Source organism: Trachypithecus francoisi, unplaced genomic scaffold (genome assembly GCF_009764315.1).
Source record: "Trachypithecus francoisi isolate TF-2019V2 unplaced genomic scaffold, Tfra_2.0 Contig01579, whole genome shotgun sequence".
NCBI classification, from domain to species: domain Eukaryota; kingdom Metazoa; phylum Chordata; class Mammalia; order Primates; family Cercopithecidae; genus Trachypithecus; species Trachypithecus francoisi.
In genome coordinates this window covers 21,304,210-21,552,580 of record NW_022681442.1, presented here as the reverse complement: position 1 = coordinate 21,552,580, position 248,371 = coordinate 21,304,210, and the positions used below count along the sequence as shown (strand labels likewise).

Sequence of the window (248,371 nt, the reverse complement as noted above, 5' to 3'; positions counted from 1 at the left end):
CGAAAGAGCAAGACTCCGTCTCAAAAAAAAAAAAAAAAAAAAAAAACTTAACGTCCAAACGGAACTCCTGGAACTCCCAATGCACCGAAGCAAAACAAAAACGTTCTCCAGCAGTCTTCTTTGCCATCTCAATCCATGGCTACTCTATTTTTAAGGGGTAAAAATTTAGGAATCCTCCCTGCCTCTTCTCTTTCACACCCCACATCTAATCTACCAGAAAAATCTTGTTGGCCCTGCCTCCAAAATAGACCCCTAATCTGACCGTGTCACACCACCTCCACCTGCTACCCTCTGATGTGCATTAGAGGATTGTACCACCCCACCCTGCTGTGTGGTTACAGCAGCCCCCCAAATATCACCCTACCACCCCGCACCTGCACAGTCCAGACTGAACAAAGCCGCCAGACCAGTCCTTTGAAGCGTGAGAGCAGGTGACTTCTCTGCTCAGCACTTTCCATTAATTCCTCGTTTCACTCAGGATGAAAAGCTCCATTTGATCTGCCCCCAACCACGTTTCCTCCTGTTCTCACCTTGCTCACTCTTCTTCAGCTAAAATGGCCTCCTGGCTCTCCTTGAAAAAGCAGGGCACACTCATGCCCGGGGGCTTTTGAACTTGCTCATCCCCCAAACATTGAGGCTCCCTTCCTCATTTTCCTTCAAGTCCTTGTTCAAGTATCACCTACCCTGACCATCCCATTTAAACTTGTAAATCCTTCCAATATTCCTTTTTTTTTTTTTTTTTTTTTTTGAGACGGAGTCTCGCTCTGTCGCCCAGGCTGGAGTGCAGTGGCCGGATCTCAGCTCACTGCAAGCTCCGCCTCCTGGGTTCACGCCATTCTCCTGCCTCAGCCTCCCGAGTAGCTGGGACTACAGGCGCCCGCCACCTCGCCCAGCTAGTTTTTTTGTATTTTTTAGTAGAGACGGGGTTTCACTGTGTTAGCCAGGATGGTCTCGATCTCCTGACCTCGTGATCCGCCCGTCTCGGCCTCCCAAAGTGCTGGGATTACAGGCTTAAGCCACCGCGCCCGGCCTCCTTCCAATATTCCTAATCCCCCTTACCCTACTTCGTTTTTTCCATAGCACTTATCACCTTTTAACAGGATTCTTTTAATGTACTTATGTGTACTGTATTCTTCCCCCCTCTCCTGCCACCACCCACACACACAACATAACCATAAGTGCAGATTGCTTCTGTTTTGTTCATTGATGAACAATATCTAACATGTCATAAGTTCTCCTTATCTATTTTCTGCAGAAATGAATGTTCCAGCAGGTGCACTCCTCAAAAGCAGGGATAGTGGCTCTCTTGTTCATTGTTATATCCCTGGTGCTTAGAACAACACCTGGCACTAAATGAAAGTGACCACATTTTTTAAAGGTGATTGGCACCTCCTCCTGCTTTGACCTTGGTGAAGACCTAATACACCTGTATCAGATAGATTCTGCTACCTGCAAGAACTCAAAGTTATTATTGAATAAGCATTTAGGCAAGCCGAATTAGACTCTATAGTTAAAGCATGAAAAAACTAAAGATGTGCTTCCTAGGAAAGCAGCACACATCTGTTCCATTTCCCCAAATTTATGAAGCCAAAAACAGATCGTAAATAAAATACTGGTTTCAGCCCACATCTGAAAGCTGGTGGGAAAAATCAAGTTATAAGAGAAAACGAGATAAGAGAGAGATAAATGGAACCCAAAGGGGACAGGTATTTAATAATCACATTGCCTAAAAGAAAAGGAGTTGGCTCAGAATTTACAGCATCCAGCTTCAGGGAAGAGAGAGAAATACTTTGCGTTCCCTGAGCTGGATTTGAGTTCCGGTTTGCAAGATAAAAAAAAGGAACCCTTTCCCCTCTTGAAGACTTTTTGTTTGTTTGTTTGAGACAGAGTTTCGCTCTTTTTGCCCAGGCTAGAGTACAATGGCACAATCTCGGCTCACTGCAACCTCCTCCTCCTTGCTTCAAGCAGTTCTCCTGCCTCAGCGTCACAGGTAGCTGGGATTACAGGCATGCACCACGACACTCGGCTAATTTTTTGTATTTAGTAGAGACAAGGTTTCACCATGTTGGTCAGGCTGGTCTTGAACTCCTTGGCCTCGGCCTCCCAAAGTGCTGGGATTACAGGCATGAGCCACGGTGCCCGGCCTCCCTCTCAAAGTTCTAACAAGCGAACCTCTGGAGAAGTTATGGCACTGAATTTCTATCAAGCGAACCTCTGGGGAAGTTATGGCACTGAATTGTCATGAGAGAATGAGAACACTAGGAGTTATATAGGTTCTTCTCCTGGCTCTGCAGTCCTTACATACTCGAAGAAGTGAAACAGTCACACTGCCTGACATTTATTGAAGGCTATGTGTCTAACCTACAACAAACCAATGGATGAAGGACTCTTATCCTGATTTTACTGGTTGAGGAGACTGAAATTTGCAGAGGGTAAACCCGTTGCCCAAAGTCCCTGAGCTAGTAAGTGGTGAAACTGTAACATACATTCAGACCACAGGATGGATTCCTAGCCCTGATACTTAATCGCGAAGTTATCTGGAAGGGACCCTAGAGGTGGCCTCATCCAATCTCCTAGCCCACGCAGCAGAAAGAGGGAGGCAGCATTCACACCCAGACTGGATGGATCTTAGATGTAGCCAGAAACATTAAATGCATGGAAAAATGGTGGAAATATGTTGGGTTGAATTGTGACCTCAAAAATTCATATGTTGAAGCCCTAATCCCTAGTACTTTCTAATGTGATCTTATTTGGCAATAGGATCAGTGCAGATGTAATTAATTAAAATGCAATCATATTAGAGTAGGAAGGATCCCTAATCCAATATGACGTGTCTTTATTTAAAAAAAAAAAAAACAAAGAAATCACACTGTGCACACAGGAAGAACAAACACAAAAGCAGAGATCAGGATGATACATCTACAGGCCAACAAACACCAGGACTGCCAACAAACTGCCAAAAGCTAGGACAGAGCCATGGAACAGATTCTCCCTCACAGCCCTCAGAATGAACTCACCCTGTGGGTATCTTGATCTTGGACTTCCAGCCTCCGGAACAGTGAGACAACAAATTTATCTTCAAATCACCCAGTTTGTGGTACTTTGTTACGAAAGCCCCAGGAAACCAATACAAAACAAGTTCCAAATGTCCAAGTGTATGGATTGTGGACCTGTGATTTGGACCACCTGACATTCATTCTCCTTCTGATAACCATCCTCCCATTTCCCTCTGGGGCCCACCTCTCCCTACTTCCATCCCTTCCCCATTCTCAGTCTATGTTATCCTAGTGTAATACTTGGATTCCAAGAGTGTGTCATGTAACCCAGGCATAAGTTACAATGATATGATCAGATATTGCTATCGGAATAGAGTCTTGATCCCTTCTGCCAGCCAAGATCCTGAATGCATATACTCAAACTGCTGCCTGTATGTGCAACATGTGAGTGGCACCAAGGCAGCAGAAGGCAGAGCAAATAGAAAGGAGAGAAGCAGACCTCGGAACATTATTTGAGTGCTGCATCCTGCCACACCTTAAACCAGATGTCCCACTGGACTTTACTTAAGTAACCACCTGTACAATTGAATTTTATGCATGAGTAGATATCATTTTATTAATACAGACAATCACGAACTAACAAATGGAAAAAGTAAATTGTAAAACAATATAATATCCCATTTTTATAATAACATATCTATGACTATGTATACTGACATAGATATATAGATACAGAGTTTTTGGGGAGGGACAAGATAGCATCTTGTTCTGTCACCCCGGCTGGAGTGCAGTGGTGTGATCACAGCTCACTGCAGCCTCGACCTCCCAGGCTCAAGCAATCCTCCCACCTTAACCTTCTGAATAGCTGGGACCATAGGCACATACCACCACACTCAGGTTTTCTTTTTTTTTTTTACTTTGGTAGAAATAGGGTCTCCCTATGTTGCCCAGCCTTGGTCTCAAACTTCTGGGCTCAAGCAATCCTCTTGCCCCAGCCTCCCAAAGTGTTGGGATTATAGGCACGAGCCATTATACCCAGTCTAAGTACTTTTTTTTTTTTTTGAGACGGAGTCTCGCTCTGTCACCCAGGCTGGAGTGCAGTAGAGTGATCTCTGCTCACTGCAAGCTCTGCCCCCCAGGTTCACGCCATTCTCCTGCGTCAGCCTCCCTTGTAGCTGGGACTACAGGTGCCCACCACCACGCCCGGCTAATTTTTTGTATTTTTAGTAGAGACGGGGTTTCACAGTGTTAGCCAGGATGGTCTTGATCTCCTGACCTCCTGATCCGCCCGTCTCAGCCTCCCAAAGTGCTGGGATTAGAGGCGTGAGGCACCGCGCCGGGCCACCTAAGTACTTTTTTAGAATAAAAGGAAATCTTACTGCATATCTTGAGGTGGCAGAACTTGGGCTGATTTTAATTTTGCCATTTTTTTGAGATTGTTTTTTATTAAAAAGAAACTCAAAGTGCTAATAATTTCTCTGGCCCTTACTCCTTGGAAGGCGGAGCAAAGGAACTTGTTTTGTACTCCAAATCCAAGCACTATAAGTAATAGTAGCCCTCTAGTATTCGATTTGATAATTGGTTGATGACCTGACCACTTATTGAAAGAGGAGCAACATCTCTTTTGATAAACTCCCAGATGAGAGGACTAAAAAAAATAGAAATCCCTTTAGGAGATCAAACAAAATTATAGCTTTGGAGGAGAGTTTTAACCTTTTCAAGCTTTTGAATTTGTTCTAATAAAATTAATAGTTACAAAAACAGTGATGAGTGAGGCTCTCATAAATCATTATAACATGGCCTTATTTTTTGTAAAGTTCACTAAAAGATAGGCTTGAGGTTGCACCCTAGAAAGGAATGGGAGAAGACAAGCCAACTTTCAGAATTGTAGAGTCTGCCAAAACAATGTACTGTAAATTAAGGGTGGGAGAATGCATTTGGCTCAGTTCAGAATCTACTCACCCTTTGTATTCAATGAAAACTGAACTCAGACCTTTTGATATCTGAGTTCCATTTACTCTTGGCAAAGTTCAATTCTCTGGCTCGAATTTTTTTAAAAGCCCTTTAAGAGGCCCAGAGGGTTTCTTGAACATCAAATGGTTCTTGCATAAACAACATATTGATGAGCTAAGTGCAAACGAATTAGAAACATACAGAGTAAGTGTTCTTTGAAACACACAGACTCTCCCGTCCTATGAGGGAAAAGACTCAGGGAAGCTCTATGGCAGTCTCTTCCTTTAAGGAAGAGGAGTATTCCTTTTTACCACAATTTATCCCCTCCTCAAGAAACCTTTGGGGGACCTTTGCAAAATGTGGGAAAGGGAAGAGAGCATATCCAGCTGTTCATAAGGTTGACTTCTCACAATCCCTTCCAAGCTATGTCTTCAAAACTGGGCTTTGAAGAGAGGCAGCACAACCTAAAGGTCAAGGTCAAGAGACAAGTTCTGACTATGTTTCTGCTACTAAATAAATGTGTGACTGTAGACCTGGCAGAACACCTTTTTCTCTGGTTTCTTAAGGTGTTGGGCTTGACAAATGCCTTCCAGTCTGACTATTCAGTAATCAAATCCAGTATGTTTTCTTTGACCCTGAGTGTATATATATATTTTTTTCTTTTTTCTTTTTTTTTTTCTTTTTCTTTTTTCCTTTTTCTTTTTTCCAGACAGAGTCTCACTCTGTCACCCAGGCTGGAGTGTAGTGGCATGATCTCAGCTCACTACAACCTCCACCTCCCAGGTTCAAGTGATCCTCCTGCCTCAGCCTCCTGAGTAGTTGGGACTACAGGAGAGTACCACCACACCCGGCTAATTTTTGTATTTTTCAGTAGAGATGGGTTTTTGCTATGTTGGCCAGGCTGGTTTTAAACTCCTGACTTCAGGGGATCCGCCCACCTCAGCCTTCCAAAGTGCTGGGATTACACTGTGCTCAGCACTATATTATTTTTTTTAATAACAGCTTTATTGGAATATAATTCACTTGCCATACACTGAGCCAATTTAAAGTGTGCAATTCATGGTTTTTACTATATTCATAGAATTGTGCAAGCATCACCACAATTTTAGAACATTTCATCACTCCAAAAAGAAACGCATACCCTAGAGCAGTCACTCCCCATTTCCCGCCCCCCCCCCCCCGCCCCCGTCCTCTCCATCCTAGGCAACTGCTAATGTACTTTCTGTCTCTATAGATTTGCCTCTCTGGATATTTCATAAAAAGTGATATCATTTAATATCTGGTCTTTTGTGACTGACCTCTTTCATTTAGCGTAGCATTTTCAAGATGTATCCATGTTGTAGGTTATATCAGTACTTGATTCCTTTTTATTTCCAAATATGCCAATTAAAATTCCATGGTATAGAATATTACTTTGTTTATCCATGCATCAGCTGATGGACATTTGGGTTGCTTCCACTTTGGGATATTGTGAAGAATGTTTCTATGACAATTCATGAGCAAGCTTTTGTGTGGACATATGTTTTCATTTATCCTGATTATATACCTAGGAGAGAAAATACTGAGTCATATGGTCACTTTCTGTTTAATCCCTTGTGGAAAACTTTTGTACTGTTTTCCAAAGTGGCTACACCATTCCCAGCAGCACTATATGGGGGTTCCAACTTCACCTCCTCATCCATACTTGTTATCTTTTTTTCAATTCTAGCCTTCCTAGTGAATGTGAAGTAGTATTTCAAGTAGTATTGTGGTTTCAATTTCCATTTCCCTGATGCTAACGATGTGGAGCCTCTTTTCATGTGTTTATTCGTCTTTGTTGGAGAAATGTTTAGTCAGATCCCTTTCCCATTTTAAATTGGGTTATTTATTTTTTTTTGATTATTGAGTTGTGAGCATTCTTTATATATTCTAGATGCAAGTCCCTTATCAATTACATAATATGCAAATACTGTCATGCGCGTCGGTGTGAAGAGACCACCAAACAGGCTTTGTGTGAGCAACAGGGCTGTTTATTTCACCTGGGTGCAGGTGGACTGAGTCCGAAAGGAGAGTCAGCGAAGGGAGATAAGGGTGGAGCTGCTTTATAGGATTTGGGTAGGTACAGTCAAAGGGGGGTTGTTCTCTGGTGGGCAGGAGTGGAGGTCACAAGGTGCTCAGTGGGGGAGCTTTTGGAGTCAGTATGAGCCAGGAAAAGGACTTTCACAAGGTAATGTCATCACTTAAGACAAGGACCAGCCATTTTCACTTTTGTGGTGGAATGTCATCAGTTAAGGCGGGGCAGGGCATTTGCACTTTTTTTGTGATTCTTCAGTTACTTCAGGCCATCTGGGTGTATACCTGCAAGTTACAGGGGATGCGATGGCTTGGCTTGGGCTCAGAGGCCTGACATTCCTGCCTTCTTATATTAATAAGAAAAATAAAACAAAATAGTGTTGAAGTGTTGGGGCGGCGAAAATTTTGGGGGGGTGGTATGGAGAGAGAATGGGCGATGTTTCTCAGGGCTGCTTCAAGCGGGATTGGGGCGGCATGGGAACCTAGAGTGGGAGAGATTAAGCTGAAGGAAGATTTTGTGGTAAGGTGTGATATTGTGGGGTCGTTAGAAGAAACATTTGTCATATAGATTGATTGGTGATGGCCTGGATACGGTTTTGGATGAATTGAGAAACTAAACAGAAGATACAAGGTCCAAATAAATCAAGGAGAAAAATGGGTATTAAAGGACTAAGAATTGGGTGGGCCCAGGACGTCCAATTAGAGAGTGCCCAAGGGGGTTCAGGGTAATTACTTGCTTGGTTGGCAAGTTTTTGGGCTCTATCCTTGAGTGTTTTATGTTGTCATATACCAGGCCAGATTGATTTAGGTAAAAACAACACTCTTCATTTAATATACAGAGTCCTCCTTTTTCAGCAGCGAGTAAGTCAAGGCCTCGGCGGTTTTGGAGGACAACTGCAGCTGAAGAGTCAACTTGGGCCTGGAGGACTGATACAGTTTGTGATATGTCTGTGATGCTAGCAGAGAAGTCATTAGGCTACGGAAGGTCATGACAGAGGTTGAAATGCCTGCTATTCCAGTACCGAGAGCAACAGTGGAGGCAGAAAGTCCTAAACCGACCAGTAAGGGAATTACTTTCTCCCAATCTATGGGCTATTACATTTCTTTTAAAATTCTAGGCCGGGCGCGGTGGCTCAAGCCTGTAATCCCAGCACTTTGGGAGGCCGAGACGGGCGGATCACGAGATCAGGAAATCGAGACCATCCTGGCTAACACAGTGAAACCCCGTCTCTACTAAAAAATACAAAAAAAAAACTAGCCGGGCGTGGTGGCGGGCGCCTGTAGTCCCAGCTACTCGGGAGGCTGAGGCAGGAGAATGGCGTAAACTTGGGAGGCGGAGCTTGCAGTGAGCTGAGATCAGGCCACTGCACTCCAGCCTGGGGGACACAGCGAGACTCCGTCTCAAAATAAATAAATAAATAAATAAAATAAAATAAAATTCTAATTAGATGGAAACATTCAAAGAGGAAGATTTCACTATTTAAAAATCCGTGTCGGGAACAGTGGCTCACACCTGTAATTCCAGCACTTTGGGAGGATGAGGCAGGCGGATCATTTGAGGTCAGGAGTTCAAGACCAGCCTGACCAACATGGAGAAACCCCGTCTCTATTAAAAATACAAAATTAAGGCCGGGCGCGGTGGCTCAAGCCTGTAATCCCAGCACTTTGGGAGGCCGAGACGGGCGGATCACGAGGTCAGGAGATCGAGACCTTCCTGGCTAACACGGTGAAACCCCGTCCCTACTAAAAATACAAAAAACTAGCAGGGCGAGGTGGCGGGCGCCTGTAGTCCCAGCTACTCCGGAGGCTGAGGCAGGAGAATGGCGTAAACCCGGGAGGCGGAGCTTGCAGTGAGCTGAGATCCGACCACTGCACTCCAGCCTGGGTGGCAGAGCAAGACTCCGTCTCAAAAAAAAAAAAAAAAAAAATACAAAATTAGCCGGGCCTGGTGGCACATGCCTGTAATCCCAGCTACTCAGGAAGGCTAAGGCAGGAGAATCGCTTGAACCCAGGAGGCAGAGGTTGTGGTGAGTGCAGATCGCGCCATTGCACTCCAGCCTGGGCCACAAGAGTGAAACTCCATCTCAAAATAAATAAATAAATAAAATAAAATAAAACATAAAAATCAGTGTCTTCGGTCTCTTTTGAAAAATCAGAAGGGGCCGGGCGCGGTGGCTCAAGCCTGTAATCCCAGCACTTTGGGAGGCCGAGACGGACGGATCACGAGGTCAGGAGATCGAGACCATCCTGGCGAACACTGTGAAACCCCGTCTCTACTAAAAAATACAAAAAACTAGCCGGGCGAGGTGGCGGGCGTCTGTAGTCCCAGCTACTCGGAGGCTGAGGCAGGAGAATGGCGTGAACCCGGGAGGCGGAGCTTGCAGTGAGCTGAGATCCGGCCACTGCACTCCAGCCCCCGGCGACAGAGCAAGACTCCGTCTCAAAAAAAAAAAAAAAAAAAAAAAAAAAAAAAAAAAAAAGAAAAATCAGAAGGTTGGTTTGGCAATACTGGTCTTTCCTTCTATACAGTAACAAGGAACATGAACAGCACAGGGACTGGCCCTGTGAAGTGGGACAGAGAGCCCTCCATTTAACCACTTACACTGTTCTACTTTACCTGCCAGACCACTATTGATATCCAAATGTGTGACTCCTCCTTCTGGAGAATCTGACAAAGCATGGCCTGGATTTCAACTCCACTGAAATTGCCCTTGCAACTAAGCTAAAGTAACTACTTCTTGTCAGAATGGTTTCACCTTTGGCACTTAAACATAGAATCCCCCAAACTTAACACCAACTAGCAAGTCCTCACTCTTTTTGTTTTGCAATTTGGATTTTGCAAGGCCTGGGGCAACTCACTGGGGCTTGGCAGAGCCCCCAGAATTCTGGCAGCCCTGTGTGTACTGATGTCATGAGTGTCCCTTGCCATAATGCATCCTCATTACTAACTCAAATCTGCCAAACTCAAACAATTGGAGCTGAAAAACAGAGTAACAGGCTGCCCAAGCTTCAAAACAGTACGTAAAAATACTCAGAAAAACAATTAGTGCCTAGGACCATATCCAAGAATGAAAATCACTATTCATTGTTGTTAATCATCCCTTTCCCTGATCACAATTTGCCTGCTAAAAGCAGCCCCTTCTCAAAATACAGTGAGCAGTTCTAAAGAGATGTGTCAGTAACATAACCTAGTCATATATATTTTTCTCCTTAGTTTCTCATTAACCTTCGTTTAAGGTGTTATTCATCTACTCCTTCATGTTAACCTTTTTATCCTTACTTTTTTTTTTTTTTTTTTGAGATGGAGTCTCGCTCTGTCACCCAAGCTGGAGTGCAGTGGCCAGATCTCAGCTCACTGCAAGCTCCGCCTCCCGGGTTCACGCCATTCTCCTGCCTCAGCCTCCCGAGTAGCTGGGACTACAGGCGCCCGCCACCTTGCCTGGCTAGTTTTTTTTTTGTATTTTTTAGTAGAGACGGGGTTTCACCGTGTTAGCCAGGATGGTCTCGATCTCCTGACCTTGTGATCCGCCTGCCTCGGCCTCCCAAAGTGCTGGGATTACAGGCTTGAGCCACCGTGCCCGGCTATCCTTACTTTTTTAAACAGCTTTGTTGAGACATAGTTCACATTACCATACAGTTTGCTTCTTTAAAGTGTCCTATTCGTGTCTTTTATTATATTCAGAGTTTTACAACCATCCCCACAGGCACTTTTAGGATTCCACACCCCGCCCCCACACCCAACACAGTCTCACTCTATTGCCCAGGCTGGAGTGCAGTGGTGCAGTCTCGACTCACTGCAACCTCTGCCTCCTGGGTTCAAGTGATTCTCCTGCCTCAGCCTCCCAAGTAGCTGGGATTACAAGCATCTGTCTCCATGTCTGGCTCATCTTTGTATTTTTAGTAGAGACGAGGTTTCACCATGTTGGCCAGGCTGGTCTCAAACTCCTGACCTCATGTGATCCTCCTGCCTTGGCCTCCCAAAATGCTGGGATAACAGGCATGAGCCACTGTGCCCAGCCAATTTTAGGACATTTTTATCACCCCAAAAAGAAATCTCGTATCCTTTAGCATCACTCTTCATTCCTCCCATCCTCCCCGGTCACAGGCAACCACTAATCTGCTTTCTATCTCTATAGAGTTGCCTCTTCCAAGCATTTCAGATAAATGAAATCCTACAACATATCATCCTCTGTGACTGGCCTCTTTCACTTATCCTAGTGTTCTCAAGATTCACCTGTAATGTAGCATTCATCAGTACTTCATTCCTTTTTTTGCAGACTAATATTCCACTGTATGAATGTACCACATTTTACTTACCCATTCAAATGGACTTTTAGGTTGTTTTTACTTCTTGGCTGTTACGAATAATGCTGCTAGAATGTTTGTGCATACGTTTTTTTGTAGGTAGATTTCATTTTTCTTGGATAAATACCTAGGATGGAATTTCTGAGTCATATAGTAACTCTATGCCTAACATTTTGAATAACTAATGAACTATTTTTGTAAAGTGGCCGCACCATTCCCGCCAGCAATGCCTATTCTTAGTATTCTTTATTAATATATTTGTTTTCTTTTTTCGATCAACTGTCCCCAGATTTCAAATGAAATTCCTAATTGCTTTTGCCATTGGGGAAGTGGAGTGGCATTTAATTTTAGAGTGAACCCTTCTTTAGCCTCTCCTGTTAAAGAATCCATTGGAAAAATCCTACTTCAAGCGTTCCTTCACTCTTGTAAATCGGATTTGTTACCACAGTGCTACTTAAGCCAGAGTCTCTAAGTATCTAGCCGAGGTATTTTAGATACAAACAAAATAAAGTAATTCAATCATTTAAAGGCATAGACATGGAATTTTGGAACTAGAAGGGGCCCTAAGGATTCCTTCCTCAATGCCTTCATTTTATAGATAAAGATGCTCTAACCTCCTTCTTCAATGCCTTCATTTTATAGATAAAGATGCTCTAACCAAACCGAGATTCATGTGAGCAAGACCACACAGCTGCTTATTAGAGAACAAGACTGAAACCTAGGTCTTCTGATTCCCCTCTATTCCTCTTATCAGTTCACCCTATAGTCTCTCAGCCAGCTGTGCTTAGCAAACACTGGGGCAATTATAATTCCAAGAGCAAGGGCTGCATTCATACATACAACAAAGTGGAGAATTAGGTGATTCCGGGTACCATGGGCTGATTCTAGCCCATAGATGTATTTAGCTTACCCTACAAGGTATTTTAAGATTTTTTAGAAAATAGTTGCCAACTCATAAAAATGAGATTTTGGCTGGGCGCAGCGGCTCACACCTGTAACCCCAGCACTTTGGGGGGCCAAGATGGGCGGATCACGAAGTCAGGAGATCGAGACCATCCTGGCTAACAAGGTGAAACCCCCATCTCTACTAAAAATACAAAAAATTAACCGGGCGTAGTGGCAGGTGCCTGTAGTCCCAGCTACTTGGGAGGCTGAGGCAGGAGAATGGTGTGAACCTGGGAGGCGGAGCTTGCAGTGAGCGGAGACAGCACCACTGCACTCCAGCCTGGGTACAGAGGGAGACTCTGTCTCTAAAAAACAAAACAAAACAAAACAAAAATGAAGAGCTTTCACCCCGCCCCCGCCCCCAAAAAATCTGTTAGTATTGGACTTGCGGGTTCCTGCTCAAATTTTGCAAGCAACCGGCTAGAGTTGAACAGTACCTCCCAGTACCCATCCAGTGGGCTTCTCTTATCATGTTACCCGCCTAGTTCCTGAAAGTATTTTAATTTGGGACTCTTATTCCAGATAATTGAGACATATTTGAGGTGTTTATGCATTTGCTGTCTGTAGAAGTACCCCCACCCCACATGGTCCCGGTTAAAGAGAGAGAGAGATAGGCACCAGATAGACAGATGCTGGTGGGCAACTAAGATCTTTGTAGGCTTGCAGGGCTTGTGAGGGAAGCAGCAGAGTGAGCAGGAGGCTGTGGGGCCTCTCTGGGGCCTCCCTTTCCTAAGTTCACAAAATAAGCAGCAGATGCAGCAAGGCCTCTGCAGATTTTAAAAAAAAAAAAAAAAGCGTATTGCATCGGAGCACATTTCTCCCCAAAGGGTAGGTGTGGGAGCAGCATGCAGACTTATGAACTGAAGCCCTTCACTTTCCCGAGTGTGAGGAGCTGGGCCTTCCTTGTTTCCGTAAATTGCCATTTAGTTCACGCTGCTGTGCAGCCCATCAGCGATCCTAGTCAATTGTTAACTGGTAGCATGCACCATGGTAACCTGCAGGCCTCGGTGGATCCCAGGCCAACAGATCCTGTGGAGCAAAACGCTCTGCATACTGAAGTCCTCTGTCAGCTAGTATGCCTGGACTCATTCATGCGTTGATTGTGAAAAGCATACTGTACATTTTTTGGCTCTTTGCAAGCTCTTAGTCCTTGGAGGTGACCAAAGCTTAATCTGCAATTGGGTCACAGACACTGAAAGGAGTTTCACCTTACCACAGGTATTTAACCCCACAAGCCTTGGTGTCAAATAGATCAAGGCTTGAATGCCTGTTCTGCACCTTAGTAGCTGTAAGATCTTGAGCAACTTACTTTTTTCTCTCTAAGCCTCATCTGTAAAGTGGGAAAAAGGATACCTGACTCTGAAGGCTATTCTGAATACTAAAAGAAAGAACATAAGAAAAGTACTTAGCACGGTCTGGAGCACAGAAAGAGCACAATAAATGTTGGCTCTATTATTCCTGGAGAGCTCCCACAGTGCATTTTAAAAATCTGATATCTATACATCTTCATAAAACCATAGACGGTCAAAACTGGAAGAGTCTTTGGAGACCATCTAGTTCACTAAACTTATGAGGAAAGCAGTTTCCTTCTCCACAAGAGGAGGTGGTGGCCCTGGTCAGCATGTGGTCCCATCAGTCTAGGGTTTTGTCAATGCCCTTATTGTGTAAAGCAAGGCGCACCTGCACACATCAGAGTAGATTTGCCCATGGGGTAGGCCTTACTGTTATGCTAAAGAGTCACCTTTCCTGCAGCCTTGGCTCACTCCTTAATAGTCAAAGCTTAAGAGGCCCCTGGGTGAGGCTCAGAGACAAATGAGCTCAGAACACATGTGGGAGGGCACGACTTACATCCTTTCCCTCTTCGCCAGAGTTGCCCGAGTGTGTGAGGAGTGGGATGGACAGCTCTGAGTTGGAGTTCAGCACAGCTGTGAAAACAACCTGTTCCCATGGCTTCCCCCAGCTCTTTGGCACAAAGAGACGTTCCAGCAGCTTCAAACAAAGGAGGGGCTACTCTTAAATGGAAAGAGAGCAAAACAAAAAGCTGCTATTGTATGACCTCGTCACCAACCAGGTCTTCCTTCCTTCCTTTGAAGTTGGGGGTATTGAAATCATGTGGGTGTAAAGTAAAGAAGAAAAAAGTAATAGATTAAAAATCTCACGTTATACACCACAATCACCAGTTTCCAGTGCCCTTCAGCTGCAAATAGGCTCAAGATATGGAAACAACTCCTGTCTGTTGACAGATGAATGGATAAAGAAATTGCATAAGGGAATATCATTCAGCCTTAAACAAAAAAAAAAAAAAAAAAAAAGGAGATCCTGCTATTTGTGTCAACATGGATGAACCTGCAGGACATTATGCTAAGTAAAGTAAGCCAGATACAGAAAGAAAAATACAGCATTATCTCTCATTTTATTTGTGGAACCTAGAAAAAAGGAAAAGTTAAATACATAGAAACAGAATTAAATGGTGGTTATGGCAGGGGACAGGAAATGAGGATATTTAGGGCAAAGGGTACACGGTTTCAGATATGTAGGGTAAATACATTTAGAGATTAATGTACAACATGAGGACTACAATTATAATATTGTATTGTACACTGGAAATTTGCTAAAATAATATATTTTAGGTGCTCTTGCCACACACACACACACAAAAAGGGTAACTATGTGAGATTTTCACTATGTATATCAAAACACCATGTTGTATACCTTAAATAAACTATAAAAGAAAACTGCAAACAGGCTTTCAAAGGCTGAAAACCTTAAGCTCTTGTGCTGGGCAAGGCTCTGCCCAACCCTCTGCTTCATCCATGCACCTTCTTGGGGCCCCCATCTCACCTTCCTTTGTACCTCGGGATGTTGCACATCCTGCTCCACAGTCTGAGAATATTGCACATCCTCAGAACGAGCCCCTCTACACACCACCTCTGCCCCAATACCTCTGCCCCAATAATGCAAAATTTAAGCAGGAGCCACAGGTCCAATGCTAACAGATTTGGGGGAGGGGATGGTGTGAAGTCTCTTCCTTTTTATGAGTTAGCAGCTATTTTCTAAAAAATCTTAATCTTCCTGCCCCCTGCCATAACCACCATTTAATTCTGTTTCTATGTATTTGACTTTTTCTTTTTTTCTAGGTTCCACAAATAGAATGAGGGGTAATGCAGTATTTTTCTTTCTGTATTTGGCTTATTTTACTTAGCATAATGTTATGCAGGGTCATCCATGTTGACACAAATAGCAGGACCTCCTTCTTTTTTTTAAGGCTGAATAATATCCCCTTATGCAATTTCCCAAAATTCAACTGACTGAGAAAAGCAGAGAATGAAGTACATGAGAAAGACTGGATTGGGCAGTATTTATCAAGCACCTATTATGTTCCAGGCACTATGCTCAGTGGCACCACAAGGGACTCAACGGTGACTGAGCCCTGCCCCTACCTGGCAGCAGAACACTCAGTGGATGTCAAACTTGGGGGCTGTTTTGTTCCAACTTCAGCCAAAGTTGACCTACTATTCAGCTGAAGTGTCCTCTTCCATGCAACTCACATGCCAGACCTTGTGTTGCAATAAAAAAGGAGAAATTTCCCCCCTCATCAAATAAAAATCACTTACCAACAGATCTTTTATGTGGCAAATGTCTAGGTAATGTCATGTAGCCTTAGAAAGAGGGTAAAATCAATGCTTTAGAGTTTGAAGACCTAAAAAGGATAGTAAGCAGGACCAAGACACCAATTCTAGATAACTTCTGAATGTATTCACATATTTAGCAAATTTTTTTTAGTCCTCCGATATGCCAGGCACCAGTCTAAGTGGCAGCAATAGAGTAAAAACCAAAATCAACCAAAATCTTGGCCTATATGGAGTTTACATTCTAGTTGGAAAAGACAAGCAATAAAATAAAAATATAGTATGTAAGGCAGTGATAAGTGTTAAAGAGAAATAAAAGGGAAGGGAAGGGAAATTGGGTTGCTGGAAGTGGAGTGGTGTGTAATCTATCTAGGAGTGTCAGGAAAGGCTTCTTTGGAAGCCTGACATTTAAAGGAGGCAAAGGAGTGGGCCCTCACAGTAATGTCTTGATGGTTCAGTAGCACCAAAGTTGACAAAGTCACTGAACAGAAGAAAGAGCTGCCCTGGGTGGAATATGCCAGTGCCCCGTAGCAGTGCCTGGCCGAGGGGACCCAGCCCAGCCTAGGCAGGTTGCTGCTACAGCTAGGTTTGCAGCATCTCGTCTCTTTCCATGCTGCCTCCCACACCCTAGGATTATAGCAATACAGTTGGACATTATAAATCCAAGGAGGTCCAAGATAGCCAATGGAAGGAGCCATGGTTGGTGGGTCATACATGCATTATCACCAGCTGTCAAGGAGCCAGGTGAGGGCAGGGGCTTTTATTTTAAGTGTAATGGAATTATCAGACAGGTCCATACCACATACTAGACAGTGCTAGAGAGTCCTAGAGAAGGAAGCTACCAGGTATGCTGAAAATGAAAAGGAGATGTTGCAGGGCAGCAGGGGGTGTTCAGAGAAGACCATGGAGGACAACAGCTACAGCAGACTTGGAACAAAAAGGCATGGAGGTATTCTGGGCTTTTAGGGAATGTTTGACCAAAAAGGAGGGAACATTGAAGCTGAGTTGAGAAAGCAGTATCGGCCGGGCGCGGTGGCTCAAGCCTGTAATCCCAGCACTTTGGGAGGCCGAGGCGGGTGGATCACGAGGTCAGGAGATCGAGACCCTCCTGGCTAACACGGTGAAACCCCGTCTCTACTAAAAATACAAAAAACTAGCCGGGCGCGGCGGCGGGCGCCTGTAGTCCCAGCTACTCGGAGGCTGAGGCGGGAGAATGGCGGGAACCCGGGAGGCGGAGCTTGCAGTGAGCCGAGATCGCGCCACTGCACTCCAGCCTGGGCGACACAGCGAGACTCCGCTCTCAAAAAAAAAAAAAAAAAAAAAGAGAAAGCAGTATCAAGCAGGGTGTGGTGGTTCACACCTGTACTCCCAGTGCTTTGGGAAGCCCACGTGAAAGAATTGCTTGAGGCCAGGAGTTCAAGACCAGCCTGGGCAACATAGCAAAACCACATATCTATTTTTTTTTAATTAGCCAGGTATGGTGGTACTTGTCTGTAGTCTCAACTACTCAGGAGGCTGAAGTGGGAGGATCACTTGAGCCCAGGAGTTTGAGGCTGCAGTGAGCTGTGATTGTGCCATTGCACACCAGCTGGGGCAGCAGAGTGAGGCCATGGCTCTAAAAAAGGAGAAGAAAAAGGAAAGCAATAATGTCAATGCCCTACGGGGCTGCAGTTTCCTTAATTGGAGCTCCTAGTTTGAGGAGCTGGAGGAGGTGAGCAGGGGTGTACTGGTACAGAACTTGAAGAAAAGCAGGACAAATTAGGGTTCTGGCTCTTAGGATACCCAGTTCTGCCACATGTGAGCCGCAGGACCTCAGCAGATCACTGTCCGCATTGGGCCGTATTCCCCTTCTCTGCAACAGGGCAGACTGGATGTACCCCAAGCCTTCTTCCTGCTGTAACATTTGGAGACTATGATAACAACTGAGGAATGATCCTCTCCTGGGCCTGCACACCCAACAGAAATATGTACGTATGTTCACCAAAAGGCACATACAATTGCAGCACTGTTCGTTGTAGTCAAAAATTGGAAATTACTCAAATGTCTAAAAACAGTGAAATGGATAAATAAATTGTGGTCTATCCATACAGTTGAAAAGTGTAGGCCGGGCGTGGTGGCTCAAGCCTGTAATCCCAGCACTTTGGGAGGCCGAGACGGGTGGATCACGAGGTCAGGAGATCGAGACCATCCTGGCTAACACGGTGAAACCCCGTCTCTACTAAAAAATACAAAAAAAAAAAAAACTAGCCAGGCGAGGTGGCGGGCGCCTGTACTCCCAGCTACTCGGGAGGCTGAGGCAGGAGAATGGCGTGAACCCGGGAGGCGGAGCTTGCAGTGAGCTGAGATCCGGCCACTGCACTCCAGCCCCGGCGACAGAGCAAGACTCCGTCTCAAAAAAAAAAAAAAAAGAAAAGTGTAAAGCCATAAGAATGAAAAAGCTATGGCTGTATGCATAGTGTGAATGAATTGCACAAATAGGACCCAGACACCTAAGAGTATATGCTGCATCTGTAGGCCTTTATACAGTTCAAAACAGGAAAAACTAAATTGTTACATTAGAAGTCAGATTAATACTTACCCTGGCGAGGGGGCTTGTGACTAAAGGAGGCCCAAGTGAGGCTCCCTGGCTTCTGATGATGCTCTTTCTTAATCTGGATCTGCTTACATAGATGTGTGGACTTTATGAAAATTCCTGGAGCGATACTTTTATCATCCATGCACCTTTTAAGTATATTATTCTATAATTAAAAATATACTTAAAAACACTTTTAGAAGAAAATATAGGTGACAATCTTTAAGATCTTGAGGTAGGAAACATTTTTTATATAAGACACAAAGAACACAAATCATTAGAGAAAAAAACTGATGGATTCAATCGTATTTAAAAGAATTTTAATTCTGAAGGAAGCAGATACAATAACAGCAGTGAAGGCCGGGCGCGGTGGCTCAAGCCTGTAATCCCAGCACTTTGGGAGGCCGAGACGGGCGGATCACGAGGTCAGGAGATCGAGACCATCCTGGCTAACACGGCGAAACCCCGTCTCTACTAAAAAAAAAATACAAAAAACTAGCTGGGCGCGGTGGCGGGTGCCTGTAGTCCCAGCTACTTGGGAGGCTGAGGCAGGAGAATGGCGTGAACCCGGGAGGCGGAGCTTGCAGTGAGCTGAGATCTGGCCACTGCACTCCAGCCTGGGCGACAGAGCGAGACTCCGTCTCAAAAAAAAAAATAAATAAATAAATAAATAAACAATAACAGCAGTGAACCTGCAAACAGCTTCAGTGTGATAGCGGAATAACATAATGAATAGATTATTCATTTCATTTGGCTGTGAACTATGCCAATCCCCTTGCAACTGTTATCCCATTGAACCATCGTAACTATCCTATGAGGCCAGTGCTATTTTGTAGATGGGTAAACTGAGGTTTGGAGTAAATTACTTGCCTACAAGCACTTGGTTGGTGACTAGAAGTGCCAGTAATTGAATTCAAGTGGGGCTGACTTCTGGGCTTTTCATCATTTCTCAGTGACAAAGCAGGTTCAAAGGCCAGCTCAAGTGGGGAGGTAGGTCACAGGTTGCAGGTTCAGGTCCCCAACACAGTCTATTCCCAGCAGTGTTTTCAAATAGAGCAGATAACTAGTTATGACTCCAAGCTGCCACCCGCCAAGATCAGAAGCCCAAGGTTGAATCAGAACCCTCTCCTCTTGATGGGGTGGAGTAAATGTGAAGGGTGGGATTATGGGAATCCCATCAATCTCAATTTCAATTGAGAATTGAGAGGAGGAGGTTGGGCTTCTCCGTTGCATTCTCTGTGCCTATTACCATCAGTGATGATTCCTTTCCCAGTTCCTCAAAAGGAATGTTCTACTCCAGCTGGTCCTCTTCTGCTGAGTGTTGGCCCAGTATGCCAGGTTCATTCCAATCTCTTAACACCATTTGTCCCACCTGGAAGACCCTTTCCCTCCTTTTCTAATTCTGCTATACTTCCAGGCCCAGGTGGAGCCACACCTACATTGTGAAATTGGCCTCTATTACTACAGGCCAACACTGTCCAATAGGACTTTCTCTAGTGAGAAGGTTAATGTTGCATTCTCCCATATAATGGCCACTAGGTACATGTGGCTCTTGAGCCCCTACTATGCCTAGTATGACTGAGAAACTACATTTTTACTTCATTTAATTTTCTGTAATTTACATTTAAATAGCTTGTGGCTAGTGGCTACCATATTGAATACACAACTTTACCTTATACTGACTCCCTGTATTGCCTTGATTATATTCCTTCAGGAACTTAATATGAAGTTAATAGGTCTTCTGCGGCTGGGAGCAGTGGCTCACGCCTATAATCCCAGCACTTTGGGAGGCCAAGATGGACGGATCATGAGGTCAGGAGATAGAGACCATCCTGGTTAACACGGTGAAACCCTGTCTCTACTAAAAATACGAAAAAAAAAAAATTAGCCAGGCGTGGTGGCGGGTGTCTGTAGTCCCAGCTACAAGGAAGGCTGCGAAAGGAGAATGGGGTGAACCCGGGAGGCGGAGCTTGCAGTGGGCGGAGATCACACCACTGCACTCTGGCCTGGGGGACAGAGCGAGACTCTGTCTCAAAAAAAAAAAAACCCGATGGGGCTTTTCCTGTAGCCTGCACGTCGTTGGAAACGCCTGATAGAGTAACTCTGGTTTTACTTTACTCACAGGACTATTGTTAGATCTGTGGGAAGGAACTACAAGACAGTTGCTAAAAGTTTGAAAAAGACAGTTACTAAACGTTATGAAAAACCAGATAATCCACTTTTTTACCTTAGGTATTGGCATATTCCACACATCTGTACCATTCTTGAGTGATCGCTCAGGAATGAATGTGATTTGAACTCATTCATGTTGAGAGGGTGTCAAATTGAGAACCAGGCAGATTCCCACCACTTACAGTCAAAAGGACCCTAAAGTAAATTGGTTGAAGAAATTAGATCCCAAAGATTCTTGGTGAATTTTGAAGTCTTCATCAGTATACCCATATTAAAAGGAGATGACAGAAGCCAAAGTAATTATGGGCTGACAGGACAGCTGGATCAGTTTCATTAAAAAGGGTAAACTTGAAGATCTTTTGACTCCAGCTTTTTAGGGGATCTAAAGTGACCTTGATGGACAGTGGAAGAAATCACAACATGGAATTCTTTGAATAAGAATTTATTGACTTTAAAAAAAAAACAAAAAAGGTCTTCTGCTTATTTTACTTAAGTCTTATCTTTAGAGCTGAACCATTAGTACAAGAAAAGAGAGACAGGAAAAATCTACTTGTGTGGCCATACTATTGGCACACAGTGCTGAGCACAGAGGACGTCAGTCTCAGTGAATTCCTGCTGAAATCAGTTGCTGGTTCAAAATAGGCAGAGGTGGAATACAAGGCCTGAAGCACTTGGAGGCCTAAGTGGATGGTGATCTGCTTTTGGGTGTGGGGTAGAAGGTGGATTCCCAGGAAGAAGCTAACAGCTCCCCTGTTATAGAAGTCAGCACCTAGAGCCTAGCTGAAGACAGACTTTAGTCCTGGCCAAGTACATACTGAAACTCCTATGAGGCCTTCCTGCCCTTTCCTGGAATCCTCTTGCACCTCCCAGATGGCTCACAGTTCCAGAGCTCATGTCTGAGGCAGAGTGGAGAGAGATGATTACACAGCAGCAGTGCAGTGTAGCAGAAGCGCCTGGGGTGTTAATTAGAGGCATTAACTGTAGCATTCCTGAGAACCCATGAACTCTCTCCTCCCTTCGCCAAGCCACAGAAACACCCTCTTTGGGATTTTCTGTCTGAAGTAGTAAGGAACAGCAGAGTGGGAGAGAGAAGCAACTGAGCAGAAAATCTTTGACATGCCCCGACCCTGCAGTTTGTCCTTAGGCCCTGCCCTCCAGTCTCGGGTGTTTCCCATTGGGACAGGCAGTGAGGGATAGGGTCAGCAGGGACACTCAATAAAATGAAAGAGGCAGGCCTTTAATTATGCCTGTAATCCCAGCACTTTGGGAGGCTGAGGAAGGCAGATCATCTGAGGTCAGGAGATCAAGACCAGCCTGGCCAACATGGTGAAACCCCATCTCTACAAAAGACACAAAAATTAGCCGGGCATGGCGGCAAGTGCCTGTAGTCCCAGCTACTCAGGAAGCTGAGGCAGGAGAATTGCTTGAACCCAGGAGGTGGAGGCTGCAGTAAGCTGAGATCGCACCACTGCACTCCAGCCTGGGCAACAGAGCAAGATACCATCAAGAAAAAGAAAGAAAGAGAGAGAGAAAGAGAGAAAGAGAGAGAGAGAAAGAGAGAAAGAGAGAGAGAAAGAGAGAAAGAAAGAGAGAGAAAGAGAGAAAGAGGGAAGGAGGGAAAGAGAGTGTCATGCGAGTAAGCCTGAAGAGACCACCAAACAGGCTTTGTGTGAGCAATAAAGCTTTTTAATCACCTGGGTGCAGGAGGGCTGAGTCCGAAAAGAGAGTTAGCAAAGGGAGATAAGGGTGGGGCCGTTTTATAGGATTTGGGTAGGTAAAAGGAAAATTACAGTCAAAGGGGGGGTTGTTCTCTGGCAGGCAGGAGTGGGGGGGGCTCACAAAGTGCTCAGTGGGGGAGCTTTTTGAGCCAGGATGAGCCAGGAAAAGGAATTTCACAAGATAATGTCATCGCTTAAGGCAAGGACCGGCCATTTCACTTATTTTGTGGTGGAATGTCATCAGTTAAGGCGGGGCAGCGCATTTGCAGTTCTTTTGTTACTCTTCAGTTACTTCAGGCCATCTGGGCGTATATACGTGCAAGTCACAGGGGATGCGATGGCTTGGCTTGGGCTCAGAGGCCTGACAGAGAGAAAAGAAAAGAGAGGAGAAGAGAAGAGAAAAGAAAGAAGGAAAGAAAGAAAGGAAGGAAGGAAGGAAGGAAGGAAGGAAGGAAGGAAGGGGAGGGAGTGAGGGAGGGACGGAGGGATGGAGGAAGGAAGGAAGGAGGGAAGGAAGGAAGGAGGGAAGGAAGGAAGGAGGAAAGGAAGGGGCAATAGGGCCCTTGAGGCAAGAAAACAGAAGAAGAGATAAAGAGGCTAAGGCCTCTATTAAAGAATGTTTGTGGCAGGGGTGAGTGAGAAAATAAAAAGAACGTTCATCAGATCCTCCCAAGGCCCATGCCCACCCAGGTCAATTAGGGATTTCAAAACTGGTGAAGGTCAAGTTGCAAGAGAAAGATAGAGGTGAAGATAGAGGGGCTGGGGAGGCTGGACATTGTACCAGGCAATCTGCACAGTGCGCACTCTGGAAGGTCTTTGTATGGAGTTTGAAGGGACCCTCGTACCTTCCTTCAGGGTTAGGTGGCAGATAGAGTCAATGGAGATACCTGCTACCACCCAGCACGCCCAAGTGGCCACTGGAAGATGTCCTTGGGTTGGCTCTGGGTCAACGAGAAGAGTGGGAAGGTACCTAGATACCTGAGTGCATTACAGATGGGCACCCCAAGGTGACATAGTCCTTATCCAGTCTAGGAGGGGTGTGTTAGGCCATTATTGCATTGCTATGAAGAAATACTTCAGACTGGGTAATTTATCAGAAAAGAGGTTTAATTGGCTCATGGTTCTGCATACTGTGCAGGAAATAGTGCTGGCATGTGCTCCTTGGGAGGCCTGGGGAAACTTCCAATCATGGTGGAAGGTGAAGCGGGAATGAACACTTCACATTGCAAAAGCAAAAGAGAGAGAGAGAGAGAGCGCTGGGTGTGGGGTAGGGAGATGCCACACGCTTTTAAATGACCAGATCTCACATGAAGTCAGAGCCAGAGCTCACTTATCACCAAGGGGTTGGCCCAAGCCACTCATGAGGGATCGGCCCCCATGATCCAAACACCTCCCACCAGTCCTCACCTCCAAAATTGGGGATTACATTTCAACATGAGATTTGGGCAGGGGAAAATATCCTAACTGTATCAGAAAGGAAGTATTTGGGGTCTGTATACTGTAGTCCATCATCTGTAGCAGATCTCAGACCCCACCTTCTCTGTCCACATCTGCTCCCCTGTCCAGGGAGAGGAGCATCATCAGTTTAGCTGGCCTGGCACAAAAAGTACTCAACCTCTTCAAAGCCCTTTCAGGGAAAAAAAAAAAGTGTCTTCCCTCTTCTCTGAGTTTTGCCCTCTCTTCCTCTCCCCTGGGCCTTCAGAGACAGGCTCTGCAGGGTGAGATCCTCAGCCTCATCACTTCCCATCCTCCCCTCACTGACTCCTCCTCCACCACTCCACATCCCTCCACAGAGACCACCAGGGACCTAACTGTGGCCAAACTGAACAGAAACAGCTAAGGCCTCATCTTACCTCTAAGACAATGCCTCCGCACTTCATGAACTGCTTTTCTCCCTACGCCTTCTTTTGTGTGTGTATGTGTGTGAGACGAAGTCTTGCGCTATTGCCCAGACTGGAGTGCAGTGGCGCGATCTCAGCTGGCTGCAACCTCCACCTCCCGGGTTCAAGTGATTCTCCTGCCTCAGCCTCCCGAGCAGCTGGGACTACAGGCGCCCGCCACCACGCCGGGCTAATTTTTTGTATTTTTAATAGAGACAGAGTTTCACTGTGTTAGCCAGGATGGTCTCGATCTCCTTCCCAAAGTGCTGGGATTACAGGCCACCGCGCCCGGCCTCTCCCTACGCCTTCTTAATACAGTGTTCTCACTTTTCCAATCCCGTGAGGCCCCCTTCCTTTTCCCTCATAAACCCAGATCATGCGGTGTCAGGGCTCCGCTCACCCTGCGCCACCCAGGGGGGCTTGCCCTGCACCTGCTGGCCTCTCTTGTCGTGGCTTTAACCACTATATCAACAGCACCAGCCCAAAGCTAAGTCCTGGGTCCTTATTTCCAACTTACTCCTCAACAGCATTGTCCACATATTCTGCAGATACTTCAAACTCAGCATGTCTCAAATTAAAATAGGCCGGGCGCGGTGGCTCAAGCCTGTAATCCCAGCAGTTTGGGAGGCCGAGACGGGCGGATCACGAGGTCAGGAGATCGAGACCATCCTGGCTAATACAGTGAAACCCCATCTCTACTACAAAAAAAATACAAAAAACTAGCCGGGCGAGGTGGCGGGCGCCTGTAGTCCCAGCTACTCGAGAGGCTGAGGCAGGAGAATGGCGTGAACCCGGGAGGCGGAGCTTGCAGTGAGCCGAGATCGCGCCACTGAACTCCAGCCTGGGCGACAGAGCGAGACTCCGTCTCAAAAAAATAAAAATAAAATAAAATAAAAAATAAAATTATTCTCCCTTTCTGCCCTTGAAACTTGATTTCCTTTGTTCTATTTACAAATACTTATTACTATTGTACTCTTTGACAAAGAGATTCAGCTCCTAATGAGGGGTGGTTTTGCATTTATTTCCCTTCCTCCTGTTAACAGCACCCAGGTTTTCATTCAGGCAAGACCCGTCTCCCCACAGCCCATATGCCACTACAGAAGGTGGTGCCAGGCATGATCCTGGGTTTTCAGCACATCCCCTCCTCCTAGCCACCAAGTTTGGTTTAGGAATAGGCAGCACGTGGCCCAGTTTGAACCAGAGAGATGTGAGGAGATACTGCCTGGAAAGGAACTGTGTCTCACACTTACAAACTCCTTGGACAGCTGCTTTCTCATCCCGGGTATAAATGAGGAAGCACGTAATTCTCAGAACATTCTGGCAGCCACCTTGTGATCATCAGGCAGCCAGTCTTAGGATGAGGCAGATACCTGGCAGCCTGAGAAGAAAAGGAGAAAAAACTAGGTCTTTGGTATTATGACATTGTTGAACTTCTGGATCAAGCCTCACCTGAAGGTCACCTTATCACTGGGTTGTCAATAAATTCCTTTTATATGTTAAGTCTGTTGAAATGGGGTTTGCTATTGCAGGCATACCTCGTTTCATTGCACTTTGCAGATATTGAATTTTTCACAAATTGAAGGTTTGTGACAACTCTGTGTCAAGCAAGTCTATCGGCACCATTTTTCCAACAGCATGTACTCACTTTGTGTTTCTGTGTCAGCATTGTTTAGCAATAAAATATTTTTAAATTAAGATATGTATAGTTTTATACATCATACTACATTTAACAGACTACAGTATAGTGTAAACATAACTTTTATATGCACTGGGAAAACAAAAAATTCATGTGACTAGCTTTATTGTAACATTCACTTTATTGTGGTGATCTGGAGCCGAACCTGCAATATATTCAGGGTATGCCTGTACTTGTAACCAAAACATCCTCAGTGATAGAACTAGTAGTAGGTCCTCAATAACTATTTGTTGAATTGAACCAACTTGCAAAAACGCATTAATTATACATTGTCCTTCAAGTGATCCAACGCCTTGGTCCCATTAAACTACACACATCTCATTAAGAAGCACTTCAGTGGCAGAGACTTATTTATTTATTTATTATTTTAGAGGTTTAGAGTAATAGTAGGCCTCACGGGGTATCTCAGATCACACTATGGAGGCAGCTAGACATGCTGCCTACACGTGAGCCCAATTCTCTCTCCATTTCAATTTCCTTGTCTCTAAATCCAGGTGATAAAATCTGCACTTCCTTCTACCACCCCAGGGTCAAGAAAAAGTTAGGAAACCAAACGTATTACATTTTATAAGGTTTGTTTTCCACTGCAAGAAATGTGGATGCTATCTATATAAAGTGGGACTCCTCACATTTGGAGGGGCAATTTCTCTCCCAGGAAACTTGTGAGAAGAGCTCCTAGGTTGGCTTCTTACACTGATGAAACCTCTAATGAGGTGTCAAAACCACAAACAAAACTGTAACTCATTATGGCCAAAACAAACTTATTAAATGCTGATAAAATCGTTCAGATGAGCAGGTTGAATTGGATCAGAGGTTTTTGACCATATTGTGCTAACACACTGGTGACTCACAGCCCCATGCGCCACATGTGTTATAAGTACTTGCTCACTAATAATTTGCCAAGTTTTTTATCTGCTGTAGTGAACATCTGTTGGTTTTGCCCACTCTGCTTCCATTCTCCCATTTTCTAGTAATGCCCCTCAGTCTTCCTTTGGAGAATACCCCCATAGCCCCTCTTAGTTCATGTGGGTTCAAATGAGGCTGATGCCACCTCCATCCCCACTTCCATCCTGGAGAGAAAGGAAGAGAGAGAGGATGTAGTCCTAGGCAGTCTGCATATCCCACTGCCCTAGAAACAGTGGCTGATTGAAGGACAGGGACAGTGACTCCAAGTCAGTCCAATGAGTCTTAATCCTAGAACTTAACACTGAAACTACTGGGAGAAGAAAGCTGTCTTTTCACAGGGGTGCTAAGCTTTGAGGATACAAACCGAAGCCTGCCAACAGCCATTTATCACTCATGAAAAGACTCTGTCTGACAGTGTCGATACAAAGAAAAGCAGAACCTAGAGATGAATAAATAGTCTAAGTTCTGACGAAACCATTTGATCCCCTGGATCTAGCCAGGACTAAAGCATCTACTGCTGGATATTCTTTTATTTCACAAGTCAATAAATACCAACTCTTGCTTAAGTCGGTTTGGGTCAGGGTTTTGTTCCATGTAAGAATCCTGAGTTTGCATTTTTGAAAAATAAATTAGAGTGAAATCAAGGTTACTATTATAATAACCTCTTTCACTAGCATTCTGGTATGCTTTCTTGAGTGAGTGAGAGAGAGGGGTGGAGAAGGGGCCAACGCCAGCAATGGCATTTTGCTTACAGTTTAGGTGCCTCTTAAAGTGAGAGACCAAAAATCTGAGCCACCAAAGTAATGTGTTCTGCTCCTGCCCACGCTTCATCTGTGCATCTTCACAAGATAAAATACTGAAACCTCTTTACTATTATTTCTGAAGTTCCTTCCAGCTCTACGACTTCCAGAGTGTCTAAATGACTTTTATCATCACAGTGCGTTTCTGTCTATGGCTTTTTGTATTTCTTTAAGCATTCGCCGCCCAACTCACAGCAGCATTTGCACTTACACAACCCTAAGCAGTCAACAGCCCTTATAATACCGCTTCACAGATGGAGAAACTGAACCTGAGAATGGTGAAATGACTTGCTCGGCCACAGAGCACGGGAAACTCAAGTTTGCTTCCTAACCAGCTCTCTTTCTTCCTCCTGCAAGGGCAAAATGAGATCATAAATAGGAAAGCACTTTGAAAAGAAAGAATCTCTATTGATGCCAGATGTATTATTATAAAGCCAAACCAAAGTATAGGGTGACCTTGTTATCACCCCCAGAGGTGGAGATGCTTACAGATCTGGCCGGCTGAATCTCCAGGTACCCTGGGGAGAGTATCTAGGGCTTTCTCCAGCAGGGTTAAATTTTGCATGTTCCTGACATCACTTTCTCCAGAGGGGACCCATCAGAAAGAAAAGAGTGACATCCCCTAATTCCTTAAAAACATCATCCCCTCAGTTTTGCACAACTCAGGACAATCCACACGTCAAAGGGTAATAGTGTTGATGTCAGGATTCAAAATTTATAGACAGTGTGGACATATGTGATGGTTTGTTTGGGGAAATGGATTTGTCATGTGCAGGATATATGGCACCAGATAAAACATTCTGACAATACTACATGACCTGGGGGGAGGGGGGCGCAAGGATATTATTTTGAAAGTACACTGTTATGACATTTAAAACATTCCAGAGTGAATGCTGAGAAGATCCAGAGGTTAATGTGATGCTGGGACATGCAGCTGTGCAGGACCATAAAGAATCATCCATTTTGTATCACAAAGTACATTTTTCATCTTCTTCTCCCTCAAATCATGGAATTGGGGGCAGCGGCATTTTAAGCAAATTTGATTTAAGTACATTTAAAAGAGACTAATACACAAGTAATAATAAAGGTTCATCATTTTGAAATTTTGAAAATAATCCAAACCGGGAGTGGTGGCTCACGCCTGTAATCCCAGCACTTTGGGAGGCTGAGGCGGGCGGATCACGAGGTCAGGAGATCGAGACCATCCTGGCTAACAGTGTGAAACCCCCTCTCTACTAAAAATACAAAAAAAAAAAAAAATTAAATGGGCGAGGTGGTGGGCACCTGTAGTTCTAGCTACTGGGAGGCTGAGGCAGGAGAGGCGTAAACCCGGGAGGCGGAGCTTGCAATGAGCCGAGATAGTGCCACTGCACTCTAGCCTGGGTGACAGAGTGAGACTCTGTCTCAAAAAAGGAAAGAAAAGAAAAGAAAAGAAAAGAAAAGAAAAGAATCCAATCCAAATAATCTAAAAATGAAAATTTGTCCAAAATTGCAAGATTTTTGACCTGCAATCCCAGCAAACTATAAACTCTGTTTCTTTTCTTGCCAGCTGGCCAACATAAATGGTTGCCCTCCTTTGCCAAGAGGAATCTTATATCATAAGATTTGTTTGTTTGTTTGTTTGTTTTTTGAGACGGAATCTCGCTCTGTCGCCCAGGCTGGTTTTCTACTCATCTGAGGTCTCATAAAGTGCAACCCTAACAAAATGCAGCTTCCTTATACTTAGATGCAGTAAAGTTTTTCACAGGGCTTATTATATATAGGCTTTCACACATCTGCTTTTTTAAACCTCACAATAGCATAGATAATGCCATCCTCATTTCACAGAGGAGAAAATGGAGGCTTAAAGGATTTGAGTAGCTTGCCCATGGTTATGTAGCGAGGAAGCTGCAGAGCCAGAACTCACATTCAGAGCTTCTGTCTCCTCTCCACCACAACCACTCAAGCCAAAAGAGATGAATTTGACTGCATTTGTGCATGTAGTCATTGTTCTCCAGGCATGTGTCAGACACAGTGCTAGGCACTAGGTCAGTGAGGACAGGAAGATTCCAGAACCAAGATTTCACAGGGGCAGGCAGTGCTACAAGGTCTAGGGTCGGAAGTTCCAGGTCAGTTCCAGCAGGTATCAGTATCTGGAGATTTGCATGGCAGTGAGAGCTGGACAGAGGTGGGGTGGGTCCCCTTCACCTGGATAGTGTGTTGAACAGCACAAACAGAGCTAAGAGTGCTTCCCTTCTAGGTCAGGTTAACTTCACACCAGAAATTATGGAGATTCATTTTAAGGATAGAAATAGAAATGAGAAAGGTCAGTTAAGTTGGTAGGACTCTTGAACCAAGCTAAATCACTGGACTGCACAGAAAGAAAAAGAACCATGGCCCAGCCTAGGGAGTTTGGAAGTCTTAGGGAGTTTTGTTCTTGGTCTGGAGTCTGGAAGCTGGGAGTCTAATCAGCAGGTTATCTCATGGACTTTCAGATCTGGTGCTCACTGGTCCCTGGCACCCTACCATTACCATGCTTCCGCTGTTTCCTTTCTCTCTCCTTCTACTTCAGCTGCTCCTGTTGCAACTGACCAAGTCCTTTCCACCCTTCTTCCCTCCCCATAGAGCTGCTTGTTCAGCACTTCTACAACTTCATGAATTCTATTTACTGTTTTATTCTATGTGTCTTTTGGCTTTTGTTCTTCCTACCAACTGATTCTCTCACTCTCTCTTACTAATTCTTCTCTTACTCTCTTACTCCTGACGGAGAACCATTCACTTAAACACTATTTCCCTTTGGTGCAAAGGTCTTGCACCAGGCTACTTTTTAGACTGTGGGCCAACCTATGCACTAGCTGACCTTGGGTCAAGTACTCACTCCTGATCCAATTAGCTATGATGTTGGGTATGGGGTACGGGTGGGGTCCTATGGGACACAGCGTGACCACCTACCTGTGCATAAAGAGCTTAAGGCCATTTCCTCAGCAAGGAACTGTAGGTGTAGGGTTGCGAGATAAATGCCATCTATGGGACATGCTACTATTAGGAAATTATTCACTGTTTATCTGAAATTCAGATTTAATTGTGTATCCTGTTTTTTATCTGGCAACCAGGATACACAATTAAATCTGAATTTCAGATAAACAGTGAATAATTTCCTAACGTAAGTATGTCCCATAGATGGCATGGGACATGCAAATATTATTTCTTGCTAAGCTGAAATGTAAATTTGTTGCTAAGCTGAAATGTAAATTTAACAAGGTGTCCTGTATTCTTTTTTTTTTTTTTTTTTTGAGACGGAGTCTCGCTCTGTCGCCCAGGCTGGAGTGCAGTGGCGTGATCTCAGCTCACTGCAAGCTCCGCCTCCCGGGTTTACGCCATTCTCCTGCCTCAGCCTCTCCCGCAGCTGGGACTACAGGCGCCCGCCACCTCGCCCGGCTAGTTTTTTTAATGTATTTTTTAGTAGAGACGGGGTTTCACTGTGTTAGCCAGGATGGTCTCGATCTCCTGACCTCGTGATCCACCCGTCTTGGAATCCCAAAGTCTGGGATTACAGGCTTGAGCCACCGCGCCCGGCCTATATTCTTATTTGTTAAATCTAGCAACCCTATATAAGGGGAATTATTAGAAGAACTTGTAGATGTCCCTCGAAGGCTTGGCCAGTTCAAAAGAGAAAGGAGGTAGGAAAGCTAAGGCCATGGATGCAGAGATGGACATCCAAACTAGTCGCCAAAATCAAGGGACAGGAAGCAGGTATAGGAAGCCAGAGACAATAAACCTAGAGATCCAGAGAAGGAATCCATGGGTGGGAGAAGTAGGTGGAAGGTGGTCCTATGTACATGCCTGATGCAAAAAACTGTTGTTCCCAGCTAGCTTGTAGGTGATCTCCATGGGCAACATGTGGAAGGGAGTTCTGGAAGACAGGCAGGCAGCAGGATTCTACTCATGGGTTCATCCAGACAAGGGACATAACCTGTGCCTATCAATTGGAAGAGCGAGATGTTAACGACATTGTCCAGTCTCCAGGACAACTTGGCTTACAAAACCATAGCACAGAGAATACAGAGCAGAAAATTTAAGCAAAACTAATTGTTTCAGTTAGGCAAAGGTAGCCACAGGCTGTAGTTCAGGAAGCAAGCAAGTCTCTGGGACATACCCCATGCCACTGGGATACTGGGCTCAAATGAGCACAACTAAATTGAGGTCCTACTTCTGCAGGCTGGAGACTCCAACCAACCATCTGCCAAGATAAGGGTGGGCTCAGGAACCAAAGAAGGGTTTGATTTCCTAGCAAGGAAATAAGGCAAGATCACAGGAGTAGTGAGGGAGACAGGGCCTAGAAAGATCCTCTCAGATAAATGTCCCTAGGGCGCCTGCATCAAACCTGTGGGCAGGCAGAGAGGAGTGAAATGGTTTGGGCTTTGGTTTGGTTTTTGATCATGTTGCACAACAATCCACACTTTATATACTAGTTTAACTTTACTAGGTGGGTTGCATGCTAATATTTCCTAATCTCTAATCTCTTTTATTTCATTTCTATGTTGTTTAGAAATATGATTCACTACATTGATATCATAGCCCATTAATGGGTCATACCTCATAGTTTGGAAAACATCAGCTTAGATTATATTCGACATACCTTTGGACTATTCATTTTTCTTATCATTGGCCCTTGGTAATGCCATGTTTTGAGATGTCTGCACTTCTCATACAACCCCTTCTCTGAGAACAGTTTCCCACTTCCCCCAGATGGGCTCCCCAAAGGCATTGAGGCTCTGGACCTCTGTGCCTACAACATGATGTTTCCAATCTGAGCATATCTGATTGGAGAAGAGTGGACAGCTGGCCCAAAATGGACCACCAAATGTTTTCTTCCAGAAGTCTGGAATTCGGCCATTGAGTTTAATAGTTAGTTGGATGGTGGGTGGTCCTTGAGACAGGACTATACAAGATACAGTTGTACAGGTTGTGGACCACACAACTCTAGAAATTACCAGTAACATAGACTATAGGTAAAAGGTGCTCCCTACGGAGGCTTAGTGTACAACCTGTACGACTGTACATGACAACCCTGCTGGAGTTGAAAGTTAATTTAGTTCCAGGGCTAAAATGACTGAATTCTATCAAGTACATATGAAACAAGATTTTTAAAAAAAAGCTTTTATGGCCGGGCGCGGTGGCTCAAGCCTGTAATCCCAGCACTTTGGGAGGCCGAGACGGGCGGATCACGAGGTCAGGAGATCGAGACCATCCTGGCTAACACGGTGAAACCCCGTCTCTACTAAAAATACAAAAAATTAGCCGGGTGAGGTGGCGGGCGCCTGTAGTCCCAGCTACTCGGGAGGCTGAGGCAGGAGAATGGCCTAAACCCGGGAGGCGGAGCTTGCAGTGAGCTGAGATCCGGCCACAGCACTCCAGCCTGGGCGACAGAGCGAGACTCAGTCTCAAAAAAAAAAAAAAAAAAAAAGCTTTTATATTACCAGCTAGAACCTAAATTTATTTTAGGGAAAGAATCATCTTTGTATGGGAAAGTAACATGATAAGCTGTTCAGGAAATCCTTCAATAACAAACATAAGTTGGTACCAAGACATCAGAGAAGGACAAAAGACACTCCACTGGACATAAAGAAGAAATCTTCTTGGTTTTTCTCCTAAAATGTAGAGAAAGAGTTGAGCAATCCTATATTAGGAGGAAGCTGGCAGACCTGCCAGGAATGCCAATCTATCAGCAGTAGTGAAACCTCACTAGGATAATTTAAATGTCAATAAAAATGCAAAGAAAATTGACAATTTTTTTTTTTTTTTTTTGAGACGGAGTCTCGGCTCTGTCCCCCAGGCTGGAGTGAGTGGTGCGATCTCGGCTCACTGCAAGCTCTGCCTCCCGGGTTCCCGCCATTCTCTTGCCTCAGCCTCTGGAGTAGATGGGACTACAGGCGCCCGCCACCTCGCCCAGCTAGTTTTTTGTATTTTTAGTAAAGACGGAGTTTCACCGTGTTAGCCAGGATGGTCTCGATCTCCTGGCCTCGTGGTCTCAGCCTCCCAAAGTGCTGGGATTACAGGCTTGAGCCACCGCGCCCGGCCAGAAAATTGACAAATTTAGGCTAACAAAACTCAGAAAGAGAAAGATACATTTTTTTTTTTTTTTTTTTTTGGAGACGGAGTCTCGCTCTGTCGCCCAGGCTGGAGTGCAGTGGCCGGATCTCAGCTCACTGCAAGCTCCGCCTCCCGGGTTCACGCCATTCTCCTGCCTCGGCCTCCGGAGTAGCTGGGACTACAGGCGCCCGCCACCTCGCCCAGCTAGTTTTTTGTATTTTTTAGTAGAGACGGGGTTTCACCATGTTAGCCAGGATGGTCTCGATCTCCTGACCTCGTGATCCGCCCGCCTCGGCCTCCCAAAGTGCTGGGATTACAGGCTTGAGCCACCGCGCCCGGCCAGAGAAAGATACATTTTTAATGAACACTTTGATAAGCCACACGGGGTTGAGGTGAGTCTCCAGGGACACGATTGTATAAAAACAGACAGTTGTCTGTTAAAATAATAATAATAATAATAATAATAATAACACTTCTAAAAAGGATGGGTTGAGCAAAATCCATTTATTCTATTTTATTCTATACATTTCTTCTATTTTAGTAAGTTGTGCATATTGGGGCCAGAGCTGAATTGCTCAGGATGACAGAGTAGAGGCTGAGTGTGGTCCTCCTACTTTGCTTTGTACCCCAGGCACGATTCTGCCTCCCCTCCAAGTAGCAATTTGAAAAATCATCCAATTGTTAGATTTCCCATCTACCAATTTGTTGATCTTTCCAGAGCATCCAAGGGCTTTTGTCTGGCTCTTGGTACAAGTAAAGGGAAAAAAGACAAATAGAGGGAGAGAGAAGAACGAAACCATAGAGACAAGTTGGGGCCAGGTGAAGTGAAGGGCCAGGGATACTCACCAGTGGTGGGTGACTTAAGGGTGGTGACATGTCTGTTTCATTTGAGGTTTGCACCCCTGTGAGTGTAAGCCCTTCCTCTACTTATTCGTCACCAATTTCTCACTACAACCTCTTACACTCAGAAATAATTTGTGTGAGTGAGAAGTATATATGTATGTATATGTAACTCAAAAAAAAAAAAAAAAAGGATAAAGGGTGGAACGGAACAGAGACCAGCCAGGTATGGTGGCTTACACCTGTAATCCCAGCATTTTGAGAGGCCAAGGCAGGAGGATTGCTTGAGCCCAGGAGTTCCAGGCTGCAGTGAGCTATCATTGTGCCACTGCACTCCAACCCAGGCAATAAAGAGTAACTCTGTCTCTAAAAAAAGAACGGCCGGGCGCGGTGGCTCAAGCCTGTAATCCCAGCACTTTGGGAGGCCGAGACGGGCGGATCACGAGGTCAGGAGATCAAGACCATCCTGGCTAACCCGGTGAAACCCCGTCTCTACTAAAAAATACAAAAATCTAGCCGGGCGTGGTGGCGGGCACCTGTGGTCCCAGCTACTCGGGAGGCTGAGGCAGGACAATGGCGTGAACCCGGGAGGCGGAGCTTGCAGTGAGCTGAGATCTGGCCACTGCACTCCAGCCTGGGCGACAGAGGGAGACTCCGTCTCAAAAAAAAAAAACAAAAACAAAAACGAAAAAAAAAAGGGAGAGAGCGAGAGAGACCATTTCAGCTAAAGACTTCAAAAGGGAAAGGAATCTTTAAAAACAGAAAACAGAAGCTCCACTGGGAATTCAGAACTATCTTGGGAAAGCTTTAGATACCCATATGATAAAAGGATCTTTCCAGTTGCACCTAGACCTTAGGGGAAAGGGAAGCCCCAGCTAACAGCTGAGTTACATGCAGAATTGCAACAAAAGCCAGTCTGCAGAGAGAGAATGTGTCAAGCACACACAGAGAAAAAGAGATCATGTTGCTTCTTATATTAATTAAATCAACTAAGCTGTGGTCATGAGCATACAAAATCTTCTAATTGCTCAAAAACAATAGGAGTTTATTTTTCACTCACCCAGTATCCAACTGAAGACAGCTCTCCCAGTTGAAGACAGCTCCCCTCCATGTGATGATTCAGAAACCCAGGCTCCTTCCGACTCCTGGCTGCACTGTTCCTTAGGGTCTTGGGCCTCATCCCTGTCTGTATTCAACCAGCAGGAAGGAAATGAGAGCAAGGAGAGAGCACACCGGCTTCTTGGCCTGGAAACGACCCACACCACTTCCACTCATATTCTGTTGGCTAGAACTCAATCATGTAGCCACACCTAACTGCTTGTACAGCCAGGAACGTGTGGTGTAGCTGTGTTCAGGATGAAAAGAAAATGGATTTTTAGTAAACAGTTATCAGTCTATCACATTCCACCCTCCTGTAGGCCAACTGTCCATTTGCATGCTTCTTCCCTCATGGAGACTACACCCATGCCCTCCTCAAGAAAGAAAACTCAAAGTCCCATTCAGCCACTACATCCACCTCAAAGTCCAGGATGATTGAGGACACAATGTCTCCTTAATCAGGTCTATATGCGGTTCCTCCTGGTCCAGCAACTGATGAACTCAAAGACCAGTTACCTGTCCCTCTAACACATGTCTACTATATTGTGGTGGACCCAAGACCTGATAACTGCAAAAAGACTCCCATTCAGAAAAAAAAAGAAAAATGAGAACACAGTACTTAGTTGATAGCATGATGGAATTCTGCTGGACCACCAATGTAAAGACCCTCTGCCTGGCAGGGGAGATAAATTCCTTGCTTAGTCCTTAATCTGCTCTCTGGGAAGAATTTTTTGTCTATTTTTGTTTAGGACCCCTTACTCTACCTTGGGTATCCTTCCATGTCCATTATTATTTTTAGCCACTTCTAGAGTGCCCTCCTTGAAAACTGTACCCTCTTTATGGAGCTGTCAAAATACAAAATAACCATAAATTTAATGTAAAGGTGTTAATTGGCTTTATTTGCAATTCTAGAATCGGGCAACACTTGAACCCATAAAATAGAGTGAGTATTCTGATGAGCCAACAGAGGAGGTTGGTTTTATAGACAGAAAAGGGCCAAGGAAAACAGACACAGGAAACAAAATGTGGATTGGTTGTATCAAACTTACATTTCCGGTAAAGGGTAAAGATTAAAGCAAAGGGGGCTTTGTTTTTCTTTTTCTTCTCTTTTCTTTTCTTTTTTCTTTTTTTTGAGATAGGGTTTTACTCCATTGCCCAAGCTGGAGTGCTTTGGCACGATCACAGCTCACTGCAACCTCCAACTCCTGGGCACAGGCGATCCACCCACCTCAGCCTCACAAGTAGCTGGGACTGCAAATGTGCACCACCATGCCTGGCTAATTTTTTATTTTTTGTAGAGACAGGGTCTCACTTTGTTGCCCAGGCTGGTGCAGAGGGGACTTTCTTACATTGGCTAAAACTGGCCTGCTTGGGGATTTAACTGTTATCCCTTTCTCACTCCTGGTTTTTTGGAAGTTCACACAAACAACTGAATTTCAGTTTGGTGATGTGTAACTTTAGCATGAGTGACTCCATTTAGATTTAATCTGCTGGGCCCAGTGCAGGAGCTCAGTCCAAGTCAACAGCCTCCTGTAAATTTTATTTAACACAGCTCACTTTCTGCTCATACAAATTTAGGACGGAAGGGTAAAGCTTAACCAATCAAAGATTATTTCATCCAAGCTTATGATTTTTTTCTTTTTTGGTAATAGAATTCCCTCAGAAATAGAAAGTTTCTCATTTATTTGTTTCCAGTAAATTCCAAGTGCCAGTAACCACACCCAAAGTTCTTTCCTAGACCTAGTTCTGAAGCCCAAATTATTTTCTTCCTTGTCTCCATAGATTTCTCTCAATTTAATGGCAGCCACTTTGAGACCATCTGAACAATAGGTTTGGGTGGAAAGGAGCCCTTTGCTGCACAATTGAGTTGTTATATTTAACTGAGATTTCTTAATGGGCTTTTCTCCCCTCAAATTTGTTTTTTGTTTTTTTTTTTTTTAGAGGACGGCAATTGGGTTTGTGTTTTACGGTTATGGTGGGGTTTTTTTGTCTGTTTTGTTTTGTTTTGTTTTCTGATTCAGTCTTATCTCCAGTTGGGTGTCCAGAATCAATAGGCTTTTCCAAATTTGGGGACACTTTATTCTTTTTTGTTTCTGCTTATAAACTGGCCAATTAATGCCAGGGAATGTATTTTTCTACTAATAACGTGCAATAAGCAGCAAATAACTCAACTGCAACACACACTAATGTTCTATCTCTTTACAATGACTTTCCCTAGAGTTACAGGGACAGCATATATTTGCTTGGTCTTCCAAATAGTTTTAAGAACTATTTTGCCATGGCATAACACAAGTCACCATTTTTGCAGCCTATTCTGTTTTCTTGCTTCCCATAGCACAACTACTGAGTGCCAAATATTATGATTATTTCATACATCAGCACTCTTTCTGACACTGACTTCTTTACTACTTAAGGCAAGTAAACTGCTGTTGAAAATAAATAAAAAATGTATAATGACTCAAACACAATAGAAATTTATTTCCTTCCCACGTAACAGTCTGAGGCAGTTGTTCTTGGTCATTAAATGGATCCACTCCACACAGTGATTCAGGAACCAGACTCCCTTATCTTGTGGCTCTGCCACTCTGAAAATTTCTTCATCATCTGCATTCAGCTGCAGAAGGTAAATAATGCAATGGGCATACCTGTTTATTACAAGTTTTGACCTAGAAAGGGTCCACATAACTTCCACCTAGGTTCTTTCAGCAAGAACTCAGTCATATGGCCATACCCAATTATAAGAGAAGCCAGAAGGTACATCCCCAGCTGAGCAGCCATTTTCCAACAACAACTCTGCATAGTTAACAGGGGTAGGCAAGCTACAGTTGGCAGACTGAATCCTGCCCACTGTCTGTTTTTGTAAATAAAGTTTTATTGAAACACAGCCATGCTCATTCATTTATGTATTATCTATGGCTGTTTTCACACTATAATAGCAGAGCTGAGCAGCTGCAACAGAAACCACATAGTCCACAAAGCCTAAAATCTTTCCTATCTGGCACCTTGATGGAAAAAAATGTGTTGACCCCTGCTTTATACTACAGAGGCTGGAACTGTTGCTGCCATCTTGCCACCACAAGGGGGAGTTTGGAACTACTGAAGCCCACCACATGGAGGCTTAAAATGAAGCCAATCAAACAGAAGGCAGAGCCTAGAGATGGAGAGAGACCAAGGCCTGATGACCTCATTTGAGCCTTGAAGCCAGCCACTCCTGAAACCAGCTAGCCCTGGGCTTTTTCGTTGATTGATTCAATACAGTTCATTCTCCAACTAAACCAGTTTGAATTGGGTTTCCTGTCCCAACAGAAAGAGCCCTAATTGATAACCTCTCCTACTCTAGCAATAGCAGGCAATGTGAGAGGGAGTGATATTTGTCTTATACTCAAAGCATAGTGATGAAACTTCAGTCTGATTTAGTACACCGATGGGTCGGACACGGACCATGCGCAAGTGCTACTGAGGCGTAAAACCAACATGTGACATTTCCCCAGTTTAGCCCTGCAAGCTTTTGAGACACTACTCACTGGGAACTTCTTATGAATATTTCATGTTTCTGTCTGAGTCGATCAAATTTCTGAAAGCAGGTGAGGTGAGAGTGAAAGGCAGGGGTTCAATGAGGCAGCTGCTTATGATCCCCTAAGTCTTGGGAGACCCTGGATAAAATTTGGCCAAGAAACAAAGGCAGAGATTTTTTCAGTCCAGCCTGTCTTGGAAAGGCACTGTGTCATCTCATGCAATGAAACATAATAACTAGTCTCTCTTCCAGGCCGAGCTCTCGGAGCTCTCTGCAGGTGCACTGGCAGAGCCTGGAGAGGTTGGCAAAGGCCAGGTGGCTTTGTTCCCCCTGCTGCCTCCTCCTTAGAAGTTGCTCATTACAGAGTGGGACGGTGGTGTTATATAACACAAGCTCAGCCTGATTCCACTAGAGTACAAGGGAGAGGAAAATGTCTAAATGTCTTAAACACACTGCAGACTGAGACCATATATAGGACTCTTTAGACATTGACAGACAGGCAATGCACTGAAGTCATAATACACCCTAGACTTCCTGTACAGTGCCCCTTATAAATGCAAGCACTTGTTTATGATAAGAGTCTTCTAGAGTAGAGCCAACAACAGCAAAGTCTGTATTTCTAATAATTCTTGGGGTTGGCCAAGCAACCTCTTTCCATGGATCGTCAAGAGCTTTGCGAACATTTGCTGTGAAGAAACCTCACACACACACACACACACACACCCGTATTTTTAAAAATCACCCTTGTGAATAAGGGTGATTATACACACTCTCGTTTAATTAACAAACATGTCCTCTTGTAACCACATGTCTCCTGTGACATGAATAAGAAATTCAACACCCAGGAGGTAGAAATGAATCCTGCTGTTTTTTAACCCTTTGTAAAAGTATAGGAACGCTGTATAGAGGAAGTGGTTTCTGAGCAGAGGTATGTAGGACAAGAATGTTGTAAGCCATGGAAGCACCGAAACGCAGAAGCCCTGGAGGCTGTGAGCATGTAAACAGTCATGCCCGCACCAAGCTGAGCTCAATCATACTCAGTCATACCTATCCAGGTCCCTCTGGGTCGATCTGTGAAGTCTCGGAGTTGGAGGAAGATCAGAGGAAGTTTTATTCAGGGAAATAAATGGTAGCCAAGGCCAAAAAGAAAGTTTAAATAATGGTCATCTAGGTGAAAAGCACAAGGTTGAAGCTAGAAATATAGAGCTGAGGGGTGAGGCAAACACAGAAAATTAAGCCAGAACTGAGAAAGTCAGGTAGGGAGGTCAAGTGCAAGGTCAATCAGGGCAAATGGTTGTAGCAGAGAGAAAAAGAGAGATTTATTTTATTTTATTTTGAGATGGAGTCTCGCTCTGTCGCCCAGGCTGGAGTGCAGTGGCCGGATCTCAGCTCACTGCAAGCTCCACCTCCCGGGTTTATGCCATTCTCCTGCCTCAGCCTCCCGAGTAGCTGGGACTACAGGCGCCCGCCTCGTCGCCCGGCTAGTTTTTTGTATTTTTTTTTAGTAGAGACGGGGTTTCACGGGGTTAGCCAGGATGATCTCGATCTCCTGACCTTGTGATCCGCCGTCTTGGCCTCCCAAAGTGCTGGGATTACAGGCTTGAGCCACTGCACCCGGCCGATGTATTTTTTTTTAAATTGGCTCCTGCAATTGTGGAGGCTGGCAAGTCTGAAATCCATAAAGCATGCTAGCAGACTGGAAATTCAAATGAGAGTGGTATTGCAGGCTTCTGCCTAAAATTTTAGAGCATGCCAACAGAATTTCAACACAGGCAGGATTTCTATGTTGCAGCCTAGAGGCAGAATTTCTTCTTCCCCAGGATCCCTCAGTTGTTACTCTGAAAGCCTTCAACTGGATTGGATGAGGCTCGCCTGCATTATGGAGGGTCATCCACTTTACTTTACTTACAGTCAACTGATTATGAATTTTTTTTTTTTTTTTTTTTTTTTTGAGGCGGAGTCTGGCTCTCTCGCCCAGGCTGGAGTGCAGTGGCCGGATCTCAGCTCACTGCAAGCTCCGCCTCCCGGGTTCACGCCATTCTCCTGCCTCCGCCTCCCAGGTAGCTGGGACTACAGGCGCCCGCCTCGTCGCCCGGCTAGTTTTTTGTATTCTTTAGTAGAGACGGGGTTTCACCGTATTAGCCAGGATGGTCTCGATCTCCTGACCTTGTGATCCACCCGTCTCGGCCTCCCAAAGTGCTGGGATTACAGGCTTGAGCCACCGCGCCCGGCCAACTGATTATGAATGTTAACCACATCTACAAAACACCTTCACAGCAATATCTAGAGTAGCAATATCTGACCAAACAACTGAGACCATAGCCTAGACAGCTGAAACATAAACTTAACCATTGTGGGCTGTTTAAAGATGCCCAACAGACCGAAGTGTTTACAAAATTCCTTACTCATAGAGATGTAGGGCTAGGAGATACTCTATAGGTAAGGAATCTAAGAACTGGTCCTTAGATTCCTTATCTATAGAGTATAGATGAAAAGAGTATGGTGAAAAGTGATACCTGAATCACCCAAAAGACGGCAAGGACTTAGGCCTCCTAAACCCAGTCCTGTGCTTTTTCAAACTCTGGATCTAGATATCCTAAGCCCCAGTGTGCCAGCTCCCACGCAGTTTCTTTTTTGATCAAACTTGGTTGGGTGCAAAAACAGCCATGTGTCTTTAAATCTGTGCCAGCTAGATCACATTCTAGTCATCCAAATATCTATTTCTTCAATAACCTTGGGAGGAAGTTAGGGATAGCAGAAGGCTAAGGACAACAACAAAATGCAAAAGTTTCCAAGAGACTGGAAAACATATGTGGAGTTGGAGCCTTGCCCTTGTGGGTTTTATTTCAGAGCCATCTACATCTAGCCAGCAGTTACTCTGGGAATTCTTATTTGCACCTATGTTCATCTATTTGCAAAACTGAGTTACATCAAGATGGGCCTGCCTATCAAGAAAGGGCTGTTCACTTTTCCGTTCGTTAGGCCTAAAAGGGTGAAATCAGCTTGTTTTTGACTTTTTTGTGAATGAAATAACAGTGTTTGCTGTGTGGAACCATCTGGCCCATGCACAGCATGGATTGTTTGCATCAAACCCCGCCTGGCATCCCCCTCTGAGGTCAGAATCCTCCTATGGCTGGGGTGGCTCCAGGAAGTGCTTAGAGCAACAAAAAACTTGGCAAAAATAATCCACAAGAGCATCATGAATGCAAAAACTCTTCCCATAACAGAACAATCACCAGAGGAGCCAGACGCTGTTCTGTGGGAACCAGGGTGTACTTGAAAAACTCACCCAGAGACCAAGGCAGAGAGGAATGATCTGTTACCATCCTCCCAATTTGGCCTGCTTTTATTTCTCTAAAATCATGGTTTGCAATATGTGGGTGTTACTGTGCTGTTTTTCTCCCCTAGTAGAATGACAACCAGGAAAACCTCCACACTTCAACTGAGCAAGTATTTGTCGATTTGAGTGGGATATAGTGAATCATAACAATAGCTAATTAAGCACTTACTATGTTCCAAGGAATGTTCTGAGCATTTTACATGAACTGACTCTTGAATCCTCACAACAACCCTGAGGTAGGTACATTATTGTTCCCTTTTTTGTTTTTTGTTTTTTTTTGAGACCGAGTCTTGCTCTGTGGCCCAGGCTGGAGTGCAGTGGTGCCATCCTGGCTCACTGCAAGCTCCGCCTCCCGGGTTCACGCCGTTCTCCTGCCTCAGCCTCCTGAGTAGCTGAGACTACAGGCGCCCGCCACAACGCCCGGCTAATTTTTTGTATTTTTAGTAGAAACGGGATTTCACCGTGTTAGCCAGGATGGTCTTGATCTCCTGACCTTGTGACCTGCCCGCCTTGGCCTCCCAAAGTGCTGGGATTATAGGCGTGAGCCACCACATCCTGCGCTTATTATTCCTATGTTTTAAATGAAAAGATGAAATAGAGAGATGTTAAGTTAGGGAAAGATTAAATTTCCTAAACAAATACCATAGTTCATCAATTCTAAAATAATTTTTGTCACATTTTAACATCATTGAAATTAGAATGTGTCCTACAATTGATGGCATGTTAGCATTGTGACATAATTTAATTAACCATATTTTTTCTTTTTTGATGATGCTTAAAATAATATTTCATCTTACAGCAACAGTATCTTAAATTGATGAGAAATGGCAGGGAGAGAGAGCCAGGGTAAAACCCAGGCAGTTTGACTGTGGAGGGAGAAGGTGAGGGGAAAAAAAAATGACTTTGATTTCAAGTAGGAGTTCAGAAAATGCTATAAGTAGGATTTCTGAGAAGACCTCACCATTCACCTAGTTCTTAAATTAGTCATCAAACAACAAAACAAAACAAAACAAAAACTGTAGTTGGTTTTGAAAGGATAAAAGCTAAGGCAGCCTAAGAGTTTCCCAGTCTTTTAAAAAAGAAATCTTAATTGCTTTTTGATCAACAAAGACCTCATACTGGCCCCCTCCCTATGACACCCCCAGGAATTCTGATACTACATGCTGACCCTACCATCACCCCACTCTGTGAGAATATTTGGCCTAAAAAATATTCAAAAACTGTCTTGTTCTGTGTACAATTCTGCATGGGATTTGATCCACCTTTCTCTTTTTTTTTTTTTTTTTTTTGAGACGGAGTCTCGCTCTGCCGCCCAGGCTGGAGTGCAGTGGCCGGATCTCAGCTCACTGCAACCTCCGCCTCCCGGGTTCCCGCCATTCTCCTGCCTCAGCCTCCCGAGTAGCTGGGACTACAGGCGCCCGCCACCTCGCCCAGCTAATTTTTTTGTATTTTTAGTAGAGACGGGGTTTCACCGTGTTAGCCAGGATGGTTTCGATCTCCTGACCTCGTGATTCGCCCGTCTCGGCCTCCCAAAGTGCTGGGATTACAGGCTTGAGCCACCGCGCCCGGCCTCCACCTTTCTCTTTTCTTATCTTCTCAAGCATGATAATATTTAGATAGGAATAAACTTAATTTTTTTTTTTAAAGAGTGAGGGTGAGTGAAAGGGTAAAGAGGGAGTGTGTGTGTGTGTGTGTGTGCTTGTGTGTGTGTGTGTGTGTTGGAATTGTTTTGTTTTGTTCTATATTTGGGTTGGTAAGGAATGTCTGTATTTTTTTTTTTTAAACGAAATCTGTAATTTTAACCAATTTATTATTCCCAGTTTTTCTAGCAACAACACATTGATTTTGTTGCCCAGGAAACTGGTGGGAGTTTCTGGAGAATTAATTACCTCATTCCAAACCAGGAGGTCACCAACCACTCTCTTTTCAACTCTGTTTTTATATGAAACAAAGGCTTGTCCTTGTAGCTCACCTGAGTCTCTCTAGAGTCTGAAACCTGAGTCTCTACTCATTCCTGGGATTTCACACTTCCTGCTGCAAACCATATGTCAGGTTATGACGGGAAAACCCTATAGTTACATTTGGGGAGGGTGGGGGAGGAAGGATGAGGTCACAAATCCCTGCAGGAGGCAATCACAGCTCCAACTCAAAGCTGCTAGAAAAACATGTTCCAATAAATTAGATAGATTGTTTTCATAGCCCTTTAACAACATTTTGCTTTTTACAGTTTTAAGTGTCTTTCCCTCTACTCTGTGCCATAAGTGGGCTCCTTCTAGACTTTTGCAAAAGCTAGTGGATAGCCTGCCCTGAGCAGTAATCTGCCTGGATTTTGTTCCCTCCACCTGGAAAGTTATTTTAATTAGATGGGTTTTTTATTCCCTTCCTTTCTTTGGTGGAGACACCAAACACAGAGGGCCTGGGGGAAAATGGGGCCTCTCAAGTCACGAAGAGACTGCAGTGTCTTAGGGGGCTTTGGTGGTACTGAGGACTCACCTAGCAGTCCAGTAAAAGATGCCTAGGGATCTAGGAGGCATGCCTCAGGGGAGAATTTGCCCTCCTAAGGACAAGAAGATGAAAAAGAAGGCTTGCTGACATGCCCCGCTATTGATAGGAAACCCTGAGTACCCAGGAGTAATCTGGTTACCAATCTGAACCACAAGAAATCTGTCACTGGGGGTGAGAACATAGTCCTTGTCCCTTAAGCAGAGGACAAGAAGAATGTTTCTTTTTTTTTTTTAGTTTTTTTTTTTTTTTTTTTGAGACCGAGTCTCGCTCTGTCGCCCAGGCTGGAGTGCAGTGGCCGGATCTCAGCTCACTGCAAGCTCCGCCTCCCGGCTTTACGCCATTCTCCTGCCTCAGCCTCCGGAGTAGCTGGGACTACAGGCGCCCGCCACCTCGCCCGGCTAGTTTTTTGTATTTTTTAGTAGAGACGGGGTTTCACCGTGTTAGCCAGGATGGTCTCGATCTCCTGACCTCGTGATCCGCCCGTCTCGGCCTCCCAAAGAAGAATGTTTCTTTAAAGGTGTCTGGCAGAAAACTGGCTCATGTCAGGGTGGTGAAGGAGAGAAGGAACGGGATCTGAAATCCGGCAGACCTCCATTTGAATCCTGGCTCTGCCACTTGCTAGCTGGGTGACCAACAGTGAATGAACCGCTCTCTGAGCCTCTGTTTCCATTTTTACAAAGTGAGGATAACAATATAAAATATGAGTACTATGAGAATTAAATTATATCAAGTATTTACAGTGCCTAACACATAAAGGCATGGAATGGCTGCTCTATCCATGCAATGCATTATGCAGATCTCTCTGACTTCACACCTCCACGTGAGACGATTAGGGCAGCACCTTGACAGCAGGTCTGTCCCATTTTCTTTTCTCTAACAAAGCTCTGACTTATCCTATTCCTCAGCACACCTCAACTGCTTCTCCCTGGGGCCTGGTGGGCTTCAGAAGTTAAATCTGTGCTTATTCCACTTCTGCTAACAAGAGACCAGGAATGATGAAGCCTCTAGCCTTGTAGCAACTGTGTTGCTTGGGCCAATTTAGGTTAATGTCACGGACAACTCATCGTCTTATGCACTGTGTGTTTTTTTTTTTTTTGAGATGGATTTTCTTTTGAGACAGAGTTTCGCTCTTGTTTCCCAGGCTGGAGTGCAATGGCATGATCTTGGCTCACTGCAATCTGCGCCTCCTGGGTTCAAGTGATTCTCCTGCCTCAGCCTCCCGAGTAGCTAGAATTACAGGCAGGCATCACCATGCCAGGCTAATTTTGTATTTTTAGTAGAGACGGGGTTTCTCCATTTTGGTCAGACTGGTCTTGAACTCCCGACCTCAGGTGATCCACTTGTCTTGGCCTCCCAAAGTTCTGAGATTACAGGCGTGTGCCACCGCACCCAGCCAAGATGGATTTTCAATCTTGTTGCCTACGCTGGAGTGCAATGGCACGATCTCGGCTCACTGCAATCTCTGCCTCCCGGGTTCAAGCAATTCTTCTGCCTCAGCCTCCCAAGTAGCTGAGATTACAGGCATGCACCACCATGACCAGCTAATTTTTTTTTTCTTTTTCCCGTAGAGATGAGGCTTCACCACGTTGGTCAGGCTGCTCTCGAACTTCTGACCTCAGGTGATCCACCCTCCTCGAACTCCCAAAGTGCTAGGATTACAGGCCTGGCCTTATGTACTTTCAATACCAACTTACATCAAAGCAAGACCCAGATGTTAAAACAAAACAAAACAAAACAAAAAACCACTTATAGGGGTATCATCCCTTTCTTTCAGCTTTGTTCCTATGAATTTATTTCCATAATAAGCACATTTTAAAAATCACTTAGTCTCTTGCTGTTTCCACTAACCCTTTCTATAGCCCAGAAACCTTTAAAATCCCACTCTACTAGACTGGGAATCCCACCTCCTTTATGAAGCCTTCTCTGGTTGCCCGGTTCGCATTGTGCCCTCCCTTCTCAGAAATCCTGCAACACTGCTAATCAGCACCATATGGCTTAGCAGGGAACGTTGTTCTTGCTCCATAGTGCTGTGCTCATCTCTCTTGATTGCTATTAAGATTCTTGACGATGGTTGCCAGATAAAATACAGGATGCCCAGTTAACACTGAATTTCAGATAAACAACAAAAAAAATTAGTATAAGTACATCTCAAGTATTGCATCCTATATTTTTATTTGCCAAATCTGGCAGCAGTAAGGCCAGATTCTTATGCTTCTGCAACTGCAACAGTATTGTGGAGGTGAGACTGTCCTGGGCCACACCACAAATAATTACTGATATCAACAACAACAACAATGGCCAACATTTATCAAGCACCAAGCACTTACTGCCAGACACTAGGCTAAATACCTTATGTCTACCATGTCAAATAGAGGGTCCAAAAACATGTACATAAATATGTCACCGACAATGCAAGGTCGAATTTTTTTTTAAGGCAATGTAGCTTCAAGATTGAGGGGAGACACTCTAAGCCACATAGCCCAGCACTGTCATTTACTGTCCTTACCACCCTGGGTGTTTACCTAATCTCTCCTTATTCTCCTCATTTATAAAATAATGGTGCTAGTAGCGCTTTCCTCCCGGAACTGTGGTAAGGATTAAAGTAGGTAATACACGGCTGGGCGTGGTGGCTCATGCCTATAATTCCAGCACTTTGGGAGACTGAGGCAGGTGGATCTTTTGAGCTCAGGAGTTCGAAACCAGCCTGGGCAACATGGTGAAACCCCATCTCAACAACAACAACAACAACAAAAATACAAAAATTAGCCAGGCACGGTGGGATGCGCGTGTAGTCCCAGCTACTTGGGAGATGGATGTGGGAGGATCACTTGAGCCCAGGAGGTCGAGGTTGCAGTGAGTTGAAATCACACCACTGCATTCCAGCCTGGGCAACAGAGTGAGACCTGTCACCAAAAATTAAAAAAAAAAAGTAGGTTATATGTTAAGGGAGTGGCAAGGTGGCCAGCACATGGTAAGTTCTCAGGAAATGGTAGACATTGTCGTTGGGGTAGTGGAGCTTGTATCGTTCTGATGGAACTTAGAGGGGGAGCTCTTTGGCCTGAGTGTTCAGTAGGCCTTCAAGGACTGATAAATGTGACCAGTCAGGGAAGATTCCCAGGACAGCAAGAAAGTGGAAGGCCTTTTTGGGATGTGGTAGGTAGACTTACCTAGCTGCTTCAGTTTGCTTGCGATTAATGCAAAACGTTGTTTACAATAAAAATGCTCTGTTAATCTAAATTAACTTGTCATCCTCATAGCTTAAACATTTGGTCTTGTGGCTAGAGCAACTGACAGGTCTTGGGATACAAGTTGAATATTCGGTGACGTGATTCTTTTAATTTATTTTATTTTGTGTGTGTGTGACGGAGCCTCGCTCTGTCGCCAGGCTGGAGTGCAGTGGCGCAATCTCAGCTCACTGCAACCTCTGCCTCCCAGGTTCAAGTGATTCTCCTGCCTCAGCCTCCGGAGCAGCTGGGACTACAGGCACCCGCCACCACGCCGGCTAATTTTTGTATTTTTAGTAGAGACGGGATTTCACCATGTTGTCCAGGATTGTCTTGATCTCTTGACCTCATGATCCACCTGCCTCGGCCTCCCAAAGTGCTGAGATTACAGGCATGAGCCACCGCGCCCGGCCTGACATGATTCTTTTTTAAGGGAAACAGCAGGGATAGTTCTGACAATTGATATCCATCATTGCACCTCATTTCTAAGCTTATCACAACGAGATAACATTCACCAAGGCACTAAGATATTTATTGACTATGTATCGATCGGCAATAAAGAGAGTTGTACTCTCTTGGTAATGAACCTTGAGGATCCCCTCCAAAAGTTCCTTTTGCCCCTTCTCTTCTGCAGGAGGACTTGGGCACAGAAGCATGGACCCAGCGCTCAGGACCTTTTGCTGGATCTGTTTCCGCTGAGGCTTCTGCTCGGAGCTGAGGCTGTGGGAATGAAACCAGAGAGGGTGCCAGATGGCAGGGTGTGGGAAGTCTCAGGCTGGAAAGGGATGGCCAAAATAAACAAGCGACTGGAGGTCTGAAAAATGAATGGATAAACATCCAGACCAAAGTCAACAGTGCTGGAGAGTCCAACCCAGTCTCCGCAGCCGGGGAGGTTTCGACACGTGAGTTCAGTCTCAAGTCCTTGAAAGAACTTTTGTGCATCTGATTCTTAAGCATCCCTGCCTTGGAGGGGATTGTGGGGGAGAGATCACACAGTTCCTGTAGCAATTCAGGAATCCTTAGATTTTCATCAACATGCTTTTCTGTAAGGTTTCTGCTTAAAAATCAGTAGATGACTGGATACTTGTTGATATTAAAGAAGTAATGTTACTTTTTTTAGTATAAGAATAGTAATGTGTATATATTTTTTAAATAATTTTTTTTGAGATGGAGTCTTGCTCTTTTGCCCAGGCTAGAGTGCAGTGCACCATCTCAGCTCACTGCAACCTCCGCCTCCCGGGTTCAAGCGATTCTCCTGCATCAGCCTCCCAAGTGGCTGGGATTACAGGCATGCACCACCACGCCCAGCTAATTTTTTTTATTTTTAGTAGAGAAGAGGTTTCGCCATGTTAGCCAGGCTGGTCTGAAACTCCTGGCCTCAAGTGATCCACCCACTTCAGCCTCCCAAAGTGCTGGGATGACAGGCTTGAGCCACCGCAGCCAGTCTTTAAAAGAATCTTTATCTTAGGCCGGGCGCGGTGGCTCAAGCCTGTCATCCCAGCACTTTGGGAGGCCGAGACGGGCGGATCACGAGGTCAGGAGATCGAGACCATCCTGGCTAACACGGTGAAACCCCGTCTCTACTAAAAATACAAAAAAACTAGCCGGGCGAGATGGCGGGCGCCTGTAGTCCCAGCTACTCGGGAGGCTGAGGCAGGAGAATGGCGTAAACCTGGGAGGCGGAGCTTGCAGTGAGCTGAGATCCGGCCACTGCACTCCAGTCCGGGCAACAGAGCGAGACTCCGCCTCAAAAAAAAAAAAAAAAAAAAAGAATCTTTATCTTTTAGAGCTACATATTGAACATTTACAGATGAAGTGATACGATACTGTGCATTTTCTTAAAAATAATCCGGGAATGGAGGCTGGGGATTGGCCAAAAAATTGGCAACTTTGAGCTTGGAGAGCATTATAATATTTCCTGTACTTTCATATATGATGCTTAAAAATTTTCATAGTACAAAGGCTTAAATAAAAGTTGTCAAAGATGTATTTATTTTTATCTCATAGAAAGAACCAAAGTAGGATCTAACCAAATATTAAGGGTTTTTTTTTAAAGTATAAAAGATCCCTGTTTTAGGTCTACACAAAATACAATGAAATGGAAAAAAAGCAGAATTAAGCCATTTGGAGATAAAGCATAAATAAGCGTTTTACACATGTGAATATTTTATGACAGAATATCTGTGCTTTCCTATAAAGTCACAGATAATATGTGTTTAGCACATTTGGTATTCTCACTTCTCCAGATAACTGGATTGTGTTCACCTCATTTTGGAAACAGTAAATTCAGACAGTTGAATTTATGATGTACGTCTAAGAGATGGTTCAGAGTAGCAGTTATTACTTTGCTGGTTGGGGGCCCATTTGCAGTTCAGTGGGGTCTTGACTTAGACTGGGGCAAAAAGAGGAAACAACTCCATGAAAGAAAGGAGTCTAGCACGCTGACCAAAAAGTCCCTGCTGGAATTCTTCTCTGACTCAATTCATTTCCTCCCAGCCTTCTGGTATGATGGGTTTTTTGTTTATTTGGTTTGTCTTTTCAATCCCTGATAAATTTGAATTACAGTCACTCTATGATGTGTGCTATGGAGAAGAGCAAAAAAGCAAACTGTTTAGAATCCTTGTTTACACTGGAATCACTGATTCAGCTTTGAAAGTAATACATGATCATTTCCTGGCCAGCAAAAGACCCCAAATCCTGTGTGACCAGTACGTATTTATGCAACTAAAATGTCTCCAGTTTGTTTGCTGTTGTTGGGGGCTGGGTAGAAATGTCCTGCTGTTTCTCTAAAGTATGGTTGGCCCAGGCATTGACTCTATAATCTTACTGAGTTTGCAAATGTTGTTAGGAGACCAGCACATGTCATATCACATTGTTTTTAATGCAGTAAAGAGTCAGATGATACCGCACAGCCTGCTCAGTGCGGGAAGGTGCCTGGCTGCTCTGCTAGCAGAGTCCAAATCAATTATGCTCTAATCAGGACTGTTTCCGGAACTGCTCAGAGTGAGACTCAGAGTGAAAAGGAAAAATTGCTATTTCTCTCCAGATCCTGTTTGCATCAGCGGACTCCATCTGAGACACATCCTGTTTGACCTCTGGTGTGGCGGGGGGAGGGGAAATGGTCTGTTTGACTTTTGACTGTCACTGATGTGAGGGCCTCTTTTTCTCCAGGAAATTCTAGGATTAGTATTAAAACTTAGTCATCATCCTCAGTCTAACAGGATATACAGCCCGAGCTATTCAGATTTCTCAGAATAGTCTGTGGGACACTTGTTCAAAATGCAGAGTTTGACACAGTCTCTAGGAAGATGCTATTTAAACAAACTACCAGGTGATTCTGAAGCACAGCCAAGCTCAAGAACTTGCATTGGGATGAGAACTGCTCAAATCCAGGCCACTGACTCCAGCCAGGCCCAACTCTTCTATTTATACTCTAATACTGGGAAACTTGTTTAGAGTTTTGGGTACCTAGAAGGGACCACAAAAAGAGATGCCTCTGTTTATGTGCACAGGAATGCTTTAGGACACCACCTTCATGTATTTTTAGGGGGCAGATAGTGAGAACCTGGCCTAACGCAGGGTCAGCCTGCAGGCTACAGTCAGGCCCTGACCAGCTTCCCACCAAAGCATGTCAAAATGGGGAAAAACAAGGATAAAGTTAATTCACTCAAATGATTTTGTGATTATTTTAGCCATATATTCCTTGAGGTCCTAAAATAGCTCTTCTTTTAGAGATTTATTCCCAATTTATGTGTTTATTTTTTGAATTGTTAGTACCTGATACCCCTTGCACAAAATTTAGAATGTTCAAAAGCCTCCTACCTTGACTACGTGGGAAGCCTCCTTCCCATCCCAAAACAGTTACTGATTTCTTTTTCTTCAAAAAATGCTTATTCAAGGAGATCAATCTGTAGAACTCATTTCTAATTAAGCAGGTAGCATCTTCCTTAACAATATATTGTGGAGGTACTTCTATATCAGTCCATTTGGGGAATTTTATAAAATTAAATGACAGTGGGCCGGGCGCGGTGGCTCAAGCCTGTAATCCCAGCACTTTGGGAGGCCGAGACGGGCGGATCACGAGGTCAGGAGATCAAGACCATCCTGGCTAACACGGTGAAACCCCGCCTCTACTAAAAATACAAAAACTAGCCGGGCGAGGTGGCGGCGCCTGTAGTCCCAGCTACTCGGGAGGCTGAGGCAGGAGAATGGCGTAAACCTGGGAGATGGAGCTTGCAGTGAGCTGAGATCCGGCCACTGCACTCCAGTCCAGGCGACAGAGCGAGACTCCGCCTCAAAAAAAAAAAAAAAAAAAAATTAAATGACAGTGATGATATATTATAGTTGAGTATTTTTTAAAATGCCTTAACGACTGCACACACACACACCGCCCCCACAAAATCACACACATACACGCATATTTGGCAGCCCCAAACCAGAGCCCCAAAAATGTTTTTACTTTTTTTTCTAGTCCATGAAATCTGAAAGCTAAAGCCAGTGTCATAATACCAATGAATAATAATAATTTTAAAATTATATTATTGTAATATAATGTAGTATCATAATAATACATAATTACTTATTAAAAAATAGTAAAAGGGTTTCGGACTCAAATGGGTTTGAGCTTAAGTTCTAGTTCTGTTATTTTCTAGTTCCAAGAATTCAGATAAGTTGCTGGTTTCTCTGAGCCAGTTTCCTCATTTAGCAAAACTGAAGGTGGCGTGAGAAATAAAATCTCCTTCCTGAAGTTGTGAGGAGCGAATAAATAATGAATAGAAAGCACCTGGAACCTTGAACTTGATGGATTATCAGTACGTGGGGCGCGGCTAAGATAGCTGGCAACGGAAAAGAGCTGCAGAGAGGTGAGTTTAGATAAGGACTGGAAGTGCTCATTGACTTTGGCAGTAGGAAGATTCAGCCACAGAGCTCAGCGGAGTGTTATGGGCAGAGATCAGAGCTGAACACGTGCATCCTTGTTGAAGCTCTGCACTGTGTGCTTCAGTCTGGGAGCAGGCAGGCGTTCTTAGTCAAAGAAATACTGTCTGGCAAGCAAAAAGAAGATCTTTCTGTTCCTTTATCTGCATTTTCTGAACACCGTGGAGGGATTCTACCGGGAAGAGGGATATTTCTTTAAGCCTCACTTCTTTCTCAAGGACTCCACTCATATTCTGCGGCTGTTCTTGTGCTTCTCTCACGAAAGCAGCCGCCCACCAATCTTCTCCAAAGACTCTTTCTCGCTAGTTCGTTCACATCTTCCTCCTCTCCCCACTTCCTCTCTGATTCTATCCCAAGAAAGCCCAAAGAACCATTGGTCTAGAAGACAGAATCCTTCTCAGAGGGCAGAAACAATTCACAAATACACAATCCTCTTTGGCTGTCAACAGCGGGGTGGAAAGGGTGGGAACCCTGCTGGGTAATAATTTTTGTCCCTTTACAAATGAATGAATAATGAGTTAAAGTGAGCCAAACCCCAGGTGGGCTGCAGAGACACGTGGAATGTGCTAAGGGTGTATCTGAGCAAAACTTTGAGGAACTTTGAATCCAGACCGTGTGCCCGTGACAGTGTGCTGCATTTAACACAAATTAGGTGATCACAGGAGCCTTGCTGCACCAGCAGGATAGAGAGCGTTCCAGGACCTCTTCAATCAAGGGATCCAGCTCTCTTTCTGCATAAAGAATTGGCTGTCTTGACCCTGAACCACGCACTGTGCTGTAGCATGCTACCTTTTTCCATTTCTGAGTAAGCCATCTACGGCCAAAGCCCAACTGGAAAGTTCTGGGAGAATCCTGGGCATCAGGCCCAGCATCCCAACACATGATGGGCAAAATAAGAGAAGCCAAGGGGAAAGGGCCAGTTGCTTAGCTCTGAGAGCATTCCTTGGAAGAGAGGTCTCTCCCCGCCCCCTCCTTCTGGAGAACTGAGGCCCAATTTAACAACGCAGAAATGTGAGGGATTTGCCCTTCTATTAAGCTTCGTTATTTCAAAATAATGCTGCGGTTTACTTAAAGGTATAGTGCAAACAAGTGGGTTCACATGTTTCACCAATTCAGAAGAAAGGTGAGGGCCAATCTGCATAAGTGATGACTCTTTCTTACAGAGAAACTCAAGCTAGAAGAGGCAAGACAGTGTAGCTGTGGAACTGCTGAGAGCCCAGGCTTTAGGGTTAGACAGGCCTTGTCACATCCTAACTCTATCGATTAATTAGTATCTGTGTGTCTTTGGGCACTTTATCACTGGGAGCTATAGTTTCCTTATCTGCAAATTGAAGATAATAACCTTCCCGGCCAGGCGCGGTGGCTCACGTCTGTAATCCCAGCACTGTGGGAGGCCGAGGCGGGAGAATCACTTGAGGTCAGGAGTTGGAGACCAGCCTGGCCAATATGGTGAAACCCCGTCTCTACTAAAAATACAAAAATTAGCTGGGCGTGGTGGCGCATGCCTTTGATTCCAGCTACTCACGAGGCTGAGGCAGGAAAATCGCTTGAACCTGGATGGCGGAGGTTGCGGTGACCTGAGATTGTGCCACTGCACTCCAGCCTGGGCAAAGAACCAGACTCCATCTCAAAAAAAAAAAAAAACCATACATACCTACTTCATAATGTTGTTGTGAACAAATGTATAAGGCACTTGGCATTGTGCCAAGTAGGGTATCTTTCACTAAGTAGTTTCTATTGTTGTTAGTAGGGATTGTTGGAGATTCACATTTTATGAATGTGTAAGAATTTTTAATAAACTTTTAAATTTTGGAATAATTTTACAGCTACAGAAAATTTGCATAGCTAGCCCAGAGAGTTAGCATATACCTTTCACTCAGATTTTTTTTTTAATGTTAGCATCTTAATATTACCATGGTACGTTTGCCAAAACTCAGAAGCCAACTTTGGTACATTACTACAGACTAAACTCCACATTTGATTTTTATCCATATTTCAGTTTCCTGTTCCAGGATGCAATCTGGAATATCACATTACATGTAGAAGAATGTTTTTTAATTAGCACAACAATCAACATTATTAATCAATCAACTAGTGTCTCTGTTCTCAAAACCTAAATGTGGGGCCAAATACGGTGGCTCATTCCTGTAATCTCAGAATGGAGGTCTTCCTTTGTTGCCCAGGTTGGTCTTGAACTAGCCTCAAGGAAACCTCCTGCCTCAGCCTCCCAAGGGCCGGGATTAAAAAACAAAAAAAACAAAAACCCTAAATGTACCTTTCAAGACCACTTGAGAGGTCTTGAAAATCATTTATTCTCTTAAGTAGCTTTTTTTTTTTTTTTTTTGAGACAGAGTCTCGCTCGTTGCCCAGGCTGTAGTGCAGTGGTGCGATCTTGGCTCATTGCAAGCTCTGCCTCCCGGGTTCACACCATTCTCCTGCCTCAGCCTCCCGAGTAGCTGGGACTACAGGTGCCCGCCACTACACCCGGCTAATTCTTTGTATCTTTATAGAGACGGGGTTTCACAGTGTTAGCTAGGATGGTCTCAATCTCCTGACCTCGTGATCCGCCCGCCTTGGCCTCCCAGAGTGCTGGGATTACAGGCATGAGCCACCGCGCTCAGTTGTCTTAAGTAGTTTTTTGCAACTTGTTGACCTATTGATTGGCATGGTAAATCTTTTTTGCATGATTAGTGAAATAGTCAAATACAGGTCAGCATCTGCCTGAATTATCACAATATTCAGTATATTTACATTTGAAATTAATAACATTTTACTTTTTACATAATCATGTCCTACAAAGAGATGTAGTATCTGGCACTTAGTTTGTCTTCAAAAATCGTATGTTGGTCAGCTAAACGTAAAAGGGAATTCAGATCTCCCGACAGCTTGATTTGCTTACAAGCACAGGTAGGTGGAGTTTGCCATGAACTGGGTCTTATTTTGAATGATCCCTTGGAGTTTAACTTTGCCTTTGCACATAGAGCCTGTTTGTACAAGACTATACAGAATCTGAGCAAATACAGCTTACTATTTGGCAAGCCATGAATTTTTCTCCCGCCTTTCACTTAGCAAGGATTGTCCCTCAGGGGCAATCGATTCTGATGTTGAAAATAATGAGTTTTGCTTTCACCTCTGAAGAAAAAAATACCTGTGTGTGTGAATTCAATTCTAGGAAGTTAGATATGGTAGTTGCTGTTTTTAATAAACAGTATTAACTGAAAATGATGAGAATCACCAGGGTGGCTGTGCCAATGAGAAAAGCAAAGATACAGGTGTCCAAGCAGCTGTGAACTTTATGGTGTGACCAGATGGGTCTGCTGCAGCCTTGTTGTGGACCTCAGGGGTAAGTTATTACAGGATAGGTGTGGCATGAAGGTGTGGCTTCCTTGAATGCAGCATTGCATCGAAGGCATTCATTTAGCCATTCTTTAATTCAACTTAAAACACCTGTCCAGTGACAACTAGAGACCATCTACTAGATCACTGTTACCAAAAGTGTGACCTATGGAGCATCCATTAACCTGGGAGCTTGTTAGAAATGTAGAATTTCAGATCCCACCCCACTCCTCTGAATAAGAATCTGGATATTAACAAGATCTGTAAGTGATTCTCATGTCCATTAATATTTGAGAAGCACTTGGCCAGATGACAAGTGTTAAAAGCCAGGATCCTGTCAGGAGACAAATGATACATTTATTGAAGAGACTATTAATAAAAGTTCAGTTAGACTTATAGGAGGACACCAATAAGGAATAGTGAAGTGCCCTGGAACTAGTACCAGCAGGAAGTTGTTTCCATACCAGCAAGAGCTATAGCTGTAGGAGAGGGCTATGCAGTAGAACCAATGGTCTTAGGTAGAAGAAAGCATTACCAAACTGTGCCTTGGCAAAGAGTGAGCTACAGGAATAAATAGTCCAACCTTTCTCTCATTCTCCAGCCAGTGCCTCCCAACCCAATGCAAAGCCAGAAAGCAAGAAAGTCCAGTTGATGCAGTTGGTAAAGGTCAGGTGCCCAGGGCAGAGGGCACAGTGGGGAAGGGTGGAAAGTGTCTCTGGGTTGGGCCGGGGTAGGGGATGCCAACAGAAAATATCCATCACACCACCAAACATGGCCTTTAACATCAATGAATTTGTTCCACAGAAGAACTTATATATGTGTGGTTTAGAGGTGAAGATAGCCCCTTTCATTCTAACTTATACAAAACTAGATTTTTAAAAGTGGCCTTGAATTTGGTATTCTAGGATTCTCCCAGATCACTCTTTCACAAGCTGAGCATATTTCTAAGCAACTATTATGTGAAACATACTCAAGTAGGTACTAAGAGAGAGATGGAAGTATTAAAGACGGTCTCTGCCTTCAAGAAATTTGCAATTTTAGGTAATCAATGCTTCCTGCATAAAACTTTGCAGACAGGTTCACACAATCAGCCAGAATCCAGTAAAGCAGTATTCTGAGTTGAGACTCTAGAACTAGGCTGCAGGGTTTGAAACTCAGTCCTTACTTATACTAGCTGTGGGACTGTGGATATGCTGCCTAACTTCTCTGTATCTTTGTTTCCTCCTCTGTGAAGCTGTGATGATAAAAATAATTACCTGCTTCAAAGGTTTGCTGTGATGTTTGTGAAGATTAAACGAGTTAGTACACAAAAAGTATTTTTAGTGGTCATCAACTAGCATACTGACAACCCTATACGTGTTAATTATTGAAAACTAAGAGAGAACTATGCCCCTAGAGGCAGAGGGTCTAAAAAGCAGAGTATCAGACCAATGATATAAAGTTCCCTCTCTAAATTTATTAAAACATGTCAATTAAAGGAGAAAAACAATGAGCAAATAATCACAGAGTTGGCACAAGGATAGGCAGGCATTGAAACACACAAGTTTGAGAAACCCTGAGCCCAGGTTACTTCCAGCCCCTAGACTCCATGCAATCCCTGTTTGAATCTCCTTAGAAGATTAAGAGTCTTTCAAAGGGGACAGGTTCTTATATTCTTATAGAGCTTTCTGGTTTAGAGGAAAATGAAATGTAAATATAAAAATAGGAATGCTTTTTTTTTTTTTTTTTGAGACGGAGTCGTGCTCTGTCGCCGGGGCTGGAGTGCAGTGGCCGGATCTCAGCTCACTGCAAGCTCCGCCTCCCGGGTTCACGCCATTCTCCTGCCTCAGCCTCTGGAGTAGCTGGGACTACAGGCGCCCGCCACCTCGCCGGCTAGTTTTTTTTTTTTTTTTTTTTTTTTGTATTTTTAGTAGAGACGGGGTTTCACCGTGTTAGCCAGGATGGTCTCGATCTCCTGACCTCGTGATCTGCCCGTCTCGGCCTCCCAAAGTGCTGGGATTACAGGCTTGAGCCATCGCGCCCGGCCAAAAAATAGGAATGCTTTTAAGAAATAGAAGTTGGTTGTGTATTCAAAACTAAAGGAGTTCTAAATATGTACGGGGGAACAGCTACTCTGAGTATCAAATGTGCTATGCACAGGTGTCAATGGAAGTCATGTGCATAAATCTGAGGGCAGAAGTCAGCTCTTGAGGCTTCGTTTAGTTATCTCTTTGTCAGGATTTCCAAATTTTCAGGCTTCTTTTGTAAGATCCAGCACTGGTTCTCTTTGCTTTTTGATGAACTTTTGACCTATATTGCATTTCCAATCTCCAGTCTTTTAGTGGAAGGCCATTAGTGACTGGTTAAACATAGCATGCACACACACACACGCGCACGTTTATATATTACATTTCCAGACCAATTGAATTACAGAAGGAACCAATTTGAAAAGTTATTGAATTAAAACCCTAGAAGACAGAGATGGGTTTTATTGTTAGGGGTTGGCATGACAACTTGATATGCTAGAGAGTAGTATGTGCTGAGTTCACGTTGTTGGAGACTCTGACAAGTTCAAGGCCAGGGCTTTGCCTCTAAATCTTGTTGCCAAGGTAATGCAGCATAAGGCCACAGTCCACTGAAATGAATACTTCTGACGGCTCATGCCAGCAGGAGCTATCTGATTAAAAGGGATTTTTTTTTCTTTTAAAGAAGAAGAAGAAAAGAAAAAGAAAGAAACAGTATTTTAACAAGAGCAGGAGGAGAATGCAAAGGCAGGATATTGAAATATGGGCAACAGAAAGTCTGAAAGGGAAGCAGCCAGTGGATGCCAAGAAGTAACTAAATAATGGGGTCTGTTTTATTAGCAAGAAGTTGGTGATGTGTGAAGGTCTGCAGGCAGGGATTCCAGCCTGCTGGGCCATCTTGCATGCAAAATGATACTGCCCCAATTTGGTTCCCTGGCTCAAGTTCAGCAGAATGATTTCACTTGATTGGTGGCCACCCTCCTCCCCATGACAGACTTTAACAGATTTTCTTCTCTGATAATACATTAAGGAAAATGGCTTCTAAGGGACTTCATAGGTTGCACATATTTCCCAAGATGAGAAGGGAATCCACAAAAATCTCAACCCAGTGTAGAGGCCACCAAAATGCCACTGCCTTCAGCCACTAGAATGGCTTTTTTGATATTCGTGTGATTCATGCCCCAGTCATTTATGAGTCAGTAATTTATAAGATAATATTCTTAGATTCATGATCTTATGCAATCCTCATTTTCCTGGATTTATGTACTAATTTATCTCAGATTTGATCATGATGAAGCTGTGGTCCTTATGCTACAAGAATGGGGAAGAACAATCCTCAAGCACATGATCTTGTTTCCCACAGGGATTTGATCCAAGCACTGCATGAGCCATCTCTCCTTTACACTTCCAGGGATTTAATGGAGATAATCAGTAAATGGGGATATGTGGCTAAGAGGGTAAGAGGTAGAATCTGAAAGGAATTCAGAATCCCAGATCAGCAGTTCTGAAGTTCCTACATACTCAGATCAGAATATTATTTCATAAGCAAATGAGGAAGTAAAAATTTACTATGCTTAACCTACCCTATACAAAGAGCTTACACTGTATAAGCCATAACGGAAAGTACTAATATAGTGGCCCCTGGAATTACTGACAAAAATCCAACTCCTGCCGCTGCAAATGATTTGCTGAATGACATTGGGGCAAAGTATTTAACATGTTTTGTCTCTGTTTCTTCCATTTTCAAGCAAGGTACATTATCCCAGCTTTCACCTGTAATGGTAGTTCTCTACCTGGAATGTACAGTCAAATCATGGAGAGAGCTTTTTAGAAATTCACATTCCCTAGGCCCCACCCCAGTCTCTACTGACTCAAAATTTGTTCTTTCCAAAAGCTCTACACACGATTCTGATTTGCATCTTTCAGAAGCACCCAATATTATGGATAACTTATAAAGATGAGCAAGCTGAGATATGTGAGTTGTCATAAGCTCCTTAATCAAAGAAAAGGGTTACTGCTAAGTTCAGCTTGCATATTTGTTCAGCTTATATTTTTAATATGTAAAACAGGGCAAAGAAATGTGGAATGTAGGAAACTTGGCGTACATAAAGTGGCTACGTTTCCCTCTACCATTTGAAGTATTTAGAGATGTCCAAGCTTTCAATGAAAAGCCCTTTGAAGTATCTTTCTTTGTTCATGGTTTGCAATATTCCCTTCAGTCTTTATTGATCTGGACAGAATAATAATGATGTTTATCTAATGCTTACTGGCAGTTACTCTGAGTGCTTTGTAAGTGTTAGCTCATTTGATCCTACTTCCTCTTACATACATGCTGTGAAGAGATTAAGTAACCTGTCTAAAGCCTCATGGATAATAAAAGGTATATGTGGACTTTGAACTCAGGAACCCCACTCCAGAGCCCCACTGTTAATCACTGTGTTACTCAACCACTTGATAGGTCAGATGTTTCCAATGAATTAATTTTTCAACTATTTCAAGTGAAAACAAAAGCCTAGATGGTATATGAATTTTTCCAGGCCTCAGATCATCATATTTTATTTTTTTTATTTTTATTTATTTATTTATTTATTTATTTATTTTTGAGGCAGAGTCTCGCTCTGTCGCCCAGACTGGAGTGCAGTGGCGCAATCTCCGCTCACTGCAAGCTCCGCCTCCCGGGTTCACGCCATTCTCCTGCCTCAGCCTCCCGAGTAGCTGGGACTACAGGCGCCCGCCACCTCGCCCGGCTAGTTTTTTGTATTTTTAGTAGAGACGGGGTTTCACCATGTTAGCCAGGATGGTCTCGATCTCCTGACCTCGTGATCCGCCCGTCTCGGCCTCCCAAAGTGCTGGGATTACAGGCTTGAGCCACCGCGCCCGGCCCATCATATTTTAAAGTATGAGCCTTAGACCTCCTGCATCAGAATCACCGGAGGTGCTTTTCTAAAATGGAATTTCCAGAAACTTCTCCCAGGCTTATTACACTAGAATCTCAGAGTGCAAGTGAAGACTGGGAACTGACATTTAGAAAATACACTCCTTAGGTGATTCCTGAACCCAGTGAAGTTTAAGAACCACCGGCCTGTATCAACATTTGTAGGTTACCATCATAGGGAATGAGGGTAGGTAGAACATCTTGGGAGCTGTGGGAACCAAAGCTGTTTTCCAGAGTCAGATATTGGGCACTGCCTGGGGCAGAACATTCAGTCAAGTGGTTAATAAATGATCTGTGCAAAGCACAGCTTCTGCCCAGGAACCGTGGTTGTTGTCCTTCACGGAGGAGAGCCAGCAAACTGACAGTATGAATTTGCCTTCAGGGCCCAGATCTCATTTCTCCTCAAGGGACTTGTGCTTGTTGGTGGCAGGGCTAGCACTGGCCTGGAACTTTGATATTTTCCTTTTCAGTATCCAAACGCTACAGAGACTGTGTCACTGCATACGCCCGTCTCTGGTATAAGGGCAGAGGCGGGGAGCAGACTGTTTGGAATGCAGTCTGGCCCCATTGAGACTTTGAATTGGGCTGGAACTTGCAGATTCTAAGAGTTCAATCGTGGCGTCTCTTTCAGATAGGCAAAGAAAAGGAAGCCAGTCCAGAGGGGTTGGTGTTTAGCACTCTGGAAGAAATCTATGATAATTTTTTAAGGAATTGAAAGTTTTTATGAGGCTTACTGAGGTATGATTTACATACAGTGAATTTTACCCTTTTTCAGTGCACAATTCCACGAGTTTTGGAAAGCAGCTGTATTCATCATCATACCACTATTGCCAGTTTGATAAGTTCTGACTAATGTATGTAGTCACCAACATCAAGTAAGATAAAGAACATTTCCATCTCCCCGAAAAGTTTCCTAATACCCCTTTGCAACCAATCCCCCCATATTTCCCCAGCCCTGTGGCTGCTGCTGATCTGATATCTATCTGATTCCAAAATGTCACATAAGTAGAACCTTATGATTTACAACCTTTTGTTGCTGCATATCAGTTAGTTCTTTCCCTTTTTATTACTAAGTAGTATTCTATTGTATGGATGTGCCACAATTTGTTCATTGATTCCCCAGTGGGGTATTTGGGCTATTTTCACTTTTTGGGAGGAATTGACATTTAAATGAGCTCAAATTCAGCAAGCATTTATCAAGCATGCACAGAAACAGACTGTGGAAAATGAGAGAGTTTATGTTTACAGCTTCTAATAAAAATTATAATCACACTGGAGATTCAAACTAACACCGAAAGAAGAAAGAAGTCTATTTGTGACCCTAGAAACAAACTTGGAGGAAAAGGACTCCGTTCAATAGCATTGGTCTAGTGGTTAGAAGAGTGTCTCTTGCCCTTGGAAAGCCCTAAAATGACACTACCATGCTGAGACACATGAGGGCGCTGTAACCAACCAGCATTACCAAACACTTAATTCTAACAAAAGTTGTTTGTGTTTTTAATTTATTGGAATGCTTTGTTGAAAACGCTAGTGAATTCTGACTCCCACCTTTGGTCTCCTTGGCCACTCTTGAATGATAGAAAAAAACATTGGCATCGAGTGAATCTGTCTTTGACTAGTCATCGGGGGATTACTGTACCCGACCACAACTGCATAGTGAGGCTCCCGTCGGCTTTCCTACTTAAACTCACAAAGAAAGGCTCCCAAAGGAACTCTAGATTAGAATACCTCATGATCACAAAGAAAGCTGGGATTGTCCCTACAGTTCCACTTTTATTATTGTTTTCAGGCCTTCCCCGAACATAACACACAAATATTAAAACATAATTGCTGGATAACATTTTAGAAAGAATTGTAAAGTACTCCTTTCACATCTCAGCAATTTGGCTGGTTGAAAGTTGTTCATTCTTCAATGAGAACGCGTGGACACAGGGAGGGGAACAACACACACTGGGGCCTGTAGCAGGAGAGCATCAGGATAAATAGCTAACACACGCAGGGCTTAATACCTAGGTGATGGGCTGATAGGTACAGCAAACCACCATGGCACACGTTTACCTATGTAACAAACCCGCATGTACTGCACGTGTATCCTGGAACTTAAAATAAAATATAATAAAATTGTTTAAAATAAGAAAGTGGTTCGTTCTTCTCAAAGCAACCACTACGATCAATTCAGAGGAAAGCTATCTTTACAGCAAAGCAGCTAGAAGAACTTAGGGTTACTGGTTTTGGCTTCTGAATGGCTGTTCAAAACAAAAACAGGAAAAAAAAACCCTCTGGATACATTTAAAATTTTTTGAAAATCAATGACTCATTTGTTACAGAGTAAGCAAGTGAGTAAGCAAGTACAAAATAAAAGACACTTCATAAAAATTGCATTAGAATGTTCTGGTGGGATTCTAAATGAATTTAGCTGTGGGATGGTATATGATTTTTGTGCAAGATCCAGTAAGGCTTAGGGATTCTAGAGAAAGGGTTTGATTCTGTTATTTGAAAGGATGTCTTTCCAAGCCCTTTCTATAATTAATAAAATGCTCACTTGAAGAAAGATTTACTCAGTCAAACCTATCCAACCTAAAATATGACTAATTGTTTCAAGCAGAAAATTGTCTCTGGCTGTCATAACCAACTTATATAACAACATGGCCTTAAAATTGGGTGGAAAATAGTGAAGAGATGATTCTAAAGGCAGGGTGTGGCTCTGGTCCGGATTCTTTAAGCAGTTTCACCCCATCTCTCACCCAAAGGGACCAACCTGATGTTTTCTTTCTTCCTATTTGAGTCAAACTCTGAACCACGCGATCAAACCTGGGCCCTTCACACAATCCCACTGTGGCCCTTTCAATTATCCCCTTCAAAAGGCATTTTCCCATTCTCTCCTCACCTTATTCCTTGCATCGAAAGCTCACTGGCTCTGTGAGTGTGCTGGTAAAAGCATGGACCAATGAGTTGTTGCTGGCTACGTGATCTTGACCTGGCTACGTGATTTAACCTCTGTAAGCCTCAGTTACTTCCACTGTAAAATAGAGATTATAATAATATCTATTTCAGGTCCCCATAATAGTATCGATCTAAAGTTGTTAAGAAGACTAAAGATAATGAATATAAAGTAATATAATCCAGCATCTGACACACAGTAAGCCTTCAGTAGAGACTGATATTATTATCATCATCCACAACATTATTATTATTATTAATTTCCAGTATGGTCCCTCTCTCTATGATCTGACCTCCCCATCCTGGTAATCCATCCTCAGAGCTCCCTGGAAAGAACTCTCCTAGTCAAACAAGCCCTTTACCACTCCTATCTCTGCATCTCCCCTGAGAGTTTTCCTCCCCTCCCACCAGGGTTCACAAACAAAATGCAGTTAATGCTAACAATCTTGTCCCATCACATATTAAGTTGTGCTAAGACTACCAGGAATGGCCATCCCTTTAGGTAACCATCAATTCGTGTGGCTTTACCTTGAAGGTGGCACACACCTCATCCTGTTATAAATCTCTGCCCTAGGCCGGGCGCGGTGGCTCAAGCCTGTAATCCCAGCACTTTGGGAGGCCGAGACAGGCGGATCACGAGGTCAGGAGATCGAGACCATCCTGGCTAACACGGTGAAACCCCGTCTCTACTAAAAATACAAAAAACTAGCCGGGCGAGGTGGCGGGCGCCTGTAGTCCCAGCTACTCGGGAGGCTGAGGCAGGAGAATGGCGGGAACCCGGGAGGCGGAGCTTGCAGTGAGCTGAGATCCGGCCACTGCACTCCAGCCTGGGCGAAAGAGCAAGACTCCGTCTCAAAAAAAAAAAAAAAAAAATAAATCTCTGCCCTATTCATGTTTCTCTCCCATAGGGGAGAAACGTCACTTCAGTAGCATATTCTGCCTATCAACAATCTTCTTCTTATAAATGAGATGAAGAAAGAGTATGATGGGAGTGGACAGGCGTTCTGTTTAAGGAGGGGAAATGCTGTTTTACATCATTTCAATTATGTCCCCAGCAAGCAATAGAGACAAGGCACAAGTTGACAATTACAGCTTCAAATTTTGCAAAAGAAATGGAACAGAGGAAACGGAAATCCAAAGAGACTATCATCCCAGTTTTTTGAAACTGTCTCTGGTGATAATGTCCTGCAAATATGGGTGAAGAGAAACAAAGCGCCTCAAAATAGATTTGTTAATATTTCCTTTGAATAATGGGGGAGAGGTGTCCTACAGACAATTCAGAATAGCTTAGAGACAAGTTGTATTTTAAATCAGTTTTCTTGATTAGCTTCTGTGGTGTTTAGGAGTGTGGATTCTGGATCTGTCTGGTTAGTTTGATATTCTGCCTCTTCCCTTTAGCCTCCTTAAGCCTCAGTTTCTCCATATGTAAAATGGGGATGACAGCATTGTCTACATTGTCTACTCCAGTGTTGTCATTAGAATTAAATAAGATAGTCCATTTATACCACAAGCACAGCACCTGGAAGTGGGAAAGGGGATGGGAAATGAAGGAGAAGAAAATAATATAGTAAAATTAGGCCAGGTCCGGTGTAAAATTAGGCCAGGTCAGCACTTTGGGAGGCCAAGGTGGATGGATCACGAGGTCAGGAGTTGGAGACAAGCCTGGCCAATAGAGTGAAACCCCATCTCTACTAAAAATACAAAATTTAGCTGGGCATGGTAGCGCACACCCATAATCTCATCTACTCAGGAGGCTGAGGCAGGAGAATTGCTTGAACCCAGGAGGCAGAGGTTGCAATGAGCTGAGATTGTGCCATTGCACTCCAGCCTGGGCAATATAGTGAGACTCTGTTCGCCCCGCAAAAGAAAAAGAAAAGAAAAGAAAATAATATAGTAAAATTAAACAGAGAGAGGCCTTAATCCAGCCTAATGATGAAAGGATGCATAAACTCACAAGTATGATTTACTCAACCCCATGCTCCTGAGGTCGAAGAAAAGCAATAAGGAGAAGGAGCTTTAGCACATGGACTTTGCTATTGTGTTTGTCCATTAGCACATCTTGGCTTATTTCCTCCTCCACTGTGTCTGATGTGGTGATTTTGCTCAGTAGTCAAGTTCTAGAGAAAATGAGTAATAAACAAAAAGGAGCCAAAACAATTATATACCCATAGAAGTAAACCCACATACTAATGAGACTTTAGAGGCTCTTTAGATCAACCCTCTGAGACTGCAGAGGTTGAGTGGCCTGTCAAAGTCATGTAGCTAAGGAGTAGTCAAGTCAGGACCAGGCTCTAAAGGTGTCCTAGGGTCCCCCTCAGTCCATCAGGCAGCAGGAGGAATGGAGATAATAATAATAATGTTACCTTATATCATATTTTACGTCCAATGCAACATGAAAGAGAAACTTTTATACAAATATCTTTTAAAGTTCAACTCACAATAGGCTTTATACTTTAATTGGGTCACTCTTCATCACCATGGTGATTCTTCCAAGTTTTCCTGGAATTATCAGCTGTTTTCTAACAAGGACACTCCCCAGAACTTGCAACTGCATCAAACAGATAAATATTTCCCAGTAGAAAATACTTAGCTCCTCACTCAGCTTAGTCAGCAATTGCTTTTTCTTCTCCACTTCCCAGGAAAACAGCATAAAGCATGCTCCTACATTTACTTTAGATATCAGAGTTCTTTAAAAATCTCTTGATTCTACTGATGACAAGCTTACTTCCTTGGGTTTTATGTGATTTATATATTGAGAAACAGCCACCTTCTTGCTTTCTATCTTTCTAACTGAGCAATGAGTAGATCGCAATTTAAAAACATTGGAATAGTATGGCAGCTCTTCAAAAAATTAAAAAAGAATTACCATATGATTCAGCAATCCTGTTTTTGGGTATTTATCCAAAAGAATTGAAAGCAGGATCTTGACGATATATTTGTACAGCAATGTTCATAGCAGCATTATTCACAACAGCAACCCAAATGTCCTTTGACAGATGAATGGATAAACAAAATGTGCATATTATTCAGCTTGAAAAAGAAAGGAAATTCTGACACGTTATAACATGGATGAACCTTGAGGACATTAAGCTGAGTGAAATAAACCAGTTACAAAAAGAGAGAAATATTGTATTACTATACTTACATGAGGTATCTAGACAAGCCAAATTCATAGAAATAGAAAGTACAATGGTTGTTGCCAGGGGCTGGAGGGAGAGGGAAATGGCGAGTTGGTGTTTAAGGAGAGTCGAATTTCAGGTTTGCAAGATAATAAAGCTCTGGAGATTGGTTGCACAACAGTGTGAATATCCTTAGTAATATTGAACTCTACACTTAAAAAATAGGGTAAGATGATACATTTTATGTTATGTCTATTTTACCACAGTTAAACATTTAAACATTTTTTTTTTAATAAGAGGGAGAGAGAAAGAGTGATGGGGAGGCAGGGGAGAATGCATCCTGTACAGTTTGTGTTAAATAGTCTCATTGTTTTCAACAGTTTTGTTCTATTTTATTTTATTTTTTATTGTATTTCGATTCAGGGTCTTACTCTGTCGCCCAGGCTGGAGTGCGATGGCGCAATCTCAGCTTACTGCAGCCTTGATCTTTCAGGCTGAAGCAATCCTCCCTCCTTAGCCTGCTGAGTAGCTGAGACTACAGGCGGGTGCCACCACGCCTGGCTCATTTTTGTATTTTTAGTAGAGACTGTTTTGCCACATTGCGCAGGCTGGTCTGGAACTCCTGGGCTCAAGCAATCTGCCTGCCTTGGCCCCCCAAATTGCTGGATATAGGTGTGAGCCACCACGCCCAGCCTAAAGAGTTATTTAAAATAGTCTCATTAGTCTTAGCATGCTTCTCAGTCATAGTTGTGAAGGTTCACTGTTGAAATCTCAGGGCACTAAGTCTGCCAAAAGCACCAGCTTAAGGCAGTGTAAATAGACAGTGAACAACCGAGACCAAATATTTACCTGAATATTCCCCTGAATTTGTAAAGTTTCCTCTTGGCTCATATTGATCTCCAGTCGGCTAGAGATATCTACCCTTCCAGTTTTGTCAATATCCCTAGAGTTCCTTTGCATAAGTTATGATTTTGACTAACACTTAGAAATTACTCTGTTGATTTTACAGGGGAAAAAAATGGTTATCTTTTAAATGGACAAGCCAAAATTCTCGAAGTTCAAATCCTTGCTTGTGACACAAGTTCCCCCAATTTTTTTATTTTTTTATTTTTTATTTTTTTATTTTTATTTTTGGAGACAGAGTCTCGCTCTGCCGCCCAGGCTGGAGTACAGTGGCCAGATCTCAGCTCAATGCAAGCTCCGCCTCCCGGCTTTACGCCATTCTCCTGCCTCAGCCTCTCGAGTAGCTGGGACTACAGGCGCCCGGCTAGTTTTTTGTATTTTTTAGTAGAGACGGGGTTTCACCGTGTTAGCCAGGATGGTCTCGATCTCCTGACCTCGTGATCCGCCCATCTCGACCTCCCAAAGTGCTGGGATTACAGGCTTGAGCCACCGCACCCGGCTATTCCCCCAACTTTTTTTTTAGCTACCTTTATGAGTTAAACTGTGTTCCTCTCCTAAAAAAAATTTACATGTTGAAGCCCTAACCCCCATAACTCAGAATGTGACCTTATTTGAAAACAGGGTAACTGCAGATTTAAGTTACGATGAAGTCATAGTGGAGTAGGGTGAGCCTCCAATTCAAGATGACTGATGTCCTTACAAACAGGGGAAATTTGGACACAGTCACATACACAGAGAGAATGCCATGAAGGCAGAGGTCTACAAGCCAAGGAATACCAAAGATGGGCAGCAATCCCGCAGAAGCTAGGGGAGAAGCATAGAACAGATTCTTCCCTACAGCCCTGAGAAGAAACCAACCCTGCCCACACCTTGATCTCAGATTTCCAGCTTTCAGAACTGTGAAACAAAGATTCATGTTGTCTGCTCCCCAGTGGCAGGAGAGGGTATAAGATAGCTGCTGTAGGCCGGAGTGGTGGCTCAAGCCTGTAATCCCAGCACTTTGGGAGGCCGAGACGGGCGGATCACGAGGTCAGGAGATCGAGACCATCCTGGCTAACACGGTGAAACCCCGTCTCTACTAAAAAATACAAAAAACTAGCCGGGCGAGGTGGCAGGCGCCTGTAGTCCCAGCTACTTGGGAGGCTGAGGCAGGAGAATGGCGTGAACCCAGGAGGCAGAGCGTGCAGTAAGCTGAGATCCGGCCACTGCACTCCAGCCTGGGCGACAGAGCGAGACTCCGTCTCAAAAAAAAAAAAAAAGAAGTAGCCAGCTCTCTTCCCTCCAAAGTTTCCCTGCCCCTCTAGGCTCCCACCCCATGCACCATGGTGGATTTTTTGTTTGTTTGTTTGTTTGTTTGAGACAGAATTTTGCTCTGTTGCCCAGGCTGGAGTGCAGTGGCGCCATCTTGGCTCACTGCTACTTCCACCTGATGGGGTCAAGTGATTCTCCTACCTCAGCCCGCTGAGTAGCTGGGATTACAGGTATGCACCACCATGCCTGGCTAATTTTTGTGTTTTTAGCAGAGACGCGGTTTCGCTGGGTTGGTGAGGCTGGACTTGTACTCCTGATCTTGAGTGATCTGCCTGCCTCAGCCTCCCAAAATGCTGGAATTACAGGCATAAGCCACCGTGCCTGGCCCCATGGTGTGTTAAAATATGTGCAAGCTTTATTTTCTTTCTTTCTTTTTTAAATTTTTTATTTCCAAAGATTTTGGGAACAGGTGATATTTGGTTACACGAGTAAGTTCTTTAGTGGTGATTTGTGAGATTTTGGTGTGCCCATCACCCAAGCAGTATACACCGAACTCGATTCATAGTTTTTTTTTTTTTTTTTTTTTTTTGAGATGGAGTCTGGCTCTGTCACCCAGGCTGGAGTGCTGTGGCCGGATCTCAGCTCACTGCAAGCTCCGCCTCCCGGGTTCACACCATTCTCCTGCCTCAGCCTCCCGGGTAGCTGGGACTACAGGCGCCCGCCACCTCGCCCGGCTAGTTTTTTGTAGTTTTTAGTAGAGACGGGGTTTCACCGTGTTAGCCAGGATGGTCTCGATCTCCTGACCTCATGATCCGCCCGTCTCGGCCTCCCAAAGTGCTGGGATTACAGGCTTGAGCCACTGCGCCCGGCCGATTCATAGTATTTTATCCCTCACTCCCTTCCCACCCTTTCCCCCTGAGTCCCCAAAGTCTACTGTGTCATTCTTATGCTTTTGCAGCCTCATAGTTTAGCTCCCACTTATGAGTGAGAACATACGATGTTCGGTTTTTCATTCCTGAGTCACTTCACTTAGAAAAATACTCTCAGATCCCATCCAGGTTGCTTTGAAAGTCATTCATTCCTTTTTATGGCTGAGTAGTATTCCATCATATATCTATGATATTGATATATGATATGTATGTGATATATGATATATAGGATATATGTGATATATGATATATAGGAGATGTAGGATACATATTATATATGATATATATATCACAATTTATATATCTTTGATATATATACCAAAGTTCTTTATCCACTCATTGATTGATGGGTATGTGAATTGGTTCCATGATTTTGCAATTGTGAATTGTGCTGCTATAAACATGCATGTGCAAGTGTCTTTTTCGTATAATGACTTCTTTTCTCTGTTAGATATCCAGTAGTGGGATTGCTGGATCAAATGGTAGTTCTACTTTTAGTTTTTTAAGGAATCTCCACTGTTTTTCATAGTGGTTATTCTAGTTTACATTCCCACTAGCAGTGTAGAAGTGTAGATTTTTTTATTATGGCCATTCTTGCAGAAGTAAGGTAGTATCACGTTGTGGTTTTGATTTGCATTTCCCTGATCATGAGTGATGTTGAGCATTTTTTCAAATGCTTGTTGGTCATTTGTATATCTTCTTTTGTGAATTGTCTATTCATGTCCTTAGCCCACATTTTGATGGGATTGTTTTTCTTTTTTTTTTTTTTTTTTTTTTTTTTGAGACGGAGTCTTGCTCTTTCGCCCGGGCTGGAGTGCAGTGGCCCGATCTCAGCTCACTGCAAGCTCCGCCTCCCGGGTTTTACGCCATTCTCCTGCCTCAGCCTCCCGAGTAGCTGGGACTACAGGCGCCTGCCACCTCGCCCGGCTAGTTTTTTGTATTTTTAGTAGAGACGGGGTTTCACCGTGTTAGCCAGGATGGTCTCGAACTCCTGACCTCGTGATCCGCCCTTCTCGGCCTCCCAAAGTGCTGGGATTACAGGCTTGAGCCACCGCGCCCGGCCGGGATTGTTTTTCTTTTTTTCTCTTGTTAATTTGTTTGAGTTAATCATAGATTCCGGATATTAGTTCTTTGTCAGATGTACAGATTGCAAAGATTTTCTCCCACTCAGTGGGTTGTCTGTTCACTCTGTTGACTGCTCCTTTTGCCATGCAAAGCTCTTTAGTTTAATTAAGTCCCAGCTATTTATCTTTGTTTTTATTGCATTTGCTTTTGGGTTCTTGGTCATGAAATCCTTGCCTAAGCCAATGTCTAGGAAGTTTTTTCTGATGTTATCTTCTAGAATTTGTATAGTTTCAGGCAACAGCAACCAAGCTGAGAAATCAAGATCTCACCTCCTTTTACAATAGCTGCAAAAAATTAAATACTTAGGAATATACCTAACCAAGGAGGTGAAAGACCTATACAAGGAAAACTACAAAATACTGCTGAAAGAAATCATAGATGACACAAACAAATGGATCAACATCTCATGCTCATGGATGGGTAAAATCAATATTGTGATAATGACCATACTGCCAAAAGCAATCTACAAATTCAGTGCAATTCTCATCAAAATACCACTATCATTCTTCACAGAACTAGAAAAAAAAGAATCTTAAAATTAATATGGAACCAAAAAAAGAGCCTGCATAGCCAAAGCAAAACTAAGCAAAAAGAACAAATCTGGAGGCATCACATTACCTGATTTCAAACTATATGATAAGGCCATAGTCACCAAAAACAGCATGGTACTGGTATAAAAATAAGCACATAGACCAATGGAACAGAATAGAGAACCAAGAAATAAAGTCAAATACCTACAGCCAACTGATCTTTGACAAAGCAAACAAAAACATAAAGTGGGGAAAGGACACGCTATTCAACAAATGATGCTGGGATAATTGGCAAGCCACCTGTAGGAGAATGAAACTGGATCCTTATCTCTTACCTTATATAAAAATCAACTCAAGATACATCAAAGACTTAAATCTAAGTGCAGGCTTCATTTTCATTTAATTTTAGTAATTTGTTTGCTTTTTATTATAAAAGTAATACATACTCACGTTTAAGTTTACTTTGGCTGGGAGTGGTGGCTCACCCCTGTAATCCCAGCACTTTGGGAGACCAAATTGGGTGGATCACTTGAGGTCAGGCATTCGAGACAAGGCTGGTCAACATGGTGAAACCCGTCACTACTAAGAACACAAAAATTAGCTGGGCGTGGTGGCACAATTAGCAATTAGCACCAAAATGAGCATCCTTGTGTTTGTATCTTTAACCCTTATTTGATTGTATTTAGAGGATAAAGTCCTAGAATTACTGGGTCAAAAGAGACATGCATTTTACATTTCTATAGATATTCTCCGTGGACCTGAGTACCAGACAAAGCTGGGATTGAATCTGTACTCTGATACTAGTCGTGTTGCTTCAAATATGTTACTTTATTCATTCTCAGCCTGAGTTTCCTTGGCTGTAAAATGGATATAAATTATATCTCAGAGTTGTTCAAGGATTAAACAATATATTTAGTTCATAATAGTTAGCAGTTCACGTATATTCATACCTTTCTCTCCTCTTTATTGTCACTCTCCTAATTCCTCTCTGAGTTTTTGCAAAGATTTGGCCAATATCCCATTTCATTTTTTTTTTTTTTTTTTTTTTGAGACGGAGTCTCGCTCTGCCGCCCAGGCTGGAGTGCAGTGGCCGGGTCTCAGCTCACTGCAAGCTCCGCCTCCTGGGTTTACGCCATTCTCCTGCCTCAGCCTCCCAAGCAGCTGGGACTACAGGCGCCCGCCATGTCGCCCGGCTAGTTTTTTGTATTTTTTAGTAGAGACGGGGTTTCACCATGTTAGCCAGGATGGTCTCGATCTCCTGACCTCGTGATCCGCCCGTCTCGGCCTCCCAAAGTGCTGGGATTACAGGCTTGAGCCACCGCGCCCGGCCACCCATTTCATTTTATGTCAACAAATATTTATAAAACATTTAATATGTGCAAGTTTTGACAAATGTTATAGGGATTCTAAATGTTTTCTTTTAAGGCAGAGTCCTTTCTGGAGCTTACAGTATTGTACAGGAGAAAACTGTCTCCCAGGTCCTACAATAGGGCAGGCCCTTACTTAACATGTTTGGAATGAGTGAGTAAAGAAAGGAAGGAATGTTGCTAAATGAGTAACATGACAGTCTGGAAAAGAGCTCAGTGTAGGTCCTAGCAGCATAGAGTGGAACATGAAGTCAAAAGTGACAGAGAGGAGATTTTGCAAAAGTTTTCTTCTGGATTTTACCTAATCGCAAGGGAGGCATTGCGGCTGAAGGCCAAAAAAAGCATTTGCTAGAAATATACTTAAAGTCTGATGTTTTATCTTAAAACTTCACATGAAGTTTGCAATCTACTCCATAACATATTGTTTCCGTATAAATGGAATCTTTCTCCTTAGCCTTAGGATGAAATGAACATTCCAACAAAATGTACTATATTATTGGGTGGCTCTAGTTCCTCCTGTCATGGTTTCAGAGATATGTACACTCAAGTTTGAGAAGTGTGAGATTAAGATAGATGCAGAATGAATTCTCACTTCATGCTTCACCAGCCATCTCCCCTCTGTCTGTACTGCGCACCCACTCACAGCCTCATCCCTCTCAACTCTCTGCTAAAACTCTTCCCTACCCCTGTTTTCTTTTTCTTTTTTTTTTTTTTTGAGACGGAGTCTTGCTCTGCCACCCAGGCTGGAGTGCAGTGGCCGGATCTCAGCTCACTGCAAGCTCCGCCTCACGGGTTTACGCCATTCTCCTGTCTCAGCCTCCGGAGTAGCTGGGACTACAGGCGCCCGCCACCTAGCCCGGCTAGTTTTTTGTATTTTTAGTAGAGACGGGGTTTCACCGTGTTAGCCAGGATGGTCTCGATCTCCTGACCTCGTGATCCGCCCGTCTCGGCCTCCCAAAGTGCTGGGATTACAGGCTTGAGCCACCGCGCCCGGCCCCTTACCCCTGTTTTCTCTTCAATCCTGGTTTTGTTTTCCTTACTAATCGAAATTTTTTTTTTTTTTTTTTTTTTGAGACAGAGTCTCGCTCTGTCGCCCAGGCTGGAGCGCAGTGGCCGGATCTCAGCTCACTGCAAGCTCCGCCTCCCGGGTTTACGCCATTCTCCTGCCTCAGCCTCCCGAGTAGCTGGGACTACAGGCGCCCACCACCTTGCCCGGCTAGTTTTTTTGTATTTTTTTAGTAGAGACGGGGTTTCACCGTGTTAGCCAGGATGGTCTTGATCTCCTGACCTCGTGATCCGCCCGTCTCGGCCTCCCAAAGTGCTGGGATTACAGGCTTGAGTCACGGCGCCCGGCTACTAATCTAAATTTTATGTTGAAACTCTGCTACTCAAAATATATGTAAGAAAAAGAAATCAGCTGCAAAACTCTTCCAACAACATTTGAGGTCATTAAAGTCTCAAGGGACACCATCATTCATCCACATTGTGTTAGCTTCTTCTGTCACATCCCTGTCATCTATGACAATAGACTCTCAGAGGGATATAGCTTGTTTCATTTAAATCTTGAAAAGCACCCAAACTAATGCCATGGTCAATTAATGTTGCTTGGGTTCTGAGCATTCAGCTGAGTGTTCTCCTCTGTGTCTGAAGGACACTGTAAATGGAACACATGTTTTGAATTGCTTCTCCAGAGCTCTGATCTGTCCACCCCTTCTCTACTCCTACTGCTTGGGCTCTGGTTCAGTCCTTATCATCTCTTGTGTGGATTATTTCTCTAACTCCTTCCATGGGTCTTCTTGTCTTTCTATTCTACCCTCCTCAAAGCTGCTAAAGGGGCTTTTCTAACCCAGAGGTCAGCCCATGCTACTCCCTTGCTTAAAACTTAGGTGGTAACAATCTATAACCACAGGCAAGGACATTACATTTCACTTATAAATATGAGTAAAAGAAGCCAGACACAAAAAAAGTACACACATTAAAGCTGTAAAATGGATATAAATTCCATCTCAGAGTTGTTCAAGGATTAAACAGTATATTTAGTTCATAATGGTTAGAAAACCAGTCTATGGGGTTAGAAATCAGGATACTGATTCCACTTGGCAGGGATGTGGAGCAGTAGTGATTGGAGGGGAGCACGAAAGGGGTTTCTGATAGGTTGTTCATGTCCCATTTTATGACGTGAGTACTAGAAAAATAGATAGGTTCAGTTTATGCAAATCCATCCAGCTGTACTCTTATGTTTGGGTCACTCTTCTGTACACCTATGTCAATAAAAAAGTATAGACAAACAAAAAGCAATGGCCAATTTCCCTTAGCATAATGCACAGTCATTCTCATATCTCCCACCCATTCCCCCCAGCAATTATCTGCCCTGTGAACCAGCCACACCGGATCACCTGATGTTCTCCAAACACAGCAGGCTTCCCATTTTCTCCTGATGCTGCTCACTTTGCCAGCAAGCTCTTCAACTGAAAGTTGACTTATTCTTTGAGGCTCCACTCAAATATCACCTACTCCACAAGATTTCTTCCTGACTCCTCTTACTTTGTATTTCCTTTCCTATTTTTCCTACATATATAACAAGATGCATGCTCTGAAAAGTATGAGTTATATTTAATGGGGCAATAGGATCAGAATACAGGGATCAGGAATGGCCTGGAAAATCCAGGCTGTGTATAACACATTGTATTATAGTAATTTCTCTGGATTTATCTATCTGGATCAGAAGTTCTTAATCATTTCCGTGCCATGAACCCCTTTGGCAGACTCGGGAAGTCTATAGATCTCCTTTTTTTTTTTTTTGACACAGAGTTTCACTCTTGTTACCCCGGCTGGAGTGCAGTGGCCCGGTCTTGGCTCACTGTAACCTCCTCCTCCTGGGTTCAAGTGATTCTGTCTCAGCCTCCCAAGTAGCTGGGAATACAGGCGCCCGCCACCACACCCGGATAATTTTTGTATTTTTGGTAGAGATAGGGTTTCACCATGTTGGCCAGGCTGGTATCAAGCTCCTGACCTCAGGCAGTCAGCCTGCCTTGGCCTCCCGAAGTGCTGAGATTACAGGCGGGAGCCAATGCAGCCGGCTTGGATCTCCTTTTAAAAGTAAGTTGTTTGTTTGTTTGTTGTTGTTGTTGTTTTGAGATGGAGTCTCACTCTCTCACCAGGCTGGAGTGCAGTGGCGCAATCTCGGCTCACTGAAACCGTTTTCTCCCAGATTCAAGTGATTCTCCTGTCCCAGCCTCCCAAGTCGCTGGGACTACAGGCACCTGCAACCACGCCCAGCTAATTTTTTTTTAGTAGAGACGGGGTTTCACCATGTTGGCCAGGATAGTCTCGATCTCTTGACCTCGTGATTCACCCGCCTCAGCCTCCCAAAGTGCTGGGATTACAGGCATGAGCCACCGCGCCTGGTTTATTTGTTGCTTTTTGAGATAGAGTCTCACTCTGTCACCCAGGCTGGAGTGCAGTGTTACAATCTTGGCTCACTGCAACCTCCACCTCCCAGGTTCAAGTGATTCTCTAAAGTAAGTTTTTACAACTGTAAGTACGTAAATCATGTACAGCTCAGTGAACTTGTACAAACTGAATATATTTATATTACTAGCATTTGAATCAATAATTAGCTAACCCCAAAGCTCCCTTCTCCCAGCCACCACCCCACAAAAAAGTAAACTATTTTGAAATTAGTCTGTTTTCAAACTTTATGTAAATGGAAAAATATAGTATGTTCTCTTTTGTGTCTAGTTTCTTTTGCTTAAGCCTATGTTTGTGAGATTCATCCATGTTGCTGAATGTAGCAATTGTTTATTCATTCTCATCTCTGGGTGGTATTTCATTGCATGATTATACCACTGGTGATTTATTCATTCTTCTATTGATGGACATTTACTTTGTTTTCAGTTTTTTATCTAATGAATAGTGCTATTATAAACATCCTCATACATGTAATACAGTACATATATGTACTTATTTCAGAACACTTTAAATACATAGGAGCACAAAAGAAATGTACAGCTTTCAAAATACAAAAATATTACAGATATAATTATATATGTGCTTCATTAGCACAATTTCTACATCTAGCAGTGAGTCTAATAACTACTATAATTTCAAAGTTATGATGTGCATAAATGACATTTTAAAATTTCTGCCAAACTACCATATGCTATGAAAATATCTATGATTTCACGGGCCAGGCGCGGTGGCTCACGCCTGTAATCCTAGCACTTTGGGAGGCCGAAGTCGGCGGATCACAAGGTCAGGAGTTTGAGACCAGCCTGGCGAATATGGTGAAACCCTGTCTCTACTAAAAATATAAAAAATTAGCCAGGTGTGGTGGCACGTGCCTATAATCCTAGCTACTCAGGAGGCTGAGGCAGGAGAATCACTTGAACTCAGGAGGTGGAGGTTGCAGTGAGCCGAGATCACGCCCTTGCACTCCAGCCTGGGTGACAGAGTGAGACTCCACCTCAAAAAAAAAAAAAAGAAAATGTCTATAATTTCTCTTGGTAACAAAGTCACACATATTGTGAGTACTTCTGTGCTTTGGTGAATACATTTACAATAGAAGGAAATGTAAAATTTTAGTTAGAGGTTAGTGGAAATAGACATGTGATTGTTTTTCCCCATCCAAATTCAAGAAGCCTCTGAATTCTATTAGGTTAATAACCTCTCACCTAGACTTAACCCCCTTAAAAGCAAGGATCATGTCTTAACTATATTAAAAATTTAGAATTTGGCACAAAACTTGGCACAGAGTAGGTGCTCAAATATTTTTTGAATGACAAACTCATGAATGACAATAGCTAACTTTTACCGAGCATGTAATATGTTCCAGGTTCAATGGTAGGTACGTTAAATGTTCTTAAATCCTCATGACAGCCTTTTGATTACTGCCTCCATTTTATTGATGAGAAAATAAAGACTCGGATAGGTTACATAGATTGCCATGATTTTATAGCCAGTAAGTGTCAGGGCAGGAATTTAAACTCAAATGTTTTTGACCCCTAAGCCCCCAGCTGACTGCTAACTTCTATGTTTACTGCTGACAATTGAATGAAGAGATAAATGAATAAATGAATGAACAAATGGATAAACTTAACCAACTACACGCTCTACTCCACTAATTTTTACAACTAGTGGAACAATTTCAAGAAGCAACTGACTGGAATTAGCGATGCAGGGAGGTTGTTGAATATTTCTTTGCATGAGGCAATTTGGCCTCTTGAAAAAAATTAAGCTCAAGTGCTCATTAACACTGTTCTTTAATCAAATGAACTGGCATCTGGCAAATGTTAGATGATAGATGTTTGCAGTGCCCAGCTTTAGCAGGCAAGCTCCTGGGCCACAGAGCTTTATTCACTGTAACCAGTACTAACCTCCAAGTGCACACATCAGGTTTTTTGGGGGAAAGTATGCGATGACCAAGTCTCACTTCCTTTCAAGAAAAACACTCACAATGGTCATATGCCAGTTAGGGCATTTTGCCCTATCTGAGATCCAAAGGAAGATGTGGAGGGATATAAAGGAACCCTAGATGTCAGGGATTCCAGATTCCTTCCTTGTCTTGAGGGCTTAGATAGGTGAGGGTCTTTCTAGGGTATAAAACCAGATGGTCTTTCAGTTCTGACTTTTATCCAAAGGAAACGTATTAACTTATTTATTTCCTTTAAAAAGGTATTCTCCAAGTGAGGACTCCTGAACTTTGTGAAAAAAGGTAACCAAGTGCTTAAACACATGTTTGTGAATTTAACTATTCTTATTTTACTGTTTTTTGAAATTATAAAAATAATATTTGCACATGTAAAAGCACTCAAATATCCAAACATTAAAAGCAAAAAATGAAAATCTCTCTTTCTCCTAATCCCACCCCTCAGAATTAACTACTGTTAACAGTTTTATGCATAGATTTCCAAACTTTTTTCTAAATACATACACCATATATTTATATCTATATGCTCACATAAATTTATGCACATGCCCATGCATACATAGATACATAGTTACAAATATAGCTCATCGTATAGTGGTCTACAACCTACTTTTTTCCTCAACAATATATCATGGACGTCATACCAGGTTAACATCATGTTTCATCAAGGCTGTATAGTATTCCATTTTATGGATCCATTATCATTGTTTTTACTATTCTCCTATTGAAAGCTTTAGATTGTTGTTGTCAGTGTTGTTTTGTTTGTTTGACATTGGAAACCACCTGGCAGTGAACATCCTTGTAACTATCTTGTTTAAATGTTCATACAAAAATTTCTGCACAGTAACTTCATTACCATGGAATTTTTTAGTCAAAGTGTCACACGTTTTAATTTTTGATACTTATGGCCAAGTTCAAAAAGAGATGTTTGAAGCTTCTGTTCCTACGGAAACTTTCTGTGAAGTTTCAAATGACTGTGAGGTCCGCAGCTCTGGGTTATCTCACTCCTAAACTCATGGAATTCCTTTCACTTTAGTAAAGTTAGCATGTTTCCCGCATTACGACAATCTCTTATCCCAGAGCACATCTGAACTCCTTTCCAAACTATCCTTTATTTCAGAAGCCTCTCATGCTGCAAACAAAATAAAGATTAAATTCTACCTCGACTATGGATTTTTTTCTGACTAGTTAGCATATACTTGCATACAGCTTCATTAAGTCCCTGTTTAAGCTTCCTTCTCAAAAGAACAGGTGGTTTTATTGAGAAGGAAAATCCAAGGCAATATACAGAAAGTAGTTATTTATTTGAAACAGGAACAAGGGAAAAGTTGAGAACATTTCAGAACAAATCATCATAACAGGAACCTGAAATCATGCCATAAACACCTCAGGCCCCAAGAAATACTGTCTTTAATCTATTCTAAGAAAAGAATTCTTTTTTTTTTTTTTTTTGTGTGACGGAGTTTCACTCTGTCACCTAGGCTGGAGTGCAGTGGTGCAATTTCCGCGTGTTCACGCCATTCTCTTGCCTCAGCCTCCTCAGTAGCTGGGACTACAGGCATGCGCCACCATGCTTGGCTAATTTTTTTGTATTTTTAATAGAGATGGGGTTTCACTGTGTTAGCCAGGATGGTCTTGATCTCCTGACCTCGTGATCTGCCCGCCATGGCCTCCCAAAGCGCTAGAATTACAGGCGTGAGCCATGGCGCCTGGCCAGAAAAGAATTCTTAAGGGTAATTTTACCAAGCACTCTCTATGTGAAGGCATTTTATAGACTTTATATATTTATTTATTTATTTATTTATTTACTTATTTATTTAGAAACAGAGTCTTGCTCTGTCCCCCAGGCTGGAGTGCAGTGGCGCGATCTCGGCTCACTGCAAGCTCCGCCTCCTGGGTTCACGCCATTCTCCTGCCTCAGCCTCCCGAGTAGCTGCTACTACAGGCACCTGCCACCATGCCCGGCTAATTTTTTGTATTTTTTAGTAGAGACGGGGTTTCCCCGTGTTAGCCAGGATGGTCTTGATCTCCTGACGTCGTGATCCGCCCGCCCTGGCCTCTCAAAGTGCTGGAATTACAGGCTGAGCCACCACGCCTGGCCTAGAAATTATTTCTAATCCTCCCAATAAACTTGTTGGGTAAGTTGCAATATCTCCATCAGATAGATGCCTTACAGAACTGATGCAACTTGGTCAAGATTTCAAATCCAGTACAGTGCTTAAGATGGGGTCCAGACTCAGATTCACCTGATTTTCTTTCCATTGTTTTCTGTTGTTTCTCTTGCCATCCAAGTTGCCAACTCAGAACTTCATGGAAAAGAATCAAGATCAATGAATGGAGGTGCTGAGATGCAGAACTTAGCTCAGCGTGAGGAACATAAGAAGATGAGTTATTTTTCTTTTTTTTTTTTTTTTTTTTTTTGAGATGGAGTCTCGCTCTGTCGCCCAGGCTGGAGTGCAGTGGCGTGATCTCAGCTCACTGCAAGCTCCGCCTCCCAGGTTTACGCCATTCTCCTGCCTCAGCCTCCCGAGTAGCTGGGACTACAGGCGCCCGCCACCTCGCCCGGCTAGTTTTTTTTATTTTTTAGTAGAGACGGGGTTTCACCGTGTTAGCCAGGATGGTTTCGATCTCCTGACCTCGTGATCTGCCCGTCTCGGCCTCCCAAAGTGCTGGGATTACAGGCTTGAGCCACCGCGCCCGGCCAAGAAGATGAGTCACTTTTCATGGGAGATTGGATGATGGGTTATCTGTCAGGAATAATGTAGATTATATTTCTGCAGTGGATCAGAGGCTAGATCAGTTCTCTTCCAAGTCTACATATGTATACTTTGACTCCTACATCCATTTCACAGATAGGGAAACAGAAGTTTAGAATCATTAAGTAATTTGTTCAAGTCCACAACTAATTAGTGCAGACCCCAAGCATAGTGGTGACTCTTCTACTGACCTTTCATAAGAAAACACCTACTTCTAAGTTTTTAGACTTTCTTCCATCTTGTCTGTATTATCTTGAATCCCTTTAGTCACTTGTTTGTTCTGGTAGGTTCTGCCTTGATATCTTAAACAAATACAGGATTGGGGCAGAGAGTGTCATGCTTTTATTTTCTCCTCCTATCTCTTCCAAGAACAAAGGCACAAGGAGCAGTCTAGTGCAGGACCATTTGGCGTCACCCTACATCACCCTACATTTTTTAATGCTTTGAATTCCTCATCTAGTAATAAAAGTACTGGTGCTATATAGAAAGAAAGCAATAGCATGGAGAAAGAGCACTAAAATACTCCTCAAAAATACAAAAGCCATCCCAACCACAGGTACGTCCAGTAAAAACTCTGGCAATCTTTTTAAAAGCAGTCAGGGTTACCGGGTGTGGTGGCTCACGTCTGTAATCCCAGCACTTTGGGAGGCCGAGGCAGGCGGATCACGAGGTCAGGAGATCGAGACCATCCTGGCTAATATGGTGAAACCTCGTCTCTACCAAAAATACAAAAAAAAAAAAATTAGCCAGATGTGGTGGCGGGTGCCTGTGGTCCCAGCTACTTGGGAGGCTGAGGCAGGAGAATGGCGTGAGCCTGGGAGGCAGAGCTTGCAGTGAGCCGAGATCGTGCCACTGCACTCCAGCCTGGGCGTCAGAGCTAGACTCCATCTCAAAAAAAAAAAAAAAAAAAAAAGGCAGTCAGGGTTGTATGAATTCTATCATCCCATTTCATGGAAAAGAAAAAAAATGAAGGGTCTTCCAGAAACTACCTACCACCTTCTGGACTGAAGCACGTTGGGTCATGGCCAGACTTCAGGGAGACTGGCTCAGAAAATTTGAAGAACGCCTGAATGCTGAAGAGTAGGCTGTTTGATATATGTGCCACCCACACTCCATGCCAGGTCGCAGATACAAGTCCCGGTCTGGTTTCTCAGTTACTTCCCTGGCAGAGAAGTGAAACCACCTATCAGAAAAATAACTCACCTTTCTGAGAGAGAATGCCATCCACCTCCTCATCCCAAATTCACTGTAACAAAGTATAAACTGCTTTTGAAAACTGAAGGCCTTGCTCATGCATTTAGAGACTTTGATTAGATCCCTAAATCCTTACTATTTAACTTAATGTAAAGTCTAGATAAGTAAATTTTTGTAAAGGCTGCTAGAAAGACTTATCATTGAGTTAACAATTAACATCCAAGCATTTTGACTCCTGGAAAACCTTTTAACTTTGATTACCTGGTTCAGGTAGTTTTCAAAATGTAATTTTTAAACATTCAAAGTGAGGATTAGAAGGGCCTCAAGTACAGGCAGAAGCAAAGACCAGGTGCTGTTTCACTAATTGGCCAAGCAATGTTGGAAGGCGGTAAAGAGAAGGGGCTGATAGCCGAGACTCAAGCCGTTTTGTTGCCTGGTGTGCTGAACTACTATAGACTGCAATGGGGATGGCACAATGTTCAAGAGGCCAAAGAAGAGACTCAGAGCCAGAACATGAGACATGGGGTTTTACAGAGGAGAGAGGCCAGTGGCAGTGGGCTGGGTATGAGAACTGCTTGAAAAAAAGCATGCAGTTTATATAGCATTTTCGCTTAACTCCCTGCACCTAAAATCTCCACTTGGCAACCTTCATTTAACCCAAAACAAAGGACCTCTATCCCCTGTACAGCCTTCATTCCACTGGACAGGATGGGGGCTCAGATGGTCCTTATAAGGAATAGATCCCTGATTTGGCCACTCTTGGATTTCTTAGCTCAGAATCCTGAACCCACATTCGGGTGCATCTGCCATGTAGGATCATTCTCAGGGTATGCACAAGTCAAGTTATCACTGTCAGGTATGTCTAACATTACCTGGATTCAAAACCCAACCACTGCTATTTACCTGCTCTTTGATCTTGGGCAAATTACTTACCCACTCAGTGCCTTAGTTCCACTGTTTCTAAATAGGTATATTAGGGCAATACCTCATGGAGGTGTATTAAATGAAACAATCTACATTAAAAAGCACTTAATATAGTACCTGGCACATAGTGAGTGTTCAGCAAACGTTAGTAATACTATTATGTTTTAATAAGAAGAATGGTGATTTTTCTCCACCCCCATTTGAAATGAAAATGATTGGCCATGCAGAATCAATATTGTTTTATATCCAAATTTTGTTATGTTTAATTTTCACAAATACCAACCACTATTAAAAATAAAAAATATTAACTAGACTGGTTTTTACAACTTGATCTCTATTTATACTGTATATAATGTGCAAGTCATTAGATTTCATTTTTATTACTCTTGTTAAACTATAACATGCTTGTTATCTCTCCCTGGGTGTGGCTTACACCCAGAACTCCTGCTGGCTTTGTTCAGTATGCTTTCTGTTGTGACTTTAGTTTCAGTAATCATTGTGAATGAGACTGTGAGAAACTTGTTCAGAAGATATTGTGCATAAGACATGAGGTAAGTCATTAATTTCTTAGTGTTGTAAAGAGTTATAAGTCTTTTCAAAAATGGGGGAAAGGCCGGGCATGGTGGCTCATGCCTGTAGTCCCAGCACTTTGGGAGGCTGAGGTGGGTGGATCACCTGAGGTTGGGCGTTCAAGACCAGCCAGACCAACATGAAGAAACCCCGTCTCTACTAAAAATACAAAATTAGCTGTATTTTTTTGTATTGGTGGTGGCACATGCCTGTAATCCCAGCTACTAGAGAGGCTGAGGCAGGAGATTCACTTGAACCTGGAAGGTGGAGGTTGTGGTGAGCTGAGATCGTGCGGTTGCACTCCAGCCTGGGCAACAAGAGCAAAACTCCATCTCAAAAAAAAAAAAAAAATGGAGGAAGGAGGAAGGTCAACAAATGGCTAGGATTTAACTCAAATGATTAAAAGGACAGGATGTTCCTCTTTTTCCCCTGGGGCCAGAGAAGGAAATGAGAACTAAATTTAATGTTATGAACTCTCATGTTCATAAATTAATGTCTTAGGTTTATGTGTCCTAGTAATTATGCCCTGCTTTGGAAAGCCTTGCTCTGAAAGTTTAGTCTGAAGGTAGAAATGCAGTTCTGGGAGGGCTTAGTAGAAACTATGAAATAAAAGTGTAGAGAGTTTGCAGCAAGGTATTTAAATCATGTGTAAACTTTCCTTCCTACCTCAGTGGTGGGACTGATGTCAAGCCATGGAACTCTTCACTCTCTTCTGCCTCGATGAATTGTGCTGTTCGGGCTCTGCTATCATACATTTACACTGTAGTGAGAATTTAGGTTAATGTGTTACTACTCCCAGGAAGGATTTGTTTTGAAAGCTTTGCCTCTAATTGTAGATCACAAGGTTTTTATTGCTATGCCATAGATTGTATTTCAAACAACTGAGGTCACTCTAACTTAAGCAAAGCAGGAATTTATTGGAAGAATAAGGCACAGAGCTCACAGAATTGAAGAGAAAGCTGAAGAATCAGGTCTTGTAAAGACGGGAGCTAAGTGGGTTTTATGAGGTCTTTGTAGCAGTATCTAATCTCATTTTCTTCCAGGACCTCCTTTGAGTGGAATTCTGATCTTAAATCTTTGTGTTACTACTCAAGATTCAAATGCTAGGGAGAGATTATCTGTTTGGTTCAGCATGGGGTCAACCCCTATCTCAGAAGAGGGCGGGGTGCCAAGCTGCGGCAATGAGGTGAAAAAAGGCTCCAAAGGAATATTGGGGCACTCTTACTGGAAAAGGGAAGGAGTGCTGTGCAAACAAAAACATACATTGACTATAATCACCAAGTAAAGGAATTTGACAGAACTGTAAATAGGGATACTCTGGAGATATGGTCAGAGAAGGCTGTTGCTGCCCTTGAAATCCCTGCAGTTAGGTAGCCATTTTTCTTCAATGGTGAATCCTTCTGAAGGACCCCTTCACAAGGACAGTCTATAAGTCAAATGAGACAGAAGGGACTCTAGGATTCTTTCGCTGCTGTTCTCCCAAAAGGTTTTAAATCACGCTGTATGATTTGACTATATTTGGGAACTCCATTGAATTCTTAAAGCCATGCTTTGTGGTCTTTTACACAGATGCCACTGAAATGTAGTTTCTAAGGCAAATATTTGAATGAACACTGATACGTCTAAACCACTGCTTTAGCTTGTAGTCCACTGCACACCTACAGTGCTAGCTAAATATGCAGTTTCCAGAGTGCAACACCAGACCTACTACAGAACAGTTTTGATGGGGAGGGGTTAAGATGGGGGCTGATGCTAAACTTTTAACAATCATCTCACCCCAGGTGGTTTTCATGCACACTAAAATTGGAGAACTACTGAACCAGTCTCAACAAATCCCAATATTTATTGGGTATATACTCTGTGACAATCAATGTTCTAGACTCTAGACTGTACTAGGGAATACAACAAGAACAAGATAAAGTTCTTGCTCTTTTGAAGATTCCTATGGGGAGGAAATTAATGATAAATAAGTACAACAAAATTAATTAACAAAATAATTATAGAGTGGAGTTTGTACTCTGAAGAAAGAGGGTAATCTCAAGCTTAGCAGAAGGGCTCACTTTTTTCTGTTATACTACTTCTTCTCAAGTCTTCTCTGTCTCAGATAATGGTACCACCATCCCCCAAGACACTAAGGTCAAAGGCTTTGGAGATCACTCTGGATTGAGTCCTCTCTTTCTCTCCTTTTCTGCACTCACCTCATGTACTCCATCAGCAAGTCTCTAAAATATACGTAAGACCTTTCACTTCTCTTCTCCACAGCTACCCCTGCAACAAGACCCCATTTCCTCTTGTCGGGATGACTTTAATGTCTTCCTAACTAGCTTCCCAGTCCCTAGTCATATCTCTCTAGTGTTCATTCTGCACATAGCAGCCAGGAAATTTCAAAAATGCAAACGAGACTGTAGCCTTCCTTTGCTTAAAACCTTCTGAAAGTCAAACTCCTCACTGTGATCTGCCAGACCCACATGATCCTGCTCCCACCCAGCTCTCCTGTCTGGGGCCTCTCTCCTTCAGTCACCGTGTTCAACCACCATGCCTTTCCCTCAATCCCTCAGTCATACCAAACTTGTTCCCGCCTCAGGAAAAGTTTCTTTGAACTTACCTGTCTCTCCAGCTGCCAACTACAGATCATTCAGGTCTCAGCTCAAATGTCATCTCCTCAAAGACAACTTCTTCATCCATCCTAACTAAAGCAGTAACCCCCTGGCCCCCAGTCATTGTCAATGGCCTATTTTACTTTCTTCTTTGCGTTTAGCATCTGAAATCACCTTATTTATTGATTTGTTTACATGTTAACATCTGTTGTTTTCTCAGTACAATCAAAGCTTCATGAATACAGGGATTTTTGTCCAGTCCATTTTGTTCACTGCTTTGTCTCTACCACCCAGAAGAGTGCCTGGCACATAGCAGGAGTTCAACAAATACTATTGCCTTAATGAGTGAAAATAACTGAGTGAATTAATGGACAGTAACTGGAAGTGGGGCGACTTTAAACAAGCTCTCAGTAAATGAAGGCTGGGTGTTTCAGGGTTTGGAGAGACTATGTACATTCTAAATTTGCCCTACACAAACTCTCTACTCCAGGCAAACAGATTTGTTTGCTGTTCTACCAACACACTTTATATTTTGCTGTCCGTGTTCAATGAAGAGACCTAAGTTATGCATTCATAATGAGCATGACCCTGAGCAAAGCACTGTGGGACCTGTCTCAGAAAGCTCACATACATACACTTCCTCCTGCCACTGCCATCACCTAAAGGCCTCCTCCTCCTCTTTCCTCTATCAAAGTTCTGCTCTTCCGACTCACAGACATCCTCCCTGTTTTCTCCAGCAGGAATTCACCTCTATCGTCCGTGACTCCTTTTGGATTCTCTTATTCCCTGACTCTGGTGTATTATACTTACAAAATATATGCCTTGGGCAAATTATTTAACCTTTCTGAGCCTCAGTTTCCTCATTTGAAAAATAGGATGAATGATACTGATTTAGCGGAACTGATATCATGATTAAATGTATCATAAACTTCAAGCATAGTGCTTGGCACATAATCACTCTTTAAATCGTAGCTATAACAAATATTATTTCTCCTCATTATTGATAAAACTATCATTATATCTTAATAATTATTAAAATAAAAATATTGATAAGGCAGTTATTTATTGAACATTTAGCATTTCCTAGGAGCTTTACATTTATTATGTTATATGAAATAATTCTGCAATCTAGTTGTTTCATATATTTGCGTTTCATTTCCCAGCTAGATGTTGAGGCCATAAGCTGTGTCCTAAGGCTTTTTTTTTTTTTTTTTTTTTTGAGACAGAGTCTCACTGTGACACCAGGCTGGAGTACAATGGTGCGATCTCGGCTCACTGCAACCTCTGCCTCCTGGGTTCAAGCGATTCCCCTTCCTCAGTCTCCCGAGTAGCTGGAATTACAGGTATGCACTATCATGCCCAGCTAATTTTTGTATTTTTAGTAGAGACGGGGTTTCACCATGTTGGCCAGGCTGGTCTTGAACTCCTGACCTCAGGTGATCTGCTCGCCTTGGCCTCCCAAAGTGTTGGGATTACAGGCGTGAGTCACTGCACCTGGCATCTTAAGGTTTTTAAAAATAACCCTTCCACTACCAGACTAGTGTGCTGTTCATAACACACGCTCAAGAACTATCTGCTGTAAATAATAAGATGATTTATAGCTCTGAGAGTTAGTGATTTGCATTATGTCAGAATATAAGCTGGTCTGAAAAATCAGATCAATTCAGTCTGCAATTTTTGTGTGAAAACTTGGGTTTGGATCTGTCAGCTGCTTAAATAGTGTGCTGATGCAACCTGTCCCTTCCATTCATTCATTCAGCAAGTACTTTTGAGCACCAACTATGTGCCACACTCTGTTATGAGCAACCAGTAAAGGCTTCTAAAATAGGGAAATTATGACATTTATTTGTCAATATTTTAGTTGTGTTTATAAACTCCACTTTTGCAGTTGCTTACTCTTCCCAAGAAACTGGCTCATATTTTAGAATCTAAGCACTTAGAGAATGTACATAACATACAGCATGATGAACTGTTAGGCTCTGGAGTCAGAGAGCCTGGGTTCGAACCCCAGCAGTGTTAAATCTATGCTTTGAGATCCTGGGCAAGTTACTTATCCTCGCCAAGGCTCAGTTCCTTAGTCTGTACAATGAAGATAATAATACAGTAGTATCTACCTTTAAGGGTTATTGTAGGTATGAGATGAAATAACACATATAGCCGGGCGCGGTGGCTCACGCCTGTAATGCCAGCACTTTGGGAGGCCGAGATGGGCGGATCACGAGGTCAGGAGATCGAGACCATCCTGGCTAACACAGTGAAACTCCGTCTCTACTAAAAATACAAAAAAAATTAGCCAGGTGTAGTGGCGGGCGCCTTTAGTCCCAGCTACACGGGAGGCTAAGGCAGGAGAATGGCGTGAACCCGGGAGGCGGAGCTTGCAGTGAGCCGAGATTGCACCACTGCACTCCAGCCTGGGCCTGGGTGACAGAGCGAGACTCCGTCTCAAAAAAAAAAAAAAAAGGAAATAACACATATAGGACATTCAGTACTGGTATGTTTTAAGAACTCAAAATTTTAGCTATCATTAAATTACTAGTTCACATCACTTTACCAAACATACTAAGAACATTAGACAAGAAGAATGCACCTGGAAACTAATTTTTGAACAAGGAGCGAGAGAATAAACAAATATTTAAATTCCATACAGTGTCAGGCATTAGAAGCTCTCCATATGTTACATCATTTAATCCTCACAACAATGTCAAACAGGTATTATCTTACAGATTAAGATACCAGGGGCTGGGTATGTTGGCTCACACCTGTAGTCCCAGCACTTTGGGAAGCCAAGGTGGGTGGGTCACTTGAGCCCAGTAGTTCAAGACAAGCCTGGGTAACATGGCAAAACCCTGTCTCTACAAAAAACACAAAAGTTAGTCAGGCATAGTGATCCACACCTGTAGTCCCAGCTACCAGGAAGGCTGAGGTGGGAGGATCGCTTGAGCCTGGAAGATTGAAGCTGTGGTGAGCTGAAATCACACCACTGCACTCCAGCCTGGGAGACAGAGTAAGATCCTGTCTCAGGAAAAAAAAAAAAAAAAAAAAGAAAAAAGATACTAGGACTCAGAGAGGTTAAATATTTTGCACACATTTATGCAGCAGAAAAGGTGTAGCCAGTTTTGTCCTTATCTGAATCTCTTCACATAATGAAAAGGGGGCCATCCACATTTCACTCATGTCTCTGAAATTCTGTCTACACAGTGCATTGTTTCTATAGGATAGCTGTGATCAAACTGGTGGTACATGAGAATCACTTGGGGTGCTTAAAAAGTCCTCAATCCTCTTCTTTATTCAGAGATTAAAAAAAAAAGTCTCAATCCAGGGACTCATCCTAAAATACTTAATGCAGTAAATTTGGAGTAGAGCCTGTGAATCAGTATTTTAGGAAACACTCCAAATGGTTCTAGTGGAGGTAGTTCTTGATTACTTTCTAGAAATACTGTCATAAGGAGTAAAACACCTGGTTTTAAGATAATGTAATATACCAGAGATTCGTAGCTGAAGTGTGAAGGCATATGACCATGTGATGAAAAGATGTATGTGCAACTAATGTATTTTAGGTTTCACATAGCAATTGCATTCTTTGCATTCATTTTAAAGTTTTTCTACATAGAAACCTAGTGATTCTTGGCTGGGTGTGGTGGCTTACCCCTATAATCCCAGCACTTTGGGAGGCTGAGGCAGGCAGATAGTCTGAGGCCAGGAGTTCAAGACCACCCTGGCCAACATGGTGAAACCTCATCTCTACTAAAAATACAAAAACTATCCAGGCATGGTGGCAGGCACCTGTAATCCCAGCTACTCAGGAGGCTGAGGCAGGAGAAATGCTTGAATCCAGAAGGCGGAGGTCACAGTAAGACTCTGTCTCAAACGCAAAAAGAAACTAGTGACTTTTTTTTTTTTCTGAGACGGAGTCTCACTCTGTCACCCAGGCTGGAGTGCAGTGGCACAATCTCGGCTCACTGCAAGCTCCGCCTCTGGGGTTCACACCATTCACCTGCCTCAGCCTCCCGAGTAGCTGGGACTACAGGCGCCCGCCACTGCACCCGGCTGATTTTTTGTATTTTTAGTAGAGACGGGGTTTCACCGTGTTAGCCAGGATGGTCTTGATCTCCTGACCTCGTGATCTGCCCACCTTGGCCTCCCAAAGTGCTGGGATTACAGGCGTGAGCCACCGCGCCCAGCCGGAAACTAGTGACTCTTAAGTTGAGTTCATGTGAGTTTTTATGTCCTATATATGAGTGGGCCTACCATTAGGAGTTTCTTATTTGTAGCAGTTGTTCGCATATTTATTTAGCCACGATGATTTTAAGTTACCAAATAGAAAATGAATAAATGAGAATAAACACTTAAAAAAAAGAGGACTTTAAAGGGTGGTATTTCATTAAAGTTTCAGAAATTTATCAGGCTTGATTACTTAAACAGTTATATAAAGATCTTTCAGATATTTAGCTGAGGTTAATTCCTTTAAAATAAACCATATAGGTCACATAGTACCAACAAAATATGTTGATGAATCCTTGAATATTGCCCTGATTATATCTCCTTGGGGAATGAAGAACTCATTAGCATGAATTCCATGTCAGTCCTCCCTGCCTTGTTCCCCAAGTACTTTCCAGATTGGCTTGGCATAAAAGGGTGATCAAAATGTATGTAGCATGGCCAAGTTTCAAATGAATGGCTCATCTAACTCCACTGATTAAATACATAACATTACGTAGTTTGAAAAGGCTATTGTGCTTCATTAAGTTTACTTTTCTGTCTGAGAGCTTTAAAAAGGTAAATTTTGAGGGGTGGGATAGGGAGAGGATTCTATAAATTCTTGGCTCTTCATATTCAAATGGCATATGCCTATTTCCCAACCCAAGGGAAAATCCTCAAAGCTGAGTAGTTGTTAACTTGGTAACAGTAAGGGGGTGTGTGTGTGTGTATGTGTGTGTGTGTCTGTGTGTGTGTTTAGAAAGAGGAAGAGAGAAAGATAAACCTGTTTGCTTTCTGAAACAAGTAGTAAAACAGGTTGTTTAGGGTAAAGTCCCTTGAACTAGATAATTGATTTTAAATACATTTGCCTATAATACTACTTTATATTTACATAGTGCTTTGAAAAGTTCAAAGCATTTTTACATTTATTATCTCATTTGAACTTCATAACAACCCTATGAAATAGGTACAGCAGGTATTATAATCCACCACCGCCACCACTTAAAAGATAGCTAAACTGAGACACAAGCATGTCGAGAAACTTGTTTAAGGTCACATAACCAGTTGGTGTTACATCTAGAACTGGAACACCAGAATTTTGAAACTGAAGCCTGTGTTTTCTTGGCAGAAAGTGCCTCTGCTACTGCTTGATCTACGCAGAGTTCCTGTTGAGATTTGTGGCTACAATTTAATTGGAGAATACAAATCAGGCATGTCTAAAGAGCTCTACAGAAAAGAGATTGTTTCTTTTAGATCATGACTGTGTTAGGAAAGGGAGGTAGAGAATGGAGTCAGTTGTTTTGGACAATGCAAATTAAAAACAAACAAAAACACTTTGTAATCAGTTTCTGGATATGTTGGGAGCAATTCATTCATTAAATTGTGTATTCATTTTTTAAAGTATCTATTAAGTGCCTTTATATAAGAGACTGCGAAGCACTTTGGGAAGAAGTAAAGAAATGCATTCAATTTGCGGGGAGGGGGTGTGGGGGAATGCTTTGAATTATACAAATAATCACTGTTTTATTCATTGTTCAATACCACCTGGTAGATGAAATAAAAAGCCCTCCTTGCAGAGAAGCAAGGAAAACAAAAACAGATGAAGGAAACTGGGCAACTAATTTCTTTTAATTCTCTCCCTGTCGGAGGCATTAAAAAAAAAAAAAAATTGAGGCTGGGTGCGGTGGTTCACGCCTGTAATCCCAGCACTTTGGGAGGCCGAGGCAGGCGGATCACAAGGTCAGGAGATCGAGACCATCCTGGCTTACACGGTGAAACCCTGTCTCTACTAAAAATACCTAAAATTAGCTGGGCGTGGTGACATGTGCCTGTAGTCCCAGCTACTCGAGAGGTTGAGGCAGGAGAATTGCTTGAACCCAGCAGGCAGAGATTGCAGTGAGCCGACATCGTGCCACTGCACTCCAGCCTGGGCAACAGAGCGAGACTAAAAAAATAAAAAAATAAAAAAAACCAAGGTGATAAAGTTCCTGCCAGGTACACAAAAAACCAAGTTTGCTGTGTCATACAACATAATACAGATTTTTTTTTTTTTGAGACGGAATCTCGCTCTGTCGCCCAAGCTGGAGTGCAGTGGCTGGATCTCAGCTCACTGCAAGCTCTGCCTCCCGGGTTCACACCATTCTCCTGCCTCAGCCTCCCGAGTAGCTGGGACTACAGGTGCCCGCCACCACGCCCGGTAGTTTTTTGTATTTTTTTTTTTTTTTTTTTTTTTTTTTTTTTTTGAGACGGAGTCTTGCTCTGCCACCCAGGCTGGAGTGCAGTGGCCGGCTCTCAGCTCACTGCAAGCTCCGCCTCCCGGGTTCACGCCATTCTCCTGTCTCAGCCTCCCGAGTAGCTGGGACTACAGGCGCCCGCCTCGTCGCCCGGCTAGTTTTTTGTATTTTTTAGTAGAGACGGGGTTTCACCGTATTAGCCAGGATGGTCTCGATCTCCTGACCTCGTGATCCGCCCGTCTCGGCCTCCCAAAGTGCTGGGATTACAGGCTTGAGCCACCGCGCCCGGCGTTTTTTGTATTTTTTAGTAGAGACGGGGTTTCACCGTGTTAGCCAGGATGGTCTCGATCTCCTGACCTCGTGATCCGCCCGTCTCGGCCTCCCAAAGTGCTGGGATTACAGGCTTGCGCCACCGCGCCCGGCCCATAATACAGATTTTTAACTCTAATGCTTCCTTGAAACTAGGTAGACTGGGTTTAGGTTAGGGTTAGTACCAGGCTCTTTACCAGGCATACTGAGTGAAGATTTAAGGGAAAAACGTTAGTGTCTAGCCCAAAGTTTTCAATATCCAGAAAGCATCTCTAAAGACTAGAAATAAGTCTCTACAATACTTTCCCCTGCCTGACTCCAAAAATGAAGCTTTCCTCTTGGCAGGCATGCTTGCAGATGTAGACAACGGAAACAGAGGCACCCATGGTTGCAAGGAAACGACCGCCAGAGTAGCTGAAGGCCCTGTCATTTGAATAGAAGACAAGCATGAGTTTGCTAACGGGTTATCGGTTTCCCCAAAGGTCATTTTTTTTTTCTCAACATCCCCCTGGACAGCTTTCTTCACTTTCTAATACAAACATCTCCAAATTTGAAGGCAAAATTCGCTCATACTTACATTATAAGTAGTTGTTTGATATATTCCTTTAGTTTATACGTACGTAAATAGTATCATTGAACCAACTTGTTGTTTTGTTTTTTGAGACAGAGTCTTGCTCTGTTGCCCAGGCTGGAGTGCAGTGGTACAATCTTGGCTCACTGCAACCTCTGCCTCCCAGGTTCAAGTGATTCTCCTGCCTCAACCTCCCAAGTATCTGGGATTACAGGCACCTACTACTACGCCCAGCTAATTTTTGTATTTTTGGTAGAGATGGGATTTCACCACGTTGGCCAGACTGGTCTCGAACTCCTGACCTCAAGTGATCGGTCTGTGTCAGCCTCCCAAAATGCTGGGATTACAGGTGTGAGCCACCGCGCCTGACCTGAAACTACTTGTTTTTATTGTGACAGGTCCTGCTCAGTCCCCAGAGTGGGTATATGAAACTGTGTATGTTCATGCGTAGTTTATTTGCCTTCTGTGTGTGAAGAGTGGAGACTCATAATTAATTCTAGTTCTGTCCCTAACACTGTCCCCATTTTGTTTCTCCAGGTTTCCATGTTTTCTGCATGTAAAATGACAGGGTTGGAGTAGGTAAGCTCTAAAATCTGTTTTACCTCTACCATCCTACAAATGCTACAGTTTAAAAATATGTTTTAGTTATTGCTTAACATACATTATAGTACTTCAGTCACTTGGTATCCTTAACAATATATTAGGGTCCTACTTCAGGGAAATTGGTCAAGTTGGATACAAAATCATAATCAGATAAAATTAAGTTGATTTACTTTACAAAATAAATTGCCAAAATATTTCAGAATAGTGGCAAGTAACATACTCTGGTTAAGCATTTAAAATAAAGATTTGGCCGGGCGCGGTGGCTCAAGCCTGTAATCCCAGCACTTTGGGAGGCCGAGACGGGCGGATCACGAGGTCAGGAGATCGAGACCACCCTGACTAATGCGGTGAAACCCCGTCTCTACTAAAGAATACAAAAAACTAGCCGGGCGACGAGGCGGGCGCCTGTAGTCCCAGCTACTCCGGAGGCTGAGGCAGGAGAATGGCGTAAACCCGGGAGGCGGAGCTTGCAGTGAGCTGAGATCCGGCCACCGCACTCCAACCTGAGTGACAGAGCCAGACTCCGTCTCAAAAAAAAATAAATAAATAAATAAATAAAGATTTACTTTTAATCCACATTTTCAGAAAAAGTAATTTAGAGCGAGACATACATTCATGACAAAAATATAAACATATGAATGTCATAAAATCATACTATTTTGGAATGCTAAAAGACCCTGGGAAATTCTTTTGTATTTTTTTTTTGAGACAGGGTCTTCCTCTGTTGCCAGGCTGGAGTGCAGTGGTATGACCTTGGCTTACTGCAACCTCCACCTCCTGGGTTCAAGCGATTCTCCTGCTTCAGCCTCCCAAGTAGCTGGGACTACAGGCGCACACCACCATGCCCGGCTAATTTTTGTTTTTTTAGTAGAGACAGGGTTTCACTATGTTGGCCAGGATGGTCTCTATCTCTTGACCTCGTGACCCACCTGCCTCAGCCTCCCAAAGTGCTGGGATTACAGGCGTGAGCCACCATGCCTAGCCAGACCCTGGAAAATTTCAATCCAACTTCCTCCCTTTACAAAACAGGGAACTAAGAACCAAATAAGGTTATTTACTTGTTCAAGATCACAAGAGTACATAATTAACAAAAGCTGTGCAAAGAAAATCAATGGCAGAATATTTTCTGTATTTTTTTCTATTCATATTTTGAGATCACACCACTTCATTTACTTAGAAAAAAACATAGCTGGTCAGTGCTTAAATCAAGTAATATTATAAAGAAAAAATGTAAGGTTACAATGCAGATTCTCATATGGACACGACACATTTTAATAGTGTAAATAGTAGATTCATATGCGCTTAGAGTCAGTCAATCCACTTGTGTTTCTTAATTTTGCTGACTTTTGAATTGCCACTGAAATAGCACAATACTGTGCTATTATCCAAAAATTATTTTAGATATATTTTGTTTTTTCAATATGTAATACTGTAATTTTTATAACACATGAGCACATATTGAAATCTGTCAATAATATATTTTCTAATACTGGTATTCACTGAAGTTCCAAGTATGCTTATAGGTAGGACTTGAATCCATTGCTTCTAGTCACATAAACAAGTTTTACTTCATTTTTCTTTTTATTCTTGTATTAAATACTAAATAACTTTCCTTTATGTAGTTATTATTTTAGTACAATTATTGGAAATTAAATATTAGCACAAATTACTAATCAGTTTCAAGGCATACAACTTTATTTTGCCATTAACCCCAATGTTTGAAATTAGCAGGGCTCTTTAAAACTGGTGTTTCTAACATTTCATTGACTTACACTAAAATCACTGCCTCCATTCCTCAATCACCCAGTTATTTTTAATCTTGACCTCCCACAGCTGTACTGATTTACTCAGTCCACAAAACTCTCTGATTCCACCCTCTCTGCCTCTTATGAAGCAATACTAGACAGGAAAAACAAAACCCATTCCTTTAAGAAAGATTCCGCCTCCTCTCTTATAAGCAAGCGCCTAATGGTAATTGTAGAGTCTACTAAGTCAAACACTTTACTACTCAGCATTGAGAGAAGCTGCTGCTGCTAATGCTGCTGTTGCTGTTGTTGCTGCTGCCGCCGCCGCCGCCGCTGCTGCTGCTGTTGGTCTGAGGCTGCAGTGGGTTTCTGTGCAGCATTGCAGAATCCACACCTAGAGAACAGAAGACACAGACACGTAGTCTACTACCCTGGTTAGAAGGAAGCTTTGGATCTTCGGTGGGTAAGGAGATCTATCTATTTTGTCCAGAAACTGTTAGAAAAGGAATGATCATGGAAAAGACTGTTCATCAGACATGCTTAAAATGGATTATGTTAATTTGTCTTCCTTTGGTGGTGGTGGGGGTGTCTAGATTTGTGACTAGCAAAATATAGTGGGGACTATATTCTGATAGGTACCCTTAGGATACTTTTTTTGCTGTTCATAAAAAGGCTAACCTTGATGCATGCAAAGCTTTTCATATATATATATATTTTTTGCTTTTTAAATGCAAGAAAATATCCAGCCACTCCCAATATCTCTCTCAAATACTGCAGATATTTTTAAATGCCAAATAATATGTCAGGCTGAGCATTTTCTAAACAATTTTCTCCCCCAAACTAGGAAGACTTCCCCACGATTCGTTAAGAGTATTTGAAAATAATAAGGCATGGTTGGGTTTTTGAGCAAACGGGAGATGGTGGTAGACTAAAATTTCTACAGCCTTAGTCCAGCGGAGAGAGAAAACGATAAATACATCACCGTTTGTGCCAAGACAAGATTCATTTTCCACACTTCGTATGTGGGAAGAGGAAACTACATTTTAATTAGCACATTTTTAGGGAGGAGGGAGGGGATGAAGATGAGGGGGATGGCGTGAGGTATTTGAGGGGGACGAGTCTGCAGATGAGGAAAGGAAATGAAGTGGATTGTCGCCAGTGCCTTGGAAACGAAGGGAGATAAGGGTGGGGAATGAAGTTTGCTGTGTGTGTTAGGGTGGGGTTGGCCCAAGGGACCGTGAATCACTAGAATGGCGCTCGGAGGGGTGTGCTTGCAAGTGTACTGGTGCAGGAGGGACGTGGAAGTCGTGGGTGGCAGAGAAAAGTGTGCACCGCTGGGAGGTCTATTTCGAGAATAGGTTGAGGTGAGAAACATGGCTGGGCGACGGGGGTGGGCGGCCCGGTGTCACCTGTGGATGGATCCACAGCCCTGCAATTGCGTGTTGCAAAGTTTGCCCGGCCCCGCATTCATTCTGAAGGCTCTTGGCGATGCCTCGACTTCTCGTCTCAAAGAAGTGAGCTCTCATAAGGTTCAGAGGCCGGGAACCCAAGTGGGAGTGAAGACTCTTGAGGGGTCGAAATGGAGCAGAAGCGAGAGCCCCTGCCCTCCCCCCGTGTGGAGGTGAAGCAGGGGTTGTGGGGACTAGGCGCCCGCGAAGGCAGCTGTGCTGAGAGCAAAGTCCAGGCCCCACGGGGGGCGTGCGGAGGTTGAACCTTTGCAGTGGCCTTCCCCTAAAGCCCCAGCAGCCAGTGTGGGCGGCCGAGGCTGACTCAAAGCGGCGGCTCAGCCTCGGGAGTAGGAGTGGGGGGCTCGCTTATTTAAGGCGGGAGACATTTCCGAGGCGCCCCTCCTCCCCTTCGCGGTCGGATTTCTGTCGGGGTCGTTTCCCCCTCTGGCCCTCCGGGGACGCCGTGGATTCGAGCTGCACAGCCGGAGGAGGACGTTGAAGAGGCGCCAGGCAGCCGCCCCGAACCAGGCCCTCCCGACTGCCGGGCCTGCAGGGCCCCACCGCCGCGGCTTCACGGACTTAGCGCTTGAGGGAGCGGAGGGAGCTGCGGGGGCGGGGCCAAGGCTGTCGAGGGGCGCTCGGGGCGGGGCCAGAGAGTGCTCGGGGCTGCCAGAGGAGCAGCCTTGAGGAGGCGGGGCCGGGACGCTACGGCGTCCAAGAGGCGGGGCCAGAGGCGTCGGGGGCTGCGAGGGGCGGGCCTTGGGGGCGTGACCGGGGAGGGTACTTGGGGAGCTAGGGGCGGGGCGTGGGGGCGGGACCAAGGGACGCTCGAGGGGGCGCTCGGCTAGTCCCGCCAGAGCGCCAGCCGCCAGCCCGTAACGGTCGCCAGTGTGAGGGGCGGGAGGGAAAGAAGAGGGGTTTAAATTAGATTTTTTTTAAAACACAGAGCGAGAGCTAGACGCGTCGGCATCCCAGGTGTCGCCGCTTCCTGCTGCACAGGGCTAGGCGTCCAGGTCCCTCCCTCCTCAAGCCCCCTCCCCTTCTCCCGCCCTACCCTTTGGGGCTCTGCGGCGCTTAAGAGGAGGCGGCAGCGGCGGATCTGGCGGCTGCTGCAGCCCGGGCGGCTGCGGAGAAGGAGGGAGGGGAAACACAAAGCCGGCTGCGCGCTGCGAGGTAATCCTGCGGGGAGAGGAGGCGCCGTTGTCCCGCCTCTCCTCCAGGCCGGGACGCGGGCACCCGCGCGGGGGCTGGCAGCGGGGACGCTACCGGGGGTCGCGCGGGGGTGGGTAGCGGCGGCTGGCGGGGCCGAGGGGACCTCTCATTGGCTGTCCCTGCGGCCTCAGGTGAACCCTTTTCCGGGGTGGGAGTGGGGACCTCCGACAGGCCGGCGGGGAGCGTACCTGCGGGGGAGGGTCTGGGGGCGGCGGTGCGCGGCCTGCGGCGCCGCTGGGTGGGCCCGACGCTTTGCGCGTCCTCTGGTTTTTCCTAGGAAGGCGGGAGTGCTAAAATCAGATGCTAGCTGATAGCTTAGGTGACCCCCGGGGACCTTAAGCCCTGAAGGTGCACTCCAGGGGAGTGCGAGGTTCCTGCGCTTGGAAAAGGTGGAGGAAAGAGAGAATGTTGGTTTTAGTTTTTTTTCTCCTCATTAAAAACAAACAACTTCTGTTACAAGTTGAAAGTGTTCAGTCACCTTTCTCCTGTAATCCGCTTCCCCACCCCCCGACACCGACATACATACACACGAACACGCCACCCCTACAAACGTATACATGTTAGGTTGAGCTTCCTGCTAGGGGTGACAAGCAAAGTTGGCAGCAGGTCTGGTGTGCCGGTGTTTGGGGCACGTCCAGCCTGTTTGGAGGTATACTATTATAGCTCAGGCAAGACCACAGACAGGTAGCATAATCTGGGCCTCTTAAAATGGCAAGAACGGCCTCAGGTGAACTTTTTTGTTGCAGAGATTTAATTGCAAGTAGGTGCCCGTTGAAAATGGGAGCGCAAGGAAAACCACTAATTTCCTTGGCACATGTGCTGTTGCAATTAACCTGGTAGAGTGTTAAGGAATTTAACTTAACCAAGAGGCTTTGAGGGAGGATTATATGCAAGTTTGGGGAAGGAATTGATAAGATTCTGGGGTATGGGACTAGCTACATACACGTGCGTGCACGTTTACGTTGAATTATGTAGCATTTTAGATTTAGCAGTGTTAAATGGTAGCTTTTCTTGGAATGGCTTCTGACTGCATAGTGCCGGATACGTTCCTAATTTTGGCTTCAGAAGACTCTTAGAGTGTTTTTAAAGATTAAAAAAATAAGAGTACAGTGCAATTTGGCGTTTTTAAGTTACATATTTGACTGTTAAAAATATTTGTGTAATTAAGTTATGCGACCAACGCATTAACTTAACCCTATAAATACTTGCTCCCATGGCTGTTTGTTGGTTACCTGCTAGAGGTGGAACTCGAACAATGTAAAATTTATAGGGTTAAGTTACTTAACCCTATAAATAACTGGAACATTATAAATGGAGCATTTGTAGAAAGTTTTTATATCGAAGTCTCCATTATATTGTACTTGCATTATAACTCATTTTCCTTTGCTTAAATGGAGCAGATTAACTTTATGGAAGGAGGACCAGGATAAAATAAAGGCCGCTACATTTAACTCCATCTTTCTGAAGAGTTCAGTCTGTGCTAACACTTAAGGTGCTCAGAAGTGCTGGCATCTTCTTAATAGTTTTTAAAGAAGAAATGGGTGTATCTATTTTGAATGTTAAACATAATTTGAAGGAGTTTTTAGTTGGTTATGAGACATTCAATATATTGCTACATTTTACGTATATGATATCAGGAAATGTTTGGTAAACATTTGACATAGTTGATCATATGACACTTGGGAAATAGTTTGCATTGATAGAAGGACTGTATTTTCAGAATGTAAGTTTCAAGCATTGACTGAAAGGGAGAAAATTATACACTTTGCTGTCTCACCCCTTTTTTCAGTATTATGCTGGGATGAATGTGAATTCTGCTCAATTATATTTAAAGTGTAGATCTGGTCTTTGTAAAAGCGGAATGTCTTTTGAGACCAAGAGAACATCAGCAACAGCCCGACTCCTAAACACAATCCTAAAACCTAGATACAGGGTGGTGCCCCACTTCTGAGGTTTTGAGACTTCCTGGAGTCGTCCTATCATGTCTGAGTGTTTTTGTCACATGTAAGCCTACAGGTGGTTAGCTGGTTAATCTCTCCCGTTTCAAAGCAGTTGGTTAGCAGTACTGGGCGGCATGTATGCATGTCATCAGAGTATAAGAAGTGTTTGAGGGAAGAAATCACATAAAAGCATAGAAACCCCGCTCTGAACAAACTGTGTAGTGTGTTGGGGAACAGTCACATCAAAACTTTAGCTTAACTGAGTTGTTATGTGTAAAGTACTTAGAATAAGGTTTGTACTCAGTGCTTTATGTGTTTATCATTATCAGTATATAAAGTGACATATCTTTCTGAAGGCTGTTATATCATGCTATCCAGCATGTGAAGACTCAGCAGATGTTTGTGATAGCCAATATTTGTTTGCCTAACCTCTGTGCCAGGCACTAAGAGTTTTGTATGATTTAATTTACTTAGTCCTTCCAGCAACCCAGTGACTAAACAGAGGGATGGAGAGGTTAAGTATCTTCCCAAGGTGTAGTGATATCAGGTGACACAGGTTGGTTCTGAACCCAGAGTCTGGCCCAAGAGTGAGCCCATGTAACCACTGCCCCTTGTTGCTATTGAGCTCATGGAAGTTATTGCAAACCAATGAGAAGTCTTCATAGTATTCACAAGACTATCAGATGCTCTTGTCTTGTTTAACCACATCCTCTGGTATTAATACCACCAAGTTGTACTTAAATCTAAAGAGTGATGGTTAACCTGCATTAAATACAGTCACCTTTTGACGTTGAAAGAGTATTCTCTTTTGATACATGACATGTGTTTAGGGTGCTAGAGTTTGTGCTAGAGTATGCTATCTTTCCAATTACTAAAGATACTGGTCTTTTTTTTTTTTTAAAGCTTACCAGCTATGTAGGGCCCCAGGTGGCCCAGAGGGCACTAATTCCTGTTGGAGATTCCAGTTCTGCAGTAAATCAGTAAACCTTATCATCCTTCTGATTACCAACATCATATCAACCTGAGATAAATTTTAACTTAAGTTTGTTCTAAATACCACCTGAGTTGCTTCCTAAAATGAACCGTAAATGGAAAGATTTAACTTGTGGCTTATACTTTCATTCACATTCCCCAAGGAACTGTGTGTTGCTGCTTCACCATTGTAGGTGATATGTCAAACAAATTAATTATAAACTAAATTAGGAGCTGTTTTAAGTAATGTTTAGAATCATTGTAGGTAGATGATATGTCCTTTGACAACTTAGTGCAATGTAATGTTAGGAAAAAAATGCCGGGCGCGGTGGCCCACGCCTGTAATCCCAGCACTTTGGGAGGCCAAGGCGGGCGGATCACGAGGTCAGGAGATCGAGACCATCCTGGCTAACACGGTGAAACCCTGTCTCTACTAAAAATACAAAAAATTAGCTGGGCGTGGTGGCGGGCGCCTGTAGTCCCAGCTACTTGGGAGACTGAGGCAGGAGAATGGCGTGAACCCGTGAACCCGGGAGGCGGAGCTTGCAGTGAGCTGAGATCACGCCACTGCACTCCAGCCTGGGTGACAGAGCAAGACTCCGTCTCAAAAAAAAAAAAAAAAGCAAAACAAAAAACAAGCATGCATTGAATTGAGAAAGTGCAAGCTTTATTGAAGACACAGGTTACTAATCTGTTTCTCACACTAAACACAGTTTTTGTTATAATTAGTGCTTTTCAGAGTCCTTTGAAAATATTAAATATGTAGAGCTTGAATTTTTGAAAAAAACTTTAAATATCTAATCGAGTGCTGTTCTTCCTTTTAAACAAAGACCTATTTGAAATTATTTAAACCCAATTTAAAATTAGACAGTCATAGATTGTCATGTCACTGAGATTCAAAATGAGTACCTTAATACATTGTGTCTTTGTTAATACTCTATAGTTTGAACTCGGGGTCCATGCCAGAGTATTTATAGGTGAGATTGTTATGAGGTCTTTCAGGTTCTGCCAGAGATTCAATTCTCTTGGCCAAATGCCAAGATAGTCTCAAATTTTTACTGTAATTTTTTTTACTGTAATGGATTGTATATATCAAGAATCCTCTCTAAAACATACAGGTTAGAAGTCTTTCCTTGGCTGTTGCTTGAAAAAAAAAGGCTGTTGCCTTTCGCTGCTGCGGCCGCAGCCATGAGTATGCTCAGGCTTCAGAAGAGGCTCGCCTCTAGTGTCCTCCGCTGTGGCAAGAAGAAGGTCTGGTTAGACCCCAGTGAGACCAATGAAATCGCCAATGCCAACTCCTGTCAGCAGATCCGAAAGCTGATCAAAGATGGGCTGATCATCCGCAAGCCTGTGACAGTCCATTCCCGGGCGCGATGTCGGAAAAATATCTTGGCCCGCCGCAAGGGCAGGCACATGGGCATAGGTAAGCGGAAGGGTACAGCCAATGCCCGAATGCCAGAGAAGGTCACGTGGATGAGGAGAATGAGGATTCTGCGCCGGCTGCTCAGAAGATACCGTGATAGTCTAAGAAGATTGATCGCCACATGTATCACAGCCTGTACCTGAAGGTGAAGGGGAATGTGTTCAAAAACAAGCGTATTCTCATGGAACACATCCACAAGCTGAAGGCAGACAAGGCCCGCAAGAAGCTCCTGGCTGACCAGGCTGAGGCCCGCAGGTCTAAGACCAAGGAAGCACGCAAGCGCCCTGAAGAGCGCCTCCAGGCCAAGAAGGAGGAGATCATCAAGACTTTGTCCAAGGAGGAAGAGACCAAGAAATAAAAGCTCCCCCTTTGTCTGTACATATTGGCCTCTGTGATTACATAGATCAGCCATTAAAATAAAACAAGCCTTTATCTGCAAAAAAAGAAAAACAAAAGGCTGTTATCCCTTAGATGAGTATAATTATTTTTTATTCTAGCAGTAGCTAATTATGGACATGTGTGTATGTATATGTATGTCAAACCATGCTACTTGAGGGATTCTCTTTCTTTTAGGTAAAGTTAGAAATTATTCACCTAGTGTATTAATATTTATTGAGTACCAACAGTATGCATAGAGTAATACCTTTATGTGGGAAAAAAAGTGTTGGAGAAAAACGGTTTGTGGATCTTTTATTTATTTCATGTGTATTTTAATGTTGCTGAATATCTGGACCAGTCTGAAAGTTCAAAATTGAATTAATTGCACAGTTGAAAACATGTTAAATATTTAAAAAGTACTGTTCAACTTAAAGTATTAGATGGTAGCACAGATAATGAGAATCAGAGCCCCTTGTTTCCTTAAACAGTTTTTGGTTGAGTATGTTTGAAAAGCTGCATTAAAAATCCCTTTCAGGCTTCTAGGACATTACTTAACTGCACTGAAGGAATAAATTTAGAGTATCCTAGAAACCTTAGAAGGAATGTGGCTTTCAGAGTTGTCTAGCATAATCCAAATAATAGTAGCATGATTACCAAAAGGTATAAAATGGATGAAACCTATCTTTGATTTTAAAAGGCTTACTGTTCTTGTAAGTTTATTTCTTGAAGATAATATTGCTTAGTTTAACTCTGCTAAAAGCTGAACCGTTCTTGTACAAGATGTATAGACTTTGGCATATGTTTATCTTTTTTTTTTTCTTTTTTTGTATTTTTGAGACAGCTCTCACTATGTTGCCCAGGCTGGTCTCGAACTCCTGGGCTCAAGCTATCCTCCCACCTCAGCCTCCCAGGTAGCTGGGACTACAGGCATGAGCCACAGGCCTTGTTTATATCTTTAAGATAAGGTTAGATCTAAATTGAACCTTTACTTGATGTCAGACTGATCTGCATCAGCACCATATGTTACGTTTACTTTTTTTTTTTCTTTCAATGAAAATGGGCCTGAGGAGATAGGTTTGTACGCAGTACATTAACTGTCATTTAAGATGACTGTCTCTTCAAACAAGGCTATGGTTTTTTTTGTTTTTTTTTGTTTTGAGATGGAGTCTCTCTCTGTCATCCAGGCAGGAGGGCAGTGGTGTGATCTCGGCTCACTGCAGCCTCTACCTTCTGGGTTCAAGTGATTGTTCTGCCTCAGCCTTCTGAGTAGCTGGGATTACAGGTGCCCGCCACCACACCCAGCTCATTTTTGTATTTTTAGTAGAGATGGGGTTTCGCCATGTTGGCCAGGCTGGTCTTGAACTCCTGACCCTCAGGTGATCCTCCCCGGTCGGCTACCCAAAGTGCTGGGATTACAGCTGTGAGCCACTGCACCCGGCCAAGGCTATGGTTTTAATCTAGGGTTATGAAACTCATTTTTTCTGCAGTGGGCATATGCGATTTCCCTAACTTTTTAAAGGTAAAAACAGTGTACCTCTTACTTTGCCTTTCTATTTTTTTTTTTTTTTGAGACAGAGTTTTTTACTATTGTTGCCCAGGCTGGAGTGCAATGGAGCGTTTCTCAGCTCACCACAACCTCTGCCTCCCGGGTTCAAGCTATTCTCCTGCCTCAGCCTTCCTATCTGGGATTACAGGCATACGCCCCCACGCCTGATTAATTTTGTATTTGTAGTAGAGATGGGGTTTCTCCATGTTGGTCAGGCTGGTCTCGATCTCCCGACCTTAGGTGATCCACCTGCCTCGGCCTCCCAAAGTGCTGGGATTACAGGCGTGAGCCATCACACATGGCCTTCTTTTACAGTTTTTATTGTCAGAGTTGAGTTCACTTTCCTAAGGGAAGGTAGAATTTTTTTTTGAGACGGAGTCTCGCAGTGTCGCCAGGCTAGAGTGCAGTGGCGTGATCTCTGCTCAGTGCAACCTCCAACTCCCTGGCTCAAGTGATTCTCCTGCCTCAACTTCCCGAGTAGCTGGGATTACAGGCATGCGCCACCATGCCCAGATGATTTTTTGTATTTTTAGTAGAGATGGGGTTTCACCATGTTGGCCAGGATGGGAAGGTAGAATTTTTAAGGTGAATTCTGATTGCTTAAAATTTTAGCTTTCAACTGGAGGCTGCACTAAAAGGAATTTTTTTCTTTCTCCACAACTGTCGGCTTGTTACTTTTCAAATAAAGATCTTCAGAATAGAAGTGTGACAAACCTTACTCAACATTTAATTATTGGAAGCTATTATTTATTAAAGTACACATTATCAATGTAGAAATTCATTGCTTTAAAAATACTTGTTTTTTTGCAAAACTAGATCAGTGATTTTCATATTACAATGTTTGATTTTTTTTTTAAGTGGGCATCACATTTATTTTCAGTTAAAAACGCTGAAAGTAATACATCCTTTACTTCATCTGTCATGGTGAATGTTGATAATGATAAAATCATAGTTCTCTAAGCACTTTGCCATCATTAAATACCTTAGTAAAACATGCGATAGACCGAGGGTCTAGTCACTAGCCACAAAATGGCTGTCATAGCAGAATGTAATAGGGAGGGAACATTTTATGCCTGAATAAGAACAGTGTATTTGCTTGAGATAGTAATAACCTCTGAGAAGCTGATTAATTGGTAATCACTTAAGTTAGATGATTTTATATTGTTTGATGTCTTGTAATCTAAACGTCCCTGTGCTCTTCTAGAGTGTCTGCCTTGACCAGTCAGCATTTCAGGAGGGATTATGACTATCAGTTAAGTGCTTTGAAGAGAGAACCCCTGCTTTGTGTCACACCTGAATGTAACAGAACATACTTCTTGGGGCTGTTTAATTTGGGCTCAAAGGGAAGAGTGCCATCTACTGAATGGCCAGCATTAAGTTGAGCAGCTCCTGTTTTCCTTACAGAACTCTCAGCCAATTCCTGGAGAAACCAGGCCCAGCTTCATTTGGAGGATTTGACAGGATCTTAATACCAAGTGGAATTGTTGCCTGCTTAATTTTAATTATGCTTCCCAGCAGGAGGCCTAAACACATGATGATGAACTAATTCAGTACTTGTTGGAATGCATGGGAAAAGAGAAACCTTAAGAAGTTGTTGGGTCTTATATTAAAAACAGCTGAGTAGTGGTGAAATTAAGTGGTAAAGAAAATTATTTTAATGAGAGAAGTCTTTCAATAGCAGGTCTGGTTGGTTATTGATGGCTCCTGCAGACAATAATGATGTTCAAATCTGCTTGGACTTAGAATCAGCAAACAAATCATTTGCCTAACTGGAGGTAAGGGTTTTAAGAATACTTGAATACTTCGATTTTTTTTTTCTCCTGCCCTTTTTGTCTCATTTTCTAAGGCAATGATTCCTACTTGAGTAAATTCTCTGTTTCAAAGTAGATTTTGTTGTTTTGGTGTATGGTAGTGGTTTCCTGGTTTTTGTTTGTTTTTTCTTTCCCTGTTTTCCAAAATCTTTCTGTAGTAGCAGCCATGGGTAGAACTGGAGGTAGTATGGCTGGGCGTGGTGGCTCACGCCTCTAATCCCAGCACTTTGGGAGGCCGAGGCTGGTGGATCACGAGGTCAAGAGATCGAGACCATCCTGGGCAACATGGTGAAACCCTGTCTCTACTAAAAATACAAAAATTAGCTGGGCGTTGTGGCGGACATCTGTAGTCCCAGCTACTTGGGAGGCTGAGGCAGGAGAATCACTTGAACCGCGGAGGTTGTAGTGAGCTGATATCGTGCCACTGTGCTCCAGCCTGGCGACAGAGCCAGTCTCTGTCTCAAAAAAAAAAAAAAAAAAAAAACTGGAGGTAGTAGAACTAGTTATAGGTCAGTTGGAGATTTAAGATATCTGGAATAGGCTTGTCAAAGCTAGACAAGAAAGAACTTTGAAAATATGAATTGAAAGAAAGCTTCGAAATTGTTGCTATAAAAATACACTTGATTGTTATATATTTATATCTATTATATATAATTACTTAATTAGTAACTATTTTTATTAGCCTTTAAAACCTGCCAAGGATCATTTTAAGCACTCCACAATAAATTATCCAAAGTTTAGTGAAGTAACTTGCCCAAGATCATACTGTTAATAAAGGACAGAGCCAAGATTTGAGGTCAGGGCTAATACCCTTAAGCACTGTGCTATACTGCTGATGTATTTATGTTTATTTTTGTTGGCGGCTGCACAGAAGAGTTGAACCAAGATTAGAATGATATTTCTGCCTTGGCTGGAAAATACTCATGCTGGGGTTCTTGGTTTTTTTTGTTGTTGTTGTTGTTTTTAAGAGAGTGGTAAAATGGGTAAATAGGATTGAGATTTCACTAGAATCAGGACGTATACATGAGATGAACTCCCAGATGTTTTCTATTTGATTTTGTCTATGTTAACTTTTGTTCCTTCTGCTTTATTTATTTATTTATTTATTTATTTTTTTTTTGAGGCGGAGTCTCGCTCTGTCGCCCGGACTGGAGTGCAGTGGCCGGATCTCAGCTCACTGCAAGCTCCGCCTCCCGGGTTTACGCCATTCTCCTGCCTCAGCCTCCCGAGTAGCTGGGACTACAGGCGCCCGCCACCTCACCCGGCTAGTTTTTGTATTTTTAGTAGAGACGGGGTTTCACTGTGTTAGCCAGGATGGTCTCGATCTCCTGACCTCGTGATCCGCCCGTCTCGGCCTCCCAAAGTGCTGGGATTACAGGCTTGAGCCACCGCGCCCGGCCCCTTCTGCTATATTTAAAACCACAAGAAAAGTTTATTAGTGAAACATGAAGTGAATTGTTTCACACTGGGGCATGTGCTTAAAATATACCCTTCGTGGGAGGAGTTACTGAAGAGTTTTTTGACTGGGTTTATTTTTTGTAGGAGAGTGGGGATTTTTTTTTATATATATATAATGTATGTATATTGCTTCCTCCTAAATATTTTTAGGTGGTAGTACTTTTCAATATGGCAATAATAATCCATGTCCATAGTACAATAAAATTAAACCATGTGCCAGCCTGAGGTCCTGGGGAAACCTCAACTTTTTGTGCATACCAAGTACGTTCTGTATACTGAATAAGTACCACACCTTACATGTACGTACTAAAACTTCATTGAATCCATGTATTCTTTAAATTAAGGGATATTTAATACCTGACTACTATTATGAGTAATGGTCTAGTTTGTTAACATGTTTTGACCATAAAAGGTATCTTATTTAAAAAGGTTGGGGATCATTATTTTGGTATAACCAAAAGCTTCTAAAATTGCAGTTCAGTGATGGTTGTGCTGTGTATTCTTCACCCTTAGGGCTTCCGCCCTTCTCCTTTATCTTAGGAATTATACTTTAATGTGTGTCTTCCAGAAAATCCCCATAGGCTGAGATACATCACTCATTGAGACTCTGACTTTCCAGTCAAACATAGGAATGGTCAGCAATAACTAAGACAATGCAAAAGATGTTGCTTGCCAGTGTGTGATGAATGCCAGATGACAGATACAGAAAACAAATGCTACAGGTCAACTGGTCAAGAAAAGAGATGGAGTGGGCTGGGCGCGGTGGCTCACACCTGTAATCCCAGCACTTTGGGAGGCCGAGGTGGGCGAATCCCTCGAGGGTCAGGAGTTCAAGACTAACATGGCCAACATGGTGAAACCCCGTCTCTACTAAAAATACAAAAATTAGCCAGGCGTGGTGGCAGGCGCCTGTAATCCCAGCTACTTGGGAGGAGGCTGAGGCAGGAGAATTGCTTGAACCTGGGAGTCGGAGGTTGCAGTGAGCTGAGATCGTGCCATTGCGCTCCAGCCTGGATGACAAGAGTGAGGCTTCATCTCAAAAAAAAGAAAAGAAAAAGAAAAAAGAGATGGAGTGGTCAGAAAAGGCCTCACGGGAAAGAACAAGGATGGACCTTGAAGGAGTTAAGATTTCATTAAGTGGAGAAGATGGAAAGGATTTTGGCCAAAAATTACTGTCCATGAAAATTATTCTTTTTTCTGTAGCACAATGGGGGATAGTTTATAATAGTGGTTCACAGTATCTTGCCACACTATAAGGCATTTAATTTAATGGCTACGGCGAAGACTTATTTGTAACGGTGCCAAGGACTGGCCTCCCTAGGAAATACATTAGAATATGGCAGGAGTGAGGGGAGGGGATGGAGTGGCGGTAGTGGTCACATGTAGACTTTTAACAGTGCTCCCTCTTAACTCCATATGAAAATTACTGGTTTTATAGGAATATCCGTATACTTCTGTTTTGAAGGCAGTAATGCTTAGGAAAGTTAGTATTAACAGAAAGACTTTAGGAATTCTCATCATTCCCAACACTAGACAAGGAAGGCCTCATTTTGGGGAAGAGGCGTACGTTTTTAAAAATCTGTACTTGTCTATCATTTACTTTGTTTGCCTAATGCTAGAGCATATTCTGTCAATGTCTGTTATATAACTTTTAAATCTAATATGTGGATGATGGATGGATAGAGTTGATATGAGATACGACCATTTTACTTAAAATTTTTGTAAAATAACATTGTTTTCAGATTTTAGAAGGTTTGTTCTAAAGTGTCTCAGTTCTCTCACTCAGACTTGTCATGTTTATCCCTCACTATTTGAAAAATACTTAGTGTAACTCTATTAAAGACGTTTCGAGCAAGTAACTTTCTGTTTTCTTTAGTTTTCTTTTATATAAAATACGTGAGCGATTGGGATAAAGCATTTTTTAAAGATTCATCTGTGCTTGAAGGTGCTGTGATTACGCTTCTGAAGAAGCTGAATTCACCAGTTTGTAGGTTTACTTGGAGAGTGGCCAAGAAACCTGATTGTACTGTGTGAAGATCCTGGGAATGGGGCTAATAGAAGATTGAAGACCATGAAAGTCCTTGGCTCTATGTATATGTGGCACTTAAGAGAAGGACATCATTACCCCAGGAGCTTGTCAACTCCCAGTGTTTGTTTCAGCTGTCCGGAAGCTGAGAGGCTTTGGCAAAGGACAGATTCTTTCCAAAATACGTGAAATGAGCAGGAATAGCAACTTTTCCTAAAGCAAACTGTAGAAACATTGTGGTATCTTTTTCTATAAATGCTTTCCACTCTCATCTGGACTTTGTTAGATGTAGTAATACTAGTTCCTCATAAATATTTGTGACCTGTTTAGCCCTTATTTTTTTGAGCAGCTCAGTGCATCCTTTATTCATTTATTCATTCAACAAATATTTATTGAGCAATTATTATGTGTCAGGTTCTGTTCTAAGTGCTGGGAATTTGGCAATACGCAAAACAGACAAACCCTCCTGCCCTAATGGAGTTTATATTCTTGGGAGTAAATAGAAATAAAGTATATGTCATGTTAGTGATAAATGTTATGGAGCAATATGGAGCAGGGAAGGAAGACTAAGGGAGTGTTTGGGGGTAATTGCAGACTTAAATAGCAGCCAGGAAAGGTCCTCACAGAGAAGGTGACCTGTGGACAAAACCTTGAAGAAGGTGAGAGAGCATGCATGTGGATGTCTGGGGGGAAGAACGTTGCAGGCAGAGGAAGCAAGAAGCCAAAGGCCCCGAGGCCCAAGCATAACTGGCATGGATGAAGCAGAATGAGGTGGGGGTAATGGGAATCCACTGGATAACTTCAAACAGGGGTGTCGCACAATCTGACATACGTTTTAAAGGGTTTCTTTTGGCTGTGTTTTGAGACTAGACCATAGTGAGCAAGTGTAGATACAGGGAGACTACTTAGGAGGCCAATGGAATACTCTTGGTGAGAGATGTATCTGGTAGAGGTGGTGAGAATTGATTGGATTCTGGATATATTTTAAAGATAGAATCAATAGGATTTTTTAACTAGAATATGGGGGTATATGTTGAGAGAGAGGAATCAAACTTGACACCAAGGTTTTGGGCCTAGGCAAAACTCCAAGGAGGAGCAGTTTGGAGAATGGGAGAGAGTAAGAGTTCAATTTGAGTCATTCATTTGAAATGTCTATTAGACATTTGGAAGTTGCTATGAGGAGAGATCAGTGCATAATTATCAGCTGACTATATAAACTTGGGAGTTGTCATTTTCCTTTTTTTTTTTTTTTTCTTGAGACAGAGTCTCCCTCTGTCGCCCAGGCTGGAGTGCAGTGGCGCCATCTCAGCTCACTGCAAGCTCTGCCTCCCGGGTTCACGGGTTCACGCCATTCTCCTGCCTCAGCCTCCCAAGTAGCTGCAACTACAGGCACGCGCCGCCACGCCCGGCTAATTTTTTTTTCTTGTATTTTTAGTAGAGACGGGGTTTCACTGTGTTGGCCAGGATGGTCTCGATCTCCTGACCTCGTGATCTGCCCACCTCGGCCTCCCAAAGTGCTGGGATTACAGGTGTGAGCCACTGTGCCCGGCCCCTTCTCCATTTTTTAAATGGATGCATGTTTAATCCCTTTGATAACTAGAATAAGCTTTTGCTCTAATGCGGGTTTGAGGTATTTCTATGTATCTTTATGCTTTGAAGGGATTTAATTTATCTTATAAAACCTTGAATTTACTTTAACTGCTAAGGACACTTAGTCCTAAAGGAAACCGTTTTCTCTAGGGATTGAACAATTTTATTTTAATCAAAATGTGAAAATAAAAATAGTGTTGTTACTGCCCTTTAAAAATGGAACAATCTGGCTGTTCCTCAGAGTTAACGTGGTTAAAAATGGTAACAGTTTATGATCCAGCACTTCTCATAGGTATATACCCAAGAGAATTGGAAACGTGTTCCCACAAAAAACTTGTATGCCAGTGACCATATCAACATTATTCGTAATAACCAAAAAATGGAAACAGCCCATATGCCTATCAACTGACAAATGCATAGACAAATGCGGTGTCCGTACAGCGGGATATTATGCAGTCATAAAAAGGAATGAAGTACTGATGCATTTTATATTATAAATGAATGTTGAAAACATGCTAAATAAAAAAGCCAGATACACAAGGCCGCATATTATATGGTTCCACTTACATGAAATGTCTAGAGTAGACATTTACAGAGACAGAAAGGAGATTAGTGGTTGTCAGGAGCTGCAGGAAGGGGGAAATGGGGAGTGGCAGCTTAATGGGTACTAGGTTTCCTTTTGAAAAGGAAAGGTGATGAAAAAGTTCTGGAACTAGATAGTGGTGATGGTTGTGCAACATTGTGAATATACTGAAAACCACTGAAATGTACAATTATTAGTAAATTTTATGGTATGTGAATTATGTCTCAAGTTTTTAAAAATACAAGGAAAAAAATCTGTACGTGCACATTCAGATGTATAAAAGAATAACTAAAATAACTTATGTGGACCTTATTTCTAAAACAGAACTGTTTTCCCAGTAGAAAGTTGGGTGAAACAAGAATTACCGCACTCAACCTAGTTTAGCCTGCTTTGCTTAAAGAGGCCGGGTTAAGATGCTTTTCTTGTCCAGGTAGAAATCAGGAGGTGGTTTGTGATCCTATACTTGATAACTAATGGGTGGGCCTAATTTTTTTTAACACTTGATTTTGTGGAGGATGATCTAGAGAAGCTGAAGAAGCCTCTATGATGATCCTTTCCATGGGTTTCAGAGAGTAGGAACTGTCTTTTGAATAAGTTTATTAGGTGTTAAACAATACAGATGGTCTACTTTTTTCTCCATATCTATAATTTTAAAATATGAAATAATTCCCTATTTTTTTTTTTTTTAGCCAATCCAAAGTTATATTTACCTTCATAAAAAAACAGAACCATTAAAGAGGATGGTACTGGGTTGGCTAAAAGAATTTCTAAATTACCTTTCATATACCACTTACCCTAAAGTTATTTTTTTGAGATATAATTCACATACCATAAAATTCACCTCCTAATTTTATTTTGGATATATATATATATAAATTTTATTAGAATGAAAACTTGTAGAAAAGAGTGGTCCATATTATTTGAATGGCTGCCATATTCATAGCTTGATAAGTTTTTTCAGTATTTTAAGGGAAGCATATGTGAACCTGACAAAAACCTTAGTGGTGAAGATAGACATTTTTGTAAGTTAACAGACTCCAACACAAACCTGAGAACTATACTATAGCAACAATTCAAAGGAAGTACAGGTGGGCACAGAGAAGGGAAATACCTCACTGAGGAGAAAACAATTCAGGGAGGAGAGTGGCATTTGACTTGAGCTTTAGAGGATCCAGTAGCATTTCAGCTGTTGGGGAGGAGGGTAAATTATAGGCCATAATACTAGAATATGCAAAGCCATGTAAGTCTGTGGGATGGATATGATGGGAGAGGAAGGCGGAATGGTGAGGTTGAGAGGACCAGATCATGCAGGCTCTGGGTGCTACTTTAAGAAATTTAAATTTTATTCTGTGGCACCTCTTTCAGTTGATAAGAAGCATAATCAAATGTGTCTGAGATTTAGTGGTGTGAAGAAGGTCACTACGGAGAGAGTGTGTTTGGCAAAGAGGTTAGGAGGCATTTAGAGATAAGCAAATGAACTAAGGCCATGGCTTTGAGATTAGAAAGAGAATGGTATTTGATGTGTGATGATATTTGGAGGTGGGGCCTTTGGGAAGTGATTATAAGGGATTAGTGCCCTTATAAAAGAGACCCCAGAGAGCTCCCTCACTCCTTCCTCCGTGTGATGACAAGCAAGATGACAACTATCTATGAACAAGGAAACTGGCCTTTACCAGACACTGAGTCTGCCAGTGTCTTGATCTTAGACTTCTCAGGCTTCAGAACTGTGAGAAATAAATGTTTGTTGCTATAGTATAAGCTACCCAGTCTATAGTATTCTATTATAGCAGCCTGAACAGACGAAGATAGGAAGGAATGGGACATTTTGGAGGCAGAAATCTGTGCAACTTGCTGAACAATGGAGAGGCTCAAGAAATATTTAGTCACTGAGGGTTGAAATCTAAATGTGGCATTTGACTCCATTTCCAATGCTCTGATTTATGACAGAGGAAAGATAACACTTCTACTACTTAGAAATGAAGTAGATTCAGCAAGTCTTGAAGGTATATTTTTCTTCCCAAACATAAACATTTTAGAAACTTGACTAGTTCTTAATCTGCTTTACTGCTCAAGTATTATCTAATCGTCCAATCTTTGAATTTGTTTTCATTTGTGAATTTGGAAGTTGTTGAATAGTCATCATTTTGGCTAAAGAATATTCTTTTTGTTTCCAAATGAAGGTGCTTCCCCTATGCTGTGTTTTTGCATTTAATTTTAAACTTTTGTGCATTGTATTATCCCAAGCAAATTAACACAGGAACAGAAAACCGAATACCACATGTTCTCACTTAAAGTGAGAGCTAAACATTGGGTACACGTGGACATAGACAGAGCAGTCGACACTGGGGACTACTAGAGGCAGAAGAGAGGGAGGGGATAAGGGCTGAAAAACTGTCCGGTGCAGGTGCAGTGGCTCACGCCTGTAATCCAAGCACTTTGGGAGGCCGAGGTGGGCGGATCACGAGGTCAGGAGATCGGATCCTGGCTAACGCGGTGAAACCCCGTCTCTACTAAAAATACAAAAAATAGCCGGTTGTGGTGGCAGGCGCCTGTAGTCCCAGCTACTCTGGAGACTGAGGCAGGAAAATGGCGTGAACCCGGGAGGTGGAGCTTGCAGTGAGCCGAGATGGCGGCACTGCACTCTAGCCTGGGCAACAGAGCAAGAGTCCGTCTCACACACACACACACACACACACACAAACCAGCCAGCACAATGCTCACTTCCTGGGTGATAGGATCAATCGTACCCTAAACCTCAGCATCCCACAATGTACCCATGTAACAAACCTGCACAGGTACACCCTGAATCTAAAATAAAAGTTGAAATTGTAAACAGAACTGTTGTGCAATGAAATAACAAAAGAATTGAAGGCATTGGACTTTTCTTTTTTTTTTTTTTTTTTTGAGACGGAGTCTCGCTCTGTCACCCAGGCTGGAGTGCAGTGGCCGGATCTCAGCTCACTGCAAGCTCCGCCTCCCGGGTTTAGGCCATTCTCCTGCCTCAGCCTCCCGAGTAGCTGGGACTACAGGCGCCCGCCACCTCACCCGGCTAATTTTTTGTATTTTTAGTAGAGGCAGGTTTCACCGTGTTAGCCAGGATGGTCTCGATCTCCTGACCTCGTGATTTGCCCGTCTCGGCCTCCCAAAGTGCTGGGATTACAGGCTTGAGCCACCGCGCCCGGCAGGCATTGGACTTTTCAATATCAAATATTGCATGTTGTCATTACAGGAAGTCATTGTGTCATCTTGGCTTCCACTTAATAACATATGGTGGTTTATCTTGGAACTTCAAAAGTAAATATAGAGTAAGCACCTATAGTAAATTATTACCAAAAAAAAATCACATGCAGAATTATTTTTGCTATGTGAATTTGGTGGAGAATCCAATCCACTAAGACTTTTTGCACATTTGCATGGTGAAACAAGATGATTTGGCTCCTCCAGTAGCTTTGTTATAGGCAAAGTAGACCATTTTTGTTTGTAGCTCCTTGTAATAAGATATTTAACACAGGGCTTTATATTAGGACATAGTGATTTTATAAATGGGTGGGAGAAAATGCTGAATTTGACAGAACTTCTGGATTATTTCAATGTAAAGTTTTCATGTTTGAAATTTTTAAGTGTTAGATGTTTCAAATAACTTACTCAAAAGTAATTCTTAGTAAAATGAAAATCAGTGAAAAGCACTGAGTTTTTTAAAAGCAAGAATGATTTTATTAACTTGGTTTCAAAGTTAAACTTACTATTTGAATCAAATTTTTATAAAATCCATTTTATTTTTTAAATACTTGAAATTTTGAGTAAGAAATATAAGGACATGGAACAAAATAAGGCACAAAAGAATATACAGTGAAAAGTAAGTTGTCACCCCCAAACCCAAGTTTCCTCCTCTTTTCTTTTCTTTGTTTTTTTGGAGACTGAGTCTCACTCCATCACCCAGGCAGGAGTGCAGTGGGTTCGAGGGGATTCTCGTGCCTCAGCCTCCTGAATAGCTGGAGTTACAGGCATGTGCCACCATTCCTGGCTAATTTTTTTGTATTTTTAATAGAGTAGGGATTTCGCCATGTTGGCCAGGCTGCTTTTAAACTCCTGGCCTCAAGTGATCCACCCACCTTGGCCTCCCAAAGTGCTGGGATTACAGGTGTGAGCCACCGCACCCAGCTGTCTTTTCATGTACATTAGTTCAGAAATGTTTTTCATTGTTTATTTTAACATTCCTGAACCAAGACTTGGCCTGCTTACCCCTGGCAAATGAATTGCTGCATAAGAAATAGCTTTAGGCTCAGAAAAACCTGGGGAAAGAACCACCTGAATTTTTCTCCTAGATGCGGTTTCTGGATCCATTGTCTGATTTTATTAAAACATTTCCTTTATTAGCTTCCCTTCCACTAAGGCAGAGGTATAGAAAGTAGGAGGTGGTAGCTGTAATAGTCTTTCACTCCTACCATAATATAAATAATACTTTTTTAATTTAAAAACTGTTTTGAGACTAAGGTTTTGGATAACACAAAATTACTTATTATACCTAATCAAGATTAAATTTTAAACTCTCTGTATAGGTCTGTATTATTCAGCTAAAGTTATCTGTTTGACATTCAAGCCCCTGGAATTGAGACAGGGGCACAGCTCCCCAAGCTGTGCAAATTCTGTGACTTTGGCGGGGAGGAGAAGTTCGATATTTATGGGAGAGATGGGAATCCTCAGAGTGGTGGTAGCCAACTTCTGCCTCCATGGTTCAATTAAAAGCAAGTCCCCTAGTAATAGAAGGGAAGGGGTCTCTAGACTTGCAAGTTTCTTCACATGCTAAAATTATGTCTTTGTGTAAAATCAGACTTTCTGTTACATGAATAGAAGTAGGAATTCTCTGTAAACTTTAAAGGAGAAGCAAATAGGAATAAAGAGGGAGAAGGTGATAAAATCTAGATTCATAGAATTGTGGAAACCTTACCTCATTTTATGAATGAAGAACCCAGTCTGGTTAAAGGAAGTACTGTGTTTAAGGCAACATGTTGCTTGTGGCAGATCTAGACTCACAACTGAGATTCCTGCCTCTGTCCAGTGCTTTTTTACTTCATTACAAGCCATCTTATTCCATTCATGCAATTCTGGGGTGAGGGGTTTTGTCAGAATTCCACCTGACCTTCCCTAGAGCAGGGTTTGGACACGATGAGAGACCCCAGTCTCTCAGATTTGAGACTTCTTTTCAAGGTACCTGTTTTTTCCTTTTCCTTAAAAAAGGAAAAAAAATTTATTGAATTTGGGAAACTTTTGTGAAGTTTTTTCCAAAATCTGTAATGTGTCAGGAACTTTCTTGTTTTCTTAATAGAAGCCACACTGATCTTCTGTATATTGTTCCAATTTTAGTGTGCTCACCACCAAAGCAAGTCATGTACATGGTAAATGTTTCTGACATGTTTAGGAACATTATATTGAAAATTCAGACTGGATGTATTTGGCTGCCTTGACATTCCATTTTCTTTTGGAAAGGAATGTATTTAAATGAGAAACAGTTCCACTCCTCCAGTGAAAAGGAATAGTTTTAGGTCATTTGAGTGAAATAGATTATAGAACTTATAACCCCAGTTTTCTTCTTTTGTTTTTGAAATGGAGTTTCACTCTTGTTGCCCAGGCTGGAGTGCAGTGGCGTGATCTCGGCTCACCGCAACCTCTGCCTCCCAGTTCAAGCGATTCTCCTGCCTCAGCCTCCTGAGTTAGCTGGGATTATATGCACCACCACGCCCGGCTAATTTTCTATTTTTAGTAGAGATGGGGTTTCTTCATTTTTGTCAGGCTGGTCTTGAACTCCTGACCTCAGGTGATCCGCCCACCTCGGCCTCCCAAAGTGCTGGGATTACAGATGTGAGCCATCGCACCTGGCCGATTGTACTTTTAAGTCAGTTTTTTTTTTTTTTTTTTTGAGACGGAGTCTGGCTCTGTCGCCCAGGCTGGAGTGCGGTGGCCGGATCTCAGCTCACTGCAAGCTCCGCCTCCCGGGTTCACGCCATTCTCCTGCCTCCGCCTCCCAAGTAGCTGGGACTACAGGCGCCCGCCACCTCGCCTGGCTAGTTTTTTATATTCTTTAGTAGAGACGGGGTTTCACCGTATTAGCCAGGGTGGTCTCGATCCTGACCTTGTGATCCGCCCGTCTCGGCCTCCCAAAGAGCTGGGATTACAGGCTTGAGCCACCGCGCCCGGCCTTTTAAGTCACTTTTAATAGGACCAGGTACAAGGTCAAGGTACTTGAGAATTTTGGATTTAATGTTTTACATTGATTTAAACTGGTTAGGGTCTGGCTGTGTTTCCTGGTGACAATATTCAGATTAAAAATCTTGTAGGTCGGTTTTTATAAAAACCATGTAATATTTCTTTTAAGTTAATGATTGATTTTTGTTTTTAAAACTTGTGGTGCATGTCCGGGCGCGATGGCTCAAGCCTCTAATCCCAGCACTTTGGGAGGCCGAGACGGGCAGATCACGAGGTCAGGAGATCGAGACCATCCTGGCTAACACGGTGAAACCCCGTCTCTACTAAAAAATACAAAAAAAAAAACTAGCCGGGCGAGGTGGCGGGCGCCTGTAGTCCCAGCTACTTGGGAGGCGGAGGCAGGAGAATGGCGTAAACCCGGGAGGCGGAGCTTGCAGTGAGCTGAGATCCGGCCACTGCACTCCAGCCTGGGCAACAGAGCGAGACTCCATCTCAAAAAAAAAAACTTGTGGTGCCTTTGCCTGAGATTTTGGTTTATAAAGTGTCAGTTAAGCGGAAACTTCAATTACCTGAAAGTTTGGGTTCTTCATTTTAATGAGAACCAAATGATTAAGAATACATTGGATTTCAGTAATGTATTGGAAGTAGTATCTTCTAGATGGGTCCTAAAATCAGCAGATGCTAACTATACCTTTTCTAGTCTTCTGTACTTAAAATCAGTATTTAGAATGAAGATCTTAATATCTTGGCATAATTCTTAAACAATAAAGATAATATATTCATTAAAGTATATGAAACCAAAAATTGGAAAGATGGCTTTTAAGATGGGGGAATGAGGGAGAAGACTACATTAGTTTGGCTTATTACTGTAAGAATTTGTTTGCTATTTCTGATCAGAGTAATAACGTGGGTTCCTCCCAAAGTGTTTTTCTTTTAAAAGAAAATCCAGTGAGCTATCAAGAGTTGTAATCATAAGGATTAGGCCTTCTGTTCAGCAATGCCTTTTGTATAAGTTGAGTAGCTAGAACTACCTGCATGGTATAATTTGAAGTCTCATAGGAAGGCCCTGAAATAGTACTGTTCTCTCCACTCCAAAATATGAGCCACATATGTAATTTAAAATGTTCTAATAGCCACATTAAAATTTTTTTTAAAGAAACAGGTGTGAAATTAGTTTCAATATATTTGATTTAACCTAATATATTTAAAATATAATTTCAACATGTAATCAGCATAAAATTTTTTTGCGCAATCCTGTCTGTATTTTACACTTAGCACATCTTAATTCAGACTAGCCACATTTCAGGTTCTCAGTAGTCACCTGTGATTAGTGGCTATCAAATTGGATAGCATATCCCTGGAACATCTTTCTCTTTTATCCCCCCTCAGGTGAGAACTCCTCCACTAGCAGTTTTTCTTGGGAGACTAAAGTCTTGCCATTTCTTTGTATACTCCCTCTGTAATTGAATGGAAAATGAGACACTTCGGAAAGGAAAAAAACACATTAAATCAATCTTGGGTGTGTTTTAACCATTTGTGTTTTATGTGATAAGCAAAAGCTAGTACTGAAAAAATGCAGCTGTTACTGAATGAAAACTTCAGAGGGCAGGTTCAGTTGGTTATGCGTAAGTGAGAGGAGAGCTGGGCAACAAGAGCAAAATTCTGTCCCTCAAAAAATAAAAACAAAATAAAAAATAAATGTATGGCTACTATCCATTGGACACCTGCCATGTACGAGGTACTGTGCTAGGTACTTTATGTAAAATCATGAATCCTCACATCAGTTCCACAGGATTTATATTATAAATTATGAAGAAACAGATTCAGATACATTGTGACTTTGCCCTGGGTAAGTGGCAGCTAATAGGTGGCAGCATGGAATTCCAACCCAAGTCAGCCTTGTTCTAGAACCAGTGTTCTTTCAGCTGTATTATACTCCCCTATGTTTTCATTTCCTACGTGTGTCCTTGAGTATGAAGCAGAGTACTGTTTATAAAGGAGTTTCTTGGCAAATGGTGTTGACTGATCAATACTTAGGATTCTTAAGTTGTTTTCCTTTGTCTTGGTGGATGACTTTAATGTGCCACCCTTCTACCCTACCTAGTACCTAGTGAGTGGCCTAGATGTTAATGAAGAGATATAAGCTTTTTTTTAAGTAACTTTTTAAAATTGACAAAAGTTACATGTATGTATTATCTAAAACATGATTTGGAATATGTATACATTTAGAACATAAGGTTTTGGAATGTGATTTATGAGAATGCATAAATCAGTCTGACATGTATTACCTCAAAACTTAAAATTTTTTTGTGGCAAGAACATTTAAAGTTTCCCCTCTTAACAACTTCCAAGCGACTTAATCTTATTGGCAGCCAAGTTAACAGTATAGATCAAACCTATGAAAGAGCATCTTTCCCACCTGGAAAATGAATCACAAAAAATGTTTCAGATGCCTTCAGGAAGAGATACAAGAAGAGTCTCCTTTGCTAAATGCCAGGACTATCAAATCTTGGACTTCAGAGACTGGCCATATAAGGAAAGGGATTTTTATAGACAAAGAGGGTTGAAGTAAAATAATGGGATAGAATAACCATATTAAGCTGGATAAGTGTTATATAATCCTAGGTCATCTCTTAATGGCCATGTCCTTGACATTGTTGCATTAAGAATGAGAGCTCGGGAAAATGTCCATGTGTTGGCATGCTAGTCTCTAAGTTAGAATAGATGTGATCACAACTCATTAAGAGTGCTCTTAAAGGGTGTCTCATCCACTTCTGCCTTCGTTCAGGCTCAAGCAAATGGTGGTGACTTTGGAAAGATAAGGAGAAAAGGAAGGACAAAAAAGGAAAAAGGGAGTAAAACCAGACTGGGGAAGTGGGCAGCAGGGATACTTGGGCAAATTCAGAGTGCAAAGTATTTATACATGTATGTGCATATTATATTTATAATACTAAGTGCTATGTAAACTGTAAAATACTCTTTCAGGAAAGAGAGTATGGTATACCAGAAAGATAATTTCTAACTAGGTGGTGTGGATTCAGCTTTCTCAACTCTACCGTTACCCTAACTGTGTAACCTCAGGGAAGTGTAGAATCTGAAATAATCGCATTCTATTAATACTTCTCAGCCGGGCGCGGTGGCTCAAGCCTGTAATCCCAGCACTTTGGGAGGCCGAGACGGGCGGATCACGAGGTCAGGAGATCGAGACCATCCTGGCTAACACGGTGAAACCCTGTCTCTACTAAAAATACAAAAAACTAGCCAGGCGAGGTGGCGGCGCCTGTAGTCCCAGCTACTCGAGAGGCTGAGGCAGGAGAATGGCGCGAACCCAGGAGGCGGAGCTTGCAGTGAGCTGAGGTCCGGCCACTGCACTCCAGCCTGGGTGACAGAGCGAGACTCCGTCTCAAAAAAAAAAAAAAAATACTTCTGGCTTTCCTTCCTGTTTAAGATCATGTTAAGTTTGAAAACACTTTGTGCGTGCTCATATGCTGTATACATGTTACTGTTTTTATACTGTTAATTATTTCTCTTCATCTAAAGTATTGCCTACCAGCAACTTTTATCGAGAGGAAAAAATTTGTACCCAAGAACACACACATTATGATTAAGAGAAGTTAGACTTAAATAGCCAATTTAAATAGGGCCAATTTGGCTCTCATCCCTAGGCTTTATAAAAGAGACAGTGGCAGCCTTGTGGGTGAGGGGAATGTGGACCTAATTACTCATTTAATTTAATCATTCATCCCTTTAACTCCTTTAAAACCTGACTTTTGTAGGTCGATTATATAATGTGTGTGAGCACAGTGTTTCTCTTTGAGTGAAAAACCCTGTTGAATGGCTTTACAAAAAGAAGATTTTGATATATTCATAGTAATAAACTTGGTTTGCATTTCTTTGAGGCTTATGGTCTTCAACTTCTGACCAAGTTAGTGAAGGGTTGCTATAACTACCAGATGGCAGTCTTTTCCAATCCAGTGTTAGATGCCAACAGACTAATAACAGAATAGATATAAGCAGAAATCAAGCACAGCATTTGAAGTATTGTTTAAATTGGTCATCTAGCAAATTTAATATAAAGAGGATAAACTGAATATGTTCATGTTGCCATACAATTGTTTGGTTCTCAGGGCAGTCCCAGAATGCATCTTTAGTTTGTGTTCCATGTAAAATGCAGGGTACAGGAATATTTTGCCAAGTGCTGGTCTGAAATTTACTTGGGATCCATCCAGCTGGCAGATCAGCTGTACTAATCAGATGGGCCTGTTTCTGGGGAATGGGATTTCATAGAGGGAGCAGTGTTCTTGAAGTATAGTTACTTAAAAACCAGTTAATTTTTAATTTTAAAATTATCATAAGTGCTATGTTAAAATGTATATAGTACAAGTATTATGTATATAGTGCAAATACTTTGTGCATTCTTGTAAATAGTAAATAGCAGGGACAATAAAGTCATTGTACTATACTCAGCTGCTTTTAATTTCTATTTTGAGTCTCTGGGACCATAATTTGCTAGTTGCCTGCAGTGTTTATTAGGATTAACTCATCTGCATTGCCCACTAATGTAGATCATTAGTTCTAAGAGATTTCTCAGGATAAATAGTGCCAAATATGTTTGGGAAACTACTTTCTGTACCATCTCTTAAAGGTTCATATTGTACCTTAGCAGAGCAAAGACTGAGAAGTACTGCAATTAAGTACAGGGTTTACCTTGTTTTGTTAAAACTCAGTGTGTCTCAAGTATGTCACTAGACCACAGAAATCAGTCTCTCTAGTTACAAATATCTCAGCCTAGGGGATATAATGCTTTTGTTTTAAAAATCAGTATTCATAAGGTCATTTTACATAGAAATGTTAATTTCTATCGAGTATGTCTTTGAATTGATTTTGACATATCTTGGGGCATTTTGATATTTTGTAAATATAATTTTCCTTTTGTTTCAAAAAATTACATTTTTTGATAAACCAGATAATTTCTTTAGCAAGCTATTTTATAATTTAAAATTATATTTTTATTAATAAAATAAAATATAATTATTTTGAATTCAACTGTAAGATAAATGTTTTAGTAGCAATTAAACTAGTCTGTAATTCTCATTTGAACTAAAGGGAAAACCAAAGATTTCAATAATCCAAGATACTGCCGTGTAATCAGTTATATTAAATGAGGTTTTGAGACTCTCAACCTAGACAATCATACTCTAAAGATAAGCAAATTACTTATGTATACCAGTCTACTATTTATATTCTCTAACCTGAATATATATCAAGGGTTTTAAACATTTCTTTGCTTTCCATGAATTCCTTAAAAATGACATCCGAGAATGTTTTTAAAAAATGTTATATCTAAATGTGGATCCTGAATCATCCCCAGGTTGTAAAACTGGAAAGTTGTGTCATTTTGTGAGTAATAGGAAATACTAAGCATAGACAAGCTTCTAAATGTAAGCCAATGCATAAATTAAGTAAATTAAACCAAAAAAGATTAACCAGCCATGTTTCAGATTTTGGAACATGTAATGTATAAATGTAATGTACCAGAAAAATAGTTCTTTGCCATTAACCCTCAAACCAAATCATCAGACAGTTTTTTCAGTTTCATTTGGGAGACCATTTTGTTAGCTTTGGCTTACCATTTGCTGAATAAATAAAAATGGCATGTTTAATGCTAAGTGGTATTTATAACCAGACCATCAGACACCAAGTGGAATTCTGAGGGAGGGATTCTTTCATATTGAAATATAAAATGAACTTTTTGTCCTTAGGGTTTCGTTAGATGGTGTACAAGATCTGTAAGGCAATTAGCTCATCCATTTCTCATCATCATCTCAGCGCCCCCTTGCTGCTATACCTTCATTGATATTCCCTTTCCACCCTCTCTGCTCTATCTCCAACCCCACCTATCTGCATCCCATGTTTTAAAGAAATTACAGGTAAAGGGAGTAAACTCACTAGAACAGCCTTTATTCTGAAGGATATTGCTTGCTGAGGAAGCCTAATCATTAGAGTGATAACTGACTCCATCAGGAAGCAACTGCCCAGCAACAGAAGTGCCATTAAAAGCTCTAAATCCAAGCTAGACTTGCTGACTAAACAGAAATTGCACTTGTGGCGCTTTGTTAGCTGCCTGTAGTTTGATCCTCTCTCCAGTCTACTACCAGTAATAGTATGATTCCTTTTAGACTAGTGGTACTCAGACTTTAGCATGCATTGGAGTACCTGGAGGGCTTGTTAAACCATACATTGCTAGGCCACACCCCACACTTGGTCTTTAAGTCTGAAGTAAGGCCCAATAATTTGCATTTTAACAAGTTACCAGGTGATGCTATTGGTTTGAGACCAAGTTTGAGACTCAGTGTTTTTTTTTTTTAGACTAAGAAGTCTCTTTGAATTTTCTCTTTTCCTGTCTCTTATGCCACCACTATCCCCATTGAAACCTATCACCTGCCGGGCGCGGTGGCTCATGCCTGTAATCCCAATGCTTTGGGAGGCCGAGGCAGGCAGATCACCTGAGGTCAGTAGTTTGAGACCAGCCTGGTCAACATGATGAAACTCGTCTCTACTAAAAGTAGAGAAAATGATCCGGTATGGTGGCTGATGCCTGTAATCCCAGCTACTCGGGAGGCTGAGGCAGGAGAATCGCTTGAACCCGGGAGGCAGGGGTTACAATGAGCTGAGGTCATGCACTGCACTCCAGCCTGGGCAACAGTACGAGACTCCGTCTCAAAAAACAAACAAAAAAACCTGTCATCTGTTGTGGACTGTCCCAAAAGCTCTTTTCTTATTAGCTTTTCCTACACTGGTTGCATCTACAGTGAGGCAGCATTTTACCATGGAGTCCAGTTTCATTATTATAACTTAGAATATCTTTACCAGTTTTGGAATTGTTCATACCTTCTCCAAGTTGTATTTCTCATGTGATATCCCCTTACATGGTTTAGAAAGTGTCTTTTTTTATTTTTGCTTGAGATGGAGTCTTGCTCTGTTGCCCAGGCTGGAGTGCAGTGGCGCGATCTCAAGCTCCGCCTCCCAGGTTCATGCCATTCTCCTGCCTCAGCTTCCCGAGTAGCTGGGACTACAGGCGCTGACCACCACGCCTGGCTAAGTTTTGTATTTTTTTTTTTTTTTTTTTTTTGAGGCGGAGTCTCGCTCTGTCGCCCGGACTGGAGTGCAGTGGCCAGATCTCAGCTCACTGCAAGCTCCGCCTCCCGGGTTTATGCCATTCTCCTGCCTCAGCCTCCCGAGTAGCTGGGACTACAGGCACCCGCCACCTTGCCCGGCTAGTTTTTTTTGTATTTTTTAGTAGAGACGGGGTTTCACCGTGTTAGCCAGGATGGTCTCGATCTCCTGACCTCGTGATCCGCCCGTCTCGGCCTCCCAAAGTGCTGGGATTACAGGCTTGAGCCACCGCGCCCGGCCAGTTTTGTATTTTTAGTAGAGACGGAGTTTCACCGTGGTAGCCAGGACAGTCTCGATCTCCTGTCCTTGTGATCCTCCCGCCTTGGCCTCTGAAAGTGCTGGGATTGCAGGCATGAGCCACCGCGCCCAGCCGCCTTTTTCTTCTTTTTTTTTAATGAACACATTTCAATATTTAAGTGGATGCTTTCACTCTCTGAGGTGTTGTCATATAGGTAATCTTCTAAATATATATTGGCTGTTTAAGGCATGGGGATAGCATTTCATAGAGGAGTGTGCAGGTCATTCCCCAGCAGTAGAAAGTAGTGTTATGAGTAGCCTTCTGGAGTTAGATGTTAGGTAAGGAGAAACATCTTTTGCATATTCCTCTTCAAGCAGCCACTGTTTTAGCCACAAAAAAATACAGCCTGTTTTTACCTGGGCCGTGGTTAAGTAGACTAGTGCTTTTTGCTTCCCGTAGTGGTCAGGTTCTAATTTCTGAGGGTAAGAGGTGGGTTTTCTAGGAGATGGAGTATTCTGGGAGCACTGGGTATATCATAAGAAAGAAAGTACTAGTTGGAAAGAATTGACCATAGACCTCACAGGTTTTCTAGTTCAGCTTTCTCATTTTATATGGTAGGAAATGGAACATTTCCTGGACTTGCCTAAAGTCTTACAGCCAGTTAAACACACATCAGTTGACCAGTGTTACAGTCTTACCATGGGTTCCTGCTGTTCTTTAATGTTGGCATGAAATTTTGTGACACAGTCACGTAGTGACTAACCACACAGTTCAGCTTCTTAAGTTGTATAGGCCAGGCAGGTGACTCATGCCTATAATCCCAGCACTTAGGGAGGCCAAGGCGGGCAGATCACTTGAGGTCAGGAATTTGAGACCAGCCTGGCCAACATGGTGAAACCCCATCTCTACTGAAAATATAAAAACTAGCCAGGCACGGTAGCATGCACCTGTAGTCACAGCTACTTGGAAAGCTGAGGCAGGAGAATCGCTTGAATCTGGGAGACAGAGGTTGCATTGAGCTGAGATCTCACCACTGCACTCTTGCCTGGGCGACAGAGCGAGACTCAGTCTCAAAAAAAAAAAAAAAAAACTATATAATATTTATGTTAACTGTATATAATATTTATTTTAAAAGTCATGTTTTGGTGATTTAAAATTTGTATAAATTTAAAGAAAACACTGCCATATCATAACATACACTGCATTCAGCACTGTTTTTATGTATGTTTGTTTCTGATTGTAAAAACAGCATCAACTCATAAAATAGTTGGAAAATACAGGCTGGGCGCTGTGGCTCACACCTGTAATCCCAGCACTTTGGGAGGCTGAGGCAGGTGGATCACTTGAGGTTGGGAGTTGGAGACCAGCCAGATCAACATGCAGAAACCCCGTCTCTACTAAAAAATACAAAATTAGCCGGGCGTGGTGGCACATGTCTGTAATCCCAGCTACTCAGGAGGCTGAGGTAGGATAATTGCTTGAACCCGGGAGGCAGAGGTTGTGGTGAGCCGAGATGGTGCCATTGCACTCCAGCCTGCCTGCGCAACAAGAGCAAAACTTCATCTCAAAAAAAAAAAAAAAAGGGAAAATACAGCAACAAATTGGTAGATAAAAATTAGCAGTAAACCACCACCCAGAGATAGCGTCTTACATTAAGGTAGGTTATCTATGCTTATTAACATCTCCAGAATTCAGTGACTTATTTTCCACTTATATGTAGTTTAGTGTGGACTAGGTGGGAGTAGAAGAGGGTTTGTGGACCCAGGCTAATTCATCTGGTGGCTCCCATGCCTGAGAGCCTTTGAATTCTGCCTTGCATCTTGGATCTTTTGCAGCCAGCCAAAAAAGGAGAGGCCTTGGAAGAATCCATAGTAGGTTTTAAGAACTAGAGCTCAAATCTGGGACAGCAGTGTAAAAACAATTTTCTGTGCTGTTTTATTAAAACATTTGTTTAACATTTGTCCTTAATCATTAAGTATTACTAGAATATTATGCAGCCCTTACAGTCTGTCTTATTATTAACTGTTCTTTTTAAACAGATATGAAAGCCTGTCTACTATAAAAGCACTCTTTTAGCTGCTTTTTAAAAGCACATTGTCTTGATGCACTGTTTCTGAAGGGTCACACATATACATATATGTGTTAAAATGTATTCATTGACTCGATAATTCTATTCCAAAGAATTTACCTACAGAGTCCAAATGTGAAAAGCTATATGCATAAGGATGAAAATTATATTTGTAAACTAGTAAAGATTAGAAAAAAACTGGACATGTTTAAAAGAGGCTGGTCAAATAAGTGTTAATAACTACACATATTATACAACATTAGAATATAACACAGCCATTAACAATGATGTTTATCTGCTTAGAAAGATGTTACAGTAAATGATAGGCTATAATATGTGTAATATGAAAAATTGATTACGTGAATGTACATGTATACGTGGATAGATACCTTTATGTGTGTTTGGAGGATATTATCACAGTGTTTCCTAGCAATTATCTCTGCACTGGCAGATTTGTGGTGATTTTTAACTTTTCAGAAACTCTTCAGAAATGTTTCTGTAGTTTTTAATTGTAACAATGAATATGAATCATATTTAAGCCCACTCTCACCAGACCCTCTCTCTTACCTTACACATTGCTTCTGACTTTGAGCTTCCTAACTCTTCTCCTTCCAGAGTAATCATGCTGTTGCTTGCCCCACTCAATTACTCCGCTACCACCTCCTCCCATCCTTTAAGACCTTCTGACTTAAAAGTTCTCCTACCCCAATTTAAGCACTCAGGAACTGATTGGAGAAAAAAAAAAAAGTGTTCAGGGCTGTAATTTAGGTGGAGGGACTAATGAGGAAGGAGGAGTATGGCCCTGACCTTGAGACATGATGCAGTGGCAGAGTCCCAGCCACCTGGATGTAATCTAGGAGAATTATCTTTTGAAGTTAATGCTAATTATGTATATCAAAGTGAAGCTATTACAAACTGTCGGCTGAAGTTATTTCCAATAGGAAAGCATACAGTGAGCACCCTGTTTAAAGAAAAAAGCAAAACCATAAAATACTGTATTAGTTATCTATTGCTATATAACAAATTACCCCCAAACTAAGCAGCTTTAGACAACAAACGTTTATTATCTCACAGTTTCTGTGGATCAGGAATCTAAGAGCAGCTTTGCTGGGTTCTGGCTCAGGATGTTTTATGATGTTGCAGTCAAGCTGCTGGCTTGGGGCTTCAGTCATTTCAAGGCTTGACTGGGGCTGGAGAAGCTGCCTCTTAACTTCGCTCTTGGTTGTTGGCATGCCATAGCTCCTCATGAGCTTATGGTGGAGAGCCTCAGTTCCTTTCTAAGCGAGCCTCATCACAGGGTCATCTGAGTGTTAAGATGTGGCAGCAGGCTTCCCTTGGAACAAGTAGAAGGATGGGGAGGACCCAAGATGGAAGCCAGTTTTTTTTTTTTGAGACGGAGTCTCGTTCTGTTGCCCAGGCTGGAGCACAGTGGCGTGATCTCGGCTCACTGCAAACTCCGCCTACCAGGTTCACGCCATTCTTCTGCCTCAGCCTCCCGAGTAGCTGGGACTACAGGCGCCCGCCACCTCGCCCGGCTAATTTTTTGTATTTTTAGTAGAGACAGGGTTTCACCGTGTTAGCCAGGATGGTCTCCATCTGACCTCGTGATCCGCCCGCCTCGGCCTCCCAAAGTGCTGGGATTACAGGCGTGAGCCACCGCGCCCGGCCGGAAGCCAGTTTTAAAAATAATCTCATCTTATAAATATACTACCACTTCTGCCCCTATTGCTATTGCTCTCTCAGACCAACTGTGATACAACGTGAGAAGGGACTACACATACATGGTTGTGAAATACCAGGAAGATGGGATGGTTAGGGACTACTTCTTAGAGGTTGCCTGCTGCAAATACTAATGCTGTTAGGTAAATCATTAAGAAAGTTAGTTTTTTTTTTCAGATTTCCAATCTTTACCTCATAAAGATATGATAAGACATTGTTAGTTTGAATGAGGTTTGGGTGAGAATATACTTAGTGGAACGTGTGATGCAGCTTTCTTATCAACCTAGTGGAGATAGATTATGTAAAACCTTTGCCAATACTGGAAGGTGATTAATAGGCCAGTTTACCTGAAACATGATTGAACAGATTGACACTGGCAGGATCACACAGCACAAATTTAGTTTGGCCAATTAATATATGTACCCAGTAATTTTTGATGATTATCATCCATAATTAGGAGTACTTAATTGCATATTTAAGTACTCATTATTCCATTGCAGTATAAAGCAGATAGTTTTATAGCAGAGATTATACCATGGAGACATTTACATACCATGTTCTGGAATTTGGACTTTTTTCTGTGGGAAATAGGGAGCCAATGAAGGATTTATAAGAAGTGGAATGATGTGGTCAGATCTGAATCCTCCTTTGGCAACAGTATTGAGAGTGGACTGAGAGAAGCAAGGTTGACGGTAAAGAGATTACTAAAGTATTCCAGGAGAGAGAGAGAGAGAGAGAATGAGTGCCTGAAATGAATCAGTGGACTCAGGTGGAGAGGAAGAGACTTTTCCTGAAAGGAATAATGGTAAAACAGAAGGAATGATGGAGTTGAAGGTCAGGTTAAAGAACTGCCTAGTTTCTGGCACGGGGAAAGAAAACTGGAACAAAGAGCTCGCTCACTTGTGCTCTTTCTCGCTCGTGCTCTTTCTTGCTCGTGCTCCCTTTCTGCCTGTCTCTCTGTCTGTCTCTCTGTCCCTCTCTGTCTCGCTCACGCTGTATCTCTTGCTCATGCTGTGTCTCTCGCTGTCTCCCTTGCTGTCTCTCTGTCTTTGGAAGAATACGTGGGTGATAAGAGTTCGATTTTTCAACATGTGAAGGTTGAGACTTGAACAGCAGACCACAGCAGGAGATTTTAAGTAGGCAGTTGGACATAGAGATCTGGAGCACAAGCTAGAAGTTTGATAGGACTGTAAATAACAGATCTGTGAATTAATAACAGGAGAATTGAGAGTTGAAGTTGTGGGAGGCAGATGAGGTTGTCCAAGGTGAATGTGCAGAGTGAGAGAAGTACCCCAGGGATAGAACTTTGTTGAATACCAGGGTATAAAATCATCCTTTTTATAGCCACAATCCTGACTAAGAAAATGCCAGTGTAGGGATCCATTTCAATCCCAGCCCTGCTTGAGGTTACATTGAATAAAGTACCAGACCCCTTTGTGACTTCAAAGAAATGGTTTAACATCTTTGAGCCTGTTTCCTCATCTCTAAAATGAAAGGGTTGGTTCAAACCAGCAGTTCTCAAACTTTTTTCTTCTAGATTATGTGTCACATAGGATGTTCACAGTCACATTTCCACAGACGTGATTAGAATTATGGGCAATTTCCACTGCTGTGGTTCTCTGTCATACAAGAAATGCCAGAAAGTGAGAACTATGCTATTTTAACAGTAACCTTGGGCCTGCTCTGTTATATATATATATATATATTTTTTTTTTTTTTTGAGATGGAGTCTTGCTCTGTCGCCCAGGCTGGAGTGCAGGGGCCGAATCTCAGCTCACTGCAAGCTCCGCCTCCCGGGTTCCCGCAATTCTCCTGCCTCAGCCTCCCGAGTAGCTGGGACTACAGGCGCCCGCCACCTCGCCCGGCTAGGTTTTTGTATTTTTTAGTAGAGACGGGGTTTCACCGTGTTAGCCAGGATGGTCTCGATCTCCTGACCTCGTGATCCACCCGTCTCGGCCTCCCAAAGTGCTGGGATTACAGGCTTGAGCCACCGCGCCCGGCCTCTGTTATATATTTAAAAAGCAACTAGTTCAGAAATTTTTATAATTAATCAACAAGTTACTTGCAGTAGATAACGTCACAGCTGATAGGCATGTAGCAACAAAACCAGTACTTAAAACTCCCAGGCTAGTTAGATTACTTTTAAAATTCTTTTGAGATCATAGATCCCCTGTAAGAACTAAGGAAGGCCACGGATTGTCCCCCCAAAAAATGTGTGGGTAATTTTTTATATTTGAGAGAATTCAAATAAAATATTCTAAAGTTTGTAGCGTCTCTTGGGATCCATGACCCTGTATTAAGAAATTCCTTTTCCAGATAAAAATCCCCTTCTGGAAAATTTTATGACTTTATCTGTTGTAAAAGGAGAAGCATATTTCTTTAGAAATAAACTTTGTGATTAGGTGTTTGTAGGTAAGTATTTCTATGGTAGTTTTACTTTTTAAATAGTGTTATTTGAACTTGCCATAATTAGAAGACAGCCACCTATTCTGTGGATAAACTGGTGCCACATTAAGAAAGATAAGGTGATTTGGAGCACAATTTTATTAGAATAACTACTAGTTATTTAAAACATTCTATTCTATACTAGTTGGGTGAGGGGAGGGTGTCAGCGAGGGCAGCGGTAGTAAGGCAGCCAGGAGATGACAAAGAGCCCAGGCATTCAGGGGGCTTTCCTAGTGCAAGTAAAGCCTTTATTGTTCATGTTTGTCAGTCAGTCTTGCTCAAGTAACTTAGAGGTGTTTGGAAGTAAATGTTCAGTGAGCTGAGAAATAGTCCTAAATCTGTTTACCAAAAAAACCACTCACGATTTTTCAAATAACATGTATTTCAATGAAAATAATGCTATCTTTAATCAAGAAATAGTCTAATAACATGGAATGTGGATTTTGGTGTTATCTAGAAAAAGTTAGAATTAGCACACTAATAAAATATTAGTAGTCTTACTGATAACTGAGTTTTGTCTGGTACTCTTTTTTTTCCCATCCTTTTTTTTTTTTTTTTTTTTTACTTCTTAGGCTTGGGAACCAAATCGAATTCTATTCTTCTGGTAAATACAAATAAGTACTGCTTCAATTTCTATTATCCAGTTATTTCATGAGGAAGTTTCCAGTAATGGTAAAGCAATTTGATTTTGTTCTTTGTCTAAAGTATACCCATACCAAGATAATTTAAATTAATTTTTACTCAAAGTAGTTATTAAAACATTGAGGGGAAAACATAGAATGCGTATTTTTCTACTTCAGAGTTTCACTGGGTCACATTTAATATTTTTAATTAATGATCATGTATTTCAGCTTTTCAGCAAATGGCATGCACTGGCTTAGTAATGATTAATCTTGGCCCAGTGATCAAGAATATTGACTTTAAAAACTTATTTGCAGGCTGTGGTGGAATAGCCTACGGAGGACATAGTAATTTTGAGGATCAAAAGCTTTGAAGGATATAAAATCTCATCTAAAGTGAAATTTTTACATAATGTACGTAAATGTATAGGTTAAATGGAAAGCAAAGTTACAAGAGCAAGGGTATTCAAATTCTACCTACTGTTGTCACTTTAGGGAAGTTGCTAAACTTTTCTAGGTCTTGTTTTCCTTATCTACAAGATGGTGGTAATAGCTGCCTCACTAAGGTAGTGGTGAGTATTAAATAAAATCACTTAGCATGATGCCTTGTACATAATAAGTGCTTTAAAAATAGTAGCTGCTAATTAAGCACGAAATACTGGTTTGGAAATATTTGGCTTGAAATCAAAAAAGGATAACAAAACTATCCAGGATAGTTTTGTCCCTTTTTTTGGTTTTATGAAGTTTATATTGAAGCAGTGCTGAAGTCCAGTGATTCTGGAGTGATGTCTACTATAAGCCCAAAGGGTCACAAGTGCTGACTACTGAGACATAGTACTTTTCACCCCAAAGACAGCAGAATGGAATTTCCACCAGATCACTCTTTGTGCTAGGTATTTTAAAAGCCATGCTATTCTAATGTGCCCTGAACAATACAGATAGCTAGTTCACAGTAGCTAAATAAATATTATTCATTATCTTTCTATTTACCTTTAGGGGCGGTGTAAAAGTCATGCTATTGATAGATGATTTATATGTTTAAAACTCAATAATATAGGTAACTTAAAATTTACAAAGTAGATTTACCGAATTAACACACTTTTAGCAACCGTCTGAGTAATATTAGGCTTAGACAGTTTTACATAATGTACTTACAGTTGGAGACTTGGCTTCTAGTATATGACTTTGGGCAAGTTACTTGGCTCTCTCAGCCTCAGATTGCTCATCTGTAAATGCATACTATAACACAGAATTAGTACATAGAATTGTCATGATCAAATGAGTTCTGGTGGTTCTTAAGTGGGGAAATCTATTAAAATCAAGTGCTAGCATTTTCCAAATACATATGTCTGGGTCCCATTCCAGGTCTTCTAAATCAGAACCTCTGTAGGTTGAGGCCTAGATAATTTTTTAATGTATCCCTAAATAAGAACCATTTTATAAATGGAAATTTGTGCAAATACTATCTTGTAATATTATTCTTTGAACCTTAAGTATTTGGGGACTAATACAGAGAGAAACTTGTCATGCTACTTATTGTATGTCTCAGGAAAATAAGAAAAGACAGTTACAGGAAAAAGTCTCTTGCAAAATGAGAAGCGAGATAGTTTCACAGAAGCACAAATTTTAAAAAATGTAAATTCTAGAGAATTATCTGTGGGAAAAAGAAATTGTTTAATATGTATCCTCAGAATATCTTGGGAGTGACTTCAGCTGGTAAGGTAAAAATGAGCATGTTTAAAATCCAACTCGGCCGGGCGCGGTGGCTCAAGCCTGTAATCCTAGCACTTTGGGAGGCCGAGATGGGTGGATCACGAGGTCAGGAGATCGAGACCCTCCTGGCTAACACGGTGAAACCCCGTCTCTACTAAAAATACAAAAAACTAGCCGGGCGCCGTGGTGGGCGCCTGTAGTCCCAGCTACTCGGGAGGCTGAGGCGGGAGAATGGCGGGAACCCGGGAGGCGGAGCTTGCAGTGAGCCGAGATTGTGCCACTACACTCCAGCCTGGGCGACAGAGCGAGACTCTGTCTCAAAAAAAAAAAAAAAAAAAAAAAAAAATCCAACTCAATTGATGAGAACCACTATCCCATTAGAAACAAACATATTACTATACTTTGAAGAGATTGAGCTAAGTAGAATAAGAAATGTGTCCTTTCTCAAGTGATATGGTGTGGCTGTGTCCCCACCCAAATCCCATATTGAATTGTAGCTCCCATAATTCCCATGTGTTGTGGGAGGGTCCCAGTGGGCGATAACTAAATCATGGGGGCAGTTTCCCTCATACTGTTCTTGTGGTAGTGAATACGTCTCACGAGATCTGATGATTTTGTAAGGGGTTTCCCCTTTTGTTTGACTCTCATTCTCTCGTCTGCCACCTTGTAAGACATGCCTTTTCCCTTCCACCATGATTGTGAGGCCTCCCCACCCACGTGGAACTATGAGTCCGTAAATCTTTTTCTTTATGAACTACCCAGCCTTGGGTATGTCTTTATCAGCAACATGAAATGGACTAATACAGTAAATTGTCATTAGGAGTGGGGTGCTACTGTAAAGATACCCCAAAATGTGGAAGCTCCTTTGGAACTGGTTAACAGGCAGAGGTTGGAACCGTTTGGAGGGCTCAGACGAAGACAAGAAAATGTAGGAAAGTTTGGAACTTCCTAAAGACTTGTTGAATGACTTTCACCAAAATGCTGACAATGATATGGACAATGAAATTTAGGCTGAGGTGGTCTTAGATGGAGATTAGGAACTTGGTGGGAACTGGAGTAAAGATGACTCTTGCTGCATTTTAGCAGAGACTGCCAGCATTTTGCTCCTGCCCGAGATCTGTGGAACTTTGAGCTTGAGAAAGAAGATTTAGGGTATCTGGCAGAAGAAATTTCTAAGCAGAAAAGCATTCAAGAGGTGACTTGGGTGCTGTTAGAAGCATTCAGTTTTAAAAGGGAAACAGCATAAAAGTTTGGAAAACTTGCAGCCTGATGATGTGATAGAAAAGGAAAACCCATTTTCTGAGGGAGAAATTCAAGCTGGCTGCAGAAATTTGCATAAGTGATGAGGAGCCAAATGTTCATGCCAAAACAATGTGGAAAATGTAATCACCAAAACAATGGGGAAAATGTTTCCAGGGCATGTCAGAAAACTTTGTGCCAGCCCCTCCCATCACAGGCCTGGAGGCATGGGGGAAAAAAATGGTTTCATGGACTGGGCTCAGAGTTCCCCTGCTGTGTGCAACCTTAGGGACCTGGTGCCTTGTTGTCCCAATTACTCTAGCCATGGCTAAAAGGGGCCAAGTTACAGCTCAGGCTATGGCCTCAGAGGGTGCAAACTCCAAGCCTTGGCAGCTGCAGCTTCCACATGGTTTTGAGCCTGTGGGTGCACAGAAGTCAAGAATTGAGGTTTGGGAACCTCCACTTATATTTCAGAGAACGTATGGAAAGAGAAGTTTGCTGCAGGGCTGGGGCCCTCATGAAGAACCTCTGCTAGAGCAGTGCAGAAGGGAAATATGGGGAAATGTGGGGTTGAAGCCCCCACATAGAGTTCCCACTGGGGTGCTGCCTAGTGGAGCTGTGAGAAGAGGGCCACTGTCCTCCAGACCCCAGAATGGTAGATCCACTGACAGCTTGCACTGTGCGCCTGGAAAAGCCACAGACACTCAATGCCAGCCTGTGAAAGCAGCCAGGATGGTGCTGTACCCTGCAAAGCCACAGGGGTGGAGCTGCTCAAGATCATAGGAACCTGCCTCTTGCATCAGCATGACCTGGTTGTGAGATATGTAGTCAAAGGAGATCATTTTGGAACTTTAAGATTTGACTGCCCTGTTGGATTTTGGACTTACATGAGGTCTGTAGCCCCTTTGTTTTGGTCAGTTTCTCCCATTTGGAACAGCTATGTTTATGCAATGCCTGGACCCCCACTGTATTTAGGAAGTAACTAACTTGCTTTTGATTTTGTAGGCTCATAGGCAGAAGGGACTGGCCTTGTCTCAGATGAGACTTTGGACTGTGGACTTTGAGTTAATGCTGAAATGAGTTAAGACTTTGGGGGACTGTTGGAAAGGCATGATAGGTTTTGAAATATTAGGACATGAGATTTGAAGGGGCCAGGGGTAGAATGATATGGCTTGGCTGTGTCCCCACCCACATCTCATCTTGAATTGTAACTCCCATAATTCCCATGTGCTCTAGGAGGGACCTGCTGGGAGATAATTGAATCATGGGAGCAGTTTCCCCCATACTGTTCTTGTGTAGTGACTTAAGTCTGAGATCTGATGATTTTATAAGGGATTTCAAAACCCCTTTAACTTGGCTGTCATTCTCTCTTGTCTGCCACCATATAAGACATGTCTTTTGCCTTCCACCATAGTTGTGAGACTTCCCCAGCTATGTGGAACTGTGACTCCATTAAACCTCTATTTTTTTTTTTTTTTCTGAGGCGGAGTCTTGCTCTGTCGCCCAGGCTGGAGTACAGTGGCGCAATCTCAGCTCAGTGCAACCTCTGCCTCCTGGGTTCAAGCGATTCTCCTGCCTCAGCCTCCCAAGTAGCTGGGATTACAGGTGTGCACCACCACACCAAGCTAATATTCCTATTTTAGTAGAGACAGGGTTTCACCATGTTGGCCAGGCTGGTCTTGAACTCCCAACCTCAAGTGATCCGCCCACCTCAGCCTCCCAAAGTGCTGGGGTTACAGGCATGAGCCACCATGCCTTTATAAATTACCCAGTCTCAGGTATGTTTTTATTAGCAGCCTGAAAATGTACTAATACATCAAGCCATATTATATTGCTCTCAAATGTGGTTGGATGATGTGGAAAGTGAACGCTCTCATATATCAGTGGAAGTATAAGTTGGTGTTTAGAGGGCAATTTGCCATTATCAAAATTAATATTGTCCCAGAAAGTAGCTCTCACATATACAGTCAATTGATTTTTTGACAAGGGTGCCAACACCATTCAAGGGGGAGAAGATGGTCTTTTTCAAGAAATAGTGCTGGGAAAACCGGATGTCCTCATGCAAAAGTATGAAGTAAGACCCTTGTACAACATACAAAAATAAAATGGATCAAAAACCTAAATAAAGAGCTAAAACCATGAGACTCTTAGAAGAAACCAGAGGGAAATCTGCATGACATCAGATTTGGCAATGATTTCTTGGATGTGACACCAAAAAACAGGCAACAACAGGAAAAATAGATAATTGAACTTTACCAAAATTTAAAATGTTAATGAGGATGTGGAGAAATTAGAAATTGCTGCTGGGAATGTAAAATGGTGCAACTGCTATGGAAAAGCTATACGGTGGTTCCTCCAAAAGTTAAACATAATACAAAATTTATATAAATATTTGCAAAGAAGTATATACAAGTGCATGATTATAATAGTGAAATATTAGGGAAAAATCTATATGCCTGTTGTAGGGAATTTGCTAAATAGCGATATATCCATACAATGGAATACTGTGCAACCATTTAAAAATAAGTTAGATGGCTCTCTAAGTCCTGAAATAGAACACATTCTAGGGTATACCATTAAGTAAAACAAAGCAAGATATAGAGAAGTGTGCATTCTCCAATTTTTGTAAAAACAGGAAATGCATAGAAACAATCACAAGGTGACAAATGTAGTTCTTTCTAGGAAGGAGTTCAAGGTTGAGAGGAAGACTAACTTAATTGTATAGATTCCTTTTTACAGTTGGCTTTTTATTTATTTACTTATTCTTGAGACAGAGTCTTGCTTTGTTTCCCAGGCTGAAGTGTAGTGGCATGAACATGGCTCACTGCAGCCTCAACCTCCTGGGTTCAAGCGATCCTCCAACCCAGCCTCCCAAGTAGCTGGGACCACAGGCCCATGCCATCATGCCTAAGTTTAAAATTTTTTTTCTGGAGACAAGGTCTTGCCATGTTGCCCAGGCTAGTCTCAGGCTCCTAGGCTTCCCAAGATGCTGTCTCAGCTTCCCAAGGTGCTGAGATTACAGGTGTGAGCCTTCCTGCCCAGCCCAGTTTGGCTTTTTCTGTACTACTGAATTGTTTACTATGTACAAGTATTACTTATAAGTGAATTGAAAAAAAATTGTACCAATAATGTTCTTTTATAGAGGGATCTTTCATATCACCTCTGTCTACCTGGAAAGTAAAAAGTAGGTATCCCCTCCCTCTTGAGGAAAACACCAAAGAATCACTGCTCATAAGATACCTGCTTCAGCCTAATGGTCCCTGCCAGGGCTTCCCACTCCCTGGGCCCCGGACCAGTACCTGTTAGGAATGGGGCTGTGCAGCAGGCAAGTGAGTGTAACCACCTGAGCTCCATCTCCTGTCAGATTAGTGGTAGCATTAGATTCTCATAGGGGCCTGAACCCTGTTGTGAACTGCACATTCGCGGAATCTAAGTTGCGTACTCCTTATGAGAATGTAGTGCCTGATAATCAGAGCCACAGTTTCATTAGGAAACCATCCCCATTCTCCCCTATCCCCCACCCCCAGTCTGTGGAAAAATTGTCTTCCCTGGTGTCAAAAAAGTTGGGGATCGATGGTCTATGCTAACAAGTGTTTAGGGTAAAACATTAGCTTTCTTAAACTACAGGCTCCTTCTGTGCATGAAGATACGTGGTTATTTTGACAAATAGCTTCTATCAAAAACGTAAATAAGTGAATAGTTTTATTTTTAAGCCTGAAAACCATTTTAGAGGTTATATTTGATAGTAAGGAAAGTAAGTGAGTGACTCAAATGAAATGAACTAAGGTCCATTCAAAGACAGGTTTGCAGAAGTTGAAGTAGAAAAGGTGAATTTCCTTAGAGCTTGAAGAAATTGTTCAAACGGAGTGCAGGAACAACCATAAATATAGTATGTTCTGTTAAGATATAAATAATAATGAGGCCTTCAAGAGTTTGTCCTGAGGTGGGCAAAATACCTGGTTTAGAAAATGGAAAAAAACAAACACATGGGAATAACTATGCAAACACAATAGGAAAAATGGAGTTTTACTTTTGTTAGTGAGCAAATACAGCTTCCCAGTAGTACAGTTAATACAAGCCAGATGGCTGAGAGCATAAGATCATAGCAGAATGGGGAAAAATCAACTGAACAATTTACCATAGTGATCTGTCTATATTTTCACATTTAGTTCAATAGTAATAAAAAGAATACTCTTGGATTCACTTTCAAGTAGATGAATTTACATAATACCAGTTTCTGCTTGGGTATAATGTGGATTTTGTTGTTGTTGTGGCAAATGATAATGGAATATAAAATAGCTTTTTACTTTTCATTGAACATTTCTCAGTGTATCTTCTTTTTGGTTATAACTGTTAGAAACTGTCTGGATTCCATAAAGGTCACTGTGTTTAAATTTTATGTCTGCATTTCTAGTAATACTCATTAGAAATCTAGTACATGTGCTGAAATACCCAAGACTATTATTTTTCTGTGAATAAACTTAAAGTAGCACATTTTCTCTCACAGGTTGTACTTGTGTTACGAATTTTTTATAGCTTGGTTTTGTTCATTTTTTTAACTTTAAAAAATGTAATTGGAACCTTTAGTAACCATCAGCAGTCTTAATTTTCACTTTGAAGTTAATAGAATGATTAATTTTCCTTGAGGATTATTGTTCTCATCAATAGGTAAAATAAGAGTAGGTAAAATTCCCCTAGAGGGCTGGGCCCAGTGGCTCACGCCTGTAATCCCAGCACTTTGGGAGGCCGAGACGGGCGTATCACCAGGTCAGGAGATCGGGACCATCCTGGCTAACACGGTGAAACCTCGTCTCTACTAAAAATACAAAAAATTAGCTGGGCACGGTGGCGGGCGCCTGTAGTCCCAGCTACACGGGAGGCTGAGGCAGGAGAATGGCGTGAACCCGGGAGGCAGAGCTTGCAGTGAGCGGAGATTGTGCCACTGCACTCCAGCCTGGGCGACAGAGCGAGACTGTCTCAAAAAAAAAAAAAAAATTCCCCTAGAAAAGAAAACTCCAATTCTCATGTACACATTGGTGATAAAAGTATTAATAAGTGCCGGGCGCGGTAGCTCACGCCTCTAATCCCAGCACTTTGGGAGGCCGAGGCGGGCGGATCACAAGGACAGGAGATCGAGACTACGGTGAAACCCCGTCTCTACTAAAAATACAAAAGATTAGCCGGGTGCGGTGGCGGGCGCTTGTAGTCCCAGCTACCCCGGAGGCTGAGGCAGGAGAATGGCTTGAACCCAGGAGGCGGAGCTTGCAGTGAGCCGAGATCGCGCCACTGCACTCCAGCCTGGTGGACAGAGTGAGACTCCGTCTCAAAAAAAAAAAAAAAAAAAAAGTATTAATAAGTTTAATTTTTATGGAAGGCAATTTGTCAGAGGTTAAATGTACCTTACCCCTTGACTTGTCAGTTATGTTTCTAGAAATTTACATTTTAGTTCCAAAAAATTCAAAGTTCTATGTACGAAGATGTTTATTATATATAGCAGAATTGGTAATGACAAGAAAACAAACCGACCAGGAAACGGGAGATGTGTATGTCATAATCATGCACAGCAACCATTGAAAGAAGAGGTCATTTGATGTGTGCTGACTAATGTCCACTATGAATTTCTGAAAACTAAGCTGTAGAACAGAATATGCAATATAATAGATTTTTAAAAGTATGAACAAGAAAGTTTGTTTATATATGCTGAGAAAATGTATGAAAGATGTACCTGACTTTGATTAAAATTTATTTTGGGGGAATGGCATGTAAATATTGAATTTGTGTTACTTTTATAATGCATTTTCAGAAATCAAGAATGTAGTATAAAGGGCCGGGCGCGGTGGCTCAAGCCTGTAATCCCAGCACTTTGGGAGGCCGAGACGGGCGGATCACGAGGTCAGGAGATCGAAACCATCCTGGCTAACACGGTGAAACCCCGTCTCTACTAAAAAAATACAAAAAACTAGCCGGGCGAGGTGGCGGGCGCCTGTAGTCCCAGCTACTCCGGAGGCTGAGGCAAGAGAATGGCGGGAACCCAGGAGGCGGAGCTTACAGTGAGCTGAGATCCGGCCACTGCACTCCAGCCCGGTAACAGAGCCAGACTCCGTCTCAAAAAAAAAAAAAAAAAAAAAAAGAATGTAGTATAAAGATTAAGAGCCATACGGGTGGATCACGAGGTCAGGATATCGAGACCATCCTAGCTAACACGGTGAAACCCCGTCTCTACTAAAAATGCAAAAAATTAGCCGGGCGTGGCGGCGGTAGTCCCAGCTACTTGGGAGGCTGAGGCAGGAGAATGGCGTGAACCTGGGAGGCGGAGCTTGCAGTGAGCCGAGATGGCACCACTGCACTCTAGCCTGGGCAACTGAGTGAGACTCCTTCTCAGAAAAAAAAGAAAAAAAAAAAAAAGATTAAGAGCCATAAATCTGAGTCACAAAATATTTTAGTGCTATCAGATAATCAGATAATACTGCTATTATTTGTGTGTAATACAGGGAATCTTAGGTTTAGAATTAGAAGCCCTAGATTGATAATCTGGGACTCTCACTCAACTAGCTGCAAGATCTTGGGAGAAAGCCAGTTTTCTCATTCCTGGTTTTTTTTTTTTTTGAGATGTCTTGCCACATTGCCCAGGCTGGAGTGCAGTGGCACAATCTCAGCTCACTGCAACCTCCACCTCCCGGGTTCAAGTGATTCTCCTGCCTCAGCCTCCTGAGTAGCTGGGATTACAGGCATGTACCACTATGCCTGGCGAATTTTTTGTTTCTTTACCACAGATGGGTTCTCCATGTTGGCCAGGCAGGTCTCGAACTCCTGACCTCATGATCTGCCTGCCAAAGTGCTGGGATTACAGGCGTGAGCCACCGCACCCAGCAGTTTTCTCATTCTTAAGTGAAATTCATGTGAAGTGTTACCTCTAGTAAGTGCCCAATAATATTAGCTGTTTTAATGCTGCTGAAATCTTTCTTGGTTGACATGTCAATCTGGAAAAATTATCAGACAAGAAACAGGAATAAGTTATGATGATAGAAACATATGGGCAGTTACTCAAAATATTTTATTGAACTGTTGAACTTCTTGCCCAGGTGTTCTGAATTATGGTATTGCATGACCATAGAAAATAGTGGTAAACCAGTCTGTTTACATAAGCCACTCAGCTGCTTATCGCTATTACCCTTAATTTCAGAAATATTACATGTGGTACTTCCTGAACATTAATTTGCTGAGAAATAAGCATGTTTTGGGATAAGTACTGAGTTCAGTGTTCCATATTTGGCAGCTGATAAAAAATATGGGTTGCTGAGTTTCATAGCATAAGTATTTGGTGATGGTATTATCTCAGATTCAGCTTTTAATGAATATTAACAATATTAGTATCTTATTTTTCCTTGATTTTTTTTTTTCTAAGAAAAGCCCAGATTAAAACAAAAATGGATAAAGTATAAGTGAGTAACTATGGCAGCTCAATTGTCGAACAGAGAGGCAGGCATCAGAGACTTTGATTCCTGTCCTAACTCAGCAACTTAGTAACTCTATGTCCTTGAGTAAATCCCTTAACTTTTCTAAGCCACAAGACGGATCTTAGTCTATGTAATGGAGCTATGATTTTTAAAAGTTGTTTTGAGCATAAAATGAAATAAAGGATGTAAAAGTGGATTATAAACTTGAAGACACTATGCTGATAGAAAGAGATTACACAGCTCCTTCTAATCAAGACTTTCTTCGCATAGTTTATTAAATAACATAAAGCTCATTATACAAATTTTCTCAATGGAGTAAGACAGTAATGGTCAAATTAAACATAAGTCCATGCTAACCACTATTAAATCTTTTGGCTTAGCTAAATGTGCAGACTATTATATAATCCCTGTGGTAGCATAGGTATGAGTTTGTGACCTGAAGGCTGTTGTATTGCAAGCAGATTTTTGTAAGTCAGCAAAGACAACTGAAATCACATCACGATTCCAGTGTTCTTAATGAGATAACTAGCTGCATCACTGCTACCCTTCCTAGGCTCTTGGGTTTAGGGAAAGCCTTAATCCTCAAACTAACATAATTCACAGCAGGTTCTGATGATGCTCAAATGTATATAATCTTTAGTTCCATGAATAAATTGCATACTAGAGTTACTTTCATTTTGCATTTGCAGACTTTCTGTTCTTACATTGAATGGCATGTTTTCTAATCAACTGATTCCTTTAATGATTAATTTTAGGCATAAACATAATATTTACAAAAGCAGGAAAGTGCAGTTGAAAACTAGCAAAGAGTAAGAGAATTAGTATCAACCCCCTTTTATATTGGGAATTAAAACTGTTTTGAAGATGACAGCACAGCCGAAGTAAGGGTTTTTTCTCCCTATCACAAATAGTAGTAGGCATTAATAATTTTTAGAAGTAGGAAAATACCTTTCCTTATGCTTGGGAAATAAGTGGAATTTTTTACAAAATAATTACAGGACTTAGAGTAGAAAGTGAAAAATTAATTTTGTGGTTTAGAGTATTAATTTGCTCTAAGAGTTAATAGAAGGAAATGGGCAAATCAGATTTGTCTAGTCAACACTGAATGGATTCCTTAAAGTATTGAATTTGAAACAATTGGCACAAATTTAAATTCTGAGATCTCTATACCAAGTAAAACTTGAAGTTACTTTTTATCTCACCTTCCTCAAAAGTACCCTTACCATGCACCTGGAGCAAAGGAAAAACCCCTTTCTTTTTATTGGTCTTCTTTAGCCATCACAGGGACTATTTGGGCAGTGGCTATACTAATGGGAAAATGGGATTATAATTAGATTAGTTTTGGTTCTTTCTAGACCCCTGTCTTTATTGGAAAGTTCTTTGGATTCCTGTGGTCAGTGATACAGGGAAACTCTAGGTTCTTAACAGTTTCCAGTTATTTCCTCAAGAGTTCCTTAGGTTGCAAAATATTTTGATGCCTTGTGGATAAGAGATGGGCTGGGGTTAGTGACCCAGTGCATTTTTTCATGCCCCAAATTCTCCCCCTATCAACGCTTTCTCTACCCCACTCTGCACTTTTCTAATTGGCTATTATATGACAACTAACTCTTCTCTGCATTGAATATATTACATTATTACTTATCTAAAAATAGTTGTAATTTTTCCTAGTAGTTCTGGAAAATTCTTCTTTCTTAAAGATGCAGGAAAACAATTTAACTGACCAAGAGGTGTTTTTTCTTTCTTTTTTGAGACGGAGTCTTGCTCTGTCGCCCAGGCTGGAGTGCGGTGGCCAGATCTCAGCTCACTGCAAGCTCCGCCTCCCGGGTTCATGCTATTCTCCTGCCTCAGCCACCCGAGTAGCTGGGACTACAGGCGCCCGCCACCTCGCCAGGCTAGTTTTTTGTATTTTTAGTAGAGACGGGGTTTCACCGTGTTAGCCAGGATGGTCTCGATCTCCTGACCTCGTGATCCGCCCGTCTCGGCCTCCCAAAGTGCTGGGATTACAGGCTTGAGCCACCGCGCCCGGCCAAGAGGTGTTTTTTCAAAGACCCAAAGTTGAGAACTAATGCTTTCAAACTTCTGGCCTCAATCAGTCCTCCTGCCTGGGCCTCCCAAAGCGCTGGGATTATGGGCTAAGCTGCCACTCCTAGCCAGGAACTAATGCTTTAGATCTACCTGTACTCAAGCATTATTGTTCTTTGGAGTCACTTGGTGCTTCAAGATTTATTGATGTCTAAATCTCACTGCTGAGATTTTGATTTAAATGGTGTGGGTGCAGTCTGGGTACTGGGATTTTCTTAAAGCTCTTCATCTGATTCTAATTTGCAGTGAAGTTTGAAAAACACTGCTCTAGTCAATAAAACTAGGTAAAACTCCAGGAAGGCAGGGAGCTTGTTCTCCACTGAGACCCCGGCATGTAAAATGGTAAACAGTAGGCACTCAACGAATATTTTTTGTTGCAGTGAAAGAATATACTTCTTAAGAAACACTGTAGGCCGGGCGCGGTGGCTCAAGCCTGTAATCCCAGCACTTTGGGAGGCCGAGACGGGCGGATCACGAGGTCAGGAGATCGAGACCATCCTGGCTAACACGGTGAAACCCCGTCTCTACTAAAATATACAAAAAATTAGCCGGGCGAGATGGCGGGCGCCTGTAGTCCCAGCTACTCGGGAGGCTGAGGCGAGAGAATGGCATAAACCCGGGAGGCGGAGCTTGCAGTGAGCTGAGATCCGGCCACTGCACTCCAGCCTGGGCGACAGAGCGAGACTCCGTCTCAAAAAAAAAAAAAAAAAAAAAAAAAAGAAACACTGTAAAGAATAAATCAAGCATTGATTCTCTGAAATAATCTATAGGAGCTAATGATAAGTTAGTGATGAAGTATGGATTCTTTTGTGTATGTATGTAGAAAAACTGATGCTAGATAATCATTTTCAAAAATTGTAGATAAAAATCTTTGCATGACTATCAAGTGGGAATATGCTATCATTTCCCTTGTGCATATTTGCATTTAAACCCACAGGGACAAAATGATTTTCCCACCGAAGCTAACTGTTATACCATGAAATATTTCTTTGATTTAGTTATTTTCTCCTTTATCTCCTGAAGATTTTTTTTTTTTGAGACGGAGTCTCGCTCTGTCGCCCAGGCTGGAGTGCAGTGGCGGGATCTCAGCTCACTGCAAGCTCCGCCTCCCTGGTTTGCTCCATTCTCCTGCCTCAGCCTCCCGAGTAGCTGGGACTACAGGCGCCCGCCACCTCGCCCGGCTAGTTTTTTTTTTGTATTTTTTAGTAGAGACGGGGTTTCACCATGTTAACCAGGATGGTCTCGATCTCCTGACCTCGTGATCCGCTCTTCCCGGCCTCCCAAAGTACTGGGATTACAGGCTTGAGCCACCGCGCCCGGCCAAGATTTTTTTTTTTTTTTTGGCTTGCCATATCCGTGTTATTTTGCTTTTCCTTTGTACTTTGGGTTTGTGTGGTGTATTTTTTGAGGGGGGCGATTTCTTTTGCAAAGAAAGGCAGCACTCTGCCTCTCCTTTATTCAGGAAACACCTTTTTTCTGTGTGATGCGGTCAGTTTTTGTCATTTCCACTTTAATGTGAACTAAGAAGTCATCCTTTTCCTGTGAACAGGAAATTTCCCAGCTGTTCATAAATTGTGGAGCTGCCTGTGAAAACGGGCAAGAGCTCAGAATTCCTTCCTTCGATTCTACATGTTCTTTATTGCTTTCCCTATATTGCTGATCTTTTTCATTTCTAATGTGTACCATCTGATTGACAAGATGGTGACTTCCTGTTTGAGAGTTAGCTCTGTTCTTTGTGTATCATGTCCATGGTGATAGTACTTTTTGAGGACTGTGTCAACACTTCTGTGCTCTCCTCTGATGTAAAGGGTAAGCTGGGAAATCAAGACATTGAAAGGAGTATTAATTTGAAAATAATTCTATAGCATTTTCTTGGGGAAAAAAATGCTCACCACCTCCTCTCTTTTCTAAACACACCATTGGAGGATGTCACTATTTCCTTTGTATTGAGCCTTTTATGTATGTTGAACTGTCATTTGGAATATGATCTGCTGATGTACCTGGGCACCTTTAATCAGCATCTAAGTGTCTAGCTCATGATTCTTTTCAGTATCGCAAATCCGTTCTAAAGTGGAACTGCAGGAAGGATCTGCCATATTGCTGTTAAATTATCATTGGTTGCAAAATTTTTCCCAGTGCCTACAATACTGTCTTCCTTCTTTCCTTGACTCTCATCTTTTTAAATTATAGTTTATAAGTGACATTTAATTTATAAATCACTTAAAAATTACATTAGATCCATTGTGAAGTGCTCTCTTTTCACCTCCATTGCCTTGGGCCTGGGCTAGGTGCCTTGTCTGTTAGCTGACATAGTATCCTATGAAAGATAAAGGAAATTCTATTTTTTTAGTTATATTTTGGTACCATGGAAACACTTTCAGAAATGGAAAACTAAAGATCACCCATACAGGCCGGGTGCAGTGGCTCATGCCTGTAATCCCAGCACTTGGGGAGGCTGAGGCAGGTGAATCACTTGAAGTCGGGAGTTTGAGACCAGCCTGGCCAAAATGGTGAAATCCTGTCTAAACTAAAAATACAAAAATTTGCTGGGCATGGTGGCACATGCCTGTAATCTCAGCTACTTGGGAGGCTGAGGCAGGAGAATCGCTTGAACCCAGGAGGTGGAGGTTGCAGTGAGCTGAGTACGCGCTGCTGCTCTCCAGGCTGGGTGACAAAGTGAGCAAGACTCCGTCTCAAAAATAATTAAATAGGCTGGGCGTGGTGGCTCACACCTGTAATCCCAGCACTTTGGGAGGCTGAGGTGGGTGGACCATGAGGTCAGGAGTTCGAGAACAGTCTGGCCTATATGGTGACACCCCGTCTCTATCAAAAATACAAAAATTAGCCGGGCGTGGTAGGTCACACCTGTAGTCCCAGCTACTCAGGAGGCTGAGGCAGAAGAATTGCTTGAACCCAGGAGGCGGAGGTTGCAGTGAGCCAAGATGATGCCACTGCACTCCAGCCTAGGTGACAGAGCGAAACTCCGTCTCAGAAAAAATAAAAAATAAAGATCATTCATACAACTACGAATTTCTTAAAGGCCAAAGCTGCTTTTGTCTTTCTGGATACAACCTGTTTATTCTGAAGAGTACAACCAAACACATTAGTCCCCCATGGCTTTTAATTAGGGACATCATGATTAAAGGTTATTCTGTGGACTCTCAAAGTACTTCTCTTCTCATCCATAGACTTGCTGACACCTCATCAAGGCTACTTGAATGGATGTATTATACAGGCCTGGTCAAAGGGTGAATGTGTGCTAGAAATGTGAAGTGAAGGGAATAGAGTTGAGGCCTGGGAACATTTTTATTTTTTAGACTGCGACTTCCTGTTCAGCTGAGAGGATAGTCCTGTAGCTTTGCTGTTAGCTAAGGAGACAGTCTTGTAAGCTTGACAGATCACAGCTGTATCCTGTACTTTGTGTGAAAATGTATTTGCTTTCCCTCCTGTTCATTTCATTTTTCTAATTTCCTAATATATTGACGTTTATTCCAGTGTTTGATGGAGTACGAGGTTGGATATATGCCCACATGAGAATGTGAATAATAGCTAAATACTAGGTTGTAGGCAGATAGTGGATTAAATATGGGGTGTGTGCACTGCAAAAAGTAAATGACAAGGAAAACCCTCCTCTGAATAAATTTTTACAAGAAAGTCCCAAAAGCACTTGGATATTTTAGCCTAGTGTTATAATTGAAGCAGTTTTGTTATTTCTTTGCAAATCACACGATTTCTTTATAAAGAATCCAATGCTTGCTCTGTGTTCTAACCATTCCACCATTTTATTCTCTCTCAAAGCCCGAGGACAACTTCAGGACGTTTCTTTCATCTCACTATCCTAAAAATCTTTGCCACTGGAACAATGTAAACTACTTCCTTCCTTGGGATTTTGCACTCTGTCTGAGCCTAATATACTAGTAGATTGTGTCTATTAGCACAGATTCATTTTTTGACATTTGGACAGACAGAACTTGAAGTTTTTGAGTATCTCATCTCATTTGAAGTGGATGTTTCATTGTTGATACAGAGGAATGACAATTACCGTGTTCCATAGGAGGTGGATTCCAATTTAAGCATTCTTTCCTGAGAGGCAACTATAAATTTTATAGAGTAGAAAGAGTACTAGCATGAAGTTAGGATATGTACATTCTGTATGGCCTTAGATAGTGACATTGGGCACCTCTGAATTCTCACAAGTGAAAAGAAAGAATTGTACTAGATGACCTTTAAGGTCCTTTTGGCTGTATTTGACATTCACTGAGCCTGAGCTTTGTGCTATGACTATGTTGTCCTTCTCATTGTATTAGTGCCTATTACTCTGAAAGACCCACCACTATATAATATGAAAGATGAGAAGGAGGTAAGCCAGCTGAGCTGTTTGATTTAGAAAGATGAAGCCATGGTGTTCCAGATGGTGAGGCTCATCCAGCAGAGCCTTAAATGACAGCCAAAGTAGAAACAGGTAATGCTGATGGCTTCCTGACAATGTATGTGCTAGAGAGGGGCTTATGGATTGACTTACTCAATGACACTTTTATTGGTGTAGTGCAGCCTAGAAAAGGGTTGTCAGTCTTTTTTTTTTTTGGTGGCGGTGGGGGAGGGTGGGGTGGTGGTTTCTGTGTGTGTCCCCTTAATGCTAATTGATGTTGAAAGTCTAAATGAGAGAGGATTGACTGGAGTCAGCTTTCCTTTGGGAAAGCAGAATGATAGCATCTTCAAGAAGTGCTTTTGCAAGGTATAAAGCAAATAGGTACTATACTTCATAAACACTTCTGCAGTGCACATAAGTGCTGAAATAGATAAAATCCAGGTCCTTGCAGAGGAAGGAATGTCCATTTGCACAGAGACCTAAGTTAACAAATGGACTGAATAATTAAGGGCTATTTGCTTTTCTTTTGTATTGCTGTATTATCTTTATCTGGGTACCATAATCATCCTTGTAAATTTCTAGTCTGAGATACATTCTTCACTAGACCCATTATAGGATATTAGAATTGTATGAAATCTTCAAAGGGCGTCTAATTCAGTCCTCTCATTTTCACTTGAGCAAAGTCAGGCCTAGAAAGACTTGAGTAACTTAACCAAAATCCTTGTGTGAGTTAAAATCAGAGCTAGAACTGGCACTAGAACCTAGTTCTGCTGACTACTAGATTTTTACTGTTCATGCAAATTGGCCAGGCATGGTGGCTCACACCTATAATCCCAACACTTTGGGGTTCCAAGGCAGGAGGATCACTTGAGCCCAGGAGTTCGAGGCTAGCCTGGGCAACAGGAGGAGACCCCATCTCTATAAAAAATAAAAAATTGAGGCCAGGTGCAGTGGCTCACGCCTGTAATCCCAGCACTTTGGGAGGCCAAGGTGGGTGGATCACCTGAGGTCGGGAGTTCAAGACCAGCCTGACGAACATGGAGAGACCCTGTCTCTACTAAAAAAAAATACAAAATTAGCTGGGTGTGGTGGCACATGCCTGTAATCCCAGCTACCCGGGAGACTGAGGCAGGAGAATTGCTTGAACCCGGAAGATGGAGGTTGTGGTGAGCCGAGATTGTGCCATTGCACTCCAGCCTAAGCAACAAGAGTGAAACTGTCTCCAAAAAAAAAAAAAAAAAAAAAAAAAATTAGCTGGTGTGAGCGTGTGTACCTGTGGTCCCAGCTACTTAGGTGGCTGAGATGGGAGGATTGCTTGAGCCCAGGAGGGTCAGGGCTGCAGTGAGCTGTTAACGCACCACTGCACTCCCGCCTGGGCAACAGAGCAAGACCCTGTCTATAAAATAATACAAACCTACCTTTATATATTTGAAAGTATGAAATGTACCCCCAAAATTTTCAAAATGGTAACCAATTGTCAAGCCTGTAATCCGAGCACTTTGGGAGGCCGAGATGGGCGGATCACGAGGTCAGGAGATCGAGACCATCCTGGCTAACAAGGTGAAACCCTGTCTCTACTAAAAAATACAAAAAACTAGCCGGACGAGGTGGCGGGCGCCTGTAGTCCCAGCTACTCCGGAGGCTGAGGCAGGAGAATGGTGTAAACCCGGGAGGCGGAGCTTGCACAGTGAGCTGAGATCCAGCCACTGTACTCCAGCCTGGGTGACAGAGCAAGACTCCGTCTCCAAAAAAAAAAAAAAAAAAAAAAGTTAGTGAAGAAGACAAAATTAGTTTTTTCTAGGAATCTTCCAGCCTTTGCTCTTAAATAACATATCAGAAAGTAGCATTCTATCAGCAGATATGTTTCCATATCACATTCTCTATCAGATTCTTAAACTATGAGATAAAACAGTATTGGCAAAAGTAGCATAACATGGATATAAAATTTCTATTACACTGAGAATTCAGAAAATTCTCTTAGGACAAGATTGGATAGGGCAAGATTGTGTAACCCTGAAATGTGTTAGTCTTGAACAGATATTTCAGGGTCTATTCTGATTATCTCTGCCCAGCAAAAAGATTGTGATTAAGGGAAAAAATACTTCTTAATTATTTGTTTTGGGTTAGTGGTTACATGCAGGTTTTTGTTTTCATTTTACATAATACGGTTTTGAACAATGTCTTCATTTTTTTTATGACTAGAAGGCCTAATATAGATTTTAAGTGTTTTGTGAATGTGTTGTTAATGTTTCTTATCACTGAAAAATGGCATCAGGAGTTGAAGATGGGAGAAGCTGTTGAATTCAGACAACAGAATGCATTAATACTGTAACACTGCTGTTGGCCATAATGATTGAACATTGTGATAATTTATGCTGCACTATGTATTTAAATCCATTGTATTGTTGAGGTGGAGAAGCAGAGTAAGTAGTATACTGATTTGAGACCTAAATTTTCTGGAATTTCTGTATTATGCCTCCATGCTAAGTAGTTGATATTACATGGATCATTTATATTTTGTATAGGAGTATATATACAGCTCATATAGGAGAACTTAGATTACTTCTGATAAGAAATTGGGTATGAAAATGCTTTGGTTTTGTGAGAAAGAGGATTTAACAGTGTCTCCAGAGAGCTAAGCTAACCAACAGAAAAAATGGCATCAAGTTATAAGTTCTTGCTGTGGAAAGAGAGGAAGCTTTTCTTTCTTTTAAATCACTTAATTTTTTTGGATAAACTTTTAAATGCAAGTTTAACATATATATAGAAAAGTACAGAAATCATACAGTACATCTTGATGAGTGTGTGTATATGTATGTGTATATATACACACACTATATATATATAATATATATATATATATATAGTGAACACCATGTGTAACCCATCTGAGTCAAGAACTAGAATGCTAGCAACACCCTGCTCTGGGTTCTCAGGCATTTCCCTGCTCTCTGCAAGGTAGCCATAATCCTGACATAATTTAGTTTTGAACATACCATATTCTAAATTCAAAATTTAGTTTTGAATACCGTAGAGTAGTGTTGCCTGTTTCACGATTTTATATACATGGAATTATTCAATATCTACTCTTTTGTCTCCAGCTTCTTTTGTCCAGCATTTTTTTCCTGTGGGATTTGTCTATGTTGTTAAATGTAACAGTAATTCATTTTCTTTATTGTATGTACTATATTCGATTTTATGAACATAAAATAATTCATTTAGATGATGGTCATTCAGATTGTTTCCAGTTTGCATCTATTAAAAATAATTCTGCCGTGAACATCCTTGTTGTATGGTTTTGGTGTTCATATCCATGCAACTCTTCTAAGTGTGTATTTCTGGGAGAGGGGTGGCTGGCGTACAGGGCATGTGTGTCTCCCACTTTTGCAGGTAAGGCCAGTTTCCCAAAGTATTTGTACTAATTGACACGACAACTTGAGTTCCAGATGTTCCATATCCTTGCCAATACTTGATATTAACAGTTTTTTGTTTCTGTTTTCATTTTAGCCATACTGGTAGGTAGATAGTGGTACCTCATTATGGCTTTAATTTTTATTTTCCTTATAACTAATGATGATGGGCACTTCTTAATGTACTTGCTGGTTTTTTGGATGTTCTTTTGCAAAGTGCTGTTCACGTCTTTTACTAATAGAAAAACTGGGTTATTTTTATTATTGATCTCGGTTTAAAAAGATATATTCTGGATTATCTTAAATGTTAACATCCATTCTTAAAATCCGAAGTTAACAGCTATTTCTTCTCTTCTTCTGAACAATGCAAGGATCTTAAAACACTCTTATTTTCTATTCTTATCTTATATGCTATTATTAACCGGGATATTAGTTCACCTTGTTTTTAACCACCTGCATTTGTTATTGCTATTGTTTTATATAGTATTTTTAAAATTACATGTTTCCCAGCCTGGGCAACATGGCAAAACCTTATCTCTACAAAAATTATAAAAATTAGCCAGGGGTGGTGGTGCACACCTGTAGTCTCAGCTATGCGGGAGACTGAAGTGGGAGAATCGCTTGAACCTGGTAGGCAGAGGTTGCAGTGAGCTGAGATCTTGCCACTGCACCCTAACCTAGGCGGCAGAGCACCTGTTTCAGAAAAAAAAAAAATTACAAATTTCTTCACCCACTGTTGTTTCTTTCATCCCAGCCTGCCCTTCCAGTTTTAATTTTTTTCTTCCTGGAATTTGCCCTTTAAAAGTTCCTTTAGTAAGTTTATAAAATTTTTTAGTGAGACAATGTTGCATTTTACTCTTATTCTCCAAAGATAGTTTTGTTAGATATACAGTTCCTAGCAATTGAATATATTTCTTTGTCTCATTACTTTTATTTCGTTTTCTTTTGAAGTCTGTTGCAGGTTTAATTGTCAGTCCTTTGTAGCCAATCTGTCCCTGGACCACTCTACAAAAAGTCTCTAGCCATGATTTCCTTGAATATCTCCCCTGATCTCTCTATTTCCGCTTCAGGAACTTTGGTATGTTGGACTTGACTAAAGTCTCTTAGTGTGTGTGTGTCTGTCTGTCTCTCTCTCTCTCTCTCATTTTTCTTACTCTCTCTCTTTCTGCCTTTTTGAGAAAGAATCTTACTCTGTTGCCCAGGCTGGAGTGCAGTGGCTCGATCTCAGCTCACTGCACCCTCTGCCTCCCAGGTTCAAGTGATCCTCCTGCCTCAGCCTCCTGAGTAAGCTAGAATTACAGGTGTGTGCCACCATGCCTGGCTACTTTTTGTGTTTTTAGTAGAGACGAGGTTTCACCATTTTGGCCAGGCTAGTCTCGAACTCCTGACCTTAAATGATCCACCTGTCTCAGCCTCCCAAAGTGGTGGGATTACAGACGTGAGCCACCATGCCCAACTTCTTTTAGCCTTTCTTCTGTATATTCCGTTTCTTTGTCTCTCTATGCTTCATTCTGGCTGGTTTTTTCAAGTCTGTATTCCAGTTTACTCTTTCCAGTTGGGTCTCATGCACTGTTTAATCCATTAAGTTTTTTAGATTATTTGGTAGTCCTTAAAATCTGCCAGTCTTTATAACATCTTCCTTTCTCATGCATCTAATTTTATCTTTAAAGGTTTTGAAACATGAAGAGCACTTCATGTTTCTCTCTTGACTTGGGGTTTTCTGGACCATGCTGGTGTATAAACCCAAATCTCAAATCTTTGTGAGTGTAGGCCTGTTATTACAGATTAGCAAGGGAGACTTTTTCCAGTCAGTGTTCTGGAAAAAACAGATAAGGATTTTTGGTTTGGGTGTTTGTTTGTTTTTGAGATGGAGTCTCTTTCTGTCGCCCAGGCTGGAGAGCAATGGCACGATCTTGGCTCACTGCAACCTCCACCCCCGAGGTTCAAGCGATTCTCCTGTCTCAGCCTCCCGAGTAGCTGGGACTACAGGTGTGTGCCACCACACCCAGCTAATTTTTGTATTTTTAGTAGAGACGGGGTTTCACTGTGTTAGCCAGGATGGTCTCGATTTCCTGACCTCGTGATTCACCCTCCTCGGCCTCCCAAAGTGCTGGGATTACAGGTATGAACCACCGTGCCTGGCCCTTGATTTGGGTTTTTAATTCTGTCTGTTAAGGGATAGTTTTTTTTTTTTTTTCTTTTTGGTCAACCTTGTAACTGAGAATGAATCCTTCAACATTCTGGTTTTTGTGTGTGTGTGTGTGGTTCTCTGTAACAACTCCCCATCTTATAGAAGTCTGTTACAGACTTCTGTAAGCCTAGTCCACAACTTGTGACTTGAAGAAAACCTGGTTTCTAGTTATTGACTGTGACTCGAAATTCTTTTGTAAATTTTAAGTGGCTTGTATTTCTTTGAGATATAATTGTCTAGAATTTTTTGAAAATTCTAAGAATATTTCCATGAGCATTTCTTACTAATGGTGTGATCTATATAATGATATTATGTTGAGAGAGGTTTGTATATTTAGATCCCTCTTTTGAACTCTAGCTACAAATTTTTGTTTATAAACTGATAAGCCAAAATGTGAAAGCTACACTTGGTTACTCTGTTCTGATTGTGTTAAGAACACAGGTCTAGGTGCACTGATTGCTTTCTGGTTTAGCAAGCACACCTTGACTTTTGTATTATGGTGAAAGCAAACACTTTTTGAATGTATAGTGCCTTTTAAAAAAATTCCTGTGGGAAGATATTAATGCTTAGAAAATAGATTTGATTAATAAATCATCTATAAAAACACTTGAAATACCTCACTTTTTTTTCAACTTTCATTTCCTAGAGTGTAGTAAAGGCAGTAGCTGTTAAACGTGAAATCAAACAAAGTAATTTGCATCTGGAAGAAAGCCTTTCTAAAATTCTTTCTGTAATTTCTAGCCACATGATTGAAAAATATAATAAATGTATATTATGTTATTACTTCTCATTTGCAGTTTTTTAAAACTTTAAAGCAACTTCAAAGGTGCTAACTTGGGCCTTCTTTCTTCCCTCCACCTCCCCTTTTTATTTAAAGCATCATATCATTTATTATATTGGACCAGCAGGAATGAATTTAAAGGGGTTGAGAACTGTTTCAGATTAATAACTTGGAAATAGCCCACAGGAGTCACAGTATTGCTTATCTTGGAGTAAGTTTTAAGAATCCAGCCACTGAGAATTATTTCTATAAGCTGCCAAATTTAAAGTTGGAGTGAGGAAGGACCTTACACTGATCCACGTACCCGAAAATTCCTGTCAGTGTACTTTATGGGGATCTTGTAGTTTGAAGGATGGCGTAGTCCACAGGATAAAAGCTTCATTATGACCGTCAATAAGTAATGTTCTGGGTTTACACAGTTTATATATCTTTCCTCAAGGTTCTCAGTTTTTCATTTTCATGTGTAAGGTATACATTACTTTTCTAAAATACTAACAATGCCAGATGATTTTTGCTTTGATTTGCTTTGTTTTTTCATATTCCTATGAATGATTTAGGTATTACTTCTCTTTGTTTAATATTTTTTAATGTGATAGCTATTTATCCTAACTTTGTATACTGGAAAAACACCCCTTTTCCTTCCCCCATTTACAGGATTGTGCAACCTTTCAGTTAAACAAAACCAAAATTGTTCACTTGCTCAGTTTCCACCCCCTTGAAATAAGCCACATAGCTCTCTATGGGTGTGGCCCAGCCTCTTCCGGCTGCCACAGTTACTTGATCACCTTATCTCATGTCATCCTTGGCTTCCTATATTGTCTCTTCATCTGCTTTCTTAGCTCCTCCTTTTCCCCCTTCCACCCAGTTTTTGTACTCCTGTCACTTTTCCCTCTCAGAGATTCAGAAGCAATTGTCATGGGCTTTTCTACTCCCCTCCTTTTCTCTGAATATTCTGAGGAAGTTACAGTTGGCCCTCCATTTCTGAGATTCTCAGATTCAGCCAACCGCAGATTGAAAATATTAGAGTAAAAATACAGAATAACAACTACTTACATAGCATTTACATTGTATTAGGCATTATAAGTACTCTAGAGATGATTTAAAGTATACAGGAGGAAGTACAAAGGTTTTATGCAAATACCACTTCATTTTGTCATCAGAGACTTGAGCACCCTGGATTTTGGTGGCCATGGGAGGTCCTGGAACTAATCCCTGATGGATACCTAGGGATGGGTGTACATATATACTGTCCAAAGAATTCACTGAGGATTTCCTACTCCAGAATTAAACTCCTGAAATGAATGTTCTGAAAGGCAAGAGGGTTTTTTTCTTTTTTGTCAAAGTTTTTATGTTGTAGGTGTGAATTCATTAGTATAAAGTACATAAACTATAGGCCTTGCTTTATATAAATTATATGCTCCTAGAAAGTTGGCTAGTGGCTGGGCATGGTGGCTCCTTCCTATAATCCCAGCACTTTGGGAGGCTGAGGGAGCTGAATGGCTTGAGCGCAGGAGTTTGAGATCAGCCTGGGCAACATGGTGAGACCTTGTCTCTGCAAAAAATAGAAAAATTAGCTGGGTGTGGTCATGTGAGCCTGTGATCCCAGCTACTTAGGAGGCTGAGCTGGGAGGATCATTCAAGGGAGGTTGTGGCTGCAGTGAGCCATGATCATGCCACTGTACCCAGCCTGGGCAACAGAGTGGGACCCTGTCTATAAAAAAAAAAGTTGCCTGTATCTCAGTATAACATGGTTAAATGCAGGTGCGATTACTATTTAAAAGAACCTGGCAAGGAATCTTTAAATATTTTACATAAATAATCCTACCTTAATTTCTCCGTTTTAAAGGGTTTTTCCTCTCAGTTTGTGATGATTGTATATGCTATAAATGATCTGCATATTCTTCATAAAAATGGAAGATTTGTTATTTATTTGTACTTCGATGTGGAAGCATCTTAAACATTAACCCTGTGGCATTTTCTCATCAATAATAAGTTGATCAAATGAGTGACCCAGTCTCAGCAATTTAACATATCATCCCTTTCAGCTTTAAGTGTATATTTAATCACCTTACCCCATTTTTCAGTCCACAAAAGTAACCTTTCTCATGTATCAACAACTTTCTGGGCCAGTGAACCTTCGAACTTAAGTGTCTTACAAAACATAATGCTTATTAGTTGTGGTGTTTTTTTTTCCCCCTTCCCATCCTTTCCCGTTAAATCTACCTTGCTTATATTTGATGTCTTTAAGGATTTGAGCCCATAGGGTATAGTATACTATAGTGCCACGTTGACCATGGAATTTGTTTACTGACCTTAGTATTAACCTAGAACATTCTTATGCCTCTTTTCATGGTGACGTGGTGTCAGATTACAGTTTGACTGGCTTTCAGGATAATTAGTCTTAACTATTTCTAAGTCATTGGTTAACTCAGTGTAAGAACAAGCATTGTTTAAAAAAGAATATAAATGGCTTTTGAGTTTCTTTTCTTAGCATGCAAGTCAGAAGAGTAGAGTGAAAGCAAAAGCACATGACACAAAACTGTGTGGTTGGCCAATAGATTGTAGGCTTCCTGTAGCTTAAATTATACAAATCACTGTAAACTGTACCCAGTGGCAATTTTGATTTCCCTTTTGTATTAATTGTAATCTGTGATACTTTTATTTAAAGTAAAGCTATGTGTTAAAAGTTTATTAAAACGTATGTTGTCTTTCTTTAATCTTTCTCCTCTTCACCCCATATATACTCATTCTTTTTAGACCAAGCTCCAGGGTAACTTGCCCTATAACCTTTCAAATAGGCTCCTTTCTCTGAATCTGTAGTATATCTATTACAAGATAATGACAGAGTGTGCTACAATTGTCTCTCCCTCTCCCCTGCCCCAACCCACTAAATTGCTAGTATGTTACGGTCAGAGACAGTGTCTTATTCATTTCTTACATTTTCTACCATGCTACCTGTTCAATTGTAGCATGTAATCGTTGGGGAATGAATTGTTAGTAGAATAAATGTATTTAAGAAAAAAGTAGAAAAGAAATACTTGGTGAATTGATTTACCAACCTAGAATTTAAATATAAATTTTAAAAAATCTAAAATCAAAGTAGATCATGTGATCAGTACAGCTGTAGGTTGCAGAGAAGAAATTGATACTCTACACTTCAGTAATGTTTGGGAGCAGTATGTATGATTCTATAAACTGAAATCCCTCTAAAATGTACAGAAGAGATACATTTACAGACTAGTTTTGTTTTTGTTTTCATTACACCTATCATGCTACTGAATATATAGCAAATCTATCAACCATGGAGTGGAAAAACACATTAAGATACTTTAAGGCAGGCAGAGTTATGCGAGGGTTGAAGGACAAAGATTTGGGGGAAGGGGTGCAGATATCCTGTCTCTCGGCCTGTCTTGGAAAAAGCTTACTTATCATATCTGAGGACCCTTAAAGCATTAATTTTTGAGGGTGGGATGTGGCTCTTGTCATATACAGGCAGCACAAGCTCTAGAGCTAGATCTCAGAGAGGCTGAGATTGTTAGTAGGCCTACACATCATGTGTTTTTTTTTGTTTTGTTTTTAGTTTTTTGTTGATTTTTTCTTTGATGGGGAGTAGGGGGCTGGGAGGAGCCAGCTTTGCCTCCTACCTATCCGACAGCAGTGTTTGAAGCTAAGTGCTTGAATTTGGTTTTGGAGGATAATTTTAGAAACATCATTGATGAATACTTAAATTTCCCAAGTTTAAAAAAAAATTGGGGGAATGGCTTTTACTGGGTAAAGTATTTGAAACGTAAAACATTTTTCCAAGTAAAGAGATGTCTCATAGTTGGAAAAAGCAATTTAAAAATGCCTACAGAGCCCCGGATCCTTGGATGGAACAGCTCAAAGCAAAAGTAACATTTTTAACAAATTGCAGGGGGGTGGGTTTCAGTCCAACAAAATAAAAAAGCTCTTTGGGTCTGCTGTAGAACATTGTACCTATAATCAACACTAATGTATACTTAAATTTAAGAGGGTAGATCTCATGTTATGTATTCTTACCACAGTTAAAAGTTATACTTCAAAGACTTAGAAAGTAAAAACAAATTGCATATGTCATGAATATTTTGTATATTGTGGCTATATTTCATTTTGTTTTTACTTGTTTTCTATTCCGTTGTAGAACTTTTTCCCAAAACAAATTATTCATGATTGCAGATTTTTTAAATTTAAGGCCCAGATAGATTTATTCTTCACTTTTTATTCTGTGCTTTTTTCTTTTTCATGTAGTCTGTGTCTTCAGGAGGTGTTAATAAAATGCATAGTTTTCAGAAGTATTATGCCATCAATAGAGTCAAAGCCATATTATGTCTTTCTACCTCTAGTTTGGCAACCTTGAAGATATAATACAACCTCACTAGTTTGGTTAATTTTTGTTTTAAATGGGGATCATGCCTAATCTTTAGACCTAATGACTTACTGAATTTCTTTTTTTTTTTTTTTTGAGACGGAGTCTCGCTCTGTCACCCAGGCTGGAGTGCAGTGGCTGGATCTCAGCTCACTGCAAGCTCCGCCTCCCAGGTTTATGCCATTCTCCTGCCTCAGCCTCCCGAGTAACTGGGACTACAGGCGCCTGCCACCTCGCCCGGCTAGTTTTTTGTATTTTTTAGTAGAGACGGGGTTTCACCATGTTAGCCAGGATAGTCTCGATCTCCTGACCTTGTGATCCGCCCGTCTCGGCCTCCCAAAGTGCTGGGATTACAGGCTTGAGCCACCGCGCCCGGCGACTTACTGAATTTCAACCTCAGCTTTAATAAGATGAACTTATCAATCATTGGTTATGTCATGTAGATTTTTATCCAGAAAAGGCCTATTTTGAACATTAACCATATTTCACTTATCCCCAACCTTGCCTTTTCTATAATTCTTCCTTTTTAAGTCTTGGATTACCTGTTTTAACAAATAACCATCTATCAAATATTAAATAGGCAAGGGACATTATTTATTTACCATGTATATTATTTATTTATTTATTTATTTTTATTTTGAGACGGAGTCTCGCTCTGTCGCCAAGGCTGGAGTGCAGTGGTGTGGTCTCAGCTGACTACAAGCTCCGCCTCCCAGGTTCACTCCATTCTCCTGCCTCAGCCTCCCGAGTAGCTGGGACTACAGGTGCCCGCCACTACGCCCAGCTAATTTTTTGGTATTTTTTTTAGTAGAGACGAGGTTTCACCGCGTTAGCCAGGATGATCTCCATCTCCTGACCTCGTGATCCGCCTGCCTCGGCCTCCCAAAGTGCTGGGATTACAGGCGTGAGCCACCGCGCCCGGCCCTAGTTTTCTTATCTGTAAAGGAGGCATCATAATAGTACTACCGATAGGGTTGCTGTGGAAGTTCATGGAATAAGTATGTAAAGTGCACTGCGTAGCAGTTTGAATTATTCCAGTGGCACTTTAACTGCTTAGCAGCATTTAGATCTCTGAGGACACAGAAGTTTGCACAGTTGGTTTTTAATCTTTTTAATATTTCATGCATTTTACTCTGATCATCTCCTTGCCCCCTATTTTTCTGTCATTTTGCTTTCCTTTTTGGAGAGTATTCATCCTTAGTTGTTTTGTTTTTAATCATAACTAAATGCCTGTTACTCAGGCATAACCATTCCGCACTTATGGATGGTTTCAGTGGGCTAAGCTCTAAGCTCTGTGCTATCTGTTGGAATATAAAGGTGATCCCAGCTGAGTAGAGGAACCCATGGAAGCAGCCAGCTTCCCACCCCAGACTAACATGAATTTAAGTAACCTGATTTAAACAGTTTAGACCTTTTTTTTCTTAGCCAGTCTTGTAGTAGGTAGAGAGGTTACTTCGCATAGACATTTCAAGCTAGACTGAATGTCCCACAGAGCTGAAGCTTGCCAAGCAAAGCTCATCTCTGTGGCTGTTTTAAGTCACTAATAGTTATACCATGTTTCTAGAAGTTGTTGTCACCATCAGCCAAAAATTAAACTCCTCTCCTCCCTTCTCCTTCTCCCCTCCCCTCCCGTCCCCCAACCCAATACATCCTTGACCAGATGATGTTTGTTCAAAAGGAAAAGCCCTTTTTTTGGTTTTGTGCTTTAATTTTAGTCTACCACGTTTGAGATGCCTAGTAGTTCCTTAACAATTCAAACTTTGTGGCCGGGCGCGGTGGCTCAAGCCTGTAATCCCAGCACTTTGGGAGGCCGAGACGGGCAGATCACGAGGTCAGGAGATCGAGACCATCCTGGCTAACATGGTGAAACCCCATCTCTACTAAAAATAAAAAAAACTAGCCGGGCGACGTGGCGGGCGCCTGTAGTCCCAGCTACTCGGGAGGCTGAGGCAGGAGAATCGCGTGAACCCGGGAGGCGGAGTTTGCAGTGAGCTGAGATCTGGCCACTGCACTCCAACCTGGGCGACAGAGCGAGACTCCGTCTCAAAAAAAAAAAAAAAAAAAAAAAAACTTTGTGACTTCAGGATTCATAGCACTTTAGTTGGAGACAGCTTCTCATTGTGCTGGTTTGATTTCTGGCACTTGAAAACATCTCCATTTGGAAGCTTATGGAATGTTTCTTTTACTCCCCTATTTGGAGTAGACAGTTTGTCTTCTCTTCATTGATCAAGCCCTAGACCCTAGTGGTGCCCAGAGTGGGTGGCCTATCTATGTTGTATTTGAGAATGTACAGGTATTAGGAGTGCGTGAACTCTTGTTCAGCTGATGTTGATTGGAGGGCAAAAGGGGAAGGGGAAGGCCCTTAGGACAATGAATTCAGTCATGGAGCTACCTCATTTCCTCTTTTTTTTTTCTTAAAGCTAAAATATGTTTTCAATTATTTTGTTTTTAAAATGCCATCTTTTTTTGCTGACTTTCATAACAATAATGGCAAGTCATGTATTGAAAATACAATATGAAAAAATGACGTTTTACACAATTTAAATCAAATATTTGAAATAAAATTGGAATTGGAGGACAGGGAGAGAAGGGGGATAGCACACTTCATGAGTTGCATACAAGCCCATACTTTAGTTGTTAAGCCTCTGGCACTCAGTATAGTATTTTTATTTAAAATCCACAAAACTGAGTTAGGGGGGAGGGAAGGAGAAATTTCATTGCTTGAAAGTTACCCTAGAAGATTGGATCTGTAAATTTACATGAATCCCTGAAACAGGCATGTATGTGAGTGCCAAATAGTATCAGGACTAACCAAGAAAAACTTGCTTTTCTGCATGACCGTGGTGAAAGCATTGGTTCCCAACAACTTTCACATTTATAAGGATTTTTTAAAGGGACTAACTACACATTGGGCAAGTAGCTGTGTAGTCCAGAGTATTGGCTGGATTTAACGTAGAGCATGTGGATTCCTAAGAATGTCACACCTTGTCTGTGCCAATAAATCAGAGTGTCTATTCTTGATACTAAATCTGATACCATTGGCAGATTTTCTCCTTTATTGGAAGGGTAATATTCAGAAGGGACAATATTTTTTGTGTATTTTGCTCTGTGATTGGGGTGTTTGTGTGTGTGTGTGTGTGTGTGTGTGGTTTTTTTTTGTTTTTTGTTTTTTTTTTTTGCTATGAAATAATACTGGCAAGTCCCAAGAAAACTAGATCTGGATTTCATTTTGTCTCTTCAACTCTGTGTGATCTTGCGCACATTCCTGACATGTTACAAACAGCTTGTGTCTCTGAATGTGCAGTATCAATTTTCAGTGGTGAAAGCCCCGAAAGGAAACAGACTGATTCTTCCATGCACAAACAGCTGGGCAGTTGTGGATGGAATTAATTGCTGATATATATTGGCTGTGTTTTTCTTCTCTTGTCATTTCCTTTGCAGCTGTGAAAGTGAAGTTTGACTTGAAAACACATTCTGCCATTGCAAATCCAAAAAGTATCAAGACAGGATTCTTCTACTGTAATAACCAACTGGTAACTTTGAATTGTTAGTTTGAGGGGGAGATGAGGAAGAGCCAAGAGATGGCAGCAGGTGATTCATAATTACATTGATGGTTGAAAAAATAAATCAGGCAGTTGGACTATGAGAAGAGTATGTTGGAATGGTTAATTTGTCATGTGGCAAGAGTGACCTCATAATCCAACAAAGGCAAGATCAATCAACAGCCCCTCACTAGTGTCCTGAGAGAGGATGTTCTAAGCCATCTCTCAAAATATTGAAATGTTCAATACTCCAAACTGATTTATTGTTCCAGTGTGAGAGAGTAGCTCTTGGCTAGAGTAACGTGACAACATGCATCATTAAAAATAATATTTTCCTGGTGTTCTCTCAAATCCTTTTCCATTGTTCATTTTAAATTCTATGTAAGCAATTATATAGTTTTTTCATGTGCTTCTTTTACTCAAACTTTAATTTTATGATTATAGGAATTCAATTAAAAATAACTCTTGGTTGTGTTTCTGAATATGCATATATAGAAAATAGTATTGGTTAAATCACTTTGAATAATTATCAGATGTTTGATAATAGTTTCAGTAACTGATAAATTATTTTAGATACTGTTGAAGATATTTATACAGTATTTATACATACTGTGGAAAACTTTTTAAAATAAAATTCCTACAAAATTACTGAAAAAGGGGTTGAGTATAAAAAATATGGTATGCATAATAAATAATTTTCTTTTTTACATGTACATTTCACTATTCTACCAAAGCAACTCCATAAATGACATCTTATTTTGAAGGGACCTATTGCTAGTTGATAATAAAATGTTTTTATTATTTGTGCATTGTTAGGAGAACTAGAGCACTGGTGAGGAGAGAAAGAGGTAATTTGTGTTTATGTTCAGGACCTCTGGAAACTGGCTGAAGTAATGTTTTAGAATGAGCAAAGCTTCTGACACCTTGAGATATGTAAAAGCTGCTGTTGCTAAACTTAGAAGTTGGCATGGTTGGACTTCCTTTATAGTACTCCACTTCCATCTAACATTCTGTTGGTTGAACTGTGTGATCTGTCTTGCATTTTATTTTATCTTTACTTTCTTCACAAACAAGAAATGAGAATATATTTTACTTCAAGGCAGGAAAGCTGATCTTCAAACATGAACTCCCCCCAACTTTTTTAGGAGGACTAATCAATTAATTGTGACTCTGAGGTTCTGAAAATGTGTGACAATATTAATGTGCAGTTTGCTCTCTCTGAAGTCGGCCTGGGTGTGTTGTTTCCCCCAGAGTGAGCTCCACCCTTGCTCTAACCACATTGACTGTGGATATCTTGCTCTTTAAAACAAAGTTCATTTTTAGGGCAGTATTGCAACAGAATTGCCCCACAAAAACCAGCTTAAGAAATTACAGCACTTCAGTTTTTTTGTAAGTAATGGATTGTCTATTGTAATACTGATTGCTCACAGCTTAAGGGGAAACACAGATAAGATAGATGGTTAAGCTTTGTGCCAGCTGCTAGTAACATGCAATATTCTTTGGGAGGAGCTTCTGGCTTTATCATTCAACTAAGGTTTTTTTCTTTTAGTTCACTTGTCTGCTTTTTTCCCCCTCTTAAACAGTTTACTGAATTGTTATTTTTAACGATTTTGGGGATGACATTTACTGTTCAAATGAAGGAAAATAGTATTCTCCCAAATGTGCTAGTTATTTAACTTAAAAATGCTTGAAGTGGTGTTTTATACTGAATTTATTGGACCCATTAATAGCATAATCTGTCAATACTGTGTTTCGAGACATCGTGACATGAACTTTGTGTGTAAGAGTGGGTTCATTGAATTAAAAAAAAAGGCAGCATCTAAAGAGCCTTTTATTTGTGTCATAATGATGCTTTGTCCTGTTGCTGTTGGGTATTTGTCAGAAGAGTTGGGGCAGGCTGCAGCCCAAAGTTCTGTTCCATGCCTCATCAGTTCCGTGCCTCTGTGTTCTTTCTAGAGTCTGTGACGTGAATGGTGAGTTGAACTATAGGAGAATTACTGTTGTTCATTGGGGTCCATGTTCAGCAGTTTTTTTCTTTGCAACTGGGGTCTGTCTGACCTTTTTTCCCCCTCACACACTGAATTTCTGTTTGTACCTGAGTTTTAAATGCCTTTGGAGTATTCAATTATTCACTGACTGAAGTGGGCATGTGGAGGGAGAGGCTGTGTTTTGTGTTATCTATATTCTCTGGTGTGTGGTCATGTGTACACTTTGGGTAGACACTCATTTGGTGCAAGCAAATTGGACAACTGCCTCCCTTGAAATCAAAGCTGAATGTTGAAAATGACTAATTTCTGTAAAGCTTGCAGAGGTGACATTGTGTCATCCTTTTTGAACTAAGACTTCTTAGCATCTCCTTGCTTCAGCTTCCTCTTTTTTACTTGGTAGTAATCGGATTTAGCTGTCTTCTAATTTCATAAGGATGTAAGAATAAAGCACAGGTATGGTATCATAGCAAAAAGCACTAACCTGGGATTCAAGAGACTGATTTACCTCTTTGGACATTAGTTTCTTCACCTATACAATTAGGAATTTGGGTTAGCCTCTTGTAAGATCTTTTCTAGCTTTGAGTACTCTAATTTTCTTTGTAAAGACACATGACTATTCCAGAAATGCTAAAGGGAATATACTAGAATTGAGAGAAAAATGGTTGGATGTTAACTCAGTCATTCGTATAAATGACATGAAAAGTAAAGCTTTACTGTAAGAAGTTGTGTCTGTCAGAAATTTTGAAATTTACTTTTTCATATCTGAGTAGTAGAACTAGCTATATAAAACATCTCATCAGCATTTTCAAGTTGAAATTAGGCTAACCTCCTGCCACAAGTGTTTTCGTGGACCTTTCCTTGAACATTGGCTATTTAGTGTACAGCTATTAGTTGTGTAGCCTTGGGTAAAAGTGGCTTTCAAACTTTTTTCAGTATATTTTACATCATGACCCAACCATGACACATACGAACCACTTTAAATCTCTGTAATAAATTTCTCTTACAACACAGAAAACAGTGTTTCATTTCAAAAAATATTGGTTACAACGTGTACTGTCCCTTTGAACTCTGGAGGAATACAGTTAAACTTCGACTTTCACAGTTGTGCTGGAGCAAAGCTTGCCAATGAATTTGCTGTTAAATATTGAAATTAGAAGATTTTTAAATAGATTTTTATTTGGAACTGTAATAGAAAATCTTAGTTAATATCTCCAGTAATACTCTGTCTTTTCCTAGGTACATAATATAAAGAAAATGGAATTTTTTTTTTTTTTTTTTGAGGCGGATTCTCGCTCTGTCGCCCGGACTGGAGTGCAGTGGCCGAATCTCAGCTCACTGCAAGCTCCGCCTCCTGGGTTTACGCCATTCTCCTGTCTCAGCCTCCCTAGTAGCTGGGACTACAGGTGCCCGCCACCTCGCCCGGCTAGTTTTTGTATTTTTAGTAGAGACGGGGTTTCACCGTGTTAGCCAGGATGGTCTCGATCTCCTGACCTCGTGATCCGCCCGTCTCGGCCTCCCAAAGTGCTGGGATTACAGGCTTGAGCCACCGCGCCCGGCTTTTTTTTTTTTTTTTTTTTTGAGACTGAGTCTTGCTCTGTCACCCAGGCTGGAGTGTAGTGGCTGGATCTCAGCTCACTGCAAGCTCTGCCTCCCGGGTTTATGCCATTCTCCTGCCTCAGCCTCCCGAGTAGCTGGGACTACAGGCGCCCGCCACCTCGCCCGGCTAGTTTTTGTATTTTTAGTAGAGACGGGGTTTCACCATGTTAACCAGGATGGTCTCGATCTCCTGACCTCGTGATCCGCCGTCTCGGCCTCCCAAAGTGCTGGGATTACAGGCTTGAGCCACCGCGCCCGGCAAAAAATGGAATATTTTTTACCAAGCCCTGTGCATCTGCCCCCTCAGTCTACCTCTTGTTTACTCCAGTCTGCTATACAAGCTTTGTCTTATTTATGCATACCCTATTAGTGAGAACTAATACACATACCATGACATGAAAAGCATTGAGAAGGCTTTTCTAGAGAACTAGATATAATATGTCATGTACATTAGATACAGAGTGTCAAATTACCATTGATAAACCCTGTCTTTATCTTCATCACCAGAGTTGTCTCCCAGAGCTCCACGGAATTTCCTTTCTCTGCTTTAATGTACTTTTAAAAGGTAATTTTACTAGAAAATGCATATGGTAAAAAGATGAAATAATATAAGAGGGCATGTGACAAAATGTTTTTCCCACCCTAATCTCAGCCCCACTCCCCAGAGGGGAATTTATTTTTCAAAAAAATGTCAATGGGAGAGAGAGAGAGACAGAGAGGAGTGTGTGTGTGTGTGTGTGTGTGTGTGTGTGTGTGTGAGTGATCTACCTGAACAGCTTTTTAATCCATATAAAATTATACCATGCATACCATTATGTATCTACTTTTTTCTTTTCTTTTTTTTTTTTTTTTTTTTTGAGACAGAGTCTTGCTCTGTCGCCTAGATTGGAGTGTAGTGGCACAATCTTGGCTCACTGCAACCTCTGCCTCCTGGGTTCAAACAATTCTCCTGCCTCAGCCTCCCGAGTAGCTGGGATTACAGCTTGGCTAATTTTTGTACTTTTAGTAGAGATGGGGTTTCACCACATTGGCCTTGCTGGTCTCAAACTGGCCTTGGGACCTCAAGTGATCCCCCTGCCTCAGCCTCCCAAAGTGCTAGGATTGCAGGCGTGAGTCACTGCACCCAACCCACTTCATTCTTTTTAATGGCTTTATAGTACTTTCTTGTGTGGATGGATGTACTGTAACTCAGTTATTCCTCCTTCGATGGATATCTGGATCATTTCCAAGTTTGTTCCCATCCCCTCTCCATCAGAGATACTTACGCTATTAGTCTTGTCCTACCTCCGTTTTGGGACAGAACCCAGAACTTGGGTACTATAGAGAAGGTATAATAGTGATGTGTGGAAATGGAAAATTCCCTCAACAACTTCTGTTTATCAGACGAGGGCTCCAGAAGTAGGCCGGACTATCCCAGGAATTCATGGTTGGGGTGGGTAAGAACTGCCCTAGGAGGAAGTCATTTCTCAGCAGAATAGTGAAAGAACATTGGGTTCAAAGTCGGGTAACTTGGATGTGGGATTGGAGTGGGTCACCTGACCTCCTTGAATCCTCAGTTTTACCATCTATAAAATGTGAGGTTTGAAGTAGATGAGTTTTAATGTCCCTTCCAACTTCAATATTTATGTAGTATTTTTGTTGGAATATTGATTTAAACTGGATAACCCAAATTATATGAAGTTTCTCGTATTTAAATTAAAAACATCTTATATATATATTGTGTGGTCTGTAATTTATTTGACCTTCCATATGGTCTAAGCCAGTTTAAAGTTTAAGAATGTAAAAAAGGAAAGTTGAATATCATTGTATATTTTATATAAACTATCCTTTTCTAAAAAGTCAATTTCAAAAGTATCAAACCCATTCCAGAATTAAAAGCAAATCCTTTTTATCAAGCTTGACTGCTTGAGGAAGAAGATTGTGAGGTTATGTTTGTTTTTAAAATGGATCCTTATAATTTTCAGTGAGTCCGACCATTCAGAAGTAATCCTAGAGCTTTGAAACTTGGCTTCAGGTTTCTTGTTTAAACTGTTTGCACATTCTAGCCCTTTAATCCATCTCCTTGTTTCCTTAAATGCTAAAACTGACATTACTTAACTAAAGTTTTCAGATTTGATGCTGAGGAAGCTGCTTTAGAGGTGAAATATATCCTGCCAGCAAAGTTACAAAGTTACATGGCAAAGTTATAAAGTAACAAAAGCAGTGATTTTTGCTGCATCACACATACGATGTTTACCATTGCCTAACATTGCCTTTTTCACAGTTTTAGTCTCATAATTGAATCAAATGACAGCTGTTCTAAAGATAAAATGATGTAAGAACTTCATTTGATTCGTGTAATTACAACTGGAAGATAAAGACATTTTCTTGGCTAGAAGGTAGGAGAGTTTGTATGTTTGTGTGGTGATTACCTTAGCTTCTTGGCAGACGGCTTAATATATCTTGAATATACTTTTCTATAATCTGAGGTATTATTTATTATTCAAAAAATGCTAGATAATTATTAGTATTCCTTGTTAATTTTCATATACATTTTTTGACATACAGTTCCACTTAGCAAAATGTATCAAAGACCTTCTAGCAGCCAAGCACTGAATTAAATGCTGGGAATACCTGGGTAACTTGGACAGTCTTGCTTAGAATCCACTAAAATGACAACTGTTCCTGTTTCTTGCATTGTTGAAGCTTTCTAATATCCACTGGTGATTGGAACTTGGCAAAAAAAAAAAATTATTTAAATTCGAATCTGTGAAAATAGATGAAAAGTATGTTTTCAGTGTTTAAAAAGGAGATCTTAATGTCTTAGTACAGTGTCAGTTACTTTGGAGGCACTTCTCCACTTCTGTATGAGGGTCTGCTGGTGACATCAGTTTCTCACTAATTGAACTCTTAAATAATGCTGTGATGCTTGGACTAATTAATTGAGCCTAAATTTTTGTTGACTAAAACATATCTGATGTGTGAAATGTGAAAATCTGTTGCAATTATTGTGCTTCATATATTATGATTTTTTAACAATGGCTTATATGAAACCACGCTTGAAAATGGTCACATAGTGTTTTGAAGATACATCCTGATGGCTTCTTTGTCAAATTACCCCATCCATTGTGGCATGTATAACTAAGGAAATTCTTCATAGTTAGAAATATACAGGATGCTGCTGTCTACAGGATGTTGAACAAACATTGTCTAAAGCATTTGAAGTTGTTTTAGGAAAACAGTCCTATGGTAGCAAAATCAGTCAGATTGTAGTTTGAGCTGAAACAGACATTTTAAACTAGCGAGAGGGAAGTCTCTACACAGTCCCAGAAGGCACTGCTATTTCTCCTTTGGAGCCCAGCATTTGGCTAGGGTCCTGTGACACACAGTGGGAACTCACTTCCTATCAGGAAATGCTGTTTTTCAATGTATTATCTTGTTGAGACAACCACAGTGAACAATAGGCTATTAACGTTTTAGAACAACAAGTGTCATGACTAAGCCAATATTTGCTTTGTTTTGAGTATCACTCTAAGAAAAAAAAAAAAAAAGCTTTGGCTGAGCTTCAGAATACATTTACATTTGACCATCAGTAACTGTTGGGCATAAAAGTCATGACAGTTAAAAAGATCAGAAAAAAAATTGCTTTAATAGTGGTGATGACCTTTTGCAGGCTTACTCTACACACTTCCTGTCCTTAGATGAGAATGAATTATTTTAAACATACCTTTTGGGTATGAAAAATGTCTATTTTAAAGGCCTATTTTGAGTTTTGGAAGCCACAAATTCAAGTTCTCCTATAAAACATTAAACTGTCTTACGAGATCGCTTATTTGGTTTACTTCCCTCCACAATTATTAATAAACTAGAAAGTCCTTAAGGGCAGGAATCAGAGCTGTGCCTTATGTAGTCTTTACAACCTTTTCCTAACACCTGAATTAGGGTTTGCTGATTGATTGGATCAGTAGTTTCTTTGGTGTTTGAAGATAACGTTTTTGTATCATTATTTGTACCTGGTCTCAAAACATGGCAGTAAATATATATTTTTAGAAATTGCTGTTTTATATATGTATTTACTTATTTTAAATATTTCCAGATACCAATAATGCTCTTCTCATACCTTCACACTTTTTTGTGTAATTACTTTTCAGTCAGCTTAAGACATTTCATATTCAGGTCACAATATTCATTACCTTAACCATCTTGGATACTTGGCCAGTCTTACCAAACCACGAATAACCCAGTTTTCAAAGTTTGCTCTAGATTCCCTGCCCTGGTTTATTCTAAGACAAGTAGAGAATGGGGGTTTTATGAGTTAAGAGCCTTACTCACCTCACTGAGTTAATAAACCCTTATTGAGTAACTCTAAGTGGACAGTAAAGAAAGGAAAAAACGTTGACCCAGTTGCTTGGAGCCGACAGACATACTCAAATAATTAAAAGACAGTATAGACTATGACAAAGTGCTTTGAGCACTAAGGTTGCAGGGAGAGCTAAGATGGAGGAACTTAGGAAAGTCACCATGGAAGGGGTTGGCTTTTGAATAAGAATTCAAAGTATGGACAAATATTGGATGGATGGAGATGAGAGGGGAAAACAGTCCAAATGTGTAAGAAATATGGTGAGCAAAGCAACAATCAGGGGGATGGCTTTTATTAGGAAGAGTCGTTTCCCTCTAAACCTAATAGGGATAGACTTTGAGGTCTTACCTATCCTTTTTTCAGGGCCTGAATTTTAGAAGCCCCAGGCTGATAGCTAAGTATTTTTTTAAAGATGGGACTTCCTGGATGCTCTTTTATTTCCTTGGGGGAGGGTCTGAGGAAATGGTGGTTTTGGAAAACTATAGTAGTTGATTTTATGCTTCTTTGTTGCAACCAAGGATCCCAGAGTTGTAGTACTCTTACTACCTTTCAAAAGTTTAAAACAACACTTTCTAGCACTTTACAACTTGACAAAACCTTTCCTAGACAATAGAGATCAAAAGTAGACACAAAATATTTACCAAACTCTGGAGAGCTACTTAAGTTACTAAGCTCCTCATAGATGGCTTTTTATTTGACAATAAAGTACTTGATGTGGGCTTTAAGTCCAGCTAAATAGACACTATAGAACTAAGTTGTGAGTCTAGTCTTTGTGAGCCTCAGAAAAACAAGAGTCCTACTTCAAGCTGGAATTTAAAATATAGCAAGCAATTTCAGTGGACCTTTTAGGCATGTGTGAGTGGGCACAAAAAGCTGAGTCATGAAGTTTTACTCTTCCTAGTGAATTACCATGAAAGCTTGAAAGAAAAGCACTCTCATTATTTTAAAATAGTAAAAATTGCTTTAGATTATTATGGAAATAACACCAACAAAATGTTTTATGTATTAATCATGAGCACATACCTACAAACCCCTTAAAATCAAGAAATTGTAACAGGACATTACCTGGCTTTTAAAAAATAAAAGTTGATAGTTTATATAATGTACAGTAGCACCTGAAATGTGTTTTCTTAACAAAATCTTCAGTTAAATAAATTTCTAAGTGCAGTTCATGTTTTAAATTTTTCTTATATCAACAAATCATAAGGTCTACCGTCTTACGTATCTCATTCTAATCTAGATAAAGTGAAAAATATTGGGTAAGATAAATTGAGGGGCTTGGGACACACCAGTCTCTCTTAGGACCTGTTCTACCTTTCTCCATGTAAGAAATGAGGTAGAATAAGATTTGGTAATATCTTACATCGTTTTCAACTCTAACCCTTTAGATTCTAAGGATACTCTTCTTCTTTTGGCTCTCATTAGGTAATATCAGGGAAAACAACTCTTGTTGGAAGAGTTCCTATTTGTATTTACAAAGCAGTGTTTTGTTTCTCTACAATCCTAACAAAGGTATGAAAGTTATTCTTCGTTCTTTTAAAATCTGCATTTCTGTTGTTTTTGATAAACTTTCCTCCATAAATTAAATAGTGAATTAATTTAATGTTTTCTCTTTTTCCGAATTTGATATTGGACTTCTCAGGTCTTTTTCTAGATTTTCTCTTTATATTGAGAGTTCAGTTTCCAGCAGTGGACTTGAGACTTGGGTTGTTGTCTCTTTATCTTCTCATTATTTCCAGTTTCTTCATGTTAGAAATAATTTTAATTCCCCCCCTTTTTTGATATGAATTAGTTTGTGTCATAAAATATCAATGTATGCATACATTTTTAGAATTCTTACTCATATCAACTAGGCGTACTTTTCAAAGCTAAATGCTGTTTTATCAGGACAGAGCCGAGACCTCTTTAAATGCACGCACAAGCTTGCATGGCAGTTAATGTCCAACACAGTTCAAAATGAAATAATGGGGCATATATAATCTGGATACCAGGATCTAGAGGGGCCCTCCCTTTTTCTAAAGTTCATAATTATAGTTTGGATTACACTTTGTTGAAGATTTAATTTGGTGAATACCGAGGGGATTTTACTGACTATTTAATAAGCAAAATCCTAAGTGCCAAGATTTTCAGGTTTATTGTTTATGTATTTATGTTCATATAAACTTCATTTTAAGAAAATTCAATCTCTGAAAATACATGTTTTGTTAAAGGGTTTGCATTAGAGGTGGGAACTTAGATTTGAGGCTGGGGTTGGGGAGGAGTTAAAAATATTTAGCCAAAGAATCTTAACAGGTGTAAGTTTGAAATGACTCAAAATTTGAAAACATCTTTGGGAGTGAGGGTAGTAGAGTTGTAATAGAGTGTGCTGGTTAAGAACGCAGATTCTGAAACTAGTCTACTTGAATTTATATCTAAGCTCCACAATACAATTCTTGTGTGACTTTGGACAAGTAACCTGTGTGCTTGCTTCCTTCCCTGTAAAATGGAGATATTAACACCTCTTACAGGGTTTTGTGAGGGTGAAATGAGTTAAAACATGCTACTTTTTAAAACAATATCAGACAATAGTAGGTGTTCAAGAAATATTGGGTATTTTACTGATTATTTCCACTCTTTCCACATAAAAGTGTATTTATTCCAATGTAGTTTAATGAAAAAACACACACATTCAAATAGTAAGAAGGAGACCAGGCGGAGTGGTTTACGCTTGTAATGCTAGTGCTTTGGGAAGCTGAGGTGGGTGGACCATCTGAGGTCAGGAGTTCAAGACCAGCCTGTCCAACATGGCAAAACCCTGTCTCTACTAAAAATACAAAAATTAGCTGGGCATGGTGGTGGGCACCTGTAATCCCAGCTACTTGGGAGTTTGAGGCAGGGAGAATCACTTGAAGCTGGGAGGCGGAGGTTGCAGTGAGCTGAGATCACGCCATTGCACTCCAGCCTGGGTGACAGAGTAAGATTCAGTCTCAAAAAAAAAAAAAAAAAAAACTAAAAAGGATGGTCTCTATAATGGAGTTGGACTGGCTGAATACACCTGACAAGGAACTGGAATCCAGGTAAGCAGTCGGGAGCAGATCCCCAGAAATGGGCAATAGGAGTGAGTCCAGGTATGTCAACAGTCAATATGAATGAGATTTAGTAGGTGTCAAACTGTAGCACATAGGCAAACTGTTTAGGGACAGGAAATTTTTGGCAAAGGGCACTGCTTGGTAGAAGTCCAGATCCAATCAGTACCAGGGAGATCTGCATGGCATCAGAGATCTACTGCCATATGCAAAGATGTGAGCTATCAGGTGACCTCAGGGAACAGTGGCAAATGATAGAAGGGTCTAAGACTGAGATGTGGGCCCCAGGGTTCAGGCATAGACCTTCAATTGTAAAAGTATTTGAAGTTACCTGGTAGAGAAACAAGAAAGTAAATTAGGCTGCTTGAGAGTGAGTGGAGTAGCTCAGAGTTTAATGATTAAGAAACAGACTTGGGCCGGGCATGGTGGCTCATGCCTGTAATCCCAGCACTTTGGGAGGCCAAAGTGGGTGGATCACCTGAGGTCGGGAGTTAGAGACCAGCCTGACCAACATGGAGAAACCCCTTCTCTACTAAAAATACAAAATTAGCTGGGCGTGGTGGTGCAAGCCTGTAATCCCAGCTACTCGGGAGGCTGAAACACGAGAATCGCTTGAACCTGGGCGGTGGAGGTTGTGGTAAGCCGAGATCACACCATTGCACTCCAGCCTCGGTGACAAAGAGTGAAACTCTGTCCCCCAAAAAAAGAAACTGGGCGCAGTAGCTCATGTCTGTAATCCTAGCACTTTCGGAGGCCAAGGCAGGTGGATCACAAGGTCAGGAGATCGAGACCATCCTGGCCAACAGCATGAAACCTCATCTCTACTAAGTATACAAAAATTAGCTGGGCATGGTGTCACGTGCCTGTAGTCCCAGCTACTTGGGAGGCAGAGGCAGGAGAATCACTTGAACCCAGAAAGTGGAGATTACAGTGAGCTGAGATCACGCCACTGCACTCCAGCCTGGGGACAGAGTGAGACTCTGTCCCCAAAACAACAACAAAAAACAGGCTTAGTATGGTTTGGCTTTGTGTCTCCATCCAAATCTCATATTAAATTGTGATCTCAAGTGTTGGAGGTGGGGTCTGGCAGGAGTTGATTGGATCATGAGGGTGGTTTCTAATAGTTGCGTCTCATCCCCCTAGTGCTGTCTCATGATAGAGTTCTCACAAGATCTTGTTGGTTAAGTGTATATGTAGCACCTCCTCCTTCACTCACTTGCTCTCCTGCCACCATGTGAAGATGTGCTTGCTTCCCCTTCACCCTTCTGCCATGATTGTAAGTTTCCTGAAGCCTCTCCAGCCAAGCTTCCTGTACAGCCTGTGGAACTGTGGTAAATTAAACCGCTTTTCTTTATAGATTACCTAGTCTCAGGTAGGTCTTTACATCAGTGTCAGAACAAACTAATACACAAGACTCTCAGGGAACAACAGCAAGACTGACTTGATGCTGAGATGCTAAACTAACTTATTAGGGTTTCTCATAATCCAAGGGTCCCAGAGCCTGGCACGAACCTGCAAGGTGTGGGTTCGGCGGTCTCCAATGTGAGTAGAATAGCAGAAATGCAGCATATATGTACACATGGCAAGAAACCCACTCACCTGAGAAAGTGGCTTTTTTTTTTTTTTTTCATTTTTTTCATTTTTTTTCAGACTGAGTCTGGCTCTGTTGCCCAGGCTGGAGTGCAGTGGCACGCCATCTCAGCTCACTGCAACCTCTGCCTCCCAGGTTCCAGCAATTCTCCTGCCTTAGCCTTCCAAGTAGCTGGGATTACAGGTGCCCACCACCACGCCTGGCCAATTTTTGTATTTTTAATATGGATGGGGTTTAGTAGGAATGTTGGCCAGGCTGGTCTTGAACTCCTGACCTCAAGTGATCCACCTGCCTTGGCCTCTTAAATTACTGGGATTACAGGTGTGAGCTACCACACCTGGCCCTGAGCAAGTGGCTTTTAAGTCCACCCTTGCTTAAGTAAAAATATATTCCATAGTATTTTGATTTAGTAACTGCTTTAACAGTGTTTCCGCTATGATGGAAGCAGTAGACCCACTGCATATTTAATTTGTTGTTGTCCTTCATTATGATTCTTCAGTTTTACAAAGAAATTTTTGTTCATCTGATGTGATAAGAATGTTCATATTTTTCTTGCTTTAGATTTCCTTGGAAACACTGATAGGGTAGTTGGCAAAGGTCCTGCCATTGTGGAAAACCAGAATTTTGCATTGTACTTGTGTATATCAGATGTCTTGTTCAGGTTAGTGTTTTGACGATTTATTTCTGAAGAGCTGACATGGATTCTACAAAGGTGTGCTATCTATTCACACTGTTGATGGTAAAATGCTTTCAAAAATAGATATTAGGATGGAAATTCCATTGGAACAGTATATGTGTTAGTTTCCTAGAACTGCTGTAACAAAGTACTGCAATTCCAGTGGCTAAAAACAACAGATCTGTTCTCTTACAGTTCTGGAGGCCAGAGGTCCAAAATCAAGGTGTTGGCAGGATTGGTTCTTTCTGAGGGGTCTGAGGGAAAAATCTGTTCCATGCCCCTCCCCGGGCTTCTTGTGGTTCCCAGCTTGCAGCTTGGTCCCTAGGCTTGTGCTGCATCAGTTCAATCTCTACCCTGTCATCACAGGGCTTTTTTCTTCCTGTGTGTCTTCTCTGTTACTCTGTATCCAAATCTCTTTCACTTTCCTCTTATAAAGATACCCGTCATTGGATTTGGTACTCACCCTAATCCAGTATGATCTCATCTTAATTTGATCTACAAACCGTATTTTCAAATAGGCCACATTCTGAGCTTGTGGGACATGAATTTTTAGGGAAGACACTATTCAACCAGTATAGTATGGTAATATGGCTGAATGTCAATCTCTAGATCTAAAAGATGATTCATTTGAAAAAGCCAGTTTTCAGGCCGGGCGCGGTGGCTCAAGCCTGTAATCCCAGCACTTTGGGAGGCCGAGACGGGCGGATCACGAGGTCAGGAGATGGAGACCATCCTGGCTAACACGGTGAAACCCCGTCTCTACTAAAAATACAAAAAACTAGCCGGGCGAGGTGGTGGCGCCTGTAGTCCCAGCTACTCGGGAGGCTGAGGCAGGAGAATGGCGTAAACCCGGGAGGCGGAGCTTGCAGTGAGCTGAGATCTGGCCACTACACTCCAGCCTGGGTGACAGAGCGAGACTCCGTCTCAAAACAACAACAACAACAACAACAACAACAACAACAACAACAAAAAAGCCAGTTTTCGACAAATCCATTTTGAGAAACAGATATCTGAGATTGATAAAAATCTGTTTTTGTGAACTTCCACTTAAAACCATTAACCAATTGCTAAAGTGGCAGGTTATAACCAAAAAGTATTTTTGAAAGTAATCTTCAGGTACCATTATCTGCGCTTAATAAGATGCATTTTCGTGGCACAATATTAGGCATTTCATAAAGAAAACAGATCAAGTTTTGATGATCTTGAAATATTCCTTAGCAGCCAAAATCTGAAGGCAGAAACACCTCCTTCAAATCAGACTGCTTTGCAGTTACAGTGTGTTGAGTTACCTACAGCTTTTGGATTGACTTTTGCAGCTGTATTTTATAAGTTATGAAAGCCAAAAGTCTTTAGCTTGAATATCTGAAATAGTAGATCAAAATGAACTCTTGGTACTTATACCCTGTGGTTCTTTAATTTTTTTGTGTGTATTTTCCTCCAATTTTTAAAATAAGGAACTTTGTCTCATTTTTTTGTGCCTTTCCATCCCTCCCTTTCCGCCACCATGGCATGTCACAATGACTATATTAGAAATGGAACCCAGAAATATGGTCCATGGTAATGAATCGATTTCCTAGACTGGAGTTTTCAGCGCATATTTATTTTGCAGACTCAGCTCATTTTTAATAATAAGCTTTGTTGGATTATTTGCATTTCTTCAGTTAAAATCTAATTTCATCTTGTGAAATAGGTAGATGTAAGATTGAAATTTGGGGAAGTTAAATTTCCTGTATTATTTGATTTGAATATTCATTTTGGGAAAGATTCACTGAGATTTGTAGAGTTGGGTATGCAGTAAAGTACAAAGTATGTGAGAGCTGATGTTTCTTTAAAAAAAAAAAAATACTTTTTGCCTGGAAAGACTACCAAATAAGAGTGAAAGACTTAAGGTATCTCCTGAAATTGAGAGCAATGACTGTTTATTTAAAAATAATAATTTCTGGTGATTCCTCTTTTTAAAACCTCTCATTTATCATGAGCTGTCAAGTTCTGAATAGTTTCCTGGATCTCAATTTTAAAATTTCCTCTAATAGCAGGGAACCCAACAGAAACTAAATGTCTAAGACGCACATCCAAGTAATCAATCCACTAGTCTCTGTCAGCTTTCTCTAAGGAGGGGGTGGGGCTGTGGAGTGGGGAACCCTTCTTTTGTTTTCTCAACCATTTTCCAAAACTCCATATTGAAGACAAATGGTGACTAAGGGAATGTATATAGAATGTTCATCATATTTTGTAGAAAGGAGAGTAAAGGTGCACCAAGGCCATGTGTCTTTGGATTCTGTAAGATACTTGAGGGATTGCCTTTCTGTGATTGATTGTTTTACTCATTTTATAGGAATATATATATATGTACACACACATAATGTATATATGATATATGTTTATAATATATGTGATATATGTATAAAATCAGTTTCATATTTACTTTTCCAAATGGTTTATATTGGGAACAAGTCAAGTTAATGTTAGATAATGATTAATGATTGAGTTTGGACTTGAAGAAATACTTTCTCTGAGCTTTCTATACATGTTTTCAGCTTTGTAACCCTGCCCCTTGTATGGCCATTGTAATTGGTAAATTTGACCTCATTTTAATAAAGATTTTTGTTTCAAGTTACCAATGAATGTTGTTTTCACCTCTACCAATGTCTAAGCAAGTAACTCTCTTCCTCTCCCAAACCCCACCATCACCTCAAGTACAGAAATCTGTTTGCCTAGGCTGGGTGTGGTGGCTCACACCTGTAATCCCAGCATTTTGGGAGGCCGAGGCGGGCGGATCATGAGGTCAGGAGATCGAGACCATCCTGGCTAACATGGTGAAACCCCGTCTCTACTAAAAATACAAAAAATGAGGTGGTGGCAGGTGCCTGTAGTCCCAGATACTCGGGAGGCTGAGGCAGGAGAATGGCGTAAACCTGGGAAGTGGAGCTTGCAGTGAGCCGAGATGGTGCCACTGCACTCCAGCCTGGGTGACAGTGTGAGACTCTGTCTCAAAAAAAAAAAAAAAAAGAAATCTGTTTGTCTCACTGTTCCTTGTAACAGGTAATGTAGATCAATAAAATATCCTTCATCAAGTATTGGTACTTTAGCGATACAGAGGTTAGATTGATCCTCAGCATTGTCCAACTCTGTCTTTAGTCTTTGAGTCACCCTGTTGAATGATTATGTTGACACAACAAGCACCTACTTGACTTTTTTGGCAGACAGAGTCTCACTCTGTCACCCAGGCTGGAGTGCAGTGGCGTGATCTCAGCTCACGGCACCCTTCGCCTCCTGGGTTCAAGCGATTCTTATGCTTCGGCCTCCGAGTAGCTGGGACTATAAGCATGTACGACCACGCCCTGCTAATGTTTTGTATTTTTAGTAGAGATGGGGTTTCACCATGTTGCCAAGGCTTATCTTGAACTCCTGAGCTCAGGCAGTCCGCCTACTTTGACCTTCCAAAGTGCTGGGATTACAGGCATGAGCCACCGTGCCCAGCCCCTACTCAACGTTTTTTAACTTACTGTTCTGCACTTACATTATGAACAATGTATGTGTTATGACTACATCTAACTGCTTTGTTTCAGTTGTACAGTCACAGGGAAAGTCAAGTTTGCTAAGAGTTTATATTAATTAGTATCATATTTTTACTTATAAAACATTAAATACAGAACATTTAGTACCACAGTGGGTTGCTGTTACTATTTTGTTGTTGTTGTGGGGGTTTTTTCCCTTGGCTTTACGTTGGATTTTAAACTAAGGCTCAGTCCTAACTTTTACTAAACAACTACAGATTTATTGTTTCTTGGACTTTATGTTGAGGTTTAGAATTTAGTCTCATTTTAAAGATAACAGAAGTCATTTCAAAAGAACTAAAAGGAGGTTCAGAAATTGAAGAATGATATGGATCAATCTGACAATTCCGGCAATAGGCCAGAGAAGTAAGTAGGTTTCCGCATGTGTAGGTTTGATAGCCATGGAAGACTTCGTGCAAATTTTATTGCTACTTTTAGAATATTTACTATTTCCACTTTGTGTTAAATATTGTGATATAATATTTTCAGCCCCCTCCCCCCAAATAAAGGCAGTGATCTAATGGCTAGATATATCTCTAGGATATGATAGTCCTTTGAGCCATCTCATCTTTTTTGGCTAACTCCACCATGCCTGTCAAGATCTATAACCATGAGGAATTTCCTTATTTGTGAAGAACCTTTGGTAATCTGAGACAAATTATTAAACCTCAGTTGTTTTTTTTTTTTTTTTTTTTTGAGATGGAGTCTCGCTCTGTCGCCCAGGCTGGAGTGCAGTGGCCGGATCTCAGCTCACTGCAAGCTCCACCTCCCGGGTTTACGCCATTCTCCTGCCTCAGTCTCCCGAGTAGCTGGGACTACAGGCGCCCGCCACCTCGCCCGGCTAGTTTTTTGTATTTTTTTTAGTAGAGACGGGGTTTCACCTTGTTAGCCAGGATGGTCTCCATCTCCTGACCTCGTGATCCGCCCGTCTTGGCCTCCCAAAGTGCTGGGATTACAGGCTTGAGCCACCGCGCCCAGCCTAAACCTCAGTTTTTATACTACAAGACTACAGAAGCTAAAACAGCATGGTACTGGTTCAAAAACAGACACATAGACCAATGGAACAGGTTAGAGAACCCAGAAATAAAGCCACACACCTACAACCGTCTGATCTTTGACAGAGTCAACAATAACAAGCAATGGGGAAAGGATTCCCTATTCAATAAATGGTGCTGGGATAATTGACTAGCCATCATATGCAGAAGATTGAAACTGGACCCCTTCCTTTCACCATATACAAAATTCAACTCAAAATGGATCAAAGACTTACATGTGAGACCTAAAACTATAAACTCTAGGAGAAAACCTGGATTTCACGATGAAGTCTCCAAAAGCAATTGTGAAAAAGCAAAAACTAGTACGTCGTAATTAGACTTCTGCACGGCAAAGTAAACTGTCAACATAGAAAACAGACAGCCTGCAGAATGGTAGAAAATATTTACAAACTGTACATCCAAAACTATACATCTGGATATAATATCCAGAGTTTATAAGGAACTTAACCCAACAGGTAAACAACCCCGTAAAAAAATAGTCAAAGGACATGAACCTCCACTTCTCAGAAGACATACACACAGCCAACACTCATATGGAAAAATACTCAACATTGCTAATCATCAGGGAAGTGCAAATCAAAACCACAGGGAGATACCTTCTCATACCAGTCAGGATGACTGTTACTAAAATGTCAGAAAATAACAGATGTTGGCGAGGTTGTGGAGAAAAGGGAACACTTATACACTGCTGTGCAGCCAGCGCAAAGGTTTCTCACAGAATTTAAAACAGAACTACCATTCGACCCAGCCATTCCATTACTGGGTATATACCCAAAGGAATATAAATTATTCTACCAAAAAGACACAAGTACATTCATTGCAGCATTATCCACAATAGCAAAGACATGGAATCAACTACGTAGATATCCATAACAGTAGTCTGGATGAAGAAAATTTGGTACATATATACCACGGAATAATATGCAGCCGTTAAAAAAAAAAAAAAGGAATCGTGTCCTTTGCAGCAACGTTGATGCAGCTGGAGGCCATTACCCTAAGCATTATTAACACAGGAACCGAAAACCAAATACTGCATGTTCTCACCTGTAATGGTAACTAAACATTGAATACACATGGACACAAGGGTGGGAACAATAGACACTGGGCCTACTTGAATGGGGAGGGTAGGAGGAGGGTGAAGGTGAAGGTGGAAAAACTACCTATCGGGTCCTTTGCTCACTTACTTGGCTTATGAAATCATTTGTACACCAAACCCCAATGACATACAATTTACCCATGTAACAGAGCTGCTCGTGTACCCCCTGAACCTAACATAAAAGGTGTGGGGAAACAGTATGTTGTATACTTTAAATAACTACAATTTATTTTTAAAACTAAAAAAAAAATCCTCAGTTTTCTTATCTATAAAGTTGGGGATACTGGTCACCTTTTCATAGAGATGTGAAGGATTTTTCTTGGAGGTGGGGGGCACAGAGTCTTACTCTGTCACCCATGCTGGTGTGTAGTGGTGCAATCTTGGCTTATTGCAACCTCTACCTCCTGGGTTCAAGCAGTTCTCCTGCTCCAGCCTCTGGGTAGCTGGGATTGCAGACGCATGCCACCATGCCCGGCTAATTTTTGCATTTTTAATAGAGATGGGGTTTCACCATATTTGCCAGGCTGGTCTCCAACTCCTGACCTCAAGTGATCCGCCCACCTTGACTTCCCAAAGTGCTGGAATTACAGGCATGAGCCACCACACCTGGCCAGAGTTGTAAAGGATATTAAATGAGATAATCTGTGTAGAACATAGTACCTGGAATTCTGTGATTGCTTTAAAATGTTTCATTAAATTACTGATTTTGTAGTTTAGACACATTTATGTATACATGCATTTCTATTTAGTATCTATCTTAGAACAATTTTAATTACCACTCATTCAGTTGATGTTTTATACTTGTCTTAACTCTTTAGGTCCCAGCAGAGTCTTTTTCTGAGGTTTTCTTTGTTTCATAATAAAGCCCTCAATTCTTTTAGTATGATGCTAAATTAGCTTTAGAAACAAAAGTAAAACTTAAATACAATTTATTATTACCCAGAGCACAATCAATGTAATTTTGTCAATAGCTTCTAATTAAGACATAGCGGTCATCTGTCAGGTAAAGAGTTAGGACTTTCTAGATACTGATCAATAGCCAACATAGTCTCCTTCTCAGATGGACTTGAGCCAGTTTAACGGTCCTTACCTTGTGTGTAGTTCCTTTTTGTTTGGAACTCAAAGTTGTGTGGAATGTTCCATGATATTTTATTATACCATTCATCTGCCTGCCTCATCAACTTCTTGGTCTGCCCATCTCTTAATAGTCTTTGTCTTTATGCATCTTATTTATATGTTTTGGCAAAGATACCAAGTGTCTTTATGGCGTGTGGATGTGTGTATGTATGTATGAAAAATATAACGTTATATGAATATGGTCTTTCCCTCTATCTCAAAATCTTATTGTACTGTACTCGCCTATTTTTGAACAGTGGTTGACCACAGGTAACTGAAACTGCAGTTAAGGAGGGGAATACCATATTGATAAAATGTTAATGGGTACTTTTTAATATTTAATGATGTAGTTACTTAAAACTTGTCCCTTTGGTATTTAGGTCAAATAAACCACCATTATACAACTACCCCACTTGTACATCTATTTTTCTGTGCATGCTAGGCAAATGGACCATTAAGTCTATTACAAGCACTAGAGTTTTAGCCCTTCTTACATACATAAACATGGTGTGATAGGCCTGTTTCCTCTCTTAAATTTCATTGAAGGAGTAAACTTTGATTATGGGGCAATCTGGATGACATGGTAATGCTAATAAACATCATCATTATGATTTTATAATATGATATTTGAGCAATGTAACTTTAGAAAAGTCACTCAACACCACTGAGTATAGTTTCCTCTCTGTAAAAAGTAATCGTTGAATCTAGTCTGAAATATTTCAAGAGAAGCTCATATAAAATCAATAGCCTTTTAGGAATAAGATCCTAGTGCTTTGTGGGATAATTAAATTTTTCTCCATTTGCGCACTTAGTGCCATCTCAGTGCTGCTCAGTGCCATGCCATGTTCATTTGAGTTTTTTCTCCCATTTTTCTTCATTTTTATCTATGTCTGCTTCAAGTTTTCAGATCTGTCAATTTCCATGTCAGTTGTGTATAAAATTTTGGCTAGCATTTAAAAGTAGCTCATGTCTTTTGAACTTAAAATGAAGAAAATTTCACTAGTTGATCTAAGGATGGTAGCTTGTCATAGTTTGTGTAGGGTCTAAGTTGTTTTCTAGAACTTCAAATAACTTTACAATTTCATAGTAACTTTCATCAAGAAAAACTAAACTAGCATTTGTTGTTTTGCTTTTTAACCAAATATGCTGCTTTGAGGTCTTGGCATAGCTTTGATTATTCTTTTAAGTGTGAAACAATAGGTCTGGTACTTGAAAGTACAACCATCTCTTTGCTTATTCTAGAGAAAGCTGTTCAAACTGCCGAGAATTTTAAGTTTGGAAAGATTTTTTTATAAGTAGTAACTTCTTTTCAAAAGATTGTTTTTACTATTCCCAGCTTAGAAATAATGCAAACCAGATTTATTTGGAAGGAGTTGTGATATAGTAAAGGAACTTAATTCAGCCCCCATTTATGGAGCTCTCTCCCACGTGAGGACTTACAAGATAGTCCCCATTCCCAAGCTTACAAGGTGGTCAGTGGCTTCTCAGGTTGGATTTTTAAAATAACCATTTTATGGAGATAATTCACATACCATGCAATTTGCCCATATAAAGTATATAATTCAGTGGTTTTTAATATAGTCACAGAGTTGTACAGCTATCACCACAATAATTTTAGAACATGTTCATTTTCCTATAGCACTAGACAGCTACTAATCTGTTTTCTACCTCTATAGGTTTGCCTCTTCTAAACATTTCATATAAATGGAATCATACAATATGTGGTCCTTGGTGACTAGCCTCTTTCACTTACAATGTTTCAAGGTTCATACATGTCGAAGCACATGTCAGTATTCCATTTCCTTTTATTGCCATGTAATATTCCACTTTCTGGATTACCATATGACAAAATACTTTGTGTTTATCAGTTGATAGATGTTTGGGTTGTTTCTACTTTTTGCTATTAATGAAAAAATATGCTATAATTATATAATAGTCAAATACTGGAAATAACTAACCAGTCGTCTTTCAGTGGGCGAATGATTAAACAAATGATACAGCCATACCATAGAATAGCATTCAACAGTGAAAAGGAACAAATTATTGGTACGACAGCCTCTGTAAATCTTCAGTAAGTGACGCTGAGTGAAAAAAGCCAGTCCCCAAAGGTTTTCTATATTGCATATTTTCATTTGTATAATATTATTTTTTTTTTTTTTGAGACTGTTGTCCAGGCTGGAGTGCAGTGGCGCGATCTCGGCTCACTGCAACCTCCGCCTCCCGGGTCCACGCCATTCTCCTGCCTCAGCCTCCGGAATAGCTGGGACTACAGGCTATAATCCCAGTCAGTAATCCCAGCACTTTGGGAGGCCGAGACGGGCGGATCATGAGGTCAGGAGATCGAGACCATCCTGGCTAACACGGCGAAACCCCATCTCTACTAAAAAATAAAACTAGCCGGGCGAGGTGGCAGGCTCCTGTAGTCCCAGCTACTCGGGAGACTGAGGCAGGAGAATGGTGTAAACCCGGGCAGCGGAGCTTGCAGTGAGCTGAGATCTGGCCACTGCACTCCAGCCTGGATGACAGTGCGAGACTCTGTCTCCAAAAAAAAAAAAAATTCTTTGGTGAGGAAAGAACATGCTGTACTATAAAATTCAGGAGGGCCCTGAAAATTGTGGTATTAATATTTTCCTTTGTGTTGAGATTCGATTTGTTTTATGTTGGATTAATGTTTATGTATATGTTTTGGATTTTTGCTTTGTTTTGAAATCATTTCAGACTTACAAAAGAGTTAGCAAAAATAGTGAAAGAATTCCTGTTTGTCCTTTACCCAGATTCCCTAAATGATAATATCTTCCATAACCACGTTGTAATTATCAGTTTCAGGAAATTAACATTGATGTAAATACTATTATCAAATTTACAGATTCTATTTAAATTTCACCAGTTGTCTACTAATGTCCTTTTCCTGGTCTAGGATCTGATCCAAGATTACATGTTGCCTCTAATTGTCACGTCTTAGTCTCTTTTGTCTTTTTTAATCTGGAGCAGTTCCTTAGTCTTTCTTTTTCTTTCTTTTTTTTTTTTTTTTTTTTGAGACAGAGTCTCGCTCTGCTGGAGTGCAGTGGCACGATCTGGGCTCACTGCAAGCTCCGCCTCCCGGGTTCACGCCTTTCTCCTGCCTCAGCCTGCGGAGCTGGGACTACAGGCGCCCGCCACCACGCCCAGCTAATTTTTTTTGTATTTTTAGTAGAGACGGGGTTTCACTGTGTTAGCCAGGATGGTCTCGATCTCCTGACCTCATGATCCGCCCGCCTTGGCCTCCCAAAGTGCTGGGATTACAGGCGTGAGCCACCGCGCCCAGCCTTGACATGATTGAAGAGTACTGGCCAGTTTTGTAGAATGATCCTCAATTTAAGGCGCAGTCAATTGATTTGATTCAGAGTAACATAGTCTTCTGCAGTTCTGCTTTGAAATGGTTGAATATACTGAAACATTGCAGAAATATTCTTACCTGTGAATAATAATCCTAGGGGTTAGATGGTTGAGGGACTGGATAGAAATGTAATCATTGGCAGTATCTTTAAGTGGCTCTGTGTTTACAGTATCTGTTTTATAGGTGCTTATTTTCAAAAATCCTCCCCCAAAAATGTGCTTTTAGATATATAATTCACAGAGTCATAAACAGTCCTTTGTAATATCCTCAGAGAGCTTGAAAATGTTTTTATCTTTCTGCAGTGCTGACATTGATGTGTTTTAAATGGGTAGACATTGTGCTATTTGCAAAGCCTTCTATCTAAACTAAGCAGATAATTGTAACATTTTATCTGTGACTGGCTAAAGTTCTTTTAACACCCATATTTCTTAAAGCAAATTGTAAACTACTTTTGCATGAATACAGTTTTTTTTTTTTTTTTTTTTTTGAGATGGAGTCTCACTCTGTCACCCAGGCTGGAGTGCAATGGCATGATCTCAGCTCACTGCAACCTCCGCCTCCCGGGTTCAAGCGATTCTCCTATCTCGCCTCAGCCTCCCAAGTAGCTGAGATTACAGGCACCTGCCACCACGCCCGACTAATTTTTTGTATTTTTAGTAAATGCGGTCTTTCACTATGTTGGCCATGCTGGTCTCGCACTCCTGACCTCGTGATCTGCCCGCCTTGGCCTCTCACAGTGCTGGGATTATGGGCATGAGCCACTGTGCCCAACCTGAATACAGAAACTTTTTTGCCTCACCCATCGCCCAGACTGGAATGCAGTGGTGTGATCATGGCTCACTGCAGCCTCAACCTCCTGGGCTCAAAGGAATCCTCCCACCTCCACCTGCTGAGTAGCTAGGACTATAGGACTACAGGTGCCTGCCAATGCATATGGCTTTTTTTTTTTTTTAATTTGTTTTGTAGAGACAGAGTTTCACTATGTTGCCCAGGCTGATCTGGAACTCCTGGGCTCAAGTGATCCTCCCACCTCAGTCTCCCAAAATGCTGGGATTATAAGCATGAGCCACCATGCCCAGCCTAAACTCTATTTAAAAAAAAAAAATTGCAAAAATGAGATTTACTGTAAGAGTACTATTTTTAAAATATTAACACGTAAAGAAATATGTAATAAGCTACAATATTTCTTCAAAAAAATCAGTCTTACTCTCTAGCATATATTCATTTCTCAATTAGCATTTCCTACCCCTTCTCCCTTCCGTTTCCTACCTGACCATAACTTCTAGGGCATTGTTTTTCAAGCTGTGGGTCACAACCCATTAGTGGATCATGAATCAATTTGACTAGCGTTTATTAAAATGAAATAGATTAAAATACAAAATATCAAATGTACCACGTAGTAAGGAGAAGTATGTCATTAATTTATTTCAGTTATGTATCTTATATATTTGTATGTGAATACAATATCAAATGTTTGAAAGCCACCATTCTAGAGTGTTTCATCTATTTGTATCTTGAACCTAATGTTTTTTAAACATGCATGTTGAATAGTTGTTGCATAAATATTTGCATAAAATTTTTAAAACTAGAATTTTGTATATACATGATACTTTCTTTTTTTGTTTTTTAAATCAGTGTTGACCAGGTTGGCTTCAAATGTGTAGCCTCGCCTCCCAGAGTGCCAGGGCAACCGTCCTGGGCCACCGCGGCTCCCAACATGATACTTTGTTTCTAATCTGCATGGCCAAAGGCTACATCAGAGGGAAACCCTTAGTGTTCACAAGTTTTATAACTACTTTTTAAAAATTTGTTCTTTGAAGCATTTTCAAAGAATGTTATTGAAGACCATTTTTTTCCCTAATGTAATTCATACTGGTTTATACTAGTTCCTATTACTCTGAAATACTTAGAAAGTATGCCTTTGCATATGTGGTATTAAAAATAAGAGTTGGGGGCTAGGCACAGAAGCTCATGCCCTGTAATCTTACCACTTTGGGAGGCCAAGGCAGGAGGATCACTTCAGCCCAGCTGGGCACAGTGGCTCATGCCTGTAATCCCAACACTTTGGGAGGCCGAAGTGGGCAGATCACGAGGTCAGGAGTTCGAGAGCAGCATGGTCAATATGGTGAAACTCCGTCTCTACTAAAAAAATTTCAAAAATTAGCTGGGCATGGTGGCACACACCTATAGCCCCAACTACTCGGGAAGCTGAGGCAGGAGAATCTCTGGAACCCGGGAGGGACAGGTTGCAGTGAGCAGAGATCACATCACTGCACTCCAGCCTGGATGACAGAGTGAGACTCCATCTCAAAAAAAAACACACACACACACACACACACACACAGTTGATGACATTAACATGATTGAACCATAAGTTTCTGTTAGCTCTGAAAGTATCAATTTCCAATCAAGTGTTATAATCTAAGATCTTTTTATAAGAATAAAAAATTGTTCTAATATTTTTGAGAAGCTACTTTTTAAAGTTGCACCTGTTACTCTGAGGGCAAAATGTAAAAGTTCTGCTTGACCCATGTAAATTTTGAATTTAATGAATTTATCATGAATGTCCTTCTTTGTGTTTATTAATGCAGATAACAAGAGTAATCCACAGACTTAAAACATGAGCTCAGATGCCAGTCAAGGCGTGATTACCACTCCCCCTCCTCCCAGCATTCCTCACAAAGAGAGATATTTTGACCGCATCAATGAAAATGACCCAGAATACATTAGAGAGAGGAACATGTCTCCTGATCTACGACAAGACTTCAACATGATGGAGCAGAGGAAACGAGTTACTCAGATCCTGCAAAGTCCTGTGAGTTGAATTAGAAGGCTGTAATTTTTCTCCCTCTTTAGAAATATTATATAATAAGGTAGAAGGTTTCTTAAACTACCCTCAGGTTAAAAGAGGGGTGGAGGAGAGTGGCGACCAGTTGCTTCCAGTCTTTCAAAGGAGAAATGGACATCTAATTTGTGTATTTGATTTGCAGAGCCTTAACGACAAACTAGTATTGTGTTTGGTGGTTTAAATTTTGTGTTTTCTGGGTATAGCACTTTATTAAAGGAGGATAAACGATTTTACTTAATTCAGGGACACCCAATTCAGACTGAATATGTAAAGAGAAGAAAGGCATGACTCAAGTCATATGAACCAATAACTAAGTTAGGTATATCCCATGCACTATTTTCTTCTTCCTTTGGGTACCTTGATGCTCAGAGCAGCATAAGACTTAAGGTTTTTGAGGAAGTCTGTGATTTGGCAGCCTAATATTACATATGCCTACTGCAGGCACATGTGCATACACACTAAATTAACTAAATTAAAAGTGGATTATAGGCCAGGCTCAGTGGCTCACATGTGTAATCCCAGCACTTTGGGAAGCCAAGGCAGGAGGATCACTTGAGCACAGGAGTTTGAAACCAGCCTAGGCAGTATAGTGAATCCTTCTCTTTAAAAAAAATTTAAAAATTAACTGGGTGTAGTGGTGTGCACATGTAGTCCCAGCTACTCCTGGGAGGCTGAGGCAGGAAGATCACTTGAGCCCAAAAGGTCAAGGCTGCAGTTAGCCGTGATCATGCCACTGCATTCCGGCCTGGGCAACAGAGTGAGACCTTGTCTCAAAAAAAAAAAAAAAAATTCAACTCAAGCCGAAAATCCTCTCTGCACAGCAATACTCAGACTTTGTGAATCATATTCAAGTGATCTGTTTTCTTACAAAACCTTAGTGGAAATGTATTAATACATGATGGAAAATGAGAGAACAGCTTGATTTGAAATGCAAAATGAATTCGTAACTTTATGCATAATGAAGATCATGCACCCCTAAGACAGAGTTCAGCACACAGACACATGATGCCTAGGTTAGGGCTATATTAGGTTTCCAACTTGGGTGTCAAAGTTAGTACCAAGGCATAGAGCTGCCTGAAGTAGCCCTGGTAAATCATTTTTCTTATGTCCTTGTGAATTTAATCATAGAGGTGAGCCCAGAACCAAAGGGGAATTCAACTCTGAGTAATTAATTCTTTCATATCAGTGGTCTTGGTGAAAGCATAGAAGTACAAGTTATAAGAACAATGTAAGCTTTGAGTAATTTTATTTTTTTATAGTACCCACTTTAAAGAAACTCTTTCCAAATGGAAAGATTCATCAGAAAAGTCATGATGAGAGAGTAAATGTTCAGTGCCTTACTTTATGCAGACTTGAGTGTCTAGGTTTATAAAGACTTGAAGAGCACATTAATTATTTAGATCAAAATAGATTTGTTTCCTTTTCTAAAGAAACCCCATTTTTAAGAACTACCTTACTAGACCGGAAATGGTGGCTCATGCCTGTTGTAATCCCAGCACTTTAGGATGCCAAGATGAGAGGATTGTTTGAGACGAGCCTGGGCAACGTAGTGAGACCCGGTCTCTGCACGAAATTAAAAAATTAGTTGATTGTGGTGGTGTGAGTCTGTAGTCTCATACTTAGGAGGTGAAAGGATTACTTGAGCCCAGTAGATCAAGGCTACAATGAGCTGTGATCACACCACGGCACTCCAGCCTGGGTGACAGAGCAAGACTCTGTCTCAAAAAATTTTTTTAAAGAACTTAACAACCAAAGGATTGTAAAATGATTGTAGTAACAGATAGCATATAGTAACTGAAAGAATGAAGTGAAGTTTCAGTTTTGGTTAAGGTTGTTAAATATTGAGATTTCTTTAGGAAGTATCTGAAAGAGGACCACTGAATTCTAACTGTAGAGTTTAAATGAAAAGTACTAAACTCCATTTTTATGCCAGGGTTTTTGTCTTATAGTTTACCCATTAAACTAAAGGTGCATAATGTTAAGTAGATTAATTTTTTATACTTAGTATTTCTATCTGTAAATTGACTTAAAAGTAACAATTTTACTTATGCCTTGGGGAACTTAATGAAATACTGTGAAAGGGCAAACACATAGTTTATCATTTCCTTATTCACTTAACAAGAGTGATCATTTTCTGCCCAGAGAGGAACAAAGAAGGCTGAGATTTAAAAGAATTAAAAGTTGATATTTTTTTTCCTGGATCTTGGCTAATGAATTTAAAATCTTCTTTGTGAAAGACTTAGGAAAGTGTATACATTTTGTCTTCCTGCCATATTTTAGGACAGTGGCTTTTAAGTTTCTTTTAATGCAACAGAAACTTCACCAAGGGAAATGATGCTTGGTGGCTTGTATTAGTTATCTACTGCTAAAATAACAGATTATTCCAGAATTTAGCAGCTTAAAACAAGCATTCATTATCTCACCATTTCTGTGGGTCAGAAGTTTAGGAGCAGTTTAGCTGGCTCAAGCTCTCTGATGAAGTTGCAGTCAATATGTTAGCCAGGGCTGCTGTCATTTGAAGGCTTTACTGGGGCTGGAGTATCCACTCTGAAGATGGATCACTCACATGCTGTTGGCAAAAGGCCACCATTCCTTGCCACGTGGACCTTTTCTAAAGCTGCTTGAATGTTCTTCCCCAGAGCAAGGATCCAAGAGAGAGCAGCCTGCAGTGCTGCTTTAGAACTAATCTCAGACATCACACACTATCAGTTCTACCATATATATTAGTTAGAAGTGAGTCATTTAATTCTCCCCATGCTCCAGGGGAGAGAAATTAAACTCCATCTTTTGAGGAGAGAATTGTCTACTCTCTGGTTACTATTTAGAGACAGGGTCTTACTGTGTTGCTCAGGCTAGTGCACAGTGGCTGTTAACAGGCATAATCATAGCACACAAAATCCTGTGCTCAAGCGATCCTCTTGCCTCACTCAGCCTCTTGAGTAGCTGGGACTACAGGTATGTGCCACCATGCCTGGCAGGTCACAATTTATTTTAAAGGAGCCGCAGTCCTTCCGCTACAATTTATTTTTCTTCCTCCTACATGCAAAATACACTCATCTTCTCCTAGCACCTCCTAAAAAGTCTTATACCACTCCAACATTAGCTTGAATGCAGAATCTCATCTAAATGTGGTCCAGCTGCAGATGATCCTCCTCAGGGTGTAGAACCTTAAGTACAGGTCCTGTCAATCTATTGATCTGTGAAATAAAGATTCATGTTGTCTGCTCCCCAGTGGCAGGAGAGGGTATAAGATAGCTGCTGTAGGCCGGAGTGGTGGCTCAAGCCTGTAATCCCAGCACTTTGGGAGGCCGAGACAGGCGGATCACGAGGTCAGGAGATCGAGACCATCCTGGCTAACACGGTGAAACCCCGTCTCTACTAAAAAATACAAAAAAAACTAGCCGAGCGAGGTGATGGGCGCCTGTAGTCCCAGCTACTTGGGAGGCTGAGGCAGGAGAATGGCGTGAACCCGGGAGGCAGAGCTTGCAGTGAGCTGAAATCCGGCCACTGCACTCCAGCCTGGGCGACAGAGCGAGACTCCGCCTCAAAAAAAAAAAAAAAAAAAAAGATAGCTACTATAGACGTTCCTCTTCAAAAAGGAGAAAATTGAGAGATACAAAGGAGTCACTGGTCCAAAGCAATTGTAAATCCATCTGGACAAATGTTTGGAAGTTTTTTGGTTAGGACTCAGTCCTGCTGTTTACCAGGACTGAACCTCCCTGGTGGTTGGCTCTGCCCACTAGGTTCTTGGTTCCACTGTCTAAATCATCCTCCTTTTTCTTGAAAGGTAGCCTGTGTTTGCCACTTTGTGTTTTTCTTAATCTGCTTTCTTCTTACAGAAGTTTTAGGGGTCCAAAGGCTCCTTTTCCTTTTATACTGTCTTTGTTCCTTTCAGCCCAAGCTTACAGTGTTTCTGCTGATATAATTCTTTTAAAAATTTTGTGAGTCTCCTGTAAATATTGGGATTCACTCTGTTAGACAAAATCCATAACCAATAAAGATTAAAATCAGATTTGACTAATTCATGTTTGTAAGCGACAGATTTGTACACCTTCTATTTAAAATTCTCGGTTAATTTAGGTAGAAGGGAAATCAGGAGAGAAATTAATAAAAGCAAAGTATAATACTTTTTTATTAAGCACTTACTATGTGCCAAGCACCTATTATGTGTCTTTAATCCTCAAAGCAATTCAGTTAAAGAAGTATTAAGATGCCTAGTTACAGATGCATAACCTGAAACTTAGAGACATTAAATAACTTGCTGAAGTTTTACAGCTTAGTTAAATGATGTGGTCAGAATTTAAACTCTAAAGCTCACACCTGTAATCACTAGGCTGTACAACTTATAGCATTCAATGACAAAGAACAAATTCTGCCTGTATGTTTTTATATTGTCTTACTTATCTTCAAAGCCTGATGCTCAAGTTAATTCAACACAACCTAGAAGAGTTTGTAATCACAAGACATTTTGATGTAAATGTAAATTTGGATGACAAAAATCACCCATTTTTGCCTTGAGCTGAGAAAATAACAATTTTTCTTATTCTGGCCCTCAGGTATTACTTATTTCTAGGAATTTCACAACCTTTTTTATCATATTTAATTTTTTAAATAAAATATTTATCTTAGAAATCAAATACCACTTGGTAAATTAATTTGGCTTAAAATTTTGTTGCAGTAGAGAAAATCCACAAGTTCTCTTTGTCTGCTGTACTCGTATATAATGTCTGTGGAGACCTTAAGTTGTAATTTACCCCCTTTTCTCAAAACGAAGTGTCCAGGACAAACTCTTGGAATTAAGTGATGCCTTTTCAAAGTTAAAGAAGCATATAAGTTGAAAAACTAAGCAATAGCACATTGAACACAAGAGATAGTTATTAAATTCTGAATGCATGGATAAACGGATAGTGAATAGCTGGGTGGGCTTTGAAACATTAAACATTTGAATATTGTCCAGTAGTCTCCTACTGAACTTGACTGCTTAATAAGGAAAACAGTTGCTGGGCTTCGTAAGCCTTACCACCATGAGAAGCAGTTTAGACTGGTTGACACAAATGTGCAGTGTTATTCTGAAAAATAACAGGAGTGTATGTGGTGGTAGCCTGGGCACATGACATACTAATAGTTTGTAATAACAGGGCAATGCATACTGCTGCAAGCTTATTTTGATGCAAGGAGAAACATCAAAGCCATATACATTTTAGGATATCACTGCAAGTAAGGCCTGAATGTTAACAGTGTTCCTTAATTCAAATAATTGGTCAAAAGTCACCATGATCTATGGTCAGTTGAGAAGTTTAAGATGCAAATATTCTTAACTTTATTTACATTTCTGTTGTACACAGCTTCAAGAAAAATATTCTAACCTTTAACTTCATGTTAATTAAGACTTAGATATAGGAGAAAGACCATCCAGAAGAAAATATGGTTTATTTGTTTTTTCTCCTTTCAGCAGCGCCAGTGGTATTCTATTTCCAAATGAGTACATTTCTTAATGGAGAAATTCTAAGTAAGTTTGTTATGCTCCTAATCCTGCTTTAGGAGAGATCTAATAACATAATTATAGGGTGCCTTGGGAGCAGCAAATCTGTAAATCTTTTTTTTTTTTTTTTTTTTACTGTTTGCCCCAATTTTCCTCTCTAGTAATTTTGAGGTAAAACATCCAGATGTGGATATTTAAAATTCATCTCTGATGTCTCCAATATTTATCAGTGTTATTATCTGAGTGTAAGTTAGACATTACTGATAAATCAGCCAACATGGAGTTTTTTTGTTTTTTTTTAGCATTAATTGAAATAATTTTATCAGGTGAGGTTTTCTTAAAAACTCAAATTAGTTCTCTTTTCTGTGACTTAAATATTTTATCTCCTGCCACTTTCTCCTGAAAGTTCTGACCTCAGATACAGAGCCTTAAAATGTGACACCTCAAGTGAATTCTACTTTTGGATTATAGTATTCCGGAATATATGAGTACTTAAAGTGTATGCTTAGCCTACATGAATCTCAAATCTCTGAATATTTGACATTTTTAGAAGTTCATTTTTGTCCATACTTTATTAATTCAAAGTTTATAGCCTCACTCCCTTGACATTGATAGAGGTATAAAATAAAAGGGTGTGAGATTCAGATAAGGCTTTTGAGGCACCCTGTCTCTAACTTAAACATTTTGCTTTTCACCTAGTGATTTTTTTCCCATACTTTTTGGACCCATGTTTGAAGAGCTGTTCAAACTATAATGTTCTGGGGGCAAATTAAGTTTTCAAGTAGAATTTTGTTTGAGTTGAAGAATTAAATGGCTTTTTAAAAGTTTATAACATTCAATGATGATGAATTTCTTATTTAAAGAAAATAAATCTTACCTAGTAGATTATGGGCAGGCCTAATTACGCAGGAGGGATTTCTCATTCAAGTAACAGACTGATAAGACTGTCTTCTAGCTAATAACCTATGAAATGGATCTTTGCTACCTTAACTGAGTCCAGATTGAGATCAAATTCTTCACTTTCTTTGTATCTAGGAAAATGAAAAGAAACTCTAACTTAGTATTAATTGAGCACTGAACTACACACTCAGGGAGAATCTAGAAATGTGAAAGACACAGTTTCAGTCCTCAGATAATATGGTATAGCAGAGTAGGAAAATAGTTAAACAATCACAGTCATACAATAGGTACCCTAAGTATAGTATGGGGAGGCATTCACAGTGAAGTGCAGAAGAGAAGAAATACAGAGATTCCTCCTAACTTGGATGATTAGGTAACTTCAAGGAGAAGGTAGCATTTATGATGTGTTGAATAAAGGAAAGAATTCATTAGGAAGAAGAACGGTGGAAGTCAATACTTCCATTGGACGAAGTAGATCCAACAGGGCTCGAGAAGTGCAAGTTGTGATCAGAGAATGCTGCATTAACCTCACAGGCTAAAGCGTGAGGTAGTAATGGCGAAAAAATTACATAGCAGCAGACTATGGAAATTTTGCAGTACCAAGCCATTTTGACCTAGGTTAGGAGTCGGTACATTTTCTCGTCATTGCCCATTTTGTTTACACAATTTTTTTTTTTTTTTTTTTTTTTGAGACGGAGTCTCGCTCTGTCGCCCGGGCTGGAGTGCAGTGGCCGGTTCTCAGCTCACTGCAAGCTCCGCCTCCCGGGTTCATGCCATTCTCCTGCCTCAGCCTCCTAGTAGCTGGGACTACAGGCGCCCGCCACCTTGCCCGGCTAGATTTTTGTATTTTTTAGTAGAGACGGGGTTTCACCGTGTTAGCCAGGATGGTCTCGATCTCCTGACCTCGTGATCCGCCCGTCTCGGCCTCCCAAAGTGCTGGGATTACAGGCTTGAGCCACCGCGCCCGGCCCTTGAAGGTCTTGAATCTGTCACCCTGATGGCATTCTGGTTTATTCATCTTCACAAAATTTAACAACTACCACTACCTCCTCTTCTATGCTCTTCTGTATCTGAGAAAGAAGACAGTTTATGCCATGGTTTTGTGTATATGTTGTTTGATCTTCTAACCCAACTCTTCTTTAGTGGAAACTCCAGGGAGCTGTTGGCTAATCTGACAAGCACAGTATGTGGCCTCACCACCGTGATTAGAAATTAAGTTTCTCATTATGCTTTGATGAATTCTTAGCTACAAGAAGGCAAGTACTTAACCTGGTATTCCAGGATCACCATAATCTGCCACTATATATATGTATTTTTGCTTTATCTACCATTGCAATCTAATGCTCTAATCTAGCCTAAGAGGTTTACTCAACATTTCAGATCACAGCATGCCTGCTACCTTATTCGTTGTATTTGGTTTCAGAGATACAGCCCAACTCTGATTAAAATTAGGAAAAGATCCTGTGCCCAGTTGAGGGTTCCAGATTTGAATCTTTATTCCATTTACTTATTAGCTTTGTAACCTCGAGCAAGTCATTGCCTATCTCAGGGCTTTGTGGTGAGACTCAAATGAGTCAACTATAAAGGATTACTAACGTTGAACTTTAGTAAAAATATGATTACCAATCTCAAAGATAAATAAAATTTTATCTTAATATTTTAATGAAAGCTCAATAAATTTACTGATAAATTTTAAAAAATCAGCTGAAATTAGTAATTATATTAGTCATTTTTTATATTAGTCTTATATTAGTAATTTTTACACTTACTGTTTTATGACTTAGATAATTATCTGAACAATATTTCAGAAACATTTGAAACATGTAAAAATGAGTTATAAATGTTCATGACAACATATTAAACCTTTTTTGCACTGGAAGAATTCTTACCTGTTGAAGCACTGTGAACTGTAAAAAAGGCTGGGGAGATTTCATATACTTTGAAAAAAAAAAATTTTTTTTTTTTAAACCTATACTGCGTAGAAGCTATTCGTCAGCTTTAAAGGAGACATTCGTATTTTCCCTCTTATTTTTAATTTGATTTCAGAAGGGCTTATATGTCCCTCTATGACACCATAGCTATCCCAAAGGTTTTAGAATGGTACTCACGTATTGTGGGACATATGGTAATGAAGAAAGCATTTCACTAATGTAAAAAGAGCATTGGACCTGTGTCCTTGCCTCTCTCGTTTACTAGCTGTATGTCCATGAACAAGTTTTCAGCCTTTTGTTTTTAACTTTTTCATACCACCCAGTAGAAATTTCTCACCAGTTTTATAAATAGTTGTGATTCTCTTGACACTTGGTTGATTTTTTTTTTTAATCTAAAAACCATTGTGAATCAGTACACTGTGCAGGCTATCTTAATTCATGTTGGCTGCCAGAGTTGAGATAAAATTTGTTCCATCTCTAGCAAATGCATACAATTTTATGGCATTCACCTCGTATCTTAACCTCATTCCTGGCTCCATCTACCCTCCTTATGCTTATTTTCTCTTCAGCTTTATTTTTCTTACCTATATGTACTTTTGTAGCATTTTCATCTATGGAAGTTGCCTTAAATTTTTCCTGGAAGAAAGGTGCAAGACATTTAATAAAATAGGTAATGCCTACTTTTCAAAGCTATTGTAATATATATAATGAGTGATACACATAGTAGGTATCATTAATTTTGGGTTTTTAAAACTGAATCAAAGAATATTGGTTATAACTACTTTGAACTGAGAAAAATTTAAATAGTTTAGTTTTGAAGGGAAGATAGAGTTCCAGAAGAGCACATTGGCCCGTTGCCATGTATCCAGAAGTTTTCTGTATTTTAAAGATAAATGAGGATATCTGGAAGATTTTTTGCCTTTGAGCCTTAAGCATGGTAAAATAGTTGTTACTTATCTGTATGAAGGTGTCCATCTATCTTGTATACAGCTCTCAGCCATCTTATCTTCACAGGGTCTTGGATGAACAAGAAAACTCCCTAATGGAGTTTTCTGATAAATGAAGTATGTCTTTGTAGAGGATATTTTACAGGACAGTTTTTCTGATTTAAATTGTATATTTAAATGAACTAGATACAGTCAGTAGAACCAGATGTTTTTCAGCTTATGTTATGTGAATGATTTATACTTAACAAGCCTTGAATTTGTAAAAAGAAAAGCCATATTTAACTTGCGTAAACTGCTCCGTGAACTTAGGATTCAAATGTGGTCACAATGAGTATTTTTAAAAATTAATCACTCAAATATCCACTTGCCTTATTAGCAGAAAGTACACCATCTTTCTCTTGGAATTTCTGCTTTTCTTTGAATTCTTCTAGAACTTTAGTGACTTACACTGACTAGGTTCATCAGTGGCCTCCGTATCCAAGATGGGTGTGGGTCGTGTATCCATGCATCTGTATATATGTATGTGAGGGAGACACACTAGAGTCTGTTCAGCCCACCACTGCCATTGTACTTCCCCTCCCCATGATAGAATGTTGAAAACCAGTCTTAAACTGTTCAACAGGAGCTATAGGTTCACTGTTGACCCAGATGCTTGTGCAGGCCACCACAGTGCATCAGGGAAGGATCTTCCTGTGCTAAGCTCAGTTAGGATGTTCCATGGTCCCTTATGGTTGAGCACCCAATATTACAACTATTAGCACCCAGCTCTTAGAGTTCACATCATGGAAACCTCTCAATTATTGTTCTAAGTGCACTGCAAACACTGAATCAGAACTGGTCCTAACATCTACCACCTCATATCTTTAGAACCACATTTCCCCTTACCACCATGAGTTCCTATGCTATTATTTTTTTTAAAAAAGTTCCTGGCCGAACATGGTGGCTCACACCTGTAATCCCACCACTTTGGGCAGCCAAGACGGGTGGATCACTTGAGGACAGGAGTTTGAGACCAACCTCACCAACATGGTGAAACCCCATCTCTACTAAAAATACAAAAATTAGCCGGGCATGGTGGTGCACACCTATAATCCCAGCTACTTGGGAGGCTGAGATAGAAGAATCACTTGAACCCGGGAGGTGGAGGTTGCAGTGAGCTGAGATTATGCCACTGCACTCCAATCTGCGCAACACAGCGAGGAAAAAAAAAAAGTTTCCTAGACCTCTGGGAAACTCTCCCTCTCAGAAAGGCTCTATCTAAGCAGAGACTCCAGGAGATTTTATTCCTACCCTCATGAGGCAGACCACTGTCAGTGACTCAAAAGAGATTCACTCTTCTAAAGGAGGTTTTTTCAGTTATCTCCCAGGTATTCGTACCTACCCTTCTTGGAGGTAGCGATTCCAGAATAATTTTCTGCCTTCTCCCTCTTAGGCAAAGTGGGGGAAATGGAACTTAATTTCTGGCAGGGCATCCTGCTACATAAGTAGCTGATCTCAAATGGAAGAGCAAGGGTTAAGTGACTTACGTTGCAAGAGCCTTCATCTTTAAAATGAAGTAGACATGAGCAAGAGAACAAATGACAAACTTATTAAAATAAGTGTCAGTTGGGTTTGATGGAAAGTCAGAACCAACTATTTGTGATGCGAAGGACTGGGAGAAGTTTCACATGATGAACCATATTAGTAACTTGAGGATTACTGGAATAGGGGCGTTCTCTTAATGTTCAGGATTTTGATCCGTATAAATACTGTTTCTGCCATTACCTCACCCCAACTCACCCCCAAAAAGATACAAAAACTCCAGAATAGGAACATATGGAACCCAAAGTTCCATTAAAAAACTGCCGTATATCACAGTGTTGCAGAAGAGTAATTAGAACTCAACTCATTAATTTGTTTTCAGAGTTTATGGAGCTAAGGAATTGCCATGGAAATCATAAAATAGAAATGATGATTTAGTATGTCTCAGTGAAAACTTTTGCCATTGAGTCACTCTGTATTCAAAGTTGTGCCCCATTCACATGGGGACTCTGTCTTTTTTTTTTTTTTTGAGATGGAGTTTCGCTTTCATTGCCCAGGCTGGAGTGCAATGGCACCATCTCGGCTCACTGCATGCCTCCTCCTTCCAAGTTCAAGCTATTCTCCTGCCTCAGCCTCCCGAGTAGCTGGGATTACATGCCTGGCTAATTTTGTATTTTTAGTAGAGACGGGGTTTCTCCATGTTGGTCAGGCTGGTCTGCAACTCCTGACCTCAGGTGATCCACCCGCCTTGGCCTCCCAAAGTGCTGGGATTACAGGCGTGAGCCACCACGCCCGGCTGGGGACTCTGTCTTATGTAAGCAAGGAGTGGGTCACCTTTTTTTACAGCAGTTTCTTGGTGCTTGAATTGTATATTAATAAGAGCAGTTGTATCTGTGCCTGTCTAGTATAGGTACTACAATATCTCATTTTCTTTGACATTAAGAATGCCTAGTGGTTTCCCCCCCTTAAAGCAAGCTTCTTGCTGCTGCTTCCAATGCTTTGGTTTTCTTGTTTTGTGTTTTATATTTGTTTTTAAATAGTACAGGTAAAAGCTATTCCGAAGAGGGATGGGGGAAAGATTGATTGTATCAGAGCAAGTTACTTTTGGGCCATTCTGCTGCAAGTGAGATGTGCTTGCTCAGTCGTTATTTTTGTGTATTACAGGCCTTTCGGGAAGACTTGGAATGCCTTATTCAAGAACAGATGAAGAAAGGCCACAACCCAACTGGATTACTAGCATTACAACAGATTGCAGATTACATCATGGCCAATTCTTTCTCGGGTTTTTCTTCACCTCCCCTCAGTATGTCAGTTTTGCAGAGTTTTAAACATTACAATTTTACTTCCACTTTGGAACAGTGTACATCTCTAGCAGCATATTCTGCTCAGGTTCAGTTCTTAAGTTTATAACATCTAATACTTAGAGTAACATAGTGTTAGAACCTCCTACCTTTTCATATCAACCAGGCATTTACTACACTTTATACAGATTATAAGATGATATAAGACATGGTCTGCGCTGGGACCTGTGGCATGTGTCAATAGTCCCAGCCACATGGGAGGCTGAGGTGGGAGAAATGCTTGAGCCCAGGAGTTCAAGACCAGCTTAGCAACAAAGTGAAAACTTTGTCTCTAATTTTGTTGTTGTTGTTGTTGTTTGTGTTTGTTTGTTTTGAGACAAGAGTCTTGCTCTGTCACCTAGGTTGGAATACAGTGGCCTGATCTCGGCTCACTGCAGCCTTTGCCTCCCAGGCTCAAGTGATTCTCCTGCCTCAGCCTCCTGAATAGCTGGGATTACAGGTGCATGCCACCATGCCTGGCTAATTTTTTGTATTTTTAGTAGAGATGGGGTTTCACCATGTTGGTCAGGCTGGTCTCGAACTCCTGACCTCGTGATCTGCCCACCTCAGCCTCCCAAAGTGCTGGGATTACAGGCATGAGCCACTGCACCAGGCCGACCTTGTCTGTATTTTCTAAAATAATCTGATTTTAATGTGGCTGGATATAAATCATATCACAGTTGGATTTGGAAGTTTGGGTTTTATTCCTAACTTTGATGGGAAGCCATTTTAAGCAGAAGGATGATTTTAAAAGACCACTGTATTTTCTGTGTGAAGAATGAACTGGGAGATTTCATAGTACTATTAACAAAATTAGAATAGTCCAGAGTTGGGGATCTAGTTTGGCTTGGGAAATGGAGGAAGTTCCACTTTGGGCATGCTCCATTTGCATTGTCAAGACATTGCAGCAATTGGAAATGCAGTCAGCTTAGGAGAAACACTTGGCGGATAGACATAGAGAAGTAGTACTCAAAGCGTAGACATTGCTTAAATAATCATACAAGAGGGTATGGGCTGACAAAAGATTCCAAAGAGAAAACCTCAAAAGCTCAAAGAGGAAGACTAGTCAGAGAAGACAGAAATAGTAAAAGAAGCTGCCCTGCAAGTGTCCTGGATTCCATGGTGGGGACAAGGAGCTACAGGAGACCTTGGCCTGCTGACTGGAATGTGCAAAGGCATGGCAGGAGGAAAGCCGTGTGCCACTGTTCGGAGGTCAGGAAATAGCAACCAGTTGCCTGAAATACTTAACATTGTGTTGTGAAAAGCGGAAGTTAAAGTTGGAAAGTTACGGGGAGAGTAGGAGACAGGTTAATGACTGACTCTAAAATTTTGTCAGAAATTATACTATTTTGTGTGGCTTATATATTAAAACTATTCAAATTACTTCAAAACATCTCAAAATTAAAAGGTTTTACATTGAAATATTCTCTTTAAAAGTTCTTGCTCATATTCTCAGGTTAAAAGCAGTGCTTTGGAAAATCAATGGCTTTATGCATAATGAATTTACAAAGAAAGGGGCTACAGTCAAGGACAAGAATGAGGCTTATTGCAGGGCATGAGTTAAGGGCTGAACTCAAGTGTGGACAACGAGGGACCTTATGAAGAAAACAGTCATGGAATGTGGTGGCAAATTATATATGGTAACCCAGGAGAGGTTAAGAGGTAGAGGTTACTTAGAGTTTGAGCCTACAGGAATGGTAATATCAACATTAGAAGCAAAGTAAGGAGAAGAGAGAAGGTAAGAAAAACCAGGAGAGAGAAGATAAAATCACCTTTAGACCCTTTTAATTTTGATGTTGTTGTGTTGTAGGCAGTAAGAAATATCAGGCTAGGCTGGGCACAGTGGCTCATGCCTATAATCCTAGCACTTTGGGAGGCCAAGGCAGGAGGATCACTGGAGGCCAGGAGTTCAAGACCAGCCTGGGCAACATAGTGAGACCCCGTCTCCACTAAAAAATTAAAAAATTAGCCAGGTGTGGCAGCGTGCCCTGTAGTCGTAGCTACTCAGGAGGCTGAGGTGGAAGGATTGCTTGAGCCTAGGAGTTCAAGGCTGCAGTGAACCATGATCACACCACTGCACTGCAGCCTGGGTGACAGAGTGAGACCCTGCCTCTTTTAAAAAAAAAAAAAAAAAGGCTGGGGCCAGGCACAGTGGCCTAGGCCTATAATCCCACCACTTTGGGAGGCCAAGGCGGGTGGATCATCTATCATCTGAGGTCAGGAGTTCGAGACCACCCTGACCAACAAGGAAAAACCCCATCTCTACTAAAACGACTAAATTAGCTGGTCATGGTGACATATGCCTGTAATCCCAGCTACTCAGGAGGCTGAGGCAGGAGAATCACTTTGAACCCGGGAGGCGGAGGTCACGGTGAACTGAGATCGCGCCATTGCACTCCAGCCTGGGTAACAAGGGCAAAACTCCATCTCAAAAAAAAAAAAACAAAAAAAAAGAAGTAGGCTGGAAAATGGGGGAGGAGGACCTGGTCAGAACTAAAGACCAGGGAGTGAGTCGTCTACACAAAAATAACAGTAGGGAGGCTCGAGAGTCTGTAATGTTTTTGCAGGGAAATGTAAAATGAGAAAGAACATAGTGGAGGACTGAGCTTTGGGAAAGAGCCACAGTTGGGCAAAGGGAACAGATGAACTTGGAGAAAAGCAGGTGGACAAGGAACAAGAGATCTGAGATAGTATCACATGGGCCTCCAGAAGAGTTCTAGGAATGAGACAGTGTAAATTGTGTCAAGCTGTAAAAAGGTCAAGGAGAATGAAGACTGAGCAAAAGTTGAACTTGGTAACAGTTGAACTTGGCAATTAGATCATTAGAGACCTTCAAGATCTTCAGTAGGACAGAAATCATACTACTATTTGCATGCATTATTTTCCATCTCAAATTTTTTTGTGTGTTTGAATAAAAGTCAAGAGAGATAATAGAAAAGTAGCTTTCTGTTGAGGTCTTTTCATCATAAAACTAGCAATAACCTCAGTATTTAACAGTTTTACCCTTGGAGATCTATGTAACCATTTTTCCCCAGTGGTGTGAGCCTTTGATATAGTCACTCCTTAGCAAGCACTAGATGAAGCAGCTTTTACTAAGCAATCAAAGATAGCTGATACTTATTTTTACTCTCAGTGTACCTCTCTGAAGGAGAATAAGCTAATAAAATATTGTATGGCCTGATAAATTTCAGATTATTATATACAAGGCTGGGATACTCCCAGATGCAGGCTACTTCCTGGCAAGTAATTTCCAGGTAAGGGATTGCATGACTTTTATCTCTCTCCACATTTTTTGCTCTTTTAGGTCTTGGCATGGTCACACCTATCAATGACCTTCCTGGTGCAGATACATCCTCATATGTGAAGGGAGAAAAACTTACTCGCTGTAAACTTGCCAGCCTGTACAGACTTGTAGACTTGTTTGGATGGGCACACCTGGCAAATACCTATATCTCAGTGAGTTCTTCAGCTTTCAATTCCTTTCTGAAAAAATTCCAACTAGCAGGCAACTATACTTTTCTTACCTTTACCTGGAAGTCCAGTTTTCAGACTTACTCTCTAAACCTAGTATGCTAGATCGCAGCCAAATACTGATTTAAACCTTATTCCCAAGCGAGAGGCTACAGTTCCCCCACCTTTCTTCTCCCCTTACTGTGTTGTTCCTTTGGTTCAGACCAAGTATAGAATCTATCCAGGAAGAAATCCTTCTGTCAAAATCGTCCCTCTCCATGATAATTATGTCTGAGCGTCAGTGGCTTTATAAGCATTTGAGGCAAGGAAGATAGAGGAGGTCAGGGAAATTTCCTCCCTGGTCTTTATTTTTTAAATATATTCTTTCCATTCACCATCATATTTTTATTTTGCCACACTTGGAAAAAGATGCTATTTGGAAGCAAAAGAGTATTAAAATACTGTACAATGGAAATGGTATAGATGCAGTCCACAAAGAACCTTTCTTCCTTTCCACCTTCCATCTTTATTTTAATTCCTTCCTAGGAAGAGATACTGTTCGCTTTCCTTTGCCCATTTTGCCTTAACTTCCAAGTTATAAATTAAGGTTATAATCATTACTATATTGGCTTGAATAATATTAGCGTTTATTTTCCATGAATGTAGCTGACCCTAAATAATCTTAGAGCCCCAAAATAGCACTTCTATAAGTCTAGTAAATAAGAAACTAAAGTCAGAATTTTTTAGCAAGTACTTGAGGGAAACTTAAGGAGTTTCATGTTGTAGACCTTGAATTTTTGCTTTGTTGGGTTTTTTTTTTTTCCTGATCTCTCACAAGTATTCATTGTAAATATATTTGTAGTCATGTTTCCACTGCAAAATATGGACCACTTCATAGTAATTCCCTGTTTTTTTTGTTTTTTTTTTGTTTTTTTCCAGGTAAGAATAAGTAAGGAGCAAGACCACATTATAATAATTCCCAGAGGCCTATCTTTTTCTGAAGCTACAGCCTCCAATTTGGTATAATTTTCCATTCCTGTGTTGCTTTTTCTGAGCTTTCTTCTGCTTTTCTGACAGTTTCTAGCTTTTAGTACAGGACAGAATAAGAAGGTATGGATGGAAAAACATTTACTGGTGAACAGTGAAGGGAATTTGAACTATGTTGTTGTTTTAAAGAAAAGTTTTAGAGAGTAGCGTAATTGAAGAGACTAATAAATGAGTTGGTCTTATCAGTTATCTATGTTTTGAAGGGAATCTTGATTTTTTTTTCCACCCTATACACTCAGAAATTTGTCTTAAAAAAAAAAAAAAACACACACACGGCCAGGCGCGGTGGCTCACGCCTGTAATCCCAGCACTTTGGGAGGCTGAGGCAGGTGGATCACGAGGTCAGGAGTTCAAGACCAGTCTGGCCAACATGGTGAAACCCCATTTTTACTAAAGATAGAAAAAATTAGCTGGATGTGGTGGCACACGCCTGTAATCCCAGCTACTCGGGAGGCTGAGGCAGGAGAATCGCTTGAACCCATGAGGCAGAGGATGCAGTGAGCCAAGCACTCCAGCCTGGGCGACAGGGTGAGACTCCGTCTTAAAAACACACACACACACACACACACACACACACACACACACACAATGTTCATAGCTAGATTTAAACAAAGTTCAGTTGGTATGAATAGGATCTGACCTTCTTAGTATTTTATCTTTTCCATGACTGTACTCCTAGCCACTGTCATCAGCTTACAGAGTGACAGGAGCTACCTTGGTTCTGGGTGCTTGCTGTAATGTTAGCAAATAGAAGTTTTCTAGCCAATTCTATACATGTCGGACTTGTTCAGACCTCCAATGAAGAGCTTAAGTTTCTCAGTTTCTTGGAAACTACTTCTTGCCAAGTACTAAGTTTTGTTGCACCTGTTTTATAAATAAAGTTTTATGGGAACAAAGCTATACCTGCTAACTTACAGATTGTTTATAGCTGCTTTTGTACTGCAGCTGCAGATTTGAATAATTGCAGCAGAGGCCCACAAAGTCCAAAATGTTTACTATCTGGCCTTTTACAAAAAGGTTTGCTACCCACTGGTTTAGCTTGTGAAACACAAACTTTGATACATATGTACCAGTTAAATATGTTTTTCTGATTTTTTCCAGGTAAAAGTCAATATAATAGGAGAAGTGGTTGACCAGGGAAGTACCAGTTTGAAAATTGACCATACAGGATTCAGTCCCCATGCTGCAATCTATTCAACACGTCCTGATGTTAAGTGTGTGATACACATCCATACCCTTGCAACAGCAGCTGTAAGTCAATGAAAGGCCAAAACTGACAGTGACTCTGGAAGATGTATTATTTTTGTGGCTTTCTCAACAGGATGCTTTACTATCTGCTTTTCAAAATCATGTTTGATATAATAATCTGCATAACCAGAAAGTGAAAGGCCCTTGGGACCAAATGCTATCATTCTAGGAAACAACTGGAGAAATAGCATTTGGATTTTACAACTAACCAGTTTGAAAATTGGGTCATTGAGTTTTTTTGGCAAAACTTCTTTCATAATATTTGACACAGCATTTAAGTTGAGTTGTATTCCCTAAGTCCTTTGTGTGTGTGTGTGTGTGTGTAAAAAACAAAGTGGGAAGTGAATAACGTGGAAAGTGGGCTGCAATGGTGAACACAGTGAATAGGCCAGTGCTTTCCTGACCTGACCAGACAATCAGGTTCCTATGAAAATGTATTTAGTAACCAAATATGTTATCTTGGTATGGGCCAAACCAAATAGGTATCCTCCATGAAATGTGGGATCCTTCCCATTTCTCAAGAGTCTCTTATTCTGGGAGATGTTGCCTATTATGACTACCAAGGGTCGCTTGAAGAACAGGAGGAGAGAATTCAACTGCAGAAAGTTCTGGGGCCAAGTTGTAAGGTATGTAGTAGAGTTTGTCTAAAGAGCTATTTTTGTTGCTGCTGCTGTTGATGAAAACAGTGTGAGCTATGCCAGTTATTTCAAGTGATTGCTGTGGGCATTCTATTTTAGGTGCTGGTACTCAGGAATCATGGTGTGGTTGCACTTGGAGAAACAATCGAGGAGGCTTTTCATTATATTTTTAATGTGCAGCTAGCCTGTGAGATTCAGGTAGGAAACATTATTCCCCCCTTTTAATTCTTTGTTGTTTGCTTGTTTAGTTGGATTTTGTGTACTTATTTCCAAATACATATTAGTTAGTGGCTTTTTGTCTTTTAAGAGAAGTTCTGCTCTACTTATGTAGAGAGGGTTGTCAACTCAGTTATCTCTTGAATTGAAAATAGGAGTAAAGGAAATTAAAATTTTCTCACACACAATCTAAGGGCCTCATAAACATCATTATCCCTACAGTCCTGCTTTTTAAGTTAGTACAATTGCATATTTCTCTGTTTTCACCCTCTAGTGATGGTGCTAATTAAGAAACAAAAACAGCTGCAAATCAAGAGTCAAATGTGTTGTGGTCACTTTTGTAAAAAGTTTAACTAGGGCCAGAAGTTTTATGAAATTGCAGTTTTCAACAATTCCACAACCTCATTATGATGAGAGGTTGGATATTTATTAACCACTTTTTTCCATCAGAGATGCTGAATGTATTTAAAGGCCCTAATTTTCTCTTTAAATCAAGCAGATTTGGCTGGGCGTGGTGGCTCACACCTGTAATCCCAGCACTTTGGGAGGCTGAGGCGGGTGGATCACCTTAGGTCAGTAGTTCGAGACCAGCCTGACCAACATGGAGAAACCCCATCTCTACTAAAATACAAAATTAGCAGGTGCCTGTAATCCCAGCCACTCGGGAGGCGGAGGTTGCAGTGAGCCGAGATCGCGCCATTGTACTCCAGCCTGGGCAACAAGAGCGAGTCTCCGTCTCAATAAATAAACAAATAAAGCAGATTCTCATGAAGCAAATGGTAATAATCTTAATTTATTGGAAGGGCCACAAGAAATAGGGAGAAAAAAACAACAACAAAACCTTTTTTTAGCAACATTAACTTGTCCTAACAATCAACTTCTTTTTTGCTTTGATGGCCTCTCCTCCTCTTGTCAAATGGGGCTATGAAAAACTTAATTAAATTAAGATAATGAGCCGATGGCTTCTGCCTAAATATCTTTAAATTCAAAGTACGGTGTTTTTGTATTCCCTTAAAATTATAACTTTTAGCAAAAGTATTAACTGGATAACCCTGGGAAAACTTCAAGAAAAGAAATTTAAAATTTGGCAACAGATTTCAGTTGCTTAAAATATATTAAGAGATATGGCTCTAAATGTGTTTTCCATCAGGGAGCATCAGAGTCTTGGAAGGTTTCTTTTTCAGATAGGTGGGAAAGATACTTCAGCTGTCTGCTGGCACATGTCATCTTGTCTTTGTTGTTAGTTGCCTGAGCAAGTATTATAGATATTTGGCAAATTGAAATTGTGCCTTTTTGAAAGTAAAATACTCATTATAGTCTTTATAGTTTTGTATCTCTGTATATTTTACTGTTGATTACAGGTGCAGGCCCTAGCAGGGGCAGGTGGAGTGGACAATCTCCACGTACTGGACTTTCAGAAGTATAAAGCTTTCACTTACACTATAGCAGCGTCTGGTGGAGGAGGTGTGAATATGGTTTCCCATCAAAAATGGAAGGTTGGCGAAATTGAGTTTGAAGGGCTTATGAGGACTCTGGACAACTTGGTAGGTTGCAAAATTGAAATAAAACTTGGATTTAATGTCTTCAGATTCAAGAGCAGATGCTTCCATTTTTGTAGAACATGCTCCATACTCCTCCAGAAGCTGCGTTTGGCCCTAGGAAAGCATTTCAGTGTGATTTAACCACAACTTTGATAATTAAACAGAACTTACAAATGTCGGTTTTTTTTTTTTTTGAGAGGGAGTCTTGCTCTGTCACCCAGGCTGGAGTGCAGTGGCCGGATCTCAGCTCACTGCAAGCTCCGCCTCCCGGGTTCACGCCATTCTCCTGCCTCAGCCTCCGGAGTAGCTGGGACTACAGGCGCCCGCCACCTCGCCCGGCCTGGTTGTTTTTTTTTTTTTTTTTCAAGATTACAATATATTGTTATTAACCATAGTCACCATAGTACAATATAACTCTTGAACTTTTTCCTCCTGTCTAACTGAAATTTTGTATCCTTTGATCAACATCTCCCCACCCCCACTTCCTAGGAACCACTATTCTACTCTACTTTTATGAGTTCAACTTTTGTTGTTGTTGTTGTTGTTGTTGTTGGAGGCAGGATCTTGCTTGGAGTGCCGTAACACAATCAGGGCTCACTTGCAGCCTCAACCTGCTGGGCTCAAACCATTCTTCCACCTCAGCTTCCTGTGCTGGGACCATTGGTGTGTGCCACCATGCCTGGCTAATATTTTTTTAACTTTTTGAGATTCTATATATAAATGAGATCATGGGGGTATTTGTCTTTCTGTGCCTGGTTTATTTCATTTAATATAATGTCCTGTAGGTTCATCCATGTTGTCACATTTGACAGAATTTCTTTTTTAAAGCTGAATAGTATTCCATTGTGTTATATGTACTACATTGATATCCCATCCATCAGTGGACATTTAGGATGATTCCATATCTTGGCTATTGTGAATAATGGTGTACCTAACATGAGAGTGCAGATACCTCTTTGACATACTGCTTACATTTCCTTTGGATATATATCTGGTAGTGAGACTGCTGGGTCATATGGTAGTTTTATTTTTAATTGTATGAAGAACCTCTGTACTGTTTTCCCCAATGGCTGTACTAATTTATATTGCTACTGACAGTGTGCAAAGGGTCCCTTTCTCCCTACATTCTAACGCTTGTTGTCTTTCATCTTTTTTATAGTAGCGATTCTAACAGATAGGACATGATATCTCATGCTTTAATTTGCATTTTCTTGATTACTGATGTTTTAATATATTTGTTGACCATTTGTATGTCTTCTTTTGAGAAATGTTTATTCAGATCCTTTGCCCAATTTTTAATTGGATTCTTTTCTTGCTATTTTTTGAGTTCCGTATATATTTTGGATAGTAACCCCTTAAAAGATGTATGGTTTGGCAAATGTTATCTTGGATTTTACTCTCTTCTGTGAAGGCTCAGAAGGCTGACTGCCTTCAGACCTAGGAACAAAGACTTAAATGAGCACTGAGATTTGCTTCCCAAAAACAGTTTTATAGGTAGAAAAGCACTTCTGGTCAGCAACTTAAAACTGTTCCTTTGTCAGGAACAGTTGTGTGAGTGGAAATTGCAGTATCAGCTGTAATCAGCTTTAACTAGGTCTTGAAATTTGCATAATTTCAACTCTAGTGTTACATGAGAGTTATGTGGTGTTTGGAAGGATGCTTTTTGCTTTGTTTTTCAGCAGAGGAGTCTTTTAAATCATTTGTATAAGGAATTAGGATCCAAATGCTGTTGTTGATACATGTTTGATGCTTCAAATGTGGTTTTTCCCTCCATTAGGGGTATAGAACAGGCTATGCTTACAGGCATCCTCTCATTCGAGAGAAGCCTAGGCACAAGAGTGATGTGGAAATCCCAGCAACTGTGACTGCCTTTTCCTTTGAAGACGATACGGTGCCACTCTCTCCTCTCAAGTACATGGCACAGAGGCAACAGCGTGAAAAAACAAGATGGCTGAACTCACCAAATACTTACATGAAAGTGAATGTGCCTGAGGAGTCTCGGAACGGAGAAACCAGTCCCCGAACCAAAATCACGGTATGCCAGTATTTTACGTAGTTTGCCTTTACTAAATATTTTGCCTAGTTACTCAAGAATTGAATGTTCTATATTGAAAATATTTGGAAAATAAAATAATATTAAAAGTATTACTGTCACTTATCTGGCTTTAACTTTGTGCAAGGCACTCTTCTAAGTGCCATACACAGATCATATCATTTAATTCTCCTAATATGAATGATGCTGTTTTTCTGTCTGTTTTATAGATGAGAAAACCAAGGCAAAAAGGGTTTATTAATCATGTTTTAATGGTAAACTCGGGATTTGCATGAAGACAGTCTGACTCTTGAGCCCAGTTCTTGCCCACTACATGGTACTGCTTTGTAGTTTCTGTTAAACTACACCAGTAGTTTAATTCACCAGTGAATTAAAACTATAAAAGTTATCAACACCTAATTGTACCACAGCTGCATGAATCACTGCACATATAGCTACCCTTAGGCAAGATCTTGTAGGGTAGAGAAATGGGTTATTTTATCTTTTTCAGAATTTTGCATTAGATTTGGTTTGGTTTGGTTTTGGAGTGCATATCACCAAACATTCTCTAGGTCAAGCTTGTCCAATCCATGGCCCAGGATGGCTTTGGATGCAGCTCAACACAAATTTGTAAACTTTATTAAAACATTATGAGAATTTTTTGTGATTTTTTTTTTTTTTTAAGCTAATCAGCTGTCGTTAGTGTTAGTGTATTTTATATGTGTCCCAAGACAGTTCTTCTTCCAGCGTGGCCCAGGGAAGTCAAAAGATTGGACACCACAGCTCTAGATATTCAGAATTAGTTCATCTTATATAAGCTAATGGCATTCAATACCAAAATACCTAGGCATCAGAATGTCTTTTCTGTAGTCTGTAAGATTTCTTGCCTCCCAGTAAAAGAACATAAACTCATTGGTTTCTCAGAATTCATTTTGTTGACAGAGATTGATGGTTAGCCATCATTAATCTTGATCGAGATCTGCTTTCTTTAAGGATTATAATACGAGGTAAATGAAAAGAATTATGTAAGCTCCTTCCAACCCCATGGTTCTGTTTTGCTATTATATACCAGATTATCCCCATTATAAAATGCTGATTAGGGCTTGGCCTTTTGTGTCAGCCAAAAATAAAAAGTGAAGTCTGACAAACTAAATCTTAAGATATTTCTTAAGGTTTTTTTTTTTGTTTTTTTTGTTTTTTGACTTCTTGGCCATATTCATCTGACTTCTGTCTTCAATGCAGAAGACAGAACACTGAATGTGAGTGAATGTGAGATCAGGCTCTCTGTGCTTGAAGTAGTTTCAGCATCGTGTTTGCACTTGACAAGAGGAGAAAGTTTAATTAGCAGTATAATTGAATATTTGTGTGAATCGTAATGGCATTTATTTTTTAAGTGAATGCTGATTTTTAGCCTTTTGTAACTAGTATAAGATGAAACTAATTCACCACTAAGATATTTCTGAGTGAAATTATTTAAACATTGGCAATGCCCCTCTTGAGACTATAAGCAGTTATCTGGCAGTCTACTAATATTTTCTTAACACAAAGCTTCATTTTAGAAAAATTTTTGATTCTTTAGTGGATGAAAGCGGAAGACTCATCTAAAGTTAGTGGTGGAACACCTATCAAAATTGAAGATCCAAATCAGTTTGTTCCTTTAAACACAAACCCGAACGAGGTACTAGAAAAGAGAAATAAGGTAAGACATGGTCTTCTATAGCCAGGGGAGACATTTTAATTGTTTTATGTTTAAATCACAAGTGATTGAATCTGGTTAATGCCAAATTTAGAAGTTTGAATACAGAAGTATTTGTAATTTAATTCAGTATAATTTTAGCTTACATTGAATGCCTCCAGCTCTGTGCTAGTAATTGGTGAACAGGCTACATGGAGAAGATATATTAAACATATTTCTGCCTTAGAGAACCCTGCTCTTAGGGGAAAATGCAGTTCTCTAACAACCTAAGACGAAAGGAAATCACTTGCCAGAAGAGTAGAGGAGACTAATATGAGCTGTTAGGATGGTAAAAGAGGTCTTCATGAAGGTGGGAATGGAAGAGACTCTCACTCTGGAAATGTCAAGTAGTAAGCTTTTATGAAAAGATAAAACAAAGGTCATCTGCATAGTTGCCCTCAAGAAATTTGTATTGAATTGTTTTTCAATTCAGATTCGGGAACAAAATCGATATGACTTGAAAACAGCAGGACCACAATCTCAATTGCTTGCTGGAATTGTTGTGGATAAGCCACCTTCTGTAAGTTTATGAAGCAATATGATCTTTGTTTTTGATCTACCACATTAATTTCATTGATTTTTAAACATGAATATTTATTTTTACTAAGGTTAATGTAAGCACAAAAAGTCAACCCACAAGATTTAAAATGCCACCCATAATTCCCAGTTTCCAGGTACAGCGACTTTGTTCTTTTCATTGCTTCTAATGTTTACTTTGATGTTTCCAGTAAGTTAGTTGAGATGAGGTCTTACTCTGTTGCCCAGGATAGTCGTGAACACCTGGCCTCAGGTGATCCTCCAGCCTTGACCTCCTGGAGTATCAGGATTACAGGCATAAACCACTGCTCCTGGTCCTACTTTGACGTTTCTAAAGAGCATCTTCTGCTTTTTCTTGATCTATGGGTTTTAGACCTGGACTATTTTTCACCAAATCTGTGTTACCCATTATAAGAAATACCATTGTTATATATGTCACTAAAAGAGAAGAAACATGGCCAATTATAATTGTAGGAAGCCATAAGATGATTCCCAATTTCACAGATGGAAAAAGTTCATCTTAGAATTAATGAAATATTTTTGAAAGATGGGGATTTATCCTGTTTATATAATGCTTCCCTTTTTCCCTCTCTCCATTCTCCCAGTAAGGACACATCAGTTTTTTTCGTGTGTGTGTGTGTGTTAGATCAGCTTTCATTATTTATATTACTACATGTTTGCTGCTGAGCCAGGTAGTATTTCCTTTCTTACATAAGTTACCCCTCCCTCACCTTGCCTTTTTGTCATTGGCTTATTATTTGGGGTACATTGGCTTAGTTCTTCCCAAACTTTTTAACAGAATTATAAAGTCCAAGCTGGGAGTGGTGGCTCATGCCTGTAATCCCAGCACTTTGGGAGGCCGAGGCGGGCAGATCACGAGGTCAAGAGATCAAGACCATCCTAGCCAACATGGTGAAACCCTGTCTTTACTGAAAATAAAAAAATTAGCTGAGCGTGGTGGCATGCACCTGTAGTCCCAGATACTCAGGAGGCTGAGGCAGGAGAATCGCTCGAACCCGGGAGGTGGTGGTTGCAGTGAGCCAAGATTGCATCACTGCACTCCAGCCTGGTGACAGAGCGAGACTCCGTCTCAAAAAAAATTAAAAATAACATAAAATCCGTCCTAGTATTATTTTCCATGTGGTGAAAGGCAACAGGTAATCTCTCTGTTCCAGCCCCCCTTCATTCTGATCCAGATCTAAATTGGTTGCTCTCAGGCCAGCTGCACAGGTTCATCTGGAGGATTCCTGTGCTGCTGATCTACATTATATTTCGTTCCCTGTACCTTGTGTCTTCTGCTTTCTTGATTTCCTCCTTTACCATAGAACACACCCTCAGCTTTCTGAGAAAAGGATACATAGGCAGTAATAGTCTGAAATGCCTTTATTCTACCTTCAAATGTGCATATAATGGATATAGAATAGTTTAGAAATAATTTTCCCTTGAAATATGAAAAGCATCATTCTGTCCCCTATTTTATTGTTGAAGTAGGAAGGCATTGGAATTCCTGAACTTTTGTTTAGGTGTTTTTTTGTCTTTTTGTTTTTTTTTGTTTTTGCTTTTAGACCTTTTCTGCATACCTGCTGTTCTGAAATTTTATGATTGTGTGTGTCATAGATCTCTTTCTGGTCTTTTTTCTAAGTAATTAGTAACCCTTTTCAATCTACAGCGTCATATCCTTCAGCTCTGGAAGTTTTTATTAAGTGTTTCTTCAAGAGTGTTTTCTTCCCTTTTCTTTTTCTGCCAGTATATTATGTTAGTTTGAATGTTGGGCCTCTTTGAGCTTCTGATTTTTTTCTTTTCTCTCCTACTTGCTGTACCTTTATCTTTGTATCCTACTTTCTGGGAGACCTTCCTGATGTTTTCTAACCCTTTTAATTTTTTATTTTGATGTTAACTTTTTTTATTTATTTTATCTTATTTATTTTTATTTATTTATTTTTTTGAGATGGAGCCTCGCACTGTTGCCCAGGCTGGAGCTCAGTGGTGCAGTCTTGGCTCACTGCAAGCTCCACCTCCTGGGTTCATGCCACTCTCCTGCCTCAGCCTCCCGAGTAGCTGGGACTACAGGCGCCTGTCACCACACCCGGCTAATTTTTTTTTATTTTTAGTAGAGACAGGGTTTCACTGTATCAGCCAGGATGGTTTTGATCTCCTGACCTAGTGATCCACCTGCCTTGGCCTCCCAAAGTGCTGGGGTTACAGGCCTGAGCCGCCTTGCCCAGCCAACTTTTTTTATTTTTAGGAGTTCGTATTCCGTGAATGTTCCTTTTTAACAACATCCTAATCTTTACACTTTCTCTTATTGCTCTAAGGGTATCAATTTTAAATTTTCTTTATTTGCCTTTCTTTGTCTATTCTGAGTTGGATATGTCTGTTTATATAGAAGAATGAGACATTAAAGCCTTTCAGAAGCTCTGAATATATACAGAGCTCGGGGATCGGTGAGCTTCACTGTAGGGTGATTGGATGTGGACCAGTTTGTTTCTCTGGGGAATCCCCAAACATTATTCTCTGTAATTCTTTTATCTGGGACTATTTTGTTTATCTGGAAAAGAACTACAGTCTCCTGCCAGTTTCCAACCATCATTCTAGGAGCCTGCAACTGTATTTTGTGTCCCCTAGTTAGTTTTTCTTTCTTAAGCCTCTGATCTTCTGCAGAGATGAGAGAGAGGGAAATGTTTTGCTCTGTGGAATAGGGAAGGGAACCTGGGAATCTGTTTCTTATTCAGACTTTTGTTTCTCTCTTTTCACCTTTTCCTTACCACCACCTTCTATGGTACCTATTGCCTGTAGTTTCTGGGCCTTACCAGACCTCTTCAGGGCAAATAAGCATGCTTCTCATTTGCATCCTTTTTTTCAGGACCGAGGCTTCAACTTTCCCAGCTCTGCTACCTGCTGTTCCACTTGCATTCCATCTTCCAAAAATATGTTAACATTTCTCATCCTTTGTTGTTTCCTCACACATTCTTTTGTCCTTAAGGGTTTTTTTTTTTTTTTTTTCTATTCCTTTACTATCATTTTAGTGGGGTTTTGGGAGGGATGAAAAATAAATATATGGGTTCCATATGCCAAGTGCAACTGAAATTCTTATTATTTCCTTTCCTGGAGAAAACACTTAACAAGCTTATTTTCGTAACAAATTTAAAGAACTACTTTTGGTATAGTTTCATTTCTGTAAGCCTTTTTTACAAAGGTCTTTCAAATGGAGCACTTCTTTTTTTTCAAGTTTTTTTTATGTGAAGCTTATTAAAACTTGGCATAATGGTTTTTAAAAATTATTATAAAATTTACTTATACAGGCTTATTGAGGAAATATCACTGGCAATTTTAGTCAATTGGATCAGTAGTTTAAGAGCATTAATCTTACAAGAACATTTTAAACAAAGCATGTTACCTTGCATTTCTTAGGATTGTTGTGAAATAAGGCTTCACAAGCATATGTGAATTTGTGTGTATGTAGATGGATGGATGGATAGATATATAAATAAAATTCTTGGTAATGAATCTATTTTTATTTTTTCTCTGTAAGACTATGCAATTTGAAGATGATGATCATGGCCCACCAGCTCCTCCTAACCCATTTAGTCATCTCACAGAAGGAGAACTTGAAGAGTATAAGAAGACAGTCGAACGTAAACAACAAGGCTTAGAAGGTTAGTTAATCTTTACATTCAGTGTGGCTGGGCGCCGTGGCTCACGCCTGTAATCCCAGCACTTTGGGAGACCAAGGCAGGCAGATTGCTTGAGGTCAGGAGTTTGAGACCAGCCTGGCCAACATGGTGAAACCCCGTCTCTGTTAAAAAATACAAAAAATTAGCCAGGCATAGTAGCGCATGCCTGTAGTCCTAGCTACTCAGGAGGCTGAGGCAGGAGGATCACTTGAACCTGGAAGGCAGAGGTTGCAGTGAGCCGAGATCGCACCACTGCATTCTAGCCTAGGCGGCAGAGAGAGACCCCGTCTCAAAAAAAAAAAGAAAACAATCTGAATGCTACTGTTTTATAATAAAATCTTCTAGAAAGTGAGATTCCCAGATGAGTAAAGAATTACTAGCCAAAGTAGATGTAGATAAATTAATGGATTTATACATTTCATAAGTATGTGGCTTTTTAACTCTCTTAATTTTAAATAATTACAGAGTGATAAGTATGTAGTTTTGATGCTTTGTAAAATCTCTATTTCTGGTTATCTCAAGGTGCTAACATTGTCACTTCAAAATTTAAAACTAACTGCTAAAATTTTGATGTGACTTTCCTTAAGCACACGGACACTCTAGTAGGTTGAGTTTTCTAGCTTTGGAACCCTTAGTAAGTAGATTGTTAGGATTATATTTAAGATTTGTTAATGAAAACATCTTAAACAATTGACTACTAGCTCCCTTTTTCTCTGGAATAAGAGATTCTTCCTAGGAGGAGTTCTCTATCTTGAGTCTTTGGATAAACTTCAGGCAGTCTATGAGCCACCTGAAAAATATATGCTTAATTGTTTAAGATACACATTTAGGGAGGGGAGGTTCAGGGTCAGGAACGAAGCCTGTCACCCAAAAAGAGGGTTAAGAGCCTCTGCTTTAGAGCATCCACAACACGCAGTTGAAATTTTTATGCAAAGCAAAACAAGCCAATAGTTAATGAATTTTTGTCCATGTTAGATATCATGTAGGAAGAACTAATGACATCTTGATCATCCGAGGAACAGTTTTTTGTGCCTTTGTCACAAAAGGGAGTCATCCTGACTCATTAATGTAATTATACTAAATTTTCTAAGGGTGTTATTGAATTTGTTTACTCTAACATAAAGTTGGGAGCTTTCTCTGTTTTTCGTATTTTGTAAAATGTCCCTCTTTAATCTCTTGTTTTTTGAAAGCCTAAAGATGCCAGGTAACAAATGTTGCACTCTAGAACCATCACCTTTTTTATATAACTTTCTAAGTAGTTTCTTCCACATTTATTATGACTTATGAATTAGCTCAGTAACATTGCTCTGACAAGAATCACAAATTAAATATTGTTCAAAAATTCCATGAAGCATTCTGCCTCATTAATGTAGCATCACTGGTGAGACTTTATAATTCTTTTCATCTGGCTGCACAGTATGCTTTGGTTTTCTAATGCTAGCAAAAGCTACATGCAACATATCATTTGCCTGGGCTGCCAGTAGCTGTGCCTCTTTTGTAACCTGTATATAAAATAACTATTAGCAGCCAGAAATGTTAACACATTAACCTCCTCTTAATGTATAATTATGGATATATGGGATAACTGTTAGCATGCTCAGCTCACTGCTGAAGAATTTATCATCTCTGTGTATGCGGGCATTTGATATATGCACTAACCTCCCTAAAATCATATGCTGCTTTATTTTTGTTTTGCATGGCTTTTAACTAAACTCTTATCCAACAGATGCTGAGCAGGAATTACTCTCAGATGATGCTTCATCTGTTTCACAAATTCAGTCTCAAACTCAGTCACCGCAAAATGTCCCTGAAAAATTAGAAGGTACTCAATGTAATTTCCCTCATAGCATTCACTGAGTTAGTCTTGAGTCTGTGCCTCTGTGTTTTGTTTTCATGTGAGGATGTTGAACACCTCATCACAGTAAGTTTTCCATATTTTACTTAAATCTCCCAATAATTGTATATTTTATATCATTAAAAATGGGGCACTACTTTTGTTCAACATTTATATTGATTTACCTTAATCTGAATTTTGGCAACTCATAGTTCTTAAGAATTTGTGGAATTAAAATAAACATCTCCCAATCAACAGCATGAAATATTTTTCAGTATTGATTGCCAAATGATCCCGAAACTAAAGAAAAATATGTTGTCTTCCTCATTTATGCTGATTTGATTTACAATGAAACTGTCATTTCATCTAATTGGGATTATCTAGCTTTTGCTCTTTGCTTTAACAACTTTGTTCCTTTCCCCTTTATATCATTAAAGAAAATTAGCTTCTTGCTAATAAATTACAGTTTATTAAAATAATAATCTGTCTTCATTGGAATTAAAGTAATGCCTTATTACATTGCTAAAACATTTCAGTTTTGTAAAGTAAAGCAAAAATGTTAAGTATGTAAAATAACTCCCAAAAAACCCTCCCCTTTCGTAGAAAACCATGAGCTGTTTTCCAAGAGCTTCATCTCCATGGAAGTACCTGTTATGGTAGTAAATGGCAAGGATGATATGCATGATGTTGAAGATGAGCTTGCTAAGCGAGTAAGTAGGTTAACCACAAGTACAACCATAGAAAACATCGAGATTACTATTAAGTCTCCAGAGAAAATCGAAGAAGTCCTGTCACCTGAAGGCTCCCCTTCAAAATCGCCAACCAAGAAAAAGAAGAAATTCCGCACTCCTTCTTTTCTGAAAAAGAACAAAAAAAAGGAGAAAGTTGAGGCCTAAATAAGGTCTTTTATTATTATTATAACAATGTGACATTGCACATTTAAATACCACATTTAAGTTGATTATTAATATGCAATGGTAGATCAGATTGGGGAATGTAGCAAACTGGACTTGAAGAACTGGAAAGAGGTTTTACAAAATAAAAACTTTCAGATTCATCTCTCATTTTATATGTCCAAAAATGGCTTTGAATTTTAAGCAATTACTAGTTTTAATTAGCTCTGCCCTCATGAAGTATTATTATATTTCACCGTAAACAGATATCTGTCTGAATTACTTCAGGCCTTCTCTATAATATCTGTTAGAAAGAAATTGCCATTGAGCAAGTGAGAATTTTTATTTCTCAATACTTGCTTCACTTGGTTAATCAGATTATAATTTTTTATCATGATTATTGACTATATTTTTGGAGTCCCATTGTTTCAATGGGCATTAACAGAATGCTTTAAAAGCTTCTAAGACAAGAATCTATAGCATTAGTATACACTGGCACATAATTTTTTAAAAAGTTTTAAGAAAAGATTCATTTGGAATTTTATTCACAGTATAAAATTTCCTCACCCGAAGTAACTTTGTTTGCCAAAAAAGTTGTTTTAATAAACTATAATTTTTGAAAACTTCCTTTTTTATTAGTTTAGAAAGCCCCTTATTTTTCAACAAAGGGGATTTTGTACACATAACATGGGTTATTTAGTTTGGCAAAAAAAAAAAAAACAAAACAATTTTTGTATGTTGATGTTTGTATACCATTCAGTATAAAAGTGTCCTAAGCATATTAGCCAGTCTTTTCACAGTAGAGCATACTTAAGGCTGCTTGGTACTGAGTATACTTAAATATAACTCAAGAATCCAGGGACCTGGTGTCAAAACAGGATTAGAGCATATAAAGGTACATCTAGATTCATATTTGAATCTTATACTGTATTTTTCTCTTAGTATTGCTAATGAGTAAAGAAAAGTCTCATAAGGTAGCCAAATGAAAAAGAATGAAGGGGAAAGTGAAAAATTAAGGGAACAACAGATGGGATGTGAAAAGAAGAATTCTAGTTTGATAGTGACTCATATTCACGATAGGATACAAAGTGTGATTTGTTGGAAACATGTCCCAAATTTCTAAAATTCTACTTCTCTGCCAAAAGCAATGTCTTTCTTGCTTGGTATTTGAGTTTTAAAAGGATCAAATCTTTCTAACCTTGTGTATTTTTAGAGGGCAACACTAGAAGAAATCAACAGGTCTAATCCCACAAGTAAGAAAACTACCACTTCTTGATTTTTACAGATTTAAAAAAATATTTTCAGTTAACTTTCTTTTTAATGTAAATACAAATTTAAACCTAGGCTTAATATAGGCTTTTCCCCTTTCACCCAAGTGATGTCAGTTTGATGCAAAATCAATGATCCAGAATGATCAGTGGGTAAAAATAACTCAAAGTGTTTCTTGAGGGTGAGTTGGCATGCAAAAAATTACATTGATTACAGTGTGTTTTGGAGCTGGCTCTGTTTGACTGCGTGCATATGATAATGCGGAGTTGAGCCAGAGCCTGGAAATGTCATTCTAGATCTCAATAACTACTGGAATCAGTGTTTTAATCTCTTGGTGGAAACTTTCAGTTGCTTAACTCTCTATTGGAAGATTTTTTTAATGTTCTACATCATTTATGTTGTATTACGATGTATGTAGAGACAGTAACCTGTGAACTATGCTTTTCCATAACTTTTTGAAAATATATATATCTAAATGAATGCAATGTGCATAAATATTTTTTAAACACAACAGTGAACTATTGCACCTTTTGCTAATGCCTCTATTTACTTGCTTTGGCATAAAGAATGAGCCAATGAACCTCTGTGTCCTGTGGAAAAATGTATAAATGTTATCTGATATTGCTCTTAGATGTAATGCTAATTAATGTTAAATCACAAATAAACAGTATTTTAAATATATAGACTTGTATCATGAGGTTTCCATTCACAGGTAGTTAAAGTTATTGATGCTTCTGAATAAAGAATATCCTGGTAAATATATTTTCAAATTAGTTGAAAATTATATATATATAGGCCGGGCGCGGTGGCTCAAGCCTGTAATCCCAGCACTTTGGGAGGCCGAGACGGGCGGATCACGAGGTCAGGAGATCGAGACCATCCTGGCTAATATGGTGAAACCCCGTCTCTACTAAAAAATACAAAAAACTAGCCGGGCGACGAGGCGGGCACCTGTAGTCCCAGCTAGTCGGGAGGCTGAGACAGGAGAATGGCGTGAACCCGGGAGGCGGAGCTTGCAGTGAGCTGAGAGCCGGCCACTGCACTCCAGCCTGGGCGGCAGAGCAAGACTCCGTCTCAAAAAAAAAAAAGAAAAAGAAAATTATATATATACAAAACCTGTCTTGTTTCAGCGTATGTTGGAGGAGATATTCCCTAAAAGACCTATTTTTGGTCTTGATAATAGGGTATGGTGGCCTGTATCAATGTAGAATAGATGTTGCAAGACATGTACCTCTCTCTTTTTTAATGTATTTATTGTACAAATAACAGTGTAACAGAAAAACAGCAGAAAGAGTAAAAAATAGTTTACAATTTCACCACATTCACTTTTTTTTTTTTTTTATTCTGAGACAGTCTCACTCTTGCCCAGTCTGGTGTGCAGTGGCACAAACTTGGTTCACTGCAGCCTCCTCCGCCTCCCAGATTCAAGCAATTCTCCTGCCTCAGCCTGTCGAGTAGCTGGGATTGCAGATGTGCGCCAGCATGCCCAGCTAATTTTTGTATTTTTAGTAGAGACAGAGTTTTGTCATGTTGGTCAGGCTGGTCCTGAACTCCTGACTTCAAACAGTCCACCTGCCTCGGCCTCCCAAAGTGCTGGGATTACAGGCGGTAAGCCACCGCGCCCAGCCTTCTTTCCTTTTTGAGATGGTTGCCCAGGCTGGAGTGCAGTGGTGTGATCATAGCTCACTGCAACCTCAAACTCCTGGGCTCAAGTGATCTTCCTTCCTTAGCCTCCCAAGTAGCTTGGACTACAGGCATGCACCACCACACCCAGCTATTTGTTTTTTGTTTAGACAGGAACTCACCATGTTGTCCTGGATTCAAGTGATAATCTTGCCTCAGCCTTTCAAATCATTAGGATTATAGACGTGAGCCACCACGCCTGGCCCATATTCACATTTTTAAAAATTATATTCCCTTCCAGCTGTTATCTAGTTGTGTATATATATGTATAGATAGATATAGATAGATATATAGTTATATATATATCATTTATATATAGGTGTTTTTTATATATTATGGTGTGAGTGTAATTTTTCTGTTTTTTTCCTACTTAGATAACCCATCTAGAAGATTTTCAAACTAAATCTGTCATATGAATAATTTCTTATTTTTCTACTTTGTTCTAAAAATACAGTACAAGAGGAGGATAACATGTTAATTGAGGGCTGTGGTTAATTGAAGTTTTTACTGTAATTACCCATTATAAAAATGAAGGGTTTGGTCAGAGAAAAATAGTCATAGTCTTGGGCATATTTAATTATTACCTTGGCTTGTAAATAACCCTGTGGTAAAAACTTGCTATTTTAGAAAGATGCTCATTTCAAAATTCCCTTTCATAAAGCAACAAAGACGATTATCTTCAGTTCTCACTTGAGAGTCAATATAGCACAAAAGTTAGCATGTACCTTTTCTTCCATTGATTAGTATTTTCATTCAGCAGGGAATAAAAAGAACCAAACTGATAAAATTTGTGACAGCATTGGCTTCTCTTAACATCAGGCCCCCTTTTTACCCCACATAGGCAGAAAATACAAACTGATTATTTTTTTTCAAACTCAAGCGTGGTACATACACATATCCAAGTTGCAATCTTGGCCAAACTGGGATTTTGAAAAAAAGCAGTCTTGTTTGTGGCCACTAGAGGGAGTAATAGATCTAACAATCCAATGTTTCCAGTCCTTGCACTCAACTTCCCTATTTAGTCTGTAGGCACCATGTTTGTTGTGAAATACCCAGAACTTGAAAGAGAAGGCATTTCCTTTGTTGCTTCTTCGCCTCAGTAGATTGTTCTCGACTTTGTTTCCTTAGCAGGTCCCATTACAGATACCACCCCAGTGGAGAACACATAGAAAGTTGTTGTGTGCTCTCAGAGGCTGTGATAGGATGTGACACCTCAGAGTTTTCATACCTGTGAGTGGCAAGATAATGCCTTCTTCAATAGTTGACATTTTTTTTTTACCAAGGAGTTAACTGATAATATTTTTTGTTGATGCCTTCTGTGTACCAAACGTTAGGCTAAATGCTTTTCATATATTACTTCATTTGGCCTTGCCAGTATCCCAACAAAGTAGATGATAATATCCCCATTTTGTAGATAATGAAACTAAGGCTTGTAGAAGATGAAAAGTAGGTGATAGGATTCCACCCATAGAGATTCAGACTTCTGTAATTATGCCATCTGTGTGCCAGACCCTTTGTGGCTGCAGTACATCTTTGTAGAGGAAGAGGCAGTTATCTTTAGTTTGGACTGTAAGTCAAGCCATGGTGAACTTGTATTTTGATATAAGTAGATTTGGGATCAAACATTGACTTTTGCTTTGGAAGACTTTTTTCCCTAACAAATCACCTCAAGAATGAAGAAATTAGTGGATACCTGAGAAGCAGAAATGACCTGTGGTGGTGAGAGCATCCTTTAGGATAAAGAACCAGCTCTTTAATTTTCACCATGACACCTGGAAGACAAGATATCATACATTTGCTTAAGGTGCAGCAGAGACTTGAGAAGAAGCCCTTTTTCTTTTCTTGATTTCCATTATTGGAAACAGGAGAGGCATTCTAAGGAAAATGTTTTTAAAACCAGAAAAGGTAGCTTAATCTAGTTACAGAAGTCAATTTTAAAGATCAGAAATATCCTGTATTTACAATTTTATTTAAATGAATGTAATTGAAGATGGTCTGTCTTGGAGAAAAACCTAATGTACCAGCCTTTTGGGGAAACTTGATAGAAAAAACCCCTGAATTTGCATACTCTTACTTTCAAAGGGGTTTCATTTCTAAGAGCTGACCATTAGGGGGCAATACTGGATCCGAATTTAGTTTTAGTTCATTGAGGGAACTCCTTTAAGTATCTGGGCCTGATTTAGAACTCTTTTGATTATGCATTGCTAGGTGCAGTCTAAGGTTGAGGAAAGTTTATAGATACCAGATTATTTGTTCCTTACAGCCTGGTTATCTTGTTCTGACTTTCTAAGAATTATCCTTCTGAGAGCTGGTGCTTACCTAATGTCATACATTTCATGGAGGAGACTAAGCCCAGATGCAGGAAAAGGTCTTCAAGTCTGCATTTCATGCTTTTCATACCACAGTTTTCCTTGGAAACCCATCAGGGAATAATCTAGGAATAGATAAAATAGATAGGTACATTTTCTAAAGTTTACTGCAAATTGTGATGTTTAAAACTTTATTACAGGAACAGTTTAGAGAAACACATTGTAAGACCAAGCCTAATTAATATTTCTCAATATCCTAAAATTTCAAGTTTTTAGATGCTCCATGAGTCTTTACAGTATTGTCTCAAGTTGCTAATTTCTTTACTGTTGGAACCTCTAATTTAAATGCCATTTACACTTAAAGTGACAAACGGGCACATTTTGATACTCCTTCTGTAGCAAAAAAAAAAGTTTTTTTATCCAGCAGAAAAATAGATGGATATATATCCAGTCCACAGTTCTTTTTTATTTAACAAAAAGTTTAATATAAAAATACACATGACCCAATTTTTACATCATAGTAAAATAGGCCCTTTGGGGAGAGGTTGTGGATTTCTCTGCAAAACAGCCTTGATTTATACTCATCCCAAGGCTTCTAACATGATACAATTTCCTCGTATCACCATGAGGAATATCATTTTGTTACCCACTAGTTGCCATCTCCACGCATCCATCAATCAAAAGATTCATAAAGGGATAAAATCCCTGCAATATTCCTTGGACATGTCTGCCACCAGTTAAATCCAACAATAATTCTTGTCTATAAATTTTTTCAACTCGGGAAGGAGATCCTTGCTCGTGATGTCGACTCCACGGACTCAGAGCTGCCGTGACACACAATTTTCACCCTCCCAAAGTAGGCCTGGCCCACAATTATTTTTAAGGCCTGTGTAATTTCTGGTTGGGTAAGTCTTTGTACTGAAGCTATGGTGAAGGGATTTTTCTTGTTGTTTTGTTTGTTTGTTTTCCGAAATGGAGTCTCACTCTGTGCCCGGGCTGGAACGCAGTGGTGCAGTCTCGGCTCACTGCAACCTCCGCCTTCTGGGTTCAAGCAATTCTCCCGCCTCAGCCTCCCAAGTAGCTGGGATTACAGGTGCCCACCACCACACCTGGCTAATTTTTGTATTTTTAGTAGAGATGGGGTTTCACCATGTTGTCCAGGCTGGTCTTGAACTCCTGACCTCAGGCGATCCACCTGCCTTGGCCTCCCAAAATGCTGGGATTACAGGCGTGAGCCACCATGCCCAGCCTTTGAAAGTTACTAACCTGCCTTTTTGTTTCTAGATTTTGTTTTTATGCAAACAGTTTTGTCATTCTCCAGAGCCAGTCCTGACCTTGCTTCTGATGGTAAGAAAACCTCTCCAGTGCTATATGATTGCTGTCACTAGGCAAAATACTTGTTCCTTGCTAACCAACATGCTTTAATAGCATTGATTGTATTCATCTAATTTGAATGTGTATTGAAGAATATTAAATTTCTAAGAAACTCTAGAATTTTTTTAAAAGTGTTTATGAAATGGCAGAATCAATATGTAGTACAAACTTGCAGCACCAGATAAAAGGACTTATAGACAAGATTTTTCTCATTGTCTATTTATATTAGACTCACACTCAAAAAGCTGATAAATATGTGAGCCCAATAGAAAGACCATTGCAGAGTGTTATTTGGACTTCTTAGACCAAACAATGTCCCTTCAGATTGATATTTAGACTTGAAATTTTTTAGAAAACCTTGGATTCCCCAAGGCAATATAACATATCCTAGTAGATGGGGATGGAAATGAGGAAGTAGTACAGTTATAAAATGCAGGCTTTATTTTTATTTTTTTCTTTGAGACAGAGTCTCACCGTCGCGCCCAGGCTGGAGTGCAGTGGCATGATCTCGGCTCACTGCATCCTCCGCTTCCCGGGTTCAAGCAAGTCTCCCACCTCAGTCTCCCAAGTAGCTGGGATTACAGATGCCCACCACCACACCCGGTTAATGTTTTGTATTTTTAGTAGAGACGAATTTTCACCATATTGGCCAGGCTGGTCTCGAACTCCCGACAGGTGATCCACCTGCCTCGGCCCCCCAAAGTGCTGGAATTACAGGTGTGAGCCACTGCACCCAGCAAAATGTAGGCCTTAAGAGGCAGACTCAGCCAGGTCCAAGTAATCCCAGCACATTGGGAGGCCGAGGCGGGCGGATCACGAGGTCAGGGGATTGAGACCATCTTGGTCACCATGGTGAAACCCCCTCTCTTCTAAAAATACAAAAATTAGCTAGGCATGGTGGTGCATGCCTGTAGTCCCAGCTACTTGGGAGGCTGAGGCATAAGAATCGCTTGAACCCAGGAGGCAGAGGTTGCAGTGAGCCAAGACTGTGCCACTGCACTCCAGCCTGGCAACAGAGCAAGACTCCATCTCAAAACAAACCAACCAAACAAACAAAAAGGCTCTTTTGGATTTCCCTCTGGTACTCCTGACTGGGTTTATAGAACAAATATAGTGACAGTCCCTAGCCTGGACCTGGAGCTACAGTGCTGCTAGACTCTTCTCAATGGTTTTCCGGTTGTGTTCTGTCCTTCCTTGACTATTTTCTTTCATAGACAGTGAAGATCTAAACTAACAGTTTTTTTTTTTTCCAAAAGCAATAGCTTCTCAAGATTTTCACCAAGCAGGAGCTAGGGAGGAAGTAGTTGTTGCGTGCTATAACTCACCCCTTTCCTGTTGAGTAATGCTGTAGAGGTTGGATTCAGTGGCAACTGACTTGCTAGACTTTGACTTCAGAGTAGATGAGCTCCTAGTTTTATGAGAGAACATGTAGATACAGCCAGCTTGTTGGCATGCACAGGTGATCTCTTCCAAAGGTGTTTGCTGGACTAAGGAGTTAAAGTTCAACATTTCTTCCTACCTGATTTCTGTTTTGGAAATGTTGGCTTCAATTGTTTCAACTGAAATAAAGGTCATTTGAGGCTATCAGGACAACCAAGACTGTATCCCGAATATTATCTACTGGTCCACATCGCAGGGAGGGGGTAAGACTCACTGCACCCAGACATTTGGGTATCTTAAGCCTTGTAAATTATTTAGTTTAAAATATACTCTGTGATAATTGAGATGTTTTGGTTTTTAATTATTTTTAAAATAGTGTTTTACTTTAGAACATACTATGAAATTTTTTGGTATGTAAGTATAGTCGTGTGTCTCCATTTTGACCTTTAAGTTAATATTGAGCAAGGGTATATGCACATGTACTTGCCAAAGCCAAGCTGAGCATGGCTCAATTAACTGCAGAGGAACAGGGCAGGCTGGGTGGGGCAAGCTCGGGAGTTCTACCCACTCACTGAGCAAAATCAGGCACTGGGGGAACAGCTTGAGCTGGAGAGCTAGTAGGAAGCCCAGCCCAGCCAGTGAAACATGGAGCCTGGAGAACACAGCCATCAGCCAAAAGCATAGTCTGGTAAATGATCTGCATCAGGGAAGAGGGAGTCCCAGTCAGGATTCCAGAGTAAGAAAGCAGAGCGGCAAAAGCCCAGTAGCATGTGTAAGAGCTGCAGGCTAAGCTCTAAGAGCAGCGCTTCCTCTACTTCCTGTGGGGTAATGGCAAGATCATGGCAGGACTTCAGGCTTAAGGGGCCTGGGTATAGTTAGCAGTTCTTGGAGACAAGAACTCGGATAGAAGGAAAATGACAGATGGGAATCCTGTTATCAGAACTGAGGTGCACAATACTGCTCAGAATCCCAGGAGCCAGGCGGTACTCAGAGCCAAGACAAGGTCACGACTGGCCTGGGAACAGGCTTGGCTTGGTGCTGAGTGAGTCCCAGAGCCAGGAGCCAGAGCTACCTCAGTTCTGCTGGCCTCATTAGGACCAGTCCTGGACACCAGAGCCAGGTAAGTCGGTCAAGTGGCCCTAGTCATTGTGGGAGAGGCGCACTGCAGAGACAGGGAAGGGCCCTGATCTGGCTTTTACAATGGAAGCAACCCTGTGTGATCACAAGACAGCCACGTAAGAGTGGCTGCAGGAATGAGTTAATATTTCACACCAGAACCTACCTGAGGACTAGCAAAGATGAATAAGCAAAGGCCAAGTGCTACTGAAACGCTGTGAAGATGGCCCCATGTTTCCTGTGAACTAATTTTCTTATCTGGAGGCAGTTTCACTGTAGAAAAATTTATCTCCAGTGATGTGTCTGCCCTTCCCTGCCGCCAACCCCACCATCCTCTTTTCAGGAGTCACTATAAGATGCACCTCAAGAACACTAATTGGATAGAAGAGAATCAAAGACAGTGGTCTTTGTTTCCTCCTATAAAAAATGAGGGTATGATTTTATGCTGGCAAAACACCTTCGATTCCACATGGCATCCTCCATAACCCTGTGGTTGTACCAATAGCCATTTGCCACTGAGTCAGAGGCCTCTGATTTGTCTTGCCACATCTCCCCAAATAATGACCTCTCAGTTCACTCCTCCAACTTGCTTCTGGAGAGAATGGCTTCCTTAGGACCGTACGTGTAGGAGCTCCGATCTGTCATCTGGGGGACTCAGGAGCCAGCTGCATGAGTCATCCAGTCATCTTCCACAATTGTCCATAGAACACCTAGCCCTGTCACTTGGCAAGCAGGCCCTCTTTCCCTCCCCATCTTCCCCAACCTGGGTACCCGGCAGAAGACATATACCCTCCCAGTGACCGCCTTAGCTCTCCAGGCACCCTTCTCCATCTGGGCACACTGATAAAGGATGTTTCCTTTCATCAAAATGACTTCTACCTTTACCAAACTCCAGTAGCACTTTAGGATCATGCTTAGCCTGTCTTGTAAGCATTATTGATTATGCATCTGTCTCCCCTACAAGATGTAAGCTCTGGGAAAGCAGGGACTGTACATACCTTGTTCATCCTTTTGTCCTTCACCATCCTTGGCCAAAAATAGATTCTGCATTTCTATTGCTCACAATGGACAACACTGTTCATATTGGTGACATTTTAGTAACATGTACATAGCAGAAAGATATTCTCATATATCTTAAATAGTGAAAGGAAGTGGCTCAGGGTGAAAATCCTCCTTGGAGCCATTAGTCTGATCTTTAAAGCTAATAATAATAACTACAGTTTATCAAGTGCCTACCATGTAGGCTTTGTACTACATGTTTTAATTACATTATCTCATTTAATCATCAATCCTGCACTGTATGGTTATCTCCACCAACGGAGGAAACAGGTTTAGAGAGAGGCTAAGGAATTTTTCTCATTTCACCACTTAATAAGTGGATTCAGACTCAAGTCTGTTTCTGTTATGCCAGGTTATTCACTGAGTGCAGCCTTCTCACCAGCTGGTAGGAAAATCAGGTATTAGAGCTTGTAGCAATGTCACAGAAGCCTTCCCCAACTTGTCTCTCTCATGGCTAAAGTGGCTTCTAGATGAGAAAGAATTGGCACCCCCACTGGCATTTGCTAACCTAGGGTGCCGAGGGCCTTCCAGAGCACCACAGTGTTGCTTCTTTTAGGTAGCCAAGGATAACTTTGGGAATGTGAAAAAGATAAAAGACTGGGTGCTGGTCTTAGCAAACCCTACCACAAGTATGCTGATAAAATGAATAGTGATAGCACACTTTCACTATTCTGATCAGTAGTGTGGTTTTCTAATTCATGTATTGTCCATTGGATCGTCACTAATTGTTTATTTAACTGAGGGCTGCTGTTATCGATAGAGGTTGTTGGCACATTTTAACTCTGTGAGTAAAATGTAATAGCTTGAATTTACTGAGCACCAGGTACTTTAAATTGATGCATTAATTTAATACAACAAACCTCTGAGGTAGATTGTTATCTCCATTTTACAGAGAAGAAAACTAAAGCTTAGAGAAGTTGCCCAAGATCACACAGTTAGTGTCAAAGCTGGGGTTCAAACCTAAGCAATCAAACTTGAGAGTTTATACTTCCACTTTCTCTGATTCCCAAAAATACTTGCTATCTTATTTAATATCTTAGTTTACTGTGGATCTCCAGGGACAGCAGGCATCAGTTAAATAAAACATTATATTATACTGGGCTTGTGTTTTCTTTCCCACTCCATTTGATGATAGAATAGCTGTGACACATGATATTCACATGTTATCTCATTAAGCAATTATACCAATAATACCCTGAAATTTCCACATTTGAAATTGTTGTAGCACTTTTTTTTCCTTGTCCAATAGTAAAGCATTATTGCTCTAGAGTCATAGAGACCCGAGTTTGATTCCTGCCTCTTCACTTTTCTATGAAATGGGTATAATAATTATGCTAAACTCTTAGGGTTGTAATAAGAATTAAGCAAGATTATAATATACAAAAAAAAACTTAGCACGGACCCCAGTATCAGGAAGCCCTCAACTGATGTTGGTATTGTTTGTATTATCACTTTTCTCTATCTCGATCTGCTAGAAGAGAATGCATATTAGGAGACAGATTAAACAATCACTGGCTTATCTCTCACAGTTATCCACTTGAAATATTGTCATTCATATTCTTTATGGAGTTCTTTGCTGAATTGTGACCAGTTTTCTAGCCTTTGAAAAAGGACAGAAGATGAGTAATGGACAGATAAATTATGTAATTTACTCTTTTCCAGTGAGAAACCCCATCATTGGGAAGTATGATTTGTGCCTTGAGAAGGTGATGGATGAAAATATGATGATGACTCCCCCCAGACAAGGATGGTCTAGAGTAGCAGCTTCAACATCAATGGAAATACCTAGACTGCAAACAGCTTCCTGGAGAATCCTGGAGGAATATTGCAGACAAGTCATGGTTCTAAGATGTGTTCAGTGGAAGCAGCTGCCTTTCAGGCTGTTGTGGAAAGGACATTTTGTAGCTCTCTTTGCCCCTTGAAAGCTGAGGAGGCACAGGGGGCTGGTCATCTGCAGGCTGTGTGACCCTGGCTATTTCATCTTGGAAATCTGGGAAAGTCTTGTATGAACAAGCTTAATGCTTCACAATTTCGGTTTTCTTGGTGTCTTGCAGATACCAAGTTTTCCATCTAGGGGATGCTCTGGTCACAGAGGTTAGACCAAGCTGTTCTCAGCAGTCTGGAGCAGACACAGAAAAGGCAGGTTCATGTTGGTCCTGTGCGCTGGCAGAACATTAAGAAAACCCTGCACATGGCCGGGCATGGTGGCTTACGCCTGTAACCCCAGCACTTTGAGAGGCTGAGGCGGGCGAATCACCTGAGGTCAGGAGTTTGAGACCAGCCTGGCCCACATGGTAAAATCCCATCTCTACTAAAAATACAAAAATTAGTTGGGCATGGTAGCGGGCAACTGTAATCCCAGCTACTCAGGCAGCTAAGGCAGGAGAATCGCTTGTACCTGGGAGGCAAATGTTGCAGTGAGCTGAGATCGTGCCACTGCACTCCAGCCTGGGCAACAGAGCAAGACTCTCTGAAAAAAACAAAAAACAAAAACTAGTACCTATGTTAAAAGTTATAGTTTTTGGATATGTATGTATATATTAATATATTTTTTCTATTTTTATGATGCCAGGAGTTCCTGAAAACTGGCAGAAGGTGCACGGTTATACGTGAACTGTATGCACTACTGTATTTACCGTTTCAAACATGCAGTCTGATATACAGTAGGCGGAGTGTCTGCACGTTACCACCCACCGGACGGTGTGATGCTGTTTACCTAACGGCCCGCATGTCGAATGCACATCCTCATTCAGAGTCACCACCACCACTACGAAAAGTTTTATTGTGGCCCATCAAGCTTCCATTTTTGCCCTGGCTTGCAAGGAGCCTAGAGCTATGTTTTGTCTTTAGCCAGGTTTTCTAGTACAGCCAGACTCCTCCCTATACCTACCCTATTTATTATTTCTCAGTCTTCTTTTAAATCCTGTTCTAATAGCTTTTCATTTAGTTAAAGCTATGACTTTACCTATATGCAGTTTCAAAACCGTTTTGGAAGGCAATAGGATATATGTTAGTTATCTATTGCTATGTAACAAATCACTGCAAAACTTAGAAATTTAAAACAGCAATATACATTTAATATATCTCACAGTCTTGGGAGGTCAGAAATTCAGGAACGTTCTGGCTTGGAGTCTTTCAAGAGGTTGCAGTTAAGATATCAGCCAGAGCCACAGCCGTTTGCAAGCTTGACTGGGACTGGAGGATCTTCTTCCCAGATGGTTGGCAAGTTGGTGCCAGCTGTTGGTGGGACCTTAGATGCTCCCCGTATGGGCCTCTCCGCAGGCAGCTTGAGTGCCCTCGTGACAGGGCAGCCCCTGCAGCAGACAATCCAAGGCAGAACAAAGCAGAAACCACAATGACACACACTTGCACTTCAGCCACATTCTAATCATTAGAAGCGAGTCACTAAGTTCAGCTAAATCCAAAGGGAGGGACATTAGTTTCTACCTTTTGAAGAAAGGAATGTCAAAAACATGAACATGTTTTAAAACCACCATGGGTTATGATAATCCATTATTCAATATCAGATTAGTCAACTGGAAAATGATGGGAAGGTACTTTCAGCAGGAGGAACAATGAGTACCTTCTGTGTCCTGGGCTGTGTACTTCACACACATTATTGTGTTTATTTATTTATTTTTTTTTTTGACAGGGTCTCACTCTGTCCCCCAGGCTGGAGTGCAGAAGTGCAATCTCAGCTCACTGCAACCTCTGACTCCCGGGTTCAAGCAATTCTCATGTCTCAGCCTCCTGAGAAGCTGGGGACTACAGGCATGCGCCACCACTCCCAGCTAATTTTTGTATTTTTAGTAGAGTCAGGATTTCACCATGTTGGCCAGGCTGGCCTCCAACTCCTGACCTCAAGTGATCTGCCCACCTTGGCTTCCCAAGGTGCTGGAATTAGACGGTGAGCCACCATGCCTGGCCTGGGTTTAATTTCGAAAACTTTTTCTCAGTTTTACAGATAAGGAAGGTGAGACTAAGTGGAGATACGGTTTGCCTGAGGTCACATCGCTAGTATGTTAAGCACATAGCCTGAAGCCACAGCTGTGCCATCACCTACCTCAGTGGAAAATGGAAAGCGTTCTCAAGTACGTGCTACCTTGACTTATCTAAGCCATGTCCATTTTGCCACCAGGGAGAAATGTGATCAATACCCCCAGTTGAGTGAATTCTAAAAGAGCTGTTTAATTTGTCTCTAAATGCTCTGGATCTTAACTCCCCTTCGACGCACCTCTCCTGCTTTCTGCCATTGCCAGTATTTGCCCAGTCCAGGCAGCGCCGTGCCTGTCCTCACCCCTGACTTTGAGAGTCAGCCCACTCCTCTTCCCACTACAGCTGGCTGCGGCCTGGAGGCCAGTGGGGTCAACGAAGCAGGGTGGCATGGAGTGCAGGGGTGAGAGGGCAAAGCCCTCTGTCTAGTGGGGACTGAGCCAAGCCCAGCAGGGCGGATATAGGACGGCCCATCTCTCCCAGTGCCATGCTGGACTGCAGAGGCCTGATAAGGCCAGGGAACCACCCACCCAACTATGTCTCCTCTTCCAAATAGAGATTTCTCCCCACACTGCTCTCCCTGCCATCGGTGGCCACATGGATGCTTTCCTCTGAGGGTGGCTGGCTGCCTTTCCTCACTGGGAGATGGAACGTGATCCGGGGCATGACCAGCTCTTTGGGGTGACAGGTGAAGTGGCCAGGGTCTGTGCTGGGAGTTCCCGCCTCTCCTACTCCCCTCCCTTCTCAGCATCGGCCGGTCCTGTCCTTCCAGAAAACAAACTTTTCTGATGGATTCTCTAGTCAACACTTTCCCTTCTGCTGGGAGCTCATACCTGGAGAACTGCTGGAATTCTGGTCCACTGGTAGTCTCAGCTCCTAAGGCACATTTTCTTGGCAGAAACCGTTCCTTGGGTTGGAGGTTTGAGGAGCCAGTGTTATTGTTGGAACCAGAGCTGGAGTAAGAAGCAGGTCAACAGCTGTTAGCCAGCATGCCAGTCTGTAAGGGACTTAAAATCCATTCTGATAAAGGTGGAAAGGATGGAAAACTTCAACTTCCTGGAATTCCTCATAGGAAGTCTACTGTCTGTGGTTGAAAGAATACTGGGGTTGGCCACAGTGGCTCATGCCTATTATCCCAGCACTTTGGAAGGCCAAAGCAGATGGATCACTTGAGGCCAGGATTTCCACCAGCCTGCTCAACATAGCGAGATCTCGTCTCTATTAAAAAAAAAAATTATTTTCTAAAAAAGAAGACTCTGATGAAACACTCTGAGGTGGAGGAAGGCATTGAGACCTCTAGCATCCATTGGTTGCCAAAGATGACAATCTGGTTAACAGCAGGGCCTTTCTCTCTGGGTGTGGTTGTGTGTTGGAAGCCCATTGCCGCTCCCACCCCACCCCACTTGGCCCTCCACCCCTCTCTCTGTGCTCAACCCCTCTCTAGAAAAAGAAGTAACAGATATTGAGAGGGTATCAGCAGGCCGGGACACCAAGTTGTTAGTTCAAATAGAAGGACCAGGTCTCGGCCCGACCTGGCTGGAGTAGCACAAGTGTGGGACAGGCCGCCCTCCGAGGCGGGGCTTTATGGGATGGATCAGAGCCACCACTGACTGGGATAAAGGGAGACTCTGCGGGGACCAAGACTATAAACTAGCTGCCCTGCCAGCTGTCCGCCTTCCCCTCAGACCTGCATGCTGGCTGTAAGGCCAGCAATTCGACCGGAATTTTTCCTGTCCTCTTAGATGGGGTTTATCCCTCACTTGACCTGGGACATTTGACATTGATGAACAAAGCAGGGGGAGTCCACATCCTGCCCGGAGGGCAGCTGGGAGTCAGTGCCAGTCCGTGTTGTGTGCAGATGAAAAAACTCTTGCCTGGTGTGATGCGTGGGCCCTGGGAGAGGTCAGCCTAGGGGGAGAAAGTGCAAAAGTGGTCAATTCCACCAGCACGTGTGGGGCACCCTCAAGTCTAAGGCATGGCTCTGGAGGCTTTACCTGGACTATCACCCTCCCAGGACACCCCACAGGGTAGGCACCATTACCACCTACCCTGCCTTAGGAGGGAGGAACTGCAGGCACGGGGAAGCTAACATCTTGCTCCAACTGGTGGCCAGTAAGTGGGGTTCAGGACTCAAAGGCTGGTGTGTCTGACTCCTGAGCCCTTTGAGCTACTGTGTCTCTCCTGAGAAAAGTCACCTTTCAGAGCTTGTGACCGCCAATCCGTGGCTCTTCTGTTTCTCTGCCACGCTCCACCCCCTCCCTGGGGATGGACGGAGCCTAGGCCCTCTCGCCCTGGGAAGCTGTTAGGGCAGCTCATGTGATCCCTGCAGCAAGACAGGCTTCGCCAGAACAAATCAGGAGCCTGAAATCAGACTGCCTGTGTCCCGCAAGAAGGTGGATTCCCCAGCTGGTGGGGGAGGCACTGGGCTGTGATGGAGGCTAAGGAGAAAGAAGAACCATGGAGCCAGAAGTTGTGCCAAGGACCAGCCGAGTGTTTTCCCTGAGCTCAGTGTTCTCAGCTGCAAGGATGAGCCCCTCCTCTTCTTGGAGCTGAGGCTGGGATGAAGGGAGTGTGGATTGGTGCCTGGGGCTGGAGGGCTCCACGGCAGGCATCCAGATGCTGTCACTGGAGGGCACGGAGGCCCCTCCTGGGACACGTCCTCTGTCCCCAGTCCCCCTGCACCACCTCTCTCCCTGTCTCCTTCCTCTTCTACCTTCATTCTTTCTTTCCCTCTTCCTTCTACGTGGATGAAGGTCTCAGAGTGGCCAGAGAGATGTGCTGAGCCTGGCCCTCCCTTGGGGAGGAGCCACTAGACACACCTGTCCATGGCCTGGAACACTTCCAGCTGGAAAGGCGAACCGAGCCAGCCCCTGAGGCAGTCAGGAGCGTGTGTCTCATGGCAACCTCACCCCACCCCTCTGCCCCTGCCCACCCCTCACTCACAGGCACCTGCTTTCTGCCGTCTCTCCTCACTCCGACCTCCCCCAACTCCAGCTGTGGCCTGGGAGGGGTCTGCAGTGAGGGAGAAAACACTGACCAGAGAGACCATGCCACGGTCACTTTTAACTGGAGGAGAAACTGCAAACTGCCTTCCTCCTCCTGCCCTCTCCCCCAACCCAGAGGGAAAGAGGCGTGGGGAGGGGGCTGAGGGATTACCACGCTTGGTTGACTGGCTTTCCATGTGTAGGGTATTGAGGCTGCCTAATTGACAGATAGTAAACACGGATAAAGACTTTGGGAGAGAGAAGCAGGGGGTCGTCGGGACAAGGCAGGCTGAGGCATTGGGAGGGTGGGGGGCTGAGAGTCTTGGGAGAAGACCAGATGGCTCCCTGCCATGTCCCCATCTGGGCCTCTGCTAACTTTAAGCCAAGTGAGCAGGGCCTGGTGGACAAAGGCCAATGTGCACATGAAGGGGGCCTTGAGAGGTATGGCCTGGGGGAGAGGAGAAGCCAGGAGTTCCCCCTTCTGTGTGAGGCCTGGCAGCTTGAGAGTCTGGGCCTGGCATCCCCTCCCCCAGGCACCAGGAGATGAATCCAAGCTCCCAACTTGTTCAGAGGGATCTCGCACCCTCTCCACACCAGCTCTCATCTCGCCTGTGCCGGCGGCCCCAGGACAGCTCCTTGCAGTGTGACTGTTGAGTTTTCCTGCAAGGAGCTGTGGTCTCTAACAGCCCTACTGGTGGCAGAGCTCAGGGACAGGCTCAAGGCTGCTTGGGAGAGCCTGGTTGTGGCCACCAGCCCTGTGAACACCCTCCACTCCCTTCCAGCATGGCCCCAAACCCAGAGGATCCAGACTCCCAGCACGGGATGGGGTTCTGAATGGGGAAGGAGGAAGGAAGCTGCCTGCTCTCTGCCTGGGCCCCTGTACCACCCTCATGCCAGCATGGTCACTCCATTCAATCTACTTCTGTTTCCAAGGCGTCTTCCTGTGCCCAGCACCCTGAGGAAGACATCCCAACCTCCTGTTGGACAAATTATCTTACTTCCACATTTCTGCCTTGGCTCCTTAGAGAACTCTTCCAGGCCTCAGCTGGATCCCCTGAGCTCTGACCTGCCAATCACACCAAGGTTGCTCACCTCAGTTATTATATGAAAAATAACTGACTTTGCCTCCTCTCCCTCCCTGTCCAAATTCATCCCAGACTTTCCTATGCAGCTAAGTCCTTCCCAGAGAGACACCAAGATGAAAGAAAGCAGACAAACCTGGATTCAGACTTCATCCCTGCTCTTTATGACTTTGGGCAAGTTGCTTACTTACTTTGAGCCTCGGTTTATTGATCTGTAACTGGGAAAGTGGGTGCCTCCTTGCCGAGGTATTGTGAGGATTTAATAAGGTGTGACTTGGAGAGAACCCTGCCCTCCCTCCCTGGCAGGTGTACAGAGAGCTTGTCAGACCGTAACTCACAGGCCACGTGGCCACCATTGCCCATTGATACCACCTCCGAAACCTCTCTCCCGTTCAGCTCCTCATTCTATTGCCATTGTCACAGCCCCAGTCTAATCCCCTGGTTTCCCACCTGAATTCATTTAAACAATGAATTCATTGACCCCCTTATTGGTCTTACTGCTCCCTGTCTCAACCCTCAGTCCAGCCTCCCACTGCTGGAGAACGAGCTCTTTAAAATGCAAATCACGGTCTGTCACTCACCGCCTAGTTGCCTATGACTTGTGAGAGATGAGATCCAACTTCCTTTGCAGGGAGAGAGTCCATTGGTGCCCTGGCCTTATCTGCCTCCTGGCTTGATTGCTACCCTCCCACCAGTCGCCTCATTCTGCCACTTGCTTTCACACTACCAGGCCATTGCACATGCCATGCTCTTTTCTCCGCTTGACAGGTTCTTACCCAGCTCATCTGAAAGCCAACTTCTCATCCTCCGGGGAGGAAGGAGACCTGCTATGTGGCAGTCACTGTGCTAAGCGTTTTATTTGCATTATTTCATGAGATGGATACTATTATCCCCACTTAGTAGGTGATAAAACCAAGTCTCAAGTGGTTAAACAGAATTCAATCCTAGATCAATTATGATCCTAAATCCATGTTTTTCTGTTACATCTATTTCCCAGCTCAAATGCCTCCTCCTTCATGAAACCTTCCCCCACTACGAGTGTGGAGGCTGGATCTGGCTTGGTGTTTTAGGGGACAGAGTAAGTAAATTAATTTCAGAGATGCAAAAAGTTTCTGTTTAGGGGAAGTGCATGATAAATCCAACAAACAGAGATTCAGCAGTTCCTGTATTCAACAAACGTGTCTGGGTGCTGTACAGAATGAACAATTAATTGGTGGGCAATAACATGTTGGCAAAGATATGGAGAAACCAGAGTCTTCATACATTGCTAATGGGAATGTAAAATGGTACAACCATATTTGAAAAACAGTTTGGCAGTTCCTCAAAAACTTAAACATAGAGTTACTGTATGACCCAGCAATTCTACTACTCAATATATACCCAAGAGAAATGAAAACATATGTCCGTGTAAAAATTTTCACACAAGTGTTCATAGCAGCATTATTCATAATAGCCAAAATCTGGAAACAACTCACATGTCCATCAACTGATGAATGAATAAACACAACGTGGCATATGCATGCAAGGAATATTATTTAGCCATGGAAAGGAATGAAGTACTGATACTGCTACAAAATGGTGAACCGTGAAAACATTGTGCTAAGTGAAAGAAGACCCTATCATAACATTTCACTTATATGTGAATGTCTTGAGATGTCAAGAATAGTAAAAATCAGCCAGGTGCTGTGGCTCATGCCTGTTATCCCAGCAGTTTGGGAGGCTGAGGCAGGTGGATCACTTGAGGTCAGGAGTTTGAGACGAGACAAGCCTGGCCAACAGGGTAAAACACTGTCTCTACTAAAAACACAAAAAATTAGTTGGACATGGTGGCAGGTGCCCATAATCCCAGCTACTTGGGAGGCTGAGGCAGGAGAATTACTGGAACCCAGGAGGCAGAGGTTGCAGTGAGCTGAGATCGCGCCACTGCACCTCCAGCCTGGGAGACAGAGCAAGACTCTGTCTCAAAAAAAAAAAAAAAAAAAAAAAAAAAAGAAAAGAAAAGAAAAAATAGTAAAAATTCATAAACACAGAAAGAAGATTAAGGATTCCCATGGCCTTGGGGGGTGGGGTAAATGCAGTGACAGAAATGACTGTGGGGTTTCTTTTGGGTGTGATGAAAATGTTCTAAAATCAGATAATGGTAACGGTTTCAGAACTCTGTAAATATAGTAAAAACCTCTGTTCACCCTAAAATGGTGAATTATATGGTATGCGAATTATATCCCAACAAAGCTGTTTTTTAAAAATTGGGCCAGGAATTCAAGACTAGCCTGGGCAACATAGTGAGACTTCCTTTCTACAAAATTTAAAAAACAAACAAAAAAAAATTAGCCAGGCGTGGTGGTATATGGCTGTAGCCCCAGTTACTTGGGAGGCTGAGGTGGGAGAATCGCTTGAGCGCCAGAGGTCAAGGCTGCAGTGAGCCATGCTTGTACCACTGTACTCCAGCCTTGGTGAGAGAGATCCTGTCTCAAAAAAATGACTATAACCTAAATGTCCAATAGTAGGGGCTTATTGAGAAGACTGTGATACAACTGATAGACAACTCTGCAGTGATTTTCAATGATACAAAATGTTGGTATGAAAATGTTTTAAGATCATTGAATAGTTACAAAAGGAGTAATAGACTCAAAATACAGTATTGATTTCCATTTTGTTATGTGTGTGCGTGTGTGTGTGCATGCATGTGTGTGCGTGTGTGCGTGTGTGTATGCATGTGTGTGCATGCGTGTGTGCATGTGTGTGCGTGTGTGCGTGTGTGCACGTGTGTGCATGTGTGTGTGCCTTTTGTGTGTGCATGTATGTGTGCATGTGCATGTGTGCATGCGTGTGTGTGCATGCATGTGTGTGTGTGTGTGTGTGCATCCCTGTGGGTGTGCGTGCGTGTGCATATATGTGTGTGTGTGCACGCGTGCGTGTGTGTGCGTGTACGTGTGTGTGTGCGTGTGTGCACGTGTGTGTGTGTCTGCATAAGAAAATGGACAGATTGGCCGGGCCCAGTGGCTCAAGCCTGTAATCCCAGCACTTTGGGAGGCCGAGACGGGCGGATCACGAGGTCAGGAGATCGAGACCATCTTGGGTAACACGGTGAAACCCCGTCTCTACTAAAAAAAATACAAAAAAACTAGCCGGGCGAGGTGGCGGGCGCCTGTAGTCCCAACTACTCGGGAGGCTGAGGCAGAAGAATGGCGTAAACCCGGGAGGCGGAGCTTGCAGTGAGCTGAGATCCGGCCACTGCACTCCAGCCTGGGCGACAAAGCGAGACTCTGTCTCAAAAAATAAAAAAAAAAAAGAAAAAGAAAATGGACAGATCACCAAAATGTCACAGGTCCCAGCTGGGCATCAGGGATACATTTTGTCCTTTTTCTGGGGAGGTGGTGGGGAAGCCATCTGAATTTTCTAATATTTCCACATAGTAAACACCTATTAATTGTGAAATTTCTAAAAAGAGTGATTAAGAGATCATTCTTGCCCCCCCCCAACCCAAGGGTTCACAATCTAGCAAGGAAGATGAATACAAACATTGCAGAGGGCAGCCAGGAGACTGGGAGAGGGTGGAGTTCAGTTTTACTGAAGGGCTCCAGGAGCTCTCCTGTGAGGGATGGAGTCTGAAATTATGGCTGAGACCGGCCGTGGTGCCTCACACCTGTAATCCCAGGACTTTGGGAGGTCAAGGCGGGCAGATCACCCAAGCCCAGGAGTTCAAGACCAGCCTGGGCAACATGGCGAAACCCTGTCTCTACCAAAGAAATACAAAAATTAGCCAGGTGTGGTGGCACACGCCTGTAGTCCCAGCTACTAGGGAGGCTGAGGTGGGAGGATCACTTGAACCTGGGAGGTCAAGGCTGCATTGAGCTGTGATCACACCACTACACTTTAGCCTGGGTGACAGAGAGATACTCTGTCTGAAAAAAAAAAAAAGAGATGACTGGAAGAAGCATTTGGGGGCAACACCAGAAAACTGAGCCTATGACCCTCAATGTCCAGGAGACAAATGGGAAGGGGCAAATGGCATTTCTCATCAACTGCTTCCAGAGATTGTGTGTCCTGTGTGGCCCAGTCCTCGCCTCATGTGATTGAATAATTCTGGATAGAGATTGTGCCTTCCATACCCCTACAACCACTGGCGGGAGACTGAGTGCATTTGTCAAAAACCTATGACCAGGCAGTCATCAAACTCGCCTGGCAGCATTTGAATGGGGTCTGGACCAGAGTCCCCTGGGGCAGCCACTGGATGGAGGGTACAAGTGTGGATGCAGAGAGTCAGGACATGGACCTTCAGTCCCCTGCGGCTTCCCACCTCCACCTTCCCCTTTTCTTTCTGGTTAAACACTGTTTCCGCTCGTGCTGGGGAGATGCCTAGTGGGCTGTGAGCAGAAGTCAGAGGCTGTGAAATAAAACAACCTGAAAGATCAACAGGAAGCAGGGAGCTAAATCATGAGGAGAACGACCTCCAGAGGGCGTGGGCTGGGTTTGGTCTTATTTTTAGTGGTCATGGTGGTGACAGCGGTGGGGAATTGAGGCCAGAAGCAGGAAGCTGGGTTTCCCAGCCTCAGCTTTTGATGGTTTCCGGGTCCCTGTGGGCCAGCGAAGAAGCAGCCCACCCCTGTGATAAACCAGTATGTTAAGTTGCCTTTGTCTTTGAGAGATTTTCATATGTTTTTTGTGGAACTGCTACTGCCGCGAGGGGTCCCTCAAATCACGAATAAAGCAGAGCATGTTAACCGGTGTGTGAGCACTGCCCTGCGCATGCCCTGTGAGTGAGCCCCACACATGCACAGAGGTGTGCTCACAACACGGGGAAGGGAGCTTTTGACGGGATCCAAAAGGCCCCACAATTTACCCCAAATCAAGAATCACTAATAAGGCCGGGTGCGGTGGCTCACATCTGTAATCCCAGCACTTTGGGAGGCTGAGGTGGAGAATAGCTTGAGCCAGGAGTTTGAGACCAGCCTGGGCAACATAGCAAGAACCCCATCTCTACAAAAAATACAAAAAACGAGCTGGTCATGATGGTGCATGCCTGTGGTCACAGCTACTTGGGAGGCTGACGTGGGAGAATCATCTGTGCCCCAGAGGTCAAGGCTATAGTGAGCCAAGGTCATGCCACTGCACTCCAGCCTGGGTGCTTCCTGGTTCATAGTTTCCATGTCTGGTAGTGACCCATTTCCTGGCTAATAGATGGCCATCTTTTCACTCTGTCCTCGCATCATGGAAGGGGCAAGGACTCTCTCTCTGGCCTCTTTTATAAGGGTCATAATTCCACCATGAGGCTTCTGCCCTCATGACCCACATCACCTCCCAAAGGCCTCGCCTCCTAATACTACCACATTGGGGATTAGGCTTCAACACAAAAACTGGGGGCAGGAGCACACACTGAAACCATATCAGGTTGTCAAAAATAAAGTTTGAATCTCAGTATTGCAACTGATTTGCTGTGGCATTTTAGGCCAGTGACTTAATATCTCTGAGCCTTAGTTTCCTCATCTGAAAGTGCATCTAAGTGAGATATGACACCTGAAAGCATCTGAAGGATATTTGCTGTATCTGAGTCTCTCTGGTGAGAGTGGGTGGAAAGGCATTCTGGGGCAAGCGAGGCCAGCGTGCAAATTAGCACCCAGACTGGTGGAAGGCACAGGGGACAGAGGAAGCTCGTGATGCAGCAGGAGCTGGGTCAGCTGGGGGACAATTGGCAACAATTGTCCAAAGGCCCTGCCACAAAGAACCACTTCTTTTTCCTCTGTTTGAGCCCCCACCCCTCCTCCTTCCTGATACTTCACCCGTAACCTGTCTGCACACCCCACCAGGCATCTTGTTCTTACCTGGTTGACCTTTCCAGCTGCTGCGTGCTTTAATTTGTGTTCTGACTCCTCCAGAATCCTGGGAGTGCCTCAAGGCTAGTGAAATGGCCAGGAAGGAAAAACAGCAGAGGGGAGTCAGACAGACCTTGCTGCAAGCCTAACTCGACTGAGCTGTGAGACCTTGGGCAACTTCATTCCTCTGAGACTGAGTTTTTTCATCTGCAAAGAAGGAATCGTTAAGAGTACCTTTCTCATAGGGTGGTGTTTTGAAGATTAAAGGAGGTATTGCATGTAGAGACTTAGATGGAAGGAAGTAAGCTCTCAACGAGTCTTGTTATTTTTCTTCTTGCCCCCATCATGTGGAATGCAGCACTGAGCAGGGCCTCGGCTTCCAAAACTCAGCCAGGTGTCATTGCAGTCCTTCCCACAGACTTATTTTTCTGGCAGACACTTACATGACTGGCTTATTGCAAATACAGGAACTGTACTCCAAAATGCCCTTTTTGGTGACTGATCCCGAACCTGGTGGCATGTCAGAATTATCTGAGGACACTTTCTTAAAAAAAAAAAAAAAAATACAGATTCCCAGACACCACCTTACTACCAAATCAATCTCTGGGAATGGGGCCCGGGAATCTGTACATTTAAAATGCCCCTCAGGTGGCTCAGATCCAGCCAGCAGATCACCATTTTAAAGGAAAACACCCTTCTCTTCTGTTAAAGCTTCTTGTTGGCAAGTTTTGAGCCATCCTGTTCCATTATTCAGAATGCCCCACAACAGACAATGACAAGATGTGTTTATTCTTTCATTCATTCAACACATGTTCATTAAGTGCTTCCGGTCTAGAATAACAGCTGAAAGTTTAAGCTCTGGGCCAGTTCATACCCACGGGGATGGCTATAAACAGAAAGACAATAACAAGTGTTGACAAGGGTGTGGAGAAACTGGAGGCCCATACACTGCTGGTGGGAAGGTAACATAGCGCAGCCACTTTGGAAAACAGTCTAGCAGTTCCTCTAACTATTAAAAACATATGTTCTAGTTTCCCCTGTCATCCAGCTGTTTCACTCCCAGGTGTATACCCAAGAGAGATGAAAATGTATGTCCATCCAAAAAGTTGCTCATGCTTGGTCATAGCAGCAGTATTCATAATACTGAAAAAGTGAAAACAACCCAGTTCATCAACTGACGAATGGATAAACAAGGTTGATCTATCCATACAATGGACTATTTTTTGACAATGAAAGGTAATGAAAGTGCTGACAGATGCTACAACAGGGACGAACCTTGCACTCATGCTAAATGAAACAAACCAGCCACAAAGGACCACAAATCATATAACCCCATTTATATGAAATGCCCAGAATAGGCGAATCTATAGAGATGGAAGTAGATAGGACTGAGGGCTTGGGGGGAAACGGGGAGTAACTGCTAACGGGTATGGGCTGTCTTTCTGGGATGATGAAATGTTCTAAGACTGATTGTGGTGATGGTTGCAGGACTCTGTTAATGCACTAAAAACTGTCTGATTGTATATTTTAAATGGGTGAATTGTATGGTATGTCAATTAGATCTCCATAAATTTATTAAAAGTAGAAAGTTCAGGCTCTGAAGTCTGACATCCCAGGTTGGAATCCTAGCTCTGCTATTTCATTAGTTGGGCAATTTTAGGCAAGTAATATAACCTCTCCATGTCTTAGCTTCCTCATTGTAAGATTTATTTAGTTAATACGTGAAAAAGTTTAAAAGAGTTCCTAGCCCATGAGAAGTGTTCAGTAAACATTAACTCTTCTTGTTTTGAGCCAGCCATGTTCTAGATCTGTGCTGTCTAATACAGTAGAGAATAGCATTTAAGGCCAGGCGCAGTGGCTCAAGCCTGTAATCCCAGCACTTTGGGAGGCCGAGACAGGCGGATCACGAGTTCAGGAGATCGAGACCATCCTGGCTAACACGGTGAAACCCCGTCTCTATTAAAAAATACAAAAAAAAAAACGAGCCGGGCGAGGTGGCTGGCGCCTGTAGTCCCAGCTACTCGGGAGGCTGAGACAGGAGAATGGCGTGAACCCAGGAGGTGGAGCTTGCAGTGAGCTGAGATCCGGCCACTGCACTCCAGCCTGGGCGACAGAGCAAGATTCCGTCTCAAAAAAAAAAAAAAAAAAAAAGAGAATAGCATTTAAAATGTAGCTACTCCCCACTACTCCCCCTCCAAAAAGGTAGCTACTCTGAATTAAGATATGCTAAAAGGACCAGGCACAGTGGCTTAGCACTTTGAGAGGCTGAGGTGGGTGGATCAGTTGAGGTCAGGAGT

The 248,371-nt window shown here is 41.6% G+C and overlaps 2 protein-coding genes, 1 long non-coding RNA gene, 1 other non-coding gene and 1 pseudogene across 18 annotated transcripts; 3 read left to right on the top strand and 2 right to left on the bottom strand.

Moving 5' to 3' along the window:
- The first annotated feature begins 20,494 nt into the window (after window positions 1–20,494).
- Window positions 20,495–20,616, top strand: LOC117069944. Its single transcript, XR_004431729.1, has one exon. It is a non-coding gene; the product is annotated as a small nucleolar RNA SNORA18 (small nucleolar RNA).
- Window positions 20,617–25,253: 4,637 nt separating this feature from the next.
- Window positions 25,254–85,254, bottom strand: LOC117067154. 3 transcript variants are annotated; one of them, XR_004430637.1, is made up of 6 exons: window positions 85,129–85,254; window positions 67,233–67,353; window positions 64,314–64,445; window positions 35,597–35,722; window positions 27,894–27,974; window positions 26,253–26,988 (listed from the first exon to the last, which is right to left on the bottom strand). It is a non-coding gene; the product is annotated as an uncharacterized LOC117067154 (long non-coding RNA). The 3 variants fall into 3 exon arrangements; XR_004430635.1 differs by lacking the exons at window positions 26,253–26,988; window positions 64,314–64,445; window positions 67,233–67,353 and adding an exon at window positions 25,254–25,600 and having other exon boundaries at window positions 35,597–35,881; XR_004430632.1 differs by lacking the exons at window positions 64,314–64,445; window positions 67,233–67,353 and having other exon boundaries at window positions 35,597–35,881.
- An 11,689-nt stretch (window positions 85,255–96,943) lies between these two features.
- LOC117064620 (proline-rich protein 2-like) lies at window positions 96,944–102,312 on the bottom strand. Its single transcript, XM_033178642.1, has 4 exons — window positions 102,227–102,312; window positions 99,567–99,651; window positions 99,221–99,428; window positions 96,944–97,112 (listed from the first exon to the last, which is right to left on the bottom strand). Exons 1-4 carry the CDS (start codon window positions 102,310–102,312, stop codon window positions 96,982–96,984), a joined length of 510 nt encoding a protein of 169 aa, XP_033034533.1. The 3' UTR covers window positions 96,944–96,981.
- ADD3 (adducin 3) lies at window positions 96,968–223,962 on the top strand. Of its 12 annotated transcripts, none has more exons than XM_033183264.1 (16): window positions 166,025–166,132; window positions 168,835–168,892; window positions 190,790–191,013; window positions 202,992–203,130; window positions 206,472–206,623; window positions 207,557–207,637; window positions 208,766–208,915; window positions 209,395–209,538; window positions 209,650–209,748; window positions 211,128–211,310; window positions 213,085–213,342; window positions 214,919–215,038; window positions 215,508–215,594; window positions 219,144–219,267; window positions 221,012–221,107; window positions 221,723–223,962. In XM_033183264.1, exons 3-16 carry the CDS (start codon window positions 190,819–190,821, stop codon window positions 222,013–222,015), a joined length of 2,121 nt encoding a protein of 706 aa, XP_033039155.1. In that variant the 5' UTR covers window positions 166,025–166,132; window positions 168,835–168,892; window positions 190,790–190,818; the 3' UTR covers window positions 222,016–223,962. The 12 variants fall into 12 exon arrangements, with proteins under 12 accessions (XP_033039127.1, XP_033039119.1, XP_033039187.1 ...); XM_033183282.1 differs by lacking the exon at window positions 166,025–166,132 and adding an exon at window positions 166,647–166,716; XM_033183236.1 differs by lacking the exons at window positions 166,025–166,132; window positions 168,835–168,892 and adding an exon at window positions 96,968–97,177.
- LOC117067149 lies at window positions 103,458–104,147 on the top strand (annotated as a pseudogene). The gene has a single exon (XR_004430625.1). The product of XR_004430625.1 is annotated as a 60S ribosomal protein L19-like (transcript).
- Window positions 223,963–248,371: the final 24,409 nt, after the last annotated feature.

Bases quoted from the DNA above. Each gene is read 5' to 3' on its own strand.
- LOC117064620 (XM_033178642.1), bottom strand. From the start codon at position 102,312: ATGATAAGGTTTACTGATTTACTGCAGAACTGGAATCTCCAACAGGAA. The intron at 99,652-102,226 runs GTAAGCTTTAAA...CCGCCTTCCTAG, and splicing joins CCTGGGGCCCTACATAGCTG to GAAAAACCAGAGGACGCGCA. The intron at 99,429-99,566 runs GTACGCTCCCCG...GACCCCCGGTAG, and splicing joins CCCCAGACCCTCCCCCGCAG to CGTCCCCGCTGCCAGCCCCC.
- ADD3 (XM_033183236.1), top strand. From the start codon at position 190,819: ATGAGCTCAGATGCCAGTCAAGGCGTGATTACCACTCCCCCTCCTCCC. The intron at 191,014-202,991 runs GTGAGTTGAATT...TGTGTATTACAG, and splicing joins CTCAGATCCTGCAAAGTCCT to GCCTTTCGGGAAGACTTGGA. The intron at 208,916-209,394 runs GTAAGTCAATGA...CAAACCAAATAG, and splicing joins ATACCCTTGCAACAGCAGCT to GTATCCTCCATGAAATGTGG.